Source organism: Xiphias gladius, chromosome 4 (genome assembly GCF_016859285.1).
Source record: "Xiphias gladius isolate SHS-SW01 ecotype Sanya breed wild chromosome 4, ASM1685928v1, whole genome shotgun sequence".
In the NCBI taxonomy this organism is placed as follows: Eukaryota; Metazoa; Chordata; class Actinopteri; order Istiophoriformes; family Xiphiidae; genus Xiphias; species Xiphias gladius.
Genome location: NC_053403.1, coordinates 9,194,626 through 9,403,105, shown reverse-complemented (window position 1 = coordinate 9,403,105; position 208,480 = coordinate 9,194,626). Strand labels below are relative to the sequence as shown.

The 208,480-nt window shown below is 40.8% G+C and overlaps 10 protein-coding genes across 12 annotated transcripts; 5 read left to right on the top strand and 5 right to left on the bottom strand.

Moving 5' to 3' along the window:
• The first annotated feature begins 9,074 nt into the window (after positions 1-9,074).
• rhag (Rh associated glycoprotein) lies at positions 9,075-18,364 on the top strand. The gene is made up of 10 exons (XM_040124875.1): positions 9,075-9,329; positions 13,785-13,968; positions 14,231-14,381; positions 14,517-14,664; positions 14,971-15,137; positions 15,237-15,374; positions 15,921-16,042; positions 16,219-16,292; positions 16,437-16,510; positions 16,851-18,364. Exons 1-10 carry the CDS (start codon positions 9,149-9,151, stop codon positions 16,923-16,925), a joined length of 1,314 nt encoding a protein of 437 aa, XP_039980809.1. The 5' UTR covers positions 9,075-9,148; the 3' UTR covers positions 16,926-18,364.
• A 1,479-nt stretch (positions 18,365-19,843) lies between these two features.
• si:ch211-22i13.2 (uncharacterized protein LOC553945 homolog) lies at positions 19,844-23,148 on the top strand. 2 transcript variants are annotated; one of them, XM_040126199.1, is made up of 7 exons: positions 19,844-20,036; positions 20,531-20,594; positions 21,096-21,254; positions 21,425-21,486; positions 21,573-21,659; positions 22,434-22,523; positions 22,616-23,148. In XM_040126199.1, the coding sequence occupies exons 1-7, from the start codon at positions 20,034-20,036 to the stop codon at positions 22,664-22,666; spliced, it is 516 nt and encodes a 171-aa protein (XP_039982133.1). In that variant the 5' UTR covers positions 19,844-20,033; the 3' UTR covers positions 22,667-23,148. The 2 variants fall into 2 exon arrangements, with proteins under 2 accessions (XP_039982133.1, XP_039982132.1); XM_040126198.1 differs by having other exon boundaries at positions 19,845-20,036; positions 20,522-20,594.
• Positions 23,149-24,703: 1,555 nt separating this feature from the next.
• rd3 (retinal degeneration 3, GUCY2D regulator) lies at positions 24,704-29,165 on the bottom strand. The gene is made up of 2 exons (XM_040126197.1): positions 28,876-29,165; positions 24,704-25,155 (listed from the first exon to the last, which is right to left on the bottom strand). The coding sequence occupies exons 1-2, from the start codon at positions 29,163-29,165 to the stop codon at positions 24,789-24,791; spliced, it is 657 nt and encodes a 218-aa protein (XP_039982131.1). The 3' UTR covers positions 24,704-24,788.
• A 26,358-nt stretch (positions 29,166-55,523) lies between these two features.
• Positions 55,524-61,080, bottom strand: slc30a1a (solute carrier family 30 member 1a). The gene is made up of 2 exons (XM_040125888.1): positions 59,829-61,080; positions 55,524-58,160 (listed from the first exon to the last, which is right to left on the bottom strand). Exons 1-2 carry the CDS (start codon positions 60,400-60,402, stop codon positions 57,250-57,252), a joined length of 1,485 nt encoding a protein of 494 aa, XP_039981822.1. The 5' UTR covers positions 60,403-61,080; the 3' UTR covers positions 55,524-57,249.
• Positions 61,081-61,634: 554 nt separating this feature from the next.
• nek2 (NIMA-related kinase 2) lies at positions 61,635-66,704 on the bottom strand. Of its 2 annotated transcripts, none has more exons than XM_040126219.1 (9): positions 66,263-66,704; positions 64,995-65,212; positions 64,596-64,836; positions 64,358-64,440; positions 64,127-64,253; positions 63,759-63,993; positions 62,722-62,776; positions 62,515-62,591; positions 61,635-62,207 (listed from the first exon to the last, which is right to left on the bottom strand). In XM_040126219.1, exons 1-9 carry the CDS (start codon positions 66,356-66,358, stop codon positions 62,002-62,004), a joined length of 1,338 nt encoding a protein of 445 aa, XP_039982153.1. In that variant the 5' UTR covers positions 66,359-66,704; the 3' UTR covers positions 61,635-62,001. The 2 variants fall into 2 exon arrangements, with proteins under 2 accessions (XP_039982153.1, XP_039982154.1); XM_040126220.1 differs by lacking the exon at positions 66,263-66,704 and adding an exon at positions 65,538-65,850.
• A 10,512-nt stretch (positions 66,705-77,216) lies between these two features.
• Positions 77,217-123,343, bottom strand: lpgat1 (lysophosphatidylglycerol acyltransferase 1). Its single transcript, XM_040125701.1, has 7 exons — positions 122,730-123,343; positions 107,554-107,672; positions 104,245-104,340; positions 100,440-100,719; positions 93,609-93,735; positions 79,156-79,262; positions 77,217-78,238 (listed from the first exon to the last, which is right to left on the bottom strand). Exons 1-7 carry the CDS (start codon positions 123,049-123,051, stop codon positions 78,087-78,089), a joined length of 1,203 nt encoding a protein of 400 aa, XP_039981635.1. The 5' UTR covers positions 123,052-123,343; the 3' UTR covers positions 77,217-78,086.
• Positions 123,344-126,588: 3,245 nt separating this feature from the next.
• ints7 (integrator complex subunit 7) lies at positions 126,589-135,822 on the bottom strand. Its single transcript, XM_040126201.1, has 20 exons — positions 135,612-135,822; positions 135,316-135,445; positions 134,323-134,469; positions 134,003-134,140; positions 133,842-133,888; positions 133,393-133,592; positions 133,065-133,187; positions 132,857-132,974; positions 132,629-132,763; positions 132,394-132,491; positions 131,352-131,591; positions 130,835-130,972; positions 130,524-130,730; positions 130,067-130,261; positions 129,518-129,621; positions 129,354-129,422; positions 128,749-128,881; positions 128,186-128,284; positions 127,287-127,472; positions 126,589-126,983 (listed from the first exon to the last, which is right to left on the bottom strand). Exons 1-20 carry the CDS (start codon positions 135,703-135,705, stop codon positions 126,702-126,704), a joined length of 2,883 nt encoding a protein of 960 aa, XP_039982135.1. The 5' UTR covers positions 135,706-135,822; the 3' UTR covers positions 126,589-126,701.
• A 757-nt stretch (positions 135,823-136,579) lies between these two features.
• Positions 136,580-143,454, top strand: dtl (denticleless E3 ubiquitin protein ligase homolog (Drosophila)). Its single transcript, XM_040125423.1, has 15 exons — positions 136,580-136,818; positions 138,025-138,150; positions 138,259-138,351; positions 138,434-138,495; positions 138,746-138,866; positions 139,242-139,307; positions 139,496-139,611; positions 139,717-139,790; positions 139,915-140,021; positions 140,116-140,220; positions 140,796-140,908; positions 141,023-141,112; positions 141,329-141,452; positions 141,718-142,364; positions 142,761-143,454. Exons 1-15 carry the CDS (start codon positions 136,767-136,769, stop codon positions 142,824-142,826), a joined length of 1,962 nt encoding a protein of 653 aa, XP_039981357.1. The 5' UTR covers positions 136,580-136,766; the 3' UTR covers positions 142,827-143,454.
• Positions 143,455-144,471: 1,017 nt separating this feature from the next.
• Positions 144,472-188,683, top strand: ppp2r5a (protein phosphatase 2, regulatory subunit B', alpha isoform). The gene is made up of 13 exons (XM_040125005.1): positions 144,472-145,617; positions 163,555-163,751; positions 171,124-171,225; positions 171,347-171,439; positions 177,324-177,454; positions 178,857-178,916; positions 179,958-180,066; positions 181,880-181,933; positions 182,115-182,165; positions 182,264-182,383; positions 183,550-183,677; positions 186,069-186,170; positions 187,174-188,683. Exons 1-13 carry the CDS (start codon positions 145,470-145,472, stop codon positions 187,451-187,453), a joined length of 1,575 nt encoding a protein of 524 aa, XP_039980939.1. The 5' UTR covers positions 144,472-145,469; the 3' UTR covers positions 187,454-188,683.
• A 4,240-nt stretch (positions 188,684-192,923) lies between these two features.
• Positions 192,924-201,179, top strand: opn8c (opsin 8, group member c). Its single transcript, XM_040125807.1, has 4 exons — positions 192,924-193,026; positions 196,223-196,516; positions 197,474-197,805; positions 200,245-201,179. The coding sequence occupies exons 1-4, from the start codon at positions 192,924-192,926 to the stop codon at positions 200,752-200,754; spliced, it is 1,239 nt and encodes a 412-aa protein (XP_039981741.1). The 3' UTR covers positions 200,755-201,179.
• Positions 201,180-208,480: the final 7,301 nt, after the last annotated feature.

Here is a 208,480-nt window from a genome sequence, read left to right as displayed (position 1 = left end):
AGGGAAATAATTGCCCGTCTCTCGAAGAGCATAAATGGCCACCGCAACATAAACATGATGAGAGCTTGTGATTGTTCTTGATTGCCAGCATCTCACACGGTGATTACGCGGCTACATAGGCTTCCCTCCGAGTGGGCTTATCAGGGTGTGCAATTGTTCCCCTCAGCCCCAGCCACAGGAAACGAGGGGTGGGGTACGCTCGGGGGGTTGTGGCGAGAGTGCTGCCCGGGGATGGAAAGGAGGAGTGTCTACACGCTATCATCCTCCGCATTCCTGTTCACACCCCCACGGTGCATCAGGGGCGTTGGGAATTAAATGCTGAGGACAAGGACCTCAATGCAAACGTCTATGCAGTGTTAAAAAAAATGTTGTCGCCTTGGTAGTATTTTATGCATTTGTCCTGATAGCTATGGCGCATAAGGATGGCGATGGTTCTCACTGTGGTTCAGAGCAAGATTTCTCACATTTAAGCGGACGATTCCTAGCCTCTGAGTCGCTACCCACATTTGTTCGGCGATTGAAGTCTGGTGTTGCGCTCATTGGTGGCTACTTCCACAAGCTGTTGAAATATTCAACCGATCAGAGTTTAGCGGGCAGGATTAAGAATAGCTAATTAATAATTGTTTCAGGTGCCGCCTGTTCCTGAGCTAAAAGTCTTGTTACTTTTTCCCATAGACAGTTTTACACGGCTCGCAGTTGGAGTTCTGCGGCTGGATCGGCAAGAAAGTCTCCTGGTTGAAGTACATCAGTACAAAAGATTAACAACTGCGTTGGAAAATATCTGGTGTCTCGATAAGTAGTCAAAGGTGCCGGCCTATGTATGTAAGAGCTTTGAGGGAGAGGTTAAATTCTGACTAATTACTGATTGCTAATTAATCAAAAGGTGCATTTCTGCAAAAATAACAAGCTTAAAAAAGTCACGAGTGCCGGTGTGCCAGTAAAAGCAGATGGAAATTAATGATTATGCTATTGAGAAAACTGAAATCACAATCTGCTGCTTAAAACAATTCACTTTTGTAATTTGGGTCAATTTTGGATTAATTCAGCACCATGTTTTGTTCCCAACTGCATCAACGAAACACTTTGAACTCACTGCCGCTCTGATTCGCGCCTTCGTGACTTCTACTCCATGGCAATGGTGGCTGAGGCTCATGGGTACTGTAGTTTTTAGATCTGTCTACAATGTCGAACTGAGGGACTAAACAGGATTTCTCAGAAACAAAGTCGAAAAATGAAAAGTGGTGATCATAACATAAACATATGTGGCCGTTAAATTATCCAGGAGACTCCTGTGTCTCTATGATAAGTAACATTGAGGATACCATTTAAAGAAACATTCAACATGTGAATACAGAATGATGAAAAGCACTCCTCCCACTCTCCAATTCTATGGGGACGTCACCTTTCTACATAGCTAGCATCCAAAAAAAAAAAAAAACTGCCTCAAAAACTGCTATTGCAGCTTCCAGGACGTCAGCGGGGCGTAAACGTCACCTTACACTGATTCATTAGGGCAGAACAAAACAAAAGAATGGCAAGAACACTATGTCAGGCTCAAATGAAATGGCGATTCAGGCTAGATTATTTCTAATGATTTTTCTTGAACATTCATCTAGCATCAACATCACATCAAAATTTCCCTTTCAGTAGCACTTTGGTCCACCACTTCACCTTTTTCTGGCATCACTATCATATAAAAGATCTATCAAAATCTCTCTGGCATGAAATTTGCTGAATACTCCATGATAACCAGAGGGTTAAGCATTTCTTTTCTTTTCGTTTCTTTTCAAATATGTCTTACTATGAATAAATTGATTAAGTTATAGCAGTTGGTTAAAATGTTATTCCCTTTCGTAAACGAGTGAAATTAGTTTATCCCCTTGGCAGATTTTCTGTTTTGCTATAAGGAGAATTTTCAAAATGAACGCAAAATTGAACCGATTTATATTAGGGGAATAATATGATGCATTTTCTATTATGCATAAATCATTGTTCTCTTCATTCTGGATCCTTTGAAACAACAAGAGGTCTTTTCCCCTCACAGCCAAGTTTCTCATTGTCATCTTCAACAACAGTCAGCCATTAAGCGCCTGCCTCTTTAATCCACCTTCTCTAACACTGACCTCTGCTCCTGCTGTCACACTGCACCAGTCTTAAAAGGCTGTGGTTGCACATAGAGGTAATGACGTGTAGAGCAGGAAAACGATGACTTGGACTCAAGGCAAACGGCACAAAGCTTTTCACAGAAGCCAAGCAGCAAGTGGGTCATAGGAATATTTACTCTTTACATTTGTCTCAACAAGAGTGGACACCCTTCAGTGGTTCAAGGAAAACAAGAATTCTGCAGCTGGAAATGTAAAATATTTATGTGAATACAAACCAATCATATATATTAATTTCCCAAGAGATTCCTTGCTCATTTCTCAGGTGAAATGCTTGAGAGTAAATAGTTATCCACTGTGTTGTCTAACAAGACACTAGAGAGACTGTGACTCACTACAGTAAGGACAGAAGCTTTTTCATAACTGCCATAACTAGAGTGTCTGTTTGATCCCAGTGGCCGGAGCCAACATTTTCACACCTGTCAAAGTGTCCTTGACTAGAACACTGAACCTCTACCTGCTCTATGGTAGGAGCTGGCCCTGACCTCTGCGCCGACATGCATACAGTATTTTTAACTATGTCACAGAGGGATATAAAGAAATGACAGCTCTTTATATCCCTGTCTTTACTCTTTACAACAGACAATTTTATGACATTTGAGAAAAAAAGCACATTCCCCTTGCAACTCCTGACAAGAAAACCACAATCCAGCATCGTTTTTAATATCTCTAGATGGAAGTATAATCTGTCCATCAGTACTGATAAAAGATCTGAAGTGTATCAATACACCCATTTTTCTCACCACATTACCTCTCTCACAGCTCCACATAGATACTGGTTACTTTCAGATAAATAGCACTTTATATTCAAACATGTAATATTTTTAACTTCCAGCTTTGGGCACTCTGAGTTCTACGGGCATGACAAACCTGCAGCGCTGCCTTGAACCTTCCACAGATTGGAAACAGAAACAGTATAACAACACTTTTCCCAATGGATGCATCAGCTTCAAAGTATCTCCACTGCCTCACTTTGAGGTAAGATCCGCACTCACTCGAGGAACTCTCCTCCATTTATTTATCAGGCCTTATAAATCTGTCTGTATTATTGAAGATACTGCACATGAAAAGCTTTGTGGAGGTCACGGAGATTTATGTGGAAAGCTGTATGTGATGTTACATAGTTACCTTACCCAACAAAAGACTGCTTTACAGTTCTGATTAATGAGGCGAAAGGGCCTGGGTTTTGTCTGTCCCACCAACTGGCCTGTTTCTAATCAGCCATATACATATCTCTATATGGAGGGATCCTCCAAACTGAAGAATGCAGTCTTGATTCCCTGAGTAACCAACAAGAGGTGTGTACATAGCTTCACACGAGTGCAGAGGTCTGTATCATGCAGTGTGAAAAGAGGACTCCTCATGAAGACATGCTGGTCCTCATTACAAGCGATAAGAAGGTAACACTTTAGGAGTTGAGGCACACAATAATGATGAACGTGGAGTTGACCTTTGCATGAGAAAGAGCTGAACAAACACAGCCACAAGAAGGAATATCCATAAAAAAAATATCAGCTGGAAGGTGGCGCCCTCCCACACGAGACAAGGGTGTCAAACCAAAAAGTGAATGTACTGGGACAAATGTACTGTGATATAGATAAATGACAGCTTGTCGGTTGTTAGTATATGCCAAATTTCTATGCATTGTAAGAGTTTTCTATGAATAAATTCCACTTTCCCATCATAAAAACTGACCTTTGAGCAAATCAGTGTGCTCTTAAAGCTCAGATAAAAGTAGAAACCTTTCTTTGATTTTGGGGAGTTTCATCAAAAAGCAATTGTTAGAAAAATATATAAGGCAATGAACATCCTAACCTCAGTTTGACCCTTACATGTGGCAGACTAAGGCCTGTCCAGGAATGTCCTGACACAAAACCTAAAGTGAACTAAAGTAGTCATCTATCATCCAGCTCCTTCACTCTCTGATCCTTTACACTCACCGAGTCGTCTTGCCGTTACAGCGAGACTCACAGCTGTGACAGATGGACCACGTGAACGGAGTATCATCTGTACAGCCAGTCCCGTTTTTCAGAGCAGCGCAGGACACTAGAGAGGTTCCTATAGTCATGTATGATGCATAATGGCACGTGTGGATTTGGGACAAAGGAGGAGCGCATTTAGGCCTGATGGCTTGTTTATTTTCCACAAATCTGCGCTTATGGTGGGGTTCAGATAAATCGCTTAATGGTTTTCCTGGAATGTGAAGTTCACAGGGAGGCTAGATTCAAACTGATTTGAGCTGATGCAAGAGTACTTAGCTGTTTTTTTTTTTCTCTGCACTTTGCTTTAATGTTCAAATTCTGTGAGGCTAAACAAGCCAACACTTTTATTTCCACCGGCAATAATAGGGTTTGTTTGATGTATTACTCCATGTAAGACTGCCGGAGCTTATTGCAAAACTGAAAATGACCCATATGATGTAAACAACATTACAGGGTCAATGATAAACTCCCATCTTTGAGCTCCAGTTGCCCAAAACACAACAACTGCCCTGTGTGGACAGCATTGGCAGAGAGAAACGAACAAAAACATCAAACAAAGCAAGCACTGATTCACACACTACTCACGTGAATAGTTCCTGAACAACCATAAATGGGGAGCTAACCATTTTCATTCTAGCAATCCAGGAATATATGAGCACAAGTCAGTCACAATAGCTCTCCAGGCTTTCTCTAGTTTCTCTGCACTGTGCTGTTTATTTATCACAGCTTTTTTTTCTCATGATTGAAAATGTTTCATTTAGGAATAAGTAATTAATGCGGGGGAAAAAACCTTTCCAAGCCAGCTAGCCTACTAACCTGTCAGCCAACTAGTGTTAACTATCAGCAGCCAAGCAAACCAGCTTGCTAGCTGCCTGTTAACTGTCAGTTAGCCTGCTTGTTAGCTTGGCTGCTAAAAAAGGAGGGAAAATACGTTTGCGCTGTATATTACAAAGATGTATTCGTACCATCAACTTCTGTCTCAAAACTGTCTGCAAACCATAATTCTTTTGTGGGGCATTTTATACTCGGAAGAAGGACGTTTTGTGATTTTTTTTTGTGAATGGAGAAACACTAAGCTAGCTTTCTCCATTCTCTCTCTGGCTTTCTGTTCTGTCAAAGGATGGCACTGTCGAGGTGACTTACTATTGGTCAAAAAAAGCAAATTTACGTGTCAAAGTTCACTAAAGTTGAACTTGATGTGTGCGGATTTACAATGCCTTCATGAACAAATCCACAGATTCCACTGAAATTAATTAATTTTGTTGCTGAAGTGTTACATTTTAAATTCTGGTGTGACTGACCCTTTAAACAAATGGACATTTTAAGAAATTCTCTTGTCTGCTTTCTTTTCAACAGTTAGATGAAAAGACTGATCCCATTCTCATGCTTGAGCGTTATCCAGCTATAGCCAGGAGACAATTATCTTATCTCAGCATAAAGACTGGAAACAAGGAGATAAAAGCTAGCCCTGCTTTCTCCAAATTTAAAAGTCTGCCTATTGCACCTTCAAAGCTCCTTATGTCGTTTGTTTAATCCGTACACAAAACATGGAAAAACGTCAATTTGTAGTTTTACGGAGAGTTACATGCTGTTACTTGGCAAACATGAGATTAACATGTTACCACCATCAGCATCCAGGCCTCAGCACTTGTCTAATAAAGAATCTGGAGCTGGATCATGCATAAGCAAAGTAAGAGAAGAAATGTTCACAAAAGAAACAACGTAAGAGCACTGGTACCTCTGGGATACCCCGCTGTGAAATGTGAGGCTGAGAGCGTTTACTGTTATTGAACAGACTTGACTATGTAAACAGTTCTCATGCTCTCTGTCAAAACTCTGACCGATCACAGCTGAGAAGAAAAACTTTGATTCTCAGGGCTCAAACTATAGACATAATAATGGGTTGAATAATTGCAGATTGAAGTTTCCCTTCTATACAAACATTTCTCAGGGTCTCCAGAGCTAGTCTGGAGGCAAAAATAATTAGTTAACTGGTAGGAGTCAAACAGCCAGATATTATTCTTTAATAAAAACACTTAAATCCAAATTTAAAAAAAAAAAAGAAAAAAAAAGACTAAAACAAGAGGAAGCTGATGTGAGGGAGTATATGTAACCGTCATGAATGAATGACTGTAGCAGTTGGACCACAAATCCTCCCATGCTGTACAAGTTGCCCCTTGCTCTCTTGTCTTTAAAAAAAGAGTGGCACAATGGCTCCACCCACTGAAAAAGCCTCCACTCTCTGCCAAATATTACTGCAAAACTCTGTAGTACAAAATGATTGAGTAATGAGTCAGCGCGAGTAGATTAGTACTAGCAGTGCTGCAGACTTTGATATCTCTCAACATTTGGAAGTAATTTCCCAAAGGGTCTGGGAAAACCCTCACTGCTCTCAGTTCCAAGACAAACAGAAATGTGTTGCTGGCAGTGATTAACTACTCTGCTCATTCATAAAGCTCTTGGCCCAAATTTGGGACCTCTGGCCTGAGGTAATTCGGTGAGAGGCCCTAGATTGCCACCACACTCACTGTAGGAGCCGCTTACTGGATCAGAACCGGCAGGTCAATCAGAGGAGGCGTGAGCTTGGATGGTTTCCAGTGAGAAATGAAGCAGAGGCACGCACAGGCTGTGACAGTGACTTCAAGACAGTTGATGGTGAGGGACCTGAACTCTGAAGTAACCTGATCACAGTTACACATACTGTCTGCAGGGGTCATGATGGGAATGACAAGGTGCAGCATTTGTCAGAGCAACATGGGGCAACTAGCAGAGCTTCAAAAAGGCCGTATCTTCCTTGTCTGGATTCACTGGTGGAAAGTTGAAACCACTGAATTTCTGTGCTTGAGTAAAATCTTTAAGTACTTGTAATTCAGTATCTTAATTTTTTGCTACTTTACATTTCATCTCAACTATATGTCAGAGAGAAATAATGCACTTTTTACTCCACTACATTCATTTGACAGATGTAGTTATCCTGATTTGTCTTGGTTGTCTAAAGGTAATATGCTGAGTTGGCTTTTTAATGAGGAGATTTCACCAGGGCTCACTGCCTGCTTGTTTTACATTTTACATTACTATATTTAAGCCTTAAATAACTTTAAATAACATTTTTTGTTTGTTTGTTTGTTTGGGTTTTTTGCCACTTGGCGGCAACAGAAACAAGTTGAGAATACAACACGGATATACAATCACCATCATTATAATTCATTTGGAGTCGTGTTTCTGGCTACCTGATAAATGTAAGTAAATATTCTCTCTATTTTAGCTCTGTATTTGGTCTCTACCAACTCCTGAGGGAAAGATATCTGGCTTTTTAATTTCTAAATGCTCCACTATGTTCACCAGCTAGTAACTGACTGTGTCTGTCTGCTGGTTTACTGCTGAGCAGGTAGTCTTCAGTGGGTTTTTAGAGCTTTTTTCACTCAAAACAGTTGCCTGCTGTGGCTGAAAACAGCAATATGAGAACAGTGAGAGTGAACAAAAGCAGTAAAGTTGAGGCTGGACAGCGAAAGTTTGAGCTGAAATTCCATAAAGCTCCATAAAAGAGAGCTGCAAATTCAGGTGATAATTCTGTCATCTATTTGTCACAATTATTGTCAATTGATACACTGTTATAAAAATATAGATTATACCCACTTTAACTGATTGTAACTATGAACATATTCAACTGCACTTACTGTCCTCTACTTACATCATACATATTACATGTTTGCTGTTTGCATATAACAAAAGAAAAACCCATTCTGCTGTACAATCTAATATATTTATGGGTTTCTGTTTGTACTGTACATACAATAGCTGCATTAATTTGTACTGTACATTGTTATATTGTTTGTTTGGTTTGAATATATCATAGTTATGTCTCTTCTTACTATTACTACCCATGTTCATTCTGTAAATGTGTTTATATTTGTGTATATCTATATGCTACTTGTTTGCACTATCTGGACAGATGCTAAACTACATTTTTTTTGTACTGGTGCTTACTGGTGACAATAAATTTGAATCTAACCTGATTTATAGAAAATGCGCAGCTGAAACAGAGCACCCCGTATTCTATATAAAGGGATATTGCTGTTATGCATATTGAATCTTTTAAAGCATTTTCTTTTTAAATTTGTGGATTAGTACAATATAATCTCATCTTGGTTGTTTTTTTGTTGTTAGCTCTTGTCTTACACTTACATCAAGTGATCAGTTGACATAGTTATTAGTTACTTTGCAGATTGGGATTTTACATACCAAACAAGTTCATTATTGTAGATTTAAGTATATAAAGGACATATTTAGCTCCACCTCCACTGGGTAGAACCTTAAAATGATGCTTACACTTAGTGTAAGCATCGTTAAGTGTACACTTAATAGATTAGTTATAATCGAGTAGTAACACATTTTCTGAAAGGTTCTATGGGGTTAAGGGGAACAGGCTCTTAAGTCATCTGCACTAAGAAAGAGGAAGAGTGTTCAGTGGAGTGGAAATAGAAATAAGAAAAACTGTAATAGTATGATAGCTGCTATGTTTTCTTGAGTAAGCAAAAGACGTAAACAACTAATATTCCATTGTAGAAACATGTCTTTTTTTAATTCTTTGATAAATTTTCCTCTACTGTATTTTAAGACATTAAAAGATTAGTCTGAAGTAAAGTCAATAAATCAACAAACATAACTTTGACAGTAATAAATGAGTAGGAAGTAGCAGTCATTACGTTTTTCTCCCATGTCCGCTCACTGGCTGGGTGTCATTACATCTGTGTTTTTGCTTTGTCCTCTCTGACGTCCAGAGAGGAAACCCATCCCCGTGAGCAAAGTGCATGAGGGGGGTGTTCACCACCTAGGCCCCTGTCTTCTACCCTGTCATTGGTCACCACAAAACCTGCATCAGTTTAAAACCAGACACCACTTTCTTCCCTCCCTTCACACAGTACAACCCCTGAAAAACAGAGTCAGTGAGTGTGCGTATGTGTGTGTCAGACTGTGTGAGAGATAACCAGAGTTGGTATCAGGATGCCTGCGTACGCCACCAACATGAGGCTGAAGTTCCCCATTGTGGCCTTGGCTTTGGAGATTATCACCATCATACTGTTTGCAGTGTTTGTGGTCTACGATGATGGCAAAGGTCACGGGCACGCCACGCACTCCAATGAGACTCACCACGAAAAAACAGAGCCTCTGGATCTCTACCCCAGTAAGTCTACGTGGGGCTGCACGCTGAGGGATGCTCTGTTGCTGGATGTTTGAATGTTCGGTCACTAGACTTGTTTTTGAAGAGTTCAAAAAGGAGGGATTATAAAGTTTTTACCTAAGGCAACATGTTGCCTTTGTTGCAGCTTTGAGGTTAAACTTCTTGTTAATTGGTGAAAATTCACCCTAAAAACGGAGTTCAAAGCTTAGTGACACCTAAGAGAGGCAAGGTCCTGCAAAGTTATATTATTCTTACAAGCTGTTTTGCTGACTGTACAAAAAGAATCTGATTTAGAGGTTTTGGGGAAAATGCTGAAATGAAGCTTATTTCTGTTAAAAAAGAAAGAAAAGAATACATCTACAAATCTATATTTCCAAGGCTTAATTCTTTAGTCTTGAACTGTGAAGTGTTGAGTGAACTGAAAAAGGCCACCCTCTTCCATTGGAATAATATGAACTCTGTTTTAAGGGTGTAATTTTCCAATTAGTTGCAAACTGAAATAGAAGAATTTGGAGCCTTTTTCTAGAGCATATCTGCTGAATGCAATAAGGGGAGTCATGGGGTTGCACCCTCGTCCGACACAAAGTCTATTCACGCACATGCAGCTGAGGAGTCAAGAGGATTCTGTACAGAAAAGAGTCAAGGTCTGATGCACATGTGATTTATATTAATGTCTCAAACACAGAGATAATAAAGAGCAAAGACAGATGGTCAGTGGAGCAGAAAAATGTCTTTTGAATTTTCGTGCTGCATTTAAAAGCATCATTTTCAAGGTGTTTGTGTTTAAACAAGGAAATTTAGTGAGTGTGGAGCAGTTTCCACAGGTAACGGTTTCTTTGCATCTTGACCACTTATCTCTATTAAGGTAGCTGCAACAGCTGGGAATAGCTGTATGACTGTCTGATCGTGACAATGTCTGATCGCGATTGGGTGGGGCAGGTGTGACCCATAGAGATTAGTTCAACAGTCAGTATTGAGGCTGAGGATATCTTCCGCTTCAGATGGGATGTTTTAGTCACATACCTTGTCAAATTTCTAGCATTATTTTGATTCCTTTTTCACTTTTCATTGTGCTGGGCAAGAGCTAAGATTTAAAGATCCTATCTAGTCATGTTTAAAGTCATAAAAATACTTTGAAAAATAAAATGTGACTGAAATGGTTTTTCCACAAAAACGCTGAGGTTGCCTCATCAAAAATATTTTGAAATCAAATCGTCTCCTTCTGCCCTAATTGCAAAATCCAGGATATAAATGGGCAAATATTGTTAATTTCAGTGTAGTTTCCAAATCACACTTGTGTAAGTTGTATACTGGACCATGATTTGCATCCAAACTACTTGTTATATAATATAACCAACATCATTATGTACACACCTTAAACTTAGATTAAAGGCTAGCACAGATATTTTCCCTCGGATGAATGTGAAAACAACCTTCAATATCAAACTCTGCACATACGTCATTCTGCACGGTGAAACATCCAAGTGAAGTAACAATTAGGAATTTACAGTAGAGGGTGGTTTCAAAAAGAGATTTATCTACATGTGCCAACAGTCCAAAATTGCCATTATTAGATCTTAAGGGACATGTGCATATAAAAAATATCTTACTTTTGGCACAACCTGCTCAGTTAACTAGTTAAATTATACTGAATGTGCCACAGCCATGACCATTTAAAATGCGACAGGATGGCATGAAAATACATGAGGCCTCCGGTTGCGTGCAGTGATCCACTATCTAACGCATACCAGACATCTGTAATTATAGGTTGAAAGCAAGACAAATAAGCAGAGATATGTAGACTGGAGCAGCTTTATCATCTTGGAGCAAATCAGTTTTGTTTTTTTTTTAATGTAAAAGATAAATTCCAGTTGTCTTGCATGATGAACACTACAGATGTTTCTAATTTCAACTCTCAGAAAGTAATTTTATCTTAATAAGGAGCTGAATTGCAGAATGAAAACAGCAAAGCTGAAGAAATTTGTTGCTCCAGCATTTGAAAAATGAAATAATTCATTTTGTTTGCACTGGTTGCATCACTCCTCTACAGGCTGCACTACAGTAGCTCCTGAGGGGATTCTCTCGCTCTCTCTCTCTATAGTCTTGGCTCATGAGAAGATTACCGAGCGTTACCTAACATCTGGGCGTGGTGCCAGCCACGGTGGCTGCTTTCCAACTTTACGTCTGTTACGTTTTCAATCCGCAATTCACTACAAGCCCTTACTACAAGGGAGGCAAGTCTGACTCACCGAGCTGAGGAATGGGGGGGGGGCGCAAGTGCACGCTGAGGGGCAAACAGGTTTTTCTTCAAAACAGCTCCATGGATCTGAAGCATAATCAGGCATTTACACCTCGACTCGCTGCTGCACGTTATCAGTGTTCAAGAGGCTGTTCACATGTTATACTGCACTGAAAAATGACACAACAGGATATTTTAAGATGACCGCTACCTCTAATTTCGTGGTATTGGTCATCTGCTTGGTACAAAAGACGTCACTGACTCCCTTTGTACCAAGCAGTGGAGATTGTAAATATTAGGTTGACAATGTGAAAAATGACTTTAATCATCCCTGAATACAGACTGACGATAGAAACAAAGGACTGAATCGGAAGATAATAGTAATACTCAATCCTGTGGATGAACCATGGATCATTATTCTTTAAGTAAATTATGGTATTTAAAATGAATTTCTGCTTGTACTGACAACAGTCAATCAAGTCAAAAAGACTATATTTTGGATATGCAGCAGCCAGGCAACAGCTCTGACTGAACACATTTACGCACCTAATCTTTTGGCAGATTGGTTAATAAGTATTCGGTTGTTTAAATATATCATTTGTGAATGTGTAAAACAGACCTGTATGAAAACCATCACCATTAAAATGTTCCTTCTCCAGATTCTGCCTCACAAAAGCAGATGTAGGCGTTTTCATGTCCCACTTGTTAAAAATGTGCTGACAAATGTATACGTAAATACTGCTCACAAAAATAGATGTGGATGAATTTAATCTCCCTCATCAGTCTATCATTCTATAACTGCTACACCTTAAACAGGTGCTTTTATATTATTGTCTGTGTATTATGGAAATGTTCCCTGAGTTGGACAAACAGAAATATCTCCCTGTCAGATTAGTAGCCATGTAGCATGTGTACCTGTTCTCGTCATATCTACTATAGGTATGTAATATTCATTTCTTTTTAGATAAGTGGAGTTAAGACATGGGTAGAAATGCTGATACCGCTCTCTTAACTGTAAGGTAAATATGAAGCTATAGCCGGTTACCTTAGCTGGTTACCTTAGCTTAGCATTAAAACTAGAAACAGCTAGCCTCGGTCAGCCCAAAGGTAACAAAACCTGTCCGCCAGCACTTCTAAAGCTCACTAATAAACACTTTATGAGACGTCCATTCTGAGTGCAAAGTCGAAGACACATTTTCCGTCAAGATACCAACAATTTGCTTTGCGCTGCCTCATGGGAATGAACCTCCCACCTGAGTGCTGTGTGCTCTGCCCTTGGCACCAAAATACTGCACAAATGGGAAAAGAAAACTTCAAGGTCGAGAAAAAAAAATCTAACGGTCAAAACGCTGCTTGTGCTGGTCATTGCGCCACCATGAAAGTAGGGCCCAAGTACTGTTTGATGTAGTCTATTCCTATAAGACTGCTGATTAGCAGTAAAGACGTGCCTTTTCAAAGACAAAACCAAGTGTGTCCTGTCTAGACAATAGTGGCAACCTTAATGTTCACTATAAACTAAGGAAATGAAGCTCATTGTTTCCCAGTCTGCACATATATCCACCTTGATGCATTTTCCACAGGAGGGGCTCATCATATCAAGCTTAAAGGCTTTCGGGAAACAGGAGTCCCACTTCCTGTCACGACGATGCCTCTTGGAGGGAGCGCCCCTAAGTGTGTTTTTGCGGCTGAGCATATAGATAATGAAATATGGGAAATAGCTCAAATAAATTCCAAACCCTATCATCTATGTCAGTCTAACAGCTGAGACTAACAGATAAGGGTTTGACACATGTCCCCTCCCCCGAGACGTCATAAGTTTAAACTTGTGCTAACGCAAAGTCATATGTACAGCGCAAGGGCCACAAACTCAACAGAAATAGCGGGAGCATTTTCCCAGAATCCCATTCATAGTTTGGTTGAATTGTTTTTTCGGCTAACAGGTCACGGCTGATAATACGGTTCCTGTGGAAGGACATCTGTGAAGCCCAGTAACTGCTCGAGAAATCACTTAAACTACAAAGTCAAAAGAAAACCACCATGTACATGAAAGCCTTTGAAAATGGCTAATTTCTAACTGAAAGCCGCATTTCAAAATAGTGCCTCATCTGATTGAATTTCATGCCCGCATTTAGCTGGGGCTAACATGGGGCTCTCACTACAAAGCAGGGCCCTGTCATCGAATCAGCAGCAGAACTGACCTCCCCTTCTCCTGTCTCCAGTGTTTCAGGATGTCCACGTCATGATCTTCATCGGCTTCGGGTTCCTGATGACCTTTCTCAAGAGATACGGGTTCAGCAGCGTGGGCATCAACTTACTCCTGGCTGCCTTCGGCCTGCAGTGGGGCATTCTCATGCAGGGCATCTGGCACCTGGATGACGGCAAGATCAAAATCAACATTAACAAGTACAACTGTCTTCTCTACACATGTTGGTTTTCAATAAGACCTTGATTAACATGAATGCAGTTAAATATACATCACTACTTATTAGCTGCACAATGAACTTGTCCTGTTGGCTTCTCAGTAGCTCGGATTAGATCACTTTATGTACTGTAGATGATGAAGATTGAATGGTGCTAGTCTGGGGACTTTTGTGTTCCACCTCTTAAAGTTATTATCCTATAATTTCTGTTTTCCTAATGACTTGTTTCCTTCCATCTCCCGCAGGATGATCAATGCAGACTTCAGCACTGCTACAGTCCTGATCTCGTTTGGAGCCGTTCTGGGTAAAACCAGCCCTGTGCAGCTCCTCATCATGACCATACTGGAGATCACCATCTTCTCCATCAATGAGCATCTGGTGGCTACAGTTCTAAAAGTGAGTACATGATGGCACAAGCATGGGGTGATGATTCCTGCTTTATGACCAGGACCATTTATCGTGTGAACTGATTCTTGCTAAAAAAACTGATGGGCACGACCGTATTGTTATGGATCCACCTTTCTTCTGCAGGCTAATGATGTTGGAGCGTCCATGACCATCCATGCTTATGGTGCCTACTTCGGCCTGACAGTGGCTCGAGTACTTTACCGACCGGGTTTAAGAAACGGACATGAGAACGACGGATCAGTTTATCACTCTGATATGTTTGCCATGATTGGTAAGTTACACTTCAAACTAACTGAATTTATTCATCATCCGTTTGGAGCAGTAATCTGTTTTATTAGGCTGTAATTTTCCCTCATTGATTCATCACTGGCCTCCTGCACATGTATGACTTACGCCACCTAGTGGATACAAATAAACCATGCAGCATGTACAGTGAATGAACCATATTGACCTAAACTGTCTATCAAACCTGTTGAGCAAAAATTCATATAAGTACTTCAATGTAAAAGTAACCAACTGTCTAAACAGGGTGGTTTGATTGAGGCAAATGCTGTGTCTTTATCACCCTCTTCTACAGGAACTGTCTTCCTGTGGATGTTCTGGCCCAGTTTTAACTCAGCCATCGCTGACCCTGGCTTTCCTCAGCTCACCGCGGTGATCAACACCTACCTCTCCCTGGCTGCCTGCGTGCTCTCTGCCTACGCCATCTCCAGCCTCGTGGAGCACAAAGGAAAACTGGACATGGTCAGACGACTTTCCTCCAACATTCAGAGTAACACTATGATAAGAACTTAAAAAACTAATTCAGTTTTATACTTCTTGTTGTATCTTTACGATCTCTAGGTGCACATTCAGAACGCCACCTTGGCTGGCGGAGTTGCCGTGGGAACGTGCGCCGACATGAACATCGAGCCATTTGGGGCCATGCTTATTGGATTAGTGGCTGGCATCATCTCTACCCTTGGCTTCAAGTACCTAACTGTGAGTTGAAAGTTAAAGCAAAGGTGAAAAATAAAAAAGACATCAGTTGTGATGGTTGTATATTATAATTTTGAAAGTGGTAGAAACCTCTTACCCCAAATAGATTTTGGCAATAATATTGATTACCGATTAATGGTTTAAGTAATTTCTAAGAAGAAAGATCCCAGTTTCAGCTTTTTAAAGGTGATTTTTTTAAAGCTATGTGGAATGTAATATTTTTTCTATGATAGTAAATTGATCATCTTTTAGTGTTCACTGTTGGTCGCACGAAACGACATCTGAAAACGTCACCATAGACTCTGGGAAGCCGTGATGGGAAATTTCCACAATTTGCTACCATTTTATAACATTACATGTACATTAATCCAAAATCAAACTAATCATTAGTTGCAAATCACTTGTTATTTAGTTACCGAATGGTCTTTGTCAGTCAAAAAATGATCAATATGTTGCTCATGCCCATTCTTTAATATCAAAATGCATATTTCACCTTTTGAGAACACATTCGTATGGTTGCTACAAGGTGCCTCTTTCCCTCCTCTGTAGCCCCTCCTGGCATCCAAACTGGGCATCCAGGACACCTGCGGTGTCCACAATCTGCATGGCATGCCTGGCATCCTGGGCGGGTTGGCTGGTATTGTGGCCATGGCTTTGAAGAAGAAAGAGGAGTAAGGGCCATCTTACTCACCACAAGTCTCATGTGTTCATCTAGTAATATGTATACACACACACACACACACACACACATAACTGTATTGTTATGCAGCTTTGAAATCATTTTCCCGGCAAAAAGTCAGTGGTCAGCTCTTACATTCCTGTCTCCTCTCCTCCTCTTCTTCTTCAGAGGTAGCGCTGCCATGCAAGCTGCCGCCTTGGCTTCATCCCTCGGGTTCGCTTTGGTTGGAGGTGCTGTTACAGGTGGGTGGAGACGGAAAATTAAATCATAAATGTGACACGTAGCAGTTAAATACCTTTGTGACTCGATGGGAAGGGCAGGGTTCACATTATTTTCCAAAAAGGGCGACATCTAAAGTGATCAAAAAATTCATTTTCTTCTGCAAGGTTTAATAATGAAGCTGCCGATCTGGGGACAGCCTCCGGACCAGAACTGCTTCGATGACTCTATTTACTGGGAGGTGAGAAATCCCATGCCTCATAAATTTCCTCTCTAGTTTCTGACTTTCAAACATCAAAAGTGATAGATGTAGAGGCCTAATGTTTTTTTAATTTATTAAATATGCGGTTTTGGGATCAGGCCAGATGGATGCGGTTCACTGCATCGGTATAATTTAGGTATTATCACACAGGCTTTCATTTATAGAAGAAATTACTTTCATTAATTATTTCAACATTCTGGTATTAGAGTATATTAGCAAATGACTGTTTTCTGTCCACAAAATGTACACTCGTGTTATTTGGGTCTGTTTCATCATAAGATGCTACAAAGATAAATAATTTGGATTGCACGCTTTCCAGGTTCCCGAGGAGGAGGAGGAGAATGAGGAGAGCTTGGCTCATGCTGATCACTCAAAGAACAAAGCAGAGGCTTAAATATCTGCCCCTCATCCACTGAGCTCAAACTTAAGAAGGATTGTTGACCAGCTACATGATGACCACAGATATCAATTTGTCAGTTATAGTAATATGATTTAAATAAACACTAGATGATTTACTCTACTCATCAACACACAAATTTTAGACAATTTGGAATCTGTTTTTGTGACCAAAGATGCCCTTCACGCAGGGTATTTTTCATCACAGTACACTTAAAATTTGTTATTAGGAAGGGCAGGCGAAACATTCACACAATTCAGACTCTAAAACATACATGAGTGATTTTATTCTGACAGTTGATAACATGAAGATTAATCCCATTTACACTAAGAAAGAAGCTTTTTAAGACTTTGAAAACACAACATCAACCTTCAGGGATTTTTTTTTACACTGACTTTTGATTAATTATCTACAACATTAATGGGCCACAGCAGTGAGTAGTTTCACTGCTGACACACAACTACTTCTATAAGCTTTTCTTTATGTTATTTTAGATTATTAAAAAAAAAAGCATGTTTTAAGATATTAGCATTGTGTGTATTTTTCTTCATACATTCTTTTATATTTCCATACACTTTGCATAAGTATTTCTACTGAGGCTTAGGTCAAAGAGAGGAGTTAAACTTAGCTTTGATCTGCTGCTTCGTGTTACCTCACTGGAGCCCCGTCCTTCACTTTGCAAGGAGTCAGAATCGGACTGTGTGAAACCAGCAGCGTGGCTCTGACATGGGCAGGGATAGTCGCATGATATTCTTGTAACTAATTAACCTTTGCGTGTCTTACCTTCTGTCACTTCCAAGATTGTTTCTGTCTACCTGAGGGCAGCCGTACAACTTCTTTGAACGCGATGAGGATTGCATACAGAGCTGGTGCATTTAGCATTAGATTGGCTGTCAGTGGGCAAGCTGAAGTGGATGGGGTTTTTTTCTTTTAACTATTTACATCAAATGTATTCTTACATGTACATACAGTTTAGTTCTTAGAAGGATCGACGGCGTCAGTTTCATCGAGGTCCTGCAATGTCAAAAAGAGCACCTGGTACTGAACATATTTCAGATTTTTTTTTTTAAACCCATTTTGACCCGAATATTACAGTATTATACACTTTTATGCATCAGTTGGTCTAGTTTCAGTCTTTTTCTTTTCTCTGTAGGTGAGGGACTGCTGGATTCTTTTTCATTCTGAGTTTTTTTTTGTCTTCTCAAACAAAGTGCATGGTGCAGGAGGACAGGTTTTTAGTGCGTTAAACATCAAAACATAGGCCTGCAGGGCTAGATGAAACTGACTACACACGGAGTTACTCAATATTTTTGGTTTATCAAATGATTTATGATGCCCAGAACACTGAAATGCGTCAAGATTTTGTATTTTTATACAGCGGGAATACGCTCTTATTTGTATAATATACTAATACTGTCATAATAAATATGTTTTTGTACAATACCAGTGTTTATGTGTGTTTTTATGGTAGTAGTTAAAATGGTGTTTCAGCAGCAACATTAACAACAATTTTTAAGCTTAAATATTTGTGGAAATGTTTTTTGGCCTTCTTGTAATTGACTGTAGCTTGGCACAGTTTAGTCAGAATTAAGTGATGAATACCTGAATCAGGTCAGTAGATACAGACGGGTGACAAATGAAAGGAAAAATGGACGAAAGTGTCTTAGTACCGTGACAAGCCGTCAGATCAGCTTCGATGCTGCTCCGCGTTGATTCTACAAGTCTCCTGAACTCTACTGGAGGGATGGAGCACCATTCTTCCAAAATATAGTCTGTCATTTGGTGTTCTGATGACGGTTGGTGGAGAGCGTTGTCTAACATATCACTCTATAATCTCCCGTGGGTGTTCAACTGGGTTGCGATCTGGTGACTGCAAAAAGGCCGTAGCATATGATTCACATCATTTTCATACTCGCCAAACCACTCACTGACCCTTGGTGCCCTATGGATGGGGCTTTTGTCATCCTGTTTCTCCACTCAATTTTTTTGGTCAGACGATGGTGCCCCCCAGGATGTAACTTGTTATGCAGCACCATCATCTGGCCAAACTTTCACTCTGTCTCTGGTTTATAAATGAATACCTGCAAAACACCCCAATCAGCTTCGGCTGTACTTTATGTTTAGTGCTAATAAGTAGAGCCCAATATATCGGCCAATTTCTTGATATTAGTATATGCTGCGTGTTTGAAGATAAGTAACAAGAGTTGCAGCAGAGAAATGCAAAAGATATGCTTGAGGTAATTCATAAAAAATGTCTCCAATACATATTTTCTCCGCTGAGATCACTGACAAGTTTATTTTTAAACTGTGAAACATCACACTCAGTGTATCTCTAGGTCGCATTACGTCAACCACAAAAAATTAAGGGATCCTTATCATAAATGTAATACGTTTATGTTTTTTACCAAAACTCTAGCTCTAAGCCACAGTGGACAAGAAGTCCTTGAGGATAAGTTCATGTTCATGTTCATGAATGTTGAATATAATGTAAATCCTGAAAAGCTTTTAGTCAAATGGACATTTAGGTGAGATTGTTTTGTCACCTATTTAAAACGCTTTAAAAAAAAAAAAAAAGAGCATTATGAACTTCATGTAAACAGGAGTTATTGCAAGATTGTTTTATTTGACCTGGTAGTCTCTGTAAGTTACTGTATAAAGTGACCAAACAGCAGATATTCAGCCACTTCCCCGGTGGTTTGAGATTACTTGCGGGCAGATGGAGCTCAAGCTTGCTTCCAGAAATCCTCAGCAGATGATAGATGCATTGGTTTCATGTAGTTTACAGCCTTACCTTACCTTTTTTAAATTTTTGTGATCGAGCAAACAGTTGCCACCGAGCACAGACAGCAGGTAGCAGGTAGCAGGTAGCACTAGCTGTTTTTTTGTCTTTTCCTCGGTCACCGCTGGGGGCGCTGCCACGGCTTCTCGGCGGTTTGAGCGTAGCCAGCAGCGGTGCATCAGGGGATACAAAATGTCTCCTAAGAATGCGAGCTAATGCTAATTTACGAAAGATAACTGCGATTAAATATATGTTTTACTCCTTTTTTTTCGAGCGGCTGTACTGTCAGAATATATGTGATATTTTGAGTGTATTCCGCTGAAGCCATGGTGAGTACAGAGCTTCCTCTTTCAGCAGAAGTAGTAGTTTATTTAACATCTTAAAGCGCTTTTTAGCTTTAGCTGAGTAAACGTAGTCCTCTTGAGTGAAGCGTTAAACACAAGAAAAAGGGCGATTCATGTGTTAACGAGTTTGTAGCGAAGTTTTCATAATTAACACCGAATAATTGAGGCACGAGACCTTGCTGCAATTCTTACTGTTCTCCGTTAATTTCTTAATCGCATGCATGTTTAAGACTGACTTTAATGTTAAATAAAATATATTCCAAATGTGAATTCGCTGAACTAAAGATAACAGACATCAGTAGAGATGCAAATCCATGCTTTTAGCTAACATGTGATTGATCCATTTTTTTGTATTGATACTATGGACGCTAGAATCGATCTTAAAACAAGACTTAATGTTAGTGTCGGATTTTTTTTTTTTTTTGGATTTATCAGCCCCACCCATATTAAACAAATGTTTTTGTTTCGAGTCAACGAAGGCTGAGTGCAGAGTGTCCACCTCCAGCTCCAGAACCGATGAAAGGAGGAGATCAACAAGCAGAGGCAAGACAGCCTCTAACACAGAAAGATGAAACTCTCAGTCACATCAAACATTTGGCTTGTACAAGGCAGCATCCACTGTGTCACTGTTTCTCTTATCACTTTCACAACAACCTCCGGTTAACCTTCAAATAAACTCAAACACACTCAAACTCTCTCTCTCTCTCTCTCTCTCTCTCTCTATGTATGTATGTATGTATGTATGTATGTATGTATGTGTGTGTGTGTGTGTGTGTGTGTGTGTGTGTGTGTGTGTGTGTGTGTGTGTGTGTAATTAAAAAAAATGGTAAATGGCTGCATTCATAATGTTTGAAAGTCCTGTATATGCAGGACTTTAGATCTGCCTTATATGAATTTACGATTTGCAGGCTGAACATAGCTGTATACGTGACACAATAATAAAAATTTCATTCATTATTTATTCTAGTATTTTCTTTGTATTTTGGTCTAACTTTGTCTCCTTTTTTTTTTTGTTGGTTTTTTTTGTTGGTTTTTTTTTTTTAGCACGAGAAAAAAAGCGGAAGCGCAGCCGTAGTAGATCTTCCTCATCATCCTCTTCTAGTTCATCTTCTTCATCATCATCATCTTCATCCTCATCATCATCCTCTCCATCAAGTTCATCACACTCATCCAGCCGCAGTCGAAGCAGCTCTAGCAGCAGTGGTAAGTGTACATCCATAAGCTGCAATACACCTAAGAATCTTTGGCTGGTAAACTTTGTTTGTGGTGCTTTGTAAATCTAGGTTGCATGTGTATTTTTATCATCATAACTGTACTAATATTCATGGTTAGATTTGACTCAACATGTTGATTTTTGTTGTTGTTGTTTTTAGACTCCCGCAGTAAATCCAGAAAGCAGTCTAAGAAAAGGAAAAAGGAGAAACAACACAAAAAAGTATTTTTTCTGTACATTTGATCTCATGCATTTTTCTAAGTCCTTTGCAGAAAACTGAGTGTTATTTATTTTGTACTCTGAACCAGAAAGGGAAGAAAGAGAAGCGGCATAAACGGAAAAAAGACAAGAAAGCAAAAGGAGAAGAAAACTCGGGACCTGTACAGATCTCCAAGGTAGCAAAAGATGCATTCAAGTTATTCAGTCCATTCACATTCTCATTAGACAAGGAATGCTTTTTTCATACATTGTATCCCACATTATAATGTTCTTCTAGCTATGTATATAGATATATAAGCTATCTTGTAAAATGTGTTTATAGTTTTCCAGCCCATACTCTCACAGGTAGAGTTGAGTATTTACAGGCTAATTTACAATAACACTGTCTAACATCAGCATCATTGGGTGGTCACTCCGATGCCAAATGTTAAATATAGAATAACTATATTCATCCTCATCCTGAGGTGAAAAACATGCCACACTTTGTCCTCTTTCATCTCTTCTATAAAGAAGGAATAATTGAATAGACAAGCACCCCTCAAAGCTTCTGATCGTTTCAATTTTGCCTTGTTTGCTTCTCCACCTCAACGTTAATTCTTGACCAGACATGCTCTCAAACACACCAAACCCCGCAAGATTTTTATTTTTTATTTTTTTTAAATCTCAAAGCTATTTCATGGGACTGCAATGGGTGTTGATGTTGATCATTTTATAGCATTTTTGGAAGTATTGGCAGCCCAGACCTGCTAATATGATAAACATTACATTTCATGTGCCACACATTAATGTAGAAAGTTTTGACCCAAGTAATTGTTCATTTATCCATATTGTTCCTTTTAGTTACATTTGTTATTGTGTGTATATTTGTTAATTTTGTAACTTTGTCAGTCAGTGTAATTTTAATTCTTTTGTACTGTAGCCCCCTAAACTTACATTTATTTGTCTTTCAGTACTTGAAAGACAGGAAAAAAGGCAAGTACAGCATGATTTCAGGGAAGAAAATAAAGATGAAAGTAAAGAAGTCAAAGAAAGACAAACAGGTAATCTCACCTTCTGCTGCCAAGTAGGTATCCAAGTGTTCCTTTTATAGTTTGTGGATGGATTGTTATTTGCCTTGGCTTTTTTGTTACAGCGGGATAAAAATCGGGCAGAACTTCTTGAGTTCTTGAACTCTACCCTGTGATGCAACTGTGGACGCAAGTAGCGGTGATTGGGCTCAGACATCTCAGCAGAGCTCAGGAAACAACTCAAAAATGAAGAGTTTTTCCGAGGAAGAGATGAAGAATACGACTTGAATCGACACACATGGGCAGCACTGAGCCAGATCAAGAGTAAGGAGCTGTATCTCTCTCAGAAAAGTTAGATGCTGCTGTCCAGGTTCCCAGTTCCTCAACATTTACTCCGATAGCTTTTGGGACACGAGAAGAGTTTATGTTGAACGGTGTCATCTAAGATTTAATCTGTGGCCAAATAGATCATATGAACGTGAAACCTGTCATCAGACAGCATCAGTGTTGAAAGTGGGTGAACTTGAAGTGATTGGCTTCTCAACGTTGCTTGTGGTTTGAATGTATGGCCACCTCTTTAAAAGAGGACTCCACCGATTTAGCATTGCACTCCTGTAACATTGATGGACTCAACATGGACACTTTTTATAAAAAAAAATATCAAAATATATGCAGCACACCGAGAGATATTGTCTGTTTTTTGTTCCATGCATTGTTCTTTCTTGTCAAAACCTGATGGCTTACATTACTCACAATGCAATTCAACCACGGACAGTTTGGTTGGCGATTTGGGTGTGTTGCGCTAGTAGTGATCGATGTAGCTTTAAGCCTCTAGCTTCATGCAGAAAAGAGGATCAAGCTACAGAGATCTGGCGAGCTGACTTCTCCAAACCACCACACTTTTCTAATTTTAATATTTACCAGTGCTGACACTAGTAACATCATTTGAAGATATTTAAAAGATTTTGCACATCTCTCTCTGGAGCCCCAAAAGGCTTTTTACAACTTTTTTTTTCCAGAAATGCAGTTCCCAAATACCTGTAAACAGACTTTGATGTGTAAAATCGGTGGAGTTCTTCATTAAAGTTTTGGATATTTTTTTACCTGCTGGTTGTGTCAATCAATCATGTCAACTGTACTACATTTAGGACGGTCCAATTTTTTTTTTTTTTTTTTTTTTTTATTTAACTCCCCGTTATGTTTCCACAGTAGGAACTTGGCCCTGGAAACTACAGTGTCATCAGTATCTACTGCTATCCTTGTTTTTAATGTGTACATTTTGTTTAAAATAATATGAGAATCAGCTGTGTGTTGTTTGATGATTATTGTACGACATACTCATAACATTCATTCCCCAATTTCTGTCACTTCTGTTATGAATCTTGTTTCAACATCAGTTATTAAACTGAAATACTAAACGAATTCACTGTTAGCCCCCCCCCCTATATACAACCAGTTGAAAGCTTTATACAGATGATGGAGTAAACTTGTTGTGTACTGTTGAATTTTTCTATGTGAAAAACAGAAAAGGAGCAGCAATAAACTGCTGGGAAAATTATACTAAGAAATGTTTCACTCAAAAAGATCTGGTAACATTTAGTGGTCATTTCATTGCGCCTTTTCTTTTATGACACCCGCTTGCAAATGAGGAACACGGAAGGAAAGCTGTCGGTGTGCTGACCTTGGATGAACAATTATTGTGCAGAGCCCTCATGCTGTTGGGAGAGAACAATTGCAGTCTGTGGAGAGAGCATGACTCACTCTCTGAATGATGTTAATGTGAGCACGGATTGTTGCCTATAATCTGTTTTAAGACTGTATGATTAACACCTATGTAGAAATCCCATGTAAAACCTTCTGCCATAAAAGATAATTCACTTCTCAGACCACTTATGCAGTCTTACGTACATGACCTCTTTCTCCTGCGACACAAATGCATGTGAATTACATAAATATCCCAACCAGGCCACACTTAATAGCCCTCAGTGCTTAGATCCCAAATCGCTACAGAATATGAAAGGCATCACTGCAAGAGGTGATAATCTCACGCAAAGGTGAAACTGTTTATGTGCTGATGTGCTATGTGTTGTCAAGGTACAGAAGATCAGAGAGAAACAACTGACATTGCCCTTTCACACAAAAAAAGAGTAAAAGGTAAGTAAACAGATCGAATGCTGAGTAGTCTCATACTTAAAAAGAAGAAGGATGATGGGATTCGTCCTCCCTCGCCTGGTGCGAACTCAATGTACTGCAGCACAGTCCTGGAGATCAGCATCTGTCCCACTCAAACGTCCCACATCAAGCAACCTTACTGCTGCTGGTTCCTTTGTATCTGAAGTCAGGCATGCTCCATACCCTCTGCAACCTCTCCTCCCTCTCCATCCCTCTCTCCACGTCCTCTGACACCGTTTTGAGGTCGCTCAGCCCCGCCCCAACGGCCACAGTGGAGGTCAGCCCCACCGTGCTCCCGAAGGGGTTGATCTTGATCCGAGACCTGAAGTTCATCAGGGACATGCTCATGGAGCGTTTGTTGTTCCACTGGCGGGCAAGCCGCTGTGCCTCCTGCTCCTCCTTCAGGTCGTCCAGGGCCTCCAGGAGGATGGAACGGAACAGGCCGGGCACCTCCTGCACCTCGGGCTCGTCGGACTGCATGACCTCCCTGAACCTGTGCGAAGCAAAGCGCAACACATGCAACTGAGCTGCTGTTTTGCATCAGGTGAAATTCAAGCTTTACTTAAAGGGGCTATAATCGATATTTTAAAAGAACATATCAAATGTCAGAATAACTATTTGTTTGCTGTTGGGCAGGTAGTGTACAGTAGGTTTTTGGAGCTTTTTTCACTGCTGCTGGAATTGAGAAATAAAAGTAAAGATGTGGGTCGGAAAACCAAAATAATGAGCTGAAAGATAATTTAAAAAAACTATAGAGCTGAAGGAAACTGCAGAATTAGGTGATAGCTCTCTGTGGTTTTGATCCCTTTCATATTACACAAAATGATGTGCTCCATTGTTAATGTAAAAGTATTGATTATAGCCACTGTTAAGAAAAATGATAGGTTTGAAAGATCAAAAAATACACAAAAATCAGTAGAAACGGAATTGGTTCACAAAATTCAACAAAATAGTGTATCATCCAAAGGTGATGTGCTGCCTCCATCCCTGTCATCTGATCCAAACAGACACACACACACACACACACACACACACACACACACACACACACACACACACACACAAACGCACAGCCATAGGTAAGGAAGAACTAGAATTACCACCTTGTGGTTGTATACCTCTGTCAACCGGTCAAGTTGCAGTTTACATCCATGTCCGTCCAGACTCATATATGTAGTGAAGACTTTGAAGGAATTTAATAAAAAGGTATTAAGTGTATTTTATCCTTATTCACGTGTGAATACTTGAGTTATGGCCAGAAATGTGTTTTGTGAGGTCACAGTGACCTTGATCTTTGACCTTTGACCGCCAAAATCGAATTAGTTCATCTTTGAGCCAGAGCTGACGGGTGTGCCAGATGTAATGAAATTCACAGTGACCTTGACCTTTGACTTTTGGCCACCAAAATCTAGTCTGTTCAACCTTTAGTCCAAGTGAACATTTGTGCCAAATTTGAAAATGTATTAAACATTCATATGTAATGGAATACCACAAACACGGGCAAAGATAATGCACCAAAAGCTGTGTCAATACTTCTACAATATCTTTTCTAATTTCTGTAAGAGTAAGTGCCGATGCAGGTGAACTGAGGAAGGAACCTCGAGCCTAGAAACAAGATTTTCTTTGTCGTGCCAGGATTTTACTCTGGCCGTTGTGCAAAAGAGCAGGTGCATGACGGGAAACGTTATAAAAGGCAACCCGGATAACAGTAATCAGCACCCCACCAGCAAGACCAGCACTCTCCTGCTAACCCCCCAATTACTCCTCCTTCTAACAAGAGCTGCTAAAGCCCTTACAGGCCTTTATATAGACGTCTATTTGGGGAATCTGCTTCCCAGTAACTACACCAGCTTACTGATGATTGGCCTTCTTTCTTCTGCTTAGACCAGTGCCACGAACGCGTCAGTGCTGAAGAGAAATGATGTCTGGATCACATTCGGGGCCAGAATCATATTTATTACAGTGTATCTACCATAACTGTCATTGTTAGTATTTGACTGTAATGTGAAAATCATATTTTTTATCAATTGTAGTGGAATTATGCTTAAGGGTCACCTATTAGCTTTTTCGGGAGCTTTCAACTGCAATTCTGTTGTTATGAGTAAACTCTATCTGCTCAGGAAGACAAAGAGATGTGGTTAAAAGCTCTTTGAAAATAAAGTAGTGGACCTTAAGGTAAGATGGTTTTGATGTTTTCTGATGCTGTTGAACATTTCTTTAACTTCAACTGCAAAATAAAGTCTATATTTTCAATTATTGTAAATTGAGAACCACAAAATGCTGATTTTTGATCAAACTCTGCTTATGATTTTAATTACTATGATTTAAAAAGTACTGACTGCACCTTTAAAGACATGATTTAAAATGTGTGTGAATAAAAGATTTGTTTATTTATACAGATTATGATTTTTATATAGATTATTTATAAAGATCTACTTTACTAAATTTAGCTCCTCGCTGCTCACCTACCTTAACAACCTCTCGAAGTGCCTCCCAAAAAAAAAAAACTATCAAACTCTAATGAAGACACCGGAGACGTCAGCAACTCAGATGATCAAACAAGCTCAGGACGACTCCGCTGCAGATTAAAGAGACGCCAACGCGTCGTAGAGGCATGTGTGGGATGACAGAGAGGTTGGCCAGCTGATTGGTTTCCATGACGAAATGTCTCCCTGTCTCTGCCAACAGTGATGCTGAAGTGTGTTTGTCTGTCTTGTCTTGAAATCATATGAACAGATCTACGTGGAATTTAGAGGACACACTGGACAAATAACCTGACTGATTTTTCCATTGGATGCTTATTTTTGTCCATAACTATAAAACTCCTGTTCCTGAGACTGTACCTTCATGCGGGGGGGGGCCTCGAAAAGCCTGGAAGGAAAAATTGTTTTTTAATCAGTGATTTTGAAATCTACATAGTTAGCATTATAAGTACACTACTACTGTTGGCTGAATATAACATTCAACAGACTATTCCTTGTATCTAAATCAATATCAAAGCCTCTCAGTGAGTGTGTTGGGTGTGATAGCAGGTTCACGGCCCCGTGTTTTCAGTTTTAATACCGGGGCTACCTTTGTGACGTTGTACCACCAGGCAGGGACTCAAAAGCACGACTCAGACAAAAGGCGGCGGAAAAAGTTCTAAAAAAATCTTTTACTCAAGCAATGGTCGGTGCACAGGCGGGCAGTCAGCAACGGGCAAACGAAATCGGGGGGGGGTCCAAAAAAAAAACAACCCAGAAACTATGTCACACGCAGAGAGCAAACACTGGGAAGAACGCTGGTAAGCTCGTCACTGGGAACGAAGACGAACTGGCACGGAGGGATGGGAGTGTAGAGACTAAATACACTGGGAGATGGGAGACACAATGAGACACAGGTGCAACACGTTAGGGCGGGACAGACAATCACAATGGCGGGCGATATATACGAGGGCTGTAAGTGAGGATCTTAAACGAGAGGAGAAAAAGGTAAGGAAACAAAATAAAACAGGAAATGAAAGTAGTAATGAGATAAGACAAACATGACCTAGGACATAATAATTACATCTAGTTGTTATTACTTTATGCAGTGGTGGAAGAAGTACTCAGATCTTCTCCTTAAGTGATGGTACAAATACAACAATGTAAAAATACTCCATTACAAGTAAAAACCCCTCATTCATTCATTCATTCATTCACAATCCTACTTAAATGAAAGTGCAGAAGTACTTTTCAGCAAAAAGTACTTAGATAAATGATCGTTATCCAGAAAAAGGCCTCCGTGATTATTATTTTACCATTATAGCTGCTTGGGTTGGAGGTACTTATGCCTTCGTTACAAAGAGTTAGGCAGTTTAGTCCACTGGTCTTCAGCCTAGGGGTCGAGCCCCTCCAAAGGGTCACGAGATAAATCTGATAGGTTATGAGGTAATTAATGGGAGCGGAAGTTCTGTGGCACAAATTGGTATTTGTTACACTTTTGATCTCAATTTTTTGTTTGTACATTGTGGAAAATTGAATCGTTTTACCTCTTTGAGCCTCAGTTTACAACTCAGAGACATCTGAAATGTGTCAAGGGGCCTCAACCAGACACTGCTTTTTTTGTACAAGCCAGACAGTTGGGGAACCACTAGTTTAATCTTTAATGATTCATCGTATTTTATAAGCCGACTTTATGCTCCAATTCTTGAAATATTTATCCGCTTTTTTGCGTCGGATCAGTGTCACCTTACTTGAGTATGACCAGCCCGCAGCAGGACGGCGGCACCTTGGAGCACAGGTCCTCCAGGCCGATCCTCTCCCCGGTGCTGATGCTGTAGCAGGAGCGAGGCGTGCTGGCCAGCCAGCTGTAGTCCACTCCGGTCTTGAGGCGCCGGTACTCGTTCTCCCTCTCCCTCTGCCGCCTCTCCGCCTCCTTCAGCTGCCAGCCGAACTCCAGCATCAGGGTGTCGGTGACCACGTCGGCCGGATCCCGCCGGGGGCTCCGGTAATAAGGCTCATTCCAGCTGAACCAGGAGGCCATGGCCTTGTCCTCCTTCACAGGCCCCTGATGAGGGAGGGACAATCAGGGGAAGTCATCACACCGAAATGATTAGATGTCACCTCAGATTAAACAAGATCATAGAATATAACTGCCAAGCTGCCGCAAATGTTTTATCAGATTAACTGATTTCAGCGTGAATTTCTTGCAAGGCTCTGTGTGACTGGATAATAAAAGGTGCTTGTTGGGGGTTTTTTTTTCAGCAGGCTTACAGATTAGATTTGCTGCTTTTATTGAAAGTAATGATCTGAAGATGAGACATTTTGGAAAGGTTAAACAGTAATTGAAGTCTGTGTGTGTCTCTGTATCTGCAGAGCTTGAAATGTGAGACCAGTAAAACGAAACAAACAACACAGTTAACCTGCAGCAAGCGGTGCTCTTGAACATGTAATTCATTGTCTAGCTCTGCTGATTAAATGTTTTTTTTTGGCTTTTCAAGGCTGTCTGAAAAGGCTGCAGTTGTGGAGAAGACGCTACCTTCACTTCAGTTTTGACACTTTATTTCTATTTATAAGATAGAAAGCATGTACACGTTTGCATAATTTGGCCTCATTTATTACACCGCATCCTCTGAAGTCTGTCTCTACAGCTGGACAGAATGTCCCCCATCTCTGCGTCCATCAGCTCTTTATTCTGCAGGCACCGTGTTCGCTCCCCGTAGATGCTGTATGCACTTCAATCGACGGTGAGGCTTTTGTTCGCGTTGCCGTTTGTGACGATAGCACAGACAGAAGAGGCGACGGGGTGACGGTATCGTGAGTCATTAATTCAAAAGAAAAGGTTTTAGTTTCACATCCAGCTCTTATATTTTGGAAAGGTGTGAGGACACAAATGCCATGATGAGGCAGAAATGAATAGTCAATGAATCGATTAGTCGATCGACAGAATTTATCAGCAACAACTCTGATACTGAATTCATCATAGTCGTCATAAACGCTAAACATTCTCTGGTTCCAGCTTCTTAAATGTGAAGATTTTTTCTTTTACGATAGTAAACTAGTTTAAAGTTGAAACAATTAGTCAATTAATGGATCAAAAGAAAAATAATCGGCAAAAATGCCAAACGTTGTTTAGTTTGAACCTGTAAAATGTCGGGATTCACTGCTTTTCTTTTTATCATAAATTACTATAAACCAAATTTGGGTTTTGGACTGTTGGTCAAACAAAACAGGACATTTTGAGATGTGACCTTGGGCTCTTGGTTCATTTTTCACTGAGGATGAATTGAAAAAAATAACTGCCAGGTTAATTGATAATTAAATAGTCATCAGTTGAAGCCCTGAACAGAAAATCTTTGGGTGTTGGAGTGGACAGACAAAAAGACAAGCAATTTGAGGAATAGCGCACCTTGAGCTTCGTGCATTTTCCCCTTTTATAATATTTTATGGCTAAAACATCTAATTGATTAACTGAGAAAACAAAGGGGAAGTTAACTGACTTTGAAAACAAACGTTAACTGCAGGCCTAGCCATTATCTCCTCAAGCGCGCTTCAGAGGCACAGTTTTATAAAGCATTCGCTGTAAGGCTACCTGTACACAGCTCGTAGGTAATCTCTTTATCCCGTAAATTGTCTTCCTTTATGAGGTGTCTTTTGGGCTCATGTGTGGGCATGTCGAGGTTGTCCTCCAAACCAACCGTGCTGCCGTCCGTGCTTTAGACCCGCACTCTACTGCGGTGTGGGGGTTAGTGACTATCAACCTTCGCAGAGAAAAAGCTTTCACAAACAAAGTGGCACATTGAGATTAGTGGCAGTCCTGCTCCCAACGGTTTAGCTCCGAGCTGATTAACCCCTCAAAATGGAGTCCAACACATTGCAGTTACGGAAGCCCGTTGGATTCACGAGACAAAGAAGAATTTGGAGACCGTGACTCGAAATTAAGACTTATTCTCTCATATTCCGGAGATCCAGATCTTGTGATCATAATTGCCAGGTAACGCTTCAGAGCATGCCTGAGAATAATCGGGTTTTTAAGATTTCTTCAGGATCGAAGTCGTTGATTGGTAGTCACCAGCACATTCAGTGGTACATACCAAAAAGGAACTGTCAATAGCTCATTCGGCCCATTGTAATTTCCAAACTGTACACAAATATAGGTTTAAAAGAAATGGGGCTCTTGTTGTTCCATGGCAACATTATACGTTTTACTAACATTATACTTTTTCCTTGCAAAAGTTTACATCTGTTCACAGAAGTCAAGACTTTTGACCTTTAATGTAACATTTTGAAATTTTGAAAAAACATTTTAAAATATTTATATCTAAGCTAATTTCCACTGTATGGATAAATAGGATGGACAATTTAATCAGGTAGCGCATAATGCCTCTGTCTTCTCAAATAGTGATGATTGACACCTTAGCCTTTTTCACGAGATCCGGATCTCATAATTACAGGATCTTCTCTTGTAGTTATGAGACAGTAGGTCATAATTTTCCTTTGTGAATGCAATGCACTTCCGTAGGCCGTCAATACAATCGTTCAAATAGTTACAATACCCGCAACTTGCTATTCCATGAATTTAAATGTGTTTTATGTTTTTGTCATCAAATGTTTTGATTCAGGAGGAATACAGATGGAAAAAAGAGTTAGAATACATAAATAAATAAGAGCAGGGCTGCAACTGGCAATTATTTTCATTATCGATTCATTTGACGATTATTTTATTGATTAGTCAATTAATCTTCTGATCTATAAAACATTAGAAAAACCTAGAAATCTCTGTCATATTTTCCTAGAGGCCAGGTGATGTCTCCCGGTGTCAGGTTGTGTCCGTCTGACCAATAGTACAAAACACAAAAATATTAAATTCACTATAATGTAAGGACAAGAAAAGCAGCAAATTCTCAGAACCTGTAACTATATCACATTTATGGAATTCTTGCTTGAAAACTTACTTAAGCGATTAATTGATAAAAAAAATATGTTTGCAGATTAATTTTCTCTCGTTCCACTAATCATTTCAGGTTCGAATAGGAGACGGTTCATCTGTTTTTCTCTCTCATGACCACCAGTTTCTGGGACAAAAAAATGACTTATTTCTCATGGGTAACAGACGGTTGGTTGCAAGAGGAAAAATATCCTGGCTTGAACCTACTTTCTCTCTTTTTTTCAGGGATACCCCTGTGTTTAAATTTCACGGCCAACATTTTTCATTCTCGGTCTCCTTTTTCTGCCGATCCAAACACAGCCTCAGAATATGTTGAAACATCCCTTGTCGTATCCATTGGGTCCAATCTGTTGCTGTTTTACTCCAAAGCAGAGCTGGAGATGAACGGTAAAAACACCAAAGAAGCAGATTCTTACCTCCTTTTATTTCTTTTTCTAGAGTTTGTCTCGGACCCCAAAAGAAACAAGATCACTACAGAGCAGAATTAGAAAAGTCCTCATAGAGCAGATTGCTAGAAGGATGCTGAAGAAGCAAAACTGGCTGATTGAAAAGCGGAGAGAGAAGAGAAATGGTTTCTCTCTCTGCCCTCCCGTCCTCTCACAGTCCCACGGTATTATCTCCACCTCTCTCTCTCTCTCCATCTCTCCCCTCCTCCTCCCAGGAGCCTCTCTGGCCTGCCTTTACTTGTTGCGGGAGGTTGGGGGCACCAATCTCCAACGGGAGCCAATGGATCACGGCCCCCGATGAAGTGCTTATGTAGCTTTTTGCGATTCGCCGTTGCCATAGTGATACTCCTAAGCCTTTTTGTCCACAATAAGCTCCGTCGGCTGAAAGGGAGCTAGAGAGCGATGAAGAGGCAGATAAAGAGGACGGAGTGGGCTGAGCAGCGAGATGGAAAGAGGGAGATAAATCAAAGGAGGTTTTTTTTTCTTTCTGAGGACAGGGTTAGAGTAGTGCGGGGCTCACCGTGCTGTGATGACAGCTTAGTTAAGTGGCGAGTTGTGCAACATCTGCAAGAGGTCAGTCAGCTTGTGTAAATTGACTTCCCACAGATAATGAGTCTCACTGGCCCAGAACAGCCTTGCATGAATTACAGGCGGGTTGGAAAAGTGCTAATTGCAGGAGGGAATGTTTGTCATTGTGTGTGTGTGTGTGTGTGTGTGTGTGTGTGTGCGTTTGTACGTGTAAGATGAAGATGATAGGGAAGCAGAGCGAGAGGAGTCCGGATTGACTGTGCAGTCGCTGCGTAGGTGGGCGTCAGGGTTTGTCGGTTTATTCTGTGTGTAGGTGTGAGCAGCTGACCTCAGACGGCTTCCTTCTGCACATATTCAGGAATAGCCTTAAAATCCCCCCCCCCCCCGAGTGCTACACTGCTAAATAAAAAGCTGGGCGAACCGTGAACTCAGCTTAGTCGCTGCAGAGACATCAACCACCGCCAGTATGAACAGAAAACCAGTGTGTTTTCTGAAGAATATCGACTTATCCTGTGCGCTCTTGAATTAAAAAACTGAAACGATTCCAAGTCATTTGAAAAATCCTTGGAGCACCTTCGTACAATGAAAAAGTAACATCTGCACACTGACTCCAAATCACACACTTTCTTCACATCAAAACGTTTTTAAAATGTTTACCATGCCCATATATTTACAATAAGCTGACAGGCTCTGTGACAGTTGTGGCTGAAAAACCTCTTATATACATATATTTGCTTCTTCTTTTGCGCCTTCTGATCAGGTGTTATTTACAAAGAGTTTGAAAGATGGAAGCTACGGTTAAAGTAGTGGCTACTAAATAATGGACTACTGCTTTCTAATGCAGTAATAAAACATCAATGTGTAACTAAATTGTTTGATTGTGATGTTCCTCCCTGCCCTGAATGAATAAAGTTTGACTAAAATCCGTTTGGCCAGTGTCTGTCCTCTTCTGTCTGTAATTGACCGTGAACATAATTTACCCAATGGAAAAAAAAGGGAATCTAAGGTGGGTTTTAGTGGGTTTACCCTTTACTGCATCCCTCCCTCGCAGGGAGTCAAACTGCACTCAACACGGGGGATGCCGCCCCTGTTCAGAGCCACGCTGTCATGTTTTTAATCTGTCTGGATAAATGAATATCCCGACAGTGCGAGCGAGAGTGAGGCCTCCTCCATGTAAAGGCAATGTGTGTTACCTAAGCTCCAAGGTGACAGATGGGGCAGGTAAACTCTCCCTGTAATCCAAACACATGACAGCTCTAATCCTCTAAAGTGATTCCCTCCGTCGGTCCCGTGTTAACCTCGCTCACTCAGCGGGCAGCCGCCGCGTGGGGGGGGGGGGCCTCTGGCGGTGCGTCACCGGGCACTGATGCCGCTTGGTGAGGTTTGGCAGGTTTCCGGTGAGCGGTGGCGCGACACCTGTTTGTTCCGACGCGCGACGAGAGCTTTTAGACCCACACCTCGGATCATCTGATGAGTTTGTCGCCCACATCCAGGGTCCTGTGGTCACAGAGTGGGGTCCCACTAGGTGTTTGTGTTTTGTGCTGACCCACAGTCCTGGTACCGGATAGGTGGAGTTTATTGAATTGGGGCCATTCGGACAGTGTTCAGTGTTTAGTCACAGAAAAATCAAATAAAGCTGACCTTTAAAATGTGTCTCCCTTACGGCCCAAATAATTCATTGATTTGCTTTCTTACAATAGCAATTTATTCATATTTTTTCCTACCTAAAGTTATACAGTTGCCTTGTGGTACCTCAGTAAACGGGGTAATATCTCATAGAGAAGTGGTATTTTAACACATTTTTAACATATTTCTTTTTCTTTTTTCTTTGTTTTTCGTCTCCCTCTTCCCTCTTTTATAGGTAATGTGTCTTGTTCGACCTGTGATTACATATGCACCTGACTTCGATGTCACTCCTTTATCTTGTTAAAACTGTTTTTTCATGCCTCCACGCCAGCGACGGCCGTTGCCAGAGGCTGTCCATCTGTCCGTCCATCTGTCCGTCCCTCCGCCCGTCCCATTCTCGTGAACGCGATATCTCAGGGAACGCCCTGGGTCAATTTCTTTGAACTTTGTCACAAACGTTCACTTGGACTCAAGGATGAACTAATTCGATTTTGGTGGTCAGAGGTCAAAGGTCACGGTGACCTCCCATCCATTCCATTTTTTGTGAAAGCAATATATTAGGAACGCATGGAGGGAATTTCAATACATCTGGCGTAAGCTTCCCTTTGGACTCAGGGATGAACTACTTAGATGACGATGGTCAAAGGTGAAAGATCAAGGTCGCCGTGACCTCACAAAACACATTTTTTGGCCATAACTCAAGAATTCATACACTAATTTTGATAAAATACACTAAATTCCCTCAAAGTCTTCACTACATATATGAGTCTGGAAAGACTTGGATGTAAACTGCAGCTTGACTGGTTCTAATTCACGTTCTACCGTAAAACAAATAAGCATTTGGAAAACAAAAACTGACATAATTTCAAAACGAACCATTTCTATGTAATGTCTTTTTTCTTCCGTTTTCCATTTCTAACTATAAATCTTGAAGGCGTTTTAGTGAAAGCAAAGGAACAGAGTCGCCTTCAACTATAAGGTCTCTCCTGTCCCATTCTGCCCTTTATTCTTATTTCAGCTGCATTTTTTTAGGCCTAAACTGCCAACGGTGAAAAGATTTGATCACACACACACAAGCTGACCCTCATTATCTCTTAGAGGTGATCAGGACAAGTAATATATATAGACAGTGAGTCAGTGTCACTCGACGGGAAGCACAGATTGGTCATGAGAGCCTGAACAGCACTACTAATACTGGGTGTGAATCTACCTCATGTTCCTGTAAGGGTCCTCCTGTCTGTATATTCTCAGTTTGGATCAGATTGGAATCAGTTAATGTTTGAAAGAATAATTTCATCAACTTTGCTTCTCACCCCAAATTTAGCCACTTTTGAATCTAAGTTTAAAACTCTGCTGTTCTCTTGATTGATTAAATTACTACTGCACTTTTATTTCCTTTTATTGAATTTGGAGCCACTTGGCACTGCACTGAAACTGAATTTCAGGTCTCTTTTTTTCCGTCAGTTTGTGATTAATTTGATCTTATTTTATATATGAATTTTATATTTCATTTCTACTGTGTTTTTAAATGCTGTTCTGATGCATTTCTCATATGTAAACACAAGTGGCATATTTAGTAGTAGATGTACCACAGGTTAAAATGAAATCAACCTATAAACCGGGCTGGGATGACTGATTTGTTTTCCCTCTGTTTTCCTTTATATATTTATTTATACATTTATTTTTCATTACTGTAAACCCCTTTTTGTTTGCCGAAGTTGAAACGAACCAATATTGCTCCAGGATTTTGTCAGCAACCAAACACACCACTAGAGGGTAGTTTGTCACCATTTTAGCTGCTAAGAGGCTGCGTGCAAGATGTTCGTCTCTTTTATTCCTTCAACGCTGCTGTAACATCCCAGTTTGTTGGGATAATAATCATCACAGGGGGTACGAGTGGAATTGTATAGATTTTGGGTGGAGGACAAGGTGATCCTGGGTGTGCGGAAGGGACGAATGTTTTTGTTTTGAGATCTCATACTTCGCATTCTTGGGATGAAAAGCCCGAAAGGTTTGATCAAATAAACAACAAACTGCCTCACCTACTGAACAAATATTAATACAATATGCACACGTTCCTTACTGAGCTGCCATAATAACAAGGAAGAGAGGGAATGGAGCTACAGAAGAACACCTGCAGGGCATGTTGGGAGATGAACTTTTGCAGTAGAGTGTGCACTGAATCAACACTAGAGTTCACTCCACATAAATGTTTTTTTGTGCAGCACATTAAAAGACAATCGGGCCTCTTCACTCCTCCAGTGAAGAAAAAAAACAGTGGAGTGTGGTGGAGAGACACAGGCTGAGCTGAATGTGAGCTTTGTATGATTGTCAAGCTCGTTCAAGTGGAGCCCCACACACTTGTCAGCCTTTGTGCACTCCACACTGAAGTCAACTTAGGAGCAGTCACATGATGAGCCGTGCTCAAAACACTGACACCTACGTCAGTGTTTTGAGCATTTGGATCTGATCTATTCCATGGAAACAGTGTTTGCATGTCTTCCTGTTTTTTTTCTGTTGTGTGAAGAGTTTTACCCAATAAGTTCTCAGGATCAACACAAATACGGTCTTACAGAGAACATCTTTCGCATGTCTACGGCCTGGAAGAGGGATCCCTCCTCTGTTGCCCTTTTTTCTGCCTTTCAGGGGGTTTCGGAGAGTTTCTCGACATCTAAATCACGGGTCTTAGGATACAGGGTGTCCTATGCTGTTCAGACTGCAGAGCCCTGAGGGCGGAATTATGTGATTTCCAATAATCGCCTACATAAATAAAACTGACTTTTCACTCCGCTGCATTTATCAGACAGCTGTAGTTACTAGCTCCTTTAGGCTACAGATTAAGATTTTTCATCCAAAGCATCTGGACGGTTAATGAAAACGAATGCACCGATAGTGATTAAACTACCAAAAAATATATACAGCAGCTAAAAAAAAGCTCCACCTCAACCGATTACAACATTAAAATGCTTCTTACGTACATGTTTATACATGAATTAAAAAATAATAATGGAATAATAATACAACACTCTGAAAGGAGCCATTTTACACAATGAGTTCTTAAATTTTTGACAGCGGTGGAAAGTGACACAACTCGAGTATTACACTTCAGTACTGTTTTGAGGCAGTTGTACTTTACTGGAGTGTTTAGATTTTTTGCTGCATCATACTTCTACTCAACTACATTTCAGAGGGAAACATTGAATTTTTTAGTCCACCACATTAATCTTGTAAGTTTCAGAAAAAAAAAAAAAAATAATGCAGTGCATTGAAACAGAGGCTTCCAACCTTTTTGGCTTATGATCCCTTACAGTAAATCAGTGTCTCGTTAGAAACCCTTGTCATGTTCCAGGTGTCTTATCCCAGAGAAATCTAAAATTAGAGAAAAGACCAAAAAATCAAAACAGATTTGTGCCGCAGGACTTTGATTTTTCTTCTTTCCTCTCCCATCAGTGATCTCACAGCCCCTCATACTTGTGATCTTGTGATCAGGTCTTTATATTACCACTTTTACTTAAGTAAAGGATCTGACAGTTTCTTCCGCCACATTGTCAGGGAAAATGTGGAGTATTTTAGAAGAAATGTGAGCAGGGTGATAAGAAGAAGGGAGGTGGGGGGGAGTTCCTGGAATAAAAAGGAAAGACAAGTAAACAGAAGGATTATGATATTTAACAAATTACATTTTTCGGAGGGTATTAACAGCTTAATGCCAATATATAAAGCTGTTTCATCATCTCACTACCGCTGCAAACTAGCCTAAATGGGTTTCTTCATATTTCATGTATCCAGCTTCTTCCTTATCTGACTCAATAAACAGCTACTAAGAAATTTCCCCTCGCTCAAACGTCATTATGTAATCCCAAAGCCGTGCAGTAACAGACATGTTCTTTAACATCTGACTGGAACTGAAATTGGCTTGGCAGCAAAGTAGCAAGCTGCCCTCTGGTGTGACTGTGGGGAAGGAAGTTCAGGGCAGATCACATGAGTGCATTGAAAAAACTCAGATTTGCTGACATCCCCTTTTTCATTGGCCTTTGTCCAACGTCCCATTTCACTAGAAAAGCCTCTGTGGACTGCGGACTAAGGTCAGTGAATCTGCGCTGGGAGCTGAATACTCTCACAGCTCATCGAGGTCTTAGCTGTTGGATAAGCAGGCGTAAAGAAACTATAAAATGAAGCCCCAGAACACCTCATAATCACCTAAACGTGTAGCATATACAGGTTCAAAGGTGCTCGATGTCATTTATTACCATTCATTTATGACCTATTAGTTGTTTTCTTGCTGCAAATCCCAGCACAGATTTATCGATTTGGAGGAATGGTTTGACAGTTTAGGGAATACACCTATAATACGTTCACGTCATGATTACATCTCGAGAACATTCCTGTCGTTGCACAACTCAAGCTTGCAAAGTTTTTTTGTGTGAGCGTTGAAAATACTTGAGATGGACTTCAGCTGATATGAGGCATTACTGTTGGATTTATTGTATCTTTCAAGAAAAACCAGGTTTTCCGGTTGTAATGAATGATTTAGACGTTGACTCCGAGCACTATTTACAACTCAGAAACTGGTACTGGTGTTGCAGCAACGCCAATATCACATGATCGCAGCAGAACTCTCTCTCTACCAATAGTTAGCCCTCATTTTTGTGTGTTGACCACAAAGCTGTAGCCTAGAGGCGATTAGCTGCGCTTAGCATAAAGGCTGGAAAGAGCTAGCCTGGATCTGGATGACGTTCAAAAAACTATCCTGCCAGCAGCTTTAAAACCCACTAACAAACACGTTGTATCTTGTTCGGACTGAGGTAGCATAAGTGTTTTTCGGAGGAACAACAGTTTATCTGTCTGCCTGGGCACTGCTCTGTTCGACAGCTCATTGTGAAAGCACAAATTTGTCATTTACACTTCTGTTTGTGCTGGTAGGCTTGTTTTTAAACTTAGGACAGAGCCAGGCAAGTTGTAAACACTCTTGTTCCCTAAAAAATGAACTATTCCTTAAAAACCTACACTGCCTCACTTTTTCAAAGAACAACGGCATATTAACAACTTAATGTTTCCCTATTTACTTGTCCAGCAGACATTATCGTTCAATAGGAGTCGTGTTTCTGTCCACCTGATTTATGCAAGTCCAATTTTCCCTCTCTTTTATCTCTGCTGTTAAATGCTCCACTGCATTGTTTGGTGCTGGACAGGTAATGTAGAGAGGGCTCATCAGAGCTTTACTGCCGAAAACAGCTTACTGGTGGGACTGAAAGGGGATGAAAGTTTGTACTCGTAAAACCCAAAAACCAAAAGCTGAAAGATGCTGAAACACTCCATAGAGCTGAGGAGAACTAAAGAGTCGCGCGATAACTCTCTGTGGGTCTGTCACTGTGAGAGACACCTTTCGCATCCTACGTAGTTCTTTAACTAAAAAAGCTTAATCGGAGCAGTTTTAAGCAACAACATCAACCAAAAACACATGAACAAGAAGAGCGATGACATACTCTATCAAAACACATTATATAAATCTTATCCCAGTTTTCCCTGCTCACCCGACTGAGCTGAGATCAACATGCCAGCTTGCAGTCAGATAGTCCGCTTGGCAGAGACAGCCCGAGGCCTTATTCTCCACCTGTTATGCTGACATATTGTGAGGCCAGATTGCTGGGAATGTAATGAAATGAAAGCATAAATTCCTCCATGCAAACTGGGGTTCGCCTTCTGTGCACAATATTATCCACTAAGCCCAGGAATTGCCCAATTACTGCTTTATAGATTTAGTCTTTACTGAAAGTCTTTGTTTAGATGACAGTGCAAATAATCTCAGCTTGAGTCATCTGCAGTGTGAGTCAATGTTTGCCTGAGAATTTTCAGTTTGTCCCACAAACTTGACAACACTATAACCTCATGACTTCTTTAGCTTGTTCTCTTTGCCTGTCACTTCAGGATAGACTAAAAAGCATCCAAAGTCAAGAAAAGAATACATATTTTTTTCAGTTTTGTGCCCAAAATTTTTTTTTAAACGCATCTTTCGGCACTTCATGAGGCTCAGTGGTAAAGCGATAGATTGTTTTGACTGACAGAAAGTTAGCCTCCCGCTCAGTTTTCTCCATCAGGTTTAAATTACAAGACCAGTGTTTATATTTTATCTTATTAATTTATTTTCTCACTCAGAGGAGTGACATAAGAGGAGTGAGATCAAACAGTGCTTCTCTCTATCATGTGCATCATGGGAAGAATGAACTAAATAACAAAAAGAAGAAAAAAAAAGACCCTAGGACAGTGTTCTTATTGCTGAAAACCTCTAGACCTTGAGTACACAGGACTGTGCAAACAGTTTGTACAAATATGGAGAAAGTGTGTGCATAGTTTGTACGAGCATATAAGAAAAAACACTAGTCCACTTAATACAGAGAGTGGAACATATGATCGGGATTATAGGAACCAATCTAGGCCGGTTTAAATCATATTTATTGGCTGGATCACAGTTTGTTCATGTTAACAATGACTCTTCCATGCACACAAAAGTTAGTAATGGAGGTCCACAGGCAGAGGCGAGACCTTAGGAGAGGCAAGCCAGGCATATGTTTGGTGCCCCAAAATGGGAAAGGGGGCCCCGATGGCCCCTCATATTTGCACATTTTGCAATGACAAGCATAAACCCCCTTAAACCTCCCATTTTATTCACCTTATATGTGCTTCCTTTAAGCAATATTATCAGGAAGCACCACATAAGTTTCCCTTATTATGCAGATGACACCCAGCTGTATTCATCTATGAAGCCAGATGAAACCGATCAGGTAGTCAAACTTCAGACATGTCTTAAAGACACAAAGGCCTGGATGACATGTCATTTTTTTACTTCTAAATTCAGACAAAATTGAGGTTATTGTACTTTGCCCTAAACACCTCAGAGAAACGTTATCTAATCATATAGTTACTTTGGATGACATTACCTTGGCCTCCAGTTCTACTGTGAGGAACCGTGGAGTCATTTTTGACCCGGACATGTCCTTTGCCTGACACATAAACCAAGTCTCTAGGACAGCCTTCTTCCACCTGCATAATATTGTGAAAATTAGAAGCATCCTGTCTCAAAAGGATGCCAGAAAACTAGTCCATGCCTTTGTTACCTCTAGACTGGACCACTGCAATATCTTACTATCAGGATGTCCCAATAACTCTGTGAAAAGCCTCCAGTTGATCAAAAATGCTGCAGCATGAGTACTGACAGGAACAAGAAAAAGAGATCATATTTCTCTTGTGTTAGCTTCTCTGCATTGGCTCCCTGTCAAATCCAGAAAAGAATTCAAAATCCTTCTTCTTACGTAAAAAGGCCTTAATGACCAAGCTCCATCGTAACTTAGGGACCTCATAGTACCCCTATGTTCCAATAGAACAAAGCACTCTCAAAATGCAGGCCTACTTGTGGTTCCTAGAGTAGATTGGGAGGCAGAACCTTCAGCTATCAGGCTCCTCTCCCGTGGAACCAGCTCCCAGTCTGGGTTTGGGAGGCAGACACCTTCTCTACATTTAAGATTAGGCTTAAAACCTTCCTCTTTAAATCTAATAGTCAGGGTGAGCCCTATTCCATGAACCACCCCTTAGTTATGCTGCTATTGGCAGCAAAACTAGTCAAGTCAGGCCAGGTCACATTTGTTTATAGAGCACATTTAAAAACAACACAAATTGACCAAAGTGCTGTACAGAGTAAAATCAATAAACACTCAAATCTGAATAAGAGACTAAAAACAAAACAACCACATAACACACAGCACAAAACAACAAACATAGTCAAAGGCATCAAAAAAAAACCCCACATCAAATGGATTCAAAAGCTAAAGAACAAAGAGCGTTTTGAGCCTGGACTCAAAGGAATCAATGGAGGGTGTAGACCTCATAGAGAGGTGGATGTTGTTCCACGGTGTAGGGGCTGCAACAACAAAGGCATGGTCACCCCTGAGTTTAGATTTAGATCGCGGGACAGCCAGCAGCCCCAAGTGCGACAACCTGAGGGTCCTGGACGTGGAATAAGGGGTTAAGAGGTCGGAGTAACAGGAGTGGGGCTGCCCATTTAGGGCTTCAAAAATGAACAGTAGGACCTTGAAATTAATCCTGAACCACACTGGAAGACAGTGGAGGACAGCCCCGGGCTAGTATGGTCTCTCTTCCGGGTAGCCACCACGAGTCTGTCAGCGCCGTTCTGGACCAATAACTGATCCCAGTGTATAGGGAAGTGCGAAAGTCGACATGGGAGGAACTGAAGGCATAGACTTTCACAAGGTCTTTGAAAGAGAGAAAAGACTTGATTTAGGCAGTAGCACAAAGCTGGAAGAAGCCGGCTTTGTGCTACTGCCGAGGTGACTAAGGGGGACCAAGAGGGAACATAACACACTCCCACGACCACTTAGCACTTCTTCTTTCTTATTCTCTCTCTCTCTCTCTCTCGCTCTCTCCCCCCACACATTTATTTCACACTACTCCCTGTTTAACCCTGTGACTTCTCTCTCCTGTAGTCTGTGCTTTCCCTCTCTGTCCTCTTTCTCCCTGTCCTCATTCTGCAGGTATCTCTGACTCCGAAGCTGCAGGATCCGGATCTGCAACTAATACTCATCACAACATTATTATTGTTATTATTATTATTATTATTAATTGGTGCTGCTATCATTGCTGCTGTTAGTGTTACTAGCATTATTACACCCATACGTATCACTGTCATTGTTATCATTATGACAACCCATTTCTGGCCCCTCGACCCAATCGGTCGAGGCAGGTCCGAGTCCGGTTCTGTTGGAGGTTTCTTGTTAAAAGGGAGTTTTTCCGCTCCACTGTCGCCAAGTGCTTTCAGGTGGTGGAACTGTTGGGTTTCTCTCCCTAATATTGTAAGGTCTGCACCTTACTCTGTAAAGTGCCTTGAGATAATGTATGTTATGATTTGGTGCTATATAAAACAATAAATTAAGTAATTAATTAAATAAAGAAACCCAGTAAGTTTCAGTAACAACCGTGTATTGTGGCAAATTTCTGAGTCCAAGTTTTATCCTGAGTGACATTGCTTTTAATGGACACTGACAAACGCCACCACAAAATGGGAAATATTCCCTTTTACCTTCCTTAATGATCAATGTATGACCTCAACTGGTATCGCACTGACAAACACAAACAACTTGTTTTCCAGATTGTAGAGAAATATTTTTATTTTTAGGTTTATGGTCTGAACACGCTGGCGGTTAACCGTCAAACCATGTGGTCAAACCACAGACTAATGAGCGAACACAGAAGAGACAAGGAGCGCATTTGTTTGGTTTGGTTTATATTTAGCGATTCTAACCAAAAGACAGTGTTGTGTGTATCCCTGAGGTTTAACAAACATCTTGAATATATTTCTTTTCTCATAAAATGTCTGCAAAGCTGATTTCTTAAAACAACTTAAATTGAGCATTGTTTACATCCATGTTGGCTTGCAATCAGACTCCTCTGCCTTCGTTGGCTCATTGTTGCATTTCTTTGTGCTTTACATCCACTAACTGCCAATCAGGTGAAGAGCATGAAACCAATGGCAGCATGTGTTCAATACAAACAAAATGTGGACCTACTCGTAAAAGCAGTGGTCCACAGCACTACTAGTGGTTAAAAACTTGATGGTGTTCCTTTAATTAAAGTTTTACATTATGCTTATCAGGTAATAGTTTGTGTGTTTCTTGGAAACAATAGTTGACAATCCCACCACAAGGTCCATTAGTAGCTGCTCTGGAGCTTTCAATCATATCATATGATATTCATCAGGAGATTGCTTTTGCATAATCGTCTTGAAATTGTCTATGTTCACATTTCTTTTCTGAGCACTTTAGGGACTTGTTGTCCATGTCTGCCTGAATGTGGAGATTCAAGGCTCATTCTTGACCTTGGAAGCAGCTCTGTGACGCTGTACTTAGGCACAGCGATCGTGCATTGAGCTAAAGGCTAACATGTTGATGTTCAGCAGCTGTAATGCTTACAGTGTTTGTTATCTTACTTATAGTGTGTTAGCGCGCCAACAATTGCTCCTTTTCCACTAGACACAGAGTGCAGCCGAGGAGGATGGGAAAAGTCAGGGGTCGCCAAAGTTATTACAGTTCATCATGAAGGGGACATGAACATCGTAACTAAATGTCATAGCAATCCGTCCAATAGTTGTCAATAGATTTCCCTAAAAACCAGAAACGTCAACCTCATGGTGGCGCTAGAGGAAAAGTCAGGGGATCACCAAAGTTTTTGAGGTTTGATCCCTTCGGGACTTTGAATGTCTGTGTAAAATTTCATGTCAATCCATCTGATAATTGTTGAGATATTTCAGTCTGCACCCAAGTGGCGGACTGAACAACTGACTGACATTTCCGTCCCTGAAGCTGCTAACGTGGCTAAAAAAGTCTAAAATCACTAAAATGACCATAAAATGTGGCTTAATTATATGATGGCAACTTGAGGGGCTTTACAGAGGGCAGACAGAGAGAGAACAGTGAGGGTGTGAGGAGACACTTTTATTTAATTATATTTCACCAGCCGGATGTGTGTGTATATCTTTTGTGTGCGTGTAGGAGGGGGAGCATAGCAAAACCAAAGCAATTATGTGTTGTGCTGCTGAGGAGTGTCTGTACTCCCAGCAGTGAGTCTGCTGCTTTCACAGTATTCCTCACGTCAGTTATTACGCACATCCTCGTGATAACTTGTGTGTGTGTGTGTGTGTGTGTCTGTGTGCGTACAGTCATAGGCTACCTTCAGGGACAAATTTAAGATTAAATACCAGTTAATTGTGGACGGTTCGTCCAACTGGGGACATAAGCTGTGTCCCCGAGTGGGAAAAAGCTGATTTTTGGGTCAGTGGTTATGGTTAGGTTCCAGGAAATGAATGTAAGTCTATGTAATGCCCACGAAAGTGATCAAGGTCAACGTGTGTGTGTGTGTGTTTGTTTGTGTTTGTGTGTGTGTGTGTGTGTGTGTGTGTGTGTGTGTGTGTGTGTGTGTGTGTGTGTGTGTGTGTGTGTGTGTGTTGGTGGGGGGAGGGGAATAGTTTTTACAGCAGCAGTGTTTGACTGTGTGTTTGTTTTCAAAGATAACCATGACAATCTGTGAGCTGGAGGAGGAGGAAGAGGACATCGGGAGGAAGGAAGAGCGGCAACACTGTGAAACAGCAAACAGCTGTTTGCAGCTTCATCACTGCTCACGACAAAATGCAGAGTAGTAACTGATCTGGCCTGGTTAAATTATTACTAAATCACAACATTATAGTCTTTTTTTGATAAGGTAATTTGCCTTTTACAAGTGTGGTGTAACATAACTTTATTTACATAGTGTCATGTAGAAAGAAGCTGCGAGAACCTGTTGAAAAACTTGCTGATGCTGATGGAGCTTTTCATGCTGTATCTCATTTTTAAAACTTTTTAATTACTATTATATTTTTTAATTAATACCATATTTTTGAGTGATTTACAGGCATGAGTAGACTTTCAATGAAAAAGGCACAATAAAACGAGTTGGGGTAAAATAACTTTATAACTAGCTAATAATTTATTTCTTCTATTTTTCTTCTGTATTTGTTTAAAATGTTGAAACAATATTTTTTACCACCTGGAACCTTTCTATAATAATATTTTTGAGTGATCATCTCTAAGAATTGTGACATTTCTATGGGTGATTGTGTAATTTTCCTCGTATTTTGCGTTCCTGGCAGCTTTATAATTTGTTCATTTAACAAAATAATAAGTCAGATTCATTGGCAAAAATCCCGACTAGAGTCTGTCAAACTTAAATATACAACAAGTCTGCTAATATTTAACTTTCCTCTGTCTTCAGGTCACTTGTCATGTCATGTCATGTCATGCGGCTGTGGTCCTCACACTGAGTGGTCAAGTACCTGATAACGGTTGATATATGCACATGGAAGCTCATAACAGGTGTTAAAAGATGCCATTTATCTTTACTGCTGGCAGATTGCATAATCGCGGACCGAGATTGAGATTGAGGGACTGTGCATTTGGTTTTGATCTCCTCTTTTCTCTTCGCGGAGTTTGTCAGCGCTCTGTTTATCAGTGAGGAATTCGTTATTGCTGGTTGAACCCACTCAACTCCCTGATCAAAGTCTGAGAGGTTGGCGAGGGAGGCATGACCGAACAGTAGGGGCAATCGGTGAAACATTAACCAGAGGACTTTCCCCCAGCACCTCCCATCACAGCCCTGAGAAAACAGAAGGTTTGATTTGTCACTTGTTTGTTTTGTTTTTTTTAATCGTATAAAAAGGATTCAAAGCATTAGGACAAACACTGCATTCATACGGACACAGTCCTTTAACTCACTTCCTCCCACAACTATACTTAATTTAAGTAAAGTTTTGAGGTACTTGTACTTCAGCTGAATATTTCTATTTCCACAACACAAAGATGATCATTTTCCGTGCTCGGCGCTACATTTGTCTGCATCTATCATTCATCTTACGGCTGCACCTTCTTTTCAGAGTAATATTTCAGATTTAACAAGGCACGGGATCATAAAATATTGATGGTATCAGCTGTAGGGGGATGACGAGACGAGACCCTGCAAACACCCAAAGTCCCCTATATGTTCAACAAACTAAACCCTAGTTTTAAAAAGGTTCTCAGAATTCTGTCTCTATATTCAGTATAATTAGTACCAGATTAAGTGGGTTTTTTTTCAGGAGACTTCCAGGTAAATTATTAGGAAATAATGGACATTATATTTCCATCAATTTCCTCTTCAATCGATATCTTCTCAATTTATTTGTGACTATTTTTTGTCTCTATATACTTTATAGTTACTATTTATGTTTGGTGTATATAGTTTTTATTACCTTTGTTTTTTTCATAATCCATCCTGTACATAGTAGATGCTCATTATGTATATAATAATTTATCAACGTTATGTACTTGTTCTTGTACTTCTGCTACTGCGATGCTTCACTTTCCCCTGTGTGAGGATCAGTAAAGTTTATGTTGTCCGTCTTTCTAGCTTCTGAAAAAGAAAAAGCAGCTTTTTTTTTTTTTTTTTTAACTTCCACACGTGACGAACACTGATTTCAGCGTCCTCAGCAGACGCTGAAATCTCCAGAAAAACCTGATAAGTGGACCTTGAAACATAGAAGCTGAAGTCAACAAACCAATCCAGTATCTTGCTCCAACAAAAAGTAAATGATTCCTGATAACACTGTAACGTAGCCTTTAGCTGTGATACATCACAAAGTAAGCAAGTGATGGGCGTGTTTACTTTATACCAGTCTCTTCTACTACTACACTAAAATCTCATTATTACTCATTGTAATTGGATGGACTGGTCGGTCTCAAGTCAGGTCTATTCAGAATGTCATGTTATCCCTTTCATAACATAATCATGAATTCCAAAATGTCATGCAGATCATTCAACTTAAATTGTTTGGAGATGTTGTACGCTCGCTAGCGGCGTATTGATTTGGGTTCAAATTCTCCAGAGAAGCTTTCTTCTCCCTGACGTGAAGGCAGTTAGATGAGGGAGGCTTGTTCTGTGTCTCAGAGGTGAGAAGTTGGACAATCTCAAGGGCAATAGTTCTGTAAATAGTCTAATTCAAAATGGTATTTCATTGTTGAGTTTTCTCAGCTTTCACGCCCTTATAGTATTCTACACTGATACCTGAGCGCACGTTGATGGTAAAAAAAAAAAAAAAAATGTATCGTGTAGATATTTATATGGTATTGCTCCACTGTGGGGTTTTTTCGATTGTAGTTGTGGATTTAAGGACTTCCTCCACTTTTGATCATCATCACCACCGCCATCATCCTCACCAGAGAGCTGGTTAACATTCCAGCCCTCCTAATCTCTCTCTAAGACGGACAGGTCTCTTGTGGGTACAAACCTGCCATGTGGTCAGATTAAAGGTTTCCAGGAGGAGTGTGGGAGAGGACAGTCCTGTAGTAAAGTCCAGAGATTATTGAGTGATTCTCTTTATTTGCACTCTGTGAGCCAAAAGTTTGGACCTCCCTGTTTTTAACTACGTGGAACTACTCGGATTTCCCTCATGTCTCTCTCTGTGTGTGTGTGTGTGTGTGTGTGTGTGTGTGTGTGTGTGTGTGTGTGTGTGTGTGTGTGTGTGTGTGGAGCAACACTGGTAATCAGGAATATCCTCAGAAGTGGGGAGAATAATTAACTTTCTCACTCAAGTGGCAGTAATGTTTTAGTTTTATGTTACATGTGTCAAAGTAAGAGCACCAACAAGAGTAGGTTATATCAGTAAAAGAATCTGTTTAGAAATGTGGGGATACTATTTTATCACTCAGAGAGTCGTACTATAAAAGAGATACTTCTTTCTCACATGTTTTAGTCATGGTAGAGGTATGGCTCTAGAGACGGCAACGCTAGTCCCTTGGTCTGTCCACCATTTTGGTCCAGACTTAAATATCTGAACAACTATTGGATGGATTACCCTTAAATTTTGTACAGACAGTCATGGTACCCATTAGGATGAATCCTAATCACTTTGGTGAGCCAGTCACTTTTCCTCCGGCGCCGCCACGGGGGTTGGCATTTTAGGCTTTTAGCGAAAACAGCAACAAAATTTAGAGTTTGGGAGGAGGTCTCAAAAACTGACAAATGACCATTAATATTTCAATTGCTACAATGAATGATAAAAGAAATCAATAAAGTCGAATTCAAATCTGGTGTCTCGTCATTGGTCAAATTTAAATGCATGTGAGCCGCTCGGCCCTGGTCAGTGCACGTGACCGTTTGCCTACGCGCAATTATTATGCATGAACCTGGTGTTAAACCAGAGATCCTCAACAACCGGCTACCGGAGATAACCTCCTAACAGCGTATTCAGATCAGCAGCCGCTCTCTTCTCATCAGCACCATTCCGTAGGGATTTTATGAAAAAACATACACAGGTACAGAGAGTCTGTAACAGAACCTTTAAACACAAATGCAACGGTGCATAAATGCAACACTTAAAAATACGATGAAAGAAAAACGGAAAGAGAAGAAAAGACGAGACGAGGTGGTACAGTGCAGTAACAAAGGGCGAAAAAGGAAAATGAGGGATATGAAAGTGCATGTGTGCATCAAATTTGAGTCATCGGGTCATTTTTACAGTCTGCACGCTGAACCTGACCATGCCCAGTATCACATGTGATTCCGACTTACTGCGGAAATATAACAAGTAGAAGCCTTTTCTAAAAAGAAAAACAAGTCGCCATCTTTGTCACCCCGCAAACAATTGAGCAATCACACGAAACCAAAACATGTTCCTGCAGGTACAGTCTACATTATTGTGGTGTCTGCTGCTTGTTCTTCGGTGGTGGCATAGTGTTGTGCACGAATGGAGTGGATTTGTAGCTATCGGAGACGGTGATTCTTGATTAAAATATTCTCATCTGTGGCTACATATATTTAAATTCAGGTTTGGGGGCCATTTTAACCTTAAGTTCAATAAGTAAAAACCAAAACAGCCAGAAACATCAGGCACTTGAGAGAATCTTGCTCAGTAAATTTTCAGTCCCGTCCAGTTCCTGAATTGACTGTATTGAAAGTGAATGGCCACCAGCAGCAGTGAAACCCCAGTCTTTGTTTGTTAAATGGGACTATATGTGACAAAGTGGGCTTGTTCTCTCTAAACAAAGCTCAGAGGTCAATGATTGCTTCAATTGTCACTTTCACTGTCAGTTTCATTCTCCCTTTTTCTTTTAACGGGACAGAGGAGAGACAGGGGTCTAAATCACTCTCAGTTTGTCACATGCTAGCGCGATGTATCTATTTCCAACCATTTTATTTTAGCATTCAAAATGTAAGATATATGCAGTTTAATACACTCAAACATTCCCCCAAACAAAAAAAACCTTCAGTGTTGATGGTGATAGTGACAAAACATCACTGTCCTATGAAAAACATGTGGTATATCTGTGTTTGGCGTTGGGACAATGCATGTTTACTTTATTTGATGCACAAACGATGACTTACACATCCCGCTATCCCAAAAGCCACATTTGTTCTTTCAGTTTATCGAGAAAATTAAAATCACCAAATCTGGGAATACTTGGTTTTCATTGGATAGTAAAGAAATGATTGAGCTTGACTTTCAAAACATCAAAAACCTCCTAGCAACACCTCCAAATCTCACCAATGAACATGTTATATCCCACGACGACCTAGGTTTTTCAAAGATCACTGACTGAGTCATTTCTTTTCCTGAAAATCGGCTGCTTAGCTCTGCGACTTTAATATACCGGTAACAAACGGGAGGCACAAACTGAAGCTGAGGTTCATCAGGATGCTTCTTTTGGGGGTATTGTGTCCTTTGTCTAACGACTCCAGAGTTTTAGCTTACGCACACCGCTGTGCCTACAAACGCTGTGCTGGCAAAGGTGAATCCATTTAGCAGCAGCGTGACCTCTCAACCTCAAGGCCAGTGGGTCCCCCCCGCCCCCCCGCACTCAGCCTCATGTCCTGTTCACCCTGTTTGAAAATCCCAGGGACAAAGCCACAGAGACACACACACACAAATTAGTCTAACAATATATCAGGACTTAAATATTTACATTTACTGTTATGGTGGACTGTCCTGCCTGTCAGAACAAATCTGAAATGACTCTTTTTTTTTTTGCGCAAATTGTCAGTGTGTTAAGTTTGATAAGTTCATCCAGACAGTTAGGGGAGTCCTTAGAGGAATAGGTCGACATCTTGGGTAATACGCATATTCTCTTTCTGGCGGAGTTCGATGAGAAGACCCACACCACTCTGACACAGCTGGGATGGCTCAGTCCTGGGGTAACAGAATCCACCTACCGGCATTTCTTAAGCTCACTAATTAACATCCGGTATCTCATTTGTTTAATACATACAAAAGCCAAAGTGTAAAAATGGCAATTTGCTGTTTTGTTGGGGGGTTATGTTTCCGACCTAGTCCAATCAGAACTAGCTAGCTGTTTCACCCTGTCTCGGTCTTTGAGCTAAACTAAGCTAACTGGCTGCTGGCTGTGGGTTGATATTTGATGTACAGACATGAGAGTAGTATCATACTTCTCCAACGAAATCTCTCTAAACGTTACGGCCGCACGTGTTCCTGGTGCTCCGTTTGTCTGCACCTGGTTGTTTTTTTATACTTGTGTCAATAAATTCCATGGGTTATGTGTTTTTAAAGGTGTCGTCTGGGGTCGATTTCGGTCAGAGGTTGAGTGTTGTGCGCCCCATGGGCCGGCCCAAGGGGAGCGCGTAACAGTCAAACCTTTGGGCTCTGGGAACCAGAGCGGTGATAAGAGTTGTTTCACGGCCCTCTGGGTTTTGCAAAGATTGCCAGGTAAATTATCCTTCGCAAAACTGGATGCTTGCGCCACATTCCTGTCACCTCGGAGTTACCGTAATTACCAGCTTCCCCGCGTGTGATAAAAACGTTCACACCAACAGCCGAGTCGTAATTACTGGGAAAGTCGAACTTTTCTGAGAGCTCCGATATATCAGACTTAAAGTCCTCTAAAAAAAGAAGTGCCAGCAAAGAAACTCAACAGACATAATGCCGTATTGACCAAACAGTGTTTTTTTAAACCCTCACACATCCAACCTTCCACTAAATAACCGACACTTAATGTTATTACTCTTTATTCAAATAACACTCCCGTATAGTAGCCATTAATATTGTTTTTTAGTAAACAATTTTAACGTTTGTACCCTTCCATTCTGTTTTGTTAGTGTTTACTGAGCTGTAGACATGGGAGTCTTTTGTATCGTTACCTTCCCTCCCACATGACGTGACCATGGCATTAGCTCTGTGTCTCGAGAAAGATCAAGGTTTTTTGTTAAATGTTGATCAATAAGACGTGTCACAGCTGACTTTAGTTTGTTTTAAACCAAGACTGTGATCTTTCCTCAACCTTAACCAACCTACAAACCTCAAACATAACCGTAAAAAAAGGTTAACAACGTTGCAGTCGCTACGAGCGGGTATTGTACTGCATGGTCGGATATTTTTGGCGGGAAACAAATGAAAACTAAGAATTTGCTGATACGTTCAGCGTCAACATTTTTGCGACTTGCCAAACGTTTCCATATTATGTTAAAAGAAAATGTAAGCCGGGCAGTATCTTGATTCAAAACATATAAGCATACTTACGCTTTTGGTTGCATCGCCAGTATGTAGCGTACTTTCATGTTTAATTTGGTTAAGAACTTTGTAAGTGAGATATATACTTTTTTTTCCAGCTAGTGTGTGAACCAGGCTATTTTAAATTGGCCCCATTCTTACTGAAGCATATTTGTGAACATTTATATTTAAAGAAATTGCATGTTACGGATGTAGTATATTGCTGTTTTTTGGTCCAGATACACAAATATGTACATAAAAGTCATGAAGGTTAGAGCAAGTCATGTTACACCTTTTATTTGTCTATTTGTAACTTTTTGTTATTGTTTTCTTATTGTCAATAAACCACATCATGGTTTGTAGAGTCCTGAGAGTGCATTGATGACAGCACATATGCTGTTGCCAAGTAGTTGTTACGTGAACATAACTTGTAGGAGACAGGGTTGATAATACATGACAGCCCCAACCTGGGGCTGCGTGAAACTAAGGTGTCAGCAGTGGTTGCATAGAGACCCGTCTTTACTGGTGCACACAGTGGGCTGCAGTGAAGGTGCGAAGAACACCCGACTTAGGCGGAGAGCACAAAAAGAGAGCTGCTCTGTGCACGAACCCCTGTCTCTCCACATGAGAAGGGACAGAGAGTGAGGAGCAGCACTGAGGAATGCTGGGTAGCGCCCCATGCTTGTTGCCTTTGGAATGCCCCTGGGCCTCTTACATAAGTCCCCTCGGGGCGGCGGCGGCTCCGACAGTTTCACATTGAAAGTCGGCAGCCTCGCCAGACTTTCTCTGAAACTAAGCCACAGACCTGGGCCAGGATCTGCTTCTTTACACCGCAGGGAAGACTTGTGAAATGCTGTAATTACGGACTTATGTAGTTGCAGGAAGACACTCACGCTTAGTACGTCACATTTACTTCTAACCATTATTACTGTTTAGATAGTCTGAGGTTTTGTGGCTGGACAGAAGACAGGAGCCGCAGATGTCCCGTTGGCCTTACAGACTAGATCAACACTTGTGTTGTTGGTGTGGTTTTCACTGACAACTTGACTGGAATTTTCATCTCGCACACGATTAGATGTAAACTCCCACTGCAAGTTTAGGAGACAGAGATTTATGAGAGATCAAGGCTTAAAACCCATCATATGGTCCCTCCCAGTTTCACTGGCTGGTTGTATATTCAACTCCTTTCTACTTTGAAAACTAGTTTCTTAATTTCTTAACCTCAATCCCGTAGCTGCATTAAACATTCTTACCTGTATGTACTTGAAAAATGTAACCACATGTATTTAGTCAAATACCACGCATGAGTAAAGTTTGGAGGTATTTGTATTTGACTTGAATATTTCCATTTTGTGTTTGTCCACTAGCTTTCAGAGGAAGGTGGATCCCAGTCATTTTGCAAACGTTGCAGATTATGTTGCTTTAAAACATGAGACATTGTTGAGTGAAAAAAAATCTCCATCTAATGAAATTATTTTAATCTGTAATTTGAGTGCTTATAGATTTACTTTGTAACAATGTGGGAAACAAATCCTGGCTCCGTTGAAGGTATATTTCAACTTGTTTTAAACACAGATCAACCTGCCTGCTTGTGTATTCTGTGAGTTCTCATCGTGTTTCTTAAGTTTATATATTAAACCTGTAAAGAGTCCAGAGACTCTTTGAATGATGTGCAGTATTAATAGAGGTAAATTGAAGTTGAATTAAATTGGAAAATAGTGTGAGCGAGTTTATGGAGATTTCATTAACACCTCTTGAAAAAGCTTCTCCGTGGTGTGTTAATCCGCCCAACAATCTCCTCAGAGGGGAAAATATAGTTCATCATCATTTTACATCAACATGTCCTCAGACAAACTTGACATCTTTCACTGACAGCATGCATAGCTTGTTAATGATTTATGGAAATACAAGTTGAAATTAAATCATTAAACCACAAAAAAAAAAAAAAAAAAAAAAAAAACGCATTTCTTCTCGCTATACAGTAGCAGAGAGGCACCTGCAAAGGAACTGGTATGTAGGCTACGTAGGTACGTAGGCTGAGTGTAATACAGCTATGCCGACCTGTGCACAACCCGTGCTTCTTTAAACCTAAATCGCCTCTTTAATCTCCTTCACACCCCTATGGCTAAAGTGGATTTAATAGGCAAAAGACAACAGCGGATCAAAGTCTGGATTGACACTGTGAGAAGCTGATTTTGAGTCGTTCGAGACTTTTCACAAAAACTAAACGTAAATCACACCATAAACCAGTTTCAGGTCATCTCCACTGGCAAGTATAGAAGCTTTCGAAAGGTGGAGTCAGACGGGGCATAGATTTAAAGAAGGGGGATGTTAAGACTAAGATTTAAAGCCCTGGTTCTTGGCAATAATAAACTGTACATTATTAATAGTTACATGGTTTATTCAGCGTGATAAACGAATGCAAAATATTTTTAGTATGAAACGCTTATCAATAAACGGCTGCAATGTGTAACTCCACATAGCCCACGTCCATGGACAGGTTATGTGAGACACAAAACAACTACAAACAATGCAGCTGCGTGGACATGCTCAGTCTCTCTGTGGCCGCTCTTCTTCTGGTAAAGCACTATGTAACTTCGGATTTGAAAAGTGCTGAATGCTGAAGTTACAGAAAGCAGGAGGAAGACAAACGACAAATTTGGGTCATTCAACTGTACCAAACAGCCAATTTTTTTTATTTCACAATGACACTTTGGACAGGTACTTTATATATATTATATATATATATATATATATATATATATATATATATAAAAACCCATCTCAAAAAACACATCTGCTGACATGTCATATCTAAAATTAAAAAAAAAAACAATACTTTTGTTTCAATTTACACATAGAGCTCAAGTCTTGAAAGACACAGAATAAAAGTGACCGAACATTGCAAATGAAGAACACGTCAAAATACATTTCCCAGCACATATTTCTATATTGCATACACATGTAATCGGGAGTGGAAATCGGAAACGCATCAGTGGATCACCTTTAAATGATAACTGTGGTGACAAAGGAAAATTCAAACTATTTCAAAGGCCACCATATGAACTTCAATCCAGCAAAAATAGCCTGATCAGCTGTCCAAAGCAAAGGACAGATAAGCTATATGATGAGTCATTCCCTACACTGTTATGAATTCTGTTGGAGGATACCAGCAGGTACTGGTAAGCAGCAACTGGAGCTCTCGGTGGAGCTCTAAAAAAAAAAAATTCACCAGGTCTCAGTTTGGTCATGCAAACTCAGTATAACATCCTGAAAATATAAAAACTCCCTCCGCGTGGATTGTGACAAGGTGCCGCACACATTCATGAGGATTTTAAAAGAAAATTTACAGCCACCATCAGAGAGTTTCCAGTACAGATTCACACAGAGAATAGTGTTTCACTAATGGCATACAGTGCTCACTTCTTCACGACAGACCCGACCCTCTGGCTTGCAAGGCATCAAATTTTATGAATGAACATTTATTTCGGCGACTGTGCCATTGCAAGAAGTTCAGTAAACAGTGTCTACTATACTTAGTGCTATACCACAGCAGTTTTGTATTTAAAAGGCAAGGTGAGAGAGGTGTTGATACGGCTTCTGTATCCAACTAATAACTGCAATTAAAACTGAGTCAAGGCCAGAGAAAAAATCTGAAAAAACAAGATTATAAAAACATCACATTTGTAAAACTGACTACAGCATAGATGGTCTGTCAAAAACTTCAAAGACAGAAAAGTTGCAAAAATGTTTCTATCATCCAAACTAAATATTACAAACAGCATCTACAGAGAGAAATAGATCTTTTCTAATAACTTAAATACTTAAATTATTATGCAATACAATACTCTTCCATTTGGAGCCAGAGGGTAAGAAAATAGATCTGCTCAAAGCCTACGCAAAAAACAAGAAGGTAGACTCTTTGCCAACAGGTCCATAGGCTAAACAAAATAACCTAGTGATGTGTGCTCCAACTTGCATGTGTCGTGTGTGTGTGTGTGTGTGTCCTTTTGGAGGAGAGGGCGTCTCTCCGATCCCTTCAGTCCTGCAGTGAGAAGCTTTGGCACAGAAACACCACGGGAAGAGATGACGCATCGAAACATGGTGCTAATGAGGGACACTCATGCAGGACTCGCTCCAGTCCTGGAGGAGGTAAGGTCAGTGAACCCCAACATGCATCGCCACCACAGTGCCAGGGCAACAGACAGCAAGAGAGGGGCCAAGCGGCAGAGGAGTGGCTGGGAGGAAGTTGAAGGAGCGGTTGAATATGAGAGAGAGGAACACGAGAAGAAATGAGGCTCAAATGCATGAACACAGAAGGTTTTTTTGGGGAGGATGTTTCAGCATTAGGAGGAGCAATGACAGAGGATACAAAGATATGGAAAATTATTTCCTTATCAGGGCAATTACAGGTCAAAAAGATAACAGCGTCCTGCAAATGATAATGATGATATCTGCCCAGAGTGGTAGTTTTCCAGCTTCTCCTCCATGTCACTCTGTCCCCTCCATCTCACAGAGACGACTCCACCTCCCTGGTGATGGTAACCTCGGCCTCTGGCCGGGGGCACACCTGGACGCCTGCAGCCTGCTCTGGGTTCTCACTGATCACCTCCAAGGCTGAAGCGGCCGCTGGCTTGCAGTCACTGCTGGCCTTCTTGTCAGAGCCTGCGCTCTGTTTGTCGGCAGAGCCGCAGCACAGCTTGGGAGCACACTGAGTCCGACAGGAGAGCTCACAGAGGGAATCCCGAGACTCCGAGCTGAACGTGACAAACTCTGGCTGGATGGTGGTGGCGTGGATGCCCTCGTCGTGGAAGAAGTCCTTGATCCGTTTGGCGACCTCCATGTAAGACGTGGGGTCGTGGCACTTGATGTGAGCCGTGGCGATAATGCGGCTGCCGGCCAGCTGCCAGATGTGCAGCTCGTGGATGGCCAGCACACCGTCCAGACTCAGCAGCCGCTCGTTGAGCCGGTGCATGTTGATCTGCTTGGGCACGGTCTGCAGCAGGATGAGAGCCGACTCTTTGAGAAGCGGGTAGGTAGTATACAGCAGGATGCCCACCATGATGATGCAGAGGGTTGGATCCAAGTAGAGGACCCAGCAGGGGCCGGCAGTATTGGTCGGCACATTAGGACCCTCCAGCAGGTCGACCAGCGTGTGATTGACATGCTGATGGTCTGTGGTGTGGCTGTTGATACACGGGTTCACACACACCTCACCGACTTTACAGGGCTGCCACACAAAGGTAAATATTACAGCATTGACGACCACAATGACGGAGCCCAGGGCATCGCCTAACACGTGTAGGAAGACCCCGCGCATGTTGAGCTGCGACGACGAGTCATGGTCATGGTCATGGTCAATCTCCTCGTAGTGCGTGTTGCCATTCATCTGCACCTCTGTGCTGTCTTTACGGCTGATTTCTGAAGATAAAAACAGGGAGGTTGGTTTAGTTTACTGGAACATGTGGTGAGTGTTAAATAATCATCTGGACTTCGGCACCTAGCTAGTAAGATAGCATTCAAAACTAGTTATACAGACAGAACAGGGACTGTAACAAAAACAGAAAACGTTGCCTTGAGATGTCATTAAAAAATAAAACAATAATCATCTCATTATGGTGCAAAAGAAAAGCCACAACAAATCAGCTCTAGATAAGAAGAGTCCAAGTAGATGCTATCAGTAGCCACAAGTGGTTAAATTGTTCAGTTACATCATTTGGGGTTGAAGCAGTAGTCCATTTGAAACTTGACACAAAAGAGCCACAACTCTGCCTGTGATGTTATAAGGTGACACATGTTGGCGCTGCTCCATTTCAAGTCCAGAGGACGGCAACTACGGACTATTTACTAAGACATACAGTCCATTAAGATGTTTTTTTTTTTTCTTGCTAACAATGTTCTATCTATCACTGTGGTAGACAATTCAGCCTTGTGACTGAGTCTGTGGTATAACTGCTAGGGGCCACGAACAGGAGAAACATACCAGACGGCCACGGAGGAATCCCAGCATGTGGGACCCAAAAGGCTGAGAAACACTCTACAGTAATTCACATTAACCACATTTAATTAGTAATTGCGTGCCGCGGGGCAGAATTCAGAGTGCTGGGGGGAACGGCACCTGAGAAATGGCTGCTCGCTTTCATCCCGAGACTTCACGGGTCATTCATCAACGGCTAATGGTGTGGCTGTCGCCTCCACGGTTACACTGATGTATGACCCAGTAACGGCGATCAGTGCACAGAGGAGGGGAAAGGTACAGCTCCCATTTATTGAGGGTGGCAGGGCCTAACAGTGTGGGGGAGAAATGGTCTTCTGCATGGGTTTAACCCTTCAAGTGAGCGAGGATGACCAGGGGCACGCCTGAGGGTGCTTTTGTGTGGGTAATCTGTCATTGATTGTAAACTTCTGATTTAAAAAGACAGAAGAAAGAGCTGTGTCTGTGTATCCCTATGGCAACCAAATACCACAACATGGCCGCATAACAATCTTGCTTTAAAAACACTGTACTCACTTTTACAGCAACTGTGGTAATACGGGTACAGAGTGACCAGTAAAAATGAGGCACAAGAGCTTAGGGAATTTTGCCCAATTTGACAAGTTTCAAACTCGTCAAAGACAGCTTCCCGGCCAAGTCAGACAGAAGCTTCTACATATCTCTATTTATAAGACAGCTGATCGTGGTCAGTCTTTACAAAGCCTGCAACCTGAGTCGTCATCCGTTTATGTCACAGAAGGTGGCCACGTTTCCAAGGAGAGGGTGACAACGAGAACAAATATCTGATAGCAAACACAGATGTCTAAATATCACAGTTGTAGAGGAAATAAATGATTATTAGTCACTTGGGTAGGGTGTCCTCTGGGTTACACTGATGATGTACGAATGTAGCTATGCAATCTGGACTGCCAACAATGGAGATACAAGTCTGGGGCCTGTTGTCAGAATAATTGTGGGACACAACAAAGCTGGATTTGTGGCGTTTGGACACTTTCTAATGGCCTGTAGTGTATTTGACATAGCGGAGGAAAACAAGGAAGATTAAAAACTCAAGACTGCAGTACAGTGAAAATGCTCCAACTTTCCATACTTACCATTTCTCGGTCTCGCGTCTCCCGGGCTGTTGTGATTTCCCACCAAGTTGTTGGTCTCCTCTCCCGAAGACCCGTTCCCAGGCTTTTGGGACTTGCCCGCTTTACCCCTCTTGCTCTTACCCCCATGGGAGTGACCTCCGTGGGAGTGCCCGTGGCCCCCGCCGGCGTGCCCGTGGAACAGGCAGAGCCCGAGCAGGTTGACCAGGAGCCCCGCGGCGCCGACCCCGGCGACCACCAGCGGGCTCTCGATCTCGTGGGGCTCGGTGAAGCGCTCGACCGCCTCCAGGACGATGGTGAAGCACAGCGCCGTGAGGAACACGGCGTTGACCAGAGCCCCCATCACCTCCGCACGGATCCAGCCGAAGGTGTTCTTGTTGGTCGCATGGGTTTTCTCGGCGAACCTTACCGCCACCAGAGCCACTACCAGCGCAATGACGTCGGACAGCATATGAAAGGAGTCCGACAGCATGGACAGAGATGCTGTCATCCGGCTCACCACCACCTCCACAATGAAAAACCCAAAAGTCAGCGAGAGCATGCAGAGCAGCCGGACTCGATTGGGCTCGCAAGCCATCTTCCCTTCCTCACAGTGGTCCTCCGTCGAGACAAGTTTCGAGCTAACGTTTCACCGTGTCTTCTAACGAGATCACTCGGACATCGGCTAGCTAGCTCTCCGGTGCGACTCCAAGCTAACGACTCACGTTAAGCTAGCGGGCTCCCTGAGACAATACGGTCGGTGCGAACGGCGTCTTCATTCACTGCTATTATCCAGCGACGGCAGCATCACTCGGGCCCGTTCGGCAGACAACAACAGGCGAAATTAATCCGTGATACGATTCTAGTTACCGTATAAATACACCGCGGTCGCCAGCATATCCCAGATACGTTTGCCGACGAGCTCTGGTTTGCAGACGGCTGAAACTTTGCACCCGAGCCGGTAAACTTTCCACACGGAACACCGCGCCGTAAAGACACGCCCCTACGCGATCTCTATTGGTGGAGAGGTTACGAGGTGGGATCTGATTGGTCAGATTATGCGATTCTCACCAGTATGGGGAGCGCACAAGCCAGACAACGGCTGTTGCTACGCACGCCAATTGCAACTGTATTCCCGCGATGACACCCTTAATTGATCCGTAAATCTATTTAGTATCGGTACTTCAGTTAGAAAATGTCGTGTAGTTTAACTCGTCAAGATGTTCAGCATACACCCATGTAAGCGGAGAAACCCTGTCCCTGTAACTGCCTCCTTCATTGATGAAATGTATTAAAAACAAAACATTCAGTGGTTTTGTTCAAAAATGGAATTAGCAAATTTTAGTTATGCCTTTGACAAAAGAGATTTAGAAAATGATTAGGCCTGTCGTTGTGGGAAACCTGAGATTCAAATCACGTTTCATTTTTATTTAATCACTTTTAAACTGCGCGCCCATTATTTAAGGAAACCTCAACGTAAAGACAACGTCCCCGCTAATTATGTCGTCTAATCTGCTTTTAATCAGGAACCAACGAGTTTTAGGTGTGAAGGTTTATTGCCGTGTTGGCTGTAACCACCGGCAGGAGACTCTCGCATTGCAGTGGCTGACTGGCCATGGGAAACTGATGACCCCTTGTGGGAACCATCGGCCTTGATTAAACAGCGTCGATGTGGTATAATTGTAATGTTAATTAAAAACTCCTTGAAGTTATTCGAGCAAATGTTTAGATTTATATACAACAGATTCAGAAAATCGGACTAGAAATCCACTAGTTGTACTTTATAATTTATTTTACTATTATATAATCGTATGCAATAAATAAAACGTATTTACTATGTACATTTATTTAACAATGTCCACTCAAACTATTTGGAACAAAATTTTTCTTCAGGAGGAATAAAGTTCTTGTTTTATCTTAGTAAATTATTACAACTATCAAACAAATTTTTATATTTCATATATAAAAAAACTCAGCAAGAATATCAAGTAAAATCACAACAGCTACCTATAAAATCCACACATCAAACAGTCAAACTAAATAAAATTGTCACTATGAAGCAACAGCATACACATGACAATACACCAGATTGGCTTCACTATTGTCACAGCTATTCAACTATCATAAAAAATAAAAGTGTACATCCAGTGATTATGACTCATAGCCTTCAGTCACAAGACAGACATCATCTGTGTGGTCATCGGATGCCGAGGATCTGTCTGCTCTTGAACAGACAGGCCTTCTCCACTTCATTCAGTGTTTTAGCACGCAGATTGGCCGTCTGCAGCCTCCTCAGCATCAGCTCCCGGGACGTCACACTCTGACGACTGTCGGGCCGCTTGTTCTCTTTGCTCTCGCCAGCAAAGTGGACTTTCTTCTTGCCAGGGGAAAGGTTCGCCTCATCTAGGACCAAACAGGAAGGAGTTACTGATTAACAAAGATTAGACTAAAGTTGATATCTTCAGGCAGCCCTAATAACAGTCTTTGATAGCCAACGTGACAGCTGGATGTCAGATTGTCAGGCGTGTAATATGAGCTAGAAACCTTAAATGCAGGTTTAATTGTGTATTAAAACTTTATTTGCATGATTTAAAAAGTGATAAGCTTGATTTTAGTCCTCCATATTCCAAACAGAAGCACAAACACATAAAAACTGCTCAGTTCTTGTCTCGGTTCATTACGTCCAGGGGTCTTCTTCTGATTCCCATACCTATGTCTTTGCTGTAGAGCGGTGCCAGGTCCCTCTGCTGCTGTAGATGGTTGTAATTCTTCAGTAAACACTCTGCCCTGAAACAGTAGATAAGAATGAACTCATTCTACCAATCAGGTGAAAAGACTGGCCAAAAAACTGGCCCTATGACAACATAGGGATTGTTTCACTGACCATCTCTGGCCTTCTTTAAAAAAAAAGTTTTACCGTGCAAGCTTTTCATTTGACAGCCGTTCCCGAACGCACAGCTCCTGCTCTCTTTCTGCCATGAAAAGACAAAGGAAAACTTTATTTTTGGAATTTGTAGCAGTTATTTGCCATGTGTTTTATTTGCACATCTTTTAGAAATATGCAAACAGTTTAGTACATTAGTATTTCTACATTGACAATTTTTTCAGAGGCTCAAAAGTAATTGGACAATTGACTGATAATCAGTTTGAGCCTCTGAAAATGAGGGACTGTTTAAAAATGGCTGTAAACCTAAACGGTTAATGTGATATTTTTGTTAGACCCCTTGAATTAAAACTGAAAGTTTACACTTCAAATCACAACTTGACGGTTTAGTTTAAAATCCATCGTAGTGGTGTACACAAAGGCAAAATTGTGTCACTGTCCAAATACTTTTGGACCTAACTGTATGCAAACATTTACAGCGAGGGGCTCTAGGTGTGGAAGTTACTCGAAGTAGGCAGACAATTTGGTTGAAACATTTCTATTACAGAAACCACATGCACAAACCTGTTTCAGTTACACAAGTTTATTCGACTGCACTGCCACCCTCTTGGTAAGATAAGCAGTGTTTTCTTAGTTTATGACAGGCACATTGCATTAGTGCTGCTACTAATCTTAAGTGTACTGTATCAAACCACATCCTTAAAATAAAAACTGTAAATAATGGCTGTAATACACATGTAAAGAGTTTAATTTTCAGGATTCTGGAGGAGGATACTTAAATGTCAGAGTGAGACAAGTTTACTTACAGATCCTCCAAGTGCTTCTTTACACAGTTATCAACGGACTATTTATACCTGGTATAGAATGATATACAAATGTTTCTAAGAATCCCCAGCTATTCTAATCATTCATCATAAGCACCTTCAATAAGTTTATTCAGGCACTGAGAACAACTGCAGGTAAGCAGGGGTCAGACTCTCTCTTGGCCAGGCCGCAGTACAATTAAACCCTAACGAGACGTTGACTCAAGGTCTGCGTGGCACAAACAGGAGTAAGGATGAACATCTTACGCTCCAGCCTCTGTTCATGTTCCCTCAGTGCCTTTTCCCTGTCCCTCAGCGCCTGTTCCCTGAGTTTGAGGTCTGTAGCAGGGGCGGGGGCCGGTTCAGCCGGCTTGTGAAGGAGACAATCGGGGTCCGCCGATCTCCTTCGGAGTCGCACCTCTGCCCTCCTCTGCTCCTCAGCAACCGCATCAGCCAACAGGCTGGTCTGGAGTATAGACTCCACAGAGGGCCTGAGATAGTCCTGGCAACAGAGAGGACCAATTACTGTAACCTAACTATATCCAAAACTGAGTAGCTGGTGGCATAAGTACAGTGTCTGGCAAAGTGAATGGCTACAAACAACATTATAGCATCGTTATATAATAATTTCTAACCTTTAAGTTGAGCATTTTGCTGAGTAAGCTATTCAGTTCCTCAGAGTATCGGTACGGGATTCTTCTGAACTTTCCCTCTCTGATCCTCTCCGCCAGCTCTTTTTGGTTGTAAGCAGTAAACGGAGGGCTAAACAGGAGAAATTCAGGAAAATGTCAGAGTTGTAGTCAACAAACCAGCTGCTGGGAAAAAAAAAAAAAAAAAAAACCTCGAGGAGGAGTTGGGAAACTCACGATAATGCACATAGTTCGTACAGCAAACATCCCAGTGACCAAATATCTGACTTTTCGTTGTATGACATCCGGTTTATTTGTTCCTGAAAGAAAAAAGGATCGACAGATGGTGGATAATTAGGCTACAGTTAGGCTACAATCAGGAGGGTCAAGAGATCAGGTTAAATACTCCATTTATTCACAAAAACAGGTATTTTAAGAAGAAAAACGTCAGACACAGCAGGATTAAACAACTCACTGGAGACATGTAGTAAGGTGTCCCGACAAATGTCTTTGCAAAACTGGTGTCATGATTCAAGATCCTCGCCAGGCCAAAGTCACCGAGCTTAACGTTCTGCCTGATGTCGAGGAAGATGTTGGCTGGTTTCAGGTCTCGATGAAGAACCGTGGCCCTGCCATCGCTGCGTCTGTGGCACTCCTTCAGGGCTAACGTGAGCTGTGCCATGACTCGCAGGATGAACTGCTCCTCCAAATAACGCCTGCAATGTTAAAATAAATAAATAAATAACGCCCTAATTCTTCGGATAGTGTCAGGGAGCACAGATATAAAGTGCAGGGACACATAATTCGTGAATTTTACATGAATACACAACTTACAGTACCCTGTTTATTCCAACACTAAGTATCACATCGTCACCTTTCCTTGATGCAGCGGCTGATGAGGCTAGAAAGGTCCCCACCTTCGCAGTACTCCATCACAATGTACAGCGTGGTGTTAGTCCGGTCTATGATGCGGTCGTAGTACCTCACTATGTTTGGGTGCTTGAGCTCCCTCAGGAGGTTCACCTCTGACACCAGCATCTGCTTTTCACTCTCCGCCATGGTGCCATAGTCCAGCTCCTTCCACACCAGGATCTGCAATACAAAAGAGGGCTAATTAACCAGAAGTACAGAGCATAAAATCAAAGAATTCATGACTGATAACAGGATTAAGTCATGTACCAGGAGTCAGTGAACAACCAGAGAAAAATCATGGTGGCAATTCACATCATACGCCAGAGAGACATCCTTGAACAGAGACTGGGGTAACAAAGAAGACCGAGATGCAATTGAAAGCTCTGGAAAAGAGCTGTGCACCTTGAGGTTACTTCCCTTTCCAAGGTCAAGAACAAAAAACTTTTAAGCTCTAGAAAAGACTTTAATGGTGGGGTTAAATCACCAGGTATGGGCTACAACCTACCTGGCTCAAGACCAGCCACAGATCTTTGTTCCATGTCATTTCCCAGCTCCTTCTCTCATTGTTTCCTGTCACCTCACTACTGTCAGCTCTCTAATAAAAGAGGCATTAAACCTCCCAAACTGCTTTACAAAGCAATATGTTGTCTTGTTGCTGTTTTGACTTTTGCAAGAACTGTTACCAACTTCTTATAATGAAGGTGACATTTACAGATGCAACTGGGAGTAAATTAAAAAAAAAAAAAAAAGCTCCCATTACATTTAGTTGTGCCAGTGCCAGGGCTGCGTATTGTGCATGCCGGCTCGGTGTCGTGGCTTAGCTGTTGAGCCATGCCACTGTAAACCTGTGCCTCACCTGGGACAAGTCAAAATGGCTGCCTTGAGAAAGAGCACTAATTACCCCCTTTTGGGTGCCAAAGTAAATTGACCAACACCTTCCTATGGGCATTTATGTCTCTGTTACTGAACATAAGTTGTTGCTCGCCAATGTTTTTAAGATTCGTGCTATAAACCGTAAGATTCCTTAAACGTTCCTCGGTTGTAGAAACAAAACTTTCCAAGGTAATACGAAGTACTGTAGTTCGCCAGTGACATCATATACAGAAAACCGACATTTACGATCGACATTGCAGCGTTTAAAATCAACTGAATTTACGTAAACCCAAGTATAAATTAGCTACAGGTAGGCAATGCGGCTTTCGTGCAGACAAACGTTTAAAGTTTACTCACTTTCCCGTCAGCTTTCCGTTTTACTTTCTGGCATCTTCCATAGGAACCTGAGCCTATAGTGTACAGCACCTCGTAGTCCTCAACACGGGACGGCATGTTGTTCCTTTAAACCGAATCTAACGTTAGGTTACCTGACTCCACGTTAACCCAGCCAATAAACCGGTTAACGTTGGGATAGACTCGGCTGTCGTTAAGCATAAACATAAACCAGCGACTTCAAAATTAGTCCCTCGGTGGACTCTTGCGCCGGGGACGCATGTAATCCCGACTGAGATGTTGAACATAGACAAAATGTTTGCTCTTCTTTGTTTTTTTGTTTTTTTTAGGTATCGTTAACTCGTGTGTGTTGCACTTAACAAAACAAGCAGCTATTCCTCTCCGGTTTAAATTAGTGCCCAAATCCTCGATTTGTGATTGGCCTACGCGCCTCACACGGTGACTCCTGATTGGTCATCGCGAAGATACAAGTTGTGAGGTTGCTAAGCGCCTGAGAAACCGCGAGAGTGGAGCGGGCGGACGACATGTGTTCAACCGTCCACAGGGTGGCGACAAAAACACGCACTCAACTCTGAGCCACCCTGTGTGAAAAGGTTGGAGTTTCCTTGATATTTAGGCACCTGAGGTTAGGTTAGGATAGTTTCAGAGTAATGACATGAATAGTTTTCATATATCAGTTAACTTTAGACAAAGCCATATTTGGTGTGACCACCATTTGACTTTAAAACAGCACCAGTTCTCTTGCCACAGTTCTTCTGTGGATTTAGCCTGTCTCAGTGTCTCCTGTCTCTTAATGTGATCCCAGGCTGACTCCATGGTGTTGAGGTCGGGGCTCTGTGGGGGAGCGGACCATCTGTTGCTGGGGGCCCCCTGTTCTTCTTGCCTTGAGGATGGCTCTTCATGACTCTGGCTGTATGCTGTATGCTTGGGGTCGTCGTTGCTGACCACGAAAATGGTCTGCAGAACACCTTAAACAGTGTCCGCAGCTGGCTCTTAATGCACATTTTGGGACTGTTGAAACTGCTTTTGTTTTTTTTTTCTTCTTTTTTGGTGCAGACAAACACAGCATTTTGCACTACACTGTATGAATATTGTGATTAGGGATCGAGCCATAGCTCATTAGTCTGTCATATGTCATATTTCAAGAATCCAGTAAAAATAAAAAGTTTAAAACACTATTAAAGAGGCATAAGAAAAATTTGTATCCTTTCCTCTTTCTTTGCAGAGTGGATGTGCACATGATTTGGCAATTATTATTATGGACTTATTATATTATTTATAGTTATTTATAATTATTCAATTAAATGTTTGAATGTCATATGTTTTTATTATAACTATTATTTACTGAATTTAGACTAAGTATAAATATACATTCTACTTTATATTTTAATATGGACCGCAGGAAGAGTAGTTGTAGCCAAGGCAACAAGTCACTAGGGATACCAATAAACAATAAACTGTTTGATTGTGTCTCTGACAATTCAATATTTGACACTGCTCAGATCAAAAGGGACTGAATCATGTGAAGAGGTGGAAAAAGGGAAGAAAGTGTTCCCTCTGGCCGAAGCCCTGGGACTTCGCTTCCTCTCGAGGAACAGTAAGAGTGGCTGTCTAGAAAGTTAATTAAGCAAAGTTAAGAATAGCTCTACAAAAATATCCAAGGGCCAAGTAACTTGTGACTATAAATCCCAAAAAAAAAGAAAAAAAAAAGTTTTGTGTTTGTTCTAAAATCCTGTGAACTTAAAGGAACAGACTGCCCATGTTTGAAAAAGCCCTTGCAAAACCATTTGATGGATCAGGCACTGAAAGCAGTAGATACTTCAGCTCTTTTGAAAGAAGCAGATTTTTTTTTTTCAAAAGAACTTAAGCAGAAGTAAAAAAAATAAAAAATAAAAAATACCATGCATCTCAAACTAGACAGCATTTAAAAAAAAAAAAAAAAAAAATGTTTCTTGTCTGTGACACTGACTGACGTGATCCTCGGGGCCTTGTTCGCCTCGCCGTGTAATCCCCAGTTATTCGCAAAGGCAGGAAACGGTCGCAGGCTGCCACCAGCAGTTTCCAGTTTCCTACGTTTGTGAGACCCGCGGCAGAGCTGACGGGCGTCGCGTCGCGTCGCCCCCGGTCGTTTGAGTTGACCATCGGGGCCCCCTGAAGAGTCGCCATCTGAGAGGCAGCCACACGCCGCGACCTCTCACTCCGCTCCTATTTCTGGGCATCGCATATGTTCACCGCTATAAACAGTCTGCTCTGGAAAAAAACAAACAAACAAAAAAAAAAAATGCAATATGGTTCCCTGATGTAAGTATGGTCTGTTAGTTGACTAGTTGCTTTTAATCACCGACAATTTGATGACCATTTTTTATGGCATCTCTCAGGAAAAAAAGAAAGAAAAAACAGCCAAATATTTGTTGGTTTTAGCTTCTCAAATGTGAAGATTTGCTGATGTTTTCGATTTTATGTCATTATAACATGAAAATCTTGGGGTTTTGGGCTTTTAAGTCAGAGAAGCGGAAAAAAAAAACATTTACGACATTGCCTTTGGCTCGAGGGGGCATTTTTCACTAACACTGAGTGAAACAAAATCATTGTTAAAAAATAAAAAATACTGATAATTATTTATTCTGCCCTTTTCTAGATGATCAGAGATGCTTTTACCTAAGCTTAAAGTTCTGTGAACACCCAGACATGGGTGTTTACTTTCTACAGGAACATCTTCTCTTTTCTTTTCTTTACTGAAATAATCTCTTGGGGGGGGCGTTATCCTCGTTTCAGTTCCACATTCAACGGATCACATTCAATCCTTAGTCTTGTGCTGCATTTGAATCCTAATTAAAGCGTGACTTGAGTAAATCCTGGACGCGGCAAAGACAAAAGATTTTTTTTTTTTTTTTCTTCTCATTGCAAATAAACTTTGATGTGTGATCCCCTGCCTGAGGTCAATGCAATCTCTGGGATTTTCGTCAACAAACGGTCCTCAAACCAACCACCCCCCCCCCGCGCGCTCCCTGCCGCTGTTACCAAGCACCGGCACTTCTCAAACACGGCCTGCTGGAGAGCGAGCGCCGGAGTCGGTCTGTCAGTCTGCCTCTGCAAAAGGTCACTCCTGCAAAGAGCTGGAGGACTGTGGACATCAGCCAGCAACAGTCGGTGGTGGTGGGGGGGCGGTGGTGATGGGGGGGGGCGAGCGGAAAACTGACAGCTAGAGACAACAGAGACAGTCGGGTGCCCGAGGCCACTCTGACGTCAGCTGCCCCCGTTTAAAGGCCAGCAAGTTGAGAGGGAGCGACGGGGAGGACAGACAGTCGCATCCCGTAGTAACCCCTTCACCGCGCTCCTGTGTTGAGGGTAACAGGAGGCTTATGGTTCTCACGTCAACTCCCCCCCCCCCCCCCAGCTTTGGCTGCAGTTTCAGTCAAAGGTGAGTCTCAAGACGAGATAACACACATGAAGGGCACAACAGTAATAGAAATAAAAGTGAGAGTTCGACATTGTGGGAAATACGTGTTTCGCTTTTTTTTGGAGTGAGACGAGGAGACTGATTGACCGCGCTCGCGTCTGCGTGGTAATTGTGAGACCACAGTGAGCGGCCGGTTGGCTCAGCTTAGCATAAAGACTGGGAACTGGCAGAGAAGCGGCCGGCTTGGCTCCGTCTGAAGGTTGACACAGTCCACAGACAAGCACCTCTAAAGCTCACCAATCAACACTGTGATAGTATTATTGTTTAATCCGTACAAAATCACAGTGTAACAATGACAAATTGCTGATTTATTGGGGGGGGGGGGGGGGGGTCCAGGAACTCTTGGGGGAGAAACACTCTGACACATAACCCCCCTTAACACGGCGAATTGTCATTTTTGTGTGCGGACACCTTCTTTAGGCGACTTGGCTGAGAGCAAGTGGAATGGGACTCGACAAACATGTCTTCTGATCAGGTTCGGTGTGTCTTACATTGAGAACAAGCATTAAAATGCGTAACAGTAGCAAAGCAGAGTATCTCAGTCTTGTCAGTGTCGAAGGAATGTCTGTCTTGGCATTTGCTAGCATTAGCTAGCATTAGCTGCTGCAAGCTACTGGTCTTATCAGACCAAATCAAGCTGTTAGCAGCGAAACCCCGAGCGTTATAAATTAGCAAACAGCGTTCTTGCTCCTTAATTAAACTTTTTTTTTTTTTTTTGCAAGAGGAAGATTTAAAATTGTCCTTCAGTCAAAAGTTACATATGTCTTCCAGGAGTTAGAGACATTTGATTTATTTCCCATTTTTCAGTTTTTATTATTATTATTATTTTTGTCGTTTCTAGTCGGTTTGAAGTTTGTGTTGGAAACAGGTGATGTCACGTAATTCCATGGACCAATCAGATCCGAGCAACAGAAGAATCGGAATCAGAATCTGAGGACAGCCTTGGGTTCTTTTTGACTATGTTGCCATGGAGACCACTGTCAGTCAAATCTTATTAAACCACCTCCACAAAGTCCTGATGAAGCCAATTGCTTTTTTTTGTTTTTGTTTAAACTCTCAAAAACCAATAACTAAAGATATGTTTTCCCCCGGACATTAGTCTTAAATGTTGCTTATTTAGTAATAAATAAGTTGGCAGGTACTTTAAGCCCTGGAATCCCTTTAAGGACTTTTGTAGGGTCTGGAGTTTGGGTACCACTCATTATTTTCTCATTTTTTCATTGTAAGCTACTGGATAGTTTTGGCTCTCCTGGCTTCAGTATTTTTTTTTCAAATGTTACAATCCAAGCAGGGGAAAATTACCCTTTTGGTCAAACCAGGAAAAACATGGGCTGTGCGACCTGTCACAAGGTGTCACAAGTAGGCCTCGCTTCCTTTTAAAGGGTTACAGGCCAAAAAAGTATGGGACCACTGCGCAAAGTCAGAGTGCACCCAAAATAACAAGAACATTTCCTCATATAACCATGCAGTTAGTTTTCGTTTTATGTGTCGCGGTTTATCCTGAGTTACTGGTACATTGTTTCTATGAGGACACATTTTTCAAATGCAGTTTTTAATGGTGTGAAAAAAAAAAAAAAATCTTAATTGTGTCAGGCTGGAGGGAGAAATCTCAGAGACAAATATCTCAAAAATATTGATACGTAAAAGCAAAACTATCCACAACTGGGAAAGTAAGAAACGTTTAAAAAAAATGTTTTTGTAACTGTTGATGCGTTGACAAGGATTTGTATGTGATCTTAACAGCACTGAGGGGTTCGACCAGCCGTCGCACCCATCGTGCTCTCTTGCGACAGCAGGGAGGGCCAGGGAGACTCTGCGATGCCGGCGGCTGCTGCAGTGGCATTCAGCCCGGCCCTCCTCTCCACAGCTGGATGTTTATAGTGCCCACTGACTCGAGGGACGCCGCAGTCCCCGCGGCATTCGTGAGGGAGGAGGCATCAAAGCGTGACATTGATTAGCTTGGGGAGCGGTGTCCGTGAAATAGTTCATTGCAGGTGTCGGAGGAGGAACGCTGGCGCTTCCGCAGAGGAAACGTACACACACACACGTTCCTCTGGAGACTCGTTTGTCTGAGTAATGTGGGTGACCTTGGAACGAGATTTTGAGCTTGTACAGAGGAGCAAGATTCTCCATGCAGGCTGACGCTACACCTCATCCATCTGGACGGCACGCTGAGCAGCAGCCACCCTGTTGGCTCCTGGCTGTTAGCCCTTTGGCGGGTTGGTGACGCTTCGTGCATATTTAATCCCATTTTCCAACTCACTTCCCGCTGTTTTCGCCCTCGATTCCCATTGGCTGCCTGAGGCGTGTGGCTTTCCTGCAGACCCGAGCCTCCACATATCACTCCAACTGCTAGAGAAATCTAGTTGATGGCATGCCACACTGGCCTTTGTTCCATTTATCCTGGGAATCCAACAATCTTAGGGCACATAATACCCCCTATATCCAATGTCATAGCAGTTGATAGAGGGGGTATTATGCGACTTGACCATCTCTCAAACCGCATCACAGTGATAATCAGTCCTGCAAGTAGGCAGAAGTGCAGGTGGGAACTCATAGTACTGGTGGTGGAATACAACAAAATACATTTATTCAATTACTGTACTTAAAGAAATAATTTGTTATTTTGAGAAATACCTTCATTGTCTTTATTGAACAGAGTCAGTTCAGAAAGATTGATACCACGCTCATATCTGTGGGATAGATATGAAGCTATATCAGGCAGCCAGTCAGCTTAGCTTAGCATAATGACTGTAAACGGGGGGAAACAGCTAGCCTGGCTCTGTACAAAGGTTTTATATAAAAAAATAAATAAAAAAAAATAAAAAAAAATCTGCCCAAAGCTCACTAATTGGCATGTTTGTTTGCTTAATCCATACTTTCTCTAGGCCAACAAGAGTGACGTTCTCGAGACTTGTTATCTACTAAAATACACCCGCGGAGACTCCAGAAAAGTCGGTGCTCCTGGCCAAAAAAATGGGTTTGGCATGTAGCCTGGAAAACCGCGGCTTGTAGTTTCTACACTTTGGGTTTTGTAATGATTAAACACACAAGACATAATTCACTGCTCAGTAAGATTCAGAGGGGCTGGTAGGCAGGTTTCATTACGTTTTGGGCAAGACAGGCTACCTGCTTCCCCAGGTTTTCAGTCTTTATGCCAAGCTATGCTAACAAGCTTCTGGCCGTAGCTTCATATTTAGCAACAGTGGTATCAATCTTCTATTCTGACTCTTAGCGCAAAAAAAATTAATGGGTTTATTTTTTCGAATGCCAAACTACGCCTGTAAGTACAGTTGTAACGTGCCTCATCATGTTACGCTACTTTATACTTCACAAAATTTTAGAGGGAAATATTGTACATTTTACTCCACTACATTTATGTAACATCTGTACTTATACCATTTATTTTGCAGACTATTTTTCATACAAAACATAGAGATAGGCCTCTAAACTAAAACATGATGCATTCAGTGACAAATGTCTCCCTCTTATCAAGCCATTATAGTTTTACATCCTTACAGATTTATTTTCTCATAAAAAGCAAAAATAAATTAAAAACAGAACTACTTATCTAAAACCAACTTTTATGTAATCTTAGTGCAACAAAGGGTGTGCCTCATTTCTTCCTGTTTCAAGATGCAGACACTAATTTCTTTTTTGGGGCTCAGTTATTGACAGAAATAATTTAAATTTATATACTTAATATTGAGGTTTTGCAGAACGAACAGCTCAGCACTTCATTCAGTAGTTAAAACCAACTCCAGATAAAAATGCTGCTCATTACTATTTACTTGTATTTGAGTCCTTTAACACTGAGGTGTATTACTACTATTACTGAGGTAAAGGATCTGAATATTATTCACCTGTGCTTAGTACCCCCTTACTTATCTGAATGGGCCTACTGAGTGTGTCTCCCCTTTCCCTAACCTCTAACCACACCTCCACTTATAGCTATACTCCAGTGACCCCGGAGCATGGGCACAATAGGTTTTTGCCTCTAAATATTCTACTCCAAAGTAAGATTAATGATCTGTCTGTGACTGAGGGCAGCAGTTACCCTCTGCTAAGGTAAGGAGATCTCTGCATCTCACTGTCAGAGGCCCGACGTCAGGGCTGAAAGCAGAGATCTGTAACATAAACCAGTGACTTTCGGCAGCTAAACAACGGGCACGGAACTGAGCAAACACAGGATTCGGTTACCCAGAGACTCATTCTCAGCCCAAACCTCAGTGAAGAGAAAATGGGACGGTTGACATTTACATTTGCAGGCAAGACAGGACACCCCCTTCAAGAGTGTAACTTAAAAATCAGTGGGAATCGAGGATTTTAGAGATACTGCAAATTTCTGCACGACCTACATCAGAGTCTTACCTACTAATACATATATTTTAGCTGTACAACTAATTCTATTTAACCCGATTTGATTACACGAATTTCTTTGAACTGAATGGATTCATAAATGACAAAGTGCAATTACAGAGACACTGACCCAGGCTCTTGTCTAGTGTTTCCATCATCACTACTTTTTTGACTGGTGATCCCCTAAAAACGGAGCAATGAACACCTGTGACCTTTGTCACCAAGGTCACAAGTTGTAACCATTGCATCAGTCTACTGTTGTGGCCCCCCCCATTTCTTATTAAATCAACTACAAAAATTGTGTCACAGTCCAAATACTTATGGACCTATCTGTGTATATTATATATTTTAAAGTGTAATTTAAAGCTTCCAATTTACAGCACTGTTGAACAGAAATATATATATATATTTTTATTGCTTGAATCATTTATTAGTTGTTTTTATAAAATGTCAGAAAATAGGTCTATCCCGGTTTCCCAGAGCCCAGGGCGATATCTTTAAAAAAAAAAAAAAAAAAAAAAATCAACAACAAAAAAACCAAAATACAAAACCCCAGCAAATATTCACATTTGAGAAACTGGAACCAGAGAACTTTGTTTTTAAAGGAAAAAAATGCAAAACAAACAAACAAACAAAAAAACTCAAAACTTCAGAGATGATCAAAATTGCTGCCAGTCAGTTCTCTACGCAATCAATCGACTAAATGTCTGATCGCAGCTCAAAACAAGTTTCTATGTAAGAACTAGTTTGTGAGCATAAATTCACGCAGCATTTTAACATAGACCCAAACAATTTTATAAGACCTATAAAACGAATACTTGAATGCATGCATAGTAAACTTCTAGTTATTGATTTTCTCTCCTATATATCAAGTTCAGCTGAATGTGACAAGCTTCCAGCATTATCCTTTTACTGAATGTTTATTTGTGTAAACATGTGTTTCATACCGCTGGCATTTTGTTTCGTCTTTTGTTCTTATGCACATTTTTATTGTAATCAGATTGACGATTTTCAATAAGGTAAAAGAAAAAAAAAAAAAAACGAAAAAAAAAAAAACGAAACAAAAACGGTTTAGGGAAGAGGAAAAAGCTTCCCACAATCCTATGGACTTATCTTGTGTCCCCCCCGTGAGGGTCCTGTACCATTATATCTGACTATTTACTGTGACTACAAAAATATTAAAGAGAAGCAGTACACGGGTTAGGATCTTTATGATGTTTTATTCCAGCACAAGTTTTTTGTGTTGTAAAATGGCTGTGTAGCTAGGAATTAAAGGAGAAGTACAAAATGGAAAATTACAGACAGTTCTAGTATAATTTGTTTAAATCCCTATTGTGTTTATTTCTTAAAACCCCATCTAGGAAAACAATTCCCTGCCTTCTTTGGAAACATGGTAAGAAAATTAAAAAATTAAAAGGTGAAAAAAAAAACCCAAAAAACAAAAAAAACAAAACTTAATTTCAAGTCACTCTCACGATGGAGGGGAATCTGAGAGGGCCGCTGGATGAAACACATTTACAGCCTGATTTAAAATGTTTTCACCTACCCAATCAGGTAGCCCTTTAAAAAAAAAAAAAAAAAAATTTCACAGAGTGTCTACCAACAGCGGCGCACGTGGAGGGCAGTATCTACTAAAATGCACCTTTTATGCATTAGTTTATAACAATAACTGCTGCTCCTCTATAATTTTCCTAATTAAAGCAGGCTAAGCAAATTACATATAATTGACCTCAAAACCACAACACAACTACATTCGAGAGAGAACAGCTGCATCATTGCAGGGCCCTGCCAGACTTTCCCTTGTTAGTGAAGAGTGCTCCTTTCCTCACTGACCCAGTTTTAGCAAGACTCCTTGAAACTGTCATTACAGTCGCGGTTTTCCACTAATTCCTGATGATTTAAAACGTCAAACTGTACAAGTGGGCCCATATGTCATTGTGCAAATGGTGTATCAAACGTACAGTATCTCTGATGTCTTGAAGCACGCGACAGCTTCCTGCTCAGGAGCTCAAAAAAACAAACCAAACAAAAAAAACCCCAAAAAACAAAAAAAAGAAAACGAAACATGATAACACTGAGAAGTGAAGGGAAAATCCTTGCCTTCTTCTTCTTCTTTTAAAACATTCATGATAATTTAAACTAAAAGTCTCAGAAATTATCATGGACCAGAAGACAGCGGAAACGCTGCAGTTATTTAATTTCCGACGATGAAAACTCTTCCTCGGCTTCGTTATGTACAAGATTTAAACATACCATGACATGAGGACGAACGTTGTAATGTAATTAAAAATGAAATAAAATTTGACCACTTGTGGTGAATTTGTCGCCACACTCTGACGTCACAGAGTAACACGACATGAATCATATATATATCAAAAATGAGGGGGAAACGACAACCACACACACTCACTTAGGCAGGTTATGCTGTAAATTTACAGTAATGACACCTATAGTTCTGTAAGCCAAAATCTCTATTTTAGATTGCTGAACATTAGGGTAGCTTTCTATAAAAAATAAAATAAAATAAAATAAAAAAAAAAAATCATATTTTTTTTTCTCCATGTCTTTTTCCCACCCCGACGACAATAAGCATATGGCTTAGATATTTGTAAAACTATAAAGTCCAATGGGGGAGTAAGAGTCTGTGCCTTCTCAGACTGGCTCGCGGACATGATCCTCGAGCAAGACGTCTACTCTGCTGTGTAGCTGCACAGGGCTGTGTGTGCGCATGTGTGTGTCTGTGTAAGTGTGTGTGTGTGTGTGTGTGTGTGTGTGTGTGTGTGTGTGTATTCACGTGGGAGAGCAGAGGATGAAAAGGAGAATCCACATAGAGGGAGTTACTTTAAAGGTGATCGGACTGCAACTCTTGCCCTGCGTACCACCATACTTTTTTTATTTTTTTTATTTCCCCTCTTTTTTGAATTAACATTACAGCACTGTCTCCTCTTCCTCCCTTCATGTCTGAAACAGAGAAAGATCCTTAATCAAGCACCGCATCATAGCCACTGTCCCTTTCAGGCTTTCAGCAGGGCCGCCAGTGTAAACATGATCCCCCTATCTCGGTGAGCTCAGAATACCTGCCTCAACGGACAGGCGGACTCAGGGAAAAAAGTCCCGATGACGACAACAACAACAACGACAACAACAACGACAACAACAACAGAAAAAAGACGACAACAACGACAACGAAAAAACCGATGGCTGTAGTTGTGGAGATATGCGGGTCAAAGGGGAAGAAATCAAAAGAAAATAGAACGTTGAAAGCTACCACTGAGGAGCATTTCCTGGGGCAGGGAGCAGTTAGGGCAGTATGGATTCCTTAGTGCAATGAAGACCAGAGGAGCGGCCAGCTGTGCAGCCTCAACGTTCGTACAGCCGCTCGCTCTGGGAGGTGTGGCCAGCTGGCTAGTCAGCGGGCTGAAACAGAGGTCCAGTGGGCTTCATCAGCTCTTGCCAGGAGGAAGAATAAGGGCAGACGTTATGCTTCTAGTCACATATATTCACTCACGCACGCACGCGTCCATACATACTTTATACTCTGTAAAACTACAACGGCTAAAGCCTCGGAGGGGAAGAGAGAGAGAGAGAGAGAGAGAGAGAGTCCGGTCCAGAACGTCTTCTGGAGGAGTCCTGAGCCTCATTTTGTTAACTTTGAATAAAAAGTTATGTACGTGCGAGCGTCTACGTGTATGAGGACGTGTAAACATCAAAATGTGAGTCGTGACGAGTGCGAGAGATTATTCTACTAGGCCGTTGGAGTGAGTGTGTGGTATTAGGGGTTGTGTGTAAGTTAACTTTGCCTGTGACCAGTTTCATATTCTATGGGTTTCGGTAATCTGTTTGTTTGTGTACTTGTCTTCATATGTTTTTTGTTTCCGGATAAGTCTCTCCACTGTTGCAAATGTACATTCATCCATCGTAGGGGGCAAGTATGACGCCGGGCCACACACCAACTGATCCTGAGGCTTTTCCAGTGGTCCGATAAAGACTCTCGCCTCATCAGCGCACTCAAAATAAACAGCAGTAGAGGTACTGGAAGATGCTGTACCACATGTAGGCGGAGACAAAAGCAAACAACTGGATGATACACAGCCACACGGGGTCGAGGGTCATCTGCCGGGAAACTGCCTCCTTGTGTCCTTCGGGAGGGGGGAATGATCCTGTTGAGGGACGGATAAATACAAACTCGTCAGCATTTTTGCTCTTACGGAGATTTTTTTTTTTTAGCATTCTGTTGAACCAGGATGCCACAGAAGTTGTTGTGGTTTAAAGTTGAACTTAAATTAAAGTTTATTTTGGTTTAGAAATTTAAGAAATGCAATGTGGCAGTATGGGAGGAACCTCCACGATATTCTGTGCTCAAAGCATTTACCCCCTCTGCTTGCCTCATCGTCACATAATTTAAATATCAGCCTTAACTAGCTACTTTTGCCGTGCTACGTATTTGGAGTGGTTCATGAACAAGTGAAAAAGTTCATAACCGAACAATGTGGGCTTGTTAAAAAAACAAACAAACAAACAAACTTCTTTTATTATTGTTCGTAAACTAAACGGGGCTATGATATACTCTAGTCAGAAGCGGACCATGGAGGTTGACAGTGTGTCCTCAGATGTTGGTCAGACTTTGCCATAGGAAACACAACACAGAGGCTTGAAGCTCAGCAACCGGTTGCATCTGATATAACTCGCTATTCACTGTATAGTGCACTACATTTACTACCTGCCAATTTATTTGAGTGTCCGAACTCTGAGCGTGTAAATGCGTCCATTATATAATGCCCTCAAAAATTCCAGAGTGGAACGAAAAAAGTAGTGTCCGTGGCTTGAAGCTTTTGGAGAAGATGACGATGATGATGATGCTGCTGCACAACTCGATGCAAAATATTAAGTGACCGAAATTTAAATTTTCTGTTCAAGTAAACTGTTGACTGTCTGTAAATGAGGAAGTGATTTCCACAACTTCCACAAGCAGTTTTATGCCTCTTTTAAAAGACAGAGAAAATGTGTGCAATAGTGACACTGTCATTATAGTTTATATTTCAGTTTGACTTTACTAAACTGAGATGGTGAGACAGACCTGTGTTGTAGAACTGGGCCAGCAACTCTTCTTTCTCCACAAACCTCTGGTACAGCCAGTCAGTCAGGGCCTCTGCCTCCACAGGAACCTCTTTTATCGGGTACATCCTGAGGGAAAAGGGAGAGACAGGCAGAGAAGGAGAGAGATGAAACACAAAAAAAGGGTAACCAAAGCCTTCCTCAGTAGAAACCGTCTGCACCGATCCGTCGGGGAAGCTGCAGTCCAAACCCAGGGTGTCGGCGGGGGTCCCCGAGCAGAGCAGTCAATTTAAAACCAGAGTCTATTACAGCAGTCTGTGTGTTTGCTGCAGCTTCAGCTTGTTTTGGGGATTCATTAGCTGGCAGGCTTGTCAGTGTGTCGCTGGGTGACAGAAGTGCTGAGGGGAGTGGGACACTGGCAGGATACGGACAAGTCATGTGGCTCCACAAAACGACTGTTAGGAGTGAGTGGGAATAAAAGTCAGAAAAATTAGGACTAGAAAAGTTACATCAGTTTTGCTGTCAAGAAAGTGAGATATCAATGAAATCCTGACAAGGCGCAAAGCGGTCAGGCTTTCAGCGTTTTTCTACTCAGACACCGTCTTTTGTGTGTGGTTGGCTGCGGTGGCACGGTGAGGCATTAGTAAGGCAATAACTTATGATTAATTGATTTGTTTTTTTTAGTCTAAAGCAGGTCAACAAATAGCAAAAATACCCATCACGACTTTCCAGAGCCTTTGTTAAATTTTTTTTGTATTGAGTTTGAGAAAAGAACACAGGTTTAGTTGCTTTGTTTTGATAAATCGACGTTCAACTTTTTAAAATTATCGATGGGTTAAGATGAAAGACTGCGTTTGCTAGAAAATATTCTGAAAAGATGGTTGTAATATTATATGTTTTGTATCTCTGGTCCATTATACTTCTCTTGAATTTTTTGTGTGCATTAAAAGTAATGGTATCTTGTAAAAAAAAAAAAAAAAAAAAGTATGGATTAGCAGGATGATAAAGTTGTTTTATACATTTCTAAGATCACAAATGATCAACACGATGACTGCTGTTCTGGCTGACATTGTGAAAACAGTAGGAGGCCTATAAAAAGGGTGACTTTTACAAGCCATGAAGAGAGTGCTGATGAAATCTCATTTCTAGCCAGAAGGGGTCCCTAGTAGGCTGCACTCCCACACAGGCAGCTCCTGGTCACCTTCAAATAGAGGTTACGGTCTCCTCCCTCAGACAAGCATTTCCTCTGCACTCAACGTTTGCTCAATATTCCCCGCCGGATAACGTCCACAGTAAGAGTACATCGCTGCCTATGAGGAAAGCTGCTGTATGAGGGAAGTAATAAGCGATACGGTATTGATTGGTTAAGTGTTCAATATATCTTAAAAAGCAATCTAAGGGAAGGCAGCGGTTCTCCTGTCGGGATGATGTCTTTACGCGTAGATGCCGCCTGAGAAGACAGGCCTGTTTCCTCTGTTATGTTGCAGGTGCAAAAGTATGATGTCTGATGTATGATGCTCACACGATCACCAAAATAAAAATGTCAGTAATACGAAAATAGAAAATAATACTCTGATTATTAGTGGTACAAAACTGAGCTGAAAGCACTAGTTTAGACAGAAAATTAATCAGCAACTCATTTGATAATCGATTAAACGTTCATCACGTCACATCTCAAGCAAAAACTGCCAAAAATTCTTTGATTTGATCTTCACAAATGTCATTTGCTGCTTATCTTTGTGAGATGTTATAGTCATCTGAATATCTTTGGGTTTTGGACTGACCCCTTGGGCCCTGGGAGAATATATTGGGCCTTTTTTAAAAACCCTTCCGATGTTTTATTTATAAAATTATTGATTGATTCAGAAAATAATCCTCACGTTAATTGATAATGAAAATAACCAAGTATGGAGCTGCAACGATCGACATGTCGGTATGTTGATAATCGTATAATCGTACTTGTCATCTTTTAAAGCAAAAAAAGTGAAATATTTGCTAGTTCAAGCTTCTCAAATGTCAGGATTTGCTGCTTTTCTTTTATTGTAAACTGAATATCTTTGGGTTTTTGACTGCTGGTCGGACAAAATAAGGAATACGAAGACGTCCCCTTGGACTCAGAATATAACGTGCATTTTGTACCATTTTCTGACAGTTTCTTGACTAGATGATCAACTGATTTATTAACAAAATAATCTGCAGATTAATTGATAATGAAAATAATTGTTAGCCGCAGCCCTACTTTCCACAAAAGTGTATACAGGATCCCCTCAATAAAATGATCAATATAATGAAAATAAATAAATAATCAGAATAAGCATTCACGTAATAAATGTCAATGTGTTGAACAGATATTAAAAAGGTTCACCTCCTTGATGATTGAAATTTCTTCTGGAATAAGCCAGTACCATCTGATTAAAGGGTTTACATGAAGCACTTTTAATTCTCACTGAGCCCATATTCTGAATTTTATTGGTGTAAAAAGCTCAGCTACCGTCAGAGAGGACATTAGTGCAGATAGAGCCTCTCTACAGTAAAATCTTTGAACTGAAGCAGTCTGTATGTCCAAAATCAGGAAACAGGCTTTGGCCTGCTTATTCCCCAGATCAGAAGGGTAGGAGCTGAAGATTCAACGCAGACTTCCGTCTGGTCCGTATATTTTAAATGCAAATCTATGGACACTTCTCCTCATTATCCAGCGGTTCACTGTGCGGCCGTTGCTCTGTGGCAAGCCTGAACAAGGTCCTGTTTAAGTAAGGCAACTTTTTAGGTGCCCGGCGGCATGAAACTCCTGTTAAATTCACGAGAAAACTGACTTAAATCCACCACTTTCATCTGTCAAAGGTTCTAATAAAGCTGAATTTTTGAAGATAAAACAGCTTTGGACCCACAGCTACACCCGGCCCCGAGCCGCTCGGGCTGCTCAAAACTGGAGATAAGCTGCTGTGGTCACAGTGTGATTAGAGGTCAAAGCAGGACTTTCAACGAAAGCTTCTCCTACTGTGTCTGTGAATAGCAGGTATATTTTTTTGTTACTGATGTGCCATAGGAACCAACCACTACCACTGATGTACCTCAAAGCACTAAGGATAAAGAGAATAAGGTCAGAGAGAGGCTGAGAATAATAGACACATCAGTGCCCTTATAATAATAAGACTGATATTGACCAATAATAGGTGGACAGAAAGTAGTTATTAAAGCAAAGGATAAATCAAGCAGGTCACCCCTGTCCTGTAGTCCTGTAACTGCCTTCTACTTGCAGTGATAGGTGGCAATTTGTGGTTTGGGCTGGTTTATTTTTATATTACATATTTGTAGTTTATTTTTTATGTGGAAAATCTGGCTTTTTTTTTTTTCACAGCAATGGTCATCGATGGAGGCGGTGTCATTAAATGTAAGTGCATGAATGAATGATTATGTGTGTGATCTAATGTAACTTGTTTGAGCCCAGAGAGCATTTCACACCTGCCCCAGCATAGGATGCCTCCCAAAGTCCCTCTCTGCTCAGTCATGTAAACTGATCGCTCGGTAATCCTGGCAGTAGAAAAACTGGAACTGGCTTGGTATCGGAAGGTTTGTGGATTTAGGGCCTTGGATAGCAGGTGGCTCCCACAGCGCTTTCCCTGAGCTGAAATATTCGTGGTGAAATCAGGATCTTTTGGTGTCTGCACAGGCCGCTGAGGACAGTTGAGGTTTAGGAGGAGGTGCTGCTGATTCGGATCCACAGGAAATCAACACATCATGCTTAGATCGAATACAGTATCTTCCCCTTATCAGCTGCTTTCACTGGTTTATGAGTTATCTGTAAAAGTGGCTTCAAATTAACCACTTGCAGCCAAAATAAAAACAGCAGTTCACAAACTTCACAAACTTTTTGGGCTCCGCCTTCCACAGTGTGAGTAATATTACTATAATAATAATTATTTGCTACACAGAATAATAATAGCTATACACTTCAAGGATTTAAAATGTAGGTGAGAAGTTGTGTTCTAAGCGTGTGCAGATAACTTCTCTGGAGGTGATTCAGACGCCGGGACTCTACTGGCTGCTTACAATTAATAGGTTGTACTTAAACTTCAAGCTGCGGCCAACATCAGCGATCTCTTTTTGGCTCATACAAAAAAAAGCAGACTTCTATCAATCAGTTTAACATGTCGCTGCAAACTGAAATGTTACTATTAACGGCAAAAGCAAGCGGAGAGCCAAACAGTTGCTAGCAATGCTCTGCTCGGCTTTTGTTTGCAGTAGTGCGAAAAATGGTAAGCATTGCTCTACAGTGTAAATATTGTGCTGAGTGAGAAGAAACAGAGTATGGTGGCGTGTGTAACAGTGTACAGTGGTGACAGTGGTGGTGGTGGTGGTGGTGAGGACCTGGTGGTTATGTGGGCCACAGCAGCGCTCTTATTTCTAGCGTAACCCACTTGGCACCGGCCTGCTTGCTAACCTGACACCGTGGCGCAGAGACAGACAGCTGGGGGAGAGCTGCAGCTTCCCTCTTTCAATACCCTTCAACGTCCGACTTTTGCCATGTCTTCACCTGCGCTACAGGAAACAGATGATGTGCAATCTTACTTAGAAGTGATGCTGCAACTTCTGCGGCTAGTTCCTGAGTAGATGACAAATAACAATCTCAAATGTAGTTAACAGATTTTAACTGCAGCAGTTATTTTTTGCCACATAGTTATCCCTGTTTATTCATTAGGGGTACAAACAGTGTGAATCAGAAGGCTTTGATCTTCTGTATTTACTGCCTTGTTTGAACCATTTAGCTCCTGAGCAGCACTCATTCTTAAGATATTATTTTTCCCTCCAAACTTGGTCGAGAAGTTAATTAAATTTGGACTGTGGCTGGAAAAGTCGGTCCACTCAATGAGCCTCTTTGTAGGGCAGCCAGTCATTGTTTGGAGACGCTGCATGACCCCAAATCTCCCTGGCTGTGAAGTCTTGAGAAACAAAGAGGTGCCCTGGGAGGCCTGCGCTCAGGCACAAAGCTACAAAAGGTGAATATTGAGATTAGCTGCCAGTGTGGCTGAGGGATGAAAAAAATCCTCCTGTCCTGCTCCTTGTCTCTTTTTAGTTAAGATAAGGCTCCTCATCTATGTGCAATGAAGCTCCAAATCCCAACCTGCTGCCTTTGAGTTCTTTCTCTTGATTTTCCTCTGGAGTGACGCTAAAGCAACGATCAAACAAAGAATTAGTTAAATATGTTAAAGTATACGCAAATCCTTGTTTTACTTGTGCTATACGGGATCAATAATGATGGAGATTTCGTTGTATAATTTTACTTTTGTTGTCAATGGGGATTCCTGAGGGAACCACACACTCCACACGACTCTTAAGGGCTCTTGCTCGCAGAATGCCAAGAAGTGCTTATCTGCAATCAGAGAGAGGTTGAGGGACGGCAGGAGTCCGCTCGTTAATTGCTCCATTTAGTCTTTAATCTGCTTCCTCTGACTCAAGGCAGTCTGTGTTCCAGGAAATGGGTTTGGTGCAGAACAATGGACATGACACAATCTCCAATAACAAATGTAAAAAAGGCTCAGCCAGAAGGAGAAAAGTGGGGAAATCTCCCAACTTGTCGATAAACAAGACTAGTTGAACTGTTTAGACTTAAGCAATCTGCAAAAAAGGCCGAAGCCTTTTTTTAACACACAAATTGATTGTGTTTTGTGAGGTCTGTCTACATTAACATGCATGATCAACTTACTGCAACAAAAGATATTTTTACGTCAGTGACTGCTCCTTAAAAAAGGCTGTACATACTTGTGATTGACAAGGTATTAAATAACATACCCATGCTAGTTATCACATTCTTCTTTCAATGAGCTGTCACATTATTACTGATGAGGTTGTGTCGTACAAAGAATTTTGTTTATGTTATAAAATTAGAAACAACTGAGGAGCAATGAACGCTGTCACATGTGCACTAGCGTTCTGGCTATGATCAGTATTTTGGAGTGTCCTGTTTTGTGTTGTGCAAGTAAACACCATATCCTGGTTCCAGAAACCCGCATAAAGGCCTCATTCTGGTGTTGAGAAACCTAGACATACGAGCCGGAGCTACTCTGACACTAACCAGGATACTGCGGCATCCTAGCACCTCATCCAGGTTTCTGAACATTCTCCGTCACGTGTGCAGGTTCGTCATCAATGCAATATCATCAATATGAAATATTTAGTCAGAAAAACAAAAAAATGATGATGATAACTGATGTAATTAGTGCCGAACAATTATTTTCATTATCGCCGTATCTGCTGATTATTTTGATTAATCAATTGGTTGTTTGGTCTAAAACATCAGAAAACGTTGAAACAGAATGTAAGTGATGTCTTCAAATAGGCTTTTTTGTTTGACCAACAGTATGAAACCCACAGATATTCGCTTTAATATGAAATGAAACTGGGAAAAGCACCAAATCTTCATATTAGAGAAGCTGGAACCATAAAATGTTGGGCATTTTTGTCATCAAAATTTCCTTAAAATTATTTTTCTGTTTTTAGACTAATCGATGAATTGTTTCAGCACTAGATGTAATGATGACCGACACTGAAATGAAAGCAAAAGTCCGCAAACCATAAACTGTATTGTTGCTCTCTTTTTCCATTGCTGGTGATCAAATGAAGAAGCCAAATCCAATGGAGAGGTAAATGCAGCAGAGTTACACAGACAGAAACTAAAGTGAGTTCATCCTCAACTGCTGAGGCAACTCGGCCGATCAGAAACCTGGATGCTGTCATGATTATCTATACGGGGTTATGAATAACCAGGTTGCTCTATGTTCCATATTCACATCAGATTCAGAATATGATCCAAACCACTATGACATTCAAAACCACGATACTCTCGTGCATCTAAACATGGTCAATTATTTGTCATTTACTCCCCTAATACCCAGACTTTATCTTCAACAATTACTCTAAAAATATAATCCACTTGTGTGTGTGCAGGTAATCAGTTGCTCAGTAATGCCTGCGCATACGTGATGACATGGTAACTAAGCGGCTACAATGGAACTCCTTAGTAATGTACAACAAGTCTTAGGAAGAGACCCCGGTGTTTATTGTAAGTGTGTAAGACCAACAGACGTAAACAAAGAGCCAACACTAATTTAAACAACTACTGCAGGGAAAATCCAATCTCTGTCCTGGCTTGTGTGCAGTGACAACTTTCCCATGTTATCTGCCAATGTCGTAAAGCTATCACACTGGCAAAAGCCTCCGAACTCGTCCACAAAGACAGGTCGTTACATTCTGACCATTTTTCATTACCTGGCAGTCAAACAATCATTTGTAACTAGAGGTCTTTTAGAAGACATGGCGGATTTTCTGCTAGAGTTCTTGCATGTTAAAGAATTTGTTTCTCCCTACACAGGGGACATGACAACGGAGTTTGGATCACAATTTTCGGCACACTGGCGATAGAAAAGGCTGTGATATCAGTCTTCCTTTACGCCTGGTAGGATTAAAAAGTTTAACTCCAAAACACTGAGCGCAGTTAAACAAACATCCAAAGAGATGTTACGATTTGGCTCATTTGCCATCTAAGGGTGGTTTGACACCTAACTTTGTATGGAGGATGTAAACTGGGACTTTAATCTATTTTAATATTAATCTGCTTTTATATTGTTATTTGGATGTTTAACAAATGTATTATGGAATGTAGTTTTATGTCGTTTTTATCTATGGTTTTATTTTTTTGGTGCATTCCCTGCATTTTGGTAAATCAGTTGGTTGATTAGAATGGGAGCACTGTCATTTTCATGCTTTTATGGATGAAAGAGCTAAAGCTTTGAGCCTTCACCTGTCTGGTTTGGTTCAAACCAACTCTGGTGCTTTTGGCGTTTGGTCTGGTTCGCTTGGGCTTGGTGCGACAGCTGTCAATTGAACCTCCGGTGTGGACTAAACAACTGGACCAAGACCACCTGAAAAGGAGTTCTCAAGCCACTTCCAAGTGGACTCTGATACTGTTTCATTTGTGGTGTGGAAGCAGACCGACCACAGGACTTTAAATGCAAAAGCTTAACTACTATCACATCCATCTGCAGATTTGGAACTGTTAGGATAGTGGTCTACTGATCTGTATAAGTGGGATATACCCTATATTATTTTGTCACCACGGTAACACGTGTGCACTTCATCACAGGATTGTGGGGATTTTCCAAGTTAGAACAGCGGTGTTTTGAGCTTCTGTCCTTCTGAAATGAGTGAAACGTAGAGGTCGCACAGTAGCTATCCTCCCTTAATATTTAGTACAAAATGCCTCTTGTGCCATTTCTGTCTGTTCATCACCACTTATGAAAGACAAGGTTGAGCTGCAGTCTCGATCAATAATTTTCATGATCAGTTGTTTCTGACATCAGAAGGCTTAAATACAAACATTAGGAGTTGCATCACCTGTCAGTCGCCAGAATCTGATTTCGCTCATGGGTCCGTGTGGCATCGTGGACGAAAGATCACAGTAACCAAAACTGCCAGTCAATGTAACTTCATGATTATACTTTTCTGCCTCGTTTGTAAAAAGTCAGTGTGAACACGAAATGGAAGGACAAGGACATACTGTATCGTTTTTTTCCCCCTTGGTCTAGATTACATGAACCACACTACAGCAAACACCACCATGATTGATCTCTGTGTCGACGTGGCAGGAGCACACTTTCACCTTGTCACCGTGACCATAGGGCGCCGACAGAGTGTGGCTGTTATCATTTGAGGGCACAGGAAAGAGATTTAGGTTGTGGGAGGTGCCGTTTAGAGGTTAATAACTGCCTAGCTTGGGAGCCCTGACCTGTTATCTGTGCAGAGGTCAGGGGCCACACTGTCCCTGTCACAGGTGGATGTGGCCTGAATTGACTTGACAGTCACACAGATGTCAGCACACCCAACTGCTGTTTATGAAGGTTCATGTTTGCTTTTAGTTAGTTATATTTAGAAACATTTACTCAACTACTATACTTTGATAAATATTTACTGTACTTATACTTTTACATGAGTATTTCATTATTATGCTACTTTAAACTTCTACTCTACTAAATTTCAGAGGGAAAAAGCATATGTAACAGTATCAATCACCAAAGTTTTTCTTTTTTCACAATTGTGATTGTGATTGCAAACTGATACAGGTACCAGTGTTTTCTTTTTCCCACATTTTAAATCTGTGTATAACACTGCGTGGAACTCAGTGGAATCATTTCTATGTAATATAGTCCCCAGACTTCTGTGACACCAAAGTGAACCTATGAATGTAACTCGTACACAAAACACGTGACATCGATGGAGAATCTGTATTTGATGTGGATCCGACATGGCCGATACTCAATCTGGTTGAAAGTCAGTATCGGCCAGTTTTCAAAGCGAATCATCTAAAAGATCAACTTTTTCATAATTCTAGTGCTGCGGTGGTGCGTGATTTTGGAGATACAGACGCTTATATCTGGAATATTTCTTGAACAACTTGGTTTAAATTAAAAACAGGTTGAAGTATTCTCACCGCATAGAAAAAACAAGGTTCTGAGGACTACATTACAGACAGAAATGTCTTCATGAAACCCATTGTGTTTCAGCTCGATGAAACACCATGTGTTTCACAAACACTACCTTTTTAGCCTGGCTTTTGATTAGAATGTTTTATGACCATTATTTATTTAATGAAATCATTATTTTTCGTATTCATGCTTTTAAATATTTTCACCCTCTTACTCTATTTCATTTGTTGATGTCATTTATCTTTTTTACTGTTTTTTCTAAACTTTTTATTCATCTATTTTGTTATCTATTTTGCTTTTACATTTTTGTAATTTTTATTTATCATGTGCATTAGTTTCAAATTGTTTTATTGTGCATATTTGTACTGCCTAATTATCAGCTTGTGTGTCATCTGTAAAACACTCTGAATTGGACTAACCTGTATGAAAGCTGCTATACAAATAAAAAAAAGTCTGGTGATTGTAAGCAGCTGTTTGGCATTACAAATACTTTTACTTTTGTTATTTCAAGTACATTTTCCTGATAATACTTCTGTACATTAACTTATGATTTTAAATGCAGGATACTTGTAATGGATTACTTTTACACTTATGTAATACTACTTTTACGGAGGCAAATGATCTGAATACTTCTTCTACCCCTGGTAATGGGCTTTGAACTTCGAGGAGGATTCTGCGTCAAATGAAGTGAATATGGGTGGGGGATGTCTCCTATAATGGGTTTCTATGGTGACAAGTCCTCTGAAGATCCTGAGCTTTGAAAAAAGGAAATCTCTCTACTCTTTCATTATCCCCAGACACCATCTCTAATCACCGAGGCACTCATTACACTGACATGTAAAACAGCAGCGTGAGAGATATTGATCCTGGTGTGAGGTGTTGAAGGGACCTCAATAAACACTAATTGGTAAAAAAAAAAAAAAGTCAGAAATGTAGCGTCTGATTTGCATCTAGTAAGTACAGATATTGCATCTTTCGAGATTTTAGAAAAAAAATCTGCCTCATATTTAAAGAGGACGGTATGTATGGCTGGAAGGCACGCTCAATTCTGTGAGCGTGCCTTGACTCTGAAAGAAAGCCAGGTGCCCAGCTCGAAAGCATGCATGTGGTGACCACGCAAACTCTGGCTCCACAAATCATGTCGACTTTAAGATATTTTCAAAACAGCGGCTTTCAGAAAACGCACGCAGCGGTGGAAAAAGAGAGGAGAAGGTACACTTTAAACAAAAAGGATTTCAACGTATTTAACACCCACTACTGCCCTCGTTCGGCCTCTGTACACCCACCTAGCTCTCCCATCTGCCATTCACAGAGAGCTTATGATGCTGCAGTCTGCGAGGCTGAGATTATATGGAGAGAGGGCAGGAGAGACAGCAAGGGAGGGTGGAGCTGAGGGGTGAGGACTGGAGGCAGGGACAGGAAGAGGGAGGTAGAAGGATTAAAAAAAAAAAAAAAGTGCCGGGCGCTCAACGTGGATTCATCTAGAATATTACTCAATACTCAGCTGACTGTTTTGAAGCCGAGGCTCAGGCGCAATAGTAATCTACACAGCCCCATTAAACGGTAGCACAGGAGGAGGTCGGCGGTTTGTTATCAAGGTCAGTTCACATAGGAAAAGTCGGGCTGAGGCGGTCGCATTTAAGGCTCCAACACACGAAAATGACTGCAAAGGCTGATCGAATGCTTCATGTCTTCCGTTAAATCACACCACACAGGCTACAGTCATGACATGACAAGCCGACAGCTGACATACACCTGTGTTCAGTGCCTGCGAGGGAGGAAATAACTAGTCAGTAGTTTCAGGTTATAATCCAAAAAAGAAAACCGGAAGACACATGCTTCTAAAAAAGATTTCCATTTACATGCTCATCTGGTGGTTAAACAGTCTTTGCTGTTCTTCTGCTTGTAGGACAAGAAAAAAGAGGCAGAAGCAAAAAAATAAAATGAGATACCACACTAAAATGGTGAAATCACTGATTTGCTTAGCTGAACAGGCAGTCGGAGAGGTCTATCTTACCGACTGCCTCCACTGCAGATTCAACATGCTGAATCACCGATAGGGCCGGCGGCTGACACTCTGCTTGGTGTCACAGCCCTTACACTGTTTTTACGCTGTCCTCTTTCCTGCATTTTTTCCGATAACACCATCAATTTCATGAATTTTACTACAAACATTTTGAAGTGTTTTTTATTCCAACATCAATCGGGCTGGTTTATACTTAAATTTGCGTCTTGTAACGCTCCTCTATATATTTCCAATTTATCACATTTGGAAAAATAGTGTTTCAAGTGCAAACTGGCTCTTAGTCAAGACAAAGAAGATTTTTTTTTTTTTTTTAATTTCGATTTGCTCATGACCCAAGTTGCAAAACAGCTGAAAACCACCATTTAATGCCACAGACTCAAACAACTTTTGCAGTACAGCCCTTGAATTACCCGTATTCCCCGTCTGAAGTAAACTTGTTTTTGTCATTTTGTGGCAATGAAAAAAGAAACTTTCATGTAAAAGAGGTAACACCGAGCCAACTTGAAGCCTGATATGTACTCTCAAAACACTTCAACCAATGGTCAAGCAACGTTCATTTCTTCTCAATAGATCTTTTAAAACGTTATCCTGGTTATGTTGTCATTGTTGATATGATTGACGACGCCGTGAATGGTTAGCCGGACTGGTGAAACCTTTTTATCATCTGTGTGACGATAACTGACTCGTGTGACTCGTATTGTTCACGTTTCTCTTAAGATGCCCAATTTTAAAAGCTCAGCTATTAAAGTACTGTGTAGTGAAGTCTTAGCCCTCAAAATTCCAAAATATGCTTACAAGTTTATTTTTTGAAGGAAAGCTGGTAAAAAAAAATAAATAAATAAAATGCTGCACTCACTGTAAACTGTCCTAGACTGGCACAGCAGAGATACTGTTGTAGGGTGGCACGCTCGCCTAGCCGCCTCTCCTATCTGCATCACCATTTTGCATCATATTGCTCACTCCCTCACAGTGTTCCCTTGATCAGCATGCAGATTAATCTTCTTGTTGAGTCTGCACATGTGACAGCACAGACCCGACGTCTCTATGATCAGTGCCGTCTACACAGTTAGAACTGACTGTGCACACTAGCTATACGACCAACTGTGCCTTTAGCTTGGTTGGGTGCTTGCCCATTCGTCCCCAGGATGCAGAGCTGCTGACCGAGCAGGGGAAGGTGATTGTGAGGATGGCTGATCGGAGAGTCCCTGAGGTGGGCTGGGACTAGTGCATCGTCTGCTCATCTAATTAAAGACCTAATGAGTCCTAAGCTTTAGTCAAAGCGGGAAGAGAAGCCTCCTGAGACGGGCCGGCAGGCCGGGGTTCATAAATCACCCCTTACTTTGCCCTATCCCACCCCGCACACAAAAGTGTACACGCTGGACGAGCAGCGTCAGGCGGTTGTTCAGCAGTGCAAGTGAACATCGAGGGTCAAGATGACTTCTACTTGATGACCCCTGCGTGAGCCTTGATACGGCCCCCTTATGATCTAACCTGTCAAGACAATGCACAGAGGACCACATTTATCTTGGACTGAGTCTACAGAAAAATCTAATCCTGGCCCACCTTCATCATATCCTCCAGTGGATGGATTAGTAGCAGAGGGGAACCTGGAGGGCAGTGAGAGCAGGACAGCATGGAGAGGCAAAGCATTTGCTTTGCATAAGAGCAGTGATATTCTTAGCTACAGAAATAGGATGCTGATTATGAATACTGTAGCTTAGTTTCTATCCATTCCTGCATTTCCTTTTTTCCTTGTTGTCTATGAGAAATGCTGTTGCTGTTTCGATCAATTAAAGCAATCAATTGCTTCTATGTGAAATATGAAAAATGGCAATATAATTCCCCGGAGCCCAAGGTGACCTCTTCAGAATTGCTTGTTTTGTCCCACCAACAGTCCAAAACCAAAAAATATTTTGTTTACTATGATATATATTACAAAGAACAGCAGGTAATTCTCACATTTGAATAGCTTAAACCCATGAATGTTTGGCATTTTTGCTCAAAATGAGCTGAACTATTAACTGACTAATTTGTGGTGATCAGCTCATTCATTTTGCCAACTCTAAAATTATGTTTTTTATTAATGCATTGTATCAGGGACTGAAAATCACTCAACTCTCCCTTGTTGATGCTTAAAAATGTCACAACTTTTATGCAATGGCAGACCTGAAGTAAATGCCCTTTCTCTGCCCTGAATTCTGATTTAACAAGTTACGTTACGTTTTTTTTTAATGCTACTACAAAAAGCCTTATTCAAAGCTGACTCCTAACAAAGAGGGAGAAAAGCAAGGCTACATGTTGCATACATGAAGTGACGGAATGACTGAAACTTTCAACATGTATGGCAGATGTTGGGTCTTGTCACACGTGAAGGCACCTTGTTACCTCTTTACAGGTGTGTCCTGCTGACTCAGGTATGAAGGTATGCAAGGAGGGGTTTTCTGCAATGAACTTGCATTATCAGTAGGTGGACTTAAGATTCTGTGATAAGTTTTACCTCTATATAAGTGAACGCTAGTAAAGTGAGTCACATCTATAACAGGGAGTCTCAAAGTCTCTGTGTCTCTCAAACAGAAGTGACTCGTAACTCTATTATAGATCTGGGATTTGACTCCCTGGTAATGCGATTCCTCTCATGAAGAAAATTTAGATTTTTCTCTGGTTTGTTGGGAAGACAAGGACATGGGGAGGGCTATGAGAGCATGAGTGTGACATGAGAAAAGCACTGTCCCTCGATTAACTAATACTTTATTGGTAATCATGACCTGAAAGTCCCAATACGGATTTAAAATGTTTAAAACAATACAAGTCTACTAGGATTACGGAGCACTTTCTTCTTGTATAGCAATAATGGCTCTGACGTTCTCTCTCATGTGAATGACAAATTAGAGTTTAGGGGAAACTACGTTAGAACAAAGCTCATATGGAAAAGTGAAAAGGTAAATGTAATGACAAACATTACATCCTTACCTGTAATGTACATGTGTGACTGTAGGAGGCCTGTAGCCAAAGATCCAGGTCTGGATGTCCATGGGTGTTGCTTTAGGGTACGCTATGGTCACATCTATTACCCACTGCAGGCCTTTACGCTTGTTACCTGTCAATGGGAGAAAATACAAACACAGAAAGTGAGTTGGGAGGACAAGAAGATGCCCAGGGATACAAAAGCTAAAGCATACCCAAACTTCACTTAGTGTTTTTAGGTATGCCATAGTTAAGTAATCACCACAGTGACACACTACATGTTTACCTCCAATCAAAAAGGTTCAGAGGTCAAGATCGGTCTACAATACAGCAGCCCTGCAGCTGGTAGAGATTCGATGACATTTATATCGATCGGATGCATGCCATCCTCCCTCTTAAGGACAGTGTCTATGACAAGTAGGTGTCCCTGGAGATTTTCATATCGTAGCAGTGCAACCAAATGAAGGCTGGTTACCTGCCAAAGCCAAAGTCACTGGTGGAACACCAGCTGAAGCCCGAAGGCATACAGAATTTGGCTGGCAGCTACATTTATAAGTCACAGTGACAGAAACCTTTGTACCTCAAACGCTAGTCCTTCACAACACATTATCTTACTAATAAATTACTATAAAAACATACTTTCTTGTATTTTGTAGTTCTAATTTATTACCTAGAATTTATGGAAGGGTGAGTCAGGGAGGATAGAAAGATGGAAAAGGAAAGAAGAAGCGTGAAGAAAGTAGTGAGACAGGAAGGCGAGGGAGGACAGATGGTAGAGAGGGAATGCTAAATGTGATAAAATTTTTAGTCAGCTGCAGGGTGCATCTGTACAAGTATTTATGTACATTATGCAGGTTCAGCTTTGCACTCATCTGTACATAAACAGTACAAAATAAATTAAAATAAAAGGGCATGATAAGGCTAATATATCTTTTCTGCATTAAACCCCTTGCCTGCTATTAATCTAACACCTGCAGGACTGAGGTTGACTCAAACATTAATTGTGTGTGTGTGTGTGTGTGTGTGTGTGTGTGTGTGTGTGTGTGTGTGTGTGTGTGTGTGTGTGTGTGTGTGTGTGTGTGTGTGTGTGTGTGTGTGAAGTATGCTGGGACTTTGACTATAAGGATGCAGTGACTAGCCACAGTATGTGAGTGGGTTTCAGTATTGGGAGTGGTGAATGTTGAGAAACTTACAACAGGTGATCCACCACCCCTAGCATTGTTGAAAGGCATACTTCTTCACTTTGGACAGAAGTTACACATTTCCTCCTGCATTTCCTCCGCTAGTCTAAACGCGTCCCTGACTTGTTTATACCCTGGATACGCAGTGATAAAACTGATAACAACCGTAACATCTGACTGTGCAAACAAGCGCATTAACTAAATGCTGGAGTGTTCCTTTAAGCTGCATACTCGGCACAAGCTTGTCAAATGTTAAAGAGAAAACACCAGCAGCCTCAGTCGGTATGGACAAATCTAACATCAAGACAAATCTATGTGTCTGCTTGACTAATGTCACAGCCCGTACAGTCTGCTATCACTGTGTAGCAAGCACTTCCCCCCTCTGAGCACTTCTTTATGCAAAGTAAACATGCCGTGGCTTGTGTGACAAAGTGAGGCTAAATTATACAACAGATCAGCCGTGTTACATTGCACCCTGTCAGGGTCAACAGCGGTAAAATAATAAATGTTGCCAACAAGTCATAATTCCGACCCTTTCACGCGCATACAAAAAAAAAAAAAAAAAAGTGGAGCAGGGGGTGAAAGAGTGTGACAGAGACATTACCAAATTAGGGAAGAATAGGCAATTATAGTTTACAAACAGACTTCCTTTGATTTAGGTTCACAATGTTAATGCCAGTTAGTCCAGATCAATGACGACACCTTGTCGGTTACAGTTCCTCTCTACAAAACAGTAGCACCCATAACAACCAGCAACATCCAAATCATGTGGATCACTAGCCATTTGGAATACACTGGAGTTTGGCAATATTGCAATATAAGCCATGAGAAAATATAACTTTTTCTACCATTATAGATTTTGCAATGATGTTTATCCTGTGAAAGATATCTTCACTTTCTTATTTCTGGGTTTATCAAGCCATTGTTGGCCAAGCTGTAAATCAATGAGCACGAATGCTTTATGACAATATTGGATTTTTATATCATTTTTGCATCAGTGTTCCAAAGTAGATGATTGAGTTGTCAAGTATTTAAAATTGACTTGCAACATCCCTGACATCTCTACTATAGGACAATATATATCGATATCACAACACAAAATTACATATGTTATAGAGGATTTTATTTATATCACGCACTCCGACTGGTTTCGACCTCAGTCTTAACGAATACACTTAACTAAAATAAGGGTTTTAATACAACTTCTCTCCTTGCTCTGCCTAAGAGTGCCTTCAGAACATTTTTTTGGGTCCAGTTTTTTCACGTTCAACAACACCTTGAGGATCCCTGGACTTTGTAGATGTGAAACTGGGTGAGCACTTGGCCATTTCATTTTTATTTGTATTAGTCCTAATGTTCACCAACAGTTAAATGCCCCACTAAGATCCCATCTCGTAGGTAGATACTGTCATCCTTAGCTAATTACCAAGTGTCTGAATAGTAATTTCAAACTTTACTTTTTAAACAGATGTCTGTATACTGCATATAGTGACATAAAGTGTGTAACAGCTGCGTTAGTAAAATCTGCTGTCAAGTGTTTTTACAGTGCCTTTATAAAAAAGTAAAATATGAGATGTATTATCGGTATTGATATCTTTCTGCCCAAAGGGGGTCAACTTTAACTCACAAGTCTGATTTATAGTAATAATAGTACTAATGCTACTAATACTAACAATAATGATATCAGTCCCTCATGATGCCTGATGCCGGTTTCAGCTGAACATTCGGTTGCCCATAGCAACCACTCCTGACAGAGTTCCATGGCAGTTAGTTCAACTAACATCGTTCCATCCCCCATTTTGTCAGATCTGTGAGCAGGCAAATATTGACAACTAGTTTTTTTAATTACTCCCCAAATGTGCTTATTATTTCTAAATACTCTTTTTGTTATAGATATTTTGTGACTGATGTGTAATTTTTTTTAAATTTAGTTTGTCTGTGATCAGTTTAGTGCTAACCAAGCTAGCGGTCTCAGGCTAATCTGTTGCTAGTAATACACTAAGTAAATGTTAAATTACTGCTGAGCTAACTCGTGTATTTTCCTCCTTATACTTTTTCAACATGTTTGGGTTTTGGACTGTTTATTGGCCCAGACAAGACAGTTGAAGACATCACCTTGGGAAACTGTGATGGGCATTTTTCACACTTTTTAGACATATTATTGATGAAACGACTAACAGATTAATTGAGAAAATAATCGACAGATTAATCAATGATAAAAATAACCGTTGGTTGTACTTGTTACTGTTCTAATTCCATTTTACAATACTTTGGTTTAAATTTTATTTATGATATTGTTTTTCTGATAGTTAATCCCCAAATTTGTTGCCCAATCCTGTTTAAAAAGTTTCACAATTGCTTCCAGTAAAACCTAAATATCCCATTCCTTATTGGAAGTGTGTTTAGCCTGCTGAATAGCTGTGCATCTACACACATAGTGAGGGCAGAAGACCATGAAAGAAACCAGACCTTTAAGAATGCACACCTGTTTACTTAGTGTAAATTTGTTTGAGGGCTCTAACTCCAGATAAAGGAGCCAGAAAAAAAAGCAGCTGAGGCCCAAGCTGCTGGCTCATTTTATACCAATGTATAAATGACATGTTAAGCAACGGTACTGATGGGAATGGCTAGCTCCAGAGCTATCCCTGTGTGGGTAATTGGATCCAGATCTCTGTCCAAGTGTGTTGAAAGGCAGCCATCGTCTCTTGTGAGTAGCTGGCCAAAGAACAGGGCCCTGATCCAAGGTGTCACCAGTGCCCTACACGCTGTGACAAACAATACTTTAATAACAGCAGCTGTGGTGATTTAAAATGACATCAAAGAGGACATGTCCTTCTATAAACAGTTAGAGAAAGGAAATACAGCAGCAATTATCTGGCTCTCTATCATGCCACTCTGCAGGCCAATTACAACACTTCAAGCCCACACCTGTCCCGCCTACTAACCAAACCGTTGGGAAATAACCGCTTCTGATTGGTCGGTGCTTTCAAAACACACATGTGAGTCATATGCAGCCTCATTCACACCCTAAATATTTCACGGCTGTGAACTTTGCTCACCTGCCAATTGGTTCTTAACATATAAACTTTATCAGTCTTAGCTGCTCACAGTGCCTCTCTGCAGGCTGTGAACTACACTGGTGATCAGTGACCCATGTATTTGGTATCTTTGCTGCGCAGTGTATTCAGCCTAGGTGACATTGCATGGCTGATACACAGCAGCACACACATTTACATCAAATCCTATTTTCTCCAAGTGGCCCGTTTGTCTCTGAGTGAGTCAGCAAGCTCTGGGCACCTCTGCAGAGCACCACGGAGGGTCAGAGGGAGAAAGAGCCGGGTCTTTGATCAGCCAGGCGTGTGCACGCGCGCACATGCACACACACACACACACACACACGCACGCACGCACGCACGCACGCACACACACACACACACAGTGAGGGACATAACGCTCTTCTGCGTATGTGTGTGTTTTTTTTTTTCTTGCCCTAGGTTTTAATGCCATTAGCTAGATTCAAATGGAAGGACAGGCCCTACTGCAGCAACCAGCTTCCTCTCCTCCTGAGCTGCTGGAACAGAGGAAAGGACACAGAGATATATACATAAAGAATGAACCGGGATATATGAACTAAAGTATTGCACACAAAAGCAGGAAAAACATAATGTGCACTTAGAAATGCCTAAGACTGACATACCCTGAAATGTTCAAAAATCCCCCTTCCTGCCAGAGGTTGTTGACACTGATGAGATGGGTTAAGACTTTGTGCTAAATTAGCAGAAAAGCCAAAAACTAAAAACTGCACACACAGCACATAGTTTAGCAAATAAACGGCACTGTGCTCGTTGTTATCTAAATTCTATGACAGGCAATTAAGAGATACTCCTTCGATTGGACAGTCTGGCCTGCAGAGGGATAAACAGATGGCATCGTGGCGCTAGTGCTGAGGCAGTTGGACACAGAGCTGTGTTAGCAAACTCAAGAAAAGTTAAAGTCCTTGAACCTAATTCTCAATAATGCTGGTCCAAAGTCTCTCTGAATTACTATGAACACACCAAACCCTTAAAATGGATTTTGAACCAAGGCCAGGAGAGTCCACAGGGTAAACTCAGTGTGCAGTGTGCAGGGGCATGGGGGTCTGATTGTGTCTGTGTGTTTATGTTTATGGCTGTTTTAACAATGTAGTTTTTGCTGAGGATGGTTCAAAGAAGGAGGTTTACTGAGTTATCTGGATAATTTTGCTGATTAAAACCCTGAAAAAGTTTTTTTTTTTTTTTTTTTACAGTAGTCCACAACCTGGATTTAAGTGCATAATAGCCCTCCTTTTGAAACAAGGCCCGATCCGGGTAGCATGAAAAACATGCCAACATTTGTTTATTATCTTCACACTTGTTGGACTTTATGAGGGTAAATGAATGCTTAACATTCTCATATCTTGTGGTCATGTGATAAACATATTTTGGGAGAACATGTGTTTAATCTTAGGCAGCATTTTATTTTACGAGAGCCCTGAGGACAGCAAGATTTTGCATCTTGAGCTGATTAAAAATGAAGAAGTATATGCAATAGTTTACCTATATCAGTAAAAACTGATATAAAATGCAACCAACTAGGCTTAGGATGGATAGGCATAGTAAGGTATGTATTTTGACAGAACAACTGATGTTTTCCTTGGGGAATAAGGGGAGACCTTTCCCAGAAAAATAAGATAAATGGAAAACCTGCACAACAAACACCAAGGATGCTATCCTACCTGGATCTTGATATACTGTATCTAAAGGCAATATGGACATAAAGACAGTATAATTGGAAAGGTACACCTCACTTGGTTTCCATGCTTTGTTGATTTTTGTTTTCTCTTGTTTTGTCATCTTTAAGATGTTACAAACTAAAAGTGACAAGAAAAGGAATTTTCACTCTCAAAGCTTGTTAATTGCAGAGTTATCTTCCTGCTCATTGGCTGTATTTAGGGCTGGTCTCTAGACAGAAAAATTACTCTCCTGCAAATCACCACTGGGGTTTCAGGGACCTTGATGCAATTTCTGGCACCTCTGTGCATGTCACCCCTTTCTTCTCCTACGATCTTTACCACCAGTCACCTTTCATTTAAAACAGGATTCCCAGAGGACTATGGGACGCAGAGTTGATGATTTAATGCTTCATGTTTGAAGTGTGCTCTATCCCTGGCCCTCTAGCAAACTTAAAGCCACATTTGATCGAGAACTATTGTACACAATAAAGCAGCAGTTTGCAAACTCAAAAAAGCCTTCTGCCAGACGTAAAAATACAACATTCAAAGGCATTTAAACCTGTCTTCTCTACCTTCCTTGTCACATACTGTAATTTTGAGATGAGCCAAAGACACTTCCGTAAATAAACACCAGAACCTAGGGTTCAGACTTGAAAAGAAGTGGGCCTTTTCCTTGTGGTCTAATTCTCAGAGTTTGGTTGATTTTTACTAACTTTCTATACGTTAATTTTAGCACATTTAAAACTGTCTTTACCCCAAATGCACAGTGTCAGTTGTTTAAAAGCACCAACTCAGCTATATATGGCTATTTTGAAAAATGACACAGGCGCTTATAAAATTTAGCAATCCTTAGTCAGAATCACTCAAAAGAAGGACAAAGCCTCGGTGTGTGTATGTGTTAGTTACCTGTCTGGTTAGGGGTCCCAGTCTCACTGTTCACACTGCCGTTCTCCTGCTGGGCGGACAGGGTTTTCAGGATAACATGGGTGGCCCCAAGACGAGGCAATGTGACATGGGTCAGGTGGGGGAGAGAGTGCTTCTTAGCAAACAACTGGCTGGTTTCCCGCCGCTTGCGCAGGAAGCCGCCCTCGGGGAACAGTACTATCCACTTCCTGTCACGGCTGTGGTAGTATTTGTCTAGGTGATCTTTCAGGTAGACCAGCTGCTTGTCTCGATGAGCTTTACCCTGTAGGAACAACCCAAAAATACATTCAGACAACATAACTCAACGTCATGGTCTTACCAATAATTTGGTCACATAAATGGAAGTTCTCAGTGTAGTTACAATTGTTTCAAGCTCTTATTAGTCTAGAAAGTGCATTCAAATCAAGTACCATTATCTCTAACAGTTGGGGGGTATTTAATTATCCCAAACAAACAAGGCAGTTGAAGCTAAATGCTAAATTCATTAACTTGATAAGATGGATGGTTTTTAGTCAGGAAACAAACAAATGAAAACAAGCTAACACAAATCAGAACTTAGCTGCAGTAACACTGTGGGGCACTCAGAGCAAAATTAATGGCACGACTGAAACGGATGCAAAACATGATGGCCTTGGCAACATTAAGAGCATTAGCAGCAACGGGACGAGGAGGAGCAGGATTGATTTTTAGTTTGGTCTGGTCAAAAGCCATTTTAAATACATTAGCAAAGCTGGGCTGGACTGTGTGTGTGTGTCGTGTGGGCACACGTGCTTTGTCTATGTAGTTGTATGTCTTAAAATGGCTTAAACCACAACTGAAAGTCTTAAAATTATGATACATTTGCAAAAAAAATCTGCGAAGAACTATTCTTAGCTGCAGCTACAAAGTCTCTGATTCATACACAGAGAGACAAGAATTAGGTGACTCTACACGGCACAAACCTGTACATGACCTTGAGACTGTTACTGTGGTTTGACAGTGGTTTTGAGAGCCAAGCGAACTGAGGGAAAAGTAGCAGTCTGTGTAGCGGGGACAAGGAGAGCACTTCTACCGTCTACCCAATACCAGAAGAATATTCCTCTCTTTTTAAATTAAAAAAATCATGTTTTCCCTTTGGACCTGGGTATGGATTTGACTGTGTTATCAAGTTGATTTATCCATAGATGAAGGTGTTAGGCCACCTGTCTATCAAGCGACTAGCTTTGTTGCAGCCATGTTCCCACTGCCTTCGTCAAATGGAACCAAGGATATCCATAGAGACAGCCAAACAAAAGTCGCAGAGTGTACATGCTGTAGCCATTGGTCAGGGGAATAATCATAGCCAACATTTATTAGATACTGGTTGTAAATATACCTAAAAAGTACCAAAAAAAATGAGTGTCATTTATGTGCAGAGTTGTGCCTACAAAATAACTGTTTTAAATGTACTTTATTTAAACAGTGTCTTTGGAACAAACACAGCAACACTGACATTTTTTACTGTTATCTGATACCATTCAGAAAGTCAAAAAAAACTATCCCGGATTTTCTCTCCATTACAGCTGTTAATGCTGACTAAAATTAAATCTCATTCCTATAATTTTCTCTTGTAGGACCTTGTGTTTATCACTTGTTGGTCAGACGATTAGCTTTGACTCCTATCTAGCCGGCTGTTATTAAAAAACAAAAAACAACTTATGTTTCTATGTTTGTTGTTGCCAGATGTGTAAAACTGCACATTCAAATATGCACAGAGAATTACCTTACTTGCCAGCTTGACTGACTCCACAGTGAGGATTTTGTATAACTAGGTGGCTGAATTTTGAACAGAAAAACAAGCCAACAGCAGATGGCAACTGATATGAAGTGCATTATTTGAGCTCATTCAGAATATGAACTGTAAAATTTTGTGGGTTTGTAAATGCTTAAATGACGCCGCTAATTTTAAGGTTACTGAGTTTTGAAATGTCTAGAACACTTGTGCTACCAGAAAAAAACAAAAAAAAACAAACAAACAACAATAATAAACGCCCTGTAACAGAAGTAACTGTGCGACTGCCATCAAAGCCTGCTGGGTTGTGCTGTGCATAATGATGCTGGAGACGTGTCTGCCAGCCTGAGTGGACAGCAGATACTTGGGAGGCTGCGGCAGATGCTTGCGGTGCTGTGTGGATGTGTGAAGTATTCTGGGGAAGGATGTCAAGAATGCACACACACAAATGCCAGTGGGGATCACACGGGGAGGAAGATAGCAGAAATGAATGAGCCTGCTCAGGCCTTCCACTACACTCTGTCTGGCTCATGGTGCTTCACCCTCGGCACAGTGCCTGATTTGAAATTCCATGGCAATGCATTTCCATGACCCAAAAAACCTAATTCCCTCTTGCCATCATGTATCTGCGGCTCAAAAAAGTGAGAGGGGAACGTGTGACCTTTTTAATTGATTATTTTCCAACAAAACAAATGTGGACAAAACATATTTTGATATTAATAGAAACAACACGTCAGCAGTGCAGTCATTTAAGAGGAAGTACTGATATTTTTAAACTTCAGTCTTATGGGAGCTGCTGCCAGCGAGTCCAGCATAGTCACACTATGTGTGCACCTGCCGGAGTTTATGGAACTGTCGTGACTTTAACCAGCAGCCCCACTGGGTAGCTAATGCTAGCTAGCAGCTGTCTGCAGATATCAGACTGATGTCACTAAGCACAAACAGCAGGAACAGATGAACTGGTGTACAGACTTTTCTGCTCTACCTGTGCTGAAACTGATTATTAAAGTGAATGTCTGTACTGTACTTAGTTGAGGGATCTTAAACCAACAGGCAATAGCTGGATGGTTTTCTCGAATATGCATAACAAGGAAAGCCTTGTGGTGTCGCAGGTCTTTCATTATTCTTTTGCAGCTGTCTTGTGTATAAAATCCTACAAATATTTTTCAGTAATGTTATAGTTTTCCTGGATTTTGTAGGGAAAAAAATTGATTAAAACTGTGAATTGACCCTGAAAAAAAAAAAAACACAATCAGATTTAATTTGTTTGCCGTAATGTCCAGCCCAGCCTATATAGTAGATGCAAATGGGATATCCCATTAGTTTTTTGGGAGTGGATCCACCCAATTTAATGATATTCTCTCACTTGAAATGAATCTGCTTAACTTGCCAGTAATTTAACTCTAAAAACGTGCATGATTTTCAGGAATTCCCCGACCAGTGGGAGCCCTGTATGCTCGCTGTGTAGGCCTGTCAGAGCAGGCTGCTCTGTTCCAGCTGCCCCCACAACGACGGGTCAGCCTGACCCAGTGGGGCTGAGCAGCCCTCCCACACTACTGTCCGCTGCCATTATCCTTTTCTGAGGACGCCATGGCTCTAGAAAGCCTACTAACATATCTGCTGTCCAGCTGGGAAAAGCAGATGGGTAGTGCCTCCACTTTTGCAGAGCACTGTAAAAACAAGCCAGCAGTGGCTGGGACAATGAAAGAGTTAGATTATGATCCAAAGGTCTGTGTTTGTATCCTCAAACCTTCAGGGAGTAAAAACAAGGTATTGACAAGTGAGGGAAAGTAGTCCTTCATCTCCCAGCAACAACTGCTGATATAGACTTGAGGCTAATACACCAACTAGAAAAACCTGCTGCGCAGCTCCCTGGATGGAAATACATATACGTGTAGTCAATGTAGTACGTGCAAAGCATGTTAATGTTCAACTTATGATGGCTAAATAAAGGCTATGAACACAAACGCAAACACATTAAACCCTGCAAAAAAGTGAACCTGCTAAGACCTTCAGTGGGAATCGTGGATCTCCTACCTGTCTGATGAAGAAGTCCCCATGGATCAAGGACACTAGGCCAAAGTTAGTGTATTTGAACACGTGGTCCATCAACCACATCATTTTTCGTACCACCTGAAAAAAGGCAGGAGAAATAGAATGAAATTCTGTAACAAATCCCACACAATTTTACACAGTCCATCATTTTATTGTAAGCAATAGCACATGACTTGGACTTTGGTGCCAGTGGCCGAACCCTTATACTGCCTCCTCTGAGCACTTCCACCCTCATGATCTGCACCAATGCAGCTTTGGCTTACTGTCCTTTCAGTGCTAAGAGGATAAACTGGGCCAGGGATGCAGTTGTTGAGACGGATCATGTCATCATGTTTGTGCAGTGCAGCTCGGCAGCTCCAGTGCAGTGCACAGCCAATCTCCAGGATGATTTGTTCGGGATATCAGGACAGCAGGCTGCGTGTTTTTTTTTTTTTTTAAGATGGAGTCAAATAATTGATTCTTTAGTCGAAAAGTGAAGGACTTGACATTCGGTTTTGTCGGTTAATGTGACTTTTCTGTCCCAATATTCTATTTTCAAACTCAATTCTGCTGCTTAGAAACTTTTAGAAACAGAAGCTACTTCTATGTGACAAATGTGCATCTACTTAATAAAGTGTAGTGGCCCCATGTCAACCTACGTAATTATACAAGCAAATTAATAATATCGACAGTAAAACATGGACTTATTAACACTGTGGTAAACAAAGATTAATCAGTCCCCGCAGCTACAATCTGGAGTCGTAATCTTTGTAGTACACTGGCTTTCCCGTCTGAGCAGGAGTCTGCAGTTCTGGGCTGTTTACTTTCCAATCAGATGTCAGGTTTAAACGAATGCACATATTTCAAAATGTAACTTATTCTCATGTTTATAGCCTTATTACCACATAATGCGAAAAATGCACTTAGTAGTAGGGATGAGGTACAAAGAACCTTTTAACAGCTCAAACATATACCGTCAAGATTTCTCTCTCAGATTTCATGGCTCCACTTCTCTGTTATCAGTAATTTTGTATGTCAGTATGTCTAATTTTGCAATACAGAGGTTATGGTTGATCCATGTTTGTTATGTTGCCAGACAACTATGTGAACTCTGAACAATGATCAGTATGAAAGAATGCAAAGAAGCCAGCGCTCGAATCTTTGCACATCTGTTGTTGGCAAACTGCAGCATTGCTTTGCACTGCCGCCTGTCTCTACTGACTTGACTGTTTTGACTTGAAAAAGGTATCATCCCATTACTACGGCTCTCCCCTGGTCTGTACCTCTCTCCTGGGGACGATCCAAAAGTCAGTATGTGAAATGGATGAAACCACTGACTGAGTACAAAAAAATAAATTATAAATAAAGTTTCATTACATAATAATTGAGGAGTAGAACCTGATAAGTAGCAGTGTAAAATAATCAAAAGAGGAACCTTAACTTTAACTTGACCTTGTTCTCAAACACTTTGTACAAATATCATTTGGCTAAACAAAATGAAAATGGAGACACTGGCTAAACTTTGACAAATATTCTCCAAAACAAACATACTTAACTTGGGTTGGGTGGGATTAAGCGCAAAGTTTAGAATACTACTTTAATCTGCGGTAACAAAGACATGCTCAGACAGCAGCCTATCCAGGAAAATACAGGTTGTGCAAGCACCCTGCATGGCTTTCATTTATGCTGATGTCATGCCCGTTCAACGTTAATATTGTTACACCATATTTCCTCAAGTAGTGACTGGGGCCTTCATTTACCTCAACTGCAGAGGGTAACAGGCCTTTATTTGAAGCAGGCTTGAATTAGTTGCAGGCATTTATTTCTAATTCAATCTGTTTCACAATTATAATTTGTCATATTTTAGTACTACAAAGCATTGTTTTGATCCGCTTCCGTTTGCCATGTTAGAGTTACTGCATTACACTGGTAATACAAACAACACTTACTGTAACCATTTCAAATGGTCCTCTAGCCTTTCAGTAGGAAAAAACCTTTTTTTGCTTAACAGGGCTTTTATTTTGAAACATTTTCATCCATTCCACATGCAACAACAGCCGGGCGGGATTAAAAAGGACAACAAAGCAAATTGAATCAGAATGAATGAATAAAAAGGCCACTATTGTGTCAGTCTGAACCCTGTAAAAAAGTTATTACAGTTATTGAAATTATTCTCTTAAAACAAAGTGTATAACAGTAGATCACAGTATTGCCAGGCCATCTTTTCAAGAGATGGCTAGCAGTACCAGCAATTGCCATCTAAAAGTGTGTTCTTAAAAGTTAAATGTTAATAGACATTCCTATTTACAGCACAGTCAAATATCTACTAACGATCAGATTCAGCTGCAAGCAAAATCCGAACTCAAAAAATAGGATATTGCCTAACCTAAATCTACACATACGATCAATTTAACTTGTGTGTATGACCAGTCACATACTGGCATGTACATTATATGACAGGCACCAGGAGTTTATCCACCCTTGTTTTTTCCCTGGCCTGTATCTCTGGTTCGGCCTTCATTTGTTCTTGGCAACCACGCCCCCGACCGTTAGCATTGACACCCATATTTATTTGAGGACACATGGTATTCTTAGATTTCCTAAAAGGGATACGATGAGTTAATACATTTCTCTCTGTTCTTACCGTGCCCTTGTCTTGCAGGCACATCATGAGGGTGCACACATCTCCTGTGGACTGGTGGTTGACGATGACCATGGCTTCCTCTTCGGAGATGGGCCGTACATCGTCACCCCACTCCGTTACTGCAAGGCAAAACAGACAAAGTTTGGTTAAACAGGCTGTGCAAATGATTTTCTTTTTTAAAAGTGCCCCGTGGAGTTTTCTTAAAACAAAGTGTATAACAGTAGATCACAGTATTGCCAGGCCATCTTTTCAAGAGATGGCTAGCAGTACCAGCAATTGCCATCTAAAAGTGTGTTCTTAAAAGTTAAATGTTAATAGACATTCCTATTGACAGCACAGTCAAATATCTAATAACGATCAGATTCAGCTGCAAGCAAAATCCAAACTCAAAAAATAGAATATTGCCTAACCTAAATCTACACATACGATCAATTTAACTTGTGTGTATGACCAGTCACATACTGGCATGTACATTATATGACAGGCACCAGGAGTTTATCCACCCTTGTTTTTTCCCTGGCCTGTATCTCTGGTTCGGCCTTCATTTGTTCTTGGCAACCACGCCCCCGACCGTTAGCAGTGACACCCATATTTATTTGAGGACACATGGTATTCTTAGATTTCCTAAAAGGGATACGATGAGTTAATACATTTCTCTCTGTTCTTACCGTGCCCTTGTCTTGCAGGCACATCATGAGGGTGCACACATCTCCTGTGGACTGGTGGTTGACGATGACCATGGCTTCCTCTTCGGAGATGGGCCGTACATCGTCACCCCACTCCGTTACTGCAAGGCAAAACAGACAAAGTTTGGTTAAACAGGCTGTGCAAATGATTTTCTTTTTTAAAAGTGCCCCGTGGAGTTTTCTTAAAACAAAGTTTCTGTTTACATTCAGTATTTGTCACTAAAGCTCACTGTGTGTATGTTTGAGGCCTAACAAACACGATGAATGCATTTTCATCATGATGAACACCAAAATCCTTAATTTCCTTCAAGATTAATAATGTATCTGACATTATACATCTATCTACAAGCCAAAATGCACTGGTTTCACCATAAAATGTTTTTTTAAACTACAATTGTTGCTGGGAGTTTGAAGTCTTCAGACTTTTTCCCCTTCTCCATTCACCTTGGAAGCAGGAAGCCAGAAATCCATACTGAGTGCATTTTTTTCCTCCCATAAAACATTTGCAAAGGCAATTTTAAAAATATTTTAAAATCATACGTTGGTTTACATCCATGTTTGCTAGCTAGCAGCCTTCTTCTTCACTGCCTTTGTGGTGCAATGCAACATTTCTTGGTGTGTTATCAACACCACCTGTCAATAAGTGAAATAATATAAATCCATGTACTTATGTCGTCCTCATTACCCCATAGTGCTACTACTGGTCAAAAACTCCATAGGGTACCTTTAAATAGAGATCTCAGGGAGTGCATACTCGAGTCATTTTGGGGAAGGAAGAAAAAAAAGAAAAGAAAAAAAAAACGAAAAAAAAAAAACTCTTTTCTATCATGTTCATGTAGGTCCGAGTCCGGCAGACAGTTTTTTTTTTTTTTTTTTTAATTCAACTAAGTCCAGCAGTTCATAAGAGGTTAAGAAAAAAAAAAAGACACTATGAAAAGACTATGCTACAGTGTTTTGAAATCTTTTTGAAATCACTAATCTGCAACTGGATTTGGATCTACCTCAAAAACTCTTTCCGCCAAAGTTCATGGAAACTATTAAACAGGTTTTAAAAAGTTAATATGCAAATAAGTAGAACACAACAGGGCCAAAAACAAACTGATTTTCGAAGGCAGCTCCTAAATCCACAAGTATCCTGTAGTATAATTATCTCTACTTAATATCTGAAGTTGCACTTATGCACTCTTTTCTTTTTTTAGGTAGCATTAATTTATTTTTAGTAAAGCACACAGCAGGTACTTCACAAAGATTACAGTCTGAACAGCCTCAGTTTAAAGACGTAATAATCAGGCTTTGTGTCAACACGTAACATTAACAGCGGACTTGTTGGTATGGGAGCTCCCTGACTGAAATAACATTTTGGATAAGCAGAAGGTTACGTCTACATACTGCTAAATCAGGAGATTAGGTTTATTTGCTTGTCTGGAATCCTTAAATAATGCTTTCTTCTTCAGTGAAACAACATAAGGTGTCCAAGTACAGCTGAGGACAGAACCCGTGCTTTGCTGGCTGTCAAAGTGATAAAAATAATACAAAGCAAAATATAGCTGCAAGCTGCCGTTCTTTGGGCCAAGTAGAGGCACATCAAGCAGGGTACACTGCACACAGGTACACTGAGGTCTTATCTACCCACAGAACAATTCTGATCAGACAAAAATCTTGTAGAGATATGACCTGCTTCCTGCTATAGATCTGCTTCCTGAATATCTCAAAACTGCTGGAGGAACCACAAATTTTGCTACACATGTAAGACGGTGACAAACCCTCATGCTAAAGTCACCAATGAGAGCAGTCACTTCGAGGCCACTAGTCTAAGAAGCTAGCGCTACTTCTGGCCCCAAACTCCTCCTGGTTGAAAGCAGTAAGTTAAGCCATAAGCTTAGCACATAAATACGGGTCCATATATCTCTGTTGAAAATGTCAAATTCAGAAGAATAAAACCTTGAGGATAACCTAAAAAATTATTACTGTTTAAAATGTTGGAGTTCATGGGGGTTAGTCCGATTCAGTAGCTGAATTTCAAATTGAGTAAATACACTCTTTTTTTAATTTTATGACTGAAAATGAACACACTGAATTGTATTATGAAATCAATGCTGAATCGTGTCAGAACTGCTTTGAATTCCTTTCTTTCCTCTACAAATGTTTCTGTATTACTTTTGAACTAGATCATGAACCATGTATCGTGATACGTATTAAATCGTCTGAACAGGAGAGATGCACACCCCTTAATGATTGGGGATAATTAAAAACGGAAAGGTTTTGAATTGGCCTTCATTATGTGGCAAATCAGTGAACTCTTGCTACTGTTTTTAATTCTCAGTGATACAGTGTTTCTACTTGACAAATGCTTTCAACCCAACAATGACCAGTGTGTCTATCAGCAGCTACAGGAGTGGATCTCCAATGGCCCCGCTGCTCTCTCTTCCCTGATTTACATTGTCAGGCCTCTATTGAGAGCATACAGGCTACTTCACTAACCATTCACCTGTAGCTGATTGTTGACGGGAGACACACAGGAGCTACAACAAAAGGAGGAAACGCATCTCGAGTGAGATGAAGGGTGACAACAATAGCCCTCCTGGAGAGCACATAAGCTTCCTTTGCAATTTAAAACACACTTCAGCAGCGCTGTATATTAACAGAGAACCAAGGAGGTGAAATATTCAGCTGGGCTGCAGTCGTTTACTGGGAATGCCCACAGTTCTGGGAGGGTCTAACAGCCTCCATTCCTGTGTCATGCAAATGAGTGAATGAACCTTTCCTCTCTGTGGGGGAGTTAACTTTAGGCTTTCTGGCAGATAAAGATGAATCGGAATTGATTTTACACACCAAATTTCCCATTTAATTAAGCAAGAACATGACACCAACACAATAGCAGACAGCTGCAAAATACACAGACATATTTGGTGCATGACAAAATGTTTAAGGGACGGAGAGCAAAACAAGATTGTGCTGACATGCTATATGACAAATTTCCCAATTAGTCATATAGAGACAAAGATTTTTTCAGGGAAAAATTCACCTTGAAACAAAAACAGTGATTTTAAAAAATACAACTGGCAGTGTAACTTACAATTCTGGGATTATTCTGTTATTGAGTGTTGTTCTTGTCTTATTTTTAATGGATGACTTTCCTGTTACACACAAAATGATGCCACATTGTGATGGGGGATAATAAATGTCAGGTTCTGTTGTCAGTCACTCTGAATCAAAGAGCAGGATCACAGCAACACAGAAAAATTAATCATAGCAGAAGTTGATATGGTGATTCCTCCAGCCTTAACAGACCAGAATGCAATGCAGCTAATGTTTCAGTTCACTTAAGAATTATACTCCTTTGCAGACACACGCACACACACACACGCACACACACACACACACACACACACACACACACACACACACACACAAAGCTCTGGACACCACGAGCGTCTTATTATGCTACTTTCTGGTCCACATGAAGTCTGTTTTATATGGACCATGCGTGGTTGGTACCCTTGTGGCGTAGTGGCCGTCATAAAAAATTGGAGGGTACATGGACACCCAAACCGAGCCTCGTGTACGCCCTCTGATGACGATATTTACGTCACTTGGACCTTTGCGGATATGGAAAGTATAACACTAGCCATACTGTAAAAACTCACTTTCTTGCTCTTATTAGTTACTACTCTGTCTTTGTACCTATCAAGGTCAAGCAGTTTCTTTGGAGTCAGTCAAAAGCCATTCTGGGAAATGAAAGAGGTCATGACACAAGGAGTACACAAAGATAGCTCTTGGCATCCATAACAGTAAATTGCTCAACACTCATTTAAGGGTGGATTTTTTTTCTTTAGGAGCAGTGGCCTTGGCACAGTAAGTGAAAAGAGTAGTGAGATCTAGTTGAGCAATAGCACAGTGTGCCATATGGTCACAGTGGTGGGAATGGCTGAACGAGACTTATCTTGAAGATGGATTGAAGCAGACTGGGGCAAAACACAGTGACAAAGGATTTGTCAGTGCAGCACACAACACAAGTGTGAGGCTAAAGAATCAAAAAACAATACATTTGATATACTGCCTGAATAGAATGACTGCCAAGACCTTGCTGCTGGCAATATGGCCATAAATATCATGATATATCAAGGTATTTTTGCCATAACAATATCCATGTGTGGTGGAGTTTCTGCTCACAAATCTCGCGATTGATGGAAAAATGGAGGATCTGTCACAGCAAACAGAGCCCAAAGAATCGATTAACGTGCTGATTGTTGTCTCGATTAATCATTTTATCTATAAAAAGTCAGAAATTAAAAATGTTGATCACAGTTTCCCAGAGTCCAAGGTGATCTCTTCAAATAGCTCGTTTTGTCTGACCAACAGTCTAAACCCAAAGATATTCAGTTTACAATGATATAAAAACACACAAGCAATAAATAGTAATTTTGGAGAAACTTGAACATTTCTGGCATTTTTCGTTAAAACACAATTAATCGGTTAATTAATTAATTAATTTATTTATTTATTTATTACAAACGAGTAATTTTCTATTGATTGACCAATCTAATCATTGAAGCTCTAATCTTAGCCTTAAACATAGTCTGAAAACAAAAACAAAACAAAAAAAATAGCCTGGAAAGTTAGAGTTATTTAACCTCTTCTACAGTATAGAAATCGCTCCTTTTATAAATCTAACTCTCCCACAACAGAGCAGACAGAAAACTAACTTTGATTTCAGCCATGTGCGTTACGTCTATACGTAGTCATGATATAAATATTTGAAAACATTGCAATATTGTTCCTATCACATCAAGTTTATACCACTATTATGATGAACAATATGATAGGTAACACAGACTTGCTGTCAGTGTCTCATGGCTCTCGGGGGAGAGCTTGGCTGAGCTGAAAGGGAAAAGTCTGATGTTGGTTACTGAGAATATGGGATTTTTCAGCTTAATTTCACAAGGTCATCAAAAAATGTTTTCCAAACACCAGCATCAGGCTACCGGTAATAGATGTGACCTCTGACTGCATCTTCAGGGAAGCTTTTCACTGACTGTTCCACTCTCAGGAACAGAAACTGAAAACATTCTTAATTACCATGATGTCTGACACCCACAATTCTAGGCTCACTTTACTCGGGGAAATAAGAGGTTTGCTGAAATGAAACTGTTAAAATCTGTTCATCGTGTCAACTATGAACGTACCACGTGGGCAGATACCCAAATACAGCAGGCCTTTTACGTTATAAAGTATGCAAATATGTAAGTGTAGACTCCACTGAATGAGGATCTCCTGTCATACCCCGGGAGAAAGGCAATTCAAGAAACCCATCAGATTAACCATTTTGTATATGAAGCATAGTAAAATGCCAAGTTTGTTATTACATTTGCAAGCTTGTCTCATTCCACCTGGAAATTCAACCCACTGTACCTGCTGCTAGCTATTCAGAATGTTCGCATTGAGATTTAGTCATGTAATGCCAATGCACACCCCGTTTGTTCAGCAGTTCATTAGTAGATATTGGAGAAGACACTCCATCGCTGCAAGCCTGAAAAATACCTGCAAACATTCAATGCAGGAAGCTCCCACTTGCTTATTATGGTTTAAAATATTATATTACAGTTACAGATATGACAGCCACTTAAACAGACATTTGAGGATGTTATTGTTGTCTGGTGTATGCATTGACTATGCGAAATAAGCAGCCACTTCGTAATCATTGTTCATTGTATGTTCTCGAATGCACTTGGACACATTATCTATGCTGTTGCCTGGAGTCACAGGATGTTTTTGAATCTTTCAACATCACATCCTCACAAGGAGAGCTCCATAGGGTTAGAAAAAATGATTTAAAAAGAGGGAAAGGAGGGGGACAAGTTGTTAGCATGCTCAATTTAGGCCTTGGTTTCATGCCTCCTATCCTCAGAGAAGAAGATCAATCCCTATGAGGGCGGGAATCGAGAACATACTTCTAGAAAAATGACAATTCTGTGACACTTGGACAGGGGTGGGTGGGGTGTACATACCCTGAAGGCAATGTCATTTCATAAGGAGCGTGCCTTCATGATCGCTGAAGTCACCATTGTTGCGGGAGAGGCGCATAAATGATATCACAGAGATGGGTCATCTGTCAGATAGAATTCATTAGGGAAATTGTCTTTGAGAGATGACACAGTTAGCGTAGCAGGATGACAGCCACACTGCAGGCACAGTTTCTAATCCGGTATCGGTGGTCAGCTAAACGGTGTACTGCTGACCTTGCTGCCCAACGCTATGCCTCTTTCCCCCTCTCTAGAGGAGGAGAGAGATGCTACAAGGTATGCAGCTCTTCCTTCACAATCGTGCCTGTCCACACTTAAGTACTGCCGAAAAGAAAAAAGAGCTTTGCCACACAAGACCTGTGTGGCAAAGCAAAGTAGAGAGGTGAAATTTTAACTGACAGTTAACCTAACCTGCATGTCTTTGGACTGTGGGAGGAAGCCAGAGTACCTGGAGGAAACCCACACAGGCACAGGGAGAACATGCAAACTCCACACTGAAGGACCCTAGTCGTTAGGCAGGTTCGAACCCAGAAACTTCTTAATGTGGGAAAACACGGCTAACCACTTCACCACCAGGCTGCCTTTGCTCACAGTGTGCCCATGCATATTTGGATTATGTCGAGCATTTCTTAACCTTCCCCTGTAGCGTAGCTGGGCGCTTTCTGAATCGGCCGAGGTCAGCAGGGAAAGAAAGGCTGTAAATCCAGGTCTCGTTCACAATGAATAGCAGCTGTCGCTCTCCCAGTTTGTTGAATACATATATGTGAACGGCTCATAAGAGTCTTCAGCCATACTAGAGGCCAGGTGAAGCTGTAATGCTCAGCGTAAAGAAAATGAAACTGTCTGATACATAAACCTAAGTATTGAATGGATTAAAAGTGAGGAAACCGTCCAAAAGACCATGAATGTCAACACCCACCTGCATGGCAATCTCGTCAACAATTTGAGACATTCAACTCTGAGGCACAAATATCATCCTCACGGCATCAGAAGAAAAGTCAGAGGGTTTACCAAAGTCAGTAGGATTCCTTTCCGTTCCTTTGGGAACCAGAAATATAACTCCACAAAATATCATGGCAATTCAACCAATAGTTCTTGAGATATTCAGTCTGGAATACGGTGGTGGGCTGACCAACCTTGCTGTCCCCAGAGTTACCCTGCTCATGTGGCTAGGCTAGGGGCAATAGTGTCAGCCACTCTTTTGGAACTGTCCAACAGCACAGATGTCTCTAAATATGAGAAAAGTCTGAACAATGCCCTGAAGGCCAAGTCATAAATTGGGATTAAATTGTCTAAAAATGGCAGGCTATTCAGCATTTACCAAATATGTAAAACAAATATTAAGGCCATGGTCTAACAAGCCCCACCTCTTTGTCGTTAGCTGCCAGTCCGTCAAGCTTTCGGAGAGAGCATGGAGCCCACACTGTAACTAACTGCACTCCCTGAAGAACTGTTTGGAAAAACAAAAACGCCATTTCAGAGAGAAACAAACAGAAGGGTTTACAGAATTCGTTTGAGGGATATGTCCAGGATGTCCAACTGATTCGGCAGCAAAAACACATTAAAAAGTTAAAGACAGAAGCTAAGCCTACAGATTACAATGTAAAAGTGAACCACCGCATCGCCTGGCAATTGAGCGAGAACGACTATTAAGTTAAGGAGCAACATGGTCCCTTTAAAGCAGGGTAGGTTCACTGGTAAATCATTAAACAGGAAAAGCTGCATGTGTATACATTCAGTATAACTTCAGTAGCTAGCGTAGCATAGAAGTAAAAGTTAATGACTGATATGCTGTACTCTGCTAATGCTAGCTCCGGAGGGTTTTTGCGCCCATCTGATCGGACTTACTTTGAGCGGTATCACTGTTACATGTGCCCCAGGCACAACATTTGACCATGACTAGTTTGAAATCAACAAAACCAACCTGAAAATGATGAAAATTCCAAACAACTGCCAGAGAGTCTATGGAGCACAGCTGTATAGTTGTCGGAGCTGGCTGTTGCTACGCTATATCAATTACATCACAACACATAAATATTAAAATATTGATTTACCACATCATTACCCAACAGTCCTCCTGTACACTAGGGAGTGAAACATCAGCCTCAACGTATGCAAACATGTTTCAGGGCCTCAGAACAAAATTGATGTTAATTCCTATTCATGCTATTGCCCTTTCAGCTGGACTGGAGCTGCAGGGCCATTATTCTACGCTGGTTCGCCTCCTTCACTTGTGCTACAGGAAATGACTGCATCTGTATTTAGACCTAGATTATGTTTTCCTTCACTATACACATTGAACTTTTACAAAAGTCTGTTGGAAAGACACCAAAAGTGTCCTCTCCCTAAATAAAAGCCTTCAAAAGTGCAAACAACTAATGGTCTCAGAGCGGCATTTTCACAGTAGATTCTATCAAAAGATACATGTTTGCATCTTATTCTTGCAGTGCTTCTGGACTTTCCTTCTTTGCATCGATCACACAGACCTAGCTCACAGATTAATCATTCAAAGTACCAGGAATGTTCACTTCAAAACAGAAGACTACCAGCCATAACTTGACAAATATATAACGTATGATGGAGCTCACTTAAGGTTCATAATATACTGAAAAGAATCATAAAGACAGTTCAGAGCAGTAAAGGCATGTCAATCGAAGATGATCTGTGCACACCCACACAGTTCACAGAACAAGTCCAATCAGCTAAGTAACTGATAACCCTTCATTGGGCATGTCTAAGCAATAGAGAGGCTTTAACAGGTGAAGAGCAGTATCCATTTTAGCTTCAAAGTGAGATGATCCACACTGGATTTACCCCAGCCCTATAGTACCTACTGCTTAGCACACCTGAAATCTGATCACTCCGAAACGTTTACAGGAACACTGAAATCCAAGTTACCAAATACATATAAATGTGTCAAGCTTTTCTCCGGATTTTGATGAACCTTACGCTAGTTGGATTTGGAGCGACAATGATTAGCCGATTAACTGATCAAAAGAATGCTAATTTGCAACTATTTTGATAATAGATTAATAATTTTAGTCATTTTTAAAAGGTAAAAAAAAAAAAAAGAAGCCCAACCAATTCCCTCAAATGTGAGGATTTAATGTTTTTTTCGTCATACATGACAGTAAAGTGAAAGTCTTAGGGTTTTGGACATTTGGTTGAATAAAACAAGTGATAAAAATAAATCACCATCGACTGTGAGCAATTATAAAGGAGACTTTTACCTACTCTCTGATATTTTATAGACCAAACAGTCAATCAGTGATACATTAATTGATAATGAAAATAATAAGATGCAACCCCAGTTGTTTTATTTATTTATTTAAAAAAAAAAAAAAGGTGGGGGGGCACTGTTGCATCTAAACACCTAACACTGGTCTCTGGAAACTCTTCTATCAACACAGAAGCATTTTTGTCTTCAGTGATGTATGTAGTAGTAATTCAGAAAAACAACACCATCATTTCACTATTAATTCAAGTGCAGATTATTTTCTTAAGTAACTGTTTGGTTTATGAAATGACGAAAAATGACAACTACAGTTTCCCCAAAGCCCATTTTGACATGTTCAAATGGCTTGTTTAGTCAGACCATCAGTCCAAAACCCAAAGACATTCAGTTCACTATCATAGAAAACTAAGAAAACCAGCAAACACTCACATTTGAGAAACTGGAACTACTGAATATTTGGCACTCCGATTATCCAAATTGTTGCCAATTAATTTTTTGCCGACTGAATAATCACTCTAAACAATATAATTTACATGTTGGTCAATTTAAGTGGAGGAAAGGCTGGATTATTGCTTGTCCATTACTAGTGATAAGATGGAGAAACCAAATCTATGCAGTCAGTGGTGAAATGCAACAAGTCTAACCAAATTGGAATCATCATCAACTATTGAGATTTATGCTGCAACAAACGATTATTTCCGTTATTGATTAACGGTCTGTGGTGACGTTATTTAATGTTTTGTTTTGTCTGAGCAACAGTCAAAACCCTAAAAATATTTGATTTACTATACTGTACTATATAGAACCTGGAACCTCTGCATTTTTTCCTTGAATAATTGAATAAACAATTAATTGATTATCAAAATAGTTACAGATTAATTTTCCTTCAGTTGACTGATCGATTAATTGAAGCTGAGCTGGTATAGAGAGTAAAGAAAACTTCCAGAGATAAAAGATGACTGTGAGGACAGTAGACAGATCAGAAGTCTGTATGTCTGTTATATTCACGTATACACGGGCATAAATAACCAAGTTACTCTGGCCATACATCCCATTCCTGATATGATCAAAGACAGGGAACATCATTTGTAACTAGGAAACAAGTGCGCAATGTCTCCAATCTTACAGTCACCATCTTCGATCTCTTCACAGGTCCAACGGACCACCCACTCATAGAACATGCAATAAAAACCTAATCCTGCAATCTTTAGTGCACCCGTTTGTTTCCACTGCTGTGTGTGTGTGTGTGTGTGTGTGTGTGTGAGTGTGTGTGTGTTGGTGTGTTTGTGAGAGAGACAGTCTGATCAGACCTCATACAGATGCACTGCTTTTGTCAACAACAGGGAAAGCGGGTCAGGTCGAATGGCCATACAAGCAAATAACCACGTAACAGTCATTCCACTAAACACAGTACAAGAGCGTCTCTTAAAATGTTTTAGCTCGGGTGGCTTTGAGGAAGCTTGTGTAACTGTCCAGACACATTGTTTTTATTAATTCCAGGATGGTTCATACTTCACACATGAAGCTGACAGGTCTCTGAAATGTAGTTTTCAAATAAGCAAGAATCATTTTTGCAAAGTGGGTTAACAAACTGTAACTACCATAACTTTTTGCAGGAACGACACAGTGAATCTGTGTTGTACTTCTGCAGACAAAAACCGAACGAACGCACAAAAATAGAGCAATGTACAGCATTTAAGTCAAAATACGCTGTTGACTGAAGAAAGGGGCATCAGCAGAACACAAAACTGCACAGCGGTCATACAACTGTAGTCTCAATAATGAGATACAAGTACCTGATGTTAGCTGATGTTACAGTGCCATTATATAACAACATAAAACACTGTCGGTTTGGGAAAGCGGTTTATGATGCACTGCGAAGTGAAACGGTCAAGCTAGCAGCTGAAGTGAAGCTTATTAGCTTGGCTAGGGTCAGCCTGCTCTTAAGTGAAAAGAGTATCTTCAGTAGGGGTGAAGCTCGGTTGTTTTAGTTTTGGATAAAGAAACACTTAAAGCCATATCACTGGGGAGCGGTCTGACCTTACTCACTGAGAGCTGAGCTCAACTCCACTAGTTGTCATTACTAGATTTCTACAAGAATAACCGGATGAATATCAGCGCACTGAAGACTTCCTGATTTCCTTTTGCAGCTACCAAAGAAAAGTCTTCTGTCTGAGGCTATTTGCTTCATTGCTTCTCACAGGTTAACCCGCCTGAAGAGTGGTTTAAACACCTTCCTCTGGTCAAAAAATTACAGCCTGTCTTTGATGTTAAACTAAGAAAACCAACACCTAAAGAGCAAATCTGATCTTGTCTCTTTAGTGCTACGTTAAAAAAACAAAAAAACATTCTTGTACACACCCCTGTGAATTTAATTAGGCAAAACATTCATCAGTCCTGCTGTAGGCCTGCAGGATGTAGCTCTCAGATGAGATTCAGCTAGAGTTCAATAAACATTTAATGATACCCACTTGGGAATAACAGAGTGCATTCACCTCACACTCCCACAGTCACACTAACCATCTAATTAATGATACAAACAAAGCCTCCATTTGAAGTTGGAGATTTAACTTCTGGTTCAGTTTGGGGGTCAGGCTACAAACTTTTCCAACAAATCCTCTGCAAAATTATTGTATCTTTTGTAACAAATTCACCCAATGATTAAGAATATACAGAATACGGCAGCGTGTGGTAGTGATAACATGACCTATGTTATCTACAAAGCACCATTGTTCTTGCCTCTGCGGTGGAGGTGATGCAACATCCTTCATGTCTGATAGTTGACCAAAGCTCAGCTTCCAGACTGTAGTGTGTCATGCTGTGAATAAGTATTCATGTTTCACTGACATACATCTAAGCTTGAGTGCAAGCGCAGGCTGAATAAAACAGCGATCCAAAAATCTATGTTCCATCTGGAACAATTTTAACAGAATTTAATATTTGCCTATATGCGCGTCATAAATAAAACATGCAAGCAGCTAGGATGAGTCTGTACCTTTACATATATACATACATAATTTACAGCTGTTACTTGGAAAGAATGAGGGAAAAGATGTACTGTAAAGCCTCTTTCACACTGGAAAAAAAAAACCCCCACTCAAACCCATCTAACATCTGGCTTTTATCTTCAGCGGGAAAGGGTACGATCGGCATTCATTCCCAGGTCGAATGACTCTCCAGTAGGCACAGGTATTTAAATCGGCTCCAGCGCTGATGGGCAGTGATGGAAACATGACACCCGTCTGGACATGCTAATTTTCGCCCCCTTTTCTGGCACGATGCTATGACGCGCGTTGCCGTTGCGGACGCAGGCGCGTAATAGCCAGGAAAATTTTGTTGTATTTCTTTTTTTTTTTTTTTTTAAACAGTCTACTGGAACAACATGCAACAGCAATTTTGTTCTTCGTATGCAACACTGCAAGATGCAACACTGGCCAGAGAGCGAGGTGAGAGTAAGTAAGTAAATGCTGTTAGATAGTCTCTAGCCTCCATGCTGCTTTCTACTGTTTACTAACCCGGTGCATTCGTGATGTCGAACATTACACACCAGGGGGAAAAAAACAAAACAAAACAACAACAACAAAAAAACAGGAAGGCAAACTTGTCTACTTGCAATGAGAAAGGGTTCAATCACTTTTTTTTACTGGGTTAATCGGTTTAAAAACCCACATATACGTGCTAATTTTGGTGTAAAAAAGGTGTAAGTGTGACAGTAACGGTGTGACCTTGGACAAAACACAACGCTTTCGAGTGGTATGTGTTGTCCAGATTCAAAGGTCATTCACACAGTGCAGGGAGCTGGTGGCTACACAGGACTGCCTCGTGAGGGAAAGGTAACAGGGTTAATTCACCCACCCTTGTCCCAGTAGCCTTGAGTGCAGGCCATAACACTGATGCTCGCACATTCTGCAGGTCTACTGCTACTGCATGCTGACCCGTCGGCTGGAATTGTCTATTTAATGTTATGTTTATATTAATGTTAGATTTTATAACGCGGGCATTTATTGTTCTGTACTAATTTAGTGCTCAGATCTCGTGTTCTGTCAAGTCTGTTCAGTTTTTTTATGACGTGGCCAGTATCTGATAGCAGTCTAAACAAGTCACATGTGCCAAACAACAACAAAGATTTAACACCTGGCATGTTTGTGCAGAAGTATACAAATAAAAATCAGGGCATTTTAATTCAAGTGACAGTGCATCATGCTGCTGCTGCACTGCATCATACTTGGGCTTATCTCTGCTTATGTGTGTCTCTTTGTAAAACGCTTCTTTTGTTTGAGTCTGTGTCTTCTTTTAAGTTCATTCTAAGGCTCTTAACTTTGCGCTCACATTGCCCTGTGGCACCATTCGGTCATCTTTTTTATATACATCACATGGGTTTTGCTGCATCGAAGTTACATTTAAATGACTATGTAGCCTGATACCTCACTTTTCCTTAATAACTGACTGATGATCGACCGTATCTGCAAAAATGCATAAATTCTGACATGTCTGTTTAGACTGAGGTCACATTAGATAAAATCTGGTTTGTGTCAGAATAAGGACCAAAATCAGCATTAAAAGAGGTTAAGTTTTTCAGTTTTACACTGTAATAATAAAACAGATACATGTCACAGAGACAGAGAATATATATAAAAAAAGAAAAAAAGATTTGGACCATCCCATCTGCTGTTTGAACATAGCCTAAAACACAAAGCTAAATGTACAAATGTATAAAAAATTCAGTATTTGTTATATCTAATTGTCGAAAGTAAACAGTCACCATTCACGTGAAACAACCGTAAGGTAGCTCACTTCCAAACACTTTCACAGGTCCTTAACACATATTACTCAACAAAAGGCCAGGTGTTCTATAGGCTGAAAGCTTTGCATTATTAATCAGTGCGCCTTGTTGCTCCCCATGTTCACCACTTAGCAATTTGTAAGCAATTGCTCGCAGCTCTGTGCAACCAAACACCACCAACAGCCTGAATCACTTCAAGATATTCAACCAGCCAGCTCAGAGGAATCAACAAATGCTGACGATATCCCACTGTTCTTCTAGCATGTGGGTCAGGAAAGTATGTTTTTGTACTTTCTCTGTACAATTACAAAAAAAAAAAAAAAAAATCCTGCGCCTTGACTGTATTTAGTAAATCAAAAAAAATCTAAGGCCGCAACTAATAATTATTTTCATTATCCTTTAAGCTTGATTAATTGATTGGACTATGAAATATCAAAAACTGGGAAATTTCACATCACAATTTCAGGAGCCCAAGGTGATGTCTTCAGATGTCTTGTTTTGTCCAATCAAAAGTCCAAAAACACAAAGGTAATTCATTTACTGTCATAAAGGACAAAGAAAAAGCAGCAAATCCTCACATTTGAGAATCTGGAACTAGCATATCTGGTATTTCTCTTCAAAACCGCCTGAAACAATAACTCAGTTATCAAAACAGTATGGTTAATCAATTATTTGTTTTGGCTCTTGTAAATGGATGCTAGATAGTACCAGATTCACAAAAAATAAAAATTTGACCTTGTATAACTACACAAATGAAAACAGACTAAGCAACGTTTTTCAAGGTAAGTATGTCCTTGGTCCTTTGTACAACACAAGAAAAATATTGAGGCATGATTTTGTATATACCTTCACAACAACAGTAATTGCTGTTTAATAATATGGGTTTAATCGGGTTTATATTTTTCCCATGAAACAGCTGCTTATCTCTGTGACTCGAATGTAAATTCATGAAGCACAGACAGGGGCTGGGGTGCAACTTAACTGGTGTCAGAGCAATTTTGTGCATGCTTACGCATCAGTAAGCTGCTACCATTAGGTCCAGCGTCCAAAATATATCTCTGGATGCAAGGAAGCACATGGAATAATGGCAACGGTTATGAATGACACTCTCTCTTACCTGTGTAGCCTGCAATCCAGCCCCACGAAGACACCATGGCCAGCAACCATTTGAACATGATTCCTTCAATGTGCCAGAAAGTGGAGCTGTCCCATATTCTCAGTGGCTGGAGAAGCAGCAGGTACAGGCAGTAGGATGGGATGGCTACACAGTTGTTGAGGAACATAAACACAAAACGGATCACAGACTTGAGCAGAACCCAGCCCAGTTTGCCGGCCCCGTCCAAGAGCTGTGCCATTCTGATACACACCGTCTGTAACAGAGACACAGCAGCCGTTACCGTCTCGGCTCGGCTTGTTTGACAAAAGACAAAACGAGTCATGTGTGTACATAACGTTATCCTTCCTGTAAACAAACGGACTTGCCCCGAACAGGACACAAATGCGCAGAATGACCCAACGTTGTGCCATACACCGAGGAGAGGGTTCGTCGCGAACCGGTTGAGGGTGAGGCTATTTCACGGAATTTAAATGAAACCCGCGTAGTGGACGCTATCCTCTGATTATTATTCAAGGGGATTTATTCTGGACCGTAGCTGTTTGGTATTCGTGACCGCCTGAGAGGTGGCTGCCTAGCCGTACCAGTAATGCATGCAAAGACAGGACCATAAAAGGACCAGTCGAAAGGGACGTGGTCGAGTACTTCTTGACATGCTAGCTAGCATTAGGCTGAGTTAGCATAACATAGGGGGGGGGCAGATGATAAGAAACGTGTCAAGTGACACAACCTGTCGGGTATATCATTTTTGCGAAACATACTGCCACATATAATAAAGGTAGTCATTAAGCTTAGAAGCTGAGGTATTTTGTGAGACGGCACCAATTGTTAACTCGGGCGCTGGATGTCTGCAGGCTGGTGCAAAGCCCAATATTCCTGTGTTTCATCCAGAATATAGCCCGACCCTTTGATTTAGTAAAAGTCCGGTAACTCGTGTTACTCACCCAATTAATGTCACTGAAGCATCCAAGGACGGTCGGTGATGTAGCTAATTGCTGGAGCGAGATCAACTGTATCACGTGTAGCTTTCCTAAATGGTTAAGTTAGCAATTTTGCTAGTTGACATGGTCCCTCTCTATCAAACCCAGGGAGAGCGGTGGAAACGTCCGCTAACGTTACAACAAACCCCGTGAGGTAAAACTGCAGCTGCACCCATTTAGCTAACGTTATCCAGGGCTGCTCGGGCACGGTGTCTCCCGGCGGGCACTATGAGCTCGCTAGCTAGCTAGCAGGCAGCACCACTTGAGCGTCGCTGGCTCCATCTCAGTCGGAGACACCGGGATAAATCCACCGATGCACCATCATCATCATCACCACCATCATCATCACCACCACCATCGTCGTCGTCAAGTTAAGCTAGCTACTGGGCTCCCATTAACGAATATGAACGGGAGGCGGTCCGGGCCGGACCTCGGATCAACGCTGCAAGTTAGACGAACGCTACACAGAGTACACACGACGTATGCACATCAGTATACGAGGCAGAGCGATCTTTCTTATCTCGAGTGGCAGCACCCGTTATCTTCCTCCGGACTCCGATTCACACCGCATCAGCGCACACAAAAGATCCACACTGTGAGAGAGGAAACCAGCCGCATCGCCTTCAAAATAAAAGCTTCAGTCTCGGTTGAGTACCTTTCCATGCACGGTTACTGAAATTAATGGATGAGCTCAAACACTTGATAGGTTATGAACTGAATACAACCTAAAATAACTAATTGTATTAATATTTTATTTTGATATTTCTATTTATTTGTATGTTTAAAATAAATGGATAACTGATTGTATTTTTTTACATATATTTATTGCTTTGTTTTTATTTTATTATCTATCTGAGCTTTATGAATGTGTTGTTTCCAGTTGTGGAAAAAAGTACTTCAAGCTTTTACGTGAGTAAAGTAGCAATACCACAGTTTAGAGACACTCTCTAACAAGTAACAGTTTTTTAGTATTTAAGTACTTGAGAATGCAAGTAAAAGTACAAAACGCAAAGAAGTATTAGCATCAAAATATATTTGAAGTACCAAAAGTACAAGCACTCACTATACAGAATGGTTCATTTCAGAATAATATATATTATTTTGTTATAATTATTGATTAATTCATGTCTAAGAATCACAATAATACATCAGAATTCATTTGTGAATCATATTTTGTTTTAATAATTTGAATCTGCAAAGTAAGACATTTTTAAAGCGACCAAATAAATGTAGTGGAGTAAAAAGTAAAGCATTTGCCTCTAAAATCAATTGGAGCAGAAATATAATGTAGAAAGAAAATGGAAATACTCAAATTAAATACAAGTACCTCAATTTGTACTTAAGTACAGTACTAAAGTAAATGTACTCAGTCACTTCCCACCCCTGGATATTTCATGTGAAGTTTCTGTTGTTTGTTTAATTTTTTAATAGTTTAGTTAGTACAGTAGTTTATATTACCTTGCTTTTCTGTGCCAAATGTTGGACTTGGTCGGCAAATAAAGATTTAATTGCTTAATCAACCCGCCTTAGTTGATATTGTACTTTAGTAGAGCAAATTCCCAAACAAACCTGCAAATAACAGACTTACCATGAGCAACTGTGAACCTGAGCCTCCCATTTACGAGGCTCCTTGGCAGTTATCCACTTTGCCCCACTGAAAATCACTAATTACACTATGAATTTGTAGAGAATATTAACTGAATAGAATAAATTCTTAAAATGTTAAGATGGGTGTTAGACCATTATTCTTAATTTATAAATTGAGTTTGTCAAGGTGCAATAATGTTAAAGCAAATACTACTATCGTGTCAGCGATCACAATATCCTTAATTTGTGTGAAATCGTGTGAAAAGGGGCATCTAACGCAGAGTTTACTTTTGCCAAATGATAAACCTGAAGAAAATCATTCTGACTTTTAATTAAATAGGAATTTAGAATTGATTTCCGTGGTTTTATAGTAACTATTTTTTATTTTGAAAACCACGTGCGGAAGTTCCAGTGTCATTCCCTCCACCTTGACGCTCTTCTGCTCACCTGACGCCAGCCTCTAGCCATTAAGTGCGCAAACTCGCAGATGTCAAGTGCTGATGGTTTCTGTATCTGTGCACAAGAAACTTGTTTTCTTTTTGTGACTATATTTTACGACTTCATCTTAAATCATCCGGACTAATTCACCGCGGCAAATTATTTTCAGATTAAATCACAAATCATCATCATCATGTTCAACATCATCATCAGTGTGGGTGCGTGAGTTCCCCGTTAAAATCAATGCAGTTACTTGACTTTAAGTCAGAAACAGCATTGGCTACAGAGTTTGCATACTTATTAAAGTATGTTTAAACTATGACATGATGTAGAACTGGTGCTTCACGACTGTTGGTGAAAATAACACGAAAAGCCTAGGATTACAGGTCAGCAGGATGATGTAGCCTACTGTGTAAAATTGTCAAATGTAAATTTCATCTAGTGGAAATTGACTAAATGCTGACCATTTAACGTTGTGATTCAGACAAGTGTGGGAACTGACATCGCACAGATTTTAGGACTCTTCAGACAAAGATGTTCAGTCGATGACTTCGTTCTGCCCCCTGATGGCCCTTTATGTTACTACAATTTAATTAGAATAGATGACAGTAAATCCAAGGACATTTAGTAATAAATTGTCCGGGAGATCAGGGCATGCTTGACATATGATTGGATTAAGACTATGGAGATGGAATTTAAAGCCATTTTCATTTTCTTGTGACCAATCTCCACTTTCAGGTTATAGAGAAGGCCAGTAATGTGTTGACCAGTATGCTGAAACATCTGCATTATCCGTTGTCCGTTACACATTTTAGAAGGATTACACTCAATGTGCAGCAGTAAAATTTATATCTGGTCTTTTAATCACTCAAAAAAAAATATTTACATATTCAGTTTCTACAAAACAAGAGGTCAAACACACAAGCTAAAACAGTTTTTGACGGTAGAGAAAGCATCAAGGACACATTTCCTAGAAGCGGGTGTATGCTCCCCTCTGTGGAGCAGGCTGGGCTCCACCCTGCTGCAGCTGGTGGCGCAGCTGCTGGGAGTAAGGATCCTCCAGGGACTTGACTGACACGGTCGTCTTGGGCCCCGTCTTCCACTCAGTGCCACTCTCGTCCACCACAGAGGCCTCCACGTTGACGGTGTGTGTGCCCAGGATGGAGAAATTCAGCAAGAACTGGGTGCTGAAGTAGTCGTTGTGGGGTTCTACCCGCTGCTCGATCTCATTCGTTTTAGTGTCTAGGGGAATCTGAAAATTACAAATTATTGGAAAGGGATAAAAATAGGGGAACGTTATTGTCAAAATGTCTGAACTACCGTGATCTGTGGATAAATAGAGTTTTCAGCTGTGTTTTTAGTGCTTGCATGAGTTTAGAATATCAGATAAAAGCTTCAATACATGGAACAATGAATGATATATTCAGGAGAATATAATGTATATTGAGAGCACATAAGAATGGAAGAGAGGATTTTTTTTGGACTTCAGATTTCTATTATTTTTTTAAAATAATAATCAATAATCAAAGATGAAGGCAAAAAAACTAATGCATACCTTGTAGTCAGGCCCCGTCTTGCTCTGGAGAACTGACGTGACGTTGAGACAGACAGACTGGATCTTCCTGAAGAGTCCTGGAGTCGAACCATGCTGCACTACACCCTCCACTTTTAGAGTCAGCTGCTGGCTGCTCTGCACTGGGATCGGTTCACTCTGTGTTCGCGGGGATGGAGAGAGGGCAAGCTGGAAAGAATAAAACACATATCTGGATTCGTTTTTTTTTTTTCAAGAGAGCTAAATAAAGTCCTATATAGCTGCAAATGTACTGCCTGTCTCCATGATCACACCGCCATATAAAATGGATACTAAAATGATTATAGAGTGTGTGTTCTCTTCTGTTCCTTTGCATTGTACAGGAGCTGCTCTTGTCAATCACCTGTGTGCTTGCATGTCAACCTGTCCTGACACTGGTGTTACTGAAACAAAAAATCCTGTACTTGTAGTGTGTATGTTGGTGCAGTGAACTTGAGGGAAAGTTTAGGGGGTTTGCTAAAAGGTCGCTCTTTATAAGGTCAAATAAAAGCATCTGAGTTATAAAAGGGAGCAACTTTCTCATTCTTCCCTTTGTTGATGAAGTGATTGTTAAAATTAAAAGGCATCCTTTACACTTATACGGTCCCGAGGATATGTAAATCCAATAAAACTACACTAAGAGGACCCGTCAAGCGTACTGTTTTTATTTATCGAGTGAAGAGATGAGCGCACACAAATCGTATCCCTCATATATTAGTAATACACACATTTACTTGGCAGGAGATAGAAAGTAGTGTAGTGAGCTCTCTGTCAGTCATTCTTAATTTTTTACACTCCGTGTGTCATCTGTAATTGCCAATTAGGATGTCCATTTTTTTGTCGCACTTTTCTAATTAAAGTGATTATATAATGAGTTACTGTACCTTAATGCTTGTTGACTGGAGCTTTTGGAAGAAGTACCTCTGGAAAGACAGCGGGACCTTGAGCAAAGCTATGACGGCATCACAGAGACAACCTGTATGCTGGAAAACAGTAACGGCAAACAATACTTTTACATTATTGACGTTATAAGCAGGTCGCTGGAGCATTTTATTTCATTTAACCAGGCAAAAGTCTCGTTGAGATTAAAATCCCTTGAAGAGGACAGCAGTAAAACATTGCTACGACAATTAATGTAAAAAATACATAAACCGACCAAGATAACTGTCACACACCTTAAAAGAGAATAGACAATATCCAGTTAAGATGCATATATGCATCTCGACACATCTATATACATCTTTACATACAGGAACAAGTTTCCAGAACTATCTAAAATAAAGTAAACACAATTTAAAAGCAGACGCTAATGAGTGTGGCAGTAGAATAAGCTTAATTTAACAACTTCTCTACTTGCAAATCTGGGCACCCTGCAGCAGAACTGTAAGCATAAGTAACTTAGCAAATGCAAACTTGGTGATCATCAGGCGTTCCATGTCAATCTTACCAGGTATGAAACGGGGGGGTGTTTCTTGGTGAGGCCCTCCACTTCCTCCAGCACGTGGTTGAAGACTGACATCATCCGGCGCTCGTATTCACTCTCCGTCTGCACCGACCCCAGGGTGCCGTACTCCTGAAAACTAGATTACAGAAACGGAGGGAGACAATCTGTTACAGACAAATGTCTGCCAGGAGAAAGCCTTCGGGGGATGTGTGCTATAGTGAAGCACTTTCGGTACAAAACATGAAAAGCCTTTCTAGCAAATTAAATAAGATGCATTTATTTTCATTATGATGTCTTGTCCATTATGCTAGCTGGTCACAGCATAAACACATTCCTTGAAAAACTCAATAGAATGCATATAGACTATGTTCAGATCTTTTCCCACTCTTCACTGACAGTCTACCACGTAGGATCTACATTTTCTCAAGTGCAACACCAGTGAAAACCCTCTAACCCAAGGACATTAATAAAAGGTAGAAGAAATTTTCCCAGAAGTTTGTGAATAAAACAATAAATCTATGATAAATTTAATTTAATTTTTTTTCTAAACCGCAAAACAAAACAGATCACATCTGTTCACCTTTCCGGACTCCGAAAACAACTCTCACCTGGCCGCCTGTGGGTCCAGAATCAAAGCCTCTATCACATGGGAGACAAGCAAACAGCTCTGTTGTTGTCTGGACGGACAGTTAAAGACAAATACTCCACAGCAGTGAAAACGGATGAAAAACACCGTGTGACTGTGATGAGACCGAGGCATGTTTAAGGATACAGCTCCACATTACGCAGGGTGGCATAGTCAGCATCAAACGAGGACTGGTGTAAATCAGCGTAGCGTGCTGCAAGACTTCTGAACTCATCCATGCATACCTTCATCTGGGGGGAAAAAAAGAAAAGGAAAAAAAAGAGAGTTGGACACATAAATCCTGGACAATGAAATAGAGGTCTACTCTGGGCTGTCAATTCGCACCTGCCTCTTCCTTCAGTCGATTTGTTCCAGTCCCTACTGGCGGCCAAAACCAGACAGTTGCGCCATTTTGCCATCTAATTTCCCCACATTCATTTTAGGCTCTGACTAACAATGTGTGTGAAAATTCTCCTCAAATGCTACTTCAGTGAAAACAGGACATCAACGAGGACTTACAAACTGATTCCAGCTAGCAATCTGGTGAGCATGTGGTGCGCTACAGCACATAAACAGAAGCCTATTACAAAATATACAGTGACATTACATTACAATGTGACTGCCTGTAGCTGTGAGAAAAAGGACCTATTCCCTGCAGGGTTCCCACCCCGCATAGACCAAACCTCCGTGCTTTACCTGCAATGAGATGCGGCCGCAGCGCTGCAGGTCATTGCCTGAGGTGAGGGCGATGGTGGTGGCGATGGCAGGGGGGGGGCTAGTCTTCAGGCTGTTGCAGGTACAAATGAGCTGTGACAGGGCTTGTAGGGTGTCGATCCGCAGCTTAATGAACTCGCACTGGAATGTAAGTGGGCTCAGAGGAGTGCTGGCAGCCTGGAGGGAGGGATTAATCAGAGAAATGTACATAAATATCACAGTTAAGTTAAATAGTCACACGTCTTGTTGAGTTGACCGAAAAAGACGCGGTCAGCTGCTAGGATAAAGTTAATCCATTGACAGTTTGAGATGCTGTGAAGTCAGCTTCAACAGCAAGACTCTCCAGATTGACTATCAGCTGCTTTAAGCATCCTGTCATTGGTGAAGGAGGAACTGCAGTAATGTCTTTTGACAAGCAGATGCCCGGCAGTGAACTGACTGTGAGGGAGGCGATGCCCTTTTGGTAGGAGCGCAGGGCCTCGGCGATGGCGCTCATGGCTCCGCTGTAGTCTCCGTCCTCCACGTGACTCAGGCACTGCTCAGCCTGGGAAAACTCCTTCAGGCTGTTCAGCCAAAAGTAGAAGTGCTCTGATGCCACGCGGGTCCGCAGACTCTGGTACAGCTCGCTGGAGAACTCATGGCATCCCTGCAGATTAATCATAAAAATTTTATGATCCTGTTTCAGGAGATGGATGGCTCTTCGTGACACCATTGTGCTAAAAAAAATAAATAAATTAGGGATTTGTTTACCATGCGTGAGGCTTGCCGTGCAATGCGGTACACCGTCCAGCCGTTAGCAACATTCTCCAGCTGTTGTTTGATGACTGTCTTCACGTCAGCTGACAAAGACGACTGGCTGGCAACAAAAATCACTGTTGCCAAGGAAACCTGCAGCAATCACAGTGAGTAGGATGAGTGTTAAAATCCAAAATTTGTATAGAAAAGACAATAATACAATAATAAAAAAAGTATAAAAAGGAGAAAGAATTTAAAGCGAGTGTAATGTCAACTAATAGCAGTAATATATAGGTTAAAAAATTAAATACGCTCTATTTCTAATTGAAAACAAGTTGGTATGCGTAGGCGGATTGTTCACCAGAAAGTAGACAAAACACAATTACTACTTAAATGTTACCTAAACGCTGCTGTGAGTCTTCTGTGCCTGTGCTTTAAACATAAAAGCTACATTTAAGTGTTGTAAGACTCTCAAAGCCTTAATTTACTGTCTAAACAGCTGCTGATGCGTGACTCATGCACAATCCCTCACCAGAAGCTCCTGTTGCTTGTCAGTGGCGGAGTGACTGGCCACTCTGTAGAGGTCCACCAGATCTCCCAGCATGCCATCGCCCAACACCGGCAGGTGGGTGGCGATGGCTGCCAGAGCGTGGCACATAAGAACGCGAGAGGAGTCACAGGATAAGTGGAGCTGGCCAAGCAGGAACTCCACGGCCGACTGGCTGAGATGGGGTCGACTTTTCAGCATCTTAACCAACGAGGTGAGGGCCGTCTAGGGTTGACACAAAAAGGGAAGTAGAACGCTTGGTGTGACCACAGTAAGTCGTAATGTAGACGAGGGGTTGGTTGACGATAAACACCCTTCTGGTATTCAGTCATCATTACACAACTTTCCATGAGGTGGATAACAGTGGAGTCAGATTTTGTAGGTGAGGTTTACTGGTATTATTGTCGTCAGTGTTAGAACAAGTTGCAGCAGTTCAGCTTTTAATAAGCAGTGCTCCCTCCTTAGTTGCAATGTCACTTTTTGACAAACAAAGTTTTATATATTTTTTGTGTCTTAAAAAAAGTCTAAATACAGCATCATGAATGCCTCACACTAGGCAACGTTTAAATATCCATGTTAATATTTATTAATCAAGAACATTCTGCATGGAACTTTCCACTTACTTTACTGACTAGGGCTCCTTATAATTTGAAATGTGATATTATTTTCAAGGTTACCTTAGTTTACTACATGTTTTTTCCACAAAGACCCATTTTCATTTAACAAAACAGGCCAAACTCATCAAATGTGTCTAATCACAAGAACGTTGCTTGAATAAAATAGTCTAAAATTGCCAAATTTTTTTATTTAAAATCAAGAGCTATCTAATAAGAAAATAAGCAACAAGATCACAATTCTGACCAGACATTTCATGCCAACTTATGGAACATTTCTATATGATGTGCTATGTGCTGAACACATTTCGATTGGTGAGTAAAAGAGTATGGAGGTTCAGTATTTAGTACTATTCCTGATGTATTTATTCAACCTACTGTATGTCTACTGCCTTGTGGTTATAATGTCTTACTTTGAGTGTGGCCTGGGCACTGGGGCTGCTGTCCTGACTGCAAAGCATCAGAAGGGACTCCACTCCCAACACTGTGTCCTGCTCCAACTGTACTATATCTGAGAAAGAGAAATACACCCAGAGCAACTCAACGCAGGAGTAAACATCAGTAGGGGGAATCTGAAATGAAATCCTTTGCACTAAGGACTGGCATTGGAGTAACCCATAACCCAGGACATTACTTGTTGTAAATAACCTTTTTCTGGACAGGAAACAGCAATGTTGGAGAGCACTATGACCCCATGAGCAGCCACCGCCAGGTTGCTGTGGTAACAGCATTCTTGCGCCAGTTTAACCAGGTCAGTGAGCCGGGGGGGAATCGAAGAGCTACCTGAACGTTTGAAAGGAATACAGATCAGTCAGTCACAATACCAATAACAGCACTGGAAACATGCATGTAAGGCCTAGTTCAAATGAACACCACCTATGATATTACTGAAGTACTGCTTGATTGCGATTGTTCCAGAGAGGGTGGAGAGGACAGCCAACATCCCCAGCTTCAAGCTGTTGTAAGGACTAGTCAAGGCACACTCACACAGGGTCTGCAGGTATGGACACATTCATATTACCTACAGGTTTCAATCCAACATGAAGAACGTGCTGCCCTGCACTTTCAACATCTGAAACCCTACCTGGGTATTTTCTCTGATCCAAAGATGAGGAGCCTTCTTAGCCAGGAGCTTTAGGTCATTAATTGCGAGTCTCTTCACAGCTTTTCTTGGGTCGTCTTTCAGGTATTGAAGGAGGAGCTGTAACTGTATGAATAAGGAATCAAATAAAAAGTCGCTCATTTATAGTTTTAAAGATACCAAAGTGCAAACTTTAGTAACAGCACCTGAGCTACATCATTAACAGCCGAATGTTAAAAGTATACATTTCTAAGTCACTTGTCAAGAAATACTACAATAGGTACAGTGACTAACCAACAACAATGAAGTACAGCTCGACCATGGTCCCTACCTGTTTAGGGATATCGATGAGGGAGAAGGCAGCCAGCTGGGTGAAGGTATGCAGGGTGACGATGACCATGGGGGTGGAGGGGTACGAGTTGACCAGGTGCTGCAGAAGCTCTCTGCTGCTGGACGCCAAGCTGGCATCGTGGTGCATGTGCTGCAGCATGGGAATCAACTTCAGCTTCAGTTCCACTGGAGTGTCCAAACCTGGGGCAAAGGTACAGATCGAAGAGGAATGCAACTCATGACACCAGCTTTCTTCTGAGCAGAAAGCTTTGCCCGGACAATTCAGGCTGAATCACCTGTTCCAGGCCTTGATTTGTTTTTATTTTAATTTTGGATAGTTATTTGGAATATTTAATGAATATCCAAAGCTTGTAAAAAAAAAAAAAAAGGTATACTTGGCAGTCATTGTATCCTTAAATGTGATTGGTCAGTGCAATGCAAAGATCTTACCTTGAATCATCTCACTGACTTTGTTGCAAATCCCGGCTGCAAAGTCTCTGAAAATTAGAAAACAGCATTAAAAAAGCCCCAATTCAATCAAATTTATGTTATCCAATATGTTATCCCATAATTTTGCACTACAGTTCAGCTTGACAGATGAATTTCCTTACTTTGACTGTGCAGAGAAGCTTGCAGCAGCGAATATGGCAGCCTCTACTTCTACATTGTCATGAGAGTCCAGACTTTGGCGAATACTGTGGTGGGCATTCTTCCTCTCTGGGATGATGGAGGCCAAACTACCAAGCATCCTGAACAGAGGGCACAATGGGGAAATTGTTTTAAGTCTCAGGAAAATGGGAAGAGGGGTAAGTTGGCAGGCATGTATCACACACGTACTCCGGGACTGTACAGTGGTACAGCCTTATGGCACAAATCCTGTGGCAAGCAGCATAATGTACACCTTTGTTCCATTTTCACGACACATTATTACCTCAGCGTGATGGCTCTGGCCACAGGGTCATTGCTATGGATGACCGAAAACACCCTTTTGACGAATTCGTCCACGTTGAGGATTTTCTCCAAGTGTTTCTCGCTCTGTTGAGTTACTTTCAGCACACAGAGGCGCAGAAAGTTGTTCCTGAAATAGGAGAAAACACATCTAATAAACAAAGACGTTTGTCCCTCAGTTAAAACCAGTCTCACTTATAATACACCGTAGACATGTTACTAATGATTACTTACTGCTAATGAATGACTTTTTCATTATAAAAAAATCGGAAGCACTCAATTAATGATTACATGAAATGGGCAAAAGCATACAGCTGTAAGCAGTGGTCAGCTTATTAAGTACATCAAGGTAAAAGTAAAGTAGTCTAATACAACAGCCCTGCACTAAATTCTACCTTCATAACAGGTTATAATGTTCAGTTTATGTTGTAAGCGTTCTAGAGAGGTGCTGCTTCGCTGCTTCAACAACAACTTCCATTTTGGAGGCTGTACTTAGTGGTGGTGTTGAAGTGTATTGTGTATTATTGAGAGGTGTGTCTAATATTTACTAAAGAGACAGCGATAAGTCGATTAATCAATTAGTCGATCAACAGACCATTTATCGGCAACTACTTTGATGAATGATTAATCATTTTGAATCGTTGTTAAGAAAAAAAAAATTCTCCGGTTCCAGCTCCTCAAATGTTTTTCTTTGACATGAAGCTTTCACCTTTAGAAAATTGTGACGGGCATTTTTTCTCCATTTTCTAATATTGCATGGACCCAATGACTACCCGATTAATCGAGAAAGGTTGCAGCCCTAATATTTACACCTGTTGCAGGGCTGTTGTGGTCTTGTAATAAACTGCATTAGTTGTCGCTTAAACATGATAAACAGGGAAGTAACTGTCGAAGCAGTCATCAAAATTGAAAAGGAATCATCTAATGTCATTCAGACACTATCGTGCCAGCACCAGTTTTTCTAAAGGATCCCTACCCAAGTCGGAAGATGTCTGCTAGCTTCAGAAATGCGGAGTTGATGAGGATGGGAAAGGGGTACTTCTGGAAGAGTTTGGGGAAGAGCACCACAGCCTCACACTGCTCTCCCAGCTTCCCCGACCGCAACCCTGGAATTGAAGCAATTTCACTGTGGTCACGACAAAGCAGAGAAACGTCTCACATGGTCGGTAACGTTTAGCGAAACCGACAAAAAGTTGAAGTCACCACCGTCGAGGTAAGAGTATAACCCCAGAGAGCCGTATGCTAGCTCCTTAGCAACCCCAGCTAACGCACCTTTGTCCAGCTCCATGAGAGCGGAATTGGCGTCGAGTTCTTGCTCTCCATAACAAGCCTCTGATAAGAATGACCGTGCAGTGGAAAGCGACATTATTGTTTAGTTTTCTTCACTTGAAAAAACCAGGCCTGACCCACTCCATTGATCGTTAGATTTTCCTGTTCAGGCGAACAGAAAACATCAAACCCTGTGTTACAGCTATAAACTTCCGGTTTTCTGTTTTTCACAATAAAACGCCCATATTGCGTCACATGTTGAAGCTTCGTTCATTGTGTAATTACTACTTTCTTAAAACACAAATCTTAATGTAAATATTTTTCAGGTTAACCGAAACTGTAAACTGTGCATTTACTGAAGCACTGTGCTTAGGGTACTTTTTGCTCCACAACATTCATTTTGCAAGTGGTTATAAATTATTTTTCAGATTAGGATTTTACACACAATGCATATTATCAGTATATAAAATATGTTGCACTATTTAAAACTACATTAAACTACCAAAAACGTGTACAAAGCAATTAAAATCATATCCACTTCGACCAAACACAACATTACAGTACTGCTTAAATGTTAATGCATCAGTAAAATGGTCTAATGATATAATAATGTCCTGCATAATCGTTTTTTTTTTAACTTTTGATATACAAGTATTTTGTTGCAAATACTTCTATTCTTATATTTAAGTAAAGTTTTGAATGCACTTTTTATAGTGTGCTTTTACTTTTGTTTAACGATTTGAATACTTCTTCTACCACTGCACATTTGCGGGCCATTTTCTGGACCGTCTGCATTTATGGGCCATCCAGGGCAAAGATGGTACGTCTGCGGGGGCCCGATATCTTTACTGGGGGGGGGTTATTTATGTCGAAAGAACGGATTATTCGGTAGTTATTGTGGCAAACTTTACAAACCGGCGGCACAAAGAAAAGCGGACGCGGAAGCGCCGCGTGAGAGGAAGTTGCTGTTTCCACCAATGGCAGAGAGCGACGCAAGTTTAGCGGGGGATTCGGTCCCCGTTTTCAGAGGATCTGTTCGCGGGAAACACGACCATCGGCAGCGGCGGCAGCAGTAGTGGAAGAAAGGAAAAATACCACCAGCTTACTTTTCAATACTGTTAAAAATCACTTCGGATCGTCTTCCTCTGGAGTGCAGGGATGCTTTTCCGCTCTATTGTTGACAGAGGAGTGGGCAGACGAAGGCAGAATGGTGAGATTATCTCTCTCTCTCTCTCTCTCTCTCTCTCTGTACAGCTAAAAGCCAGTTTTAACGAGGTTAACATATAGATATTTAACACGAATCTTTCCGTTTTATGTTTGAGTTTGCTTTGCCTGAACGAATTTAGTTGTGACTGCATTAACACTGAATGTGCTTAAGTATCAAAGGTCGTTGGATCCCCACCTGAAAATTCGAGAGACGTAAAAATGTTGAGGAGCGTTGCAAAAGCGAACTGTTGTGCGGTCAACAGTTTTATATATATGTCGTCTAATAATCGTGCAATTTAAAATTTTGGAGGGGAAGCCGATAACATCTCACTACTTCCATGTCCTTAAGGAAGCAAATGTCTTATGTTTTGAATTGCTAGTGTTAGACTTAATTTTAGCCTAAATAACCAGGCTTCTTAGGTGCTCAGTGACATTTTGAAACCTCTTGGGGGGTTCCGGCTCAGTAACTTGAGGTTTTTGCAATAGAGATGCAACTAACATTTCTTGTCATTATCAGCGAATCTGCCGATTATTCTCTCAAGTCAGTGTTAGTTATCCATAAAATATCAGAAAATAGTAAATATATTCCTGTTAAAAATTCCCATAATTCCCATAATTCCGGGCGACTCAGTAGCTCACCTGGTGGAGCGCGTACCACAAGGCTGAGTCCTTCCTGCAGTGGCCTGGGCCCTTTCCTACATGCCCCCCCCCCACCACCTCTCCCTTCTACCTCCCCTGCCTTTTCGGTCACTATTGGAAAAATAGCAGATATGCCAAAAAAAATCCAACGTTTCAGTGGGACCTCTTGTCTTGTTTTGTCCAACCAACAACCCTAAACCGAAAGATATCCAGTACCACTGGGTATGACAAAGGGCAAACCATCAAATCCTCACATTTGATAAAAACCCGGAGCTAGGGAATGTTAGTCATTTTATTTGATGATTTAAGTAGCTGCTGATTAATTTTCTGTCGATCAGTTAATCATTAGTTGACTAAAAATGATCCCAAATTTAAAATTTTTCACCCAATATTGTAACATTGTCTTGCAAAGTAACACGTATCAACATCAGATTGATAGAGTAGAACATAAAGTACAATATTACCTCCTAATGCAGTGAGAAAACTGAAATATTTTAGTTGAATCCTAGTATCTCTGAAAGTACAGCATCTGAGTAAATGCTATTTTCTGCCCTCCCTGCTCTCCCTGCAGATCCTTGGCCCCGGTATCCTCTGAGTTCTCTTCTGCAGGACTACCAGTGTGTTCGACACGATGAGCACATCTCCTACGGGAACCTGGGGGACTCTGTGCCACCGTTTGGATTAGCTTTCTCCTCTGGTAAACCGACCCGCATTTTATCATCAGATGAGGCACATCAGAGCTAATCGCTGTTGTCATTTATGTGACTAACTGGCACGTGCGCTCTTTTTTTCCGTCTCTCTTTAGCCGGGGACCTGCAGAATGTCCTCGCAGCAGCCAATGAAGAAGGCATTGTTAGGATCTACAACACAGAGAGCCGGGAAACCCCACTTCTTAAAGGTATGCATAGAGACTCCTGCGTTTTCAATCGTCCTGCCCATCATCGGGAAATATCCGTGATTAATGGTTTGTGACTTTGCAGAATGGCTGGCTCATGAGAACGCAGTGTTTGACATTGCCTGGGTACCGGGGGAGTCTCAACTGGTAAGTAGAAATTCATTCCATATTGTCAGTCCACCGAGAATCAGGTTAAGCCAGTAACATCTTTAAATACGGTCTTTAAATGCATCTATTAACGTAATGTTTTGTAATCTTGTGTCCTTGTTTGGATTTTTGTCACTTACTCATGAATGTTTTCCCATGCTGTTGCGATTCTTTGTAATTCCTCAAAAGTACTCTTTTTAAGACGGCTGCGCATAAGGCACATTGTGAACTCCTCGTGTATCATCCTCAGGTGACTGCTGCAGGTGATCAGATGGCCAGGTTGTGGGATGTAAAGTCAGGAGACATGCTGGGCAGCTTCAAGGGCCACCTCTGCAGCCTCAAGTCTGTTGCCTTCACACCTCAGGAGAAAGGTATATTATGCACCCGACCAAATATGTTTCCAGGAGAAATGAAAGTTCCCCGTTGTTTCTAAAAATTCACATGAAAACACTGTGCTGACGGTGTCTAGATTACATAATCCATCATATTGAAACTGGATGTAGGAGCTATGGTAACCTGTTAATTATTGGCATTTTTTACATACACCTTCACCTGCTGTTGTGGCACTAAATAACAACTAAAACATGCAGAAATGAAACTAGGTTGTGATCTAAAAATACAAAATATCTATTAGCTCATGAGTAGGCATACGCATAGCACGGTAAACCGTCTTATAAGGTTAGATTTTTCATTTAAATTTCATATCTGTCAAGTCAATGAAGCTTTGTTTGTCCTCTCTTCAACAGCTGTGTTCTGTACTGGAGCCAGAGATGGTAATATTATGGTCTGGGACACCAGGTGCAGCAAAAAAGGTATTGATCAGATTAGATTTCAATTACAAAGGGTTTCTTTTTGATATTCAGTGGTGTTTTTATTTTACCCCACCCGATCATTTTTTGTAAAATGGTAGAAGATGATAGGCTCTATGGGCAAAAACAGAAAGATTGTGGTCATTCATATACTTGGCAGAGTGTTTGATCCCATGATGTCTTCCTCTCAGATGGTTTCTACAGACAAGTGAAACAAATCAGTGGCGCTCACAACAAAGCAGAGACAAACCCTCCCGCTAAAACGAAGAAGAGACGAAGCAGCACGCGTGGCATGGCTCCCAGCGTGGTGAGTTTCCTAAATAACTGACCCTGTTCACTCAAATAACGTGAAATACAGACTAGGGAGGTGGACAGGCGAGGCTGCTCTTCAAGCACTTCATCTTTTCTGCAGGATACCCAGCAGAGCGTCACAGTGGTCTTGTTTCAGGATCAGCACACCCTCATCTCCTCTGGGGCTGTTGATGGGTAAGAAACCACTGTTACGTGCTATTAACATGCAGCAAGTCATTGTTATATGACTGTCAGTGTCAAAGTTTGCATTGTCGTGTTGATTTTTTTTTTTTCCTTCCATTTCATTCCTCCTAAACAGCGTGATCAAAATGTGGGACCTGAGAAAGAACTACAGCGCACACCGTCTGGATCCTGTTCCACTGCAGACGTACCCCTACCCGGGTTCTTGCATGCGCATGCGACTGGGTTAGTTTTCGCGCTATACCGGGCGTCATGTTTACGTGGGCATTGATTGCAAATCATGAAAAGGAAGCTGAATGCTCTTTTGCATGTGTTGCAGGTTATTCCGGACTTGTTCTGGACTCCACAAGATCCAATGTCATGTGTAACTGCACTGACGATAGTATATACATGTTCAACGTCAGTGGAATAAAAACGACTCCAGGTAAACAAGGGGCTCCACTCATGCCATACATATTATGTACCTGTGCCGAAATAGGCCTTTTCCTGTTTGTCCCTAATTTATTACCATTGCATATCACTAGATGGAGCTGCAAACTGATGTCCTTTGGTTTAACGATCATGAGGTGCAGGGGCCTTCATTTCGATACAGAGGAAATGTAGAGATGCAGGGACTGTGTGTGCTTATTCTAATACCTTTTTAAATCGGAGCTTTCAACTTGTTAAAGATCAGAGAGATTAGGACCCCTAACTGAGCAGCTAACTAGCACTGAATCGGCTGGACAATATTCGCACCATGTGGGCTAGGCAGCCATCTTGAATCGCAATGCAAAACATTATAGCACAAAGAGGATACTTGTTGTGTAGGGTCTTTGTTTGTCAATCACTGAAACTGAAGGAAAGTTGGGTTTCCCTGGTCGCATCTCCTTCACGCTCATGTCATATGTTTGCCTTACTCTCAATTTTTGTGTATTTTCAGGCATTTTTAATCTCTGAATCGAACCTTTTAGTTAAAAATCTTAATATTTCTGCTTGTTTTTTTTTGTTTTTTTCCCACAGTGGCAGTTTTCAGTGGTCACCAGAACTCCTCTTTTTATATAAAGTCCACTGTTAGCCCAGATGACCAGTTCTTGGCCAGCGGCTCAAGTGACAATCACACATACATCTGGAGGGTGAGGTCTCCATTGTATTTAGCCTGTATATAATGGAAATGGTTTCGTTTACGCTTGCAGTATTTTAGGGTGATGAAGTGTGTTTTAGGTTTTTCACCTATTTTTGCATTTTAGATCTCTGATCCTCAACATCCTCCCATGATGCTTCAAGGCCATAGTGAGGAAGTGACAAGTGTTGCATGGTGCCCAACAGATTTCACTAAGGTAGGACAGCAAACCTTAATAGTTTTTGAAAAATCTACAGACTTTAACAAGTCACAACCAGCTATGTTAGTATCATGATCTCCATCCTGTTTCCGTTGTGCAAAACCTACAAATGATTCCAAGGTTTTTGTGTTTCCCTGTTGTAAAGCTGAGTGATTTTAATGGGCCAGGAAGCTGGATTTAGGCTCTGTGTAATCCCCGCTGCTCTGTTGGCAGATTGCTTCCTGTTCGGATGACCACACTGTACGGATCTGGAGGCTTCACCGGGAAATGGATGGAGCACAGTCTGCAGTGGGAGAAGCCAACCTTGTGGGCTGGTCACGTCCTAAATCTCCCACAAGTAAGTACTTCGACTACTGTCCTTCAATCCTTGTAGACAACGGACACACACTACGATTCATCTGCCATGTAGTCATATATGTTGTCTTCTTATTTTAGCCAGAAAAACTTTTGTGGTGTCATTCCTTTTCTGTGCTGCTGTCTAAGCATGTGAAATATGGAAGAGCTCCTTCATAAATCACTGATACTGGTACTTTGACAAAATATGTCAGTCAAAGTACTCATGGTGTCACATGGGACTAACGAAGACTTCTGCTTTTGTCAAGGCCCTTCAGTCAGAGCTGAGACAACTCCTGCCAAGACCCAGAGGACAGAGAGTCTTGGGGGCCTGGCCTCACCCCAGCTAGCTGTCTGTGCTCCCAGTGGAGCTGCCTTGCCTCTGTCCTCCAGCACCACTTCACCTATCCAGTCTCGGGACGCAAAGCCTGCCGCTGTTCGCCAGAGAACACCATCCTCTATCAAACAATGGTTATCTCCGAGCCACGGATCTCCTGGTCAGGTCAGCGCTCCTGTCCGCCGGGTGCTGAGCCCGTGTCCCCAGGGCCTGGCGAGCAGCACCTCTCCCACTGAGCGACGGGCCAAACGCAGGCTGGAGACCGGTGACGGCGCGTCTGCAGGCTGCGAGACTCCGGAACAATGTGACTGTGTTACTGAACTTTACCCTGCGGCCAAGAGAAGCCGGGCCCTGTCTGGTATCTGCTGCCCTGCTCCGGAAAGCCGGGTACAAACAGACTGTCACACGGAGGACAAGCAGGTCTCATCTAGACAGAGTGGCAAGGAGAATTACTCTCCCAGAGGAAAGGACTGGCTGTCTGTGATGGGCCAAAACATGAAGAGAGGTCAAGGAAGCCCGAGTACTCCCAGAAGTCCCAGTGCCTCAAAGAAACAAGAATGCAAAACACCAGCTTCACCGGTAAGTACAGAAGTCCAAGGTTTTAGATCATGGGAGAATGACATAATGAAGTTCTTTTAGAGGTGGCACTATTTCTCTAAGGGAGAGTGAGCCAGTCCCTTATTTAACAGAAAAGAAGCTCACTGTAAAGACCCAAAAATATTTGTCATTTCTTCTGGCTGTGCGCTGTTATTAACTCCCTTCCTCACTTTCGGTTACTTGGAATGTTGTTGGTCTAGAAATTCAAGCTTGAAAGTCACTGAATGAGAATAACTGCATTACAAAAGAAATACACAGGCTTGAGGGACAATTGTTTGTTAACTGAGGTCCGTCCCTCCTTATCAGTGCTAATGTCTACATGCATTTATTTTTATACCTATTGAGATGACTGTGAGTTTTTTGTGTCTTGTTTTTCAGACACTCCGCTCACCGCAAACCATGAAGAAAATCTCCACGTATTTCACGAGACAGCCTCTTGAGTGACCTGCTTGAGCCAATCAAATGTTCTGCACTTCTGTTTAACATGCTGTGTTTTTATTTTGGGTATTTTTAAACAGGACCTCTAAGAAAACACTGACTTATGTCAAGGTTACATAATTACATGAACTCTGGCTGCAAAGCGATTTGACAGAGTCATTCTGAACATTTGATGCTGCAGTTTTCACATGCAGAGAAGCTTCTTCTTTTTTTTTTTTTTTTCCTTAATCGGTTCACAAGTTTCTGCATTTGCCTCATACACAATTTTCTTTTGCTGTGCTGAATTACTCTGGTTGAGAAATCAGGTTGAATTTTGCAGAGTAAAACTTTAACAGATGCATTACCATTCAATACAAAGGGCCCATGTGTAATAAAGTTGTTCAGGAAGTTAGCCAGGTAGTAAAATATTTGTCCACAGGTGTGGACCTCTTAAATTCTGCTTTGAAAAAAAAAAAAAAAAAAAATTACCATTTGTTTGCTTTACATGTTCGCGCCCTTTTATGAACTTCACTAAGATTTAAACTGTAAGCTGGTCACAGATCAGTATGTAAACAATACGTTTCTAAAGAAGCCATTTATTTCCTCAGCTCCTTGTGGATTTTTCCATGGGTTTTGAAATTTTTTCTGCCAGTGTTATACATATAAAATTATGCTCAGTGTGCAAATGCTTAAATTGTTTCTCTGTATATATATGTACAAAATAACCAATGATTGTCGCTTGGTTTATTTGTATTTAATTCACATAAACCTGCTGTGGTTTGACCTTTATTAAATTGAAAATAGTTTTCAAAGCGTGTGTCAGGTTAAATGGTTGTATATTTTTATCCCTGTGTGGCGTAATGAACAGTGCTTGGTGATGAGACAAGTCACAGCATTGTCATAACTTTACTTATATACTGCAGTTGTTCCCGACCTTTTTTTTTTTTTTTTTTTTTTTTTTTTTTAAGGTTGTGGCCCCTTTAAAAAAAAGCTGTGTCTACTTGTGGCCCCTCTTCACAAGTTACACATAACTATTTCTTTTCTGCTTTATTTGAATACTTTTAAGAGATCTGCAGAGTCAGAATTATTCAGAAATTCAAAAAGAAATGACTGAAGAAAGTCTGCTTTTCTAGTCTGTTAAGCTTCTCAAAATCCCTCTGATGTGCATAACGAATGTTGTTCTATTCTCAGCTGATTCATGTTAAAATATGTCGTATTTTATAATTACCCGCTGTCCCAGAACTTGTTTTTACTTAACTAGACGTTTACATGGTTTAAATTATATCTGATATTATTAAGCTAAATGGGTGAGAGCAGGAAAATGCACAGTAGAGGCAGAAATTATCCTTTTTTTAAAATATTATTTTATGTTAAGAGACAGTGCCGTCACTCATACAGGGGGTGTAATGACAGAGTCCTTCATCATATATAGTAAAACGCGTTCAGATGCTGCAGACTTGATGTTTTGGGGCCACTCCAGCAACTTTCTCTGATCGCAGGCGCCCCCGCTACGGCTGCCACTCCTTATTCAACTAACACAACGTCACACGTTTGTTTTCACCTGTCACATGTCCGGGCCCCGCTTCTCTCCGCCAACCCGATTGGTTTAAAAAGTTTTCCAGCTTTTTAATCCCCCGCCCGCGATTCGCCGGTCGGAGCTGTCGCTCAGTGGCGCGCGCCTGTCAGGCTCCGCAGCCCACCAACAAACAGTCGAGTCGGACGGACAGCGACGGAGCGGCGCTTCTGGGAGTGTTTTATGGCTGCCTACTCAGCACCACATCTAGTGATTTGTTGTGTTTGAGCGTACCTGGTCCTTTTTTTAGAGGCCGTGGGACTAGAGCGCTTTAGTCGGCAAAGGGCTGTAGCTAAGGCAAAATCGCTCGTATGTGAGCACGGCTAACTTTTCAGTGCTAAACGAGGCCGAGCCGTCGAGCGAAATTTAACTTCATCCGATCGCGGATAGTTCTTCTGAAAATACTCTCAGCGGAAGTCTAACTATGATTAAAACCAGTGCTTGAAGACTCGGACCTTTCGTTTTGTTTTTTTTACGAAGAACTACACGAATTGCATGGGGCAGTTGTCTCTCGTAACTTTTTTGTTTCACCTCAGCGGCGGTGCAAACTTGTCGTAGTGGCACACATTAACGTCAGCTAATTTTAGCAGGATAGCTAGGTACACTAGCTGGCAGCCTAGCAGTACAGCGCTTTACCACCAATTCGGGCAACTTTTCACGACCATGTCTTTCGCACGGTCTGCAACAGGTAGACGAGTTGCGAACACGAGGGAGCAGCAAAAAACATCAGAGATTTAGAGACTTAAGTGCTATTTGCCTTGTGTCGGTTGTACCGCGGGCAATGCCATAAGTTGCGGTTTAGCTTTTGGGTTCGTGTTTTGAAGATCGTCCCCGTGTTTCAGAAAACAAGTTACCCCGATGATGCAGCCTTTGGACACAGTCTAACCCCAGTACCGACCTAACATGTTGGATCGTACAGATTAACACAAGACTTGGATAAGAGACGAGCTTCAAGTCTGTCGGTTTGCTCCTTATTTTATTTTATTTTTATTTTATTTTATTTTTTTTTGTGCTGATGTGAACGAGGAGGAGACCTTTCAGTTGACCCCGGGGGATACAGTCGCTTGTCCGAAGTCTTCGTCAGTTTATGCATCAAAATGTCGGCCATCTCCGCAGCCGAGAAAGTGGACGGGTTCACGAGAAAGTCCATGAGGAAGGCCCAGAAACAGAGAAAATCCCAAGGGTCCTCTCAGTACCGCACCCAGAGCGCTCCGGTGGAGCTTTCCCCGCTGCCGCAGCTCAAAGGTAGGGTAAGAGGGTGACGGGGGGGGGGGTTCCGCCGCCCAAAACAGGCTGTCTTTCTTTACCGGTGCGTTGTGTGTTCCGCTAGATCAGCAACTGTTGCATTCAGCATGCGGCTCGTTACCAGAATTGCAGCCAATGTGAGTGACGCAAAGGCAGTTTGTGCAAATATCGTACGCGGTTTACGGACACTACTGTGCACAAGCAAGCCCACCATGTTTAAACCCTGCGGGACGGGGAGAGGACAACGGCCCAAAGAGTTGTGGACACATCTTCAAACATTTCCCTCTCGGTCATACGCGTCCTTTTCCTCTGCACGGGCAGCTTGGAAGGAGTGACCCCAGGGAATATGGAGGGGGGAAAAAAGAAAAAAAGAAAAAATTGCATGACTGTCTGCCAAAGTGGAATACATCAGTTTTGTGGTCTCACTGAGTTTTGCTAACAGTTCTGTTTACTTTGCTTGCATTACTGCTGCTGTGGTGCTTACTTGCAAACTTTTTACAGAGACACAGAATAACCTCACTCCAGCAGTTGGGGCTGAACTGACATGCAGAGGCACATCCAGAGAGCGATGTTGAAGAAGGGGTTAAGATGGATTTATGATTTTGCGTCAAGGTGATGCGGAGGGTACGTGCGGAGGCCTCCATATCTCTGCCAGAGGTGGATGAGGGGGGCCTCCACAAAGAAGTGACAACAGGCTGGGACTATAGAGATACCGTGTGTAGAGCACAACCCCTGTGATTGGTCAGATTGGGCTGCTTGTGTTTTCCTCCCCTATGTTGATGCGGGTGGAGATTGTTGAAAGTGAAGACAACGTTGAGCAAGTTTGGGAAAGGCTCAGTCATTTTTTCATGGCTACTTGAGAAGTATATATTTTGTGGTGCAAAACATTTCCAGTGCAAGCACGCTGAAGTACAACTCAAGTCCTGTGCCAGAGGCAGAATTGCTGGAACATCTCAATGAAGAATCATGAAGCTGATTTAACTAATTCTTTCCCATACTTTTACATACACTATCCAAATCATCTCAGCAAGTAGACTCAAAAGTACCTGGTAAGAAGTATCACAATGCCACACCCGAGAACATTAGAAGTACCAATTAAATACCAGATAGTTTGTATTTGTTTTGGTAATTTTTACAGGGATGTGTGCGTCTTACTCATATCAGTGGCAGCTAGTAAGCACTAAAGCCTTAGGATATTGCAGTAGAGAATACAGGCCAGCAAAAATGCATCAAGCGAGACGTGACACTGTGTGGGATAATATGGGTGGCCAGTATTAAACGTCGGAGAGTCTGTTGTCAGTTGATGCAGTACTCTGTTGTAGATGGAGGTGGGTATGTGGGGTGGAGGTCTGGTAAGGTATGCCATGTGACCTTATCAAGGTGTCTGTTCCACGCCTGGGAAGTGCAGTATTGCTCTTCCTAGAAGGAGAGATGCCGCACTTATTTTTTAAATTGTGTTGATTTTCTGATTTTTTCCTAACCACAAATTAAACACACAAGCATTTGAATAATTATGTAAATTCAACATTGATGTAAATTCTCTATACAGTCGTAACCCCTGCAGTGTTTTCTTTTGTTTCGTGAGCATAGATTTATATAGTTATTTACTTACTATATCTGTTGAATTCTAGCCTGTTTCGAACTCCTCCATCCAATATATTCCAATACAGACACACCATGTTTAGCATGAGTTGAAACTCTGTTTTTCATAGATACAATGATCTGTGGTCATTGTAGTTTACTGATAAAATGCTTTCAGCACTTGGCAGCAGTTAATTAATTTTTTTTTTTTTGAAAACCGCACTGATAAGAACTTGCAACTTCATGCACCCACGGACATGTAATCAATCCACAATGAAATTAGACGCACATGGCCCATATATTGCACTATTAAACATGTCCTACATAAAACAATCTCATCTCTTATATATTTTTCAGTCACTTTTTTCTTTCAAAAACTGCAATAACATGACAAATCTAGGCATGCACCTGACTATATACCTGTTGGTAGCCTGCAGTTAAATGGGACACTGCTGAGCCTGCTGACAACTGCGTGTATCTAAGTTCCATTCACAACAGCGTGTGCACTTCCAGTGTGTACTTCAACATGTTTTCTCAAGTTATTTCGCTGTTGTGCACCAACCATCTTGCATTGTTTAGGTTAAGCTAGCATAATACAGAGGAATGGAAATATTAAATTGGAGTTTTGGTTTAGCATTTTCTACTAATCTAAAATATATCAGAGATAAAAACACTATTTAAACACAATTAGTGTACAACTTAATTATATATTCACAGCATAATGTTTTATAGAGATAGTACTGTTGAATATTTCAATACTGTACATTTTATTGTGAAGCACAGTTAAAAAAACAAAAAAGAATAATGTAAAGGTTTTGGTAGTACTAAGCCCTAATCATGAATCCTGTTGAATCCTGGCATTATTAAATCTAATGACTGGACTTAAATTTGCAGTTTACCCACACTTATAATGCGGGCAAGCCTCAACAACTTATCAGCAGTGTTGATGTTACTGGGAAGATCGGAGCTGAAGTAAGAAACTTGCCTGGTCAAGTAGTTGGAACTTTTCAACGTGATCCAGCTTCTCAGATGCGGAAATATGTCACAAACGAGTTGGTATCAACTGTGACTGCTTTCATACAGTTTTAAAGGATTGTAGAAAATGTAGCCTTCAATATTTTATTTCTAATCTCGTATAGTACATAGGGAGAGGAAATAGTGTAAAAGAGGGACAGCTCGGTATGATTTTTCCCAGACTAGAGCATTGCACTACAGCAACACTCACAATCGACTTGAAACACCATGGCAGCAGCTGCCTGGTTGACCACGGTGAATGTGACAGCCAAATTACCCCACTTTCTCCCACTACAAGCCCGGGGGTGATTTGTGCCTTGTCATGGCGAGTGCTGCTGGTGTAGAATTGAGGAAATCTCAGTACTCAAATATCACTCACTTTCAGTTCACATTTTTTGCAATAGGGTGTGCTGATTATTCATCTGATCACTGTGTTGATTCTGCCCAGCATGGACTTGGACATTTCTTAGGTTTATTGTATTCATTTATTACAAGGTGGGCACTGCATATGCACTGTGCACACTTTTTTTTTTTTTTTTTTTTTTTTTTTTTTTTTTAATAGTGCTTTATGACATTCACATAGAAAGTCATAACACATTTGCAGACGAAATAATGAGATACATTGGATGCAAATTTGATTGTCTTTTGAGAGGTTTGCATTTGCACATGATGTACATGAAGTGTGGAGTTAATAGTGCAAGAGTGCTACTGGCTCACTAAACTAGATGGAACTATGATTATAAGCAAATGGTACGGTGCCATTATGCCATAAAAACTGAAAAACTTAAGCACTTAAGAAAACAGAAATTACTGAGCATGCCAACTAAAATTTTAATACTTACCTACTAATACCTACTAACAGTAATGTTAACAGTTTGCCAATAACCTTCCATTGTGGCTTCAGTAAACCAAAGGACCCTTGGTTTACATTGTAGGTAGTTCCATCAGTACATTAGCAGCACTAAATACTCATTGATACGTACCTTGTGAAGATAGCCTGCTGTGGTCAGGATGTTTCTTATCCCTTGTGGTCAAAATCAGACACAAATGGAGTCATTATACTAAAGTTAGGACACATTTATCTGTGCTAAATTTAGTATCTAAAGATGTGATGGCACAGCAAACAAATGTTATATGTATTGTAATTATAAGTATTGAAATAGTGTATTGAATATTATGATTCAGTATTACTGTGTTCTCTGGTTAGCCAAGTATACACCACCTACACAACTAAGGTAGTGCACTTAACTAAACAATCTTGATTCAGGGTCCGTTCACTCACATATTCTAGCGCTTTTGACTGTATCACATGGTTTTCATCAGTTCATGAAGCTTTTCTCACTTGTCATGGAACTCTTTCCATTATTCTGAGTAGGTCCTTCTGTTCACGTTTAAATTAGTGTATTTTTTCAAATTCATAAATGGGAATCCATAAATAAAGTCCTATTTCTGCCTACATTTCTACCTTACCTTGAGGATGTTTGCAGGACCAGTGGCAAAGGTTCAAGCTTGTTTAAAGTAATTGATTCACCATCTGTTGTCTTTGTAGCATATAATTCATAATTCATAATTCCTATACACTACCTGAGTCTGTGGTTACAAATAGGCTACGTCCACAGGCATAGCTGTCCATACTTTCTGTATGTTAGGGTTTGAACTCGAAACAAAACAAAGTAATGGTGGTTTGTGCTATCAGCTGATAACACTTTGAGCCAGTTTACACAGTTGCTTTAAAAGCCAAAAGTGATAGGAGTACAATGTTGACATGCAGCAATAGCCCTTTTAGTGTAAACCAACTGTCCTAGCATGGGTTCCCAAATTAGACTGCATGCCTACCTGACCTGTTTTAACTGAGTTATAATGTTCAGTTTATCAGCACTATTCCTGGTTCCCAGAGTAACTAGACTAAGAAAGGAAATCTCTACAGCCGGCATGTTGCAGGTCCGAAAAGATAGTAGCCTGCAAGGATGCTTCTTCCCTCCTGCAGTGGAGAGGTTGGAGCGCTTTTAGCTCCTGTTGTGTGATAGACACTGGAGGAGATGAGTCACTTGGAGACCAACATTGTTGCCATGGCAGCCAGAAGCCTTGAGAGCAAGCCAGGGAAATTTTTTACTTTCCAAATACAGACTCTTTCACTTAGGCTGATATTTCTGTCACTGGATTGGGAATTTTGAGCTGAGCCATTATTTCTAACTAGACCTAAGCTTACATTTGGGCAGTGTGGTGGTTATTGTCAGTAGCCTAAATATAGTACAGTCACACTATCAGTCTAAAGGTGCATTGATTTTAATTTCCATGACTTGTTCCCACACATAACTCACAGGTTATTTTTTCCTTCTTTTTTTTTTTTTTGCTCTCATTTTTATTTTTATTTTTTTTTAAAGAAAACCTATTGATCGTTGAATCTGCTGATTGACAGTTACTTCATTAATCTTGTCTTACTCCTTCATTTATTACATCTGTGAAGATAGTACTTCGCAGGTTTAGCTTTGCACTCCAATTACGTTGTTTTTGACTCATGATGCACTCATGTTCAAAATCAGTGCAGTAGAACCAGAGATATCGTCTTTTTTATTCCACACATTCGTCTTCTTTGTCAAAACCTTGTGCCTGCATTACCCACAGTACAACTTTGAGAGTTGGGTGTGCTATGCTAGTAGTCGCTAACGTAGCTTGGAGCTGTTGGCCACAAGCAGAGGTAAGGGGTGGGCTACAGAGCTTTGATATGCTCACTTCTTTCTAACTCTACATCCCCAGATTTTTTTCATTTTCCAACTTGTAGTCTTTAGCCGCAGCTGACACTGACTCAAGTCACGTCACTTGAAGCAATTTATCCGATTTTGCCATAAAAGGCTTTATAAAACTTTTTATCAATCATGCGTAGTACTCCCCAAGACCTGTAAACAGACCACCACCAGCCCAAAGTCTCCATCTCTAGATTTAGACTGATGATAGTCTGGGGAGCTGATATTGCTAAATAGTTACATGGCTCATTTGGCATTGACCACCAGCTGCATTGACCCCCAGCTGCAGTCTGCACCAAAATCGAGTATCTTTTTAGACTTTTTTTAGGAAGTCATTGTGCATTGTTGGTTTAATTCATGATCATTTTTTGTCGCTGTAGTCTTATATAGCCTAGTGGTAACTGTGTATTCAGATGTACCTGATAGTGCTGAAATAAAAAAGTTGATGGACAGAAATTAAATCTACAACATTGGAGATATTGCATAAATTATTCGTCTTTTTTTTTTTTTTTTTTTAAGCAAAACCTTTGCTTAAAACACTTTCTATGCCTCTCAAATGTTAGGATTTGTGCCTCTTCTCTGTTTTATTTCATTGTAAATTGAGTATCTTTTGGATTTTTGGACTTTTGGTTGGACCAAGCGAATAATTTGAAGATATCACACTGGAAAATTGTGGAATCTGTGATGTACATGTTCACTGTTCTCTGACATTGTATTGCCTTAGTGATTAAGTACCTGAGTTTTAGCCAGATTTTTTTGCCAGCAGCCTTTAGCATTGGCTCATCAGTGTCTGGATATGAAATACATGTCCACTCAATTGGCCCATTGATTGACAAGTGTTTCCCACACAGTCTGTTTCCATCCTGTCTGCCAGCAGATTGCAAATCAATAGATCATTTTCTAGGAAACAAAGGGAAAAATCTTTTGTGTCGGACTGTGATGTTGTTTGCTTTTTTTTGTTTGGTTTGTTTCCTGTCGCTGTCAGTGTCACAATTGTGGCGTCTGGCAGGTTGAATTTACTTCCACCTTTTTGTACAAAACTGGTGTTACCGCTTTGTCTTTGGCAGTCTGCTGGCTGAAGACGTGGGTTGTGTGATTCTGTGCTCCTGTAATGACCAGCTGCAACTAGGGCTGGGTGGTATTACATAATACCTTTTTATCATGAAAAACATGTATGCCACAGAATGTAATGTTCCCTTCATAAATTGAATATATGATTTTAAATAAAAAATTTGGGATAGTACTTACATTTATTCTTATATATTCCAGAGTGAAAATGACAGTATTTATCAGGTAACTTATGTACCTCATGGTGGTCGTGGATGCAAATTTTTACACATCATGAAAGTTGAGTGGTCATTATCGTTCACTGACTATGTGTGTGTGTGTGTGTGTGTGTGTGTGTGTGTGTGTGTGTGTGTGTGTGTGTGTGTGTGTGTGCGTGTGTGTGTTTGTGTGCATGTTTACGTGCTTTTCTGCTTGTCTGCTGTTTGCTTCATTTTCTTACAACAGCTTATGTACAAATTTCGGATTTTATTTTAGGTGAAATGTCTGCAGCTTGGTGTAACATATAGCAAATGCAGCTTTTCCATCATTGCCTTGAAGCCATCTCTCACAACAGTGAAGATATCAACCATGTCTCGATGTAGATCCGCCGATATGGCATGTATCATGTCTTTCCACTGCTTGCTTTTCTTGTAAGCAGAGCAATTAATTGGTGACTCAGACAAGAATGTCTTCTTTGTGGTTTTTCTTTCCCCACCACAGCTGAAGCTACTTGCGTTGAAGGCAAAGCACATTTTCTAACATTTATTACACATGCAGACATGTTTCCTCATTGCTTGGGCCTGCCTTGCTTCATCTCATCACCGGTCTTTTATTAGCATGCGAATATGTGTTTTAGCTTTAAAAAGGCAGCGTGTGCTAACTCCTTAACACGCAGTAAGTTGCACTGATGCTGCACTTTATGTGACATGACCAGTGATATTCTATACCAGAATAAATGATGCAGCTAAATCCATATAATGGTGCTTATCTCTAACAGTGGGGCATTTATACAGGTTATGCCTAGCGCTAACTATTGTTTTCATCATTGACTACTCTGCTAATTATTTTCTCAGTTAATCAGTTTATCTTTTCATCTTTAAAACATTAGCAAGCTGTGCAAAATGCCCATCACAATATCTTAGAGCACAAGGTGCCATCATTAAATATTTTGTTTTGTCCAACCAACAGTTCAAAACCCCAAAACATTCATTTTACTATAATTTATGGCCAAGAAAAACAGCAAATTTTCACATTTGAGAGCCTGAAACCATCAAAATATTTGGTATTTCCTCTTTAAAAATGACTGAAATGATTAAGCTATTATCAAAATAGTTGCTGATTCATTTTCTCTCAATTAACCACCCAGTAATCGACTAATCTTTGCAGCTCTAGTATTACAATTAAGTGCTAACTGCTACTTTCAGCAAGCAATTGTTGTTATTTATAGCTTTAAACACTAAATACAGAAAGCGGGCTCTACACTGACAATGAACAAACAATAACTATGGCTAACTTCTAAGTGAGCTTTCCCTGTTTTCAGTCTTTGTTTTAATACATAATATAGAGCTTTGCCCATCCATAAAGTAGCCCATGTCATTTGTGCTACAATACTAGCCGAGACAGAAATAGTAATGTTCTGGGCATCTGGTGAACCAGTTTTGTTCACCCTTTCTCCATGCACAGTCGTGACCTCTCTTGGCCAGATCTTTCTCAGCAGCTGTAACACATGCTTGAGTTTCACAGTAACCCGCAGAGGTCATGTCAGTAAAACATCACTACTGGTTTCTCTGTGACAGGCTGGATTACTGCTCATAGTACAACAGAATAAAGTCTAAAATACAAGTCATCTTTCCAGTCCATCTTTAAATTAATTGGTTATGAATGGGCTTGTAATTAGAAACTACTCTACAGAAAACCTAATAAGTGGGCACTTTGTTTTCAGTGGTTTGGACTTTAAGTCAACATACAAATTGGATCTGGGGAAAGACACATTTTATGCCCTCTAACTAGGGTTACAACTAATGATGGTGATGTCTTCAGATATCTCTTTTGGGGCAATTTCTGCTGGAAAAAAGCTTGACACAATAACTCGATTATCAAAATTGTTTCAGATGATTTATCTGTCAGTCAGCTAATCAATTAATCGTTGCATCCCTACCTCTGAACAGTCTTGTTTGAGACCAAAAAACTTGCCATTCATTTGTTCCACTGTCCATTTGAACATGATTTAGAAACACATCTGAATGACAGAGTTAAATGTTGAAGACCTCGGTTGGGTAAACAAACCCATTAGCCACAGCCGTTACTTATTAGCATCGGTGGCTGATTGTCTGGTAACAGCATACAGTTTATTGCCCATATTACCTGCCTTTCTCCTGTCCTATACTGTTTTTATTGCGCTTGTTTGCAGTTTATCATTCATGCAAGTGTTCAGCCCAAGGTAGGGTTGCCTGGTGATTACAGACAGCCCAGGGACACAAAGGTGGCAAGAGTTGGCATCTGCCACCTTACCATGTACCCCTCCCCTCCCACCTTTCACTTCAGAGAGGAGGACAGTTGATATTGCGGTGACTTTAACGTGTTTTGACCTAATTTTCTCATGGTATCTGCCATTGCTGCAATTCACTCACCATAACACTCTAAAAAAAGAATATCTATAATACAGTTTTAGGACTAATAGTGACCAAAGCTACAGATGCTTGAGTTGACATTCAATGAGCTAAAACAATTCAGTGCTTCGGTTACTTTCCAACCTCAAGAATAAATAGTGGCTGTCAGTAAAATTGTCATGGCCAAAGCTAAGCTGTCATTGCTGTTAAAGTTAGATTGGCTCTAGTGACAGCACCAAACGTCTTTTTGAAAATGTAGGCAGCTGCTTATCTAGTAGATTGGTTAAAGCTGATTAATGTTTCCACTGAACATATACTCAGGTTAGATTACCTTTATCTGTCTTATCTTAACCTTTAGGGCTGGGCAGTGACGATTATGACATAGTTTTATGCAATTATATTGTCCAAATGAATGATTACAAACAAATTGGAATTAAAAACTAACAAAATGAGTTAGAGCTTTGTCGATGAATTGATTAGTTGACAGAAAATTATTATGCAGCTATTTTGATAGTCAGATAATTGTTTGATCTACTTTTCAAGCAGAATTGCCAAGAATGAGCTGATTCCGGCTCCTTATTTGTGAAGATTTGCTGCTTTGCTCTGTGATACATGATTGTAAATTAAATATATTTGGCTTTTGGACTGTTGATCAAACAAAAGAAGGCATTTGAAGACATCACACTGAGCTCTTGGAAACCAAGATAAACATTTTTCACAATTTTCAAACATTGTCTAGACAAAGTGAAGAATTTGATTAATCGAGAAAATAATGAAAAGAAAAGATAATGAAGAATTGTTAGTTGCAGCCCTAAAATGACTGACTTTAAATGGTCGTGACTGATGGGTTTTTTTCTGATGTATTATAAAAGGGTTGAATACAGGTCATTTATGACATTGAACGTGATTTAAATAATTCTGAATGTGATTGGTGCCCACAATTTCCATATCGGTATCAGAAAAAAATATTCAAAATAATCACCCCACCATTGACACAGATTACTCCTCAGTTAAACCATGATATTTTCAACTGGCAAAGCATGTTTTGACCAAATAATGTTTGAGGTCAGACTAAAACCACATGTGTTGACCACATGGTCTCTTAGACAACCACTCAGACGCACACACAAACGCACACACAAACACACACACACACCCCTCTAGCAAACCTAAAGGAGAAAGCTAACAAAGTGTTTGTCATCTGGAAAGACAAGCTAGGAAAAACAGGCTTGAAATCATTCCAGAACTGCTGAGCTTTTACTTTTGTTTTATTGCTTTGTGTAAATATCATATTGGATCTTTATTCACTTTTATACTGTTGCTCTGTAAGTAAACAAGTCAGAAATGTTAAATTGTGGTGCAGATGCAGTACTTTATTTAAAGAGGATGTAAAACAAATGACTCTTTTGTTTACATTCTACCAGCTGAAATTGTATCATGCCTTTTAAAGTACATTTGCAAAATACAAACGTATTGTGCATACAGAGTATTTAGTTTCAAGTCTTTTCTCAGAGGCAGTCCTCATTTGGGTTCTTTGCATTCAGCCTGCATTGCTTAGCTTTGCATCTGCTCACAGGTCACGTGATACTGTGTGCATTAAATTGACCTTACCCATAATGTCTATACTTCTGATATTATCAGTGTGTAGTTTACATAAAATCTGTTCAACAGATTCTTTAAGCTGTTCTTTAGTTGCCGTTGTGACATATTTTGCCAGCATTACTTTAACGTGCACTCAAAAACAAACGTGGAGACAATTGTGGAATCAATTTGTACTTGTGGTACCATCTTACCCAACCATTTCTGCAGCTGCAGTATGACCTATGTGGCATCACTCCTGTCATGCATTAATGGACACATTTAGCCTACAGTAGACTGCCACTCCTGTTTTTTTACAACTGAGCAGTCATATCGCACATGTTGAGGCACTTCACATGTGCTTCAGAAATGTGTCTAAAAAGATTATTTATTCATTCATTCATTCATTTCTTGTCTCCGCCCTTCTCATTTCTTAGTAGTAAACACAGCATGGCTGTCCAATAGGCAGGAATGCAATCCCAACCAGAGAAGACAATACCAGAGCTTTTACAAGAGTAACTGCAGATGTAGCACTCAAGGGCTTTTACTGTCATCTCCTACTGTGAATTGTTAACTGGTACTCCGGAAGTTACAGCCGAATGTGAGACCTTTTTAGTTTATCCTTTTTCCCATGAAATGCAAGGCTTTTTGGGTAAGACCTTTTCACTTCCCTGAGGTTTCCATGTGTCAGTATGCCAAAAATATTTTCAGAACCTGTCATGAGAGGGGGGGGGGGTTTAAAAGCAGTCGCAAGTCATAAAAAATAAAATATCCATGAGTAGAAATAATTGTTAGTACTGCACTTGCCTAAACATGCAGAGTCAGGGGACTTTTTTCCCCTGGATTCAGCCTTCCAGGCAGACCTTGCTCTAAGGCTGAATACAGCACAAATGTCTCTTTAGCAGGATTGGCAGACTCAAACCTAAACCACGGTCCTTACTTTGACATTAACCATCAATAACCTGAAATATTTGAGTGGCAGAGCTTGTTGTGACGATGGGAAAATCCCTTAGCACTGCTTTTAAACTAGCCATAATTTAAGAATCTATTTTTCTTTGTGTGTGCAACTTTTACTGGGGTGGGGAGACCCACCTCAGTTAAATTGGCATAATCGTTTGAAAATTACAGCAAAACATCTACACTTTAAACCTATCTTAATTCTAATCTAATGGTTGTTGTTTTCTCTTTGTGGCTTGAATAGTTAACCCTGTTTTAGCAACAGACATTTAGCTACAGGTCATTGATGCAGAATTTTATTAGTTTGTATTCTTAAAAAAGAGGCAGTCTGAGTACTTGGAAGTTAATATGTGGCAGCTATTTGTCAATATAACCTGAGTGTGGGTAGGTCTAACTAAATCCTAACTAAACTGTGTCCAGGGACTAAACCGGCCTCTGTTCAGAGGTCATCTGACCTGCATACTTTCCCTCCCTCCCTTGTTTTGGTCTCTCTCTGCTTGGCTATAGTTCTGTGAAATGTTGATGGACACCAAAAGGGCAGGCATTGGTGCAAAGCAGTTTTGACGTGGAAAGCTTCAGATTTCTGAGGTGTGATACAAATGTTTGTTGTATATTTAACTGTCAATAGGTCAAAACCGCCAGTGTTGGTACCATCGTGGGGATTATTTTTCTCTGTGCACACTACAGATCTGTGTTTAAAGTCTTACCAGAGCATTAGAGGGAGAGAGAGATGGCTGAAACAGTCAGATGAACCTATGTAAAAATAAAGTCTCGATACTAAGATCTGACACATTCCCTTACAGTTTGCAAGAGGATCGAGGCAGTAGTTTCCTTCTGTATAACCACATTTCTATTGAAAAGACATGCAAAGGGCTGTTGCCACAGAACAGTGGTAATCAAAATGCAAATAGAGGTAAGACACTTTACTGTAGCTGCACAGTAACTGCCATAGCTCAGAAAATTCTTTTTGTAGATTTAATTCCTCTTAACAGGCTGTTAATGGTTAAAAAAAAAAGCCATTTTATTATTTTTATGAACCTTAAACTTTAATTTTCCAGCAAATTTTCACACAACTCTTGCAGTCCTCATTGTATTCAGAAAAACAGCATGACCGCCGCAAATGCAACCCATGAGTGATACATTTCTGTTTTCCATGACTGATGCCCTTTGTTGCAGTTGAAAGCAGCAGAAGACGATTTGTCCAGGGCAAAACACATCAGTCACTGGGGCAATGAAACATGGGATGCTAAAATGGAAAATGGTTGCATAACTTCAGACACCCGTGTACAGTGTTGCATTATGTTAACGTGCAACACATAACTTCAGCATCGATGATGCAGTATTTAACTTTCTGCTGAGACTTATGAACTTTACAACATTTCTGAACAAATGAAATAATAAGAATTTAGTTGTAAATCTGCCATGTTTCTGTTTCCGTCTACATTTGTACGCAGTCTTTATGCCTTTCTAATATGCAAAGAGCCTTACCTGTTCTGGGTTTGGAGCTGATGATCAACACTAGTAAAAGTCTTGGTTCCAAACATCTTCAATTTCACATTATGGATCCTTGAAACTTGTACGGTTTGGTACATTTTTTTGATGCTTTTGTCTAGATGCTTACACACTTTAGCGGTCTGCCGAGACATCCTTAGATTTCATGACTTTGTTTTTTGCTCTGGTGTGAATAGGGGGAATTGTAGGGCCATATTTAGACAGATTTAGTCTTTTTAAATCATGTCCAGTAAAATATGTTTGTCTGAACTCCGTGCAATTTATAGAAATGTCTTTTGTCTGCATTTGTGTATGTGCATTTATAGTCACAAGCCACAAAAACATAGATACAATGTGCATATATAACTTGCATCGCTTATCTTTGGACATTTTCAGAAGGGAAGTTTCTCTTATTGAATATTTAACATTGTCAATCCATCACTCCCTGCAATTTGTGCAGTTTAACGCACAATACTTCCTCTTCAACTCCTCTCACTATAGCTTTCTTGCAATATTGTTACTGGCTTTTGTCTGTGCACACATCTCAAAATGGCTTCACTGGGTTCTCAGTTGTGATCATAAGAAACAGGATGTCTTTGAGCTGAATTTGTAGTCTCACAGCCAAGGGTCTAAAGAGATACATACTGTACAAAAGACATATCTGTATTCAAATTTGAACACACTTGCAAATGTTTAGGAAAATATGCTTTTGCTTTGTCATTTTGTGCTATTGTGTGCAGATTTATGGCAAAAAATAGTAAGATGATAATAATAGGAAGAAGAAAGTTTATTCGAGAACAAAGTATACTGGTACAGGACAAAGGAAAAACCAACACACTGTAAAGTTTCTCAGTAGGATTTTGGGCTAGTACTGGCCACCAGAACAATTTCAATGGCCCCTATCACCGATTTTTAAGCTCTCCACTGAAGGGAAAACCATACTTCCAAAAGACTTTCCCACATTTGGTGTTTTGATGATGGTAGTAGAGAGCGCTGTCCAACACGTCCCTCCAAAATCTCTTGTAGGTGTTTAGTAGTAGAACTGAGATGTGTTGAACATAAGGACCATAGCTTACGATTCACATCATTTTCATACTCATCAAACCATTCATGCCCTGTATTGAAGTCTCCGCGTTAAGTGTCTTAACTAATTTATTCTGTTTACATCTTGAATTAGTCACTTGTCTGTATGTAGTTAATTAAACAATTCGTTACGCCTTTTTCTTTGAGCTCTCTTTGCAGTGCTGTGGTTATAGAGATGATATCATATTTCCTGTTTTTGTCACAAAATCTGGACTTTGTTGTATAAGCTACAGTGATGGTGAGAAACTGCTCTGAATTGTTCAAGCAAAACTTTTGTTTTATTCACTTCATAAAAGTCAACTTTCCAACAAAAATTGATTCCTTGATATTCAGAGAGCAGTGTGATGTCAGCACAAGAACAATTCTTGGTGGAGCAAATTTTCCAGTCCTGTTATTATAGGATTTGGAAATAACAAGAGAATTGGACAGTGTCCATCCTTCCAAACAAGCTTTGTTCTACAAGTATGGTACTTAACAAATCCCAACATAGTATTTGTCTCATAGTGACAAACCAGTGTTTTTCTGCTACTACTACCAACAAACTTTGTGAATTATTCACTGTACAGCTCACAGGACTCAAAAAAATAATTATACATCTTGTGCTGTATCTGTCTCTCCTTAAAACGCTGCCACTTTCTCACTCATGTCCATGTGTAGTTATGAAATTGCATGTTATTGCAGCCACGATAGTATGTGATTGCTGAAGCTTTTTGTAAGATGCAACAGTCAGCCTATGCTGTACAGAGATATTAAATGTTTTGTCTCATTAGCGATGTCAAAATTGGCCAAAAATGTTGTTCACTTATTCCTTCTTTAGAAAAAAAACACACACGGGTTCAAACTGTCCCACTGTCTATTTTTGCGCATTATTTAATTGAGAGGGCAAACTGATACAACGAGAGACAGAACTACTTGGTTGCATATTTTCCAGATGTCCCCTCAGGTTGTTAGTGCTGGAACGGCAGGCTAACTGTAGCTTTCATAGCTTGAGTACAACTTTATCTAGAAGTTCCACAAATTTGCCTTTTACTGACCAAAATCCGAAGCATTTCCAAACGGGGCTTTTTGGATTGCTTGGAGGGCAAATCACTCTCTCTGATGCCGAGTTGCCGCATGGTTGTTGTTGAATTATTCGCTCGTTTCAGCTTGACCTACATTTTGTTTTCATCAGTGAAAGTGCCATAGTGTGACTCCTGCCCGTCATGCGGTGCATTCAGTGCAGTGTTTTTTAACAATTTGATTATATAATCTAATTTAGAATATTCATGTACAGCTAATGTTGGCTACATTGTGATTCCAAAATCAAACACTTCATATGGGAGTGAAGGACTCTTATTTTTTTCCTTTAGATTAACATAACCATTTATTGCTCCTAAACTGAAACCATGTAGATCTTGGCAGCTCGATTAATTTGGAATTACTATCTGTTCTCTCAGATGCTTTCTTCTCTTTGTTCTCAAAGCTTAGCTTAGCTTCATAGTCCTAATGGAAATAGTTTCCTTCCATGATAAGCACCCCGAGGAGTTTGTGCACTGATGCATCTGTATCTGAAAGGCAAAAATAGCTTCACATTGGGAAAAGCATCCATGTGTCAGACTGTATTTGGCAGTCCCAGCCATCACTCCTCTCTGGGAAGATAAAACAATTCCCTCTAAAGATATGAAATGATTTTTAACATACTCTCCACTCAAGGTTAGAGAAGACACATTCCGAGTATGTAAAAAATTCAACTTAAATGTTGCCTGTGTTGTTCCTGTGAAACAGTAAGGGAGGCTAATTTTGTCATGCATAACCTTGATCTATCATAAAGGAAATGTGGGGTACGCTTTAGAGAGAAAAATATATACACACAATTATAATACCATTAGAGCTTAGACTTGAAGAAATACTCCAACCTTTTGTGATATACAGTTATTTGCTTTCTTGCTGACAGTTCGATAAGAAGATTGATATCAGTGTTCATTTCTTTACGGTAAATATGAAGCTACAGGCAGGAGACATTTAGCTTAGCTTAGCGTAAACAATGGAAACAGAGGGAAATAGCTATACTGGCTCGGTCCAAAGGAAAGAAAGAAATGTGAGCTACCCACATGTCATGTTAACGACAGCAACATTCAGGCCGCAGGGGCATCATGGCCCTTTTCCTTTCTTGTTCCAGTTTGGTATTCAATCTGTCCTTTCAGTATGAAATCCTTTTGAGATTTGATACTTTGGAAAACTGGCATTGAGGGAAAGTAGTGTGTTAACAAGCCAGCCTGGTTTAATTACCCTCAGATCTTACATTCACTCAGAGCAGCAGCCGGTTGTCTGACCTATTGAGTTCAGTTGCGTAAGTACTGCGTCAGCTGTCAACACCACTGGAACATTTTCACTAGCTGTGAAAATTTTTTAGCTGTGCCTGACTGTGCGATGTCCCCATGTCACACCATTTTATGGGGTAATGCCTGTTCACTTACATCATATTACTCAATAAGAAGCTGCACCAAGGCACTTCTCACCCTTTCACTCCTCTCCTCTTGCTGTCAGAAACACACCCTATAGCGGTGGAGTGTGAATGTAGGAATGTATTTGTGTGCTTTAGGGCTGCAAGAAATAATTATTTCAATGATCGATAAATCTCTTAATGCCTACTTCAGTTTCTAAGAGCCAAAAGTCACATATGCGAATCGCTTGTTTTGTCCAATCAATAGTCGGAAAACTCAAACATATTCACAATCACTGAATATGCTACTATCGCATAAGACAACAGAAAGCAGAAAAGTCCTCACTTTTGAGAAGCTGGAGCCAACTTGTGTTTGGCATTTCTACTTGAAAAAAATGACAATATTGCGACTGCAAGTCACAATTGGTTGCGCTATTGATTAATTTGACACTTATTTTCTTGATTAATCAATTAATTTTTTAATCTTTAAAATGTTAAGAAAAAAAATGCCATTTACAATTTCTGCTACAGGGTGATGTCAGTTCAGTTCAATTGGCTTGTTTTGTCCAAAGAACTGTCCATAATCTAACTATGTTCAATTTACTGGCATATAGAGTATTACCAAGAAAAGCAGCAAATCCTCACGTGAGAAGCTTGAAACAGCAAACATTTGACCTTTCCTTGAATGAAATGAATGAAATGATTAATCGATTATCAAAATTATTAATTATTAATTAATAACACATATTCTGTCAATCAACGAATCAATGAATTGACTAACTGTTTAATTCACACACAAAAATTTGCATATGGAATGCACCTGTATTTGCGTAAGCTCAGAACCTTTGGGGTGTCTGGTTCTTGAGATGTTGTTAATCAGACCTGAAACTTGAGTCGTGTCCTCTGCTACCGTTGCAGAAAGAGTCCCGTGTCGGCAGCAATGAGCCTCTGCCGTGTAGGAACAGGACATCACTGTACAGTGTGTCACTGCATTTCTGGACGGCTGCCACATGCTGTTTATAGCTTAGCTGGGTCAAGTTTGACAGCTCTAATAACCCTGAACGCACTCACCGTCTAATCCATAAAAGGCTTTGCAATCAAAGCCGAGAATGACTGGGCTGCCTCTGTGTCGCATACACTGGTGTATTGTGTCTGTCTGCCTGTTGGTCTTGAAGTGTAGTTAGATATGTAATAATATGAAAAAAAAAAAAAATTCCGGGGATGTCAAAAAACAAAAATCAACCCTGACAAAAATCAATACACAAGCAAGTCACACCACCTAGGGGAACAGTTATAATTGTCATCCCTGTTCGTCTCATCTGTAATCTGTTTCCATAGAGCATTACATTCTTTGCTTTCTAGCGTGTATAAGCAGTGAATCAGTGTATTTTCTCCTTTTGTGTGATTCCAGATGCTCCCTCCACAGAGCAGCAGGAACTGTTCACACAAAAACTCCAGCAGTGCTGCATGCTCTTCGACTTCTTTGACTCGGTGACGGACCTGAAGAGCAAGGAGATCAAGAGGGCGACACTCAACGAGCTTGTGGACTACGTTTCCACCAACAGAGGGGTGCTGGTGGAGTCCGCATACCCAGAGATCACTAATATGGTGAGGATACACGCACGGAGTGCTTAAAAAATCTTCCGGTGTTTCTCTGAATTTCAGTGGCCTGTTTAGATTTAGAAAATAAACTCTGCATCATGCATAGCCCAGAGCAACCACAGCAGCAGTTAATTAAGTGTTAAGTCGTGCTATTATTAAACATCAAAGAGGTCTCCCCTCTGTGCCACTGTAACAATCTGTGCACTCGAGTCGGATTAAAAAATGGAGGCTGATCGTGTGTCTAGACAGGGTGCGTCATGTGAGCAGCACATCAAGAACATGTTACCATCTTCATACAAAACCTCTCATCATACTTTTTCTGTGTAAGCACAAAATCCACAACGCAACCACAGGTACAGCCCAATATTGTCGGTGCAATTTGAACGTTTCTTTCTCTCCTCCTCTGTCCTTAAGCCACTGCACTGCCCATTGACTACAACACGAGTTCATGAAATTGGATTTAGATTTGTCATTGTCTCTGACATTGAACTGTGCAACCTGAATGTCTGTCTTTCGCTGTTTTGATTATTCTTTTTTTCTCAGTTTCTCTCCAAAACTTGTTGAATTTTGAGAGGAATTGGTGCTGCCTTTTTGTCTACTAATGCTAGCTGCTGTTGAAAGCTTGTATGGTGACAGCCACCCAGTCATTTTTTTTCTAATCCTAGCCACAATACAGGGGGAAATATTGTAAAGCTTATTGATGTTTGCCAGATGTTAGAGGTTCACTGCACCAAGTGTCTTCAGCTCATCACCAAACCCTTTCACAGTGTGACATTAATCCTCTGATTTAAGATTTAGACCAAATTCTAACCTAATTCAAAACCTAGATAACCTACACTAAGTTAATGCTCGTATCTATCACACAAGACCTCCTGTGGTTGTTTCTCATCAAAGAACATATACACTTCTCTTTGCTGGTTGGCTCTCCTGTCTCAGTGCTCATTCCAAAGAAACAGCACTTTTCTGTAGGGCAATTTTAGTATTGCAGGTCACGTAACATCCAGAAGCACAGAGACTACACATCTATTATAAAAAAAAAACTCCTGCACACTGTGTTACCGTTGGTTTATTTATTTATTTACGGTGTTTTTGTCTGCTCGACCTTCATTTGGAAAAGTTTGTGCTTTCCTCCGATGCACCTGTCACACATTGAGTAATGCAGAGATTTTAAAGCATTGAAGGACATCCATTATAAAAGAAACAACTTTAAAACACTGAGGAATGTTGCTTGAGTGTCACACAAATGTTAAAAGTCCCTTTAGATCCAAAAAGGAACCATTAGATCCAATATATATTCAAAAGCCAGGAGTCTTCTCACATAATGTATGTGGCAGTGATTACTTCGGTGTCAACATATGTTACTTTCAAGTGATGCATACCTGTGTTAACTGTGGTTGTCATCCAGAGTTCTGTCCTTGTCTATCGGATATATGTTTTGTATGGGAAAGAACAAGCTGTAACTTAAAGAGTTGCATGTAGGGATGAGACATGAGTACTTAATATGTTAATGAAATATAACATAATTTATCTGGAGATATACTGTACATCCACGAACACATTCACTACAAATAGTGCAGGGCCAATTTAGCAAAGGCTCAGTTGCCGGTGATTAACACATGGGCTGTTGCAAGAATGTTAAACACACAACAAACCCAAGCCCAACATGGGCCATCATGGTATAGATCTGTGTTCATGTAGTAGGTGCCCTGAGCAGCCTAGTTTCTTCCAACAGTATAATAATGACTCGTGCAACATCCACAGCACAGCAGTTAGCACTGTAGTCAGTGCTGCAGCGATTCACTCCTTACTGCAGGTTGACGCGATGGAGACAAATGGGCACATCCACAGCTGAGTCCATGAATCTTTAGATTACTAATGATTAGATAGATTAGCTTTGGAGACTGCTTATGTTGTTCAAGTGCTTCTAGGCATAATACTACAAAAAACTTGATGATGTATGCTGTGTGAAGTGCAGATGTGTAATCACATTGATACAGAAATAGGCCATTTCCAGTAAGATAAAAGTCATAAACAGTGACAGTGAGTTGTAATCAATAATGCCAAAATAAAAAATAATATCTTGTGCAGAAAAGATTTGGCTGGCAGTGTAAGCTAGCTTCAGGTACTACTGCCATGGTTTGGCAGGTGTTTGCAGTACGAAGGCAATGTAAAAATGTAAGAAGTTGATAGCCAATAGCGTCAACGAACTTGCATTTGGTGTCAACGTGTAAACTGATGCAACATGTGTTTAAGGAACAGTAAGTATTAGCAATATACTGTACCTTGTTATTGTGCCAGTTCTACGCTTAAAGCAAATGAACACACAGAGCAAGGACATAGAGTAATTCGATCTGGATGGAGAGTCTGTCCAGGGAGTTATGGCACCCAATGACTCCAGAGTTTAAATAAAAACCCTCTCTCTACGGTAGCTTTATCAAGAGTCGTTAAGATTGTGGAGCGTTTAAACATAGCAATCAAAAGCAGCCCATATAAACAAAAGAAGCCCAAAATAAAGTTTATTTTTTAAGCTGTGTTTTTATTTTCATAGTTCTTACGACATGCTGATACACTGTGTTCTTAATGTCATGACTTCAGAAGTCTGTAGAGTAGCAGACTGGATTTTTCCTAAATATGAACATTGGACCCTGTGGTAAATACTGGATGGATATATGGGGTTTTGTGCTTTGTCTTCAACATGGCATGATAAACTTTCTAATGTGCCAACACAGGCAGTAAACATATCAGCAAATCCTTCTATGTCAGCGCTCCAAAGTAATGAAAATAAAATCACACTAATGCAGTCATACTAATAAATCACACTAACCAGCAGCAAGAAATTTCTGCTGTAATTTTTTTGGGGTTAATTTTAAAAACCAGGACTATAAATCACTTTCCATGTGTGTGTTCCACTGAGTAAAATGTGTTTTGACCTGAAGCATTTGAAATTCTGCGTTTACACTTTTTCACTCATGATGTGGCATAAAAAAAAGGGGCGGCCAGAACAGTGTACAAATGAAAGTGTCTGAGCAATCCAAAACACAAAAATATCTAAACCTGAAATTTAGTGATGGTTGTTTCATCACAGCTAATCAAAGCAAGCAAACATGGGTGTCAATGCAGTTTAATCGCTTTTTGGTTTGGATTAGTTGGAGATTTCTTTGAAGAGTCACCAGGAAAAGTAAAGCTACTGAACGTAAGTGTTATCGTACCAGAGATACTGTAATTGAACATTTCATGCACTGGATAATGAGCTAATAAACATGTGGTAGCTTATTTACACACTGTTCATGATCATCTTCAGTGACCCCCTGGCCTTCCACTCCAGCAGGTCGCCAGGTTTGTTACCTGGAGTAGTGTAAATGCAGGACTCCGGCTGGTCTACAGGTATTGCCAGTGGTCTTTCCTCCCAATCTCATTCATCTCTGCAGTGTGTATATAAGAACGACATGGGTCGAGCTCAAGAGAGAGCCAAATTCAGAGCCAAGTGTCTGTACTACAGACAGGCTCCTGAATGAGGTTAGACAAATAGCAGCTGCACTTTCAGAAAGCTGGACTGATAATAGCTCTCCCGGATACTCCATGCTTGGCATCACATGATAAAGTGGAGGCGAGTGTCTAAAGTGCAGCCCATTATTCTGCTGCAGTGAGGACTGCTTTGATCACTGAGGTTGTTAGGGATACGAACAGCCAGGTCTCTCGTCTGTGTAAAAGGAGGTTTCGCCAACTCTGATTAGTGTCACTGGTATATAATAGAAAATCACAATTTTGATTGAAGTTTTCATTTTCCGTGTCAGGGATAATAGTAAAAAGATAGAAGCGTTAGCTGAAAAGAGCATCAGTGAGCCTTAATTTCCCTTTTATTTGCTTTAATTCCCACCTTTTTCATCTTTTGTGCTAATGCTATACTCCAAGCTTGCATTTTTTTCTCTCAATCTCACCCCCCTCCCCCACTTTTTTTCTTTCTCTGTCATCCTCTGTGTTGCTAGGTGTTGGTTGCTACTACCGTCACCCTCAAACTGACCCTACAGAGAGCTACAGCCTCCTCTGTCATCAGCGAGCCTACACGGGTTTCACTTACAGCACTGTCACTTAGGAACAGCCCATTTTTGGATCCTCCTACATCACTTTGACACACTCGCGCTTACACACACACACACACACACACACAAACGTACTCACACACTCACACACAAATCACTGTTTCCTTTTTCCCCCTCCATGAAAAATTCTCACACGCCTCCCATGTTTTTCATCCTCCCACAATATTTTCTCATGTTTTGTCCAACTGTAGTTATTTTTTGATATTGTGAAGTGACTGGGGGAATAAAAGGAGCACGCCTGATGCTTATGTGGTGAATTATGTAACCTATTATGCTACGTATACAGTGTAAATCAGAGACTCGTAGACCAAAGAATAGATAGATTAATACACTCAATGGTTGCCCCTTACTAGAAATACCAGGCGATAGTGGTGGTTCTTATTATGCCCCTGTGTGCCTCAGTGACACACCGTTTATTTTGACTTTGTGAGCATTTGGACTCAGCGCACTCCTCTAGCAAAATGGGCACCACACCGAGGTGCAGTGTCCCACCTGGCTGTGGGGATTCTGACCCAAAACAGCCCTGTGTTTAAACACTGAAGGGGGCTGCATTCGTAGGGGCACGTTGTTCAAGGTACTGGTGAGACGGTGAAATACGAGGCAGGAGTTCCATCATTTGTAATAGGCATAGCCATGCCGAATATAACTGTTGACTTTTAGATGTATTTGCGGGTGTGTGGTGAATGCTTATATGTGCAGCTTTATTGTATATTTCTCACAAAGTGCTCCCAATTGTAAACAGCCAGAAACTCCAGAGAGTGAATTACTCTGTGTATAAATCATGCAGGGAGTCAACGGGTTCTGTTACTGTTTGGCTAATGGATGCTCGATGTGAGCGAGTTTGAACATTGTACAAGTATTCATGCCAGATGGTATTTTCATCAGGTCAGAAACAGCTGCACTGCAGTGTTCGACATCTCTAGAACAACAGGAAGGCCACAAGCAGGAAAATAACAGCTCAGTGCAACAGTGGTGAGCTGGGGGGCATCTCTGAACGCGCAGCTCATTCAACCTTGAAGGGGACAGGCCACAGAGGCACAAGACCAAGCTGGGTACCATTCCCTTCAACTGATAGCAAGATCAGACTGTAGTGGTCATGTGAAAATCAAAACTGAATCATCTGAATGTCACAGCATCTAAGCACCATAGCCCTCATCATCTGTGCAAGGTTCCAGGAGCAATATAGTGAATTTTTTTTTTTTTTTTTTTCTTTGAAAGAGCTGCTGCCAAAACAAGTCATTTAAAAGTCTGCAGTAAATATATGATACTATCCAGTCAGCACTGGAGGATGGGTTCACATTTTTTTTCAAAATTGTCTAAAAACAATACTCAGCTGCCCATATGAACACTGAAACAGGTTTAGGTCTGCCGTAAACATTCCCTCTGTTCATACTGGACACTAAGAGATCCCTTCCCGCTGCTATTTCAGTGTAAGTCATGGGTGACAAAATCTACAGCTCCCCCTTGCAAAAATGTATTCAAAGGTTTATCTGAAGCCTGAATGGGGTTTCAGCCATCCCGCGTTAACAAATCAAGTGAATATTCTCCATAACTTAGACTTGAAAGAGCATCAGGAAGGGGAATGTTGAAGGAATATCCCTAGCGATTTTAAATTAGTTTCTTTGGACAATTCAGGCCACTTTGGAAGCAAAACAGGGTCTGAGGAGCTATACGACGGGTGTGCCTAATGAAGTGGCCACTAAGTGAATAACTGTGTGCATTAGGATATTTAGAGACTCTTCATTACAGGGCTTTAACTTTATTTCCAATGCATAGAGAGCGCAGCCTCTATAGTTACTGCGCCAGTTTTCTATAAGTGCTAGGCAAAGGCAACTGGACTTGCTCGAAGTTCCTCAACACGTTTCGTCTCTCATCCGAAAGGGTTCTTCAGTTCTAACCTACCAGTGGGGAGTTCCAGGTATTTATCCTCTGGTGAGATCAGCAAGACTTGAGAGCTAAGTCTTAGTGTGGGTTTTTCAACATGTCAGATTTTGGGCCAATGTCAAGTTTAAAATTCCTTTGCCGCCTTCCTCTTCCATTACTGTCATTTGGATTTTTCAGCTGTCAATAGGTAATTTGATGTTGTGTTTATCACTTCAGCGTGACACTGTGCACCCAATCCCATAATGCCAGCTTTTCCAGCTCCCCACTTCTGTGTGTGTGTGTGTGTGTGTGTGTGTGTGTGTGTGTGTGTGTGTGTGTGTGTGTGTGTGTGTGTGTCACTCTCAAATTTACCCTGGCTAAAAATAACAAGTTGGGACAGAGGTGGGGGTGACCTGTCTACAATGATTGTCTTCGGTACAGAATTTCAATAGGGGGTTGCCACAGATTCAGAGTCTGTAATGGTTTTATCCAGCTCCATTCTGTTTTGGTGATGGAATTAAACATACTCAGTTAAATTAAACATGCGCAGAAACAGTCCAGATAAAGTTGCTTTCCACCCCAGTTATCAAGCTGCGAGTAATGTTCATGCAAGTGTGTTGGTATTCTTCTTCTCCTGAGTTGCACCAGAAGTTTTGGAGAATTCAGAGCAGTGAATTCATTTTGTGTCCAGGTTATATGTAGAGACAAGTAGCAGTTTACACTTAGCATGAGTTTTTTCTCTCACATACATCTTGACCAATTGTGCCCACATTTATTTAATCTCTGGGAAATTGTAACAGCTGCTTATCACTAAACATCTGGCCCTACAGCTCAAAAAGTGGATTCGTGTCTTTTTGATACGTTTCCTCAGGTGCAAATTCAGAAACGATATCTAAGTTGTTTGGTGTGTAGGTAAATGAACTAACCGGATTTATTGATACTATAAAACTTATTACACTACAAGAAAACTGTACCACTCATTCACATTACAGTACATATATTATGTTTGCTTGTGTGTGTGTGTGTGTGTGTGTGTGTGGCATGTAGTGTAAAGCACTTTGAGTGGTCAATAAGACTAGAAAAGTGCTATATAAGTGCAGTCCATTTACCATTAATTACCAGCCATTAAACATGGCTACAAACATCTTTTTTTTTTTTTTTTAAACTAGAGGTGGCTGTGGGGGCCTGGAAACCAAATCAAATTTGATGAAACAGTATGTAGGTGGGGAGGGAAAAAAAGTTTTCTTTCAGTTTTCTACCCATCATATTTAAGTAAAGGATCACTTGTTGATCATCTGTGAATAACTCGTCACAATAATCCGTTCCGGACTGTATGTCCTACCATGCTCTCCCGGGTATGTAAACCCCTTCTTTCTGTTTTTTGTAATTAATCTCACTCTTCTTTGCCCCTCCAGATCAGCACCAACATTTTCCGGACTCTTCCACCAAGTGAAAACCCTGATTTTGACCCAGAGGAGGATGAGCCCACTCTAGAGGCTTCATGGCCTCACATGCAAGTAAGAATCTGGTACTTAAGCAAGTCTGTCCTTATCACTCTTAAGATTATGTAATTGCATGTTAGAGTACTTACAAAGTGCAAATTTCTAATAGGTTTCTAAATTTTCCTTTTATTTCTAGCTGGTCTACGAGTTTCTCCTGCGTTTTCTAGAAAATCCAGACTTCCAGCCCAGCATCGCAAAGCGCCACATTGATCAGAAGTTTGTTCTGCAGGTGAGTGTGTTTTTTGAAAACATTTTGTCTCACTTGTCTCATGATAATGTGTAAATCTGTCGGCGGGTTTCCAAATTTAACCAGGTGTATTGCATCATATTCATCCCACTCATATCTGCATCCCACTCATCGCGTCCCCTGGAGGACCGTTCAACACACGCAAACATACACCCACAAACAGAAAAAAAAACTTAAGGGCCAGATGTTGTCTGACCATGTCAGATATTGTAGTTGTTCCAAATGGTCACACTGGAAGGTGGGGTGAAGTCATTAATTGTGTTGCATTTGGTTGTATGCATCGGGGGGGAGGGGTTTCCGAAACCATTCAAACATCTGCACAGGACTTGTTAATAAGCATACTGGCAGTGTAAGACAAAGTTTAATTACAGGCTCTAAGCTAGATCCTTATAATCAAGACTTTTTTTAAATTACACCGTATTAGGAAGACACCACTTGTATATCCATTAAATAGCATGCATCAATGCATTCTTGTTACAAGAAAGGGTAACCGAATGCCACAGCAGTGGCAGCTGAACGAAAGTCATTTTTTCCTTTCGCCATTTCGAGAAGACATCAGGGGGAGGACACAGCTTTTTGTCCTCTTAAAATGAATAATAAATAATGATAAATAAAGATTGTTTTCGTAATTTAATCATGCCATAATTATATTTTGGAGGAGGCAACTAGCAGAGTATTGAGCCGGTAGTGTTGTGACAGCTCCAGGACTTCAACTGACGATTATTTTTATTAGCTGTTATATGTTACCTACCTGTTATTTTCTAAATTAATTTGATTAATTTGTACTAGAGATGTCAGCAAATTGTGAAAAGTAGCTGTCACAAGTTGACAGAGTCCAGCGCGATGCATTCAGTGTCCTGCTTCGTCCGACCAACCCAAAGATAAGATAAGAAAACCAGAAAATATTCACATTTAAGAAACTACAACCCTTGGATTTTTCTCCATTTTTGGAAAATTACTTAAACTATTAGTCATTTAATTGTTGAAGCTCTTGACAGCTCTTTTTTGGCTGTTACAGATGGTTGGTCAAATGATTAGAATTTCTGAATGTGATAAATACATTGTGATGTGTTTTGGGAGTTCACCGACACACAGTATGCTTTGTTGGATGAGTCAAACCATTAATACGCTGTAGCTCGTCTGCATCTGTCCTGGCTCAGCACCCACCTACCTCAGGAATGCTTCACTTCTTGTGTGACGCTGCAGAGAGCAGCGGCAGCTAACAGGGAACACAGAGCCTGGAATGCTGGCCGGGCCACATCTGAGGTGCCTGGACCAACTTTCCATGATGCGAGTGTGTCGTGGGGAAGCTTTAAATAGCTGCCTGTTGTTTACTCTTCAGGAGGAGAGAGGCAAACTGTGGTGAGAGCAACGGGATACGAGGTGGAGGCTTGGGTGACAGTAAAGGCGGGGAGAGCAGGCCTGTGTTTTAGTTAAGTTTACCATATTACACACAGCACAGAAATGGGTCTGAGATGTACACAGATGTGTTCACTACAGGGGTTATAGCACAAGGGCAGCAAGGAGACGCATCCTGAGAGGAGGTGAAGGTTCTGAAGTTTTCTCAAGGATGTTTTTACAAGAGAGGACACTTTTTAGTGTGAGGAATCCTTGTTCGGTGTCTGTGTTTTCATATTCTTTTTTTAGATTCTTACTTGCTCTTGCACCTCAGCAACTTAGTCACCAAAGGCACATACTCATTATTAGCTGTTTGATAGTCGTAATGTACACGTACAGTAAGTGTTTAGGTGTCTCTGTTATTGCATCATTTTCCTCCAGGACCACCTTTTAATAATGGATGTGGAATAAAACACACATGCGGCATAGCAGGATATCTTTTTCTCAAAATGTTCTGATGTTAACTTTGATTTAATCAGTGCTTTCTGAAGCTGTGAACCTGTTGTGTCTAGTAGAGACACTTCTCAAGCCTTTCCCCAGAGTATACTTAAAGCACATTATTTAAATTTGAGCTGGGAGATGTTGTAAATGGAGAAGTAAGCTAGGAAGGAAGTAGTGACTGAAGAATCGAAAACCAATATAAGTTATAATCGTGGTGGCATATCCCTCAAAGTGGCTTGCAGTTCAGCTCCTAAGGACCAAGCTCATGACTGATTTTCTGCCAGTTAATGGGAAATTTTGGTCCTTGAATGCAAAGCTTTAAAGCTAGCTCTGCTCGGGTGCTACTGATTCTGCTGTAGAACGAAGCCTTTGACGTGGGAAAACAACTGTATGTGGAGCTAAGAACAGAACATGTGGTCAGACATGTGGTCAGGGTGTATTTTAGGCTTTCTCTCTCTCTCTCTCTCTCTCTCTCTTGCTCTTGCTCTCGCTCTCTCTCTCTGAGCCCTGTTAAAATGATGTGGAGTGTGTCTGTCTGTGTGCTCGCCTGAGGGATCTGTTTTTTTTTCTCTGTTTTGTGGTTCATTATAAAATATTGATGTTTTGAAAAACTTTTGATGCGTTTGAATCCATAACTGATTCGGCACATTGCAAGACGAGTTTCATTAGTCTCTGTTTAATCTACTTTATTTCCTCAGTTTAATGTTTTGGTCATGAGCGGTAACTGAAATGCTCCTGTTAGAAATTGGGATGCTTATTTAATAAAAAAAATGAAATTTAAACAGTCAATAATTTATAGCAGTGTTTGCCCAAACCTGATATACAGAATATGGCTTTGCTGGCTCAGTTTAGTTTTAACTGAGCTCTTCATCTGCAAAACACACAGTTTTGACTATGCAGCTGCAAAGCAATAGTCTACCTAACAACAGGTGAGTGAGTGTGTAGTGAGACCAGTGCCTCGCTTTAGCTACAGACTGCGTGTGGTATATTTGTCCTGTACTAGAGAGATGATAAGGCCGTCTTTCAAAGCGGTCAGGTTCACAGATTTGCCTCACACATTTACTCCTCAACTCTGTATGCGTGGTGTGGAAACGATCAGATTCCAGCATGTCTTCAGTGTCCGTTAGGTCACTTTCTCATCTGTGTGTAAACAGCTCTGGCCACTTGCAGTCATGCTGTATAACCCAGGACAGGTGTATATGAGCAGGGTGTAAGTATCTGATATCCTTGTACTGACTCTCACATCCAACCAGCAAAGACGTTTAATCACAAAACAAAATAAAATCATTTTATGGCCATTTTTTTGATGTGTTTTAAGTCTGAGTCACAGTTTTAGCATCAGGCTCCATGCAGCACAGACAAACCCGACATTGTCCGGTCAGTGTCGGTGCGAGCCTGAGGTTTTATACGTAAATGGAAAATGGCTTCATTTGAAAGCCATTATAGTCACATGGTCACACTTGTTGCCCTCTCTCTATCTCCATCAAATTTGGTAAACACATAGGCTTTTAGTCAAAGTATTACTGAATTAATTTCAGTAATGACCTGATTGTTCTCAAAGTGGATTATCTTTTTATCATAAGCATGAAATGAACAGAGATTGACTTGATTGCACATGATTTCCGGGAGAATGTTTGTGTAACCGTGAAGGAGAATTGCTTCGTCCTTGGTAATTACTTTGCTTTTGACTTAATGTGAAAATCGTACCGTGACCACTGGGTTATTCAGCGAAATGTACTTGTCAGGCTCAGGAGAAAACTCAAATCCTTGTGTGACCTATTGTGATTGAATATTGACTTTACCTCAGGCACAAACAGTATCTCTGAACTATACTCCGGCAGCTTTCGTTTTATAATAAAGTCAGGTCCAATGTCTATATCCCAGTTTGTCCCCATTGATTAACTCCTGAGCAGTAAAAACTCCTCTCTTCTCTCAGGTCCATACCGAAACACTGAGTGTCAAATATTTTTACAAGCACCTTGGTCATTTTGATCTGTGCAGCCTTTTGCACTTTCAACCTTTCAACCATCCTTCTGCATTTCATTCTCCTGAGTCAGTGCAGTCCAAGAGCTGAGTAACTTTAAATTTGGGCACCATGTGCTAAAAGGGCTATATATACTCAAATTAAAGCTGAGACTTGGCACTTTAATGTAGTATCCATTATTTTATTTCAAATTGAATGTGCTGCAGCTCAGAGCCTGGAGAACAAAAAATATGTAACCATCCAAATAATGCCGCTCTTGACTGTAGGTTATTGGCTTAATTATTATAAATATTGAGTAATCAGTAGATCAGTTTCTTAATAAATTGATTAATAATTTGCTATGATAAAAAAAAAACCAAAACAAGCCAATTTTCACATTTGATAAGCTGGAATCAGAAAATGTTTGGGATTCTTGCTTGACTTAAACAATTAATCGATTATCAGACTAGTTGCCCATACATTTTTTGGTGTAATACTGATATATCCAGTCAGGAAGATTTCATGGGAAGAGCAAGGTTTCCACATATTATGTACATTGAGAGAATTGGCTCCCGGGGCAACAGCTTTGAAAGCAGCATCTACATTTTTTATAGTAACAGTAATGTGATGTAATGGAGAAAGATACAGCTATTGTCTGCACCCTTAGCTATTGAAGGTGATGGTAGAGAGTTAGGGCTTGCCACTAGAAGACCCGTCCCTTTAGGGGATGCTCCGAGAAAATCTGAACGCAAAGAGGAAAAGGAGCACTCTCCCTTATGTTAAAAACGGCCATTGTGGTGCCGTCAGAAAAAGCTCCAGCTGCCGTACGAGAGCTGCTCATTTGCAACACAGCAGGGCCGGTTGCGCGATTTAACTCCCGAGGCTTAGTTGGTTTAATGTAGCTGTATGAATGTGAATCAGCACAGTATAGGAGAAGAACGTGTGTGCAAAATGAAACCCTTTTCCTGGATATACACAAGTTTAAAAATAGACTGTCGACACTGTCACCGAGGTGCTGATGACATGCTAGTGGAGGATGAGTACCATACTGATCTGAGCCTGAAAAGATTCCTTTTGAACTCGTTGGCATCGGCTTGGCTGTCCTCGACAGTAGTGAAATAATAACTATTCATATGTTGCTGCAAATAGCTCTTTTATCCCAGAGGTTTCTAATCTGTTGACATTATAGAGCACATAGGGGGAACTACCATGTTTGTTATGTAAGATGTTGATAGCTGGTAGGACATGACATAATTATTTACATTTATTTGGACAGACGAATGAATGATTTAAAGCTAGCACAATACATTTCTTAAAGCACACATTTCTTTCAAAATTTAATGGTTTCTTCCCTGGCCCATGCCCCATCCCCCCACCAGGCTTTTGTGCAAATTGGTGCAGTACTTTTTGCTGCACCAATCCTGCTGACGAATAAACAAACCAACAAACAAAAAAAAAAACGGCGAAAAGACACGGGCGAAAACATAACCTCCTTGGTTGAGGTATTAATATTAATTCTACTGTATCACTCAGTGAATATCAGTTAGATAAATCGCAGATGTTGCCTTTAAATGTAGGTAACGTTACCATAAGGCAAACTCATTGTTTCCCAGCTACAGGTCACAGAATGCGACGGGTCACAGAAAACAGTGTAACACCTGTGGCCGCTTGAGGTCGAGCACTCATCCTTCTCAAGTCATAAAAAATGTTTTTACTTCAACGTTTTAACATGACAGTAGATGTGTTAACGTGTTAAAGTAAGTATCCTCCCGCAAATATTGCATTTAATGGTTGTTTGGTTAACTTTGGAAGGTTTAAGGAGGTCTGCCATGTTGTTAACAAGAAAAAATCATGCATTTGAATATGTCATCAGTCTTTCTTTCTTTGCTGATGTCTGCAGTGTCAGAGCGAGGTCAAAAACAGAACCCATCCTTATTCTTGGTTCAGTTAGATATACAGTATGGACACATGATAAAAGATGGGATTGCATTTGATTTTATTCCCTTGAAATTCGTTTCAAATGAATTAGGGCTGAGAGCTTAGTCTGTCTGCCTGTCCTTACAGCTCCTGGAGCTGTTTGACAGTGAGGACCCAAGGGAGAGGGACTTCCTGAAGACCATCCTCCATCGGATTTACGGAAAGTTCCTGGGGTTGAGAGCCTTCATCAGGAAGCAGATCAACAATATTTTCTTGAGGTGAGTAAAATCTAAAATTGATAATAAAATACAACAGAAAAGTCTTTCTTCTTCCCTTTCCCGCAAATTTATTTTCCTTTTATTTAACCTAATGAAACTCTCTTAGAGACTGAAATATATATTTCAAGACAGACCTGTCCATGAAGGTGGCATAGAAATTTTGTACACAAATGACTAAACCGTGGGCACTGTGTCAAAAAGAGTTGCAATCCTGAAACCTGCTGGTTTCAGTAAAGTAACTGTAACCGTCGTTTTTACCACCGTGCCTTGTTTGGAGTCTCTGGAGTTTTCGGTCTCCTTTTCCTTCAGTCACTCAAACATCCGAAAGATAAAACATCAAATACACACATCATGTTGTCTTTGTGTTCATTTTTTCTTGCGTGTAAATATTGTGTTTGATTTTCTGAAGTCTGTTTTTGGTCTAGTTCGCCCAATCCTCACTGTATTTGAGATGTGTTCGAAACGCAAACAGGACTTTTTGGTTCCTACTTTTGTTCTTGAGTTTAGTTCCTACGGTTCCATAGCTCCTTGAAATATCTGGTCGAAAAGGGGGGCTTATTTTTACACAGGTCAAAAACCATTTTCATTGTCATTATAAAAGACAGCTCTCAACACGTTCCGATCAGTCTCAGTTTACATTTGTACATTCAAGGGGGTGACAAAATGCAGCAGAAAAATACCTTCCATCAACCTTATCAAGGTTTGGTATGGAATATCCAGTCCTGGTCTTCAGTCTGCCCCATTATACATGGAGCCATCTAAGAAATCTTTTTTTTTTATTACATTATGAGGCCCAGACAGATTCATTCGGAAGTAAGTGCAGGTGGAGGCATCGCACTCCAAACAGCAGCGTGTCGAATCTTTACGGCTCCCGCCGCTGCGCGAAAATGGGCTTCAGATGATTGAAACAGGGGACACTTAATGTCGTTTCCAACAGGCAAGGTGGCGAAAATGGGTGCACCCACTTTGACCATCTGCCACCGAGGATAAAAATAGTGCCACAGCTGTCAGGCTCTGTCTGTATACACCATGGATGCTCAGTCACATAGAAATGGGTGACCAAAACAGAGGAGGTGAATGATGTCTGGAATCAGTTAGTTACGTAAGAGCGGCAGCAATTTAAGTCTTTTTAGTCTGCATATGTAGACTAGTTCAAGTAAGAGGTCAAGTTTTAAACTTCATACATACATTACAGTTTTGTGGTCTGATTGTGTAAGAATAATGGGGCACCGGTGAAATTTCATTACACAACTCCCAAATCAGGGGGACGATATTTAAAGAGAACACAGTATTGGGAGCAGCCTGAATCAATTGTTTTGTTCAGTGTGCTCTGTTTTCAGAGGGGCGATGTCGTGGCGCGTTTTCATAATTTCTCTTGTCAATGCGTTTGTTGCTGTTGCAGGTTCATCTACGAAACTGACCACTTCAACGGAGTTGCTGAGCTGCTAGAAATCCTGGGAAGGTGAGTGGTGACGCGTGGTCAGGGGACATAAAGTTGGTCATCATGCAGACGACAGCTTATAGCGGTTGATCCAAAAATGGACAGAAAGATGAGTCTGCAAACATTTTGATAATCGATTTCAATCTTTTCAAATATTTTTCAAGGCGCCAAACGCCCACTAAGTTTGAGATTCTTCCTTGTGAGGATTTAATGTTTTTCTGTCATAAAAAAAACTGTAAGCTGAATATCCTTCAGTTTTGCATTGTTGGTTAGATAAAAGAGAAATATGAATGTACTCTATTTCCTTGGGCTCTGGGAAATTCTAATTAGCACTTGTCACTATTTTGTGACATTTTATAGGTTGTACGATTAATTGATTAATGGAGGAAATAATCAGCAAATAAACCAATCATAGTAATCATCAGTTGCAGCCCTAATGTAGACATAACAACCCTACCCATCTGCTTTGACTGCTTACCACTCGTGATTATTTTTTGTGTGAATAAAAGCATCAAGATGTCTTCATAATGCTGTATAGTCATTCGAGGATAAAAAAGTAAGGTTGTAAAATATTGAGTGCATTTGTGCTCAAATAAGAAATATTATTTGTTTTGACTTCTCCCAGTGTCATTTGGCAACATTGACTTTTTCTATTATTTTAATCACATATGCTCCAAAAAAAAAAAGTTCTTTTCCATTTTTGAGGTGGATTTGAAGTAACTGAATCATCAGCATCATAGAAGCCAGGTATTTATTGTGCCATAGCGTCGCTGTAGACAGTCCGGGGTTTAAGGATTTAAACTGGCTTGTACTGAATGTCACGTGTCCACTGATGTGGGGGACTTTTGCTCTCTTGCAGTCTCAAACAAAAAGGCCCCTCAGGCCTCTTCTCTGCTGTCATTTTGGTGCTGTTATTGTACTGAATTCCCTTCATATTTCTTTTCCTCTCCAGGAACTGAATATTCACTGCTTATGCTCTGCTCTGATCCTGCAGCTTTTGGTTTTTGCTGCTGTTTTTCTGTACAGTAATCTGACACTGCTCCGTCGTGTCTCTGTTTACAGTATCATCAATGGGTTTGCGTTACCTCTGAAGGCAGAGCACAAGCAGTTCCTGATGAAGGTGCTAATCCCGTTACACACAGCTAAAGGACTGGCCCTTTTCCATGCACAGGTAGGAAAAACTCTCCTTACCATTACGTCTATTATTCAGTTATACCTCGCATGAATTTTGGCTGGATATCCTGTAACACAATAGGTTTGTTTTTCATCTTGAGCTGTTGATTTGAACAAAATTTGATTTGTTTAATTCAAAGCAAACAACAGTTATTATAAATTATGTCAAATCTTTGGTGCGTTTTCTGGGATTGTTTTAGCAGGTGCATGTAATCTCAGTACTATCGCACCATCTAGTGGCATTGAAGTGAAGTTGCACTGGCTTGTGGATTAGTTTTGTGTTTTTAGTGTGTTTTCAATTTAGCACAGTTGAAATGTATTAGATGATCATACAGTCCAGACCGTGAGTACTTGGACAGTTAGGAATATTTAGTCCTTCAGGCTCTATGCTTCAGCTCATTCAATTTGAAATTAAATAATAGATATTTTATTATATTCAAGTGAAAAGTCTCAGCTTTAATTTGCGTAGGTTCATATCAGTATAGAAAGAACTGTGTGGGAGATTAAGCCCTTTAAACAGGAGGTGCCTTAAGTTTAGGTGTTCAAAAGTAATTGGACAGATACACATGGAGTCAAACAAAATCATCATATTTAATATTTAGTGGAAAATCCTGTGCAGTCAGTGACTGCTAGAGGTCTTTGACCCACAGGCATCAGCCGACGCTTCCTATCTTCCCTAGTGATGCTCTCCCAGAGCGTCACCGCAGCCACCTTCAGCTCTTTCTTGTTCTTGGGGTCCCTCTGCTATTAGTCTGGTCTTCACCAAGAGTGAAAGCGTCCTGCTCAGTCGGACTGAGATCAGGTAATTGACTCGGCCAGTCGAGGATATTCCACCTCTTCACCCTGAAAAGCTCTGTGGTTGCTGTGGTGATACGTTTAGGATCCTGGTCGCGCTGAATGATGAAATGTCGTCCGGTGAGTTTCGATGCATCGGACTGAATCTGAGCACACAGAACGCTCCTGAATACCTCTGCATTCATCCTGTTGCTTCTGTCAGCAGTGAAACATTCAATAAATGCCAGTTCTGTTGGCAGCCACACATGCCTGAGCCAAAACAGAACCACCAACATGTTTGATGGATGAGGTGGTGGCTTTGGCTCATCAGCTGTCCTTTTTTTTTTCCCTCCACACATTCCTCTTTCCATCATTTTGACTGAGGTGGATTTACGGGTCTCTTCCTTGTGTGTTTTTTGTGAACTGCGGTCTGGCCTTTCCATTTTTGAGGTTTAACAGGGGTTTGCATCTTGTGATGAATCCTCGGAGGTTCTGGTCATGAACTCTTATCTTGATTGTTGACAAGGAAACATGTCCGCCTACATCCTTGAGAGCGTTCCAGTCATAAAAGGGTTTTTTCTTCACCATGCAAATAATTTCTGCATATCCACAACACTTGTGCTCCTCAGTCTACCAGGTCGTTTGCCATTTTCTAATTTTCCTGGGCACACTTTTTTCCCCGTGTACCCACCTGTTTTTCGCTGTTTTTTTTGCATTTTGATAGGTGTTTTTCTTTTTTGAGCGTCATTATTATCACTTGCATGGTCACCTCTTTCCTCTTCATAGTGACAGACAGCTCCCCCTCAACCTAAATGGACCAACTCTGAATCAGCTCCGAGCCATGCGTGAGCTCCCTAGTGCATGAACTAACATTGAGACGACACGCAGCGAATACTTATGGTCTGGACTGTAGGTTTTCACCCGAGATGCGTATCTAAGATAGTCTTCACCGTAACGTTGCGTCAACAGGTTGATGTTGTTTTTCAGGATTGTTGGTACAGATGATACATGTATGCGTTTTCTTTTGTGTCACTCAGCTGGCCTACTGTGTGGTCCAGTTCCTGGAGAAGGATCCTACGCTCACTGAACCGGTACTTTTTTCTATCATTCCTCCCACTCAAAGCACAAAGCCTCAAGCACTAAATTAGTCTACACTGCAGAGAAATCTGTAGTGGGTGCTAGCGAACAACCAATCAAACAGACTGTTGAAGTGTTTTTTTTTCTTTTTAATTAGACAGAAATTCTCAAAAAATTCTCTTTTATCTGTTGCAGGTGATCCGTGGCCTGCTTAAGTTTTGGCCTAAAACCTGCAGCCAGAAAGAGGTATTCTGTATGATGTCCCTGAATACACCATCCACTTATTACAGTTTTTACCGGATTTTAACGTTCCGCTTCATATCCTGCACCTCTTATCAAATTAGGTGATGTTCCTCGGTGAAATTGAGGAGATTCTGGATGTCATTGAGCCAACGCAATTCAAGAAAATCCAGGAACCGTTGTTCAAACAGATCTCCAGATGTGTGGCCAATCCACACTTTCAGGTAGGACTAAAAATACACAAACGCACATGCAGGCAGTTTGTTTCAAGGCTTCAAATCATTCTACAACCTTTATCTTTGTCTTTTGCAAATAGACCGTTTCAGACAAGGAATACATATCACTGCTGGCTGTGAAAGGAACAGTAGTTTGTCATTCAGAAATACCAACACATATTGGTAACCAAGTCCCCTATTTAGCAGTCATAAACAGTATATAAACATTTAATAAATGGTTTAAATTCTCCTCATCATTTGTCCTTTATGGTCAATTGTCCTGTGTGGTTTTTAACAGACAATTTTACACTATGTGCACAATTTTGTTCCTAACTAAAGGGTTGGTTGTGTTTGATAAGAACTAGCTCACAAGACGTATTGTCCGACCACAATGGGAGTCAGACGTGTTTATAGTTCCTCCAAACAATCACACTCAAACGCGGAGTTGAAACACAGTTGTAATGGGGGGGGTGACATAATTTAGATATGGGGATAAAGGTGCACATTTCCAGGCTCAGTCTCTCTTGGAAGACATTCAGTTTGTTCTCAAAATATCGGAAATAGTTGTGTGACAGATGAAGAAAGAGAGCTAGAGGGAGTGCCCTGCGCAGATGACAAATGACAGTGTGAAGTCGGTGTGAATATCTGATCGTCGGTTTTGGAAAGTTACAAAAGTGGTTGTGCACAGCCCCTACTAATCTTATGTTAGAAAGGCGGTTTTCCTCTGTTCGACCATCCAACGACCTCTCGGTTCTGAGAGGGTGCACCATCAGCTTAATTAAATAACTGATAATTACTGTGGTTGTGGTTGAGCTTTAGTCCCGCACTGCTCTCTGGCACTCGAGGCTTAAAAGTGACTCATTCACTGTGCCTCAGTTGAGTGATTTTTATTTTTATTTTGCTCATGCTTTGATTACTTTTATGTTAAAGTGACTGTGGCGCTTATTCATACACGACACGTGACTTGCGAAATTGCCGTCGCATTTCATCAACAAGGTCTGAATAGGCTTCTGTCCTCTCTTTCCCTGACACGTTCCTTTTTCACGAGTGAAGTGTGTCGAGCAGATAAAAAAAATCAAAGAAACCTGTATGATTAACCAGTGCAGTCCCTTCTCAACTCTGCCTTACTTTTTGACCGCAGCCTTCTCCACTTTTCTGTTTGTGTTTCCTCACAGGTAGCAGAGCGAGCGCTGTACTTCTGGAATAACGAGTACATTCTGAGCCTCATCGAGGAGAACATCGACAGGATCCTTCCCATCATGTTCGGTAGCCTGTACAGGATCTCCAAAGAGCACTGGAATCCGTACGTACTCGGAAGCAGTCCGATTAACCTCATAATTCACGCACAGTAAAACGGGCTGAGCGAAAGTGCCGTGGTAACTCTTCTTAGGGTATTCAGGTCCTCTGCTGCAAAAAGAAAAACCTGTCATGTTATGATGAGAATCTGAGCTCAACGGTCCACTTGCTAATGATTCAGCTTTCAAACACTTCTGTGAATCAATAGCAAGTGGCTCTAGTCAGCTCTGATTACAGTACACAGCATAAATGAGTACACCCCCTCTGAACATAAAGAATTTTTTTTTTCCTAAACGACCATCACAATTCATAGAAAGATGACAAGATTTAAATGTATTTAAAATAAGTAAATTAGGCAGGTTTGCTTAAATCTAGCAAATTCATGAAGTACAGTTTCCCCTCATCTTTAGCACTAATCCATCCTCACGTAAGGACTTTACCACCACCATACCTCACTCTGCGGACCGTGCTGCTCTCCCTTGCCATGCCATACATTTTGGATGCCATCAGATCCAGAAGGATTGACTTTGGTCTCATCTGACCAGAGTATTGATTCCCAAGAAGTCTTCCCCTTGGTCAATACGGGCCGTGGCAACGGCTAAGCAGGCTCTCCTTGTGCCTTTGGCTTCAGCAGTGGCTTCTTGTGTGGAAGACAACCCCGCATTCCACTTCTATGCAGGCGGTGTCTTACTGTGTGAGATGAGACAGTCAGTACGGTTTGGCTTTCCACACAATTTCTCAACTCCGAGGCACTTGCTTGCCAATTCTCCTATACTTTTCTCAGCAAAGCTCGCTCATCCCGAGGTGAAAGCTTATGCCGACGACCTGGACGTTTCTTCTCCCACGTGGTGCCATTTTCGTCAGCATTAAGTGTGAGAGGGATTCAGCGGGTTAAGTTCCACTTTAACTGTCGAGCAAATTACACCTGTTTGAACGGGATGGTTCAAAAGACTCATCTCGTGATCAGTTGCCCTTAAAGAGCACCGAAAAACATTTTAAGTCTTAATTTGCAACTTTCCGGAGGATGTACTTATTTTTGCAACATGGCCTTTCACCATTTTGACAAGAAACTCATATTTTCCTGTTCGGTATTGACATATATGATTGGTAACTGATGAAGCAGAGTAGCAGGAACGCTGCATCGTATAGCAACCCCAAATATGTCTTATTTGTAATGAGAAATCACTTGACTCTGTCAGGGTAAACAGAGGGTGTACTCATCAGTGCTGCATACTGTATATACATATTTCCCAAAGGCCAAGAATCGACATGAATGCACCGAAACCTCCTGTGTGTGGATAACAGTCACAGTGCAGTCATGTGCCGGTTTTAAGATATTGTTTAAACATTACGGACAGACATACAGACGCTACCACGATGACATGTGTCACACATCATGTGCCATAGTTCTTGGATTTTAAAGTAATGGAAACCTCTGCACACATTTTCTGTATTATTCAGAAATAATTGGTTTTCTTGTAAGTGTCCCTCAATTATTGTGTATGGAGATTTCATAGTAATTAATGTGTCCTTTGAAGATATGTGCTGCATGTTGACATTAAAACATATGTTCCTGTCAGCCTACTTTCTGACTTAGCAAAAATAGTTAGAGCTGTTTTTGTTGTTTAAGAAGGAACAGAGCGATTAAAAAAAAATATACTGTGGTGTTTACAATTCGCTAATAAAGTCACTCTTTGAACCTCGAAATGAATAAACGAGAATGAAAAATGTAATACTGACAATAACAATCAAAGATCATAAGACACAACAGAAATTAGCAGGACAGCCCAAATGACGTTCTTGAAGAGAGAGTGCCCGATTTGCAAAATTGATCAAGATTCTTGTTTTATTTCTTTGTGAAAAAGTTATATATTTTTAAAGCAAGGCTAGTTAGACTATGTATATATGTTGACTAAGGGGTCACTTATTGAAACTCAAATGTTTTGATATTTATGCACCAGTGCGGTCAGCTGAGAGGTTCACATTCTTGAAATTCATTCCCACATTTTGTGGTGTATTTAAAGGGTAACTTCACCCAAAGTACAACAGCACAATATCTCCATTGACCTTAACGCTACCTAGCAATGCAGATGGTTGTCGTTTTATGTGTTTTTCTTCTGCCGCCACCTTCACACGGTGTAGGAATTTTGTTTGTGGTGCTCACGTTTTTTTTTTTTTAGAAATTACCTTTAAAAAATTCCAAACAACACATCTTTTCAAAATGGCGGATCTTGTAACTAATTCACAGAACACGCTGTTAACGTTTTTCACCGGAGCTACTTGTTGTACTGGGAAATGTCCACTGTCAACCAGCACATGAGTGTCAAGTGTTGCGTTCCACGGTAACACACGACGCAATCAGTATTACTGATGCCAACGTCTCCCTGCTGTGTTGCAGGACAATCGTAGCTCTGGTCTACAACGTGCTGAAGACGCTGATGGAGATGAACTGCACGCTGTTTGACGAGTTGACCTCCTCCTATAAAGCCGACAGGCAACGGTGAGCAACGGACACTTGCAGAGTATGAAACATGCAGGGTAAATTGTCATCTGCCGGCCCGGTTTTCAGGAACTGTCCCCGAGACCACTAAATCAGGCATCCGCTTTCATGTAACATGTACACATTTTCATAAATTTCAAGGATTTGATCATTTCTGCAGCCAAAGCCAGGTTGTGTCTTCTAGCCACGGGAGGATTCAGTATTTTTCTTTTTTGTTTTGAATTGGATTTACTCATTGATTGCATCACAGACGTTGACGTAGAGAAGGACAGCAGGTCATGTACTTCATCTGTATGAATGTAGAAACTAGAGCAGGTTCATCTCTTCTGCTGTAGGTTCTGTTTGTGGTTTCAGATGTCACAGCCGACACACCGGATGTTGTTTTTGTAAACGAGAGCAGCAGAGAAGTGACTGCCCCGGAGGTTCGGCTACACCGTAGCAGTTGTTCTCAAACTTCTTCTGTCCGGTCGTCCGTTAGAGGCCACATTAAAGTTCACGCCCCCACATGTAAACTGGTTTCATTTTTACGGAGCAGCGATAGCACTGAGGCAAAATTTGCAAGAAAACGAGCCTAGTTGAGTTTTGTTGAAATAATATTGAAATAAGGGCTTTCAGTTATTTTGAAGCGTATAAAGTATCTTCCTTTTTTTTTTGTAATTAGTGTCTCTGTCTTTACATATGTTATTTAAACACTAGTATTCTATTTCTGCTCTTTTTGATCACAGCTGCTTGTTAATTGGTGAGACATGGGGTCTTTGGGTACATTTTCCGGGGGTCCACCATTTTGGAGTCGTGAAGACCTCTATTCCCCAGTTACTGGAAGTTGCCATGTTTAGAGAAAACACTGTTACTTCTACCTTTAATTGCGGCTTAACGATGTTATTGATGGTGAAGCGTTACCGAATGCAGAATTTGTGTCATGTCCTATTTATATGTTGGTTTCTGCTGGTTAATTTTTTTTTTTATGCAGACAAATTCAAATATTCAAATGTTGTGCTCCCAGGGAGAAAAAGAAGGAGCAGGAGAGGGACGAGCTTTGGAAGAAGCTGGACGAGTTGAGGCTCAGCGACACTGCTCTGGTCCAGAACAACAGCCATGGGCTCCCAAGTGTCCAGAACAACAACAATAACAACAATAACAACAACAATAACAACAGTAGTAATAATAATAATGATGATGGCAACCAGGACAAGAGTGTTGATTCTGCTGCTGCCGTCACCACAGACGACAAAGAGCCTGACGTCAGTGCTGCAGCCAGTGAGAGCACCCCATGTGCCAAATGACACGGGATGTCAGGTTTTTTTTTTTTTTTATTAATATTGCGTAATGGTTTGACATCGTGTTCAGGACCGTCAGGGGAAGATTAATGGAGATGGAAAAACACAAATTACACCTCAGCAGTATATTACATCTACTTAGAGTGACTTAGAACGCCAGCATTTCTTTGGCAGAAAAAAAAATATATATATATTTCAACTTAAGACTATTTTTGGATGTTACAGTGTGGCTGCAGTATATTGTTTATTTGTCTGATCAAAGATTTATCCTATCACATTTAGTTTCTTAACTGAAAATGATTTTATTTGTTATATTCATTGTATGATACATGGGAGGGGAGAAAATAATTATGACTTGAATTTAATGTTTCCGATTGTGCTGCACTTAGACAAGCTGAATAGCTTTTTAAAGATGTCTATTTTTTAATATGCTTTTCCTTGTTGCTGCCAACACTCGGGTGCAAAACCTTAAGAGAGAATGGGAACTGCAGACTTGGGGCCAGATGGGACCAGACCCATAATTAGACATTAAGTATAGTTTCCACAAATGTACAGAAAAGGGCTGTCGGCAGGAGCAGAAGACGCTAGACGGCAGATCTCTCGTGTTAGAAATGAGCGGGAGGCGTATGGTCAAAACAGTTAAATCGTAAAAGAAAAATAATCCCTGGTATGGTTTGATATCACTATGAGTGACTGTAGTTGAGACTGTGCCGTTAAAACTGGTTCACAATTATTAGGGTAAATGTCATATTTGTGAGATTATTTTTGTGTTTCAGGTGTTGGTAAATATTTTTTTGTCTGGGTGAAAACATGAAGCTAATAGTTGTTACACAACACCTACATTTATGAGATTATTTACACTAAAGTATTGAGGGGGGCCCTCGAATGAAATCTTTTTCTTAGCCTGACTTGAATTAAAGGAATAGTTTGACATTTTGAGAAATACACTTGTTTGCTTTCTTGCTGAGGGTAAGATGGAGAGGCTGACACCACTCTGTTGTCCATACTGTACGGAATATGAAGTTACAGCCAGGAGACGGTTAGCCTATCTCAACATAAAGACTGGAAAACAGGTGGACACAGCTAGCCTGGCTCTGTCCCAGCCAAGAAACAGTCTGGGTCATAGCCCCTCACAAAACGGTGAGTTGTAGTTTTTACACTATGGTTTTTCTACAGATAAACGATAAGAGCGTGTTAAAGGATGTGCTGGTGGGCAGATTTTCTTTAGCTTTTGTTAGCTTTTGTTAGCTTTGCCCCCCTTTTCCAGTCTTTGTGCTAAGCTAAGCTAACAGGCTGCTGGATCTTTCTCATTTAACTCTCAACGAGAAGGCAAATATTTCACAAAACATTTGAACTATTTGTAAATTTAAAACAATAAATACATATGAGACCGACCTACAGTACTATATTTTCCAGAGTATTGACTAGGCAGATATTTTTGAATGTTTCATTTTGCAGGTGGATAATGGCGCAGGATGTGCTTGAGTGTATATTTGACGAGTGTGTACTATTTGTATATGTTAGTTTGGAGGCTACTTACAGGGAAATGCCACTCAATTTAAGATTTTATGTACAGTATAATGTTTCTGTTGTCTAGGAAAGTGCAGTCAGTGATTATAGGAACATAAACATTTCTCTCTCAAAGCCCAAAAAAAGCAAAGACACCTTTACCTGTTTTTTTGTTTGTTTGTTTGTTTAGATGTTTTACAATACACAGGAGGCAGATTTTGTATATCTATGAAATCTCACTGAGTTTTTTTATCCAGACAAGGCTCATTATGACGTAGTGATATCAAGAAAATCGACGCTTCACGCCAGAAAATCCCACAGGATAGTTTTTGACAAGATGCCTGTTAACTATCCTTGTCTCCCGACTTTACAACCTCACATTCGCCTTTACTCTCCATTTTTACAATGTTGGGAGTGGATGAATGTGCACGTTAACTTAATCTGACTGCCACTGATCATAGGAATGACCTCAGAGAGTTTTTGTTTGTTTTTTTTGTTTTTTTTAAATTGAATGGTGTTCCCTCCGAACCTGAGTGTCTGCTCTCTTACTTGTAGGTTCATATTTTAGGTCCAGTCTTTTCTGATGCCTTTCTGCCAGTACAGCATTCCAGCCTCTGTGACGTAAAAAAAAAAACCTGCGCGGGGAACCTGTTTTCTAATCGCAGATCTTATTTAGGTTTCACCATCAAATAAAGTCTACTTTGTCTTTCTACTTAAAACATAACCATCAGTATGTTTTTTTTCTCTTCGCCAGTGTGTGTGTGCATGCGTGCATGCGTGTGTGTTCAGCAGCAGTACATCTTGGAGGTCAACAGGTGGTGCAAGCTCATTTCTTCTGCCTTTCATTAGCATAGAGGCCTCCTGGTCTTAGTAAAGAATAGTTATTATTGTTGGTCGCTACATGTAACAAGTGCATTTCTTTAAATAGTTATCATTTTATAACGTATTTATAACCTTTTAGTTAATCAGGTAGTGTCATTGATATCAAGATTTCTTTTGCAAGAGAGAGCTGAGTACAGCAAGAGAAACAAGAACAGCAAAACACACACAAGGCACATACAAACAGCACATGAAAAAATCACATACATCTCTAAAATGTTGAAAATATAAAGTTTAAGTTCATCCAGAGGGGATGAGACTTTCACATTTTAATGTCTTTTGAACTTCATTCAATTTATATGGTGCAAAGTCAGTGTTGGAAGAAGCGCTCACATCTCTGTAAGTACCAATAAAACAACGTAAAAATACAAGAGAAAAAGTCCCACCAGTTCTGTATTCGTAAAAGTTCTTGTCCTGCAGAAAAATGTCCCCGTGACTGAAATACTAATCTATATTACATTATGAGACTTAATGCTGATGCATCAATCTGTAAGCAGCATTTGTGCTGTTTTTCTAAGAGGTCACAAGCCAAAGAGATCAGGAACCACTGGTGTGAGCTTTAACAGTGTGTTGTGTTTTAGGAGCGTATTAGATGTGTTTTAATGTAAAAGGAAAAGAAACCAGTAGCTGTCAAATAAACGTGTTGGAATAAAACGCACGACGTTTCTCACTGAAATACTTTGAAACATTAGTATAAAGTAGCAACAAATTAAAATACTTGAGTAAAAGTAATTCATAGTAATTTAAAAATGCACTTAATCACAGTCCTGAAGTAAATATTCGTAGTTACTTTCCAACGCTGTGCAAAGTATTTGGGGGGGTATCAGGAATTAGTCCTGGGATCTGCTCTTGATGCACAGTAGTTTTAATTTTGAGATGTGATTCCCTGAGGCCACTTTGGGCGACTTGACAGTGTGCACTTCTCTGCATGTTGCTACTGAGAGTTTTTTTTTTTTTTTTTTTTTCCCAAATAATACACAGTGATGAAGATGCAAGACAGAATCACGGGTTCTTCAGAATAAAGCAACTTTGTCTTATCAGCGCTCTACATGAAAAATCTTGTACTTCTGCAGCAGCAAAACGTCCAGTGAAAATGTCCTTTCACCAAATCTCTATGGTATTTTCAAGATAAAAAACTGCCGTTGAACTTAATACCAAAGTTGTAAATCGGCAAAAATGCAGATAGAGTAAGAATCACTGCAGCGGTTTCATAATGTTTACCAATGATATCCCTTTAAAAGAACCGTTTGTCCAGACAGGTTGGCTTCAGGCGAATCCTTCATTAATAGCAGCTGTGATACTCAAGTTTAGTATATGTGAAACTGAATGTCTTCAGTGTTTAATTTCAGCCTTTGGTAAAGTTTGCCGCTTTTTTGGTAACAAGTGAGAGGTCACGAGTGGAAGTTCGGACAAGAGCTGTTGATAAAATAGAACAGGCAAATTCTGCCGTAACGAGATGAGACAAACATTAATGATAGAAAAAATCATTTCAGCTCATTTCATTCAAAAAAACCTCATTGTTCCTAAGGAATGGATCAATGCTGTTTACTTTCTGTTTGCTCAGGACGACGTGGAGTATTAGCGAGACATTAGTTACTTCTTGTGGCTGATCAAGGGCTCAATAGCGTGGTCAGACAAATTTCCCCAGCTCTCTGCTTTTTTTTTCCTGTAAAAAAACAGGAGAGATATTGCCAGTTGATAATCGTTTTTATATCACATAAATATAACGTACTTTGTGCACTGATGTACGGTTTTGTATCCGTGGAGCTCACCGTCAGAATTGATTCCTGGCAGAGTAGAGACTGCTCTTAGAAAATACATTCTAGCCCAGTATCTACAGACACTCTGTAACTGCTGAAAAATGCAATGCTCTGCTTCACTGCGAGCAGGTATTTAATTAGAAGCTCTCGAACACTAAGGACTCCCTGTGGCACCGTTACGTTTTAATAGTTATGTATGCATATGTACCCCGGCTGCTCTGTTATCAGCACGCCATTACAGTGCGGAGTGAAACTGAAGCTGAGGTGAATGGGGGAGAACGGAAAAAGTGTCACCTGTGTGATTTGGATGAAATGCGTTTTATTCTCCACCGTCCTTTTTTTACCACGATCTTCAAGTTAAGCTGTTCCTTCAGAGAACATCTCTGCCTCCCGGCCTGCTTGGCGTGGATTAACGTACACACGTTCACACACAGGGCATTTGACGGAGCTCCAGCTTTGTGTATTGTTTGCCACCAACGTATGAGAGCGTTGTATATGGCCCATTGAACCGTTGCCGTCCATGGGCTTGCTTTCTTTTTGCCTCCCCTGGCCTGCGTGGAAAATGTATTGTCTTGTAAGCCCACGCGGGCTGGTGACCTTAGGGTGTATGGCACTTGAATTAAAAAAAAAAAAAAAGGAAAAGAAAAAAGTTCATTCATTGATTTTCACCGCGGACATTTTGAAAGGGAAATTGTTCCTGGCTTTCGGGGGAATCAGGGTGGCATGACAGAAAAAAGTTTGAGAACGACTGCTCAAGAAGATCATGTGGCGGTGTAAAAATAGGGATGTCTACGGGCAATTTATTCTGAACTTTGATGAACCAGGGGCTGAAATTAAGCCAATTTTTGGTTGCTTAAAACTTCAAAGAGACAAAAAATAGGCATTGTTTCACCAAAACGTATCACGACTTGTCAAAGCAGGAAAAGCGTGGGTGTTATTAATATACATCACCGATGGCTCTATATTCAAGTGTCAAAGTGTGAGGGTGTCAATAGTGATAATAATCAACATGAGGTGAGAGATCACTTGTTTATTCAAGCCTTCAATGTTGCTTCCAGTCATCAGACCGGCCGCAGTGACATCTGTCGCCTCTGGGGCTCCACACCTACTGGAGGAGCTGCTCTCCTCCTGAGAGCTGCTCTGATCAGCTGGCGCTTTGGGTTACCATGGTGACACACCCGCCTGCATAAAAGAAAAAATCTCACTCTCTCACACACACACATATACACACACACACACACACACACGCACGCACACACTCACACACATCTCGCCTTGCGAGTCGAGTCCGGATCATAAGGACAATAAATCAGAAACCGCAACAACCAATGCCTCTGAACTCCTCTGACGACAACCGGACCATCTCTGTGTTCACCTCCAAACTGACCCCTGCTGCTGACATATGTGTGGGACTGGCCATTCTCTCCGTCGGTATGTGCATTTATCTGCTCTCTCTCCTCATTTAAAAAAAAAACAAACTGTTCTTGACAAGCTAGTGGCCACTCACAGACTATATTGGCTGGAAAGTGTGATATTTGTGTCGGCTGAATCTGAATGGATACATCGTGAGGCAGTAGCAATATATGAATTGACGGCAAACTGACTTTATCTGGAACAAAACCAAAGTCCGGAGGCAGATCTCATCAGCCACTTTCAGCAAAGTAGGACTCTAAACCATTTCACATGCAGTTCTCCCTTTCCCCCCCTTAAGTAGCTTTAAGGTTGTAAAAATGACCTTATCTGACCACTTTATATTCTGGATCAGCTTGTCTTCTTTGAAGTCCTATGATGTTCAGACAGTGAATAATCCAATGTCATATTTGGTACGTTTGAAGACTTGAGTATCATGACAAGAATTAAAAATAAAGTTTTAAACAACGTGAGTTTGCAATGACCGACCCACAGAGGTTAAATTAAGTTTGTTATTTTAATAACAGAAAATGTTTCGACGTTTTTAGTCTGCACTTTGCCGCTGACGTGCATAAAAACACAATATTGCCAGCGATTTGTGACGTTTAAGTAAAAATAGTCGTTCATGAAAAAAAACAGCAGACCAATGACTTTATTCATCTTTTTTAAAATTTAATTTAATAGAAGTCTGGCAGTTTGCTCGCTATCTAACAACTACTATGAAGGTTTTCAATTTATCTACATGCACTTGTTATTCTTCGTTTAACTCAAGGATGCAGTCAGTCATTAGACCTAATTACACTTAAATAGGAGCAATTACACTAAGGCATATGTGTGTGTGTGTGTGTGTCTGTGTGTGATTGTGTTTTGCTAAAATTGCACTTGCATGTTTTCCTTTAAGACATGGTGTTAATATGTTCAGCCTGCTGTCTCTTTTTTTGAAATAAAAAAATTAGAGTGGAAACACTGGGGGGGGGCAAAATATAGCTAAAATCTCTTAGACTCTGCTGATGGGGAAAATTTGCCGTATCGATAAAAGCAGAATGCGTCAAAGTGTAAAGAAACAGACCTCGCGAATAAATCATGTGGTACATGAAGCATGTGACTCAAACATCCTCTCAAGCTTCTTCACATTTTCAACCTTCACATTTTCATTTGACGACTCTCTGGAAATTCTGTTAAAACATGCACTAAAATTGGATGAAAGTGTAATGGCAACAAATCCCACGGAAAAACCAAAACCAACAATGAATTCATCCAACTGACAAACTGCTTGTGTAGCCAGAGCTCGATACGTCTTACTCCTCTGTAACATAGACCTCCATTATCGTCCAAAAACTTAAAAAAAAAAAAAAAAAAAAAAAACCACATCAGTGAGTCACACTGTTGCACTGAACGTGTTCCTTCACAACGATGAACATGGGCACTGTAGTTTATTTTAAGTCAATCCATCGCACACCGTCCCGCTGCTCTAAATACTCAGTGGACCACCGAATGTGTATTAGTCCGCATCCGAAAATGGTCCGTAACAAATGCTCTGTTCACTCCTGTGAGTAATGTTGGCAGAGACGGGAGACTGTCCTCCCAGGAATAATGACGGCATCAGTCATTTCAGCAAGTAGCCCCGGAAACCTTTTGTTTGTGTTCAAGAGACGAAGCCCGCTACTGGCCGTAGAAATTAAGTCAAAAACAAAGGAGGAAGTCAGGTGACGTTGGCTCAAAGTTGAGAGAGGGGATGGATGGGACAGCAAAACAGCAGACTTTAACTACACGAGAGATCGCTGTTGGTTTCTCGTTTTAAACTGACAGCCGACGTTGATTTATTTTTTGGCCGCGATCATTCCTTAACTTTAACCACATGTTTGTGATTCTGACCATGACCGTCCCCTAACCTTAACTAAGTACTTGTTTTAACCTCCACATCATTAAGTGCATTTATTATTCAGTGAAATGAATTTATACAGTACACATATATACTATGGATCTTCTACATTTCAGTCAGACTTCTCCTGCCTGAAACGGTATCAGGCATGACTCTGAGCTCTGGGGTATTAGTCATAATAGCACCATGCAGTAATGTTACATTGTGCTGCAAGGAAGCATATTGGAAATCATCACCATGGGAACCCTCATTGAATGATAAATAAAGAAAAACGACCTTTCAGCAGGTGATCCCATCTCACAGTCGTTGTTCATATTTTTTCTTCCCTGAAGGAATACTTTCAACACATATTAACTCAGGACTTTGTGTGTGTGTGGGTGTGTGTGTGTATGTGTGTGTGTGTGTGTGTGTGTGTGCGTGCGTGTGCGTGTCTTTCAATGGCTGTGTGGACAGCTTGTGGTTTGAAAACCATCGCTGTGAGGACATTTTTGCCAGTCCTCACAACTTTTAAAGAGCTGCTTCAGGGTTAGGACTGGGTTTTAGGGTTCAAGTGAGAATTGGGTCTGGGTTCGGGGTAAGGGGCACAGGAATGTATTGTGTCAATCAGGGTCCTCAAAACTATAGGAAGACCAACATTTGTGTGTGTGAGTGTGTAGGGATTCTGAGACCCGGAAATGGTATTCACCCTCAAAAGGGTTAGTCTAGCTGGTGTGTCTTACACTTACACGATGGTTACTGGTTTGGTCTGGGATCAATTGAAAGGGCTGGAAATTTTGAAAAATCTTTGCCAAATCCTGCACATCTGAGTCGAACGAAGATAACTTAATAAATGGATCCAACAGAAAAATGAATGGTGGCACTAATCAATATTTCCAGTCTAACAATGGTCGAAATTACCACAGGTAATGTGAAAGCTGTTGCTTATATTGACAAACCGACAAAGTATTATCGCTCGACCCTGCAGCTCCACTCAGCTCGATGCTGTGTCCTAGTGACTTTTGGCTCGTTGGTTTGGTTTTATGGTTTTCAACCTCTTTCGGTTCCATGGTCTGATAAGGTCTGATCCCACTGCTCAGCACCACATTGTGAAGATAGGGCTGAATGTAGTGGCGGCATTTAGCAGCTAAAGAGCAAAATATTTCCTGAACGGGAGGATACCAAGGCAGTTGGTTGCTAACGTGCTCCCCAACATTATAGGATTGCCATATGTTAATTTTTCGTTGACAGGCTGTCGTGCTGCCTCCAAGCGGCCAAAAAAAAAATCAAATAATGCAGCTTTAATTTTCAAATAAAATGAAAGCTTGATTTCCTCTGGTCTTCATTCCCTCTCTGCAGTTCTGCTCTCAGTTCTGGGCAATGGGCTGGTTTTGGTGATCTGTTACCGCAGGAGGAAGAAGATGGTGGGCTCGGAGCTGCTGTGCGTCAACCTGGCCGTGGTCGACTTCCTCTGCTGCATCTGCTTCTACCCGCTCTCCATCCTGTCCTCGTTCCACCATGCGTGGCTGGGGGAAAACATCACATGCGTTTACTACGGCCTCGGCTGCTACATCTTCGGACTGTGCAGCATGTTCACCATCACCGCCATCAGCATCATCCGCTACCTGAAGACCTTCTACAGCTTGGTTTACGGTGAGGGCAGGTGTTGAGTGGGGACAGTTCAAGGACTTTGATTATAGTCGAGGAGATGTTGACAAAACAGTAAACAGGTGAAAGGACAGGACGGCTGCATTTTTTTTTTATTGGTGGTAATATATCAAATAATCCTTACCTAAAGATTTTCACAAGGCCCCTCATGCTCAATACAGGATCTAGAAGTAAAGCAGTGTGCATTACATACATTTTTTTTAACCAAATTAACTCAAAACAGCAGCCTGCAGAGGCTCTGAAAGTAAACCAAACAAGTTAAAAAAATGTTCACAATATGCAGTTATGTTCGTTCTTTAGCTCTTTATTAAGAACTAAAGAATGTCCGGGTTGGGTTTCTATAATTATCATATACAGTAACCATGTTGTAGACATTTCACTTTTCAATACTCACTTTACTCACAAAGGAGAGACAAAGATTGAGGAGGAGATATGGGATTGGAGAAAGTCTCTTAAAGGAATAGTTTGACATTCGAGGAAAAATATGCTTATTCACTTCCTTGCTGAGAGTTGGATGAGAAGATCGATACCACTCTCATGTCTGTGGGTTAAATATGAAGCCACAGGAAGCAGCCTGTTATCTTAGCGTAAAGGCTAGAAACAAGGGGAAACAGCCCGGCTCTGTACACAGGTAGGAAAATCTACCCACCAGCACCCCCAGAAGCTCACTGATTAACATGTTATATCTTGCTCTGTTTCACTTGACCTCACAACAAGAAGACTTCTGGAAGATACCTTCACAACACAGCAAATTGTCAGAATTACCAGCCAGACATAGGAGTCTTTTCATCTAACTTTTAGCAAGAAAGTGAAAAAAGCATATTTTCCAAAATGTTGACCTAATCCATTCAGCATTAAAGCCGCTGAGACATGGACTGTATGAGTGTACACTATGTAACAGCCTTAATGCCGGCAGATAAGAAGTTTTGTTCCTCTTCGCAGCCGTGTGGCTAGAAGGAGCCAACATCCGAATAGCGTGCTGTGCCATCTGGCTGGTCGCTGCCGTGTGGTCCAGCTTCCCTCTGTTCGGCTGGGGTGAGTACGTCCCCGAGCCTTACGGCCTGTCCTGCACCATCGCCTGGAGGGGGTATCATACCTCAGCGAAGGACGCGTTCTACGTCATCTGCTCCTTTGCCTGCTTCACACTGGTTCCTGTCCTCCTCATCGTGGTGTCCCAGTGTCGGATCCTCTACAAGGTCTCCCGCTTCTCCTACTCGCTGTCTGCGAGGGGCATCCGCAACAACCTGCGACACGCTGAAAAACGCCTCTCCGTGGTGAGCGAGTTGGTGGGAGGAAAGTCAGTCGGGTGCATTGTCGCGTACGTTCCTGTGTGTCTGTCGGACCTGTAAACCTGAGACTTGGTCTCAAGTCAAATTTATGCCACAAAAATGAGGACTTGAGTATGAAACTTGGACCTGACGACACGAAAACCTAATTCATTGTGACCTGACTCTTGACTCTCGTGACTTGATTCGAGACCTGAAAGCATATACATTATATAGTTTTGACCTAGTATACTGTTATAGTGGGTGCCTGGTCGCCAGAGCTATAGACTTGAGACTTCAGTCACTCTAAAGTCACAAAATTTTGGGACTCGGCTTGGACTTGACTGCGCTAATACTCGACCTACTTGAGGTAAGAGACCCTACAGACTTGACTTGACTTGAGGCCTGAGGCAAAAACAGTCAAGTCTTAAATTTCGACCTTTCTTTGTATTTGGCTGCTTTCATTCACAGTAAAATGAGGGCTGACAAACTAAAGCTCCCATGGATCACAAGTAGCTTATTTATCAGACAGAGATACGTCGGACTTTCCTCCAGCTTCACGCTTTAACGCAGGATAATTCAAAACACGTACGCTGAACTGAGGAAAGGCTGGTACTGAAACTTAAAAATGATTCTCAAGCAGGTTCTGGAGTTACAGGCAGCGTCTTCTCGTCTACGATTGCTAAGCAGATTAATGGATTGTCTCCGTTGACGGACATAGGAGACAATGATATCCTCGAAAAGTGTAAGTCACGCTGAATCTAAAAAAAAAAAAAAGTGTATCCTGTCTGTGGGAGTTCCAGTAGCTTAGCTGCTGCTCCAACTGCTTGCCATGTTGATAAGTGGGGCAAACCACAATAAGTAGCATGCACCTCACGTAGTATCTTTGCGTCTCGTGTCTCCCCCCTCGGCGCCACCCCTCAATCCGGACAACCGCGCCTCACAGTTTTAAAGTCTCTGCTGTAACCAACCTCTCGGGCGTTGATGCCAAATTCATTTCTCGGCCAGAGTATCAAGAATGCGCCTCACTTCAATTCGTCTGAACTTCATGCCTGTCTTTCTAAGTGTTAGTAATCGAGATTATCCTTTATGCTAACAATTTTTTGACATTGGAGCTAATCTCCGGCAATTTTATCACAATACATCCTATTTCCAAATGAACAATGCTACATTTTTGGTAGAAGAGACCGGAGGCTCTCCAGCCACATCTCCTGTGGTTATTTGAGTGTGCTAAGCTGGCCGGTCTACTTGGTTTAGACGGCAGTTTGCAGCCTTTTTGGTTTATGGCCCCTTAAAACACAGCAGCACCTACTTGTTACCCATTGTCACGGGATATATATGTCAACGGGTTATGACTGGTAAACCAGAGAGGGATTCTTTTCCCATTTAATTTGAATTTTATAAAGTAATTATTAACCAAAAAGCAAAGACTAAAGGAATGTCTAAAAAAAATTGTGTAGCATAAATATTTTTGGTACCACTTTCTGATAAGGGACCACTTATAAATTGTTTATAAGCTGTGATTAATGGATTTATTAATTTTTAACAGCATTTGTTAATGCTTTATAGATCAGTCATAAACCATTAATAAGAGCTGCTTTTCGGTTGCCAGGTTATGGAAAATCCTTCTCCAGCACAACACTTTGCTTGTCTTTTTAGGTCTTTTTTTTTTATCCATTTGAGAGACCTCTCCAATGTACCGTTTGACTTATCTTCTGGAAAAATGCTCCAGTACACATGGACCAGGAATCCATTTATAAAATTGCTTAGTTTATTTACTAGAAAGGATTTTATAGTACATACGTGACAAGCAAAATGTCGTGCTGGAGGAGAATTTTCCACAAATTGTACAACCCAAAAGCTGTTCTTATCAGTGGGTTATAACTGATTATTTATGAATCATTAATAAAGCCAATAATTACAGAAAGTGGCACCATGTATGTTTCTGCTTTTCTGTCTTGCTAACTAAGATTGGGAAAAGATTTTTTTTTTTTTTTTTTTTTAAACTAAAGAGAAAGCGAAGGATTTCAACTCCTGTTCAAAAGAAACCAAAGTTGACATTGATAATAGAGTGCATATCAACCTCCGGCTGTGGTGACCAAGGCAGACATGTTTTACTGATCTTTTTCAGAGCTATACGACATCACAATACTTTCTGCTCTGCTAAGTGAGTAGTTCGAACATGTGAGTGATGGTGTCATTTTGCTGGTAAGGACAGTCATAATTCACATGACTGCAAGAGATTACTTGTCAGGAAAACACTGACCACATGATCCCAATGCTTTTGTGTATCTCTCATTCTCCCTGGAAACATGCTTCATGTGACTACCAACCTCTGTTACTGGTACACACCACACGAAATGATTCATTAAGTGTCTGTTTTTCACAGCTTTGATGTGTTTCCAGTGTAGTAAGTAACTCTCTGTAATCTGTTACTTCCTCATCCAGATGTTTTTCTGCATTAGCCTGGGTTTCGTGATTGCCTGGGCCCCGTACGCTGTCGTGTCCTTCCTCTTCATTTTCCACAAGGAGCACTGGTACATGGCTCCTGAGGGCTTTGTTTTCCCAGCCCTCTTCGCCAAAAGCTCCCATGTCTACAACCCGTTCATCTATTTCTACTTTAACAAGACTTTCCAGCGGGAACTGCGCTGCCTGCTCGTCTCATTCTGCCCCAAGCTGGGGGGAAACCGAGTGGGGGTCCACATCGCCGCGGGCCATCAAGCCCCGTACCCGATCCACATTCAGCTCCAGGAAAGAAGCTGCATCCAAAAGAAGAACTTCGGTGTGTCTCAGGACAGAAATCACAGTAAGAGCAAGAGCAGAGGCAGAGTAACGCACACCAGTGGCAACCGTGTCCACAGCAGGCCCGTTTACACCTGCTGGGGGTCCACGTCGAGGAATGCCCCCACCATCTTGGGCAATGAACCTGCCAAAGCCTCCCTACCTGTCTCTATATGAGCTCTGTCTATTACGCTGTTGGGACGGGGATCTGAGATTTCAAGGTTAAACTGGAGACAGCCATCGATCAAACAGTCTGGTCCTGTACTGTGTCACTGAAGACACAGAAATTAATCAGGGTCCCTGTTGCAGTTTTTGCAAATGAGTGAGCTTATAAAATATAAGACTTTCTATCTGGATTGGATGCAACTCTGGGAGACTGAGCAGCTGACTGTCCGACAGCCTGTTATCCTGTTAAGTCTTTAAAAAATGTATACACTCCATAAGTAAAAAGTAGTGGCTGCGTAGTAAAGCATGTCTTTTGTTGCCATAACGAGCCCATGGGGGTCACAAAAGTGATACAGTTATCATACACTGTATGTGCTAAATTCAGCGTTATGCATGCAAAGGCATGCAACTGTGCATCAGTTTGCACAGTACTGACGTGAAAACACGGGGGCCGACTGGTGTTACAAGTTACGTGCGAATACGATCTGTGTCATGTGTTTGCTTCATACAGGCTTCTTCCGCTTTGTCTACTTGCACCGCAAATTAGAGAAAACCACGGAAAAGTCGTGTCGACCTTTCCCTCAGTAGATGTTTCTCGTTCATTAAACACCTGTTAATAATGTATTAACTCATTTTAGGTGAGGTGCTGTAGTTCTGGGGCTCTGGTATTCCGTGTGCTGGATTGTGCCGGTTTAGACCAGACACAATACACCCAGGATGATTAATTGAGAACGTAAGCCGCAGATTAATTGAAATAATTAAAAGGAACAGATAATTGTTAGTTGCAGCCCTAAAGTCAACATCCAAGCCATGAAAATAGTTTCAAGTTTAATTAGTACAACAGGGAAACGCCGTCTCTTGTATAAAGCTTCAATATTTCTGATATTGGCTCTTAATAATAGAGAAATGCCTGAAAACCAGACAAATATGGACTTTCTCACATCAGCCGAAGACCGTCGCTCATTGTAACCGAACCCAAGTTTAAAGGATATGGTGTTATATATTCGATACACAGTATTTTAATGCTCACAGCTCTTTAATCATAGCGATGGCGTGAACGATCGCAGGTGGTAAACGAGAATCTTTCACGTCTCTACCATCCATCCCATATGAGATGGCCATGTCCAGAGAAAGGTCTATTTGGGAACATTTTATTCAGGTTTGTGCATCATTCATGCTGTTTTCTGTGTATTCGTGCCGTCATGAAGTGTTTCAGTACAATTGTACTGCCTGTACAATAGTAGATCAGCCAAGGGCACAGAAAGTATGATTACAGAATATGATCAGTGTAAAATAAATACATTTTTTTGGAATTCCCTTTTTGGAGGTTAAACCTTCTCCTTTGCTGAAACACTAAGGTGAGAGAATGTATCTCTAAGATGTAAGGGATCTTTTAGTGTTTATTTTATTTTTTTTTATTGTGTCTGTGAATTTCCACTCGCTCGCTGGTTTTTGCTCTTTGTCGTTGTTATAACTTCAGCCTGCAGTCGCCTTTTCTATGTTGAGCGGATCCACGTTGGGGGTGTTTGCACTTTCTGCTCACTCTGCCTCAGCTGCTGGACACAAAGAAACAGGAACACCTGCTGTTTTTTCTGTCATATGCTTTTTAAAATGAATCCAGCTGAAAGCAATGATGCCATTAACTCCTCTACAATTACACTGGTTCAGTGTGTGTGTCTGTGAACTGGTTGAACTCCACATTTGGAGTTGTTCTGTTGTTTAGTACCTACTTGTATTAATTACAGTATGAATTAGAAAACATGTAATATTCTGATGTTTTGATTTTATTCTGAACAAATGTATCCCTTTTCATGATATTTGAATGTTTCTTTATTACCATTGATGTGTTTCTTTTTGATGGATTCAGGAATTCTTAATAATCCTGCATCTTGATTTTTAAAGTTAATAATTTGACCAGCTAAAAAAAGTTTAATCTGTGATGCTATTTTTGCTCCAAATTTACGAATGATCCAAAATCTAAAATATTTATTCGACCACTAAATACTGCTGACTGTGTTTGTCTGTCTGTTTTTAAGACTTTTACTATCTGTTTTGAGAGCTGTGATTTGATCCTTGTAGTCATTTTTTGTCTGTTTACTGTTCTAACGCTGCCCTAGATCGTATATTTTTCTAACACCAGGATATCTTTGGTGACATTGAAATTATATTAAAAAGGGTCTTTTCTGTAATAAAGAAATTCAACATCCTCAAAAAAGACATATGTAGAAAATTGATAAAAAAACAATGGTACTGCAGTATGGTGTCAAATCCATTTTAACTGAGAAGAATAAACTTGCATACCAATCTTTTGTGATTGTTAATATTTCATGGCTCACTATGCTCAGATATTCTCATATTTCTATTCATTCCATGGTCTAATTCTCCGGTGATTCAACAGCTGCAATAAACTTAAATTCCTTCGCAGAGCAGAATCAGCTTCATCTCAATTCTTAATCCTCAGTCTGAGTGATTTAACTGCTTCATGCATGTTAATGGCAGACCGATTAATTTGTCTGGCGCTCTCATGGTTTAAACAGCTCCTGGTACTCTATTGAGGCACAAATTAAACATTTACAGTGTGTTTGTGTGTGTGGAAGAGAAAAGGGGACTCCATCAGTACAGGACTGTAGTTTTAGCTGTTTGGAAAGAGCTAAACCTCCTGTACTCTTGATGATATTTGCTGATTTAAAGCTGCTGTAATCGATACTTTTATGATAACATTGAATTAAATGAGTATGTGTAAAGTGAAAGGTGTCAGTCGTAGTGGTGAACCCACAGAGAATTATCCGCTCAGCGACGCAGCTCTGCAGAGCTTTACAGCCTCTTTCAGCTCAGTGTTTTGGTTTTATGGCCCACAACTTTCCCGTTTTGGTTCAGACCGGCCGCTCTTACAGCCTCGTTTTCAGCTGCATGAAGCAACTGTTTTCAGCCTAAAAACCCACTGTACGCTCCCTGCTCAGTACCAAAAGAGCAGACAGACACAGTTAGAAAACTAGCTGGTGAACACGGTGCAGCATTTTGCAGCTAAGGAGCCAGATATTTCCCTCGGGAGTTGGTGGAGAGCAGAAACAGAGCTAAAAAGAGAGTGAATGTTGGACTTAAATTGACCTGGTGGACAAAAATGCGACTCCAGATGAACGCCTGTGTTACTCCTTATCTGCTGGATGTGCAAATAAGCAACTGTTTGCCAACAAGTTTGCCACAACAACTTTATTAGGTGTCAATAAGTCAATGTTGTGTTTCTTCTGCTGCCCCCAAGTGGCCCGGAAATCAGATGCTGAGTATGGTTAATGAAACATGGTCTTTAAAGATGAGCAGTGAGATCTTTAGCCAGGCTTTGTTTATGTGCTACTAATTATGTAACTTCTTGACAATAGGCTGCATTGATGAGCAAAGCTGCAAAGCAATGCAGCGTTTCCTCCGTCGTCCGAAATCGGCCACAGGACTTAATTGCATTTCCCTTTATGAACTCGCCGCAGGGATTCATCGGTAATTTACTGCAGTGGCATCCACTCAACAAAGTTAAAATTGGTTTTAAAAGCGCGGAGAGAACATTAACAAGCTATCAAAGGCAGTGCTGTTCTCGGGTTAGTGTGTTCAAACATTGAACTTTGGAAGGAAAAAAGCTGCGTCTGGGCATGGGAAAGCTTTACAAAGAGGCATACCAGTCTGTGGCAGCCTCCACTGCCTACCAATCAAAATACATACATATATGAAATGGCATCAATTGAAGTACTGACAATGATGGAACACATCCGTAGGACAAGTGTAGCCCGTCACTGCCGCTCCAACAAACAGCCAAGATCAAACCAGTCATGAACACGGCGACTTACTCTGAATGGCCTCCATGCTGTGCTTTTGACGACTGCATGGAACCCATTACGTTTTCCAAACAGGACTAAATGGAGTCCTCCAGGACCAGGGCCAAGTCAAAACACTAATAACAAAAGGGCAGAAGTGCTGTTTGTTTGTTTGAATGTCCCCCCGCTGACAAGTTATTACTGGAGTTTGCATGTTTTAGTCCAAAAACGTTGCAGGTCAGCTGAACTGGAGACCCTGAATTTCCCACAGACGTTAATGTCAATAATTTATCTGTGAAAGCACTGGAGAAATTAGAGGCTTTAATATGTTTTGGAAAGGAGTATCATGTGTATTTGATTTGTAGCTGAGAACAGCAGCTCCAGCTGTTGGCTTTTTTTTTTTTTTTTTTTTTTTGTGCCAGCGAGATTAGTTGAATTATTTAACACAAATGTTAGTGTTGGTGATAAACCAACCAAGACCAGTGTAATCACATAAGGAAGCAAAGTCACCATGTTTATGAATAAAGAAAGAAAAAAAAGTCAAAATACTCAAATATCGGACTAAAAGACAAAGAACAAGACTATGAGTCTACAGCAAGAGACTGTGTGTAAGACAACACATTTTTAAGATGGATAAAAATTTAAGGTCTTTTCTTCTTAATAGAAAACAACATGTATTTGCTGTTGCAATTAGTTGTATATAAACATAGTTTCTAGGAGACAGCATTGCCACCGACTCCCCAGGGAAATATCTCGCCCTTTAGGCACTAAATGCTCTGCTGTGTTCACCAGTTAGCCGCTAACTGTGTCTGTCCGCTGGTGGCTGCTGCAGACGTGTGTACAATGGGTTCATTAGAGATGTTTTTGTTGAAGACAGCAGCTGCTTCTGCTGGAAAGGAGGTTGATGAAAATGATGGGACTGAACCAAAACAGTAAAGTCGTGGGCCAGAAAACCAAAGCAATGAAAGACCGAAAGATGCTGAAACTCTCTGTAGATTTAAGGGGAACTGCAGAGTTGGGTAATGATTCTCTGTGGGTTTATCACTATGAATGACCCCTTTCTCATTACATGTAATCACATGATCCATTCTTAATGTTAAAATATTGATTAGTTCAAGGTTAGGATTATAGCTCGTGCAAGGTTAGTTAACCCTCTGGGGAATGAATATAAGTCAATCCTCCCATGTGTGGGTCTAATACCTGCATATGTTGACTAGAGGCAGCCTTCACTCTGTGTGGTGTGAGTGAAGTCGGGATTTGGAAAAGTAAAAACTTAGCCAGGCATTCATGATTATAGTGATTAAGGAAATGGCAGGTTACCCCCGAGGTCTGCAGTTCAGTCTTTAATTATGCGTCATTATCCTGCGATTGTGCTCTAAAATCCAGCTGTTTAATTTCAAGGTCTGTTATATGAAGTCCGAAAAGCAGCAGAGAGAAATCTGTGAAATTATGTAAAATCTGGGAGAGTTAAATTGGACGTGCTCTCGGAATGAAATTCTCCAACGCTCCTCTTGGAGAGCTGGTTTATGGTAATGAACCGCCCAGACCTGTCGTCACTCTACAAATTTTATCACCTCTGGTGATTGTGTGGGAAATTTGCCCTCAGAACTGAATCACCGGAGTAATATGATATGAAAAAAAGTCACCTTGTTACGAATAAATGCGGAGAAGGAGCTCGGATCTACGAGGGAGAGAATGTGATTAAACGTCACTCCTTCCCTTTTCTGTTCGAGTCTTGTTTCTCTTTTCAAGTTTGTTCATAGAAAAGGGAAGTTTCTTTTGTGTTTTTGGGTGATGACTTGCAAAACAAATGTGTACATTTTTCCCTATCTAACATCGGTTAAGTAAATTAGATGAAGCAGACATCTATGTCGTGTTCAACCAGAGAACATGTTTTCTTTCTTATATTTTTGGGTTTTTATATCATTTTAGAAGAAGAATTCACAAGAAAAAACAGCAAGGATTGGTTCAAATAAAAAAACAAAACTATTTTGTGTAGTAGAAATATAATTTCTACATTTCTCTCTTGTTATTGTCTCGAGTCCCCTTCAATTTATCTTGCAACCCCTTATTGGTGTCCCAGTCCGCAGGTTTGGAAAACTGAATTTAACCATTAAGAATGTAAATCCATACATGTATCCAAATAATATTCTTTCCCATACGTCCTCATTATTTCTGTCTCAAGATGACATCTGCCACATCTGATGTTGTGAATATTTTAATCGAAAGTTCAAACTTCATTCAAGCTGCAGAACAGCTAATGCATACTCATAATGCATACTGTATATTTTCCAATAGCAGCCACTTTATGAGAATAAATGCACAATAAAACCATTTCTGGATCCCGATTTTTGATAAAATCTTTGAGATCTAGAAAATATCACCTGTGTTGTGGGATCCTGTCTCCAAGAAATTCCGTTCACATGTTACGAAATTATTTTCTCTAATACCTTAACGTAATTTCAAGGACACAGGGTTGGCTGGACAACTCGCCACAGAAAAACAGTGGTTATCTGATTCTGATCCTGATGAACTGAACAGCTCCAAACAAGTATACTATACAGTATACATGGTCTTTTTTTCTTAAATGTTTTTTTATTCATTCATTTAACTGTTCAGTTGTATTTTATGTAAACTTTGTCTCCCTAACTGTGTTTCAAAGTCTTCTCCACACTGTCAGGATAAAACCCCAACACGCTGTGAAACATATTGTAAAAATCAGAATATTGCTGTGTTCATGTTGCGAGAAGCGCAACATGAGATGTGTCTCTGGCCTGATTGCGATTGGCCATTCCGGCTCAAAGATCCAGAACCGTTCTTTTATTTCAGTGGCCACTTTACTCCTTTAGACAGACTGCGCCTCTCTGGCTCTGTCCGATGATATTCTGCTTCACCAATGAGTTGACTTCAGCTTTAAAGGCATGTCTGACTCTGCTAATCACCAATGTTCGAGAGACTCTCAAGTACTAAACACATTCACACACACTGAGACATCCGCTATGATGAAAATACAGAGATGGATTTTTCATTTAATTCCTCTCTTTAAGGGGCGACACAACCGTTCAGTTAGGCAGAGAGAAATGCATTCCAAACATTTCTCTCTTGAAAAAATGTTCACCTATGAGTTCATTTTATCGTTGGACTCACACCTGCTTGTTGTTGTCAGTCATACACTTGAAGTTTATACACTAACCAGTAATTTCTAACCACTATATTAGCCTTGGCTAAACTGTACGTAGACTGCACCAGCCTTACAAGTTCAACCCTAGAGGTACATCTGTTTTAATGTGTGCACCTATTCCTATACAGTATGTGAGGGGGATGGGGTCAATCTGTGAGACCCTGTTTTTTGTTTGCACCGACTGTCACGGCATCCCACCCTCGTTAGCCTGGAAATGGGGACGAGTCGGCGGGCGCTGACGGGGCAGCCCCACTGGAGCGTAACAGGACAGGTTGGGTGTGAGGGGTGGATGGAGAGGGTTTTGGGAGGAGGGGCTGGCTTGGATCAGAGTGGCACTGCAGGTCCAGGTCAGGAACAAAAACCCCTCTCCTCTTTTGTGTGCCAGCTCGGCCTCCATTGTTCTGAGCCTCATTAGCACCATTTAGAAGACGCTGTTGTACAGGACAGGAGGCATCATTCTGCAGCCTCTACCCGGCTCGTTCGCAGCAGAGCCCTACGTCAACTGCTTCTCCTCTACTTTGCAGAGAGAAAAACTGCCAACTGACCACACAAACTACAGTACAAGACAGCGGGGGGCTGAGGGCTCGCTTGGAGACGTCAGCATGGACACTCCAGATTATGGGATTGCAGCAATGAGGAGAGGAAGCTATGATGACGCTGCAGCTTCTCTGCGTCCTGTGAGTATCGATCCACCACCAAATGCAAAGGTGAAAAAGATCCTGTTGGTGACGACCGCTGAGTGTGATTCAGTGTGAGA

Bases quoted from the DNA above. Each gene is read 5' to 3' on its own strand.
- rhag (XM_040124875.1), top strand. From the start codon at position 9,149: ATGCCTGCGTACGCCACCAACATGAGGCTGAAGTTCCCCATTGTGGCC. The intron at 14,382-14,516 runs GTGAGTACATGA...TTTCTTCTGCAG, and splicing joins TGGTGGCTACAGTTCTAAAA to GCTAATGATGTTGGAGCGTC. The intron at 15,375-15,920 runs GTGAGTTGAAAG...CCTCCTCTGTAG, and splicing joins TTGGCTTCAAGTACCTAACT to CCCCTCCTGGCATCCAAACT.
- si:ch211-22i13.2 (XM_040126198.1), top strand. The intron at 21,255-21,424 runs GTAAGTGTACAT...TGTTGTTTTTAG, and splicing joins AAGCAGCTCTAGCAGCAGTG to ACTCCCGCAGTAAATCCAGA. The intron at 22,524-22,615 runs GTAATCTCACCT...TTTTTGTTACAG, and splicing joins AGTCAAAGAAAGACAAACAG to CGGGATAAAAATCGGGCAGA.
- rd3 (XM_040126197.1), bottom strand. From the start codon at position 29,165: ATGGCCTCCTGGTTCAGCTGGAATGAGCCTTATTACCGGAGCCCCCGG. The intron at 25,156-28,875 runs GTAAGGTGACAC...TGCTTCGCACAG, and splicing joins TGCGGGCTGGTCATACTCAA to GTTCAGGGAGGTCATGCAGT.
- slc30a1a (XM_040125888.1), bottom strand. From the start codon at position 60,402: ATGGCTTGCGAGCCCAATCGAGTCCGGCTGCTCTGCATGCTCTCGCTG. The intron at 58,161-59,828 runs GTAAGTATGGAA...TTTTATCTTCAG, and splicing joins AGACGCGAGACCGAGAAATG to AAATCAGCCGTAAAGACAGC.
- nek2 (XM_040126219.1), bottom strand. From the start codon at position 66,358: ATGCCGTCCCGTGTTGAGGACTACGAGGTGCTGTACACTATAGGCTCA. The intron at 64,441-64,595 runs GTGAGTTGTTTA...TTTTTCTTTCAG, and splicing joins CACCTTACTACATGTCTCCA to GAACAAATAAACCGGATGTC. The intron at 64,254-64,357 runs GTGAGTTTCCCA...TCTCCTGTTTAG, and splicing joins TACGAACTATGTGCATTATC to CCCTCCGTTTACTGCTTACA.
- lpgat1 (XM_040125701.1), bottom strand. From the start codon at position 123,051: ATGACTCGTTTTGTCTTTTGTCAAACAAGCCGAGCCGAGACGGTAACG. The intron at 104,341-107,553 runs GTAAGAACAGAG...GCCTTTTTTCAG, and splicing joins GCCTGCAAGACAAGGGCACG to GTGGTACGAAAAATGATGTG. The intron at 78,239-79,155 runs GTCTGTCTCACC...GTCCCTCAACAG, and splicing joins GGCCCAGTTCTACAACACAG to GATCATTCCCCCCTCCCGAA.
- ints7 (XM_040126201.1), bottom strand. From the start codon at position 135,705: ATGTCGCTTTCCACTGCACGGTCATTCTTATCAGAGGCTTGTTATGGA. The intron at 133,889-134,002 runs GTAAGGAAATTC...TCTAATTTTCAG, and splicing joins AGCTTCTCTGCACAGTCAAA to AGACTTTGCAGCCGGGATTT. The intron at 129,423-129,517 runs GTATCCTTAAAC...CTGTCCGTCCAG, and splicing joins ACCCTGCGTAATGTGGAGCT to ACAACAACAGAGCTGTTTGC.
- dtl (XM_040125423.1), top strand. From the start codon at position 136,767: ATGCTTTTCCGCTCTATTGTTGACAGAGGAGTGGGCAGACGAAGGCAG. The intron at 136,819-138,024 runs GTGAGATTATCT...CTCTCCCTGCAG, and splicing joins GGGCAGACGAAGGCAGAATG to ATCCTTGGCCCCGGTATCCT. The intron at 138,496-138,745 runs GTAAGTAGAAAT...TATCATCCTCAG, and splicing joins TACCGGGGGAGTCTCAACTG to GTGACTGCTGCAGGTGATCA.
- ppp2r5a (XM_040125005.1), top strand. From the start codon at position 145,470: ATGTCGGCCATCTCCGCAGCCGAGAAAGTGGACGGGTTCACGAGAAAG. The intron at 163,752-171,123 runs GTGAGGATACAC...TTGCCCCTCCAG, and splicing joins ACCCAGAGATCACTAATATG to ATCAGCACCAACATTTTCCG. The intron at 181,934-182,114 runs GTACTTTTTTCT...TATCTGTTGCAG, and splicing joins ATCCTACGCTCACTGAACCG to GTGATCCGTGGCCTGCTTAA.
- opn8c (XM_040125807.1), top strand. From the start codon at position 192,924: ATGCCTCTGAACTCCTCTGACGACAACCGGACCATCTCTGTGTTCACC. The intron at 193,027-196,222 runs GTATGTGCATTT...CCCTCTCTGCAG, and splicing joins ACTGGCCATTCTCTCCGTCG to TTCTGCTCTCAGTTCTGGGC. The intron at 197,806-200,244 runs GTGAGCGAGTTG...TTCCTCATCCAG, and splicing joins CTGAAAAACGCCTCTCCGTG to ATGTTTTTCTGCATTAGCCT.